Source organism: Dama dama, chromosome 14 (assembly GCF_033118175.1).
Source record: "Dama dama isolate Ldn47 chromosome 14, ASM3311817v1, whole genome shotgun sequence".
Taxonomy (NCBI): Eukaryota; Metazoa; Chordata; class Mammalia; order Artiodactyla; family Cervidae; genus Dama; species Dama dama.
In genome coordinates, this window is record NC_083694.1 from 62,141,939 (window position 1) to 62,353,956 (window position 212,018).

General features: G+C 40.5%; 1 protein-coding gene, 1 non-coding gene and 1 pseudogene across 8 annotated transcripts; all 3 read right to left on the reverse strand.

Moving 5' to 3' along the window:
- Nucleotides 1-1,393: 1,393 nt before the first annotated feature.
- Nucleotides 1,394-195,973, reverse strand: NIBAN1 (niban apoptosis regulator 1). Of its 7 annotated transcripts, none has more exons than XM_061160921.1 (16): nucleotides 185,202-185,516; nucleotides 122,279-122,409; nucleotides 118,440-118,571; nucleotides 110,953-111,067; nucleotides 106,749-106,916; nucleotides 52,616-52,731; nucleotides 45,848-45,952; nucleotides 45,365-45,527; nucleotides 39,964-40,151; nucleotides 36,932-37,093; nucleotides 35,238-35,348; nucleotides 33,384-33,491; nucleotides 29,209-29,320; nucleotides 26,590-27,194; nucleotides 18,792-18,902; nucleotides 3,824-3,862 (listed from the first exon to the last, which is right to left on the reverse strand). In XM_061160921.1, the coding sequence occupies exons 1-16, from the start codon at nucleotides 185,335-185,337 to the stop codon at nucleotides 3,839-3,841; spliced, it is 2,487 nt and encodes an 828-aa protein (XP_061016904.1). In that variant the 5' UTR covers nucleotides 185,338-185,516; the 3' UTR covers nucleotides 3,824-3,838. The 7 variants fall into 7 exon arrangements, with proteins under 7 accessions (XP_061016905.1, XP_061016904.1, XP_061016903.1 ...); XM_061160920.1 differs by having other exon boundaries at nucleotides 18,792-18,905; XM_061160922.1 differs by lacking the exon at nucleotides 18,792-18,902 and having other exon boundaries at nucleotides 1,394-3,862; nucleotides 185,202-185,514.
- LOC133069767 (U6 spliceosomal RNA) lies at nucleotides 170,685-170,791 on the reverse strand. Its single transcript, XR_009695982.1, has one exon. It is a non-coding gene; the product is annotated as a U6 spliceosomal RNA (small nuclear RNA).
- Nucleotides 195,974-207,320: 11,347 nt separating the features above from the next.
- LOC133068886 (small ribosomal subunit protein eS4-like) lies at nucleotides 207,321-211,585 on the reverse strand (annotated as a pseudogene).
- Between the last annotated feature and the right edge of the window lie 433 nt (nucleotides 211,586-212,018).

Below are 212,018 nucleotides of genomic sequence, written 5' to 3' on the forward strand. Positions count from 1 at the left end.
GGTGGATAAAAGCTGCACACAGATTGTATAAAATGCGACAGAAAATAAGTGCCATCAGAGAAAGAGAAAGAGCTAAGGGAGTTCAGGGAGGCAAAGCTGCCAAGTTTCATGATCTTAACCTCCGAAACGTGTCCCATTTTCTTGAGTGTCCACTGTAACAGCTACTATGTATAAACTATGATGAAATCTTTGAAGGTACAATATAAAGGACCTAGAGAAGCTATGAATAATTGAGCATTTATTGGTCATGTAGTAAGATTAATTAAATTTAAATAATATTTATCTCACTTGAAATACTGTTACTCCTCTTTTCTGACAAACCATGTTCGTCATTTCTTTGAAAACACTGTTAAAGTCTAATCCTTAATGAAATCAGTGCCTCTCACAGTACCTTGTCCTAATGGGTACTTAAGAATATATATTCCTGTGGGTGAAGACTTTGCTTAGTTAAGCAAGCCTTTAGCATTCATGTACATTTGAACCTAAGCTTCACTATATCATTCTTAATAGCTATTCTCTGTTGTCTTCATCATACTTAATCTGTCCTTCCGTTCATTTGTTCACTTAATCATTCGACAAACACTGTTTTAGAAGTAGTAATCTGGGTTGATGCTTTTATTTCTTTATAACTTGAGCAGTTTATTGAATGGTGGTGTGACTCACCAAAATGGAAACCATAGGATGAAGGGTAACTGGAGAGCAAATGACTGATAAGTTCAAATATTGAGTTTGAGTTTGAGGTGCCGTTTGATATCCAGGTGAAGGGATGCATCAAGAAGCTGGGTATATCGGTGTGGAGAGAGAAGGATGGGACAGGGTCGGGGCGTGGGAGGGGGGCCCAGCGAGTTATAAAAGATTTGAGAGTCATCAGGCATCAAGGTAGCAGTTAAAGCCATGGAAAGGTGTTCTTCACCTGAGGGGTAAGGACCCACAGGGAGTCACCAGCTGCTTCAGGATGTCCAGGTAATCCTAAAATTATATACAACAAGCCCTCCCACAGGGTGCATTTCATCACATTCTGCAAGGGGTTGGTGACTCCAAAAAAGCTAAGAATGAAGGGCGAAAAGAGAAGGTTCAGAAAGGAACACTGGGGCTCTCCAATATTTAAGAAGTGAAAAAAATAGCAGAGAAAAGATGAGACCATTTGAAAAGAGTCGTGGAAGTCAAAGGATTGCCACGTTTCATGGAGGGAGTGTCCTATAGCGTCCTACGTGGCAGAAAGGTGAAATGAGATACAGGACATTTCAGTCCTTATCTTTCTTGCCAGGTCCCTCAGGAGTGTTCTGTGTCCCGTGGACACTTAGTAAATGTTGACAGTATTACATTGAATCATATGAGAGCAGTGAAAGAAAAATTAATAGAATGATATGCCAGTGGCAGGTTTAATTAGGTTTGCTGTCACATTAACAAACACATCAGAAATTAGATAGTTAACATATTATGAGATTGTTCTATAAAGTCTCTTTTAAGTGGTGAATTGAATCGGTCTCCCAAAAAACTAGAGCCAGCTTTATATACAGATAAACAACCCCTTCCATGGAGTGGATGAAAAGATAGTGTCTCTGTGTACTTCATTGTCCCTCCTGCTATATTACAGTGCCTGAAAAACCATTATTCTGAAATAATTCAGAAATTATTCTGGAAGCATGTGAATATCTGCTGTATTATGTTACCTTGGAGGTGAGCTAAAAACATTAGTTGGCTAAAATGTTTGCACAAACACTATTAGCACACTACTATTGTGGATTGTTAGCTTGAGGTTAACATAATGAGTTTTCATTTGCAACTGTTTTAAGTTTATGAAGATTTCATAAACACTGTATCATGTCATTTAATACTGAGTCTCCGCCCTAACAAATAGTTGTAGAAGCCTTTCTTCTAAGTTAAAGGAAAAAAAGTCCCTATGTCTTTTAAGGATATAGTCTCATATAGTATAAAGATGGTTAAAAATAATAGACAAGTAGTTCAAATGATAGTAATGTTGATGCTAAACCCTTTTATCAATTATGATACAAGCCAAGGGGCTGAGAGAATGAGATCCCAAATACAATGGTTTATACAGGATAGAAAGCTGTTTCTCAGAGGGTTTGAAGACTTGAGAGAGTCGTGTCAAAGCATATATTACCATATGTAAAATAGATAGCCAGTGGGAATTTGCTGTATGTGGCAGGAAAACCAAAGCCATCTGTGACAACCTGGAGGGGTGGGATGGGATGGAAGGAGGGAAAGAGGTTTAAGAGGGAAAGGGACATGTGTATGCCTGTGGCTGAGTCATCTTGATATATGGCAGAAACTGTCACTGTATTGTAAAGTAACTATCCTCCAATTAAAAATAAAATAAAACTTTTTTATAAAAAATATAATTTTCCACTTTCTCACACTTTAAGTATATACTCATCTGTAACCAAGTGAGTTAATAGTACTGTAATATTTTAGATAAAAATACCAAGTGAATAAAGTTTAAAGTAGCATGTTAAAAAAAAGAAGAAGAAAGTTATTCCTCTCACGGGTAATATTCAGAAGCAAGTGGGTAATTCAGGGCACCTGATGGGCAGTTCTACTCTATGAAGTCATTCTGGAACTCAGGTTGCTATTCTATCCCTGATAGGCATATCTATGGTAAAAGCTGGTTTACCAGCATCACATAAGCCTTCCAGCCCCCTGAAGGAGAAAGAGAGAGGAGGGCAAGCAGTTTCTTTCATAAAGGATGTGATCAGGAAGGTGAACTTACCACTTATGTTCACATCTCATTGAAAAGGAGTTATTCAGTTGGTCACACTGAGCTGCAAGGAAGGCTGAGATTTTTAGCCTCTAACTGAGCAGCTGTGTGTCCAGCTTAAACTCAGGAGATTCTCTTACTGGACAGAAGAGAATATCAAATATTGGGAGACACTTGCCCATCTGTGCCAAACTCTTGCTTTGGTGTTCTTACAGTCATGATTATACTTATAGATGCCAAGAGAGTTCGTGGATTCCTAAAATGGGTTAACTCTGGAAAAATCCTGCTTTAGTTTTAATTTTGCTTATTGTATATAGTTTATAAAATCTTCAAATACTGTAAATAAATTATAGAATCTCCTTGGAGAAGTGTTAAAAAATATATTATTTTGACTGAGCCCTGGAGAAATTTTGCTTACAGAGGTAGCCCATTTTATCTTTCAGTTCAGTTCAGTCACTCGGTCGTGCCCGACTCTTTGGGACCCCATGGACTGCAGCACAACAGGCCTCCATGTCCATGCCCAACTCCTGGAGTTTACTCAGACTCATGTCCATTGAGTCGGTGATGCCATCCAACCATCTCATCCTCTGTTGTCAACCTTCTCCTCCCGCCTTCAATCTTTCCCAGCATCAGGGTCTGTTCGAATGAGTCAGTTCTTCACATCAGATGGCCAAAGTATTAGAGTTTCAGCTTCAACATCAGTCTTTCCAATGAGTATTCAGGACTGGTCTCCTTTAGGATGGACTAGTTTGATTTCCTTGCAGTCCAAGGGACTCTCAAGAGTCTTCTCTAACACCACAGTTCAAAAGCATCAATTCTTTGGCGCCCAGCTTTCTTTATGGTCCAACTCTCACATCCATACATGACTACTGGAAAAACCATAGCTTTGACTAGATAGACCTTTGTTGGCAAAGTAATGTCTCTGCTTTTTAATATGCTGTCTAAGTTGTTCATAACTTTTCTTCCAAGGAGCAAGCAAGTTTATCTTTATGACTTTCCTTATCCTGTCTCATCTGCATGAGATGCATAGAGATGGTGTGTTACTGGAAAGGCAGCTTCCCTTGAGAGTACTTAAATCCCATGGTGAGAAGAGGAGCAGCGAGTAAACAGTAAAAGCTATCATATCTTTAGTTGCATTTGCTCCTGGAATAAAAGAATAAAGGAATTAAGTATGGTAGGATTAACATGAAAGCACTGGAGGGCTGTTATTTACTGCTTTACTTTTGGAGGGTGGGTCTGTTGGAAGTTGATTTTGAAAAAGTTGGTGGTTTGCAAAATTATTTACTTAATATTAGGTTTTGGAGAGAAAGTAGGGAAATTACGAGAGTAGTCACCCAAGGACATGTGAATGTATACCAGTCAATCAGAAGTGTTTTCCCAACACTTCCATTTCCCAGCACTTGCATTATGAAGTTCCTTTTTCTAGCTCCCAGAAAATCTGACTGGTGATTTCATTAACAGCAAATTCTAGAACTGTGCTGTTCAACATGGTAGCCAGTAGCCACATGTGGCTGTTGAGCACTCAAAATGTGGTTAGTCCATAAATGTATACCCTGGATTTCAAAGACCTGTTATGAAAAAATAATGTAGACTATCTGATGACTTTTTAATATTGATTCCATGTTTAAATGATGGCATTTAAAATATACTGGGTTAAATAAAATATAACAAACAAAATACAATATTACAAACACTGATTTGACCTGTTTTCATGTTTTTAATGTGACTAACAGAAAATTTTTAATTACATTATGATTCATGTTGCTATTGAACAATGATGATTTAGAAGCTAAGGGAGAGGATAGATAATCTGTTTTTCCGGGCTTGAATTGACCTATTCTATGGCACATTGTCTTAATCCAAAGGTTATAGAGTTTTATACCAACAGCCTCTCCACCCTATAATCTCTCATACTCCAAATCACTGATACTCCAAGGACACTGATAATATATCCCAGGGTCATTGGCCATGGGTTGAAAATTTCTAACAGTGGCTGTGTTACTGCTCTGCGTGATGATCCTTTCTGGCTTATGGACAATTCTAACTATCAGAAACTCTTTCTTCACAATGAGAAGAATGTTAGCTCTCTGTACTTTCAGCTTCTTCTAAGATTTTCTCTTTTAGAATAATTAAAATAAATCTAATCTTTCTTGCCATATGAGTCTTCCCATTTAATTAATTTAAATAGTGTGAGGTACTGTATGCATGCATGCATGCTCAGTCACTAAGTCATGTCTAACTCTTTTGCGACCCTATAGACTGTAGCCCACCAGACTCCTCTGTCCATGGAATTTTCCAGGCAAGAATACTGGAGTGGGTTGCCATTTCCTCCTCCACCGGATCTTCCCGACCCAGGAATTGAACTCACAACTTTGGTGTCTCCTGCACTGGCAAGTAGATTCTTTACTACTGAGCCACCTTGGAAGCCCAAGGTATTATGTAAGTAATGTACACAATATCATGCGCCCTTCATCTGCCTGCTCAAGTCGACTCCTCCCCAGGGCAAACAGAACAATTCCTGTTTCCTGTACTTGTTTGACACATTCTCATTTGTTAATAGAAGTTCTTTTATCAGAACAGGCAATCTCTACAGATACAAGTTTGTGCAGGAAAGCAAGAGTCATTATAAGATAAAAATACTAACTGACCTCTAAAAAAGTTAGCCTACACCAACTTCATTTTCAATTTAACACTCTTGTCTCTAGAACACAATAGTTTCTTCCAAAACAAGTGATTTAAATACCAAAGGGTTGTGAAGCACCAGGGGAAAATTGATGAAGCCTTCAAAGAATTTTTATGATGGTGTAGCAAAATTCATATACTCTGAATTGTCTCTTATACTCTCAAACAAGTTTTTTGGTCAGGAAAGTTTTTTTCAAAAAAAAAAACAAAACACCGAGCTTGTGTGATAGGTTGAAAAACATGGCCCAAATGTTAGATTAATGAATGAGTTAGGAAATACCTAGGAACATAAGTTTTCATCCTGGAAAATATAATACTATATTTTCTTGAAATCCTGCATTTTTTTCTCAACTCTACATCCTTTATTTTTGAGAAGAAAAATCCCAAATTATTACCCTTTTATCCCTTCCCTTTTGCAACCCTCTGTGTTTTTAAGTACTGTATGATACCTTACAAGACCTTTGTAGTGGTTTGAATGGAGGCCCCAAGAGATATCTGCAAAGACCTTTATCCAAATAAACTCACATTCATAGGTTACAGGGGTGAGGGTTTGGATGTTTCTCTTGGGGTCCACCATTCAAGCAACTACAGAGGCCTTGTAAGATATCATACGATACTTAAAAACATAGAGGGTTGCAAGAGGGAAAGGATGAAAGGGTAACATTTTGGGATTTTTCTTCTCAAAGGATGCAGAGTTGAGGGGGAAAAATGTAGGATTTCAAGAAAATACAGTTTTCGATTTTCCAGGATGAAAATTTCCATTCCTGGATATCTTTGGTAGGTCCTAAAGCCAATGACAAGAGTTTATAGAAGAAACAGAAGAGAAGACACAGAGAAAGCCATGTGAAGACTGAAACGGAGATTGGAGTTGTGCAGCCACAAGCCAAAGAATGCCTGGAGCCACCAGAAGCTGGAAGAAGCAGTGGAGGCTTTGCCCTTAGAAGCTTCAGAGGGGGCATCACCTGTGGACACCTTGGTTTTGCACTCTGGCTTCCACAACCGAGAGAAAACACATTTCTGTCACTTTAAGCCACCAAGTTGCTGCTGCTGCTGCTAAGTCGCTTCAGTCGTGTCCGACTCTGTGTGACCCCATAGACGGCAGCCCACCAGGCTCCCTCATCCCTGGGATTCTCCAGGCAAGAACACTGGAGTGGGTTGCCATTTCCTTCTCCAATGCATGAAAGTGAAAAGTGAAAGTGAAGTTGCTCAGTCGTGTCCGACTCTTAGCGACCCCATGGACCACAGCCTACCAGGCTCCTCCGTCCATGGGATTTTCCAGGCAAGAGTGCTGGAGTGGGTCGCCAGTGCCTTCTCCAAGCCGCCAAGTTAGTGGTAACAAATTACATCAGCCTTAGGGCCCTATTTACAGGTGGCGCAGTGGTAAAGAATCCACCTGCCAGTTCAGGAGACGCAGAGATGTGGATTCGATCCCTGGGTTGGGAAGATCCCCTAGAGGAGGGCATGGCAATCCACTCCAGTATTATTGCCTGGAGAATCCCACGGACAGAGGAGTCTGGTGGGCTATAGTCCATGGGGACACACAGACTCGTACGTGACTGAGCGACTATACACACGACTCCACATGGCCTTGCCTGTGATTGTTGTTCAGTCACTCAGTCATATCCGACTCTTTCCAACTCCATGGACTGCAGCACACCAGGCTTCCCTGTCCTCCATCTCGTGGAGCTTACTCAAACTCATGTCCATCAAGTCAGACATGCCATCCAACCACTCATTCTCTGTCGACCCCTTCTCCTCCTGCCTTCAGTCTTTCCCAGCATCAGGGTCTTTTCTAATGAGTCAGCTCTTTGCATCAGGTGGCCAAAATATTGGGGCTTCAAAATCAGTCCTTCCAATGAATATTCAGTATTGATTTCCTTTGGGATTGACTGGTTTGATCTCCTTGCATTCCAAGGGACTCTCAAGGGTCTTCTCCAATACCACGGTTCAAAACCATCAGTTCTTCAGCACTCAACCTTCTTTATAAAGTTCAACTCTCACATCCAGTTCTGGAGAAGGGAATGGCAAGCTGCTCCAGAATTCCTGCCTGGAAAATCCCATGGACAGAGGAGCCTGGTGGGACAGAAGGAGTCCATGGGATGGCAAAGAGTCGGACATGACTAAGCAGCTAACACTTTCACTTTCATATCCATACTTGACTACTGGAAAAACCATAGCCTTGACTATACAGACCTTTGTTGGCAAAGTAATGTCTCTGCTTGTTAACACTATGTCTAGGTTTGTCATAGCTTTTCTTCCAAGGAGCAAGCATCTTTTAATTTCATGGCTGCAGTCACTGTCTGCAGTGATTTTGGAGCCCAACAAAATAAAGTCTGTCACTGTTTCCATTGTTTTCCCATCTATTTGCCATGAAGTGATGGGACCAGATGCCATCATCTTAGTTTTATGAATGTTGAATTTTAAGCCAGCTTTTTCACTCTTCTCTTTCTCCTTCATCAAGAGGCTCTATAGTTCCACTTTGCTTTCTTCCATAAGGGTTGTGTCATCTGCATATCTGAGGTTATCAATATTTCTCCCAGCAATCTTGATTCCAATTTTGCTTCATCCAGCCTGGCACTTCTCAGGATGTACTCTGCATATAAGTTATATAAGCAGGGTGACAATATACAGCCTTGACGTACTCCTTTCCCAATTTGGAACCAGTCCATTCATTGTTCCATGTCCAGTTCTAACTATTGCTTCTTGATCTGCATACAGATTTCTCAGGAGGCAGGTAAGGTGATCTGGTATTTCCATCTCTTCAAGAATTTTTCACAGTTTGTTGTGATCCACACAGTCAAAGGCTTCAGCATAGTCAATGAGGCAGAAGTAGATGTTTTTCTGGAATTCTCTTGCTTTTTCTATGATCCAATGGATGTTGGCAATTCTGGTCTCTGGTTCTTCTGCCTTTTCTAAATCCAGCTTGAACATCTGGAAGTTCTCAGTTCAGGTACTGTTGAAGCCTGACTTGGAGAATTTTGAGCATTACTTTGTTAGCGTGTGAGATGAGTGCAGTTGTGCAGTAGTTTGAACATTCTTTGGCATTGCTTGTGATAAAAAAGCCTTAATTTATAAACCAGCTGAGGAGAGGGGACAGAAATAGTCAACTTTCAATCTTCATTTTTGGCCCAGGGAGCCAATATACTTTTCTTGTTATCAAAGTTGGACAGAAGTAATATGTCAAATTATTCAGACCTAAACCATAATCCGTACTCTGACATTATCTTGACAATTTAAGCAAGTTATTTTCTTTCTTTGGGTCTAAGTTTGCCTCTCCCTACAATTAAAATAGTAAATTAGATCAGGACATCCCAAACAGGTATCTTGAGGAATTCTGTTTTGAAGGCTATAAATGAGTATGCTGCCTCCCCCCAACAATACCCTTACCCAGAGCCAGGGAATGGGGGTGGACTGTGTTCAAATAAACTTAGGAAGCTCTGGGCCAGATATGTGCTATGTCACATTATCCCTTGGCTATAGATGATTTTTTTTTTTTTTAATTGGAGTATGTTGCCTTACAATGGTGTGTTAGTTTCTACCAAACAGCAGGGTGAATCAACTCTACATATACATTTATCCTGTCTTTTTTGTATTTCCTTCTGATTCAAGTCACCACAGAACACTGAGTGGAGCTCCTTGTGCAGGAGAGTATGTCCTCATTATTACAGTGAGCTTCCCACGTGGCGCAGGGGTGAAGATTCTGCCTGCCACTACAGGAGACACAAGAGACGCAGGTTCGATCCCTGCACTGGGAATATCCAGGGACTACTGGACTAATGTTCTCATTATTTATCCATTTTATGAAAGTGAAAGTGCAAGTTGCTCAGTCATGTCCGACTCTTTGCAACTCCATGGACTGTACAGCCCATGGAATTCTTCAGGCCAAAATACTGGAGTGGGTAACCTTTCCCTTCTTCAGGGGATCTTCCCAACTCAGGGACTGAACCCAGGTCTCCCACATTGCAGGTGGATTCTTTGCCAGCTGAGCCACAAGGGAAGCCCAGGAATACTGGAGTGGGTAGCCTATCCCTTCTCCAGCGGATCTTCCTGACCCAGGAATCCAACCGGAGTCTCCTGCATTGCAGGCAGATTCTTTATGAACTGAGCTCTCAGAGAAGCCTGATATCCATTTCATACATAGTGTCAATAGTATACACATGTCAATCACAATCTCCCAATTCATCCCAACCCCCTAGGATCCCCCTTGGTATACATAACGTTTCATATATTAACATAAGTATGTGGAATCTGAAAAATTTGGTATAGACAAACTTATTTACAAAGCAGAAATAGAGATGCAGATGTCGTGATAGGCATTTATGCAAACTGGGCCTCACAGTGTCTCTCTCCCGGGAATTTGGAATTGAGATTCAGAATTATAGTCTTTGCTAGTTCCTAGAAATGAGGATAAATAAACTTGGGGCAGTTAGTTAGCTACAGTACTGCCTATGTAAGAAAAGTGGAGAAAGCTACTCTGTAGAGAGATGATAATAGAGCAGATGAGCAAAGAAGCAAAATGGGAGACCAGGTAACCTCAGAGATGGAGCAGTTGTCTCCTGATAGATTTGGGGTTCTTCATTTCCAGTGAGATACTTCTGTAACCATAAAATCAACTCTCTTCTTTTTTGCCTAGGCTAGTTTGAGTAGATTTGAATTTTGTTACTTGTATCTAAATTAGCCTTTACTAAAACAGGAAGGCTAGCACTTGGTAACTGTTGCCCAGTTGTGTCCAACTCTTTGTGACCCCATGGGCTCTAGCCCACCAGTCTCCTCTGTCCATGGAATTCTCCAGGCAAGAATACTGGAGTGGTTGCCATTCCCTTTCCAGATCTTCCCGACCCAGGAATTGAACCTAGGTCTCCCACATTGCAGGCAGATTCTTTACCTTCTGAGCCACTAGTCAAGACCCTAACTAACATCTTATTGGTACATCTAAAATACTACAGAGAAGAAAAAGTACTGCAAACAAATCTTGGCTAAAGGCCAAGGGATAGGAGTTAAAATTCCAAATAAATAAAGAGGAAAACAAAGCAAACTTTACATACATCTCCATTAGCTTCATCACTTACATCTTAGCACTAATTTAGTTAGCAAACGGTAAGCATAAAATTTAATGTATAATCCCTTTTCCCAGGGATTTTACTAAAATACTGCTGATTCCAAACTAATGTTAATCAATAGATTCTCAATCAGTTAAGTCTTGCTCAATTGATAAAGGGTCACCAGTTTTTATTAAGTGGAAGAAGGTTACTGCTTCCATGATAACCGTTATATAATTAGAAGTGAAAAAATATTTCATTTAAAGGAGTGTCTCTCCAAATTTTATGGGTTTACTAAATTTTAAAGAATGATCATTAGCTTATCTTTTTCATGGAGATGTATTTAAAATGTCCATGTGTTTAATCTCATCCCCTTTAATGGAGTCTAGCAACTTTATCTTCAGGTGATTTTTACCCACTGAGAGAAAGTTTCCATCTGTGGTCTTGATCTCAAAACTCTTATTTTCAAAGAATCAGAAAGGACACGGTTATACATCAAAAGATAGTCAGATGAAAAATTTAAAACTCAGCAGGATTTTCAGACTTCAAATGACCATATGTTGTGTTTTTCAAAACACGTCATGTTGCGCTTTAATGAGTGTGACCTCTTTCGTATTTGTCATTTCTTAAGGCATATCAAGCAAGCAGTAGTGGGCTTAAATACATTGTCTTTCATGTAAGACCTCTTGGGGGATTCCTCAGTAATCCATGAGCGAAAATAAAGCTAGGAGTTCCTAACTTCTCACTGGGCAGTCTGTTGGATCTTACCATGCCCAGGTGCCTGGCTTTTCATGTTGGGAAGAAAGTGCTGGCAAGGTGGTCTGACAGAAGCCAGGGCGTCACCTTAGGAATTCTGATGAAGAAGTTTTGAGTCAAGATCAGAACTTCAAAAGAAGCAGCAGAGCCCTTCAGAACAGTACTCACCAAATGGTTATCCTAAGAGCTGATTTTAACTTGGCAAGGTTTCTAGTGACCTTTTCCCTTTTGCTTATATATCATTCCTGGTTATCGGGGTCAATGGGCTTAAGGCTAGGAGTAAATGCACCCGAAGAGTCCTTTATCGTATGGGATTCTAGGAAAAAAGAAGGCATCTTTTGCTGAATTTAAGTGCAAATTTGAGATATCTTAAAACACACGTTTTTCTGATTTTGACAGTCAGATTATCTTCATTTTGGAATATGGAGGGAGAGAGGGAAGTGGATACAAAGGACAATAATAACCATTTAAAAACTCACCTGCCCAAGCCCCTGTATCCATTTGAGCAAATTTTCTTCCAGGCATATTTTGCCAGTACACATATATTTAATTATTTAATCTGTGTGTGTGTGTGTGTGTGTGTGTGTGTGTGTTTTAAACTCAAAGCTGTAGTTAAGCCTTTCCTACATTGCTGCAAGCTCCATGTCAGCAGTTCTTTTCAAGGATGGTACACCTAGATATATTGAAAATCAAATAGCTCAGCAGAAACATTTAAATGGCTCTTAATGTTCTGAAGTTCAGTGCAGCTATGAGTTTGGAAACCTGCAGGTGAAGACTGCTCTTTCTCTTCTGTCTTCTTCCTGCTGTTTAAACGGAGACTTGGAATCCACTTTTAGATGAATGATGTAGGCTGTACCTTGTTGTAGAGCTTCTTGCCAGGAATGACGGCACTCACCTCCTACATGGGCTCCTGGTGTGGAAGTCATTGCCAGGCATAAGTCCCATTTTTCCATGATAATATAAGTCACCATATCCATGATGTAGTCTTAGCTCATGTTGGTAGGCTCTGGTTATAAACATAATTTTTAATGACTGTTCTATCCACTCTGGGTTCCTGGTTGCAAACAACAACACGAATGGCTAATTAAATTAATTAACTTAAAATTTAAATTAATGTAAAGGTGTTAATCTCTTGGAGGGCACAAGAGCCAGGCCTGAGGATATATATATACGGCTCAAATTAAAGCCCCAGGATGCTTCAGGAACTTAACTGCACCTCTGACTTTGGGGGTGGAATGCTGCTGCTCACTGCCCTTCTGGACATCTCTCTCTGCCACAACCCACCACCCTCAGCAGAATGGATTCCTTTGCAGGCACCTCTTTCTTCTTACCACGATTTTGAATTGGAATTTTGTTAAGAGTGAATCTGACACACAAGAGGAACATATGACAGACACCCATGCCCTAGCTGCAAGGGAATGTGGAAAAACAAGTCAGTGACTTCGAACTTAGGAACAGAGAAATTTTGCCCCTGTGTAAAGGCTCTTATCTAAACAATTTATTATTATTTATTTTCGGCTGTGCTGTGTCTTTCTTGCTACATGTGGGCTTTCTCTAGTTGTGGTGAGCAGGGGGATACTCTTCACTGTGGTGCACGGGCTTCTCACTGCTGTAACTTCTCTGGTTGTCGAGCACACGCTCTAGAGTGTTCGGGTTTCGGTAGCTGTGGCGCATAGGCTTAGTTGCCCTGCGGCGCATGAAGTCTTCCCAGACCAGCAATGGAACCCATGTTACCCGCATTGACAGGCAGATTCTTATCCACTGTACCACCAGGGAAGTCCCTGTAAAGAGTCTTCATAAGCTACTGGGCAGAGAAAAAGTCTAACAAAGTCTAAAACAACTGTGTAATACTTTATTGTATAAACATTTCATGATATAATTAATCATTGCTGTTGAAAATTTGGGCTACTTAAGGGAATATATATTTTTTAGTCATGTTTATTGAGGTATAATTTACATATGGAGCTTCTCAGCTGGCTCTGTGGTAAAGAATCTGCCTGCATCGCAGGAGATGCAGGTTCAATCCCTGGGTCAGGAAGATCCCCTGTAGAAGAAAATGGCTACCCACTCTAGTATTCTTGCCTTGGAAATCCCATGGACAGAGGAACTTGGCAGGCTATATATATAGTCCATGGGGTTGAAAAGAGTCAAACGCGACTTAAAAGCTAAATAACAACAATTTACATATGACTAAAATCTTCCCTTTTCTGTGTATAGTTTTACGATTGTTGATAAATGCATAAAGTCATCACCATATATGGAGCAAGCACCATAATCAAGATGCAGAATGGTTTCATCACCCTCCAAAATCCCCTTACGTGCCTCTTCATAGTCAGTTTATCCTACTGCCCCTGCCTGTAGGTAACCAATGATTTATTTTTATCCCTATATTTTTTCTTTTCCTAGATTGTAATATAAAAGGAATCATACACTATATCCTTTTTCACCCTGCCTAATCATTTTGAGATTCATCCATGTTATTGTATATGTCAGAAGGGCATGCCTTTTAATTGTTGAGTAGTAGTTTATCATATGGATGTACCAGTTTGTTTATCCATTCACCACCTGAAGAAATTTGGGTTGTTTGGCAGTTTTTGACAATTGTTAATACAGCAACTGTAGACATTGGCATAAAGGTTTTTGTGGGAACAAAATTTTAACTTTGCTTCAGTAAATACCTAGGAATAGAATTACTGGGTCACGTGGTAAGGATGGGCTTCCTAGGTGGTGCTAGTGGTAAAGAACTCACCTGTCACTGCAGGAGACATGAGACACGGCTTCCATCCCTGGGTCAGAAAGATCCCCTGGAGAAGGGCATGGCAACCCACTCCAGTTTTCTTGCCTGGAGAATCCCATGAACAGAAGAGCCTGGCCAATTACAGTCCATAGGGTTGCACAGAGTCAGACACAACTGAAGCCACTTAGCATGCATGCGTAGTAAGGATGTGTTTAACTTTACAAGAAACTGCCCATCTGTTTTCTAAAATGGACATCCTGTTTTGCATTCCCACCAGCAATGTATGAGAGTTCTAGCCTCATCCTCCCCAGCATTCAGTCTTGTTTTCATTTTAGCTATGCTAATATATGTTAAAAATAATATTGATGCTAATCTTTGATGAAATTCCAGGACAGAAAATAAATACAACATAGGAACCCCAGTGAAAAGTCATTTTCTATGTTCCCCCTTCTTCCCCTTTGCTTAACTATTCTTGCTCCCTATTAACATTCCTTATAAAATCTCACCTCCTTGGGAACAGGAAGAGAAATATGGAGTAGATGCAGTAGAGTTAGGAGAATTCGTCATAGCTGGTTACTTGGCCAGTCCAAAAAAAAAAATGGCTTTTAAGAAAAACTACTTAGGAAAGAGCCAGAAGACCTGTCTTGTACCAGATTTTTATTTATCAAAAGCCCTTAATTTTAAAGGACACACACCCTTGCATGTGGAAAAGAAGAAATAAAACCCACCTGGAAGTCCAAAAATTAGTCGCTCTCCCTCTTGAGCCTGTTGTTAACTTTGGATATTCTTTTAATTTCTCTAGCTTCTAGATCTGTCCTTTATACTGAATCTGCTCATCTAGGTTGTGGTTTGGCTAAGTTCCTGGTTTCTGCCCCATTACTTATCCATTGTCTTTCCTGCCTTGAACAACCTTTAATACCATACTCACCGACTCTGCTGGCTTCAGACCTGCTAGTGTCAGCATTAAACACTTGTTATTGGCTTCAGACCCAGCCATATCTTCAAGTTTCCACCCAACCCTTGCCTGAATGCTTGGGACTTGACATTATTGATGACTTGGTTGGAAACACCAGTGTAAATCAAATTTATGGATACTGTAAAGCCAGGAGTATAGTTAATAGGTAGGATAACAGAATTAGGACAAAGAATATTCCTATAGGTTGGAACAAAGAACTGAAACTAATAAGGTAAATTGTAGCTGAATGAGGTTCTGAACTTAGTTTTAAAAATCAGCTGCACAAGCGCGAGATGAGAAGTCATGTATTAGTTCTGCCATGTATGGAAGTGACATAAGGTTTAAACAGACTACTTTCCTGTGAGTCATTGGAGTGCTGCAGTAAGTGGGACTGCCAAAAATAACTGAATGTGGGCTGAAGTTTCATTACCAAAGAGAGTGAATTGGTCAAAGTGGACATGATCTCACTTTCCACCACCTGTCAGACCACACTTGGAATATATAGGTTCAGTTTTGGGTCACACATGCTAAGGCAAATAAAGACAAACTGGAGTGTATCCACTTTCTTTTTTTTTTTTTCCGTTTATTTTTATTAGTTGGAGGCTAATTACTTTACAATATTGTAGTGGTTTTTGCCACACATTGACATGAATCAGCCATGGATGTGTATCCACTTTCATCTCCCATCACGGTCTGGTTTCTGTCTCAGCAAGGTACTAGTGGCATTTTTTGTGAGCTAATGGGCACACTTCATGCCTTCTCCTGTTTGACCTCGCTGCAGCATTTGACTCATGGACCACTCCTGCCTTCCTCAACTTGTCTTCTCTTTGGTTTCTTGTCATTTATATCCTTTCCCTTTTTTCCCCTACTAATCTCACTGTGACTTTTTCTCCTCCTTTGATACAAACATGGGTGTTCCTTAAGTTTCCCAGCCCACTTTCCTTCTTTAGATTCCCCAAAGGAGATCCTATCCATTGCTGGAGCTTCAATTACCAAATGGATGCCATTGACTGACTCCCAGATCCCTATTTCTAGCCTTGATATTTTTTGCATTCTTGTTCTATATATATATATATATATATTTTTTTTTTTTTTTTTGGTCAGAATATTTGATCAATAAATGCCCAGAAGTCAACAAAAGATCTCTAAGGAGAATGATAAAATGCCAAAAGGAAATAGATCTCCAAAAGTAGGACAAATCTAGTGGAGATTATTTGCAATCTGGGAGCCTTTCTAGATGTTTAACCATTGAAGCACTTGCTTTGCCTGAATCACATTCTGGAAAGAGGTGCTTTCTTGCAGAAATTAGGGAAGGGTCAGTAAGTGGAGAGGGAATGTTGGTGAGTCCCACTTCTAGAAATAAGGCAGTGAGCTGACAATGAACCAGTCTTCCTTTTACTTTCTCAAAAGGAGTAAAAAATGGTAGACCTGGAAACTTACATCTAAGGACTTTTTTTATTTTTTATGTAACTTTTAGAGTTTTTACTTTTTTATTTCATGTATCTTCCCCACAGTGCTTGAAAGCAAGAACTTTACTATAAAAAATGCTCTTTGTTTCTCTTTGAAGATAACAAGAAAAGGGGAAAGGGACAAAAATGTGCCTTCTGAGCTGGGGAGAAAAGATTTTCGAGAGAAAGGGTGCTAGGCTAAGTGCCTGTGTGTGTGCTAAGTCATTACAGTTGTGTTCAGTTCTTTGCAACCCCATAGACTGAAGCCCACCAGGCTCCTCTGTCCATGGGATTCTCCAGGCAAGAATACTGGAGTGGGTTGCTATTTCTTCCTTCAGGGGATCTTCCCCACCAGGGATCCAACAACCTGTGTATCTTACGTTTCCTGCATCGGCAGGTGGATTCTTTACCACTAGCGCCACCTGGGAAGCTCGCTGGGCTATGAGGCAGACTACTGAGGGAGAAGGGGGAGTTTTGAGGAGCCTGTTTCAAGGAAAACACAAGAAACTAGCTTGTAATTGAGCTATGAAAAGACTCAACAGAGGAGCTCAAAGCTGTGTTATATAAAAAGAGGTGAATTGGGGGATATTTAGTCTGGAAAAGACATCTCGGTTATTTGGAGATCTTTGGAGATGTTTGAAATCTGTCAGGAGGAAAAGTGGTTAGAATGTTGTATATTTCCCTGACGGAAAAAACTGGACCCATGGGATGGAAATTATACTTGAGGATGGTGGCAGAGGAGGAGTGGAACATGAGAGTAATATTTTTGCTCTCCAACCATCAGAGTCATCTGAAAACAAAATAATTTCCTTTGGGAGATAGTGAGTTCCCCATCCCTGGAGGATGACCAAAAGCAGGAAGTTTTAAAGGGGAAATGCAAGCACTATGGATGCATTTGCACTCAGTGAACATTTAGGATGTCTTCCAGCCCCCAAAAGTCTATGCTTCTATGAACATATTGAGTCTCTAGGCATACAGGGAAAACTCCCTCTCTTTTAAAAGTCATGAGTCAAAACATACGAGAAATCACTAAAAATTTCTTTATGATGCATGTTTAAAGTGCCAAAATCAATGTTGTCAGTATAAAAGCCAAAGGAATTTAGAGGAAGAAGGCTTGAAATGATGGGAGGGAGCACAATGTGAGTTCTGATGTCCTTTGTGTTGGACAGACAAGGAAAAAAAGGACATTCTTAATGAGGTGGCATACTACCAGATGTAAGCCCCCAAATCTTTTATTCAACCTTCATTAAAATTTTCAAAGGAACCCATGGGTCACTAGGTACAACAATATTCTAGCAAGAAAGCTGGAAGGGCAAAATCTGATACAAGTGCTCTTAAAATGTTATATCCTGAGGATCATTCTTTTCCAGGGAAAAGGAGAGGGATTAGGAATATGTACAAATCAGCTATCATAGAGTTATGAAGAATACAGAATATTAACCAGGTGGGATAAATTTTCAAGTAAAATTTATCTTTACTTGTTTTGTGGTTGGTTTTTAAATGTGCTTATTTTCCTTTTGAGGAGGACTGTAACATTTTCTGAAGACTAACATTATTTTCTATAGAAAATAATATTATTGATGTTTGTTGGAGAGAATGGTGTTTGCTTATATGAAGCTAAATACTGCTTGTCACGGGTTAAATTTTCTCACTCTCCTGGCATAATTAACATGTTTATCATGACCAATAACCTTGTTATAATTAAGCAGTATATGAAGTATATATTGCTAAGATGGGAAGGAATCTCTTTTAGACATTTCTTCTTATAAGGCTTATAAATTTAAAAAGAAAAACTTTTAGGGTCTTACCTGGTGGTCAAGTTGTTAAGACTCCGCCTGCCAATGCAGGGGACACGGGTTTGATCCCTGCTCTGGGAAGATCCCACATGCCATGGGGCAACTAAGCCCAGAAGCCGTAACTGCTGAGCCCACAAGCCAAAATTACTGAAGCCCGGGTGCCTAGAGCCCATGTTCCACAGCAAGAGAAGCCCTCACAATGAGAAGCCTGTGCACTGCAGTGAAGAGTAGCCCCCACTCCCTGCAACCAGAGAAAGCCTGCATGCAGCCACGAAGACCCACCGCAGCCAAAAATAAATTAATAAGTAAATCTTAAAAAAAAAATACTTTTAAATAACAGACTCATTTTCCAAAAGAATGCAAAAGCCAAAATTCTTTGATAGGTCAAAGTTAGAGTTGGGAATGATGGTGTTTTGTTCATCTAGTAGAGAATGGGGCTAAAGCAGGGCACAGACATTGGGGAAGAACGTGAGAGGGGCCAGCGCTGGGTGTGTAAGTGTTTATAGACGGTGTCCTACGGAGACAAGAGCATGAATCAAACAGGAGTCGTGTGAATGCTGCTGAGGCACGCTGATTGCATCGATGCCCCAGCTAATGGCTTCCCTGAGCTCACACGCAATGCGGTGTGTGACTGCAGCAGTTCCATCCAGGAATCTCACCCAGCCTTGTGACTGGCTTTGGTCAGTGGCACCAGTTCTGAGCTTTTTGCCTCTTCTCTCTCTCTCCTTTTCTCCTCCTGGCTTCTGCAACAGGAGTGAGCCTGCACCCGCCTGCTCAAAGATGGGAGACCACATGGAGAGGAGCCCAGCTGCCCAGCAATGGACAGGCCACACCAGCGGACAGCCAGCCACCTCCCCCACCTGTTGGGGGAGTCAACCAAGATGATATGAGCTGTCTCCCTGGTGCTCGATCCGTAGCCTTCTGAGCAGTAATACATGCTTCCTATTTTAACCACTGACGTTTGGAGTGATTTCAGTTTTGTAGTGATTGCTAAATGATACTCCTGGGTCAACGAGTTACTAGCTGTGTAACCTTCAGAAGTTGCTTCACTCCTTTGAGCCTCATTTTACTCAATGTGGACGATAGCCTTTCAATGTGGGGGCTATTATTGCCATTTTACAAACAAATTCTTTTCAAGGTTAAGTGGTTAGCCCCAGTTCAGACAATAAGTTGACACCCATACAATTTTCTCACAAAGGATCTCAGAGCAAACCAAGTTCCGAGTCTATAGGTAAACTTGGTGAAGAATTCTGAATCGTGTGACCTGAAAGGTGGAAAGGCTCATTAATATTAAGTATTTCCTTAAACTGAATAATTGAAAATGTTGGTGGGGAAAAGATAACCGAATGTAATGTAATGCTGGCAGGGGCTGATTATTTTATCACTCTATTCCCAGGGTCTGGCAGAGTCTGTGGTACGTTAGTAGATATTGATAAGTATTTTGTGAAAAAAAAAAAAAATAATAATAATCCATGAATGAATCTGGATGTTACAGGAAAAACATAATTTATCCTTAACTCTGGATAAAAATTTAAAATTCAAAACTTGAAGCCTCCAATAGACAGAAATGAAGATGCCTTTTTTTACCCCTCACAACATCCCTCTCAAACCAGTGTACAGAGAGAACTGTCCCCCACAGGACTCAGGCAGCGGCCCAGAACAGGGTCGGGCAGGGAGCAGGGTGTTGAAGGCCTTAAGCTTCAAAATCACCTTAATGTCTTGTAGATCTCCAAAACATAAGCCCCACCTGGTTCCTACCCCAACAATTCCACTTGGAATTGCTAATGCAAAGCGAACACTTCCCAGTACATATGCATACCCCTCTGTGTAGGGACCAGACAGGTAAGGCAGGAAAGGATCTTGATAAAAAATTTCTTCAGAATATCTGGAGACAGCTGGATTTTTTTAGGGTTTCATTTGTTTATGTTTTAACTAAGAGGTCCAACTGCTGTTACAAGTTACCACAAATTTAGTGGTCAAAAACAACACACATTTAATATCTTACAGTTGTGGAGGTTAGAACTATAACACAGGTCTCACTGAGCTAGTATGAGTGAGCAGGCAGGCCTGTATTCCTTTCTTGAGGCTCTGTGGGAAAATCCATCTCTCTGCCTTTTCCAGTTTCTTGAGGTTGACTCATTCCTTAGATTGCTCCCCTCTCCCATCAAGTAAGTCATGATTAAATCAATAGAGCCCACTGATTTCCTTCCATTGTCACAGCTCTGACTATAACTCCTCCTGACCACAGCTCCCTCTAAAGGTTCTGGCTGCTGGATTTTGGATTTTAGTTCATGAAGAAATCAAAAAGGCAAGAATCAAAGGGTGAACTTAATAGGTTCAACAACCAAACCTGCCCTTTCTTGAGCAGAGTCCTCAGTTGCCACTTCTTCTGCCAGAACCCTTCTCCCTCTTCTCACAGAACCACCCAACTGGACTGAATTTCCTAAAATCAGGGGCCACATCTTCTTCCCTGCTCCTTATCCAACCTCAAGAGGAGGGCTTTCTAGAAGGAAAATGCTGCTAAAGCATTTGCTCATGCATCACAGACTTGGGTACCATTCAGGGTAAACTTCTTGACCTTTTTGCATTGTTAACTTCTTAAGGACCTCAGGAAAATCCAGTGGAGGCCGCTGTCCCCAAAACTAATAGGTGGCTCATAGTAGCTTGATTTGGAGGCAATTTGGCTCTGACTTGCCCTCCCAGAGGGATGAGTGTACAAAAACCCATGATCAAGTCTCATCACGAAAACAGAACTATCTATGTAGACTGAGGGTGGGTAAACATCCCAGAGTCACAGATTCTTAATACGTGCTAAGGGATCACTGACTGTTATCTCCACTTGTCTCTTCATCTGTTACTGGGGATATTTACTCAACATTTCTTGAGCACTTGCTATCTTCAGGGACCTATGCTCTGCTAAGGATACAAAGATTAAAGGCAGGGCCCCTGCCCCAAGGCACAGGTCAAGTAGACAACTGCAGCAGAGAGAGAGGATGACTATAAGTAGACAAGGACATTTGGCGGGAGAGTTCAGCAGAGCATTACTGGGGGCAGGAGCTGGCTGGGGGCACTGGCCTGACTGTCCTCTCACAGGAAAAGTGGGAATTGGCTAGATGGGGAAGGGAGGGATGGATATTTCTTGACAATGGATATGGCAAAGGATGAAAGATGCTCAAGCTGGACTGGCTCCAGGCTTGTGAGGAGAGAAGAGCTGTTAGTTGACTCCTCCCGAGACCTCCATCACTTCCATCCTGGCCACACTGGATGAACATACAATCTAAGAAAAAGACATGCAAAAGTGGTTTCATGATCCCCCTCACCTCCAATTTCAATCTGATTATTGGCCCGAAGTAGAAATTCTGGAGGAGCCACCAGAAGTTTGCTATGGAAGGAAGAGACAGAGCAGGGAAGCTTATGCCACACCAAATGTCCCCATCACTGCTGGACACAATTTCTCCAACATGCCTCCTCTCTTGCCTGAAGCTGTTGGTATAAAGTTATGTATGGTTATGAGAGTTGGACTGTGAAGAAAGATGAGCACCGAAGAATTGATGCTTTTGAACTGTGGTATTGGAGAAGACTCTTGAGAGTCCCTTGAACAGCAAGGAGATCCAACCAGTCCATCCTAAAGGAGATCAGTCCTGGGTGTTCATTGGAAGGACTGATGCTGAAGCTGAAACTCCAATACTTTGGCCACCTGATGCGAAGAGTTGACTCATTGGAAAAGACCCTGATGCTGGGAGGGACTGGGGGCAGGAGAAGAGGACGACAGAGGATGAGATGGCTGGATGGCATCACCGACTCAATGGACATGAGTTTGAGTAAACTCTGGGAGTTGGTGATGGACAGGGAGGCCTGGCGTGCTGCGATTCATGGGGTTGCAAAGAGTCGGACATGACTGAGCGACTGAACTGAACTGAGATCATAGAAAAGTCTTATGCCAAGTAAAGAAGCAAACACCCATTCTGAGCTCTCCCTAGCTGTGTCCACCCTGAGAATTTGAGTTTCATGATATGAGATAATGTCCATCGTATACACTTCTGTGTCTCTGCACCCACTAGAGCACCTGCATACAACAGATGCACAATCATTGTTTTTCAGATGAATGAATTTATGGATGAATGAGCAACTGTGGATACTGGTGAGTAAATATTGCTTTGTTTATAATTACAGAAAGAATGGATATATTGCTCAGCGTTGCCCACTGAAAACAAATTTGTTTGAACAGCAATTCAATTACATCAAGAGTAATTGCCCATTGCTGTATTATAGACCTAATCCGATTCCCACAGAAATTAGCATATGCATTTTAAAAGCATGATTACAACTGACATTAAATAACTTCCCTGTGGATTCCTTCCTGATGGCAGAAAAGTAAAATTCCGTACTACACTGACTCACTTTTCTATCTCTGAGGAGTTCCTCCCAGCTCAAGTATGACATTTGCTTAAAAGATGAAAACAGCCCCATTCCAAATAAATATGATGTCTGGACACTTTTTCAAGGACAAACATTTTATTGCAATATAGGCACTTGGCAGGGTAAATATGTGATTACAAAGTGGTTTAAGTTTATTTGCTTTATATAGTGACCAGAAAAACCAATCCACAGTGTAGATTACCTTATTGAGGTCGCAGACTTCAGAAGCGAATTGTAAAACCCACTTGTTTACGGTAAAGAAGGTACATGTAACCGACTTTTTCAGCGAGTGAAACTGTATTATTTATTTAAGTCAGTGATGTCTTTCTCTTCCCCAAATTAAACTTGCTAGGTTAGCATACATCATTTAGCACTTTTTATAAAGAAATCTGAGAGAATCGTGGAACCCTTTGAAATCACTAGCTCTAATCTGAAGGTTATGAAAACAGACTTGAGATTCTCTGTAGTAAAATGCAGAAGATGGTGCATGAAGACCCATCTTCATACTCGGTCTCTTTCTAAAAATTTTGAACAAGCTGGAATCTTTTCCTTGTTGTCTCCAAAATGCATTTGTTTTTGAAATGAGTTTACTCTGAATAATGCAAGACACTACTGACTCTGCTCTAAGCTGCAAAGGAAAAACTGACAAGTGAATTCTTTTTTAAGGAAAATATTCTTCCTTTGTGAAAGATCAATAAAACAAAACTAGTCATGGAACTTTTGCCAAAAACCATGTCTTGAGGTTTTATGCATTTCAAAGAAATTTGTCCATAGGAGAGAGCCCCTGAGCAGCCTTCAGAGGCTTTTCCTGCTGCTTACTTAAATCACAATAACCTTGCTCCAACCTGGAAACCACTGAAGCAATCTAGACAAGTCTGTATCAAAAGCAAGAGAAACTCCCAGTAATAGGAAACTATTCCACTCAACATGTAAAACAAATAAGGAAATTTTAATGCACTTTAATTTCCTGTTCCATCTTCAAATGGAACACTCACCTGACTTAATCTAGTGGACGTGTCTCTTGTGAAATATGTACAGAAAAACTCTCTGCGTTCTCAGCTCCATCCTTCCTCTTAATGTCTGGTCCCCTCTACCTGCGGATGGGTAGACACCACCGTTCATCCATCCAACGAAGTGACAGTTACTCTCGTTTAGGGTTGGAAAAATCTCTCAGCTTTCCGAGCGGGGCCAGGAGCCCTGAGGTGAGCAAAAGGGAGGAAGCTAGAAGCTTCTACGTGGGCTTAGCCTGCACCAGGACCTCCTTGCTTGCTGATCACCATTCTCCCGGAGAGAAGGGCAGTCCTTGGGGAGGCTGGGCACTGCTCCTTTGGCTCTCGGTCTCACTGGGCAGCGCATCAGACCATCTGGCCAGTTGCCTTTTGGACTTTGGACTTGATTTAAGGGAAGACTCCCAAGGGCAAAAAGCCCAAGTAAAATATATCTCCTTGCCTGACAGCAAGCCCCAAATAGCCCCAGCACAGCAGTGTGGTGGGTGATCAGTTCTCACATTTCCTGAGGAGCCCGACACAAGCAGTTCCTTGTTAGGCACTAGGGATATTAAAGTGACTTGAGAAGCCGAGGAGCCCATTATTCAAGTCTGCATGTGCAGGAAGTACACAGGGTGACTAAATCCTAGTGTCTGTCCTTGAAGGAAGGAGCCCCTGGAAGAGACAGGAAGTAAACATAATTGCAATATTTTGTGCCAAATGCAAGGATATGCGTGATAAGGACCAGGGAGGGGAGTGACCTCTGCCTTCCACCTATAACGAGAGGATCTAAACATGCTAAGTGTTTAGATCTCCAGGCAAGAATACTGGAATGGGTAGCTATTCTTTTGGCCAGGGGATCTTCCTGACTCAGGGATTGAACCCAGGTCTCCTGCATTGCAGGCAGATTCTTTACTGTCTGAGCCAAGGGTGAAACAATTCAATATGAGAGTATACTGATTATTTTTCATCCCCTATGACCCAGAAATCCAAGCAATTCTTCATAGGGAGATGGAGAGAGAGATATTTTAATTCCTGGTTAAATGGTCAAACTATGGACAAATTCTTAAAAAAAAAAAAAACCACTGATATTAACTACTTGCTGATGATTAGCAAAACAAGCTCTTAGGACAATATGTTGTGATCTAATACTAAAATTTGTAGAAGGAAATTTCAAGATGTAGACCTGGGACTAAAGCTTTTAGAAAATCATCTGGTATTTTTCTGAAGGACAAGAGAATACATCTTTTTAATCTTTGGCAAGAAAGTTCATTCCACCTGTAACACTCACAGGTAAAGGTCATGATCCATTTAGAAAATGTATTTCCATCTATTTCCATTAAAGCAAGTTCTGGGAGAAAGGAACAGAGCCTCTTTCACCACAGTATCAGTGCCTGGGACATAACGAGACTCAATTTGCTGAACAAGAGAGCAAATAATTTCCATTGTTGGTAACATCTTTGGAACTTAATGATCTATAACTTGGTTTCTCTCTTTCTTCCTTTCTGTCTCCCTTTTACTTTCCTCTTTCCTTTCTTCTTTTATTCATTTATTCACTTTATTCCCTCTTGGGAATAAACCAGGACTGTTTCAATGGAAAGAAAGAAAGTTGTCATGTTTTGAAAATCAGTATATATATTTTTTCTTTCAGATTAAATTCATTTGGGTCCTTTCATTTATGCTAGACAAGCACCTGATCTTTTTTTTCTTTTGTTCTTTTTTGTTACTATGCCTAACACAGCATATGTTGTAGAATAGCTGTTCAAATAATGTTTAATTGGTTGGTTTTATGCTTGATAATTTAGCTAAGCTCTTTCTCTGCACAGTCTAAGGCTAATTTGGAATGCTTTCAGCCTTAAACATGCCAAAGAAATTTCCTTGCCTCATCTCATGTTCTCCAAAAAGTGATTCATTAATAAGAATTAACAAGATTAATTAGTAGGAAATTGATAGCGGCATTGGTAAGAGGCCCAGCCAGCCCCCCAGACCACAGTCTTGCTTTCCGCTCAGCCTTCCTGGGATGTCTCAGGCTGATCGCTCAGGCTCTGCGGGCCGCACACAGCAGGCGGGAGGCGCCAGCGTGCACCATCTCCCTTTCCTGCAGCCTGGCTTTGGACGAACGGTGAGGCTGGATTGACAGGATCTACCTTTGCATTCTCACAGAACATGAAGAAGCCTTAAAGTGCATTAGAAGAGAATGTGCAGGGTGCCCGGCTATCTCCGCCTTCCCCGCAGCCCCATCCCGCCCTGGGCCCCTCAGCTGCCTCTCATCCCCCACACACTCCATTACCTTTGTAATTCCTATTCAAATGCTAAAGCAATAATTCATGGGAGGACAGTTCCATCCACAAAGGTCTGCCTCAGTGTGCAATTCCCTCTGGCTTCATTATACAAATTAAAGAAGTACTTCATGCCTTTTTTGGTTTGTTTTTTTTTTTTTTTTGGTAACAACTTGCAGGCACCCCCCCTCCCCCTTTTGGTTGAGTTTGTTCCAAGAAAGATTTTGGCCATGTTGTCCCTTTCACTCCTCTGAAGGGGGCTCTGGGGGGTCTTCTCTCTGTGTATCTAGGGTGTCGGGGTTCACGTCGTTCTCCGCCACCCAGTGACACTCGGGCACGGGGTCGGCCTTCCTCTCCTGGGCATCCTCGCTAGTGGCAGGCTGGGCTGTGCTGCAGCTCCCGCCCACCGCCTCTTCTTCCACAGAAATCTGGCGCTCCCTGGGGCTGACGGGGTCAGAACGGACCATGCAAGCTTCTAGGGGCGCAGCCTCAGCCTCCACGGAGCACACGGGCTCTCCTCCTTCGAGGGTGCCCAGTCCGGAAGCACCCCCTGTGAGCTTGCTCTCAGCGGACTCTCCTGCCTCTCCTGGCTCTTCTGTGGGGTCTGGGCCCAAAGCCCCCTCGCTGAGCCCCCCGCCGGCTGGCTGAATGTCTGGAAATCCTCCCGGCTCCACCCCGCTGGCCTCGGCCTTGGGAGCTGGACCATGGGCCTCCCCCTCACTGACTTCACTTTCTTCACAGTTGTCCTGACCCGAGGCAGACTCTTGACTGACCTCTGTGTCGATTTGGGTTGCTTCCTCTTCTTTTTCAATATCTTGGGGAACAAGGGTCTCCTCATGTGTATCTTTCTCAACCTCGAGCACAGCGGACTCCTCTGGCACTTCGACGGTCACCGTCAGCAAATTTCTGAGCTCCTTCAAGGAGCCTGCGGCAGAGGTGGGTTCTGCGTCTTCCTGGGTGGGTTCTCGGTCCTCAGGAGTCTCCTCCAACTCCAGCTGTGACAAGTGTGTGCCCAGGGCGCCTGCTGGCACCTCTGTAGCCACCAGATTCACAACCGGGCCATCTATACTTGAATCGATGACCTGCCTGTCCCCATCTGGGGGAGGGTTGGACACAGGGAGGGAAAGGCCTTCTTCTCTGGCCAATGGACTAGGGGCCTCTGGCTGTTTCACCTCCCCTGCCTCCTGGAACACCTCATTATTGAGGATCTCACTCTCTGAAACTCCGGGCAGAACGGCCGAGGCTCTCCTGGCGGGGCTGGCCTGGTTTGACCCCACAGGAGTTTTTAGATCAGTGAGACTGGACACGCTTTCACTGGGCAAGGCCATGTTGTCTTCAAACAAATTGTGTTTCTTCAGGATAGCAGCCTCCTTTATCACTGAGAGATACCAGAAAGCAAAACATAATGTTAAAACCTTGCCCTGGCTAAACTGGAATTTCTGATTTTATCCAGAAGCTCAACTCCCCTCTCAGCTTTTCTGTCTGAATTTCCCAATTTCAAATTCCAGCTTACTTCTAACCCTCTTTCAGGAAGCCGTCCCTGATGACCAGAGCCTACAGACTCACTCCAAACCCTGAACCTCTGTAATGGTCACTCATTCATTCCTTCACTCACTCATTTATTCAAACAGCACACTTTTACTGGACATCAATGGCGGGACAGGCTCTAAGAATCCAAAGATGAATGAATAAAACATGGCCTTGGCTTTCAAGGAGGTCAAATCGACTAGCATCTTTGGTATCACCCTTGGAGGCCCCACCATTCTCATTAGCTGCTAGTATGTACGGCTGCAGTGTGTCTACTTCAACTGACACTCCTTTAGGGCAGGACAGGCCCTTATATTCCCCGCTTTCACACTCAGAACAGTCCTGAATGGGTAACGGGTCCTTAGTACTGAGCCTGCAGACAGAGCCTTATAAACTGTGCCCAAACTAAAGGCCTCTGTCTATCTCACTCACTCCTAGAGGCCCCAAGAGGAGTAAAATCAGTAACAGGCATTTCCTCCATATGCTTTCCAAAATTTATTGTTTGTAGGTTTTTTTGACTATGCCCATTCAGGTCAGAGTGAGGTGATACCTCATTGTAGTTTTGATTTGCAGGTCTCTGATAATTAGCATAATTAACATAACAATTGAGCATCTTATCTTGTGTTTGTTGGCCATCTGTACTACAAGGCACAAGGAATTCTACTTATGGTGCTGTGGTGACCTGAATGGGAAGGAACTCTAAAAGGGAGGGAACATGTGTCAATGTACGGCTGATTCATTTTGCTGTACGGTAGGAACTAACACAACACTGAAAAGCAACCATCCTCCAGTAAAAATTAATTTTGAAAAATGATGACAACCAGCAGCTGACATTTTTGACAATCAGCCTCTACCTCTGGCTGTGTAGGTTGTACAGTGCCCAGCAATTTCCCACCCAAGGGGATACCATTCACATCCCAGATCTGCGTATTCAGCAGAGTGATTTTCCAGCAGGCTGCAGTAGCATGTCCTGCTCGAACCAAACCAGTATTTTGACAGACAGCAGTCCGCCGTCTGGAGCAAGAGCGCTTTTTTCCTAATTCGCCCAAAGGTGCTGTGGTGGACTGGCATTGGCCTTGACTGAGCCCGTCTTCCTGTGCAGATACTGAGACAACATCTCTGTATTCCTTCTCTCATTGGATGAGCTACTCTGACCTGGGGCTTGTGCTTGGCCAGCTTTTTTTGTGGAGACCAGATATGTTTCAAGCCTATAGTTTCAGAGACAGCCCTCTCCTGTGTATTTCTATCAAAGTTTTCCTATCTACACTCCTATCCCGAGCAGGGCCTGATTCCACGGTATACTGGGAGCCAGAGTCCTAGTGGGACTCGCCAAGGACAGAGTCATAGCCCAGTAAATTCTGTCTGGCTGAGGGGAGGTGAGGAATGTGCTGAGAAGGCAGAGCAGCTGGGAAGCTCCGCTGCTGAATCACCTGCTCCAGGCTGGGGAGGCGCTGTAAGCCTGTGGCCAAGAAGAGCTCTTTTCCCTTTGTTCTGTCTGGAACAGCCGGAGGAGGCCAGCTGTTCATGAGACACCCTAGGTTAATCTCTCTAACCTTAGTTTTCTCATCTGAAAAATGAAGCTTAAAATTCCCAGTTCACAGAGTTCTTATTTGGATTAAAAGCGAAATAATATCTCACGGGCCAGTGGAGTGTGAGCCAAATCGCGACTGCTCCAGAAGAAGCGGTCAGAAGGAGGTCAGCGACCCTTGCTTCTTCTGTCCCTTGTCCTCTGTCTCCCCAGCTCTTGGTGTCAATTTCCTCTTCCCCTTTCATTCCTGTTTACAAAACCTAGCTAGCCTTGGTCCCCATCACGGCTATGCCCCTCTATCTAGTGCTTTCTCCAGCACCAGGGAAACCTTCCATACCTTTCAGACTTTCATCTAGGAGGATCTGATATAAAATCTCCTCATAGACATTTTCAACATGGATCATATTGGTGTGATCTGCAAAGATGTACTGCTCATATTTCTGAAGCTCCTGGAGAAGGAGAGATAAGAAGATAAAGGGGACAACACATGAGACACCAGTTTGCAGAGGAGCTCTGGAGAGGACAGCTGTCCCTCTTGTTCCCCCTTGGAGTGTGAAGCACTGGTCACCTGCTTCCTTTCCCCCAGACACCATGCCCTGGACTGGGTTCACGCTCTATACCCTTTGAGGGGGCAGACACCAGAGACCCGGATGATTTCAAGGCCTTGTGGGTGGGTCTGGACATTTCCTTCTTTTTCTTCTTTTTTAATGCCAACAGTACTTTACTAAGGTGTAAGATATACCGAGAAGAATGCACACGTTTTAAAAGTAGAGCTCAACGACTTTAAATATATAAATATACTCAGATAACCATAACCCAGATCAAGGTGAACATTTCCATCACCCCTATACCTTTTTCCAGTCTAGACTACTCACCAAGAGATTAAGCTCTGATGTTGTGTCTATCACACGAGATTAGTTTTTCTTGTTATTTAACTTTATGTAAATGGAATTCTGTACTCTTTTTTTATGTTTGTTTTTGGAGATTCATCCATGTTGCTGCATGTATCAGTAGTTCATTCTTTTTTATTGATAAGTGGCACTCATTATATGGACAAGCTAAAACTGTTTATCTATATTCCTATTGATGGATATTGACTGTTACGAACATAATTGCTATTGATAGTCTTGTGTATGATTTTGTGGATTTAGGGCTTACTTATCTTGAGTGTATACCTAGAAGTGAGATTGCTGGGTTCTAGAGTAGATGTATGTTTAACTCTTAGGATGCGTCCCATTTTCAGGTGTGGAGAATCCCTAGTCACAGGCTCTTGAGAAACATTCTCCTCTTTCCCTCCAACTGGCCCTGGGACTCCTTGATTCTAAGACAATCCAGGCATCACACAAAATCCTTTAACACTTCTTGCTTTCCAAGTGTCTCCATGTGGCTTGCCTGTTATCAGTACAAGGTCAAGGAAGGGATCAAAATGAGCCAAGTCATATCCTCATGATTAACTCCATAATCCTTGCACCTGATAGTGCAGGATGAGGGCTCCTGACACCTGGTTCTTAGAGACCCAGGGTCTCAGCAGTGGGATTCAATGGCTTTTGCCTGGAGGGAGGAGATTTATAGTAGGCCATCAGAAGCCACCTCATTCAGACTCTCAGAGCCAGGACAGGGGGGTCTGTAGCCCAGGACTGGATCCCAGTGGGTAATAATGGTACCCCTCTCTACCCACGCTAGGGAAAGCCACAGGATGAAAGAGACATGAGCTTCCAGGACCCTGAGAGGGTCCGTGAGACAAGACTGACGCATAGATAAGTGCCACGTGGGCAGAGCACTGCTCAGGGACTGCACACCACCCTGGACTGGCTGTGGGACCCTGGGCAAGCCAGCTCACGGTTCCGTGCCTCTCTCTTCCTCTGCAAAACGAGGTTTGTGTCTACACCACCGCTCATCTCCCCACATGATCTTCCACTCCTTCAGTCAGTTCAATTCAGTCACTCAGTCGTGTCCGACTCTTTGCAACCCCATGAATCGCAGCACGCCAGGCCTCCCTGTCCATCACCAACTCCCGGAGTTTACTCAAACTCATGCCCATCGAGTCGGTGATGCCATCCAGCCATCTCATCCTCTGTTGTCCCCTTCTCCTCCTGCCCCCAGTCCCTTCCAGCATCAGGGTCTTTTCCAATGAGTCAACTCTTCGCATGAGGTGGCCGAAGTATTGGAGTTTCAGCTTCAGCATCAGTTCTTCCAATGAACACCCAGGACTGATCTCCACTCCTTAGTTCCCTGTTATTCCTCCCTCAGGACTGGGTGAAAACATGGCTCTGGAAGTCCTCTCCGGCCCTGTAGGCAGAGTTGGGCACCCTCTTCCGAACTCGGCCATCTCTCTTCCCACACAGCTCCTGCTGTGCTCATCACAAAGTGCGCTCTGCGCCTGTGTCCCGTGTCTAGGCTGGGAAGCCCGGGACAAAACAGGGGCACTGGCTGGGCACGTGCCTGGATCATGCTCATACATGTCTGCTGAATAAACAGCCGGCCTTTGAACTTTCAACCAGCTAAGTAATTGTGTGGAACAGAATCATTTCGAGGGGCACTTATCCTCTTGTGATGTGCACAACTTTACAAAACAGGTTTTCTATATTGAATTGACTGAAATGTGACACATATTAATTCCCTGGATCTGTTAAAATGGAATTGAAAAAAAAAATCTCCCCAGGAAATTCTAATGTGCAGCCTGGGTTTAAGTACCACAGATCTTTGAACCAAGAAAAACGCACTTTACTAAAGAATCTTTGCCTGTAGCAGATGCTCCCCTAGTTCACCTACTCTGTAAATCCAGATGTTTTTAAATTTCTTGATACTGATACAATATTCCTCATTACTGAAAATGCCAGGCCTCAATTTCTCTCCAAACTGGTCTCTCTTGATTAAAAATCACAAGCGCCTCTTAGAGATTTGGTATAACTCTGCGGATGGCTGGAGAGAGAGGAGCAGACAGGAAGAGGGGATTTTTTTAACCTTTTCCTCTCTTGGGAGGATGTGGCTCCAAGGCCCCCACATTGCTTTTGGGATTGGAAAAGAAAAATACCCTATACAGAATATCTGCATGCAGACATGTCCAAGGTGGACTGAGTATTCCTTTGAATGGCTAGACTTTTCCAGCCATAAGATGGAAAATGACATAGGCAAGAGACAATCATATAGGTTGATTCTTTACTGCCCTGACTTGATCAAACCTTTTCTATGAAAGAAATTTACCCTCAAAAATAAGTGCCAGGTACTTGGTATGCCTCTGGCTCTCTGAAGAAAAACAACATGTACAGAATATAAAAAGGATCAAGGAAATTTCTGCAGTAAAATAACTCATGCAATGGACTTTAATGTTCCAATGTTTGGAGACTCTCTAAGCTGCAAAAAGCCCTTTTTAAATTCTAAAAAGCTCTTTATCATTTGTGCCAAGAGGGAGCCAGCCTTGCGAATGTTCCAGCTTGTAGATCATGTCATGAAGCAGCAGAAAAAGTAGCAGTAAATACCATTTACTGAGTGCATCCCATGTTACCGATGAATGTGAGCTGAGTTCAAACTCTGGTGGATTCAAGCTCTGTGACCTTGGTCCCATTACTTAACCCTCCCCGCCCCCCCCAGGTTTCCTCATTTGTGCAATGAGGACATAAACAGTACCTCCTCAAGGGTTGTCACGAGGATCAACAAGACAATCCATACAAAGTGCTGAGCATGTGGCAAGCACTCATCAAATGTTCACCATGTCACCCTGGTCTTCTCAGTCTTAAGAAGGACACTGCAAAGTATTACCTCCATTTTCTAGATGAAATTTAGGCCAAGAGAGAGGAAGAGGGTCTTGCCCAAGGCCCCAGAGCTGATATGTGGAGGAGCTGGGACTTGAACCCAGGTCTTGACCTGGCCTCCTTAGTTGGTTCACCTATGACCCTGCTTTACAGACCTAGTCACATCTTCACAAGCACGGCTGTCACTGGTTGCCTAGTGTTCGTAGAAGCTTTAGATGGTTTTAGTTTCATTGATTTCAGTAAGCAAATATTACTGAAATTATAAATATCTTTCTGAAATTGTGTGACTTAAGGTCTTTTCTGGGATGAAGTGGTCGAGTTTCAGAGGCTGTGTTGGGCCTATGGTGGGTGGGTGGGTGGGGGGAGGTCACACCATAATGAGAAACACTCCTTAGGCACTCTATTACAACCCTTAACTTGGTTAAACTCAGATCATTACCTTTCGAGATTCTGTCTTATCCAAGGGTTGGCAAATCCAGACAGCTGCTTGTCTTTGTAAATAAAGTTTAATTGGAACACAGACTGCACACTCATTTATGGGTCATCTACGGCTGCATTTGTGCTATCACGGCAGAACTGTGTGATTGCAACAGAAGTAGTGCGGCCCTGAAGCCTAAAATATTTGCCACCTGACCACTTACAGGAAAAGTGTGTCGACCCCTCCCTGGTCATCTACTGCTTGTAAGTGCATCATGACCAAAAAAATTTACTTGAACTTCATAGGCAACAAAAGCAGGTTCTGGAGTAACCCATCCCTTACTGGTTTGCACACGGATGCCAGAGCCTTCTGCAGGGTGGGCAGCGTGATTTGAACCAGCGCCTCTTGGAATATCCTCTTCCGGATGGTGCTGCTGTCGTAATCATATTGCTGTCGGTACAGAGACAGAAACATATGCTAAATACAACATCACAACCTGTTAACTTCTGCGTAAACAAAAAACTCAGCAACTCACTTCGTCTCCCTCCCCACCCCCGCCCTCCCGTCCTAATTTCTGAGGACCCAGGTGGTGTTCCAAGGTTTCAGAGACCTTTCTGTGCAGTTCTCTCACATTCCAGGTAGAGGTTATGACTGATCATGGCCCATCTCAGCCTCCCCTCTTACAGATATGAAAACTGAGGTAAGATCAAAGCAGAGCGTTATTATAAAGTTGAAGACAAAACGAGGGGATGGGTTAAAACTTCATCACCCCTGTCTTGGGTTGGGGCATGGGAGCCATGATCATCTCCTTCCTTCACTCTATATCCTGAAAGTGGGATTGGTAGGTTGTAATGATTTCTGCCAAAGAAGAGAGTGTCTGGCTCACAGCTACATTAGCACTGTGGTATGTTCAACAAAGAAGATCAATATCTAGAATAGGAAAGACGATGTCTTATTGACACATGGAACAGCCAAGTCTAGAGACCAGGGTTTGATTTTAAAGGGGGTTCATGGAAAGGGCACAGACAGGCTGGAGCATAGTCACAGGGGTGTGTGCAGAACGGTCAGGAAAACAAAGAATGGTTACAGAGATTCATGCCAGAGATAACGTGGGGTAAAATCATAGCTCTCTTCAAACAACCAAAGACTACCATGTGGAAGAAGGGCATGAGAAAAGAGGGTGGAACTAGAATTATCAGTGGTGAGAACTTTGACTTAGCATTGGGAAGTATGTTCTCGTAGTTTAAAGTGTCCAGAGAAGAGATGGACTATCCTGAGAGGTAAAAATTGTGTTGCCATGGGAGGTGGCATTGACCTTGATACTATCTTTTCTTTCTCAATGGCAAGTTCATTATTTTGTGTGTTACCATGGCAATTATTGCTTTTAATCTCAATGATTTAGTTGCTAGAGTTTCTTACTGCCTGTGAGGTATTAAGATCAGGTCTGAAATTCAGGGACCACCTCCTAGGCTCTGTGAAACTTTGATCTTCCATTCCAGAGCTCTGCTTAGGGAAAGTGGGTCATAAAAAATTAGTGGACTACATTTAGGGATAGTTTTAGCTCAAAGCTCACGTAGCCTGTTAAGCTTATGTAAGTCAAGTTCTTGTGAGGATCAAATGAAACAGGATAAGTTTTTCTAAAAAGCTTAAAGATATGCCCTATGTATATGCAAGCTCCTATTATTACAACTATTTTGATATACACTTATGCATGAAGCACATTTAAAACAATTTCACACAGCAGCTGTCCTTTCCTTGAAGTAGCTCCTTTGCCATGAGATTTTGGGTTTTCTAAAAACTGTTAATTTAATTGGGCTTTACTGTACTGCAAACTCTGAAGAGAGTGTGTCTTTCATATTTTCATATTCCATGCACTACCTCTCACAATTCTTTGCTTATAGTGGACAGTCAATATCAAGTCCAATTGCTACGTAAGTAAGCTTAAGACTTGTCACTGGTGATCAATGATGCTGAGGACCTGTGGTCCCTAAAGTAGCCACTAGATGGCAGAATAGGCACGACAGTCGAAGGGGAACTGCCGCTAGATGATTGTCACTGGTTATCAGGAAGAAGAGGCCAGGCAATATTTTGAAAACGGGAGGCAAGTCAAAGAGAGAACTTGATATTTTCCACTTAACAAAAGAAATGAGTCACGTTCTTGCTTCATGCTTCCCGCAAATGAGACAACAATTTTACCTTTAAGACTCGGAGTTTAACCTTCTCAATGGCGACTGTGGTTTTGGAGGCCTCTCCTTGGAGATGTGGAGAAAGCAACTGCTCAAAAGTGAATACTGCGTTCTCCATCAGCTAGAAACCAAAGGAGAACAGAAACAGTGCAGTCAGAAGCTGGGATCGCCACCCTCAGGTCTAAGCTTGGAGAGAAAGGAGGGCATGACCATCAGAGATGGTCACTACCCTGGGAGTGACCCAGGGCAACAAGTCCTCATTCCACTGTGTGGTCTGTGAAATGCATAAGCCCACAACCACAGTGCGGTCAGGAGGAGGCTGGGAAACACACACACCTGTACCTGTATGTATACATGCATGTGCACATGCATGTATCTTTTCTTCTCATCTCTCCTTCCACCCCGCACTGGAAAACCCAAGACCATGGGATGGGGGATATCATCATTTCCTATGGTCATTCCCATCCCCTGCAGCCAGGGCTTAAATGAAATGAGGCAGGAGGCTTCTCCAATTATTTTTTTGGCTCCTTAGCTCTGCACCTATCCTTTCAGATGGATGTAAACCACCCCAGCACATCTCTCGCTCCACTTTTCACCCTCCCACCCTACCTCTCTCCCTTTCTCTGCCAGGCTGGGGAAGTAGACAGGGTCCAGGCTCAGTGGAGCCCGTGACTGTCACACTCACGGGTTAGGAAATGGAAGTGGTTCAGATTTCTTATTCTCTGCGCTTATGCCTGTATCCATTTCACCTTAGAGCAGTGCTGTCAAAGGAACTTCAGTTAAGCCATTGGCCAATTTTGCTCCTCATTCATCTTTAATCCTTCACAATTCAGAGGTTAGATAATAAATAAAATGTGCCACTTATTCCTGCCTATAACTTTTAAGGAAAAAAAAAAAATCTCCTTTCTTCCCCAAGCCTATGATCTGAAAGTATCCAACACAATAGCTTCCCTCTGAGCACTTTCAACGGCATAGTGAATTTATCTAAGAATCTATCTCACTACCAGCTCCCTGCAGTGGGGTCTGGCACAATGTCCAGCCCGCAGGAAGTTCCCTGGGAATACTTGCGAAGTAGAATTGTGCTTTAACGGCTTCAGTGATCACACCCTTCCTTCATTTAGAAAGCGTTAGAATATGGAACGAATTTGTGCTATTCATCTCAGTTCCTAAAGAAAAAGTTCTTTATGGGAAGGAAAAAGGAATCTATGAAGTAGACTCAAGAAATCCAAATTTAAAACTGAGATTGATTGACTGATTTAACTAGATTAGGGAATTGATTCAAGCTAGTGGTTCTCCATTCTGCCTGCATATTAAATGCAGGAGGAAAGAGAGTGGGAGAAGTTTTTTTAATTACAAAAAATATATATCAAAATCACTGGGAGTGTGGCCCAGACATCAGTATTTCTTAAAAGCGACCCAGATGATTCCAACATAAAGCCAACATTAATAGCACTGACTTGACAAGTCAAGTAATTATCAATTAATGCTACTCTATTTCCCTGAGACATTTCTTCTTTATAATGCTCATCAACATGGAAAAAATAAAGCCAGCTGGAACAGGACAAAACATGTCATCACTCAACATGATGACTAAAGAAACGGGCCCTGTTTCCCCCAGCCACGCCAGCACACCTGTCTCATTTGCCGCGCCTGTTTCTCTGCAGCCCCATCCTCTTCCACCACGGATGACCCCGCTGCCCCTACCTCTTGCATGTAGTTCTGCGTCCTCTGGACCACCAGATCGATGTGGGGGAACCTGAAGCGGCTCTTGAGATCCTGAAGGTGCTCCTGAAGCAGGTTGACTTTATTATAACAAGGCTCCATCTTCACGGAATCCAGTGGAAGATTCATAAGCTGGTCTAGATGCTGCATTTTGGTGGAGGGAAAAATAACACACCTTCAGACCTAGAACTACATTACATCACTATTGTGTGTGTGTGTGTGCTCAGCCTCTCAGTCGTATCTGACTCCTAGCGACTCCATGGACTGGAGTTTACCAGGCTCCTTTGTCCATGGAATTTTCCAGGCAAGAATACTGAAGTGGGTTGCCATTTTCTACTCCAGGGGATCTTCTTGACTCAGGGATTGAACCTGCGTCTCTTGTGCCTCCCGCATTGGCAGGCAGATTCTTTACCACTGTACCACCTGGGAAGCCCATTACATGACTATTACGTAAAGTCTAAACAATCAAACATATGTTATTAGAGTGAATCACTTCTCAGATCCCTACATCTGTGATATCTTCATTGTCTTATTTCCCTCCTTTGATGGGTCCCTAGGACAGCTCTCTTGCTAGGACGGAGACAGGTAGAAGAACCAACTGGACAGTGGACACATCCAAGGAAGCATTCCATGGGACTCCAGTCTTGTCAAGCTCTTGATGGTCTCCAAGTACCCACTTCCAGAACCCAAGAGTTCAGCAAGTCTCTTTGGCACATGGAACTGCTGCTGGGCTCACATGCCTCCAGAGCCTTGTTTCATGAGAGACATCCCTCTCAGAAAATCCCAGGGAAGTCAAGATGGCCCCTGGACTCCTGGACTCTAAGAGTAAAGCCAGAGTCCCCGGAGCTCTCTGAGGCTTTGTCTGCGCCCAAGGGCTTCCCTCTGCTAGTAGATCGGGGCTTCGGGGGAGGGAGTGAGATAGGAAGAAGCATGGTCTAGAAGAGGTATCCAGTTTTAAAAACTGGGGTTCCCCATCCTCTAGTCTGTACAAGTGATAGCTTGATCAATGAGGCCATACAATTCCCAGCAAGAGGACAGCAACAGACGTCAACTGCTAAAGACTTTAAGTATTACCACCACAGACTTACACTATGAGTGATTTCATCAACAGAGTGCATCCTATTTTCCAAGCCTATTTAAAAGTGATTTTAAAAACTGAATTTTGGAGTTCTAGAATAAACAAGAGGGTGGGTGGAGAAAGAGAAAACAGAATGAAGCGTGCTGAAAACACAGGCCTAGGGAGAACCGGTGAGTAACAGGGTAACTGTGAGCAAGACAGGATATACTTGCTGTCTGAGTTTCAGGTCACAGAAAAGAGATAAGTCTAGATTTCTAGATTTCTCTAAAGAAAAATTTAACAAGGGCCCACTTTCATGGTGCTTGAAAGAGGAAAATATTACTCCCTTAAGAAATGAGTTCTAGAGAACTCCACTGAAGTAGAATTAATGACCAAAACCATGCTGTCAAACTTGTCCCTTGTCACATAATTTGCAATGTGTCTATTTTTTAAAATAGCAATTAAACAGACAGGAGAGGAAAAATCAGTTACCACTTTGCTCCTGTAAGACTGGCAAAAAGTTGAACAAGTGATTCCCTAAGGCTCGTGAGAAGAAAGTCCTTTGCCAGGCACAATTGGTGGAAATGTAAAATCTAAATCCTTTTTGGGGGATGTCAATGGAGACACAGTTAACATGAGAAAAATTCCCACCTTTCAACCTAGCAGTCCTGTCCTAGGAATCAGATTCCATATATGTAAAAACTTCAAAGTAAATGAATATATGTTACAAGGTTATTTATTGCAGCTTTTTCCTGGTGCTAGCAACATTTGGATAGTTGAATAAATCACGGTGTGTTGGTACATGAAATATTATGCAGCCGTTACAAAAAATGAACTATAACATTAACTTTAAAACAGTTTCATGAGGTATTTTTGAATAAGAAAACAGAAAAGCAAAGCAGTAGATATATAATATAATCCCATTTTTCTAAGAGCAAACAACCTAAAAAGACATATCCCACAAACATGTGTTTTATATGCTATATGAGCATGGAGAAAAGCACAGAATAGCATATGCTAAGTTGACACTAGTTGCTTGAGTGGGAGGAGGGGGTGTGGGGGAAGGAGGGAAAGTTAAGTTTTACAAAGGCTATCATGAGAAACCTCAAAATACTAACAAATGACCTTGTTTATGTATTTTTTGTGTATGTATGCATAAAAAAAGAAAGTTGTTTTTTTTTTTTGTTTGTTTTATCCACTGTCTTGACTTGTAGGGATGTTCGTCATGATACAGCAAGTGTAAAATAAAGCTGCCCGGTTATGTCTGTCACTTTAGGGTACAGCAAGTCCTCTGGAGGTCTTGTTGAACCAGACTGCTGCTGGGCCCTACCCCAGGTTTCTTATCTGGTAGCTCATCGGTGCGGCCTGAGAATTTGCATATTTAGCAGTCATATGATGAGGATGATGATACTAGCCCCAGGAACATACTTTGAAAAACACAGGTTTTTGTCATGCTTTTGGAAGCAAATCAACCAAAACACAAAATATATATAAATGAGGATATATGCATATATATTTGTACAGGCAAGGACAAAGCATGTGAAAACACATACTAAGCTTTTTATATTAGTTAATTCAAGGAGTTGGAAGTGGAGATACTTTAGGAGTTGGGAGTGGGCTAGAATTAGGTGGGTATGAGTGGTGGTGATTAATTTTGCTTTTATGTAAGTATCTTTGTATACTGTTTAACTTGTACAAGCATGTTATTATTTTCGTAACATGAAAACCATTAATAAAGGAAATCAAGTAGATGGATGGATGAATGGATGAATGAATAATGTGGATGAATGAATGCCAGAAAGACTAGATGAATAGATGGAAAGGCAGATGAATGGAAGGCAGGGCAGAAGAAAAGACTGGAGAGAGAGGGAGGGAGGGAAGAAAGAATGAATGAATGCAGACAAATACCCACAAAAAGACAGAGCTTTCCCACCCACTCCTTTGCTTCATACCCTACCTCCTTTAGCTGGGCACTGTCTTTGGTGGTCTGAAAGCTCTGGCTAAGTTCATCCACTTCTTTTTCAAAGAGTGAGCGCAGTTCACTGAATCCCGAGCTCACGGGTCCCATCAGCTCCTCCAGAATGGACCCCAGGAATGGCTGCACACTCTCTGCACAGCTTCTCTCTGCTGGCTGAGCCACCATTGCTGACGGAGGAAATAGCCAGGAAACTGTGAGTGATGGCAAAGCTGGATTCAGAGGCACTGGAGCCAGGCCAGGCTGGACAGTGCCCCACGGAGACATTTAACAGCCAATGCAAGCTCAAACAGGCAACACAGATGAACAATATGTTCTGTGCCAGCACTCACCAGAATGGAAAACCATCAAAGAGAATCTCTCCTTGAGAACTCAAACAAAGAGAAACCCCTCCCCAAGATTACCTCTGTCCTGGGATGAAATACATTTTTCTGCTTGGTCCTTATGAATAGACAATGCTTAATACAAAAAAATGAAAATGCTAATGACTCATCTATTTCCTATCAATCATCACCATTATAAATTCATAGTTTGTCTTCTAAAAACACATTTATTAAGTTTTTAATTCATTTTTCTAAGAGTTAATCAGCTGATCTAATTCAATTTTCCTCCCCTCTCCTCAAGGGCCTTTTAAAAATTTCAAGTATGGTTTCTTTTTAGGCAAAATGGAAACAAATTCCAATCGGTTTGCCACCCCGACTCCCATCCCCACACCCAATTTTTAAAAACATGCTACTTTTTCCTGATAATCAAGGATGACAACCTTAGTGACAAAGATATAAAGAGTACAGAAAATCATAAAAAGGGACTAAAAGGTTCAGGAGGGAGGGGACACATGCATGCCTATGGCTGCTTCATGCTGATGTACGGCAAAAGCCATCACAATATTGCGGTGTAATTATCTGCCAATTAAATTTAGAAAAGGACTTAGACAATGTAACCATACTCTTTCTTTCCAGAGGAAACACTGCTCTTTGATTTAGAAGAGGACCATGGTAAAGATCCTGATGCAGTACGTCTGGATAGGCCATGGAAATCTGGTTTTTTTTTTAAGTGTTGAAGCAATTCTCATGATTTGCCTGGTTAAGAAGCACTGAGGCAGTGAACTGGAAAAGGCCTGAGCTAGCTCTGTGGATGAAAGGCTAGCTTTGTGAAGCTTGGTAAGTCACCGAGCATTCTCACAGGACCACAGAACTGAGAAGGGAAGTACAGATTCATCTTGATGTCCAGGTCCTCATCCTACAGATGGGGAAGGGGGCTGGGAGATGTCAGATGATTCGAGCAAGGTCACACCCTAACTTTCGGATCAAGATTTACAATTCAAATAGACTTCTTATTTTTTATTGGCAAATAACTTGCTTATGGTGAGAAGAATGGCCACGTTCTCACTTTAATTTGCAGAAATCTTTCACAGGGTTACAAAGGATCAGACTGCCTCTTGCTCTGAAAATCTTACATGACCGATACCATTGATATTATGTACTTATAAATATTTGAGATAGAAAATATTAACCAGGTCATAGAATTACTAGGGGAAAAAAACTCTTTCTATTGTAAAATTCAATGAAACAATCTATGACTCCTAAAAATAACTTACTTGATATCAAAATGCAAAATTGTTTGCCGGGTGGATAAATGAATTATTTATAAATTAACTCTGGGAGAAGAACTATGTGAAAAGCGTCTAATTGAAATTTCAGAGCAATCAAGATCATGGCTAATATATAGCAAAGATTTAGTAGCTGGTTGGTATGCCCTGCTGGGTGGGGGCAGAGATGGGTGCAGGAAGGGGTTGTGGGCAGCCATGCGCCTCTCTGCCAGACCTCCCCTTGCCTATGTACCAACCGTGGGCTCCAGCCCCCTCTCTGTGCCTTTATTCAGCGTTCCTTCCACCTCTGCCTTCCTTCCTCCACTTCTGTTTGTAAACATCCTACTCACCTCTTCAAGGCCAAGTTCAAATTTCACCCACTCGGAACAGCCTAATGCCCTGAACTACCACCCAGCTTCCTGAACTACGGTCTACTGGTGTTTCCCTAATGATCAAATAAATTTTACATCCCACACAAGTGTGCTCTGCTATTTTTCAGGGATGCAGAGATGAATCATGTGTTGTGACACATTAATTCATGAGCCGTACATTAAATTCAGTTGAGCAGAGTGATGAAGAGAGAAAACCCTGGAGCTGCGGGCTGGGTTTGGTCTGACTGTTTCACAGTCTACCTTTGGAATTACTACAGGCAAATTACTTCATCTCTACTTCAGTTTTCTTATCTGTAAAATGGGGCTCATAACAGTAATTACTCTGAGGGTTATGGTGTGGATTAAATGAGTTTGCTGTGTTCAAAATGCTCAGAACTGTGTCTGATCCTCTGGAAGTACTCAGAAACTGTCAGCTCCTACTGTATCTGTTAGTAATATCATCCTTTCCAATCGACTGACATTAAAACATTCCTTTCATTGTGAGGGGCCCACATGACTTTTTTTGAAGCTGAAATGGTTCCTGCCTGGGAATCATTGTGCCCTCTGTTCTTGCCTTTTTTGTGGCATTTGTTATATTTTTCCTTCTGTTTTGGTGTCTGTGACATGACTTTTATCCTCTCCTACTTCCCTTCTTCCAAGGCGCCTCATAGCCCTTGTATTCAGCAGGGGCAGGATAAATGCATATTAAATGCTTTGGTATTTGTGCAGCAGAACTTAAGCCAAGAATCACATGGGAGGAAACGGAGAGACTGCTACTTTAACACTCCCGAAGTTTTTTTGAAATCCAAAGCCCTTTATCAAATGCAGCCCGGTGTGCACTTTCTTGTTTTAAAGGGGAAGAACAAGAGGCCTGATGAAAATGTGTTTCTGATATTCCATTTTTAAAAGACCTGATCATGACTTCCTTTCAAGGCTTCCTTTAGGAAAACCAAAACCAGTCCACGGAAGAATATTTTTCCATCTTATGTGAAGGGATTTAGGCAAGAGAGAAAGAGAGACTCATTTAATTCAGGCCAAGAGAATGGCCGCCATTCGGCTCAGCTCAGCTCCAGTCAATAGGAATGTATTGGGCTGTGGCAGTTCAGTGCTGGCCATTTTAAGTTGTATAAAGCATTTCAACCTACAGTCAACTCCAGAGCAGTCGTGCTAATAAAGGAATAAGAGACCTGGATAATAGGAACCAGAAAACAGTCTGAAGTTAATTTATATCTGGCTGGAGAAGGCATCGCACGAACAGATAAACAATAGATTCAGACGCACACACCTTGGCTCTAGTTATGCCTCCGGCAACCTCCTCCCAGGAGGACTTGTTAGAAGAGCCCAGTGTGAGCTAGGCTGCAGTATGAACAGAATCTGAAGTGTGAGGATAATCCTCCAAGCAGAAAATCCCATTGGGTTCCACGTCTCTTGAACACAGGAACTGGATCTTCCCTGTTCGCTGCTAAAGCTGCATTGCCTTGCTCAGAAAGCACTTAGTGAATGTCTTTTGAATGAATGACTGAATGAATAATTTGAAAACTGACTGCCTAAGAAAATTGCTGATAAACAATCACAGATAAGCCAGCATGCTTCCCTCTGAAATGATGTTCAGTGAGGTGTGCTTTGGGGTATGTAGGAGGCAGAACCGTAGAATTTTATTCTGTAGAATTTCTTAGAGGCCGTCTATAGCCTCCTGTGAGGAAAGAAGCAAGCTTTTCTCTGTCAAGGGCCAGGTCAGGAACATTTTCAGGTTTGCCGCCCGTAAGATCTCAGTTCTAACAACTCAGCTACGCTCCTGCAGTGCCAAAGCAGCCACAGACAATACAGAAAGGAGTGGGCACAGCCATCTTCCAGTAAAATGTAATTTATAAAAATAGTGGCAGGCTGGATTTGACCCAAGGGCCTCAGTATGCAGACCCTGATCTCATGGGCCCTTGTGATTTCAAGAGGAGGGCACCGAGGCACACAGAAGTTGAGTGACCTCCCTGATCCCACAGACCCAGCTAACGTTAGAGCTGGGGCCACAGACGGTCCCCAATTTAGGATGGTTCAACTTTCAAGCTTTCAAGTTTACAATGAGGTGAAGAAAGCATTACCCGTTCAGGAGAAGTGTTAATCGCTCAGTCATATCTGACTCTTTGTAACCCCACAGACTGTAGCCCACCAGGCTCCTCTATCCATGGGATTTCCCAGGCAAGAATACTGGAGTGGGTTGCCATTCCCTTCTCTAGGGGATCTTCCTCACCCAGGGATCAAACCTGGGTCTCTTGCATTGCAGGCAGATTCTTTACTGTCTGGGCCACCAGGGAAACTACTTCAAATTTTGAATTCTGATCTTTTCTGGAGCAGGTGAGATGCAGTATGATGCTCTTTTTGTGATGCTGGGCAGGGTGAGCAGCCGCAGCTCCCATCAGGCACAGGATCACAGGCATAAACAACCAACACACTGACAGCCAGTCTGTACCCAGACAAACCTTTTTGTTTTCCCCCTTCAATACACTATTCAACAAATTACATAAGCTATTCAACACTTTATTATAAAATAGACCTTGTATTAGGTGACTTTTCCCAACTATATGCTGATATAAGTGTTCTGAGCATGTTTAAGGTAACTAGGTTAAGCTATGATATTGGGTAGGTCAAGTGTATTAAATGCATGCATTTCAATTATGATGAGTTTATTGGCTCGTAACCCCATGGTAAGTGGAGGAAGATCTGGAAGATCTAGATTTATTGACTCTAACCCAAAAGCTTTTTTTTCTTATTAAAGGAAAATCAAATCCATTATTCACTGATCTGGATATTCACTGTGAGTCTGCATATACCAGACACAGTACTAAGCATCGGGAATACCTGAGTGAACCGGGGTGGCATGGCCCGACTCTTTAAGAGCTTACAGCAGGTGGAGGGCAGGGCAGAGCCATTACAATTTGGAGTAAGAGGCATAGCATCAGGACCCACAGGCACCATCACAGGCAAGAGGCACCATTTCCTCCAGCCTGTGTCACTGAGGTTTCCATGGGGAGGTCCAGGCCCTCAGCAGCACCACCAGCATGCTCCTATTACAAGCGTTACCACTTGCTCCCAAAGTCCCTCACTTTAATTCTCCTCTGAAACTATGAACTCTCACCATGTAAATGCTAAGTCACTTCAGTCGCGTCCGACTCTGTGCAACCCTATGGATTGTAGCCCACCAGACTCCCCTGTCCGTGGGCTTCTCAAGGCAAGAATACTAGAGTGGGTTGCTGTGCCCTCCTCCAGGGGATCTTCTCAACTCAGGGATCAAACCCTTAAGTCTCTTAGGTCTCCTGCACTGGCAGAAGGGTTCTTCACCACTAGCGCCACCTGGGAAGTCTCACCATGTGGTAGAGCTTTAAATGCACAGCTTATCTAGCTCATAGGAGCAGGCATTATCTCTACTGACCTTTGATCTTTCCAATTAAGAAGTTCTTTGAGTTCACAATCTGATCCATGTCTGAACGGATGGTTCCTTCCAGGCCCTTCGTCAGAGCCCTGCACTCCTCCTTCAAGGCACTTAATCCTTCTGAAACTTGATGCTGAACGAGGTGGTAGGCCTCTTCAAGGAGCTGCAAGGAGAACAACACACAGATTGGGGCTCTGTCACGCCTCAGGGCCTGACGGAGTCAAGCACAGGAGGGTGGGTTAATCACAGATGACTGCAACATAAACAAAACTGTGTGCACATTCTAATTTTTCTTTCAAAGTTTGAGTTTGTTTGGATTAGTCCTGATGTATATGAGACTGAGCAGACTGGGCAGTTCTCCACCCAGGGAAGGAATTACGTATTAAAAAAAAAAAAAGAAAAGAAAAACAAGACCTTAAAAAGAGAAGGGAAGGGAATGTTCATTATGAGCAGCAGATCTGGCAGAGCAGAATCATCGCTTACCCCAAACCAGGCCCTCTTTCTGTCGTTCTTCTTCCCCTTCATTTTAGGCAGGATGTCTGTCTGAAGGGTTGGCATGAGCTCCTCCATTACGAGGTTACTCAGGATCTGTCAAGAGGAAGACAGCCACTATATCTGTGTCTCTATTTCTGCTTGCCAAGGCGGAAGTGAGGGGTGGCATGAATTGGGAGATTGGGACTGACATATATATACCACTACATAGAAAACAGATAACAGATTACTAATGGGAACCTACTGTAGAGCACAGGGAACTCTTCTCAATACTCTGTGGTAACGCATAAACCTGTAGGGGAAGGAAATCTAAACAAGAGAAGATATTTGTATAGATACAGCTGATTCACTTTGCTGTGCGGCAGAAAATAACACAATGTTGTAAAGCAACTATACTAGAATTAAAAAGAATACTTAAGTGGAGGAAAAAAAAGGAGGAAGAAAGTCTCAGAGCTGGTTTAGCTGGTAACACCTAAATCTGTGCATCAGGCCAACTGAAGGTGTCATAACTGGCCACCCCTGTCCTGAATATTCATTGGAAGGACTGATGCTGAAGCTCCAAAACTTTGGCCACCTGATGGGAAGAACTAACTCAATGGAAAAGACCCTGATGCTGGGAAAGATTGAAGGCAGGAGGAGAAGGGGATGACAGAGGACGAGACGGTTGGATGGCATCACCAACTCGATGGGCATGAGTTTGAGCAAACTCTGGGAGTTGGTGATGGACAGGAAAGGCTGGCGTGCTGCCATCCATGGGGTCGCAAAGAGTTGGATATGACTGAGCAACTCAACTGACTGACTGTCCTGGCTACGTAAGATTGTCCTGCACTCCATGAAATCTGGTAGGTTAACAGTTTAACTCTGGGTCTGAGACCTCAGAAATCTCTAGGAAGAGTCATAGAGGGTAAATGTTCTAAATATCTGCAGGGAAGAGTCATGCCTGCTGACATTTTCCCACTGGAAAGGACAAATTTCTCAACTTGAACTTCTCCTATTCGAAACAGAACAATCTAATGCATTTAGGATAAGAGGGGAAACGTGAATTATGGATAAGGGTATCCTTAGCAAAATTGTGAAGGGGGTCAGGCTTGGTTTTGGCAGCTTGAGTCCTTGTCTGTAGCCCCTGAGACCATTGTTTCCTCTTGACCTTTCCTGGGATCTAAGTGTCTTCATGCTCTTTGTCCCTACTGCACCCTGAATCCCATCTCCATCTTCTTTAAAGTATAGAAAAAGAAGGAAGTAACTAATACTTTGGAACAATTGGACATTGGTGGAATGAGAATATGGGAGAGGGGGTGTCTACAGTTTTCAGAGTATTTTTTTTTTAATTGTTCCCAAGTCTTTCCTAAAATTTTGCTTGGCTCAATGGAAGTGTTTCTTTTGAATGTGAGCAGTGATTTACCAGTCTGCACATAAGGCCCCACGTAACACTGGCCTTTCTTCTTTATATTCCCCCACTGGAATTGGAGCAGTTTTGTTGTTTAGATTTAGATCTGCCATGAGTTTTAGGGCTCAGAGCTCAGCTTTCAATATCAGGCTGCAGCCCAAGATTTAGGACAAGAGTAACTTGGGGAAAGGAGGCAAGCAGAATCATAGTAGAGAATCATTTGACATCTGTTCTGTGAACTGAAAAAAATATTTGTCCAAAATAATTGACCTGCTCATAAACACTCAAATTAAGATTTGGGAAAGACTTTCTCTGAGGTCACTGGTCAGCCTCATGCTAGTGGAAATACTCATGAGCTCACTAGAGTTTGCCTTTCAAAATGGCTCTGTTTACAGTGGGCTGTAACAGCCTAGATGAACTGAACAGGAACACTCCCAGGGTGGAGGGGGGTGAGTCGCTCAGTCCACCTAGATCTGCGAGTTCCTAGGAGAGAAGGCAGGGAGTCAGTGCAGCCGGGGGGGTTCCATCATCTGTGATGTGGAACTTCAGGAGTGACAGACTGTAACAGGGGTGGGATTCCCACTAGTCCTAGTAATTCAATGCCCGGGATGTTTTGACCTTTCTTAACCATTATCTGGGGAGCGGTCAAGAGGTCAGTTCAGTTCAGTTCAGTCGCTCAGTCGTGTCTGACTCTTTGTGACCCCACAGACTGCAGCACGCCAGGCTTCCCTGTCCATCACCAACCCCCAGAGCTTGCTCAAACTCATGTCCATCGAGTCAGTGATGCCATTTTTGAGGATTTTTGAGGCGCTTAAGAGAAACTTGACATGTGTAAATCCCATAGAAATCAGCAACTGCCCAAATTGGGTTGAAGTACATAATTAATAATTCATGAACCTTATCTTGCTCAAGGGAGTAAATTCTTGTTGGAACACACCTGCTCAAGAATGATGAAAGCGTTGGCACTGGGAGCGTGAGCTAAGAGCCTAAGGAGACTAAAGCCAGAACTTAAAATCAATGGGAAATATTGTCTTAGTTCAAGAGTATTAAATTCACAAATCATAATAATTATCTAAATCCATCCTTTTGCAGAGACTGGCTCGAATCTGAGCATGAGCGTGAAGAAGATTTGAAAGATGAAAATGTTACACAGTCCAAAGAAAAAGAATGCTCCATTTTGGGTGGGCTTGTAGTTTACTTTTAGTCTTTCCCATGCAATGTTCCAAGAAATTTGGTTCTATTTTATAACTTAAGGGATTGGAAAGGAAATATGTCTGGAAAAAAAAAGAAGGGGGATGAGAGTGGGTTTTGGGAGAAGGAGGGGCAGGGAGTGTGAGATTTGGGAATAGCCCTTGGGCAGGCAACAGCCAACTCTGTCTCCTCCCAGCAGTTCATCCTGTCTCTGTATCTGTCAGCCCCAGCCCTCTCTGACTGTGAGCGGCTCCTCACCAGCCCAGGACCTGCTCTGCGACTCCCTACCTTGGCCAGCCCTCCATGAGCAGGGTCCAGAACCCTGGAGCTAGCAGGGAGACAGCAGTTAATCTAATAAAAACCAATCATATTAATGAAGCGGTTCCCCAACCTTCTTCCTTCAGAATAGAACCCACTGAGTTTTACCATAAGGAACCTAAAAACATTTCCCGTGCTTTAAAAAAAAAAGGGCGTGTGTGTACATTTAACTGCTGGAATTTAACTGGGAGATTTAAAAATTCCATCACACACATAAGAAACGAAACACACCATTAGGCTGATGGAAACCAACAACCCTAGGCTCACTCCCTGAGCTGTTGTTCAGTTGCTCCGTCATGTCTGACTTTTTACGACCCCATGGACTGCAGCACGCCAGGCTTCCCTGTTCTTCACTATCTCCCGGAGCTTGCGCAAACTCACGTCCATTGAGTCAATGATGTCATTCAACCATCTCATCCTCTGTCACCCTCTTCTCTTCCTGCCCTCAATCCTTCCCAGCATCAGGGTCTTTTCCAAGGAGTCAGTTCTTCGCATCAGGTGGCCAAAGTATTGGAGCTTCAGCTTCATTCCGTGAAGGCCACACTACATTTACCTTCCATATGCTGCAGCTGTGGGGAAGGTGTGAGGCCCAGCAATACTGTCCTCTTTACTGAGGCTGACTCCATGGTCTGAGCAGGCTGTTGGCCTTGTGCCTTTCGTGTTACTGAGCAGCCAAGTGTGAAATAATCCATTTAAAGGGGGTCACACTCAAGGTCATCAGAAAAAGATGACTTGAACATATGGACAAGGGAAAAATGTGGATAGCTTTCTGGTCTTGAAACCACCCTGATGTGTGGGAATTTTGAGCTGTTCTCTTAGCCCATCTGGTTAATTTAAAAGCAAATAAAAAAATAAATCACATAACTTGTATTTACATTTTCCAAAATGCTTTCCCTCATGACTTCATTTGATACATTTTTAATTGACAAGTAGAAAATATACTGATGCTTTTACTGGGGTACAAATATTTTCACCTTAATAGTCTGTCAGGCAAATTATTCTAAGATATTTGCTTTGCCTGGACACTTGCCTAAAATAACCATCAGCACGAGGGCATGCCATACTAGCTGAATGAGTCATTACTATGAAGATAATAATGTAGCATTGCTGAAAATCTTCTGAATACAGTCTCCAAGGGTAGAAGGGGTTAGGATAATGTCATGATTAAGTTCTTAGCAGACATGAAAACAATGCAAATAAATTCAGTGCTTTAAACAAAAGATGTCATATTCTCAAACTCAATCATGCTATGCCCTTTTCTTTAACTACTTGGTAGCTTCTTTGGGACTTTGGCCTGTTTTTTCTGTGAGAATGAGGATAGACGTTGCTTCAGTTCCATGTATAACGGTTAAGATGAAGATTACCCTCACCAGGCCTCACACAGGAAAAGTCTTGAAAGTTATTTCCTTTCAGCAGCTTCTTCAAGGTTCACCTGACATGGCTCAAAATGCATTTCTGTCACAGACTGGTTTTGTGACCTGGGCCAACTTCTCTGAATGTTCTTTCTCCCACCTGGAGGGTACTGGACGAATAATCCTGAAATGCCCTTCCAGTGCTCACATTTTGTGAGGTTGTGACTTCACGAAAGAAACTCAGATTGCTGGAGGAGCAAAAGCGTTTACTGATTTCTTCTGTTTCTTTTTCCCCTTTAAGGTATTTTTTAATTTTTAATTTTATTTTTAATTGGAGGATAATTACAATACTGTGTTGGTTCCTGCCATACATCAACATAAATCAGCCATGAGTATACATATGTCCCCTCCCTTCTGAACCTCCCTGCCACCTCCTACCCCCTCCCACCCCTCTACGTTGTCACAGAGCCCCAGTTTGAGTTCCCTGAGTCACAGTCATCCCCATAGTCATTCCCACTGTCTCTCTATTTTACATATGTTAGTGTATATGTTTCAAGGCTACTCTCTCACATCATCCACCCTATTCTTTCCCCACTGCATCAAAAAGTCTACTCTTTATGTCTGTGTCTCCTTTGCTGACCTGCAAACAGGACCATCGGTACCATATTTCTAGGTTCCATATATATGTGTTAATATATGATAATTATTTTTCTCTTTCTGACTTACTTCACTCTGTATATTAGGCTCTAGGTTCATCCACCTCATTAGAATAGACTCAAATAAGGTATTTTTTTATTCTGCAAAATTAGCACCTTCCTATGACTGCTGCTAATGCTTTATGATGCCCATATATGTACAGACCACACATGGTCCTACATACATCTCTAAGGCTGCCTTGTTCTCTGGATGCTTCTAGGTATGTCTCGCCTCACCAGAATGGCAAGGCATGAGTCATTTCATTCTCTCGCACCTTAAAGCAATTCACACATATCAGCCCAAAGCAAAGAGCAGAAAGTCAATCCTCCCCCTCCAAAAAAAGAAACCCAAACTCAATACTCAATTCTCAGAAAAGAATTATTAGGTACCTGATTTCCATGGGATAGTGAAGGAATATGAGCTGATATAAGATTTCAAATGAAAGAAAAATTAAACACGTACCTTAGCTTAACTTAAGGAGCTAAATAACTGTTAACTTGAAACTATAAATGGATGTGCTTATTCCAAATATGAGAAATCAATAATTGACTAAAGTTCTTGAGTAAGTCTCAGGATGGGAAATAAAAATGAGTTTAGAATCTACTGAAGAAAAAGAAGGGGGAGGAGGAGGGGGGGAAAGGAGGAGAAGGAGACAGAAAAAGAGGAGATTCTGTGTCATATGTTAAAACAATAAAGAACAGCCCATTACCATGAGAAAATGTTTTTAGCTTTAGATATTTAATGGCCATATAAAAGCAAGATACCATCTGGCATCTTCCAAATACTGTTCCCTAATAACAAATTTCACTGGCCCCCAAAAGAGGCATTCTGGGCTATGAGGGGAAGTTAAAGAAGAGCATTCTTGGACCCTCTGTGCTTCTAATTAAATAATGTCCCCACTCAGCCTCTTCTTTCTGACTGAATCAGCCTGTGATTGGTGTCCTCGTGGGGGATGGGGTCACATCATGAAACATAGTTTCCTTGGAGATCCATAACAATGTACCTGGTACCAAACCAACCCAGTACACTTAGCCCCTGATTGACATTTAATCAAGGTCATGGGAAACTATGGACCTGGATCACAGGAAATAGAGCACTAGAAAAGGCAAATGCAACATCTAGAAAACTATCTAATGCTTTCAAATTTGGTATCCTTTAACTGAGTGAGTGAGTGAAGTCACTCAGTCGTGTCCGACTCTTTGCGACCCCATGGACTGTAGGAGCCTACCATGCTCCTCTGTCCATGGGATTTTCCAGGTAAGAGTACTGGAGTGGGTTGCCATTTCCTTCTCTTTAATTACATCATTTATAAATCATTCCATAGATGAAGACAGCTATTTGCCAACTGCTTTTCCAACAATATCTTATTTAATTCTCACAACCTTGTCAGGCAAACATTATCATTCCTATTTTTTCAGAGTAACTTAAAACTAAGAGAAGTTAAATAACTTGGCAGGCTTTAACCCAAATCTGCTGACTTAAAGTCCCGCCACAAACTTTGCACTATGCCACACTGCTCACATTTGCTGCTAGTCTTGAAGCATGGGTCACTTGAGAGAATATGCTTTTTCTGGAAAGAAATTGGAAGTTGCTCTTCCACTGCAGTTGCAGTTGTCTGGGCTGCCCTGCTGGAGGTCTGGAGGTCTTTAGAGTGCCCAACAGCTTGCTGATCAAACGCTTCTAGACAATGAGAGAAATGGCCTATGGAACCACATCTTCCATGCCTGCAACTTTTTTGTTTGATAGTTTATTATGATCCTGACCTCCTACCACTTAGACAGAGAATAGGATCCAAATTTCTGAGGCCCATGTTACCTGGACTTCATCCCCAGTGACCATTTCCCACGAGCCATAGTGTCCTTTCTCCTGTCGAAAGAATTGAACAGCTTCCAAAAAGGCTTGGGCTTCAAATGTCGTCTGCTTCATGTAATCTAAAAGAAAGAGGCAAGGGCATTTAGCAAAGAAAAAATGCTTTTTTTTTTTGTTTTTGTTTTCCTTCATACTTTTTATGATATATATATATTTTTTTAATTAGTTGGAGGCTAATTACTTCACAACATTTCAGTGGGTTTTGTCATACATTGATATGAATCAGCCATAGATTTACACGTATTCCCCATCCCAATCCCCCCTCCCACCTCCCTCTCCACCCGATTCCTCTGGGTCTTCCCAGTGCACCAGGCCCAAGCACTTGTCTCATGCATCCCACCTGGGCTGGTGATCTGTTTCACCATAGATAGTATACATGCTGTTCTTTTGAAATATCCCACCCTCACATTCTCCCACAGAGTTCAAAAGTCTGTTCTGTATTTCTGTGTCTCTTTTTCTGTTTTGCATATAGGGTTATCGTTACCATCTTTCTAAATTCCATATATATGTTAGTATGCTGTAATGTTCTTTATCTTTCTGGCTTACTTCACTCTGTATAAGGGGCTCCAGTTTCATCCATCTCATTAGGGCTGATTCAAATGAATTCTTTTTAACAGCTGAGTAATATTCCATGGTGTATATGTACCACAGCTTCCTTATCCATTCGTCTGCTGATGGGCATCTAGGTTGCTTCCATGTCCTGGCTATTATAAACAGTGCTGTGATGAACATTGGGGTGCACGTGTCTCTTTCAGATCTGGTTTCCTCAGTGTGTATGCCCAGAAGTGGGATTGCTGGGTCATATGGCAGTTCTATTTCCAGTTTTTTAAGAAATCTCCACACTGTTTTCCATAGCGGCTGTATTAGTTTGCATTCCCACCAACAGTGTAAGAGGGTTCCCTTTTCTCCACACCCTCTCCAGCATTTATTGCTTGTAGACTTTTGGATAGCAGCCATCCTGACTGGTGTGTAATGGTACCTCATTGTGGTTTTGATTTGCATTTCTCTAATAATGAGTGATGTTGAGCATCTTTTCATGTGTTTGTTAGCCATCTGTATGTCTTCTTTGGAGAAATGTCTGTTTAGTTCTTTGGCCCATTTTTTGATTGGGTCATTTATTTTTCTGGAATTGAGCTGCAGGAGTTGCTTGTATATTTTTGAGATTAATCCTTTGTCTATCTCTTCATTTGCTATTATTTCCTCCCAATCTGAGGGCTGTCTTTTCACCTTACTTATAGTTTCCTTTGTAGTGCAAAAGCTTTTAAGTTTCATTAGGTCCCATTTGTTTAGTTTTGCTTTTATTTCCAATATTCTGGGGGGTGGGTCATAGAGGATCTTGCTGTGATTTATGTCGGAGAGTGTTTTGCCTATGTTCTCCTCTAGGAGTTTTATAGTTTCTGGTCTTACATTTAGATCTTTAATCCATTTTGAGTTTATTTTTGTGTATGGTGTTAGAACGTGTTCTAGTTTCATTCTTTTACAAGTGGTTGACCAGTTTTCCCAGCACCACTTGTTAAAGAGGTTGTCTGAAAAAATTCTTAACTTAATATTCTTCTGTGGTTCAGAGACCACTACCTGAATATTACAAGGAATAGAATTATGAGACACAAAAAAGTTAAGCAAGCACTGAATTGAAAGTTCATTTGCAGGTGGGGACATCCCTGGTGGTCTAGTGGCTAAGACCCCATGCTCCAATGCAAGGGGCTGGAGTACCATCCCTGGTCAGGGAACTAGATCACATGTGCTGCAACTAAGAGTCCAAATGCCATAACTAAAGACCCCACGTGCTACAACTAAGACCTGGTGCAATCAAATAAATAAATTTTTTTTTTTTTAAAAAAGCAAACAACAACAAAAAACCTCCAAGTTCATTTGCATGAATGAAAAGGAACTTTCAGGTATATATCACATGACTTCCTCATTATACCAGCTGATTAATTCTATCAGTTACTAGACATGCTGGTTATGACCAGAAGCAAATCTATCCTCATTTATCTCTCTTGTAAATGTTTCCCTCAGACATCCAGGCTCTAGTGGCTTTATGCCACCAACTCTAACACCTCAGTGAGGCAGACTATTCCTTACAGTGCCTCATGTATCCAAGGTACCCCCTTCCAGTTTCCCAAACAAAATATCAACTGATACCAACATTTTGTCAAAAGGATATTAATATAAGAGGCTGATTTTTGCAAATGAAGGATAATAATTGTTAAAACATATAGTAAGAAACTGTTACTTCTGGGTATGTTACGCAGGCCAGTGAAACCTCATAAAACCCTCTGAGGTGAGTGTTATTATTGTCTCTAGTTTATGGAGGAGGGGGCTGAAAGCACAGAAAGATCAATTAATTGCCTGAGATTACGTACCAATAAGGAGATGAACTTGGGCAGTCTGACTCAAAGCACCACACTAAACTACCTCACATACTCGTTTTGGGGTTTGCCTTTCCAAACATATTGGATTTTAAAAGGCATTATATCTGAGAGGTAATATCCTACCACAAAGGAATGGATACCTAATGGTACAGGATTTTTAAGTATGCTGAATGGCCTTCCCAGAATTCCAAAAATCACTCCATGCATGCAAATATGCTCAATTTCTGCTATGGACTGAATGCTTGTGTCTCCTGAAATTCATATATTAAAACTCCAATCCCCAAAATGTGATATTTAGAGATGGAGGCTTTGGGAGGTAATTAGGTCACAAAGGAGTAGATCCTTTATGTTGGACCTAGAGCCCGTATACATAATATACAATGAAATACTACTCAGCCAGAAAAAGGAACAAAATTGGGTCATTTGTAGAGACCTGGACGGACCTAGAGTCTGTTACACAGAGTGAAGTAAGTCAGAAAGAGAAAAACAAATATCATATATTAACACACTTTTGTGGAATCTAGAAAAATGACTGTTGTTGTTTAGTTGCTAAATTGTATCCAATTCTTTGCAATCCCATGGAGTGTAGCCTGCCAGGCTCCTCTGTCCAGGGGATTTCCCAGGTAAGCATATGGAGGGGGTTGCCATCTCCTTACTGGCAGGGCAGAAATAGAGACACAGACATGTGGACATGAGGGGAGGGGGAGGAGGGGTTGGATGAATTGGGAGATCGGGACTCACATATATATACTGCCATATGTAAGACAGATAGCTAGTGGAAACCTACTGTACACCTCAGGGAGCTCAGCCCAGGGCTCTCTGCTGACCTGGGGGGGGATGTGGGTGGGCAGGGAGGCTCACGAAGGAGGGGATACATGCATAGGTATGGCTGGTTCGCTTTGTTCTACAGCAGAAACCAACACAGCACTGTTAGGCAACTATATTACAATTTCTAAAAAAGGAAAGCCTCACTCCCTCGCTCTCCTTCCTCTGTCTCTCTCTGCCTCTCTCTCACCAGACACCAGATCTACCACTGCCTTGGTCTGGGACTTCCAAGAGTATGATATTTGTTGGAGCAGCCCACACTAACCCAGAGAATTTTCAACACATAAAACTAGCTCATGGAGGATACAGTGATAACCAAATTATAGGAATATTAGCAAGGAAGTTAATTTTAGAAATAATCTAATCTAACAATAAAGAAATCAAAACTTAGGAGAGGGAAATAAAGTGGGCAAAGTGAAGTGACTGAAAGGGCCAAGTATCCTATCTTCTGCTTCTCCCCAGTAGGACACAAAGTTCTTTTGCCAAGAGCATAGGATCTGTATTCATAGGGTGATGTTAGACTGGTCAGCTGAAGGCAGCTGATTTGCTGGGGGGACCTTCAAAGCTTTAACCCATGGGACCGCTCAGTCAGTGACTCAATGGCTGATTGGGGGACTGAGCAGAAAGAACCTAAAGAGGATCAATCTGCTTCAAAGGGGGACAATCAATTAATAAATTGTAGATGACTCTTTTGAGACTGGCTTACTAGGTCATAAGCCTCAGGCACTTGGAAAAGAGAAACTACAACTCAAGGAATAGCCTCTGTAAGAGGATGAGCAAAATTCTTCACAATGAGGATACCGTGATGCCCAGAAGGTCCACATTCAAAAATGTGAAACAGTAACTGACATTTCTAATATCAACAGAAAGTTGTGGTTAAAATCTAAATCAGAAAAAGGGCATGTCCCAAGAATCAGGTTTTTAAATTTAAGTGTTTTCTTCTTTGTTATTATTTTTTCTTGGTTTGGCAATTGATTTAGTGTTTAACCTTAGAGGTTTGGAAAACACAAATTAAGATTTTGGTATAAAATTGACAAGGGAGCTGTGATATGGGACTCAGTACACTGGGAGGAACTATACCAACTGAGATGGAAACTGTAATTACTACATTGAGATTCAAAACTGACTCATGAGCTCTTATTTTTAACAGCTGTTTTCATTTCCAGCCTAAGGAAACAAAGAGATGGAAGAAAATGTGGTACTTAGATGAAGTGAGTATTGCCAGACCCGTGAGCCTAGGAATGAGGTTTAAGTTCTTGAGGTCCTTACAAACATAAATTTACTTATTTCTTCCTGAACTGATCCAAGTAACTGAAGGAAGAATCTGAAATCCTGTAAATACCATGTATATCTATATGAAAAGAAAAACTATGACACTCGCACTGACGGTTGACTTTTCAAAGATCTTCAGAAAACATAACTGAAGAAATGAGATTTGAAGGCAAAATGTGGGAGTCAGAGAGAAGTCAAAGAAGGAATAGAAGAGCTAGAATGTAGTAATGGTGCAGGATGGAGCACCTTAATATAGGCAGAGAAGAAAAGTATTAGTAATCAAATGGACCATAAAGCAAATTATAGTCATTGAACAGTAGTAATAAAATTTAAAAGAATTAAAAAAAATTTAAAAGAATAAAGACATGAACCTCCATTTTGGACTCTACCATTAAGCCAGACTTAGATCAGATTTTAACTACTCTTTTTCCATATGGTAAAAAGGGTCTAATTACTGATTTCATCATTAGATTTTTAGCTTATAAAGTGATTAATTTATATAAAACTTTTAGAATAGTCCCTGCCACATAATAAGTTGCTTTATGGATACTGGTTCTCATGGTTATAAACAAAGTTCAATAGAAACTGCCAGATCATTAAGGAAATACAGAACAAAGGTTTGCTTTGTAAAGGACAGAGCTACATTGCAAGGGTTATATGATATTCATTTCTTCTAAGCTGCTTGCAGAGGCATTGCTGAACTCAGCCAGAATGTACAGGTGTTTGAAAGAAACCAGATTATCAGTTACTTAATCAACTTCCTGCCACAGATCCCATGGGAACAAATTCCAGGATCACAATCACCCACTCTCCTGCCAACAAGAAATGGCCCCCAGGATCAACAATGGCTTTTGGTCTTTCAGCCTTCTTCCTGCAAGATGACTCACAAAAATGGCAGGCATCAACTCAAACTCAACTTTTCCAGCATGCTGTAGTTAAGAGGATGCTCAATGACACAGATGTGCTGAGAAGAACTTAAGCATCGTTAAATCCAGCTCCTTCATTTTATGGACAAGGAAACTGGAAGAAGAAACGGTTAATTTCTTAGCTGAAGGTCACACAGCTGGTCAGAATCAGAGCCAAGAGTTGAAAAAGTGCCTCTGGCATGTCACAAGCAGCCTTGGCATTCATGCTGACTTAAATCATAGACTATGAGAGTTAGAAGTGATCTCAAAGGTCACCCACCCCAAGCTCTTGTTTAATGCTGGGAGCCTTCAGAATTCATGACAGACACTCATCCAGCCTTAGCTTGACTATTTCCAGTGACAGGAAGCTCACAATGTAATGAAATAGTCTCTTTCTTTTTTTTTTGTCACTGAACTGTTATAATTATTTGAAAATTTTTCCTTCTGCTGAGCCAGAATCTATTTCCACGAACTCTCATTAATCCAGCTTCTGCCTTTCAGAGCAAAACAGACAAGTTTACTCTTCTTCCACATGGTATCTAAAAGATAGCTGAGTATTCTCATTTTCCTGCAATCATCTTTTAAACAATATAACTTAGGGATTTTTTTTTTAGAAGCTGGCCCTCCTTTTTCCTTCCTTCTCTTAGTGACCATTTTGAATCTATCAATATATTTCTTAAATTTAGACCATGATTGAATACACTACAAAGAATATTGTCTAACCAGTGCAAGTTATATAAAGTAGAAAGATTATGTTCCTTTTTCTGGTCCCTAACCTCTTTTTTCATCAATCACACCATACTTTTGGCTCATACCTTTTTCGTAGTCCAATAAAACCCCTACAACTTTTTCATATAACACCCTTGTCAATCTAAGCCTTTTCTTTTTTTCTTTTTTTTTTTGGATGAATTTTTAAAAAAACTCTTTATTTTGTGTTGGATCATAGCCAATCTAAGCCTTTTCTAACCTGTATTTCTGCTTTTGATTTTGAAGTGCAGGCTTTAACACTACCCTGATTAAATTACAACTTGCTATGATGAGTTAGTACCCCAGAACCTGCCAAAATCATTAAAAAAAAATTGTAATTCTGTCCCTAGACTCCCACTTACCCCAGTATCATCTGAAAACTTGGTGGGCTTACCTTCTACGTTTCTATCCAACTCACTGACAAAAACATTCATCAGATCAAGGGTGAGGACAGAGGCCTGCGAAACTCTAAACATTTTAGGAGACAGATGGGAGATACATCTTGGCCATTCAGTCAACAATCACATCCTCAGGGCTAAGACATGTCTATTTTCCTTAGTCTCTTCCTAGTTCTCATCTGTGCAGCTGCACGGAAAACTCATATTTGGGAGACATGATTATGAATTTTTGCAAGGGAAAGAAAGCTCCTCTAAGCCCCGTGGGGACAATTATTCAAGGGGCCAGCCAGAGAGAAATCACTTTTGTTTTTTTCCACTTATACAGATTTACTGCACGTCTGAGTCAACTGAAACGCCAAAGCTCCAAGGCCTATGTAGTCATTCTGGATTTTGACTCTGGCTGCTATGTCGGGACTCCCTGACTCGGGCTGGGTTTGGAAGCCGCCTTGTTATTTTATTTCATCAGTAAACTGTGCCAAGCCATGTTAGCCAATCTGCCTGGTGATTTGTGCAAGTTATGTAACGGCATTACTCACTCCACTGCTATGGGGCTCATCTCACTAATGTATACTTCTAAACTGTCTTCAGCTTCAGGTCATATGTCGTCTTTTTTTAAGGAGAGCTGCAGCAAGGCTGTTTTGTCCTAGTTTCTTTTCCAGAGCAGAGAAGCAGCACTGCGGGGAAGGAACCCACATTTCTTGAATTCAGTCATGGAGTATGAGGCATAGGAGATGTTTACACATACTATCTCCTATAATTCTTCCAATAATCCCATTAGGTAGGAATTCATATTCCCACTTTAAGGCTGACCAAAAAACTGAGTTTCAGAAAGGTTAGCTAATCTGTTTAAACTAGTAGATAGACAAGCAAGGCCTCTTTGCTTCCAATATCCTGTTATAACACTCTCTGGTTTCATTTTTTTTACTTTTTATTTTGAGATAATCATAGATTCACATTTTTATAAGAAACAATACAGAGATTCAATATATCCTCATCCAGTTTTCCCTAATGGAATATCTTGGAAAAAACTATGGTATAATATCACAGGCAGGAAATTGACATTGATGCAATCTAGCCACCTTATTCAGATTTCATCAGTTATACATGCACAGGTTGTGTGTGTGTGTGTGTGTGTGTTGTTGCTTAACTTCAGAATTATTTTAAATTTTATTTCCATCTCAAAGTTTAGAATCATATAATTCTAGAGTTTGACTATACCATAGGGATCATTTAGTCCAAAGCATTCATTTAATTAGTGAGCAGCTTGAGGGCTATAATGTGATATGCATTATTAAAACAGAATAAAACCCCCACATTGGAATTAAAAATGAATGATATCTGTCCCAGTAAAATGGTAATAAAAGTTTTTATTTTTATTAAAAAACTTATTTATTCATGACCAACTTAAGCAAACATTTATTACCAAATTGTAAATAATAACTCTTATGAGAATTAGCTCCAGGATTAATTAGAAATCCATAAGTCATATTTTGTAAACTGCCAGACTAAAATATTCATCTACATCTACTGGCCAAATCATACCTGTGTTAGTGAGCGCAGACCTACTAGAAAGAGAAGAGGAATAAGCCAAGAAGGAATGTATATATCCTGAAGATCCAGGGATCCCGGGATGAATTATAACGGCATTACTTTAGGTGAAACTACTGTACAAAGATATTAATACAAGGACTCACCCTGAGGATATAAAAGACTTCTTAAACTAAGGAAAGAAAGGCGTTTCCATTGTTTTGATAGAATGTCTTAACCACACAGAAAAACTGCATTCCTCATCCAGCTAAAACGGGTGCATCTCATAAATTTTTGACTTGTCAATAAATAAGACTATTAACACAGAAAAGGAAGTGGTGATTACTAAAACAAGCAAAGACAAACTAACCTCATTTCCTTTAGATAGACAATATTACACTGGTAGAATACCTACCATTGGCTTTGGAGACATCCTGTATCTAGATTTTAGAAAGACAAATATTAAGAGTTTTGCATAATTTTGACTGACATACTGAAGTAACATAGATTAGTTGATAATGCAAATAAACATAATGAAGCAGTGCAACAGCCTAAATGATGGGTGCTGGTTAAAGGGCTGATGTTACTGACATCCTAGAGGAAAAGATTATCAATTACTTGGAAAAGGTAATATATAGACAGACAGAGATAGTTAGGTAACCCTAGGGTTTCACTTAACTGTGAACTCAGTGCAAGTCAGTGGTGTGATTCAGTGAAACATACAGCAGGTGAGGTTGGACAACAGGAGTGTGGAATATATCAAAGACAATGACGGTCACAGATAGATTCTAAGATATACTCCTCTGAGCTTATCATTGAATACTTCCAGCGCATGCTGAGCAACAGAATATCTTTTTTAAATGTTAAAAATAAAGAAGAAAAGGTGGAGAACTTCTGAAGAAGACCAAGTAAATGAGGAATCTCGCAGCCTTGGCAAGAAAAAACCTAGAGGGAAGAAATCATTTTCTGTAAGATCTGCAATGTACAAGAGGACTGAATTTGTTCTGTATAGATTCCAGATACTAGAGTCAGGATAGCATGGTCCAAAGTAGAGTGTGGCAGAGCTTGACTCAGTACTCTGAGTCAAAATTTCTAACATTTAGATTTATCTTAGAGTGAAATAGGCTCCAACAAGTTGTCAAAAGTTTCAAGATGAAGTGCTCGATTGGGGCTGAGTTACCCTGCAGATGGTGTAAGACGTGCTTAAATTTCTCTATTACACACTGTCATGACATCGTGTACCTCCTCACCATAGCACTTAGAAAAATTAAAATTTCATAGTTGTTAGTGTAATTATTTAAATAGGTCTTTTTTCCAATACTGTAAACTCTTAAGAAGACAGGAGACTGCTGTTTGCATTCATCACTGCACCCTCAATACCTGGTCGAGTGTCTGGCACATCAGAAAGGAAAAGAAAGAAGGAAAAGAAATGAGGGAAGGAAGGAAGGAAGAGAGGAAGGGAGAAAAGGAGGAAGGGAGGGTTTCAAATACCAGAGAGAGGGCTGGACTAAGTCTCTTTATAAAGTTCCTTCTAAACTGAGATTTCTTGATTACAAACAAAAACCAAGCATTGCAAATGAATCAGATTCTCTTAATAAGTCTGTCCCCTACTATTGTAAAGAGCTTCTGAGGGAAATGGATGTATTCATCTCAGTGCTTCTCAGACTTGATTGAGCATCAGAATCCCCTGCAAAGCTCGCTGAACTGACTGTTGGGCCCCGCCCCCGCCCTAGAGTCTCTGATTCAGCAGGTCTGATCTAGGGCCCCAGAATTTGCATTTCTAACAAGCTCCCTTTTCATACTGTGAAACCAGTCCTGAATACTCATTGAAAGGACTGATGCTGAAGCTGAAACTCCAATACTTTGGCCACTGATGCGAAGAACTGGCTCACTGGAAAACATCCTGATGCTGGGAAAGATTGAAGGCAGGAGAAGGGGACGACAGAGGATGAGGTGGTTGGATGGCATCACCAACTTGATGGACATGAGTTTGAGTAAACTCCGGGAGTTGGTGATGGACAGGGAGGCCTGGCATGCTGAGATTCATGGGGTCGCAGAGTCGGGCACAACTGAGCGACTGAACTGACTGGACTGAATGAGCTCCCAGGTGAGGCTGCTGCTGCAGGTCCAGGGCACACTTTCCTGAGAACCATTTCTTAACCCAACATGAAGGGAGTGATTCTCAAACAGAAGAATCACCTCAAGTGCTTTTAAAAATATGATTCTTGACCTTGCCCCAGAGATTCCAATAAGCAGGTCTGGGATTGAACCCAGGAATCTGAATTTAAACAAGCTCTTCAGGTGATTCTGTTGCAGGTGGTTTACCAACCAGATTTTGAGAAAGCAAATTACATAGAAGCAAGAGATACAGTGGAAGGTTGTGGCTCCTGAATGCTTCGTGTTTTGATGATGGCTTTCTCCCATTGTCAGGTTAAGAAATGTCCCCTTAGGTTATGGGTAAACCTATGGCTGATTCATGTTGATGTTTTGTAGAAACCAACACAATACTGTAAAGCAAATATCCTTCAATTAAAAATAAATTTAAAAAATCCCCTTTATCAACTGCTTGGTTAATACAAATGAACTCTTCTACTTACTCAAGGTGATGTATAAAAATGGTACTATGATGAAGCTTTACCAAAGGTATGTGGATAAGGAGCCATTTTAGGCAGGTTTGTAAGGACATCATCTCACATGACTGGAACTCTACCCATGGAGGGGAGCTCCCATTCACTTCAGAAGCAGTTCTCATTGTCTGGACATAAATCGTCAGATGCAACCCTAGTTGAACCTCATTTTCCTCTTTTTGGTACTCAGTGGCTATGTGGACTATATCTTCTGCGGCAGCCTTCTTTAGCATGTATGATCTCACTTTCTTTATCTTAATTTTTTAAAAGATTTAAAGAAATAAAAATGACCTAGGCACTCATCTCCTCCCAAGATAAGGATGGTATAATTAAACTCCTGATAAGGAAGGATACAACAGTTTATTCTCTGCAAATACTGGGAAGATACTCTATGCCTTGAAGCTAGGTTCATTGAATATACCTTCCATGGCCCTGAAAGAGTTCCTCTATCACCCTATGTATCTAAGATACCCGAGTAGAATCAGACCAAGGGAACAGCGACAAAATCAGTCATTTCCTCTCTGCCCAGGACAAACATCTATGGCTTTATACGGGTGAGAGCTGTAATTCTAAGACAGTGAGTGCAGAACTGTTTCCCAATCTTCTAATGACTGTTTGTAGAGATGATGCTGAAATGCCTCAGGAGGAAAAAATAATTACATCCAAAAAAATCTAAGCAAAACAAATGAAACCTTGGCTATGGTTTTTCCAGTAGTCATGTATGGATGTGAGAGTTGGACTATAAAGAAAGCTGAGCACTGAAGAATTGATGCTTTTGAACTGTGGTGTTGGAGAAGAATCTTGAGAGTCCCTTGGACTGCAAGGAGATCCAACCAGTCCATCCTAGAGGAGATCAGTCCTGGGTGTTCATTGGAAGGACTGATGTTGAAGCTGAAACTCCAATACTTTGGCCACCTGATGCGAAGAACTGACTGATTTGAAAAGACCCCGATGCTGGGAAAGATTAAGGGCAGGAGGAGAAGGGGACGACAGAGGATGAGATGGTTGGATGGCATCACCGACTCAATGGACATGAGTTTGAGTAAACTCCAGGAGTTGGTGATGGACAGGGAGGCCTGGCATGCTGCGATTCATGGGGTTCCTAAGAGTCAGACACAACTGAGTGGCTGAACTGAACTGAACTGAATATTAACACTTCCTTATAGGCTGCTGCGACTGTGCACAGGCTCAGGTAATCTTTCGGCTCAGACCATGGTAACTGGGTCAGCCGACCCTCACTGACACTGTGGGGAGTTGTATGGCTTACTCCCTGCAGGTGAAACTTTAACCACACAACTTGGACACAATTTAAAGCAAACTTGAGTATTTAGACGCATAGGGAAGATGCTTCTCTAGCCACAAACTTGTCTTTCATTTTTGATGACACTTTCTTTTATTCCTAGAAATAACTGTTTACATGGGCTTCCCTGTTGGCTTAGTGTAAAGAATCACCTGCCGATGCAGGAGATGACACAGGTTCAATCCCTGGGTGGGGAAGATCCCTTGGATAAGGAAATGGCAACTTACTCCAGTATTCTTGCAGCAAAATCCCATGGACAGAGGAGTCCTGGCAGTCCATGGGGTCGCAGAAGAGTCAGACATGACTTAGTGACTAAATAACAACAACAATAAACTGTTTACACCTGGGTCTTGGTATACTTTGTCACTGCAGCACCCAAAAATACCAGGGGAATTCTTCCTGGCTGATTCTATGGATGACATTGTGAGTTCAGAACACCTTGCCTAGTCTTACTCACATCTGTAGAAGCATCTTTCTACAGATAAAGGAAGAGGTTTACATTAGGGAACAAATCACTGATGTTAGCTAGCATCCTAGCTTGACACATCCACAGAGTGTATTGCTGCCTGATGGTGTTATCTGGGGATTTTCTTCATTGTCATTAATCATCACCAGTGATTAATAATAGCATCCACCTTGCACTTGTCAGAAGATGTTACAGTTTACATCTCATTTGATTCTCCCAGCAATCTCATGAGACGGGCGAGCCAGATGTAATCATTCCCAGGTAGAAAATGGAAAAAAGTGAAAATCAAAGCAGTTGAAGTCATTGTCCAAGATCAGATGAATACATAACTCATTTTATCAGGTCATCAAATGAAAGTTAAAATATAGGCAGAAAAAAAATTTCTGCTCCCATACAGACTCAGTATCAAAAAGGACCTATCCTTACTTAAAAGTTCTAACTACAATAGAAGTTGTAACTACTTTTATCGAGGATAAAATATCTCAGTTTCCTATATTATTTATAACATTTTCCCAAAGACTTAAACAATGAAGTTGACCCACGCTCCATTCCCTTCCTAAGAAGTAGGGATGGCAGTCACAGACTTCTGGAACCCATTATCTGGCCCTGATTAAGAAGTTGAGCCCAACAGGGAGCTGCACTTGGGGCTCTGTGACAACCTAGAGGGGTGAGGGGAGGTGGGAGGGAGGTTCAATAGGGAAGGGAAATGGTGGATTCACATTATTGCATAGCAGAGACAGCACAATGCTGTAAAGCGATCATCCTCCATTTAAAAATTAAAGAAGGTGAGCCTAGCTAATCCATGGTCTCCTCCTCATGTTTGGTGAGGGTCAGTATATAATTTAGTCCTCAAATTCTTAGGGACCAGATCATTTTATGAAAACTAAGAACTTCAGCAGCCACGTACCAATAAAAACAGTGTCCACATTCCTGACCTATTACAAGAAGGGGCAGGGCTGCCAACAGAGTTCTTTTTCATTTCTGGGTTAGCTGAGCCCACGATACATATCAACTTTGCAAAATTAAACCAAGGAACACTTTGAAAGCATCATGCTACTGGGGAGGCCAAAGGCCTATGACTCTACAGCAGCATATACCATCCCACTAAATGACCCACTGAATGTGGCTTTATACTTAGGGTAAATATGTTTTGGGGCTTTCCCGGTGGCTCAGTGTTAAAGAATTTGCTTGACTATGTAGGAGACATGGGTTCGATCCCTGGGTTGGGAATATTTCCTGGAGAAGGAAACTGGCAACCCACTTCAGTATTCTTGCCTGGGAAATCCCATGGACAGAGGAGCCTGGCAGGCTGCAGTCCATGGGGTCACAAAAGAGTTGGGTACAACTTAGCAATAAGCCACACAAATATGTGTTTTTATTATGAAAACTCTTACATTATTACATCATTATCAGTAAATTCCAAGGAACTGCTTGTTTAATAACTTGGCTAATGATGAGTTTAAGCAAAACATGATAGGATTACTGAATGGAATATTATGCAGTCACTAAAATAACAATTGTGATGATTTAGACACATTGTGGAAAAGCAGTTTGGGGAAAATTTTAATTGCTAAACCCAGATTATAAACATCACATACACAGCCTGATTAAGCAATATGTACACCCATAGATGCAATGACTAGAAAGGAATGCATAGGAAATGGGAAATGAGCTATGGGAACTTTGTGACTCAAACCTCATGAAAGGTTGTATTATTAGCCTTAGGAAGATACCTGCTGATCTAGTGACTTTTTTGATTGTTTGTTTGTTTTACCAGTCCTCTCTTGATCATGAACAATATGGCCTCTCCAGAGTCCAAAGAGTCCTGTGGCAGTTTGTCTCTTAAATTCTCAGAGCAGCTGCCAAATCGTGGCACGTTCCATGATCCCAGCATTCAGGGTCCATAATGAAGTGTCTGTAGAGTAAATTAACTGACGTGTGTGGAACAGCCTTTCTCTCCCTCAGGATGGGTGGAACTCGAGCCTGGCTCCTTGTTCAGCCCATCGATAAGTTTTCAGTGTGATTTCAGCGGGAGAGATCATGCTTTTTGTCCTCTCCTGAATCATACTGTTTAGTGTGGTTCACTCAGGTCTCTGCTGACTCCTTCAAGCGTTTTCTCTTCATAAATGTAGAGACAACTCTTACCTTTCAGGGCCCTTTGACCTTGTCACAAATATCCTTTAAAGTGTTATTACTATCCTCTGTTTGCCATGAAAACTGAACAGCATCACAGGATGACATAATGTCCTTGAGGACAAGGATGGCATATTTGTCACCGTATCCTAACAGCACAGTGCCTGGCCCCATATGCTCTTTTGAATAGACCAAGGAACAAAGAAACGAAGGACTCAATAATTCAGAGGCATGAAGAATAGTAAGGACAACTGCCTAAAGGGAATATAAACTGGGTGGCTATTTCTACTTCTGCCAGTTTGGCTACGGGACTTGAGGTGAGTTACTTTTTGCTCCTTCCAGCCTAGTTCATCTCATTTGAAATGAGAGGCTGTCAAGCCTCCTTTTTCAGCTATGAAACAGTGTAATCCTATGATAAGCCACAAGTACAGTTAGAATCAACATTCGGAGAGTGCTTTCCATGACAGTGTTCCAACCTGGGGATATAATGTTCCAGCTGCGAGACCACTTTATCCTTGACTTCCCATTACACCTTCTCTCTGTCTCACAAGTAATGCATCTTTCTCTGAGCTATTAGAAAATATTAAATTACATGTGTGGCTTTCACTTCATATTCTATTGGCTAGTTCTGGTCTAAGTTTCTGGATCCTCCCCTTTCCCCTTTCACTAACCTAAATAACGGTTCAGTTTTTGGTTATTACCACTGAGCTCACCACCTGGGCTATTTAATTAATTAAGCCAATAAAACAGTGAAAATACTCGTTTGCTATTTCATGATCTATGATAAGATTATAGTAAAACTGATTTGTCTCATGTAGAATCATTAACTTAAGTCATAATGGGCTTGGTCTCTCAAACATCCTTCTTCTTCCTTGAAAAAGTAGAACCTGCCTGATATCTCTGAACTTTTAAAGAAAGCATCTCGATTTACAAAATCTTCCAGTTCTCCAGGAACATTATACTAGTTTGGATGTTTATCTAAGTATAAATGATAAGATCAATAAAAGATTCTGTCTCAGACAGAAATTTCTTTTATGAAATGCTACAGAACAAAACATATCCTTTACCCAAATCAGAACTATAAATTGGGATACAGGTCAGTTCTTGATTAGCTTTGTTGATTAAGGAAAGCAATGACAAAGATAATTCTTAAAACTGTGTTTCCTTCTGTGCTTTTTGTATATCTACATTTGAATTCAGAAGAGTCTATTGTCCCAGTGCTTCAACTTCTATTAAAACAAAGAACAGATTAAAAAAAAAAAAACAAAAAAACAGTAGTCCCAAGTTGGCAAAAGACCAGGTAGACGTTGAGTGCATCTCTTTCCATAGATGTATCAGAAACACATCTACAGGACTTAACCTGGTGGCACAGTGGATAAGAATCCACCTGCTAATGCAGGGGACAGGGGTTCGATCCCGGGTCCAGAAAGATTCCATGAGCCAAGAAGCAACTAAGCCTGTTTGCCATAACTACTGAGCCCTGCCCTAGAGCCCACGAGCTGCAACTACTGAGCCTGTGCGCCACAACTACTGAGCCTGTGCGCCACAACTACTGAAACCCGTGCACCTGGAGCCTATGCTCTGCAACAAGCGAAGCCACAGCAATGAGAAGCCCGTGCACCACGCCGAGGAGTAGCCCCACTCAGCGCAACTAGAGAAAGGCCACGCAAAGCAACAAAGAGCCAGCGCCGCCAAAAATACATAAATCAGTTTTTTTTTTAAAGAAATACATTACAGATGCAACAGTTCTCAAGAACACAGGCTGAACACTAGTAGAAGACCTTGATCACCAGCAAGGACCATAACACAAAGAACGAAGTCGCCTGGTGGGGAACCAAACTGTGCTCTTCTAGTCTTCCTTCCTCGCTTGGTCTTCTCTCGTGGCTATGGCTTAGCTGGCAAAGAATCCGCCTGCAAGGCAGGGAACCTGGGTTCCATCCCTGGTTTGGGAAGAACCCCTGGAGAAGGGAAAGGCTACCCACTCCATTATTCTGGCCTGGAGAATTCCATGGATTGTATAGTCCATGGGGTCCCAAAGAGTTGGACACGACTGAGCAGCTTTCACTTTAAGGGACGGCATCTCAAAGTGATGTTGGTTCACACAGCTTCCTTCTCTTTCCTTCCTTTGCTCCTTATCCAGCCCCACCACCTCCACACATGCACTCACATGTATGCACACATGTGTACACACACCAAGCAGCTAATCTTTCCCTGAGCTATGGAAAGTAATCAATACTGGTTTTAAAGGCTTAAGAGAAGGTAAGAGAAAGGAAAGTGGGAGGGCAAAGAGACTCTAGACCAACACTGTGCAGCAGAAATATAATGAAAGCCACATACACAATTTTAAATTTTATAGTAGCCATATCATAAAAGTAAAAAGAAAGGGGGCTAAGATTAATAATATATTTTATTTAAACCAATATATCCAAAACATGTAAGCAATATAAAAATTATTTTAAAAATTATTAATGATATAGCTTGCATTCTTTTTTTTCATAAGAAGATTTGAAATGTACTGAGTATTTCACACTTTCAGCACATTTTATTTCAGACTATCAATATTTCAAGTGATCAGTAGCCATATGTGGCCTGTGGTCATCACGTTAGACTGCAGGGCTCTGTGTCTCCATGGTTTAAGTTCTGTTGTTTATCTGAGTGGGGATAGAGGAAGGAGGCAATAAAAGGGAGCGGACCACGGCACACCCAAACTGTATTCAAGCAGCATCATTACAAAGGAGATGTACTCAGGTATATTCCTACTCTAAATCAACAAAGAAGGAAGAAACCTGACTTCATAATTTATCATTACATGCATAGACAGTTCATCTACTAGAACAATCCTAGGAGCACAATAATGCACAAAAATAAGAAATAAGATGACTTACAACAAGTCCCATATGGATTAAGATTAGAGTTGAAGACCCTTGACGGTATATTTCACTCATAATCCCTGCTCTATGGTCAGTGAGGAATCCTTGTGGCTTTAACTTGGAGGCTTCTCTAACAACAGAGCCATATCATAATACTTCTGCTTAGCGTGGCTAACCACCAACGGACATATTAGATGAGATCATTTCCAAACAGGATACAGCCTTGCAACGATCTGCTATATTTGTAGCAGCAAATTGTTCACCCTTCTCTTATGTTGCACCAAAAAAGAAAAAACAGCTAAAATGCTTGATGGATTTAGGTGTCTCCAGTTCCTATTGTAGACAATCTCAGGAGTTGCTATAGACTTCAATTACGTGATGTAATTAACTCATTTCATGGAACATATTTGGAAGAATTGACCCAATGATGTAATTCCCTTGTGGTAAAACAGAGAAAGAGGAAATAAAAAGAAAACTTCAATTCCTGTGTTGGAAGTACCAAATCTTCTGAATGCATGAGAGAGAGAGAAACATGTGTGCACATTTCTTATGTTGATGTGCTGTTGTTGTTGCTCACTTGCTAAATTGTGTCCGACTCTTTGTGACCCCATGGACTGCAGCAAACCAGGCTTCCCTGTCTTTTACTATCTCCAGGAGTTTGCTCAAACTCATGTCCATTGAGTCAGTGATGCCATCCAACCATCTCACCCTTTGTCACTCCCTTCTCCTCCTGTCCTCAATCTTTCCCAGCATCAGGGTCTTTTGATGTGTTACTTATAAGCAAATACATCTTGAGTATTCACAGTTCTTAATGGTATTTTTACCACTAAGGAAGACATGATGGAATCATAGAACTAGAGTGGACTTTTCATGTTTAGTTCATTTCTCTATTAGTAGGGTAGCATTTATTTATTTAATAACTGAAACATCACATAAATTATTCCAGATCTATGATCATTATTAATCATAGTAAAGTAATCATACTTATTAATTAGTACATTTCATGTGTGGGTTTAAAAATCAAAATTAATCAAGTTTAAGTCATTCAGAAGACATTCTCTCAGTCTTTCTATATATCACACTTGAGAACACAAGAGTTCTCATTCTCAGGCAGTTCTCTCTCATGGGTGACCTACATTCCTCCTGTTACAATTGAGAACATTTCTGTAAGTAGCGTTTTCAGTGGAGTTAGAGATACCATCGGAAGGTCATTATTGTGTCTTCCCAGACCTTTTCTTTTAAGCTGAGTAATACAACTATCTCTAATACCCCTTTCAGTTTTTATTTTTCAACCCCACACTTACATTTTTTAATCTCCTCCGATAGCACTCTACAACTCCACATTTCTTAAGTTTTAGGCTAGGCGTAGTTCTCCTTGTTTAATTCTGTGCACATTTAATATAACCTTATTTTATACTGCAGCCTGCCCTCACTCCTTCACTTTCAGCACTCTTAAACTCTCTGAATCACTCTATTTGTCCATAGCACCTGTTACCTATTATCATATTTTATAATTTGCTTATTTACTGTATTTATGGATTCTTTCCTGTCTCCACCACTGGTCCCTAACTAGAACGTAAATGTCACAGAACAGAGGTCTTTGTTTTGCTCATTGCTGTATCTTGAGTCACTAGAATAGTGCTTGGCACATAGTATGTGCTCAAATAAACAAATATAGACCTGATCAACATAAATTCACAGTTTCTAGTTAAATTAATGTACAAGTATCTAGACACATGCTTCTAGTTGATTGGGCAGGACAATTAAATGTCTAAATTTAAAATACATGTTTGTGTGTGTGCTAAGTCGCTTCAGCTGTGTACAACTCTTTGCAACCCTATGGACCCCAGCCCACCCAGGCTCCTCTGTCCATGGGATCCTCCAGGCAGGAATACTGGAGTGGGTTGTTATGCCCTTCTCCAGGGGATCTTCCCAAGTCAGAAGAACCCATGCCTCTTATGTCTCCTGCACTGGCAGGCAGGTTCTTTACCATTAGCACGACCTGGGAAACCCAAAACAAATGTTTATTTTATTACAATAGAAAAGAAAATTGGGTTATATTGGAAGTACTCATTCTTCAAGAAGTTTGTTACAACTCAGGATCAAGGACTGGGAATACTGATTGTTTCTGATTTATTCCCATATTTTTTCTAATTATGAACACCAAGTCCACAAACCAAGAATATTCAGTTATGTTCACTCACTTGTCAATTTAAATATAGGTATCAAACATTAAATGTATTTTACCTGTTTTACAAGTTAGAGCTCATAATTCTAGATTAAAAATTACTGTGCCTACATGCTATCTTGAGAAAATAGACCCAACTTCCACTTTTAAACAGCAATTTTATTGATGTAAGTTTATTTTTAATCCCCATTTTATCCCCAGTGGTTATTATGGTACCTAAAATATAGTAAGGGGTATTTATTTATTTAATGAAAAATGATCCTGGCAAAGGGCTTCCCTGGTGGCTCAGATGGTAAAGAATCCGCCTACAATGCAGGAGACCTGGACCCATTCCCTGGGTTGGGAAGATCCCCTGGAGAAGGGAATGGCAAGCCACTCCAGTATTCTTAAATGGAGAATCTGATGGACAGAGGAGCCTAGAGGGCTACAGTCCATGGGGTCACAATGAGTTGGACATGACTGAAGCGACTAAAACACTTTTCAATCGTAGCAAATGAGGGAAAATTTGACCAAAGACATTTTGGAGGGAAAGCAACAAATACAGCATATCCTAAAAAATTTTAAAGTAGGAAAAGAAGTGGTAACTGACGGATGTAGAACCAAGAAAAATCATATTTCAACCAGAATCACTGCACCCATGGCCTAATCCCTATCACATATTCACTCTCTCACCAAACACTGGTTGAACATGTTCTATGTATGAGTCACTGTGAAGAATTTTCCGAATAGAAGGGAACAAGATTTGGTTCGGGGGCATGAAGTTTAGTGTAGGAAATAATGATAATTCCACCATCTGTTCACCACTGTATCCCCAGCACCCCAAACAAACACAAGGCAGATGCTCAATTTGGTAAAAGTGGTACAAAGAAAGGATAATTACCCATAAGACAATAAAGGGTGTGATAAACGCTGTCAGAGAAAGCCAAGGGCCATGGGAGTTAAGAAGGGAAAGGAGTCTCTCTGGTTTGGGATGGGAAGGTTTTCCTGGAACAGGGAGCTGAGTGGACGAGGACAGGTTAAGGAGCGGCCGGTGGCAAGGTGTTCAGGGCAAAGGGAGGAGCAGGACCCAGAGCAGAGAGGCGACACATAGAGCACACACGACCCTTCCTCCCCAAACAGCATTTCCTGTTTTAAAAGATCCGAGTTACGGAATCTTCAAACCAACCTGCAGAAAGGGCTTTTGATTTAGATTAGGTGCAGATATAAAATTAAGGGGTTTAAAGGCTTCTGAGAGAGTACAAAGCAGCGAGCTTTGGAGTCCAAGAGGCCGCACGCAGGGCCTTGGGACTGTGACCGAGATGCTGTTGTGTTGTATGAGGTCCATGCAAAGGACTGAGGACAGGGGCTGGCACTCAGCGGTTTGCTACGGCGGCTAGTGGCTTCCCTTCCTGTCCTTCACTCAGGATCCTAACCGCAGCCTTGAGTTACTTGGCACGAAAAGCACACATTACAGGCATACCTTGGAGATACTGTGGTTCAGTTCCAGACCACTGCAATAAAGCAAATATCCCAATAAAGGGAGTCACATGAATGCTTTGGTTTCCCGGTGCATATAAAAGGTATGTTTACAATATACTGTAGTCTATGAAGTGTGCAATAATAGTACGTCTAAAAAAAAATGTATATACCTTGATTTTAAAATATTTTACTGCTAAGAAATCCTAACCATCATCTGAGACGTTCATAAGTCATAATCTTTTTGCAATAGTAACATCAAAGATCACCATAACCATAATAATAAAGAAGCTTGAAGTACTGCAAGAATAACTCAGATGTGATACAGAGACATGAAGTGAGCAAATGCTGTTGAAAAAATGGGGCCGACAGACTCGCTTGACACGGGGTAGCCACAAACCGTCAAGGTGTAAAAAATGCGATAGGTGCAAAGCTCAACAAAACAAGGTTTGGCTGTACAGTGCTCGCGTCCACCCCCATCAGTGTGAATCCGGTCTTTAAAAATGAGTTTTTAAACTCCTCCGCTGAATATGACATGTAACAAATTAACACTTTCTAAAGTAATTTATAAATCAATGCGATGCCAATTGGAATTCCAGCAGGCATTAGGGGATAATTAGCTACAGTGAATGTGAATTCACAAATAAGACGATATCCCTAAAGTAATCAAGAAAAATATGATGTAAATGAACTGTAAGGGGAAACATTTTATCAGATATAAGAACATACAAGAAAAATCTACTGTAATAGAATCAAAATTGCATTAACATGGGAATGAATAAATCAGTGGGAAATAAAAGAGAATACTTAGATAACCTAAAGATTTTATATATATATATGTATATATATAGATATTTAATTTTATATGACAGAGATAGTAGCTTATTTAGTGGAGAAGGTTAGATTTAATAAATGGTGCTAGCCCAATTGATTATCCACTAATATACATATACATACATGATTTTCAAACAGCTAGAGACTTAAACAGGCTTCCTAAGTGGTGCGATGGTAAAGAACCCATCTGCCAGTGCAGGAGACATAAGAGAGACAGGTTTGATCCCTGGGTTGGGACGATACCCTGGAGAAGGAAACAGCTACCCACTCTGGTATTCCTGTCTGGAGAATCCGATGGACCAAGGAGCCTGGAGGGCTACGTCCATAGGGTGGCAAATAGAGCTGGACACAATTGAAGTACCTTAGCACACACAGAGACTTAAACATTAAAAATAAAATAAAATAAAAACTTTAAGATATATCAAGGAAAATTACATATCTAATCCAGGGACAGAGGAAATCTTAATCAAGGTAGAAAATCGAAAAGCCATAAAAGACAGATATATCTGCATAAAAATAAGATATCTTTATATGGCAAAGTATATCATAATTAAAGCTTAATGATAATATAATCAGTTAATGACAACAGACAAATGATGAATTTGAGGGAAATGCTTTTAATGAAGAGATAGAAAAGAGTTAATATCTACACAGAGCTCTTATAAGAAAATAACAAAAATAGAGAGTGGAGGGTAGAGAACAATAGAATGAATGAATGAATGAAAATGGTCAAAGAGCATCGATGGGTAATTCACATAAAAGTAAATTAAGAAGACCAATAAATACTAGACAATAAGCTTGGACTCACTGGTAGTCAGAGGAAGGGCAGTCTAGGTTTCAAGGAGATTCCCTCCTCCCCTATCAGCTTGACACAGCAGAAAAGAGCAAAAGGCCTTCTGGAAACAGGGATGCAGGAAAAAGAGTGCTTTCATACACTGTAGAAATGTGAATTTTTATAATTCATCTTAAGATTAATCTGGAAGTATTTACCAGGTTAAAAATACACTTAGCTTTAAACCTAGCAATCCTACTCCTGGACACTGCCTCAGAGAAAAAAGAACATGAGGATTCAGGCACAAGGACATTTATTTAACAATAGATTATAGTGGTCAAGGAGACAAAGTTAAGGCCATCAGTAAGAGAATGGTTGAATAATATACCATAACATATCATATGGCCCCTAACAAATGAATCATAACTATGTCAAGTGACTTGGATAGATTTCCATGAGGCCCTATTGAGTAAAACGAGGGCAGAAAAGAATGTATCACATAGTCTTATTTAAAAAAAACCAGTGACCACAAAAACCCTATAATGTATGTATGCATATGAAAAAAAATGTAATGATACAGAGTTTTAATATGGTTTACAGGGAAATGAAGAGAATAGGAAGAAGAAAGCAAACAAAAAAGCCTAGAACTTATGATATGAGCCAATTTATGCATTTATAAAAAATATATGTGTATATATACATATTATATATGGGTAGACAGATAGATGAGAGAATTTTAAAATAAAATAAAACAAAAAGGGGGAAATAACATTTGTCTCCAAAATCATGTAGTTCACTAAAACTACCTGCTGCCTGCAAACTGGTCCCCTGCCCACCCAGGTTTATCAATGCGGCTTTTCCTGCACATGATCCTGGGGTAGGCACCCAGCCTCCCGGTGGCCTTCTCTATCAAACAACAGCAGTGGAGCACGTGATCACCGAGGTCCTCTCCAGCCCTGGCATCATCATCTGATGCCGCTGAGAACACAAGTCTGTGTTTGTATTTCCCTGGTAACCACGTAGCCTATAGAAATAAACCACTGAGGGTCAGAAAGCAGAAGCTCCATACATCCCACTACCCTGTTTCTGTTTTACTCGTTCTCTTTTCAAAAATGTTTCCTTGGCTAAGTAGTCAGGCCAATGCTTATTTTTATGATGCTATGAAACCATCACCATGGCGGGTAAGCACGTTCACTTATGGTGCATTTGCTGGTTGACTTTGCCATGTTCACTGAATTTCTGTTGGACGAGTGCTGGCCACCAAATAGGCATGTAAGGGAAGGAAGGGCTGGGTGCCAGCCTCCTGAGCATCATGGTGAGAAGTCCAGCACTGCTCATCTGGGAACTGAGGCCCGGAGCAGGTGAAGGGACAGCTGAGCAGGGTGTACACAATGCAATCAGCCTTCACGGCTGCACCCTCATCGCCTCATGGCTTTTCAGATGATCACTGATCAGCACCCATGTGCCCCTGCACATCAGAGGCATGAGGAATTGGAACCAAACCTGGAAAGTTAGGGCAGAATGGATTAGGGTGAGATGGGGTGAGGGCAGTGGACAGGTCAGAACAACGACTGGAGATAACAAAGAGAGAAAGAGAAAATAAGAAAAGGTTACAAGAACAGGCCCTTTCTAGAAGAGTTGAAATTAAACCCAAGAACTGTGATGTCGGGTGGGGTTGGAATTAAAGCTACAGGGATAATACAGGCTGGAATTGCGGGCAGAGGGAGCAAAGAGGAGGATGATACGCCTTGATGGGCATTCACAGATGTGAAAAGCTGCAGGCATTGGCAGTAAGCAGGGGAGTTCAGTAGGAAGTGGTGGTGGTACCTGAGTCAGTAAGTCGTGTCTCACTTATGATCCCGTGGGCTGGAGCCCACTGGGCTCCTCTATTCATGAGATTCTCCAGGCAGGAATACTGGAGTGGGTTGCCATTTCCTTCTTCAGGGGATCTTCCTGACCCAGGGGTCAAACTTGGGTCTCCTGAATTGTATGCAGGTTCTTTACTGACCAAACCACCAGGGAAGTCCCAGTAGGAAGTACACACGCCCTAAATGTAGCACTGGGAGAGGGAGATGGGGATGACGGAGTAGGTAACTCCCTCAGATTTCCAGAGTTTAAAAAAAAATTAATTTTGTAAACTTGCTGAAAATTTCAAAATATTGTAATATCAACTTTAAACATTGCAAAATTGTGACTTAAATGTCACCACTTTCATTTATCCTCAGTCATCATGACAAAAAAGTGTTTAATTAGAAGAGAAAATAAAATGATGAAAAGCTGTGAACAGTTTATAGGATGACATTACAAACACTGATGTGTTATTTTATGAAAATATTTTTCTCTCTTAAAAACAGTTATAATGTATGATGTGTATTCAGCATTTACTATATGACAGTCATTGTACTAAGTACTCTCTTGCATTATTATCTCATGTGATTTTCACAATCACTACATGAGGTCAGCACTATAAGCACCTCTCTCTTACTGATGGAAAATTGAAGAGTAATAAAGGTAAGTAACACAGCTCCTAAGAGGGGCTCCTAAAAGATGAAGCCAGTATTTGAATTCAAAATAATATGATTCCATATCACAGTGTCATAACACTCTCCACAAACAGAAAATCCACTTGAATTACGCAAAGTTTCAGAGAAAGTTTTTGGCTTAAAGCCTACTTCATGAAGAGACATACACCATCATGTTCCCCGCCCCCCGACCCAAAATGTGCCCACAAGTGTTTCAGTCATGCAAGGTCTATGGCCCACGTTGTTTGAAAATGCATGGGTCAAACTAAATATCAGAGCTCTTATTTTCAAGTATTTTGTAGACAAGTGGTCAATAAGCTTTTTCTGTAAAAGACAAAACAGTAAATGTTTTAGGCTTTGAAGGCCATATAGTCTCTGCCACAACTACTCAACTCTACCAGAGTATTGCAAAAGCACCCACAGGATACCTAGGTGAACAGTGTGGCTCTGTTTTTACACGAAAACAGATGGTGGCCCAAGGTGGCCTATAGGTCACAGTTTGCCAAATCTTGCGCTAGACCACGTGTTTGTTCTTCAAGGCTAATTTGCCATGTTACTCCTTCAGAGAATCTTTCCCTCTGGACCAAGCTAAATCAAGTCCTTCTATTATAATGTTCTGGTGCATCTTTTACACACATGCATCTCAATTTTTTTTTTCGTTATTATCACTAGCTTGTAACATCTAGGAAGGTGGGGGTCATGTCTATTTTGAATCCCATTGGATTCTCACAACCTAGCAAATGCTCAAGAAATAAAAAAGATGCTCAGTGAGTATTTGTTGGCAGAAGGAAGGGAGGGAGAGAGAGGGGCAGGGAGGAAGGGAAGGAGGAAGGAAGGGAGGGAAGGAGGAAGGAAGGGAGGGAAGAAGGGGGCAAGAAAGAGAAGGAAGAAAGAGAGGGAGGGAGGGTGACAGCAGCTTCTCACACTTCACCTGCTTCTGTGTTCCAGAGTAGAATTAGTGTGCTTCAGAAAGCCTCCTTCCCCAGCACCACTGTTACAAGCATTATGCAGTCTTATGGTACCATTAGAAATCAAAATGTCCCAGCATCCTTTTACATGATAGAAAAACAAATTCTTACCTTTTTTTTTTAAAACTGTAGGTGCGAGGACACCCATTTTGAATGGTCATTCTACCATTCGAGGAGTGGAAAGAATAAGATCCACCTGGTCTTTCCTTGTACCATGCCAACATTTGGCCATGTCAAAGTACACAGTATTAGAAAATCTGACCCTCCCCTGGTGCTGCCTATTTAGCCTTAAGTTCTCCCCCTGCCCACTATACTGTGATGGAAAGTGATTAGTCAACCTACCAGTCTAGCTAACACTTTCTCTCTCTCTTTCTTTTTTACTACTTTATTATTTTATTCTTTTAACTTTTTATTTTATATTGGCGTACAGCTGATGAACAATGTTATGACAGTTTCAGGTGGGCAGCAAAGCGGCTTAGCCATACACATACAAGTATCCGTTCTCTTCCAAACTCCCCTCCCGTCTAGGCTGCCAGATAACATTGAGCGGAGCCCCCTGTGCTATAAGAGTAGGTACTTGTTGGTTACCCATTTTAATTTATAGCAGTGTGTGTACATGTCCATCCCAAACTCCCCAACTATCCTTTCTCCCCATCCTTCCCTCCTGGGAACCATAAGTCTGAAACACTGCGTCTCTTGATCCTCTTCACTCCACTTCCTAGCTGGTGTGCAAACTCTCACCAGGTTTTATTAAGTTAATATTACGAGCCTCCTCTAAGGAGCTCCAAGAACTTCATGTTTAGGGGTTGACCCTCACCTATCACTACAATACTGTAGGTGTTATTAGTTGACTTGCCCAAAGCCCTCTGTCTTATGAAGACTTGGAGCACTAAGGCAATTCCCCCTTCCTACACCATCAACTGACGTTATCTTTCTTTGGAACTACTGAGATCTTATCTTTAGAAGGATAAAAGAAGAAAGATGAGATTATTTTTGTTTTCATTCTGGCAGATAAGAGACAAACTTGAGGCTTTACCTCAGTCATTCTGGAAGATCATTCCAGATCATTCCTTCTAGTAGAAGAACAATGTGATGGCAAACTTAGAAATACACATAATAGATGCCACTCAGGGGCTTTCACTGAGCTCAAGCTTAATTTTTAGTAATTTTGAATTATAGATTCAATGTCTATTTTTAATTAAATAAAATGCCTAGAAGCAAGTAACTGCAATTGTATTTCAGAATCTGGACTGCCAACATCTATAAGAAGCACATGTCTTTGGAGCAAAACAAAACATGTCTGACCCTTCTTCTATGTGACAACAGATATTTGAAGACTTTTCTCCTTTCCTCAATCATTGTGAAACCACATGTCCAGTTTTCTCATCATATAGCCTAGTTTCCTAACCTCGTCTTTTCATCACCTCTCTGAACACACTCTAGTACATTGCCACAGCAAGAACACAGATTTGTGCATGAATTGGGCTGAGTTATTTAATAACTTTGTGACCTTAAACGAGTTTCTTAATTTCCATGAGTCTCAGTTTCTTCATCTGCAAAATGGGGCTAAAAAGTAATTCTTCTTAGTATCATCATGGGGACTGAAAGATCATACATCAACCACCCAGTACATTGCTTGGCATAGCAGGCATTATTCCAGTTATTCCTTTATTCCAGGATGGGATAGGGGTTCAGAAGCCAGTTCAATGTGAGAGGGAAAGTCTATGAAGGTGAAGAAATGTTCTTTGTGTTCTTTTTTTTTAAGTTACTTATTCAAAAGTGAAAGTAAATTTACAATTACCGATATGACTGTAAAGGATTATATGCAAAATGACAACAGGTGTACAAAAATAATAACGAATTTTTTAAACAAAAAGGAGGGATATTTAAAGGGGCACAACCAGCAAAACCATTAATTTAAATAATAACATAATGCAACAAACTTCACTTTGCCTGGCCAGTTTGGGCTTCCCTGGTGGCTCAGAGTGTAAAGCGTCTGCCTGCAATGTGGGAGACCCGGATTCAATCTCTGGGTCGGTAAGATGCCCTGGAGAAGGAAATGGCAACCCACTCCAGTATTCTTGCCTGGAGAATCCCATGGACAGAGGAGCCTGGTAGGCTACAGTCCATGGGTTTGCAAAGAGTCAGACACGACTGAGCGACTTCACTCACTCACTGGCCAGTTTTAGTAGTCAGAAATCTGACTAGTAAGATAGATTTTCACCAATTATCCAAATAATAAGCCAAAAGTACTCTTCTATACCAAGAATAAAGACTAAACAGGAATGATACAAAGTGATAAAGGGCATGAGAAAAAGTTGCAAAGGTGATGCACTTTTGGAGAAATGGAAAATAAGCATATAACACACAGTCAAGTGGAAAGTCCAGGAAGAAAGCTGAGTCTTCCAAGGAAATTACCTTTGCTGTTAATACAAATAAAATGGACCCTCCTCCCAATACTCTGGATAGCTTTTATAGCTACTCTTATCATTTCAGACACTTCAACTAATGACCTCCTCCCTAAGGTCATTCACTCAGTTTTTAAAAAAAGGAAGAAAGAAAGAAAATGTGTGCCTACTTAACATACCCCAGGCCCGGGGCTGGAACTGAGATGCATTAGTAGATAGGCACTGGCTTAGCCTCCAGGAGTTTCTAATTTTTGAAGTCAGACAAGTAAGCAGTCAATGATGTTATAACATTGTTATATTAGGAGGAAAGAGGGAAGGACAGACAGATGGACAGACAGAAAGAAGGAAATCAGAGGGGCTTTCATCTGGCCCTGACAGATTAAGGAAGGCTTTCCAGGGGAAATAACACATAAGCCAAGGCATTCAGAAAGTCAAACTAAGGATCCACAACAGAGCTACTAGCGCAGGATTTATTTCTAAGGCAGAGAGAAGCAACAGACAGTGAGAACAGTGTTTTAATTCTAGGATATGTTCTTTGGAGGAAAGTTAAGAAGACAAGAAATAAAATTTCAAGATGATAATGTGTAACGGTCCATTTATTTCCAATTGTTAGCTCCCTATTATAATATTTCAATTTCAAATCTGCTCCCTTCTCTTCAATTATGAAATTCACATTTCTAGGAACATCTTAATTATAGCATAGTGACTTAGAGTCCTAACCTGGTAAAAAGAAAAATGTTTGAGTAGAGTAGTACCCTGTTCGTTTAAAATCACCAACTATGGATCTAGAAATCAGAAGAGGAACCAAAAATGGGAAAACGTGAGACCACCTTCTCTGTCCACTCATCTATGTTGGGAACTTCCCTATACTTACTTCATAATGACCAAACCCAACTATAAACGTCCATCAACTTAACACAAAATGAATGATATTAATGATACTTAGAACTTTCTGGCAATCCTAAGAAGGTTTTGTTTGCAAGATCTGTTACAGAAGAAATAATAGAAGTTTTGCACTTGTTTCTGTTGACAAGAATTCAATTTCTTTTTCATTTTAATGTTGTTCATTGACCCGTGCAAATGCAGGTAAATTGATTTATTTTATCGTCAAACACTAAATATGATGACCTGCATCAGCATAAAAGATAGACAGTGCAGCACCTACACTGAGACAGCAACACCAGCAAGGCCAACCAGAAAGCTGGGATGTAGTCCCCACCACACACACACACACACACACACACACACACACACACACACACACACACTGCACTACACACGTCAAAAGTGGCCCGGCTGTAATACTGCATGCCCTTAATGAATGGCCTTGTTACACTATGTTGTGGTCTCAGACTAGGGCACACAGTGCCAGGAAGTATAGCTCACTCTGTGTGTGTTAAGCTTCTTCTGATAAGAAGAGCGAGGCGGATGCAAGCCACCTATGTTCTTGGCAAGAATGACTCATTACAAATACCCAAAGGAGTCTATAACTTTCTGGAGAAGATTTTGCTTCTCACAACTTGAAAATATCTCATTAAATGTCTTAAACAGTGGAAAAGAACAGAAGAGGGGAGACCTTCAGCTATCACCCTCCTCACAAGGAACTGAAGAAGGAAAGGACAATGGCCAAGATGTCTGATAGAAGCACATGTGGTTGATCTGCCATGTTCTCAGGAGCCAAACCACTTCAAGTTGGCAAGAGTTGACTTGAGATGAGATGGAATGAAGTAAAATGATGTTCCTGGTCTACTTCCCAGTTCTGTTATTCCACCTGTCCTTGACAGTCAGAAGAAAATAATTCATTCCCAAATTCTCCACCATTAATTGAATGGACTCCTACAACGGAGTCTTGTTCACAAGCAGCAGCTGTGTGTTTGAGGTTGGTTTCCAACCAACCCAGCATCTGAGACAATGGTCTGGATATGGTAGTTACTCAGTAAGGGTTCTTTTGTTTCAAGTTTTGCCTCCCTTGTCATTTAAGGCGTCAGTTATCCCTGGCATTAGATGCACAAAACTGGAAGAAAATTGGTTATCACCAGTCCAGGCATTTGTGCCACCCTCTACCCTCTATGGAAAACTGGGGAAGGAACAGGAACATACAAATGAAGAGAAGTTTCAGTTCTTTTCTTAGCTTTCTTTTCTCAGTTGGTACTTGCATAGGCTGTACCCTGATCTCCCATAGGAAAGGGAACTTTGACCAAGCGAGTGGCTTGGTCAAAAATGGGTATTATGATGTCAACACTCCTCCCTAACTTCCTTCTCTTTCACTCCTTTTCTAAGCCCCTTAAAATAGGGAGGTCCTACTAACAGGCAGATGGTGGTCACTTGAAGCATAATTTGTGGTCTCCAAAAGAAAACACTAAAAAAAAAATCAGGTCAAGTAAGGACTTCCCTTCAGCAAAACCAATATAGGAATCCAGCTAGCAAAAGAAAATGGTAAAAGAAAAAATATTATATATACAGGCTATGTACTTAAAGCATACGGAGATGGTAATACAGAAGTACCATGAATTTTCATTTTCACCCCTGCAATATATCCCAATATATCCCCAAATTATTCTCAGCTGTACATTTGCATAAGCCAAGAAAACTCTGGTTTTGGAAGAGCATTTTTATAGTACACAGTTTGTTATGAGAACACCCATCTGGGTCAGGGCACAATTTCACATTTAAAAAAGAGAAAAGAGCAACTATCCTTCAATTAAAAGTAAATCATGTTTTTTAAAAGCAGAGAAGAGACTGAATTTCTGTATTTTAACTGTCACCTGAATTTCAACAAAGGTACAGCAGCTCGCTTCCCTCTCAGATAGATAATATGAAATTAACTTTGCTGGTATGGACCAGTGAGAAGGGACTATCCTCAAATCATTTGGGTCTGAATAAAGAATTAGACTAGATTTTTCAAACAGCATCTAGACAAATAATGAGCACACAACAGGTGCTTAATAAGTACTTGCTCACTGAGAAGACACAATGGTCCAGCAAGTGTTGACAGAGCATGGGCTTTGGAGTCAGATTGTCTGCGTTTAAAATCTTGTCTTCCTGGCTGCCTCAGAAACCTCATCTATAAAATGAAGGTCTGAAGATAATGGTGTTCACCTCCTAAGACTCTTGTGAGAGTTAAACGAGTTAATACAGTGGTTATCCAAGTCTGGTCGACCAGGAATATCAGTACCACCCAAGAACATGGTAGAAAAGAAAATTCTTAGGACTCAGTTCTTGGACCTGCTGCTTCATAAACTTTGGAGCTAGCACCAGCAATCTGTGCTTTAACAGGCCTTCCAGGGGATTCTGATGCCACCCAAGTTGGAGGTTTACGTCTGTAAGCAAACATCTCAGTTCGCGTTGTTCCCAAACTCAGAGGAGCACTCAGGGAGCCCTCGACATTTACAGGCAGCACCAAGTTACCTTGAGTTTTGAAAACCCAAGATTCCTCTGCTCCTGGAAGAGGAGTCCATCCTATGCATGGAGGAAGGAGTCTCCTCAACCCGAAGGCAGAGGGACACCAAGAAGAATTCATACAAACAGACCTTGCTTAGGTCCCAAGTGTACTGCATGCATGCATGCTCAGTTGTGTCCAACTCTCTGTGACCCTATGCTCTGTAGCCCACCAGGCTCCTCTGTCCATGGGATTCACTAGGCAAGAATACTGGAGTGGGTTGCTGTTTCCTCCTCCAGGGGATCTTGCATCTCCGGTGTCTCCTGCACTGCAGGTGGATTCTTTATCACTGAGCCATCGAGGAAGCCTCTGTCTACTGCACTTAGCTCACACTCTTTGACCTATCATATTTTTCCATGACTTTTCATTCTTCATCACACTCAGCATAAAAACACTCAGATTTAACCATTTCTTCAGGTCTTCATTTCCTTGTGAAAGCTACCACGTCGCCTAAAACTTAACATTAAAGAAATGTATAAGCTTTTCTCCTGTTAATGTGTCTTTGTCAGTCTAATATTCAGACCCAGCCAGGGACCCTAAGAGAGTGGAGAAAAGCTTTTTCCTCCCATACAACAGTTAGAAGAGGACACAGGCAGAAGGGGAAAGAGTCCATCTTTTAAAGGAGATCATCCATATATACATACTTAAGGTACAAGCTTGGCAGAAGGAGCTGTTATGTAAAATTAGATAATTCAATAGAAAAGAAAAAGGCTCACACTGGGAATGCAAAACTCAGTAAATAAATAAAATACATCACAGCTGTACTTGTTGTTAGGTTTAAGATAATTTTAAGGAAGGAAATTCTATGAAGTTGTAGTACCCTAACTAAAATACTATGTCAATGGTTCAGTGTTATCACATAAATGTTAAGCACACTGTGGCCAGGCACTGTTTTTTAACAGCTTGTTGAATATCACTTCAAACACTGATTTCATATTATAAAAATCCTAACTCTCTACCAGGAAAGTAATTTAGGAAAAATAAAAACTGAGTTGCTTAAAGCAAAATACCTTACATTTTAGAGGAAAACCATAGGCAGTAACCATTCTCTAACTCTGAAGGGATGCTGGTTTAGAATACAGATTTCTGGGCTCCTCTTCTCAGAGATTCTCATTTAGTAGGTGTGGGGTAAAGCCAGGGAATCTGAAATGATAACTCTGCTCACCGCCCTGACCCCATACACCAGGTCATTCAAGGGCAAGTGGACATTCAGGGACCACATTTTGAAAAACATGGTTTAAAATCCTTGTCTCTGGATAACCCTAAACCAATAAGTGTTTCTGATTAAGTTTTCAGAGATCTGAGACTTTTTGACCCTTTATATACAGAATGGTTCAAACTGTTTTTAATGGAAGGTTTCCTAAGATGTAGTCCACATTTCTCTGTCATCTTACCTGAAGCATGTAAGGTATAATTAAATCATGATGACTGAAGACTTTATGATTATTATCATGGCTGATATGTGCTATAGTTGTAGAGAGCATTCAACCTAGAGTTGACCAAAACACTGATTCCTGAAGTGGCCCCAGAACTTGAAAAAGTTCCAAATATCAGATTTAGCTTTTGAGTCTCTTTCCCAAGTGCAAAGAGGGGAATGTGCAGTTTGCAGTTGCAGAACCTCAAGGGCAATACAACATGGCTGCAGAATGAATGGAAAATACGAAAGCTGCCTTTGTAAAACTACTACTAGTGACAATTAACTTTGAAGGTCACTCAGATTTTATCTATTGGTATCTAGCAATATGGTAGGCTCTCTAATGTAACCATTCCTCTGGCTGAAAATAAAAATATGTTGGATAAAGTACACTGTAAATAGTATTTTTAAATGCCTTAATGAGCTGGCAATAAAGTAAGGAATCTGTTATGAGTTACACTGTGTTCCCTCCAAATTTGTATGGTGAAGTTCTGACCCTCAGTATTTTAAAAAGTGACCTTGTTTGGAAAGAAGGTCATTGTAGAACAGATTAGTTAAGATGAAGCCTTCTGGGGTCAGCTGAGCCCTCATACAATGACGTGCATGTGTTTACTTACTCCGACTCTTTGCAACCCCATAGACTGTAGCCCACCAGGCTCCTCTGTCCATGGGATTATCCAGGCAAGAATAATACAGTGATGTCTTGCCTGGAAAATCCCATGGATGGAGGAGCCTGGTAGGCTGCAGTCCGTGGGGTCGTGAAGAGTTGGACACGACTGAGCGACTTCACTTTCACTTTTCACTTTCACACATTGGAGAAGGAAATGGCAACCCACTCCAGTGTTCTTGCCTGGAGCATCCCAGGGACAGGGGAGCCTGGTGGGCTGCCGTCTATGGGATCACACAGAGTCGGACACGATTGAAGTGACTTAGCAGCAGCAGTAGCAGTCCTTATAAAAAGGGGATATTTGGACACAGACATGTACATAGGGAGGATGCCATGTGAAGATAAAGGCAGAGATAGAGGCGATGCTTCTACAAGTCAAGGAGAGAAGCCGGGCTTCTCTCACAGATCCTTCCCTCATGGCACTCGGAAGGAATGAACACTTCCAACATCTTTCTGCCTCCAGAATGATGAGGCAATAAATTGATGGTGTTTTATGCCACCCAGTCAGTGGTACTCTGTTATACCAGCCTTAGCAAACTAATACAAAACCCAACAACAGCCCTAGGAAACTAATATAAAACACCAAAATGTAAGTCCAGACTTAGAGTCACTTTTAGAAAAGTGAAGACATTAGTAGACCTAATGCCTTCACAACTTTTGAGCTAATGACAGTTAGCTACTCTCTTCACAGCCTCCCAGGAGGCTGAGTACCAGAAACGAAGGCCCAATCTGTCACTGGCAAAGCCCACTGGGGTCCTTGGGATAAACAAGATGGAATCTAGATGGTGGGTTAAGGTGTAACGTCTTCTTATGTGCTTAATCTAGTGTCACTTGCCAACAGGGGGCCGGGTGCAGATGCCTTGCACCTAACTCCTGGGATTCGAGTTCCCAGTGCAGAACTGCTGCGCCTGACACCTCAGCTTGGCAGGCTGCGTGCAGGAGCCCTGCACAGGACACTGCAATCCAGGATGGCGGGGCCAGGCCTTGTGTGGAAGTGCTCTGCCTGGCACTTCAGTCTGGCATTTGTCGTCGTTGTTCAGTCACTATGCTGTGTCCGACTCTTTGCAGCCCATGCACTGCAGCACTCCAGGCTCCCCTGACCGTCACTATCTCCCAGAGCTTGTTCAAGTCCATGTCCATTGAGTCAATGATACTGACTAACCATCTCATCCTCCGTTGCCCCCTTCTCCTCTTGCCCTCAATCTTCCCCAGCATCAGGGGCTTTTCCAATGAGTCGGCTCTTCACATCAGGTGGCCAAAGTATTAGATCTTCAACTTCAGCATCAGTCCTTCCAATGAATATTCAGGGTTGATTTCCTATGGGATTGACTGGTTTGATCTCCTTGCAGTATCCTGGGACTCTCAAGAGTGTTCTCTAGCACCACAGTTTGAAAGTATCAACCCTTCATCACTCAGCCTTCTTTATGGTCCAACACATATCTGTGCATGCTACTGGAAAAACCATAGCTTTGACTATACGGACCTTTGTCAGTAAAGTGATATCTCTGTTTTTTAATATGCTGTCAAGGTTTAATGCTTTTTTTTTTTTAATATGCTGTCATAGCTTTCCTTCTATGGAGCAAGCGTCTTTTAATTTCATGGCTGCAGTCACTGTCCGTAGCGACTTTGGAGCCCAAGAAAATAGTCTGTCTCTGCTTTCACGCTTTCTCCTTCTATTTGCCATGAAGTGGTGGGACTAGACACCATGATCTTCATTTTTTTAATGCTGAGTTTCAAGTCAGCTTTTTCACTCTCCTCTTTCACCCTTATCAAGAGAATCTTTAGTTCCTCTTCACTTTCTGCCACTAGATTGGTAACATCTACATATCTGAGGTTGTTGATATTTCTCCTGGCAGTCTTAATTCCAGCTTGTGCTTCATCCAGTCCAGCATTTCGCATGATGTACTCTTCACATAAGTTAAATAAGCAGGGTGACAATATACAGCCTTATCATACTCCTTTTCCAGTTTTGCACCAGTCTGTTACTTCATGTCTGGTTCTAACTGTTGCTTCTTGACCCACATACAGGTTTCTCAGGAGACAGGCAAGGTGGTCTGATATGCCCATCTCCTTGAGAATTTTCCACAGTTGCTTGTGATCCACAAAGTCAAAGGCTTTAGCGTAGTCAATGAAACAGAAGTAGACGCTTTTCTGGAATTCCCTTGCGTTCTCCATGATCCAACAAATGTTAGAAATTTTGGTCTCTGGTTCCTCTGCCTTTTCTAAATCCAGCTTATACATCTGGATGTTCTCATTCGTGTAGTGCTGAAGCCTAACTAGCTTAAAGAATTTTTAGCATAACGTTGCTAGCATGTGAAATGAGCACAATTACATGGTAGTTTGAACATTCTTTGGCCTTGTCCTTCTTTGGGACTGGGATGAAAACTGACCTCTTCCAGTCCTGTGGCCACTGCTGAGTTTTCCATACTTGCTGACATATTGACTGCAAGTCTGCAACAGCATCATCTTTTAGGATTTTAAATAGCTCAACTGGAATTCCATTATCTCCATTGGCTTTGCTTGCAGTAATGCTTCCTAATGCCCACTTGACTTCACACTCCAGGATGTCTGGCTCTAGGTGGGTGACCACACCATCGTGGTTATCTGAGTCATTAAGACTTAAATTTTTTTTTTTTTTTGGTATAGTTTTTCTGTGTATTCTTGCCAGCTCTTCATAATCTCTTTTGCTTCTGTTAGGTCCTTACCATTTCTGTCCTTTATAGAGCCCATCTTTGCATGACATGCTCCCTTGATATATCCAGTTTTCTTGACAAGATCTCTAGTCTTTCCCATTGTGTTGTTTTCCTCTCTTTCTTTGCATTGTTCATTTAAGAACATCTTATCTCTCCTTGCTATTCTCTGGAACTCTGCATTCAGTGGGGTATATCTTTCCCATTCGTGCTTGCCTTTCTCTGTCTGGCATAATATTTGCAAAACACCTGCATAGCCAACTGGCAAGAACTCCACCCCCTCTCTCTGCAGACAGAACCCTGTACGGCAACTCGGCCAGGAGCCTGCCCAGGAAAGTGTGAATTCTAGAGCACAAGCTTTTCCATTCTTCACTCAAAGAATAAAGCTTTCCTTTGCTTCTGAACTGAACTCAATCTCATTCTATTGGCACAAACAACTCCAAGCAGGAGGACCCTCACTGGGCCCCAATTCAAAACAGTTGGTAACAAATCCATATAAGGTATGAAATTAAATTGCAGAAACCACCTGCAGACAAATGGTCTTAGACCAGTACAAGGAAAATTGCCTGTCTCAAAACCTGGGCATTAAGTGAAGGAGATAAATATTCCTCATGAAAAATCACATTCATAAGCATGTCCTCACAGCCTTTACAGCCTAAATTCATATTAGGTGAGTGGTCCAAATATCCAGCAGTGCCCTCAAGCATCTGGTAAAAGGTAACACAAATCCTCTCTAGAGGAATTCACCTTCAGTTGGCCTCGATGCAATATGAGCTTATCACAAAAAATCACAACACACACAAGTTAACAAGGTGCCATAAGCAAGAACGAAGAGAAATGTGAGCAGAATACAACACATAAAGATCTTAGATATTGGAATCAGTGACCACAGGACACAAGATATACTAAGTTTAATGCATTTAAAAATAAAGGAAGCAATTGAAAATGTGAGTGAACAGAAAGAAACTATTTTAAGGCTATTCAGATTAGAAAAAGAATCAAACTGAAAATAAAAAAAAATATTAAAAACATGGGCTTCCCTGGTAGCTCAGACAGTAACGAATCTGCCTGCAATGTGGGAGACCTGGGTTCAGTCCCTGGGTTGAGAAGATCCCCTGGAGGAGGGCATGGCAACCCACTCCAGTATCCTTGCCTGAAGAATCCCCTTGGGTCACAAAGAGTCACACAGAACTGAGCGACTAAGCACAGCACAAAAGCTGATCAAATACAGCTGAGAATAGAGACTTGTAGAAACTGTTCAAAAAAAAAAAGATGGAAAATATTGAACAAAAGGTTAAGAGAATAAGAATATATATTATATATTTAATCGGATTTCTCAAAGGAGAATAAACAGAGAATGAGGGAGAAGAAGAGATAATGGCTAAGAGTTTTCCAAAATTGATTAAATAATAACCCACAGATTCAGGAAGACCAACAAATCTCATGCGATATAAATAAGAAATCACAGCTAAGACACATTCTTATAAATCTGCAGAATACCAAAGAGATGGTTTCTTTAAAAAAAAAAAAATAAGGAACCAAATTACTCTCAAAAGAACAACAATTAGGCTGATAGCAAATTTCTCAACTTAAGCGATAGAAACCAGAAGATAGTGGAAAAAACATTCAATGTGGTAATAGAAGCGTAAGTGCCACACCAGAATTTCATATGTAGTGAAAATATCTTTTAAGAACAAGGATAAGATAATGATATTTTCTGATAAACAAAATCTAAGAAAAAGTGATCCCAAACTGAAGAAATTTCTGGAGGATAAACCTTAGGAAGAAAGAAAATGCTCCCCGATGAAAGGTCTGAGATATAAAAAGAAATTATGAGCAAACAGTGATAAAGATAAGGTAAACATTAAAGCTGTAAAAAGTAGTAACAATAATATATTGGAAGGTTAAAATAAAAAAGATAAAATTAAAATTCAAGTCAACAATATCGGCCTATCAGTGAGTACGGAGTGGGGGGAGCACTAATGGAGTTAAAATGTTTTAAATTCTCTGTATTTTTTGAGCAAAAATTAAGGATATTGATTAATTTTTGACTTTGAGAAGTTATGCAGCTATAAAAATATAAATAAAATATACATATCTACTGTATAGTGACAATAATTCAGAAGAAGGCCAGAATGTAGAGAAAAGGCAATAGAAAATGTGGGCTATATAGAAAACACAAAATAAGATAGTAGGTCTGAAAAAAAAAAAAAAAGATAGTAGGTCTGTATGAGTAATTACAGTAGATGTAAGTAGAATGAATGCTCCATTTAAAACGTTGTTGTTTTTACTAACTGGATATCCAGGCAAGCACTAAAGAAAAAGAAAGTGTAGCTACATTAATATCAGTCAAAATAAAATTGAAGGTAAAAAGCATTAATAAAGATAAAATGACTTATTTCATAATGATAAAAGATGCTGGGAAGATAGAACAATGTCAAACATGTATTCGTCTAGTTGTGTGTGTGTGTGTGTGTGTGTGTGTGTATATACAAATATATGTATAACATATATATATTACAAAATATTAACAAAATATAATTCAACAGTTAATAGAAATGAAAACCATCTATCACCATAGTGGCAGATTTTAACACATCTCTCCTAGTAGTTGATAAATTTAGCATAAAAAATAATGAGGAAAAATACAGATTTGAATGATGTAATTGACACACTTCAGCTAATGCGTGTACATAACTGTTAAGTATATATTCTTTTCAATTATCTATGGAGCTTTCATAAAAATTGACCACATACAGAGCCACAGAGTAATGTGCAACAGATTTTAAAGGGTTATATCATATATTTTCTGTCACAGGGCAGTTAAACTAGAAATTAATAATAAATATACACTAATATATATTTGGAAATTAAGAGATGTAATTCTAAGTAACTCATAAGTCAAAGAAGAAATGATAATGGAAATTAGAAAATATTTAAATCTTAATGATAATGAAAAACACTGTCTACCCAAATTAGTGGGATTTAGTTAAAACAATATATAGAGGGGAATTTATTAAATACTTAGGTCAGGATAGAAGGGCTGGTGATTAATGAGTATTTTATAATAGTTTCTATTGTTGCGAGACAAATTATCCCAAGAGCTAATGGCGTAAACCAAAGCAATAAATATCTATCCTCTCTCACAGCTTTTGTGGGTTAGGATTTTGAAAGCCTGGCTACGTGGTTCTGGCTTGAGGTGTCTCGGAGGTTGCAGTCACATCATCTGAAGGCCACAGTGCATCCACTTGCAAGGTCTTGGCCGGCAAGTTGGTGCTGGCTGTTGGCAGCAGGCGTCCGTTTCTCCCCACGTGGCCCTTCACAGAGGGCTGCCTGTGTGTGCTCACTGCATGGTGACTAGGTTCTCCCAAGCGGGTGATCCAGAAGAGAAAAAGCCAGGCAGAAGCTATTTGTTCTTGTGACCTGTTCTTGGAAGTCACACACTATCATTTTTGCCACTTTCTATTTGTGAGAAGTGAGTCACTAAGTCTGGCTCACAAGAGAAGGAAAATTCGGTCCCCCCTCCCCCCCACCTACATTTTTTTTCTTTTTAAAGGAAAGAGTCTCAAAGCATTTTAAAACAATCACAATGAACTGAGCATCTACTCACTGTAGAGGTGAGGGAAAAACTCCAGCAAAATAAATCCCAAGGAAACAGAAGAAAGGCAATTTTAAATGATAACATCAGAGATTAAAAAAATAGTAAAGAGATACACAATAATCTGCAGAGTCCAAATTTGGTTTTTTGAAAAAGTTGACAAAACTGACAACCTTCTAGTAAGACTAGTCAAGAAAAAAAGAGAGGAGCTATAAATAAGCAGTATGAGAAATAAGGAGAGAACAAGTTCAGATGGCACAGAGAATAAAGGAGGCATTGTGAGTGCATTCTTTCAAAATATGATGATACTATACACAACTATCTGCCACTAGTTTTTTAAAATCATAAACAAAATGGATACATTTCTAGGAAACTGTAATCTACTAAAACTGACTTAACAAATAGAAAAACTGAATAATCGTACAACAATTAAAAAAGCTAAGTCAGTAATTTAAAACCCTCCCTCAAAAGAATACTAAATTTAAAAAGTTTTACAGGCAAGCTTTACCAAGTAGAAAAATACACTAGTAATTCCAGTCTTAAATTATTCCAGAATATAGAAAAGGAAAAAAGAAGAGATACAAACAGTCTCTTAACTCCTTTTTTGAAGCAAGAATAACCTTGATAGCAAAATCTAAAACTGTCATTGCAAAATAGGAAGATTACAGGTCAAATACATCTAACACAGACATGAACATTCCTTAAGACATTAGTAAATCAAATCAAAAGTAAATTTCTACAAATGAGCAGCAGAGAATGTTCACAGTAGCACTGTTAATAATAAATAATGGGAGCAACTCAAATGCCTATCAATAGTAAAATGGATACTAGAAATTATGGCATATTAATATAATGGAATGTATTCAGCAATGAAAATGAAATATAGCTACAAGCAATAACATGGGTGAATCACTGGAGTATAATATTGGAAAAATAAGCCATGAAAGAAGATGTCATAAAATTTCATGAGATTAAGTCTAAAAACATGCAAAATGATTAAACACATGTGATAAAACTACAAAATCCAGGATGGTGCTTTCTCAAAGGGAAAAGAAGGTAATAAGATCAGAGAGAGGCACCTAAGATAAAAGAGGTAACTGTATGTTCTTTATATTTTCTGCAAGTTTCATAAGCATTCTTTTATAGCTACTCAAAGTTTAATTTAAAAATTCAAAACAACTAATAGAATGAGTTCTATTCTATTCTCCTAGTATGATTCTCTTCCATTTCATATGCTCTAAGTTTGTTTACAGGGTGGGAAGGACAAGTGCAGCTCACCACTCCACAACAATAGGTAAGGATTTTCTTCAAGCTCTCCTGAATGTTGATTTTTCAAAGTTACCTGGGGACTTCCCTAGAGGTCCAGTGGTTAAGAATCTGCCTGCCAGTGCAAGGGACCAGTTTGATCCCTGGTCTAGGAAGATTCTATGGGGCCTAACTGCCCCCAAACCACAAATACCGAGCCCATGCCCTCGAGCTCACAAATGGCAACAAGAGAAACTACCATAATGAAGAGCCCATGCACTGCATCTAGAGAATAGTCCCCACTCTCTGCAGCTAGAGAAAGCCCAAGCACAGCAACAAAGAGCCTGTGAAGCCGTAAATAAATAATAAGAGAAATCTGGAATATATGCCAGATAGAGTTCTTTGGTAATGTTGATTATCTATTGAAAGTGAAAGTCGCTCAGTTGTGTCCGACTCTTTGTGATCCCATGGACTGCATAGTCCATGGAATTCTCCAGGCCAGAATACTGAAGTGGGTAGCCCGTTCCCTTCTCCACGGGATCTTCCCAACCCAGGGATCAAACCCAGGTCTCCCAACATTGCAGGCTGATTCGTTACCGGCTGAGCCACCCGGGAAGCCCTAGCCACGTATTAAAACAACCACACCATTTGCTCTGTCATTTTAAGAAGTCTGTTTCAATCTTAACCACATTCCATCTACAAGTTAAAAAACTGGAAGGCTATTTAAGCTTTCAGTCATAATAACATCAAAAACTGTCCTGTGATTTTGGAATTTATCCAATCCAAATAGCACAGACAAAAAATTTTTGCTTGAATTCACTTTGCCTCTCTGATTGCTTAATCTTTTTGATTATTGTTCTAACTTGTCGCCTTTAACTATCGTAATAACACAATTTTTAGACTTTCATACCAAAATAACTACTTGGTTCATTGGAAGTGGAGGGGGAAGGTAGGCAAGAATCTGTGGTTTCACTGAAACTATAGTGTGTGTTTGACAGGCCAAAAAAAATATTCAACAGTAGTTCAATGGAAACACAGCTTTAGACAGCAAATGAACCAAAGACTATATATATATACATACTGGTGGTGATAAATGCTCAATGGCTGAGAGGAGCAGTTCTGTTTATTCTGGTCTCTGATAGAGACCTGTTTTTTTCAGGTCCAACTCTTAGATCTGGACTGATTCTAAGCAGTTCAGATGGTAAAGAATCTGCCTGCAATGCAGGAGGTCTGGGTTCGATTCCTAGGTTAGGAAGATCCCCTGGAGAAGGAAGTGGTTACCCACTCTAGTATGACTGCCTAGAGAATTCTGTGGACAGAGGAGCCTGTCAGGCTACAGTCCATGGGGTCACAAAGAGTTGGACATGACTGAGTGACTAACACAGGTTAGTTGGCTCCAACTCTTTGAGAGGTTCAAGTGATTTAACTAAATCTTTAAGTATACATAATATGAATAAAACATGTTGAGACCTAGTATTTCAGTTTTATTGAGATATAGTTGACATAAAATTATGAGACATTTAAAATGTACATCATGGTGATTTCCTGTCCATAGACATTGTGAAAGGATTACACCCATCTCGTTAATTAACACTTTCATCACCTCATGTATTTATCCTCGGGTGGGGGGCGGGGCAGTGAGAACATTTAAGTTTTATTCTTTTAGCAAATTTCGTTACACAGCGCAGTGTTATCACTACAGTCACCACGTTTTCATTAGATCCTCAGACCCTTTTTATCTTATAACTGAAACTTTGTACCCTATTACCAACATCTCCTTATTTCCCATACCTTGTAACCCTGGCAACCACTTTTCTCCTCCGTTTCTATCCTTTGACGTTTTTTTAGATTTCACATTTAAGTGATACTATGCAGTATTTGTCTTTCTCTGTCTGGCTTATTTTTGATTTATTACATTTAAAGTATTCCAACCTATGTCCTCACAAGCCTTTACAAATCAGAATTTTTATTTAAACTGTATAAAACCATATATGGTTTGTATTTTATACTATACAAAATTTAACCAGTAAACAGCTACATTGAGAAGTATTTTATTTCCCAAGCATAATTAAACTAAAAAATATAGTCATGTTTAGCTGGTGGACAAAATACCAAGGTATCAGATAGTGCTACTTATCAAGAAACCAGATATATCCCCGGTCTCAGATGACCTCTGGTGAATGGCTACAGGTTTGCTTCAGTTTGGACCATGCAAATGTGTCACAAGAGTAACTTGATTTAATAGTAATGTGCTTTGAATGACTGAAAGATGAAAAATTCTTTTAAAAAGTAATGCTGAAGGAATTTCCCTGGTGGTCCAGTGGTGAAGATTCTGCCTGCCAATGCAGGAGACACATGCTCAGTCCCTGGCCTGGGAAGATTCCACATGCCGCAGAGCAACTAAGCCCACGAGCTGCAACTACTGAGCCTGAGTGTTGCAACTACGGAAGCCTCGAGTCTCGAGCCTGTGCTCTGCAAGAAGAGAAGCCACTGCGATGAGAAGACTGTGCACCACAAAGAAGAGTAGCCCGTGCTTGCCCCAACTAGAGAAAGGCCGCATGGAGCAATGAAGACCCAGAGCAGCCATAAATAAGTAAATAACTTTTTTTAAAAGTAATGTTGAAAAGGCAATATGGTATGTTTAACTGAGATGTCAAAGACTAGGTGTCAGGACAACTGCTTTTCTACCACTCACTAGCTGTGACCTTGGAAAGTAAGTTACTATCTGATTCTTATCATAAACTCTGAAGGGATGCAACAGGTGATCACTAAGATCCTTTCCAAATTTAGAGTTTTATGAATAGTAAACAAGGGTCAGAGAGGGGGAAATGACAACGTCTTAAGAAAAAATGACATTCACATACGAATGTCACATATTCAGAATATGTTGAGTATTACCTGTGTAAGGCAAAGGGCACACTAACTCAAGAAGAGACCAGTCTCCAAGCAGAGAGAATCCTTTAAAACTTTTTGTTGGGGACAGTCTATGAAAACTGGAAATTGATGTCTACAGTAATTAGCAAACATTTTTGCTTACAACACTAGAGGTTTTAATGCATTGAAACAAATGTGGACAATGAAATTCTTTTTATAAGTAAAAGCATTCAAACAGATGTTTATAAAAAATGTACTTTCATTTATGTCCAAACATCATTCATTTGTAGTAAAGTGTCCAAAAGAGTCCAATCACCACTGCGTGTATGTGTACTCAGCCTCTCAGTCGTGCCCAACTCTGAGATTCTATGGACTATAGCCCGCCAGGCTCCTCTGTGGGATTTCTCAGACAAGAACACTGGAGTGGGTTGCCATTTCCTTCTCTAGGAGATCTTTCTGACCCAGGGATGGAAGCCTCGTCTCCAACATCTCTTGCCTTAGCAGGCAGATTCTTTACCACTGAGCCACCTAGGATCCCCAAGCACAGTTAGAATTCTCTAATTCATAGATATGTGTGTATATAAATATAAGCACATGCCATAAAACCAGAAATATGTTTTCAAATATTGAAAGGAAAAGTCACTGTATATTTTCAGTTAAAATTGATTGATGCCCATATCAGACACTTAGTCCCTCAAGTAATAAACTTGTTTCATAAGTGGTGATGGGTGTTCAAATAAACACACCAAAAAGGATTTGCTCTAGCTAAGTTGAATTATATGACTCTTTTCTGTTTTAAACTTCAATTTAATTCAGCAGCATTAATTGAACACTTAAAATGTGCAAGTGTCAAAATCCAATCTAACACAGGCATTTGATTTGACATGGGATTTCTGGGATAAGAGCTCAAGGCATACAACTCTGACAGCAACTGATTCCAAAGTTTAATCACTATTACAGCTCCACATTCAGCCTAACTCACTCCATCACACACACCCTTGGATGACATAAATGTAATACGTGATTGAACTAGTTCCAGTTAAAGCAGAAGTTTGCCAAGTGTCTTTACATAATTGTGTTCTCTTCATCAAGAAAGATGTCACTTTTTATATATTAATACTATCTTTTCCAATGCAGGGGCCCTTATGCTTCCCAGATATTCTCCTGTGCCCTCTTTATGATGACAGCAACTGGTGTTTGTGTAGTGGCAATCCTGGCTGTTCTTCAAGCTAGCAGAGTACTGTTGAGCAAAACTTTGCCAGCATTCCACCTTCGTTCCAGAATCACCTTCTTCCAGTGATGATGCCCTAACGTGTGACTCCTTTATTATTCAAATCCTTTATGCTTTATACTGACAATTCCTTCACTCACTCATGCCAGTGTATTCATGAATTAGGCCAAACCACATTTATAATTATCATCTCTAAAAATCACACAAATTCTGAAACCAGCTTTACTTTTGTTGTTAATTCATTAGTGTCTTTGAACCATTTTAAGAAACACAAGATATTTACCTGAGCACTGCAGGACACAAGGGCTTCCCAGGTGGAGCTAGTTTTAAAGAACCCACATACCAATGCAGGAGATGTAAGAGACGTGGGTTCGATCCCTGGGTCAGGAACATCCCCTGGAGGAGGACATGGCAACCCATTCCAGTATTCTTGCCTGCAGAATCCCGTGGACAGAGGAGCCCGGCAGGCTACAGTCCATAGGGTTGCACAGAGTCGGACACAACTGAAACAACTCAGCATGCACACGCACAGAGGGGCACAGGATGGTACAAGGTTTACCTTTAGGAGTTTACAATAGAGTTAGAGAACTAGGCACCCAGACATGAAAATGAACGCCATAGGCATCCAATCACTGGAACAGATAATAGACACAAGTGAAGTTATTCTTAGGGCCTTCAAGGCAGGGGTCAGTCTGAAGCTTGTTCTTAAAGGAGCAAGAGAGGTGAAGAGGTGAGGAATGAAATGTTTCAGGTGTATGAGAAGGTCCAAAATGTCTAGGCAAAGCTTCCATTAAAAGCAGGTGGGAGTGGTAGGGCAGCAAGGTTGGGGGAGATGAAGCTTGTACTTGAGAAGAGGAGGAAATCAGGCACACACAATCAGTCTCTTTGGAATAAAGTGTTTCATTTTTTTGAAAATGGCAGTGCCACTGAAGGCTTTTAATAAAAACAATTGTGTTTAAATATGATTTATCTGACCATTACACGTGAAAGGAGATGGAAGTAATTGGGAAAAGTAAATCAGCTGAAAGTCTCTTAGAATGTTTTTTATGAGTCCAAAGCAGGTTGGTAGTAGTGAACTTGAAATAAACTACAGAAGAGACATTGGCAATTGAGTGGGGGAGTCAGAGAGCCTAAATGAGTTACTGAATTTCACATGGACTTGGTATTCCTAATGAACACGTTGCTTAAATGTTTAACGGTAAAATCACAGATCCATGTAGTGAGTGAAGTTAGTATTTAACACAAGATCACCCACCTATTTTGCATTAATGTTTACAGATTTGGGGTGCAAACATCTGTAGGCTACCTCAACACACTCCCCATACTTTGCCCTCCATGGGCATATTTGCAACCATACCTGAGGATGGAGGGGGGATATATTTGTAGAGCCAGGTGCCAGGCCTTCAGTCAACAGCTTCTCCTCTGTCTTCGAGGAGCTCAAAAATTATATCCTCGCTCCAAGGTTAGTCGTGGCTTCGATGACCACATGCAGGCTGTTGACTTCCCACCTGTGTCTGAACTCGGGACTGTGCTCCTGCTCTCCAGCCTTGTCTGGGCATCCGTCTACACGACTCTCTCACCTGGATGTCCCTAGACTTCCCCAGCTCAACACCTGCAACACTCAACACAAACTTCCCCTGGAAACTGCTCCTCTTTTTTTTTTTTTAATTAATTAATTTGGCTGCGCCAGGTCTTAGCTGCAGCACATAGAATCTTCGATCTTAGTTGCAAGATTTGGGATCTTTCAACTGGGGCATGTGGGATCTAATTGCCTAACCAGGGGTTGAACCCAGGCCCCCTGCACTGGAAGCATGGAGTCTTAGCCACTGGCTGACCAGGGAAGTCACTGAAGCCTGCTCCTCTTTCACAGAAGGTGCCTACCATCTCAGAGAAAGGCAGAAAACTGGAGTTCTTCCTTGGGTTCTCCCACCGCCTCATTCTGCACATGATCTATCCTTAAGCTCTGTTGATTCTACTTCTGGATATCTCTCTTATTCAGCCATCTCTTGCCACCTCCACTGTGGCAAGCTACCTCGTTGGTGCAAGCTACCACTATCTGTTGCCTGCCAAAGCTGCCTAAGTGGCCTCCTGGCATCCCAGTGGCTACCTTCCATCCACTGCCCATGCAGCAGCCAGTGTGTGTGACCCTTCTAGCGTGAAAATATGACTGAGTTGCTTCTGTGCTTGGAACCCTTCAATGGTTTCCAACTGGTACTCGAATAAAGTGCAAATCCCTTAATATGCTTCACACAGCCCTTTATAGTCTGACTCCATCTCTCGATCCTCACTTGGCATCTCTCTCCTCTCTGAGCATCAGCCACATGAAATTCTTTTAGTTCCTCTGATAGTCTATGCTTTGACTCTCTTCCAGCCCCAACAAATCCTATTCCTCCTGCCAGGAACACTTCTCCCCCTTCCTGAAAATTCTTATGCCAAGGAATGATTTTCCTGAGCTGGAAGGACAGAATTCACATTGATAATGATCATTATTCCACATTGCATGTGTACAGCCCTTTATGTATGCTAATAGTTTTAACTACAACTCTGTAACTACAAGGACCATATTTTGCAATGGTGTTGGAGAAGACTCTTGAGAGTCCCTTGGACAGCAAGGAAATCAAACCAGTAAATCCTAAAGGAAATCAACCCTGAATATTCATCAGAAAGACTGATGCTTTAGCTACCTGATGTGAAGAGGCGACTTACTGGAAAAGACCCTGATACTGAGAAAGATAAAAGGCAGAAGGAGAAGGGGACAACAGAGGACGAGATGGTTGGATGGCATCACCAACTCAATGGCCCATGAGTTTGAGCAAGCTCCGGAAGATGGTGAAGGACAGGGAAGCCTGGCGTGCTGCAGTCTGTGGGGTCGCAAAGAGTCAGACACAACTGAGTGACTGAACAATGACAACATCTCTGTAACTACAAGGATCATATTTTGCAAACTACAATTATGAATAGGATTTTGGACAACAGGACTGTCTTAGAACATCTTGGCTTTATATAAGACTCATTTTTGGAGCAGTGGGCATTTAGAATACTTGACTTCTCCCATCTGGGACAAGGCACTGCAGTAAGATTCCAAAAGGAGAGAGGAGAGCAATTGCTCGAGGCACGTGTCGTGTGATGGGACTGATTACGTAGTGGCAGCCCAAATTGTGCCACTCTAGTATGAGGATTCTTTTGAACTGAAAACAATCAAAGCCCCAAAAGATTCAGGAAGAGCCTCTTAACTTCCCCTTTACTGACTAAAAGAATTAAGGTAGGCAGACTGTCCTAGAAAGAAGATATCACCATAGATAAGTGTAGTAAAGTATTAGGTGTGGTAGACAGAGAGGAACCTAGTAAAGCCTTTTGATCAAAGTCCTCTCTGTGTCCCACGGTCATTTTTAACTTTTTACTTTGTATTGGAGTATAGCTGATTAACATTGTCATGATAGTTTTAGGTGGACAGCAAAAAGACTCAGCCATACATATACATGTATCCAGTCTCCCCCAAACCTCTCCCCCATCCAGGCTGCCACATAACACTGAGCAGTTCTTATTTCTATACAATAGGTTCTTGTGGCCCTACATTTTGAATATAGCAGTGTGAATACAGGTCCGTCTCAAACTCTCTAACTATCCCTTCTCCCCTTCCTTGCCCCTGGCAACCATAAGTTCGTTCTCTGTGAATCTGTTTGCTTCTGTTTTGTAAATAAGTTCATCTGTTCATGTCCTTTTAGATTCTGCATATAAGGGATGTTTCTGCTTCTCTGACTCACTCAGTATGACACTCTCTAGGTCTATCCATGTTGCTGCAAATGGTATTATTTCATTCTTTTTGATGGCTGCATGATATTCTATTGTATTTATGTACCACATCCTCTTTATCCATTCCTCTGTTGATGGGTGTTTTTCACTGTCTTTGGATGGCCCAGCAAACATTTGTTCACCAAATATTAACGCTACTAGCTTCCTATGAATTTAGAACCCTGAATTACCTACTTCCCTTTGAAGCCTCAGACCCCCCACTTCCTTCTCCATAGTCCAGAATATATATAAATCTCACCATATCTTGCTATCTTTGAAATTCTTCATACTTAAGTGAATTCCCCATCCACAGGTTATAAATTTGGTTTTCTACTGTTAATCTATCTTCTGTTATTTTAACTGCCAGCCAAAAACTAAAGGGGAAATTTCTCCTCCCCTTTCCCCCTCCCACAATGGGCTTCATATTTAGTCCAGTGTGTTGGAAGGGGGATGCTAAAGATTACTCTTGTGGAATTTTCTTATGCCTGCTCAATGAAAGAGTGTCAAAAATAAAAACAACAGAGGCTTCCCTGGTGATCCAGATGTTAAGAATCTGCTTTTCAATGCAGGGGGATGTAGGTTCAATTCCTGGACTGAGAACTAATATCCCACATGCTGTGGACAGCTAAGCCTGCACTCTACAACTAGAGAGAAGCCCACATGCTGCAACTAAGACCCAATGCAGCCAAAAATAAATAAATAAATATGTAAATATTTAAATAAATAAAAATTTTAAAAAATAACAACCACACACACATACACACATACCTCTGTGCTTCTTAGGAGTGTAAATAATCTTTGAGGCACCCAAAGGAAGCACTGTCTCTTGAAGGAAAGAGGAGCAGACAGCTCTCTACTTGTTCTTACCTGCCTTGGAATATAGCCTTATCGTCCAAGAGTAGGGTGTAATCAGGCCCTTTGTCACGGTTAAATATGGACAAACCCCCTCCACAAGCAGGAACAGAAGTGGTTCCGGATTCAGGATGAATGGACATGAGTACCTAGACCAGTTTGAACCCAGAACTCCCAGGGTAAGTGACCTGGACTGTGTGGTGGGAATTTGAACACAGCAGGAGGTATCCTGGGACCCCCCCCCCCCCCCGCCACCCCACCAAGTGACAGAAATCCTGGGGGGAACTCACCACGAAGGTAATGAGATGATCTTCCCTGAAAGATCTCTTGAGGGCATTATGCTAAGTGAAATAAGTCAGACAGAGAGAAACAAATACTGTACGATCTCACTTAAATGTGGAATCGTTAAAAAAAAAACAGAAACAAAAACTGAACTCATAGAAGCAGAGAACAGATTGGTTGTTTCCAGAGGAGATGGGGGTAGGATGAATGAAGGGGGTCAAATGTACAAACTTCCAGCTATAAAATAAAATCAGGGGATGTACTGTGTGGCATGGTGACTGTTGTTAACAATACTATATTGTATATTACAAAGTTGCTAAGAGAAGAGATCTTAAAAGATCTCATAAGAAAAAAATTCTGTTAACTTCTTGAGTTAACAGGTGTTAACTAAACTTGTGCTGATCATTTTACAATGATCATATATTAAAACATTACGTTGTACACCTGAAACTAATAACAATGCTATATGTCAATTATATCTCAATAAAACTAGGGAACAAAGATCCCTGAGGACCTGTGAATGGACGTATCAATGATGCTGCTAGGATATCTCAGACCTAATTCTCAGCAGCAGCACGTCCTGGCCTGAGAGCCCATCGACAACAATACAAGCGTACAGCCCAGACCCCGGTCGCCTGGGGATGAAGGTCAGCAGGCTCTCCGTAGCCCCTTCAGGGTTCCTGGTGCTATCACAGCATTCATTTGATACCTATTTCTAAACTCTTCAGGTAATTATGGAAAAAAATAATGGTTAACTGGGAGTTTGTGAAATCTCTTAATGGTTTACTCAAGATCCTACAAAGAATAACAGGGAGAGATTGAAACCCCAAAAAAGTGACTCAGTAAAGATAAGTGGTACATTGTGTGGTCAAAAACAAAGAAACAGGCAGGAGAGGAGAGATCCATGGGCTCTTTGGCCCACTGCCATCAAGAACAGTTCTCTACAATGTTCTGAAGGTCTCTGGTTCTGACGGGAGCCACAGGAAGGTCTGCCAAGTCACGCTAAGTCTGCAGAAAACCTCAGTGAGTTTTCTGGACAGAGGAATGTGACACAGAAGAACTAGGGCCATATGACTAGACCTCATTATCTCAGTGCCTTTGATAACATACTGGAGAGCAGAGTGGGGTTTTGAATCAACTGATATCTTCCATAAATGGACTCTAAATGCAGGCTTACAATGCTTCCAAAAACTCCCCAGAGAAATTCCTATTATGTACATGGAGGGAGAATGAAGCCAGCCCCATCTGGGGGGGTAGAGAACATTCTCTGCTGAGTGAAACTTCACGGCTCTTGTGTTCAGTGCCAACGGCATGTTCATACTAGACCATGGCCCTGCACACAGACGGGCAGGTGAATCGAAAAAATGAGTAAGATGGTGCAGGCAGTGCTGGGCAATTCTCTGCTCTCTAAAACATCAAAACCACAAGGCAAGATATCAATAAGGGTGACATTTCTATAAAGTCCCTAATGAGTTATGAGCCAGTATTATGACAAATGTTACTCAGAATTGCTATAGCAAAATAGAGCGACACTATCTTTTTCCATTAGCCTCCTATCACTACCCCAGCTAAAATCAAGAACTGGTCGAGAAGCATCACTAGCGACTTTTGCTCTGTGGAACTGACACTCTCAGGGAAACCTCAGAACTTTAAAGTAAGTGTACAATGCGTGTGTGTGTTCAGTTGTTCAGTCACGTCTGGCTCTTTGCGATCCCATGGACTGTAGCCCACCAGGCTCCTCAGTCCATGGGATTCTCCAGGCAAGAATATTGGAGTGGGTAGCCATTTCCTTCTCCAAAGTATACAATGCAGTTAGCTTTATTAGGAAATAAAGGCACAGAAGAATGAGGTGACTCAACTCAAATGTCACCTGCCAAGAGAGGCCTCCTCTGACCAGCCTTCTCCATTCTTCCCGGTGCAACAACTTCCAGTTACTCTGTAACATATATCTTTGACAACCATCAAGTTGTCTTCTGAATTGGTGCATGTGTTTGTCCCTCCTTCCTGTTTGAATGTAGACCCCAGAGAGAAGGAATTTGCATGGTTCATTGTTCTATTCTTAATACCTTTAGAGAGGCTGGCACAGAGTAAGCTCTCAATAACATTTTACTGGTTACCTTTCCAACTGCCAAATGACAAAGAGCTCAATTATCTGTAACAGAAGGCCTTGTGGAGTCCAGAAAAACCAGTATTCATATCAACTTTTCAAAAATATCACATACCAGAATGAGCAGTCTTTTTTATTACAGACATAACAATTAAATCGGTATATAGAGGCAACATGGTCTGAAGCAATGCCACGCCAAGTGTGGTCTGTGGACCAACAACATCAGCATCTCTCGGCAGTTTGTTAGAAAAGCAAAATTAGGGCCCCACCACAGACCCAGTGAATGTCTGTGGGTGGAACCAAAAAAATTCTGTTCAGCAAGTTTTCCAGGTGATTCTTATGTACCCTAAAGTTTTGAGTAAGCAATTCGGAAATAAAAGTGAGAAAAATGAAATGTCATAAGGACTAGGATTTTCTTAGGGATAACTGGTTCATTCTTGATGTCATTGAGATTTTTTAAAAGTCAGGACAGGGGCCTCCCTGGTGGTCCAGTGGTTAAGAATACACCTTGCAATTCAGGGAACACCGGTTCAATCTCTGGTCCGGGAAGATGCCACATGCCATGGAGCATCTAAGTCCAAGCACCGAAACTACTGAAGCCCACATGCCTAGAGTCTGTGCCCTGCATCAAGAGAAGCCACCGCAGTGAGAAGCCTGCTCATCGCAGCTAGAGAAAGCCCATGTGCAGTAACAAAGACACAGCCAAAAATAAATAAAATTAAAATAAATATTTAAAAAAACAATCAGGACAGAAGAGGAGGAGGAGGCATTATACTCAAAATCATATACATGAATATGGCGCTCTGCCTACACGGGCCCTCAGACACCTACTTCATGTCCTGCTTCACTGAGGCTCCCCTGCCCTGGGCTTCCCAGATGGAACTAGTGGTAAAGAACCTGCCTGCCAATGCAGAAGACATAAGAGACGAGGGTTCGATTCCTGGGTCAGGAAGATCCCCTGGAGGAGGAAATGGCTACCCACTGCAGTATTCTTGCCTGGAGAATCCCATGGACAGAGGAGCCTGGCGGGCTACAGTCCATGAGGTTGCACAGAATTGGACTTGACTGAGCAACTTGGCACGCAAGCACACACACGCAGCACACCCTGCCCAGACGAAGCAGCTAGCAAATCAACGGCGCTCCTTGTGTAGGAAACTCACACTTCGCTCAGCTTCCCTCTCCTTCCCCAAGGCAACACCATCTGTGGCTCTTTCAAGAAATCACTCTACAGCTGACTGACCAGGCCAAGCAAGAAAAGGCAGCCCAGCAGGGAACCAGCGGGCAGCCGCGCCGTACCATGGTTTAGATGTCTGATGCAGTCACTCAGGAGCGCACTGAACTTCTTCTGGTCAGCGGCCTCCCGGAAGCAGAAGTAGCCGTGTCTGAGGAAGGGCTGCCACAGGTACACCGGGAAGTCCTTGGGCAGGACCACAAAGGGCTGCGTGTTCTCCTTCTCACTGGACGCTGAGGAAACATGGAAAGCACCGAGACTTTTTAAAATGTGTATGTCTTATTTAAAATTCCTATTTCAGGCTGTGAGAGTTTACTTCAGACTGTGGGGCAGCCAGTGGGCTGAAAAGGTGGTATGAAATGTCTTTGCAGGGTTGGGGAAAAGGAGAGTTCAGGCTCCCTTCGCATCCCGCACCAGCTTCACCTGCCTCACTTGAGCAGGTGGTCTCACCTCCCATCCACAGGGACGGCCAAGGCCGTCAGACACAATCGAGCTCAGCTTCCTCACCTGGAATGAGCCACAGGCAGAGCTGCGTCTTTCCTCGGCTGCCACTGTGTCCGCCTGTTGGACACTCACCCTACCAGCTCCTGATTCACCAGGTCTGCTCTCCGCTCTCCACTCTCCTCCCACCCCCCCGTCACTCCCAAACCAGCATTTGCAGCCTTGATGCCATCAACCCCTATTCTCACCCTAGACTTGTTCCTTCTTCACCAGTCCCCAAACCAAACAGCCTGGGTCACTAATGTCATCCTGACTGCTGGCTTACAGCTTCTTTTTTATTACCCACCTTTTCAACCTGATCAGGAATTATCTGTTGCAGCCAGTTACCCCTTCCTTTGAAAACATTCTCTTCCCTTGACTTCCAGGAGCGTGACCTTCTCCATGCTTTTTAAACATTGCTGCCCCTTTTCACTTTTATTGGTTCCTCTGCCCCTTCTCTCCATCTTTCTCTTTAAGTGTTGGTGTTTGCCCTGTTCTGTGCTGGTTTCTGCCCCACTCTCTTCTCTGCTCTCCCAAAGGAGGTATCATCATCCTTCCCATGACTTTGCATGTTGCTTCTGCAATTCATGCTTCCTTTTCCTTCCACCATACTTTTGCATAGAAAAGTCTCATTTATCCTTGGAAACTCAGTTCAAAAGCCACCTCCTCTGGGATGACTTTGTTGGCACCATTCTCTGCCACCAGAGACAGAGTAGGGCGCTCCCTACCTTGTCTCCCCCAAATAGCATAATGATCTGTGTTTGTGTCTGGTTCCCACACTCAGAGTGAGGGACATAAAGTGAGATAAGCCTCCTCCCCACCTCCAATTAGGGCTTCCCTGGTGGCTCAGAGGTAAAGAATCTACCTGCCAATGCAGGAGATGCAGGTTTGATCCCTGGGTCAGGAAGATCACCAGGAGAAGGAAATGGCAATCCACTCCAGTGTTCTTGCCTGGAGAATGCCATGGACAGAGGAACCTGGCAGGCTAGAGTCAGACATGACTGAGTGACTAAACAACAACAACCTCCAATTAATTCTCCCCAGAAGCAGAACCACTGCCCTGGAGCTCCTTGAGGATGGAGGCTCCATCATACATATCTCTGCATGCTCAACTCAACTCATAGCATACAAACCTAGTAGATGTTGTAGTACAGTTTGTTAAATGAATAAATATGCTATGAGGTCCTAGGAAATTTTTAAAGCCTTAAACAATAGAACTTTCAGCCCTTTCTTCAAAATCAATTCCAAGAAATTCAAGTTGAGCCATACAATTACTCAGATCGCCTGTCCAAACTTTATTCTTCTCCATGCATTCCATTTCTATGATATTGCATTCATTTAAATGAGCCCCAGCTTGTTTCTAGAGTCGTGGAAAACAAGCAGAAGGAAAAATGAATTCTGGGCTCCCTGCCCACATAATGGGCACTATCTCAAGGGAAGCAAGGGGAGAGGGACATACTAAGAGGCAACTGAAAGCAATGGGCATACCAAGAAATGGATCATAACCATAAGGAAAGCTGGAGAACAGTCTTGCTACCAGCAAGCTGAGATTGGTTTAGATATGGAATAGATTTCCTGGGGCACGCATGGGAGTTCCATTTCTGAACTTAACGAAGTTGTACATGTTGGGAGCACAATCTTGAGCTCACCAGTCCTAAGCAAAATACCAAGGAATGAATCAACATACGAATGCCAACAAATGAATAAATGATTGAACACGATAGCAGAGACCTCTGGCTGTAAAACATTTCTATCCTCTCCTCTTTCTCAGTAATAAAATCCCTGATTTTTAGTTTAGCAAGTACCTGCATAGACTAAAGACTACATTCCCAGCCTTCACTGCAGTTTGGTTTGCCAACGCCACTAAGTTTTGGCCAATTACTGTGTAAAGAAGACCTATGTCGATAAACCCTTTAGTGCTTTTTCTCAAGTGAAGTTAATTCCTCCAATCTTTATGGTGCCTTTATTCTTTCCAATAAAATTAGAATCACACAGCAATCAGTTTGTGAAACAACTCTCCTTGCCCTTTCCAAGATGTCACAATATCGTATAAACAACTGAAAGCAACATTCACCCTTTACATTTCAATGCTTTAGCAGGCCCCACAAAATTCATTTCTATTGTCCTCTAGTTATAACTCACTTAACTTCTTACAATAATTTTCCAGATGCCATTATTTCCAGTCTGCATTTTTTCTGAGTTGAGTTATAAGGATATCACAAATGATCTCCTATTGAATATTCTATTTTTAAAACTGAGAAGGCCACAACATACAATTTAAAAAGTCACTGAAATACCCAGTCTGAAGTTCTGGGTCAAGCAGCAGTAGTCACCCAGGCCTTGTGGTTTTTATTCCTTTTCATTCCTTCTGATTTGATCTCATCAATAAATCAATAAATGTATTATCTGTTCTGACTGATTTCATTGGAAAGTTCTTTGAAGGGGTTCTAAAGAGTTAACATGTTGGTATTCCCATTTCTAGGGGCAGCTCCAGAGCCAAGATAACATGTAAGTAGACATTAAAAGAAAATATAATAATACATATAGTACACATAAAGTGTTGTTTTAGCTTGAATTACTTAGTAAGAGTTTGTTAATCTAGGTTTATGGTTCGTGTACTAATCCTATAACAGTGTTATTAAAAATAGTACACTAAGCATTCTGCACTGAAATAACAATTGATAAAATTATTTTACATTTTCCCCCATTAATTCCAGTGAAATGATTATACCTATTAATAAGAACCAGGACTCTCTTCAAGAAACTAAGTAATTATTGTGTGCTTTGATTTACACAAAGCCAGATGGAGTTATTACATTATCCACAGTTCATGAATCTCTATGAAACGCTCTATTTGGTCTGTATATTATCCCTTACACTCTCAGCATGGAAAAAGTGAAATGAATGAGAATGAAAGTATGTTAGAGTTGGTAATAACCTTCTAGATTTTCAATTTCAAGTCCCTAGAGTTGGAAGAAGCAGAATTCAGAAAGGTTCAGCAATGGCTAAGGAAAATGCTTGATAAGCATCACAGAACCAGATGAAAATCCAGTCTTCAAATTCTCAGTTCACTGCTCTTTCTATAGCAGTATTCAGCTATTATTTACAGATATGCTAATTAACACAATGCTTTTTTACACAGTACCTATGAGTTACTCTAATGTCTAATGCCTACTAAAAGTATTTTGTTGACTTAGGATATTTTATTGCAAATCATCCTAAAATTAGAAAAATAACATTCTCTGACAGGTTTTACTGAAAGATGGGATTGTACGTTTCACAGACTGGGCCCAACATATTTATTTCTGCTGTCCTGTGTAAAGCTTGCAATATATTCCAAAACCTCAAGATATCTGACCAACAGTACATTTTCTATATGCTAGAAACACAGTGACTGACTTGTGTATTACCAAATATGATTTAAAGTAACAGAAGTGGTACAAGGTTTACCTAAATTAGAGAAATTATATCTTCCATTTGCCTATGGAGAATGTGTGTCTAGCCCAGGGTTCCTCAACCTTGGCCTATTGATATTTAATGCCAGATAATTCTTCACTGTCAAAGACAGTTCAGTGCATTGTAGGATATTTAGCAAGAATTACTGGCCTCTATTCATTAAATGTCTATTGCACCATCCTCCCAAGTTGTGATGACCAAAAATATCTCCAGATACAGCCAAATGTCCCTGGAGAGTGAAATCCCCCCACTCCCACCCTTGAGGATCACTGGTCTAACCAAACAGAACATGTTTAGGAATTTTGTCTTGGGAAGGAATGCTCAGTAACTCACCAATAGGGTCTGGGAAATGCCGATCAGATAATAAATTGTATTCATCTTCTGAGGTTAGCACCTTGCCACCAGCAGGAAGAATTCGGCTTTTAGGGGGAGCTCCTTTCTGATAGGCCTAAGAAAGGAAAGGTAAAAATGAGTGGACTTTTTCCTCATTGGATTTTTGGGAAATATCAGGAATATTAGAAATAGACAAACCCAAACACCATACACTCAGAGACAGAAATTCCCACACTGAGTAAGAGCCATTTATACAAAAATTATATTTTGCACCAGAAGCCTCTGTCATAGTAAACATCAGGACTTGCTCTAGGACCAAAAAAGAAAGAAAGGCTCTTTTATTTTTCACTGGCTATGTTCTGGCTGTATTGGTTGGAACAGGGAAGGGCACATGACCTCAGCATGTCCAATCAGGTGAGTGTTAGGGTCAGCAAGAAAGGTTCTTACAGTTTCCACTGGTTATATCCTGGATGCAGCGACTGGGTCAGGAAGGATCACATGACCTGATTCAATCCAATCATAGTGAGCTTCAGGACTTGCAAGCGAGGCTGATAGAAAGCCTCGGGCTCTGAGAGGAGGTGAGGACAGGACACTGGGCTGCCATCTTGTTACTGTGGAGAAGTCTGAAGGTTTCTGACCATGGAGATTTGGGCCTGGTGAGGAAGCTAGGCTGAATGAATGCAAAGATTTCAGATGGAAGAAAGGACAAACTGAGTTCCGACATCACTGGAACCGTGAATCCAACCGTACCTGAAGCTGGGCCTGTGCCCTGGGGATTTTAGGTCAGGAGACAACCAACCCCAGCCCTTTTTTCCTTTTTTTTTTTTTTTTCTTAATCTTAAAATTTTTTTCCCTTTTTTTTTTTAAACTGAAGTATAGTTGATTTCATGGATCACAGCCTTGTCATGGCAAAGAGGCTTGCATAACTCAATAAAGCTAAGAGCCACGCCATGCAAGGCCACCCAAGATGAACAAGTCATGGTGGAGAGCTCTAACAAGATGTGGTTCACTGGAGAAGGGAATGGCAAACCGCTCCAGTATTCTTGCCATGAGAACCCCCTCAACAGTATGAAAAGGCAAAAAACCATGACACCAGAAGATGAAGCTCCAGGTCAGAAGGTGTCCAATATGCTACTGGAGAAGAGTGGAGAAATAACTCCAGAAAGAATGAAGTGGCTGGGCCAAAGCAGAAAGGACACTCAGTGTTGGATGCATCTGATAGTGAAAGTGAAATCCAACGCTGTAAAGAACAATATTGCCTAGGAACCTGGAATGTTAGGTCCATGAATTAAGGTAAATTGGACATGGTCAAGCAGGAGATAGCAAAAGTGAACACTGATATATTAGGAATCAGTGAACTAAAATGGACTGGAATGGGTGAATTTAACTCAGATGACCATTATATCTACTACTATGGGCAAGAATCCCTTAGAAGAAATAGAGTAGCCATTGTAGTCAACAAGAGTCCAAAGTGCAGTACTTCAGTGCAATCTCAAAAATGACAGAATGATCTCAGTTTGTTTCCAAGGCAAACCATTCACCATCACAGTAATCCAAGTCTATGCCCCAACCACTAATGCTGGAGAAGATAAATGGTTCTATGAAGACCTACAAACCTTGTAAATGACAAAAAAGATTTCCTTTTCATCATAGGGGATTGGGATGCCAAAAGAGAAGTCAAGAGATACCTGGAGTAACAGGCAAGTGTTGCCTTGGAGTACAAAATGAAGCAGTGCAAAGGCTAACAGTTTTGTCGAGAGAACACACTGGTCACAGCAAACACCCTCTTCCAACAACAGAAGAGACAACTCTACACATGGACATCCCCAGATGGTCAACACTGAAATCAGACTGATTATATCTTTGCATCTGGAGATGGAGAAGCTCTATACAGTCAGCAAAAACAAGACCTGGAGCTGACTGTGGCTCAGGTCATAAACTTCTTACTGCAAAATCCAGGGTTAAATTGAAGAAACTAGGGAAAACCACTAGACCATTCAGGTATGACCTAAATCAAATCCTTTATGATCATACAGTGGAAGTGACAAACAGATTCAAGGGATTAAATCTGGCAGACAGAGTGCCTGAAGAACTATAGAGAGAGGTTCATAACATTGTACAGGAGGCAGTGACTAAAGCCATTCCAAAGAAAGAGAAATGCCAAAAGACAAAATGGTTGTCTGAGGAGGCCTTACAAGTAGCTGAGAAGAGAAGTGAAAGGCAAGGGAAAAGGGGAGAAACATACCCAACTGAATGCAGAGTTCCAGAGAATAACAGGGAGAGAGAAGAAGGCCTTCTTAAGTGAACAATGTAAAGAAATAGATGAAAACAATAGAATGGGAAAGACTAGAGATCTTGTCAAGAAAACTGGAGATAGTAAGGGAGTATTTCAAGCAAGGATGGACACGATAAAGGACAGAAATGGCAAGGACCTAACAGAAGCAGAAGATATTAAGAAGCAGTGGCAGAAATACATAGAAGAACTACACAATAACAATCTTAATGACCCGGATAAGCATGATGGTGTGGTCACTCACCTAGAGCCAGACATCCTGGAATGCGAAGTAACGTGGGCCTTAAGAAGCATTACTAATAACAAAGCTAGTGGAGGTGATGGAATTCCAGCTGAGCTATTTTAAATCCTAAAAGATGATGCTGTTAAAGTGCTGCACTCCATATGTCAGCAAATATGGAAAACTCAGCAGTGGCCACAGGACTGGAAAAGGACAGATTTCATTCCAGCCCCAAAGAAAGGCAATGCCAAAGAATATTCAAATTACTGCACAGTTGTGCTCATTTCACAAGCTAGCAAGATTATGCTCAAAATCCTTCAAGTTCGGCTTCAGCAGTCCATGGACTGAGAACTTCCAAGTTTATAAGGTGGGTTTAAAAAAGGCTGAACCAGAGATCAAATTGCTAACATTCATTGGATAATAAAAAAATCAAAAAAATTCCAGAGAAATATCTACTTCTGCTTCACTGACTATGCTAAAGCCTTTGGTTGAATACCAGACCACCTGACCTACTTCCTGAGAAATCTGTATACAGGTCAAGAAGCAACACTTAGAACCGGACACGGAACAATGGACTGGTTCCAAATTGGGAAAGGAGTACAAGAAGGTTGCATATTATCACCCTGCTTATTTAACGTATATGCAGAGTACACCCTGCGAAATGCCAAGCTGGATGAAGCACAAGCTGGAATCAAGACTGCCGAGAGAAATATCAGTAACCTCAGATATGCAGATGATACCACTCTATGGCAGAAAGTGCAGAGGAACTAAAGAGCCTTTTGATGAAGGTGAAAGAAAAGAGTGAAACAGTGGGTTTGAAACTCAGCATTCAAAAAACTAAGATCATGGCATCTGGTCTCATCACTTCATGGCAAATATTAATAAAAGGGGGGAAGTGGAAGCAGTGACTGATTTTATTTTCTTGAGCTTCAAAATCACTGCAGACTGTGACTGCAACCATGAAATTCAAAGACACTTGCTTCTTCGAAGGAAAGTTATGACAAATCTAGACAGCATATTAAAAAGCAGACACACCACTTTGTCGACAAAGGTCTGCATAGTCAAAGCTATGGTTTTTCCAATAGTAATGCAAGGATGTGAGATTTGGATCATAAAGAAGGCTGAACACTGAAGAATTCATACTTCCAAATTATGTTGCTGGAGAAGACTCTTGAGAGTCCCTTGAACTGCAAGCAGATAAAACCAGTCAATTCTAAAGGAAATTAACCTTGAATATTCACTGGAAGGACTGATACTGAAGCTGTAGCTCCAATACCTTGGCCATCTGATACTAAGAGCCAACTCATTGGAAAAGACATTGATGCTGTGAAAGATTGAGGCAAAAGGAGAAGGGGACGGCAGAGGATGAGATGGTTAGATAGCATCATTGACTCAGTGGACACAAATATGAGACAACTGTGGGAGACAGTAGAGAATAGAGTAGCCTGGTGTGCTACAGTCTGTGGGGTCACAAAGAGTTGAAGAGACTGTCTTTTCTCCATTGTATATTCTTTCCTCCTTTGTTGAAGATTAATTGATTGTAGTGTGTGGGTTTATTTCTGGGCTCTCTATTCTATTCCATTGATCCATATGTCTGTTTTTGTGCAATAACATGCTGTTTTGATTAATGTAGCGTTTTTTTTTGTTTTTTGCAAAATCATATGACCAGCTCTAGACTAGAGCAATTGCTTCAGTCAGGGTAGAACTTTACTTGACCTGACATGGGTCATGGTGCCTCCCGGAGCTAAGGTGAAAAAAATGTTTACGTACTTGCTACTTGTGGGTGTTTCAGTACTTTTGTGTAATGGTCACAAGATGATAAATCAGAGTCTCTAATCTCAGGAAGACTCACTGTAGACACGTCTCTCAAAGGACAGAAATGTAATCTCAGTAACTTCTAGAAATTCCACACTACACTTATTTCAGATGCTAGCACCTGAATCATTCTAATAACCACAAGAATGATGACACATACAGATATTTACAGCACAAAATACTTGGAGACTGATGACTAATGAGACTGTGGGACATGCAAGTGCAATTATGGCTGCTAAGGATTTTTACCAAAAGCATAAAAATGTAACAGTGATAAAATATGCCACCACTTGCCCTCATACATGAGGCTGTTTTTCAGTAAAATGGTCCAGGATGGAATTATAATACCATGACATCTGAACAATTCTGGTCAGCAGACAAAATGCTCTGCTGTTTGGGAAACATAACAGGATTGCAAGGCATCATGAAAGCAGTGAAGCAGTTGATTAAACAGATATACTCATGCAGACATACAGATAAGATAAAATGTAAGTACGTGCTCTGATGGGAGGGCATAAGTCAAGGGAAAATTGTGAGACTAACAAGCTACAAGCAAGTTGAGAACTGAAACCATAAAACTGTGGGACCTGAAGTCTGGCATGGTGGTTCTCTTGGGAATACCTAAAATAATGTTGATAAGGGCCACAAAATCAGGGTAGCAATAACATATTCTGCATCAATAAGATAGTGATTGAAGAAACCCAAACAAAACAAACTGCTGTAGGTCTAAGAAGGCTGTTTTCATTCTTGTAATCAACTGCTCAAGCATATCAGGGCCCACAGCAAAAGAGAGAAGAATTGAAAATGGTGTGATCTTGAGAAAGTCTAGGAACAGTTTGATTCAGACTGGCCTCAAATCTGAACTGTGTTATCTAATCTATGTTTTTAAAAACACTATCTGTTATATTATTTAATCCTCAAAACAGCATTGTGAATTAGACATTATCTCCATTTTATCAATGAGAAAAGTGAAACTCAAAGAGGTTAAATAACTTGTCAATGACCCAGTGGTGAGAAGGTGACGAATCCAGCCCCAGGAAGCAGGAATTGAGAATGAAAATAAGAATGTTCTTTTTTTTTCCTGCTCAATTACCAGCCAAAACTGGATTCTTCATAAAAGAATTGGTAATTTATAGATATTTAATTTATAACTTTTAGGTGTAAGTTGTTTTTTTTTTTTTTGGCTGTACTGTGTGACATATAGGATCTTAGTTCCCTGAACAGGGATTGAACCTGTGGCCCTTGCAGTCCTACGGTGGAAGCCTGGAGTCCTAACCACTGGACCGCTCAGGAATTCCATCTTAGGTGTAATTAAAAAAAAAATCCTTTTGTAATTAATAAACAGGATATCATTAAAACTTTGAGGAACTATGGCACACTGCATGGGCATTTTTTTCCAAGTTTAAAAAAAAATTGGTTATTACCAAACTCAGTGACCATATCTTAGCAACCAGAACAAGTTTACTTGAAAATGATGAGCAAAGCAAAAAAAGCAATATAGTTCATAAATTGTAAGCTAAGGGAGCAAGTTTTAACCTTAAAATGAAAAGGGGAAAAAAAACCAAAATTTGATTCAAAATGAAACTTCAGTTAGTGCCAAATGTGATGAAAACCTTAATAAATACAAGAGTGAGTTCATGAGTGTTTCCTCCACATCAGTTAGTTGTCATACCAACAACTGCTCTATATTGGGCTCTGCTAGCACTTGGCCATACGCTAAGGGCTTCAGTGCATTCATGTGTTTAATCCTCACAACAACATCATGATGAAAGATTCATTTTACAGATGAGAAAACTAAGGCTCACGGAGATTAATAACTTATGCAAGGACACTATATCTAGAAACTGGTAAAGGTGTGGTTCAAAGTGCAAAATATTAACCATTATGCTCCACTGCCTCTTCTTAAGCTTCCCTGAGAGGATGATGTAGTGGGACACATGAAATATAGAGTGATTTGTTGTAATTATCATTATTTGCACTGTGTTGATCATTTGCTTCAAAGAGCAAATCAAACGTTGAATAATCCTAAAGTAGAGAAAGCAGAGAAGCTATTAGCTTAATGAAGGTTTGAAAGAATAAGACTACCCAAGAAATCGGTATGAGTATGCCTGGGAAGTGGTATAATAAGTTTGCATTCTATGTTATTTCTGTTTTCCATCAGAAATGGGAAGGAAACATATTGTCAGCCTGAAGCCTCTTCCTAACGGTTTAGCATCAGAGGTGATTACTCAGAGTATCTGTGGAGGATGTCTTGACTAGTTTTGAACTTAGAGTCAAGAGAGTGGAGTTTTAAATTGGTTACGACATTTAATCCATAAATAGTCACTATTCATTTCAAAGGGAACTTAAGAATCTATTGACTGATTCTCTGAACATGTGTACCGTATGAGATCTAGAAGGAATCAGTGGGATCATTCAGCCTCACACTCTAGTTTAATGGAGGCCAGAGCTCAACTTTAGTTTTCCAAATTCTCTGCCCAATGTTCTTTCATCTATACCACATTACCACCCTTGACGGGGAAAGACATGGGAGCCAATAAAATCTGAGGTCCTCTCAGGTGCTAGGCACTTTACATATGTTACCTCACTGTCTCCACATTTTACAAACAAGGAAAAGAATGAGATAAGCAGAAAAAAGCTAATGGAAAAAAATCCACAAGTATAAATGGAATAAAGTGTGTGAAATGTTCTGAATTTTTAGGAACCCAAGCAAATCCAAACACAATCTTAATAGATAATTCTTCAGTGACACAGGAGGCTTAAGACTGGGAAGACGCAGAGATGCCGAGCAGAGAGGGAGAGCTGCGGAAGGTGACTGGGGCAGACCTCGAGGCCCCATGATTATAGGGACAGGTTCCTGCACTGGTCACTCAGCAGAACCTTCCATGTTCACACTCACTTGTAATTACTTGTTCAAAGTCTATCTCGCCCACTTGTTCAAAGTCTATCTCTGCAAGCATCTGTGTGCTCTACAGCGATATGCCTGGAACCTACTAACCTACTAACCTAACCCACAGTAAGGGTCTGTTGACGGAAATGAATACCTGAATCCGTTAGCGCTCATTGAATCGGTCAGTCTCAAAGAACAGGGCATGCCAATCAACCCAGACAACATTTAAGAGTGCTGCAAGAACCAGCGGTAACAAGGAAATGTCTTACCTCTTTGTTCTCATAGCTTTCCACAGCAAAGTCATTTTTAACCACAACATATCTCTCTCTCCATTTCTTTATGTCCTCAGCAAACTGTGACAGCTCTCCTTCATACAAAACAGTTCCCGGCTCCAGTGGCGGCTTAAAGAAGATGAATACAATTAACCATGACAACAAAAGATGGCATATCATGCTATCACTGCCTATTCCTGGTATTTCAAGGAATATTTCTGGAAGCTATCTTGTGCTGAGATCCTCGGGAAATTCTTGTTTTCCCCACTTCCTTCCACATTCCCCATTCCTACTTCTCTCCCTGACCAAATGCAAATATTTGTCTTATTGATAACTTTGTAATCTGCATTCCCTCCATTATCCTCCAAGAACAGAAGCATATGGTAGAAGGGATTATAGTAGCAAGGTTATGCCTTGCATACATCTGGTACTTAATAAATTCTTCATACACTCTGTGGAAGAGAGGGAGAGAGGTGGTTAGCTGTAAGTTGTGAACATCTATCCCAGCATCCTGAATATGCCTCAGGGTTAATTCCTGAAAAAACAGGGGAGTTCACAGGCTGTTCCCCTATTTGTCAACCTTCAGTGGCTGCCTCAGTAGTCAGTGCTCAGTGGTTTTCCCAAACGCAAAGCTCTGGGGACCTGGGCTATAAAACTTAACCTACCTCCAAGCTCCTCAAAGAGATCATGCTTGCTCTCTGGTTAAAGAACAAGCAGGCAAGCCAGCAAACCTTCATTCTACCTCTTCAATTTAAAGGTTTGTGGATTTCTCATTAATAACGCTGGTGAAATAAATGCTTTAGGAAAGTCCCTGTTAGGTTCCTAGACAGGTCTCTATTGGGCTAACTGTGTAAGGGATAATTCTCATCCTGCCTCACGTATTATCTCAAAATATAGGAATGGGCCTCTTGTCTTTCGTGTGTCACTGACTTTACAATTATGTTATTCATAAGCTATAGTGCCTCTCTTTCTGACTTACTTCACTCTGTAAAACAAGCTCTGGGTTCATCCACCTCACTAGAACTGACTCAAATTCATTCTTTCATGGAATCTAGAAAGATTGATGAACCTATTTTCAGGGAAGGAATGGAGACACAGATGTAGAGAATGAAACTTGTGGACGCAGTGGGGGAGGGAGAGAGCAGGAGAAATGGAGAAAGCAGCGACATATATTCACTATCATGTGTAAAGGGGATCTTCCCGACCCAGGGATCCACCAGGTCGCCTGCATTGAAGGCAGATTCTTTGCCATATGAGCCAGCAGGGAGCCCCATAAAACAGAGAGCTGGTGAGAAGTTGCTGTATAACACATGGAGCTCAAACTGGTGCTCTGTGATGACTTAGAGAGGTGGGGTGAGGGGAAGGGGAGGAGGTGCTAGAGGAAGGGGATATACGTGTAATTATGGCTGATTCACGTTGTTGTAAGGCAGAAACCAAAACAACATTGTAAAGCAATTTTCCTCCAATTAAAACATGAATTAAAAAGAAAAAACTAGAGTGCCTTTAACACAATATTGTAAGCCAACTATATCTTAATGAAAGAAAACCATAGTCCCTTTAGAAATGTCTCTCCATTTTCAAGCAAAATTTACACAAAGCATATACAGATAAGATAGATATGCTCATCGTTTTAAAAATCCACTCAGGGATGGAATTTCTAAGGTAAATTTCAGGGTATTGAGACAGATGATGAGGCACTCTCCTACCTGGACTCCTTAACATGTAAAAGAGGCCCTCACGCTCCTCTTTAAATGAGACTGAAACCATATATAAGTGTAATTTTATAGTTGTTACACACAGCACTTCTTAAAACTGGGCCACTTAAATCAACTGATATGCTTGTTAAAAATATGGGCTCACCCTAGATTTATTATATAAGAATCTCTGGGGATGTGGACCAGAATTTTCACTTTTATCAAACTATCTAAATTTTTTCAATAACTATTTTATGGGGATGACAATCAGTTATCTCTGCAAACCCATGCCACTAAATCTGTTGGTCAACTAGCAGCAGTATTGGACCCATTTATCATTCACCCTTTCTTGAAATCCCTTCTTTATTTCTCTCAGGCACATTGCACTTCCCTGGTTTTTTTTTCCTACTCCACAGGCTATTTTTTTTTTTCCAGTCCATCTTGCTGGAATCTTCTCCTTTTTCTGATCTCCAAATGTTGCAGGGGCCAGGACTTGGTCATGGAACTTCTCCTTTTCTGTTTACACTCTCCCTTGATCATGTCCCATGACTTCAATACCAGTTAGGAGCTAAGAAATCCCAAATTTCTATTCTCTAGCCTCAACCTCTCCACTGAGCTCCAAGTCAGAGCATTTAACTATCTATTTCAATATTTCCACAGGTGCATGTCAAATAAGTATCTTAAACATAACATGAACAGAAGTGAACTTAGGATCCCATTCACCTCTGACTCTCCTGAGGAAAACACAAATCCTTCTGCTTATTTGCTCAGGCTGCAAGCTGTCATCACTGATTCTCTCTTCTTCTGTTCTCTCGTATCCAACCCATCTGCAAGTTCAGTCAGCTCGGACGTGGACTCTTCTCCCAACTGCCTCCACCACCTCCCTAGTCCAATTTGCCATCATCCTTCTCTTGGACTGCTACAGTCTTTCTTGCCAGTTTCCAGTTCCCTCTCATGTCCCTCTCTGTAGCCTATTCTCTACAGAAAGCCCAGAGAGATCACTTAAAATTATAAGTCCCTCTGTATTCCATACCCTCCAATAACTTCCCATCACACTTAAAATAAAAACCCTTACTGCGGTCTATGGTCCTATACGATCTGGCTTCTATTAGTCACTCTGTATTCCTTTTTCAACTCCCTCCCTTGCTCACAAGGCTCTCACACATCAGCCTTCCTGCTGCACTTTTAACTGCTGCAAAATCTTTCCAATTTTGTTCCATGTGCTTGGAACACTCTTTCCACAGATACTCACACAGCCTATTCTTTTATTTCACTCTAGTTTCTGCTCAAATGTCATCTCCACAAAAGGCTTCTCTGAAATATTCATGACTCCGATTTTATTTTACTTGATAGCATTTCCTATTACATGATATCACCTGATATTCATTTATTTATTTATTTATTGTCTTTCTTCTATTTGAATATTAACAGGAAAGCAGAAAATTTGTCTTGTTCTCTAGTACTTAGAATAGGGCCTGGCGAGCAAGCATGCATGCTAAGTTGCTTCAGTCATATCTGACTCTTTTCAACCTTATGGACTGTAGCCCGCCAGGCTCGTCTGTCCATGAGATTCTCCAGGCAAGAATACTGAAGTGGGCTGCCGTGCCCTCCTCCGGGGCATCTTCCCGAACCCATGTCTCTTGTCTCCTGCATTGGCAGGCAGGCTCTTTATCACTAGTGCCACCTGGGAAGCCCCAGGGCCTGGCACATAGTATTAATAAATATTTGTTTAGGTTGTGGATAATTATTATAATGGAGCAAAGGAGAAAGAATAAACTACAGTTTAGAAGATAAAATCACATTTGATCAATGACCAAAGTTAAAATGCCAAAAGTATCAGGCACTGAAATTATGACTTTTTTTGTACTGAACTTCATCAGAGCAAGTCAGATTTCCTGACATCAAAGCATCCGTGTGGAAAAAGATAATAAAATTGGAAATCATGCTTGTTTTCTTTTTATATGGATTGCACCATCAACAAGAAATCATATGTTCTAACTTCCGGGCAAATAGCTTTTTGAGCATGATTTGAGAACAGATTTTTTTAAACTGTCACACAAATTATTGCTTATTTCAGAAATATTATGAGTTATAAACCATTCTTAGTGGGAGAAATATGGAAACCAAACGTCCATGGGTTACCTTGGTCTTCAGAAATTGTGATGTTAAATCTCTTTGCTGTTCTACTTCACTGCGCACATGATTGCAGAAAGCCACAGAGTACTGGCGACTGTAGTAGGGACTGAAGTTTTTGATGGCTGCCTCCGTTTTCCCTGAAAAAATATGAAAATCAGAATTTAGAAATGCAACATCTGTCACAGAATTGACACAGATCTCCATAATTCTATAAATACCCCCTCAAGGTTCCCCACACCTCTGCTTTCTAGGGATTTGTTATTTTCCCACAGTTCCTGAGAACTTTGATACCTTTATCGATTCCCCCCCTTCTGGCATCACCCTGAGGGACTTCAAGGTCCCTGAGGACCATCTATCCAGTTACCAACTTGCTCCACTTTACATCAACAGCCCATTGTCATGACCATAAACTCAACCATCCTCCCAGTTCTTCTACAACCACCACTCGACCTCACCCTGTTCTCCACTTCACCTTGCTCTTCATTATCCTCTACCGCCAGTCATTCAACTCCTCCTGCACGGTAATCCCACAGTCCCAGGGTCCACCATTTCAGCTCTGCACATGCATCACTCCATTTTTTTTTCTCAGATCCTGAGGCTCCACTTCTAGTCCTGCTGATCCACAGCCCTGGATAAAATCAACAAACTATTTCTTCTAGTTTTGCTCCTATGTCTCTAGTCTAAAAGTTTTTTTTGTGATTTGAAGAATTATATAATTACCATGGGGAAACTTTTGGCTTAGGAGCCTTGAGACCTGAATTCTGGTCCCAATTCTAGAAGACAGAGAAGTGACCCAGCCGTATGACCTTGGGTGTCACTCCTTCTCTCTGGGCTCCAGCATCCTAACTATAAAAGAAGGTGCTCACTAGTCCACACTTTTCTTGGAATCTACATGACAATGAAATATATCCATGGAAGTACAGCTGCCTGACAACCAAGACCGATAACTACAATATGATCTCTCAGCACCAGAAGAAAATAAAGCTGAAGATTAATCATGTGGGGGAGGCGGGAGGTTGAGGACTGGAGATGGAGGGAGAGGGAGAGTTAGGCACTGGAATGCTCTTGAGCTTTTCCAACCTGGGCAACCAAACTGCAGGAAAGGAGAAGGAAAAATAGGGGAGGAAGGCCAAAGGAGCATTCTGAAGCAGATGAGAAATCCTCACAACCTTTCAAGGACTTACCACTGAGAATAGAAATAAATACAGGTCCCACTGACTGTGCTTACCAGCTGTTAGTCCTTGGAATGAAATGTTAGTTTGAAAAAAGTAAATCTGATATAATATTCCAAAATATATTTAAATGCTCTCATGTGAACCTGGCATAATTTTTGTTTTCAAATTTGATATTATAGTCAACAGAGAAATATTAAAACATAAAGGTAAAATTTGTTTAGAGCTATTATGCGTGTAAAATTTCAAAACTCAGTGAAGGGTTATAACCACATAGATAAAGATACTCAATATGAGAACCATGAATCCATACTTGCCAACGTCTATGCCTATGGAATCACTGCCCCAAACACCCACAAGTGTATGAGTTGTTGTTCAGTCCCTCAGTCATGTCCAACTCTGTGACCCCATGACGGCAGAACGCTCGGCTTCCCTGTCCTTCACCATCTCCCGGAGCTTGCTCAAACTCATTCTCTCTATACGGAAAGTCCCAGGCATTTAGGTCTCATAATATATATGAAGTAAAGGGGAATTCTCACTTATTCCCTCAATAAAATGACATTTTCTGGTTGTATTCATGAGTTTTAATAATTACTACTTGTAAGGTGCTTTGAGACCTACTAATAATAGGTTCTGTAGAAATGCAAATAAAAGCTCCTATAATTTGAATCAGGCATGCTTTTCCTTGTTCTGTGAGTTTATGCTATTACTATTAATCAGTATTTGCATAATACTCTCATATGCTCAGGTTTTTAAGTATCTAATTGGTCATTATTTTATTAGCTTTTATGCAGTACATAAGAAGGAAAATTCTATATACTTGTCTATAATTTCCTTGTATAGGCGTGGGGCATCTTTGAGAATTCCCACAATGAGGATGTCTCACCTCACTGAAACATATAAATGATTAACAAAAGTTGCCCATTAGGTCCAAGTAACCACTGTTTAGTCTAGCAGAAGAAGACTAGTTAATTTCTGATGCTAATTTTTGTACGCTTGCAAGCACTTGGATTTAAATAAAAGGAGATGGATGTCATTTTATGATGAGTTCTACAGAACCTTGAAACCTGATATCCTGCCACATCACCAAACCTCCCTCAAGGATGTTTTGCTTCTACTGAGATGCTACAGTGCCTCTACTCTCTTCCAACACAGGAGAAAAATGCTTCTGTGACTTGAATATCTGCATATGGTACAATCCACACAGCAGTGACTATGGAGGGAGTACTCATAAAAAAGGGATCACAGCTTTCGAGGGTAATTAACCTAATGACTGTTTCCAAATGTGAATAAAACAGCTAATAACATCACAAGTTCTAGGAGGAAAATAACTTAAAAGCTATTCCCAAAATGTATCTAGATTTTAGATTCAGCTGATCTAAACCCAAACAAAAGAATGCCCAGTATAGGGATCTTGACAATTAGAGAAAAGCCTAGAGTTGGGGCAAAATAACACTGTAGTTAGGAGGATGGATTCTGGAGTTAGATAAGGGATGAATTGCATCTCTGCTACTTACTAGTAGTAAGACTTCACACCAGTTTCTTCCTCTCATATAAAATGAAGCCAGTAAGAGTAGCATTCTCATGAATTAAGGTGTTATATTACTCAACCATTAAACATGAAATATTGCTATTTGTAAGAATGTGTCTGGAGCTAGAGAATATTATGCTTAGTGAAATGTCAGGCTGACAAATACTATATGATACCACTTATATGTGGAATCTAAAAAGTAACACGAATGTATATGCAAAACAGAAATAGACTCAGAGATATAAAGCATAAGCTTGTGGTTGTCAAAGGGGAAAGGGAAAGGGAAATGACAGATTAGGGGTATGGAATTAATAGATACAAATCCCTATATGTAAAATAGATAAGCAACAAGGATATACTGTATAGCAGAGTGAATTATATCCATTATCTTATAATAACCTATAATGGAACATAATCTGAAAAAGTACTGAATCACTTCACTGCACATCTGAAATTAATACAACATTGTAAATCAACTATACTTGGATTTAAAAACAAAAGTAACAATCTCACAGTGTGGTCGTAATTACATGAAATAACACAGTAAAGTGCTCAGCACTGCATTTGGCACATAGAAAGTGCTCAGTAATCCCTAGTAATTAAATTGATGATGAAGAACTCAAGCCAACCACCCAGGTCCTTAAGATGAACTAAGGAATGAAGAAGTCAAAAACAAGTTGTCTACTGTAACTCTTTAACTAGGACCTGCCCTGTTGCTTACAAAAACCACTATCCTACTCACTGAAAGTTCAGGACAAACATAACCTGCATTTTCACAGATGTTTCAGGAATGCTTACCAGCATGTAAGAGGCTCTCAGTGCAACCTGAATTAAAACCAGCTAAATCAAACATTAGCCTTAATGAGCCAAAGTGAAAAGGCAAGTTGGTATATGTATTACATTGCATTCCCCACTCTGAGCCTAAATTTTTAAAATTGAAATATAGTTTATTTACAATGCTAATTATTACTGTACAGCAAAGTGATTCAGTTATGCATATGAACAGTTGGGCTGTTCAGTCACTAAGTCACATCCAACTTTTTGTGACCTCATGGACTGCAGCATGCCAGGCTTCCCAGTTCTTCACTATCTTCCGGACTTTGCTCAAATTCATGTCCATTGAGTCACTAATGCTATCTAGCCATCTCATCCTCTGCCACCTTCTTCACCTTTTGCCTTCAATCTTTCCCAGCATCAGGGTCTTTTCCAATGAATTGGCTCTTGACAAAAGGTGGCCACAGTATTGGAGCTTCAACTTCAGCATCAGTCCTTTCAGTGAATGTTCAGGACTGATTTCACTTAGGACTGACCAGTGTGATCTCCTTCCTGTCCAAGGGGCTCTCAAGAGTCCTCTCCAGCACCACAAGTGGAAAGCATCAATTCTTCAGTGCTCAGCCTTTTTTATGTCCAACTCTCACTTTTGTACATGACTCCTGGAAAAACCACAGCTTTGACTATATGGGCCTTTGTCAGCAAAGTGATGTCTTTGTTTTTTAATACACTGTCTAGGTTTGTCATAGCTTTCCTTCCAAGGAACATCGTTTAATTTCATGGCTACATACATTCTTTTTAATATTCTTTTCCATTATGGTTTATCATGGGATATTGAACATAGTTCTCTGTGCTATACAGTAGGACCTTACAGCTTATTCATTCCATATATAAAAGCCTACATCTATTAACCCCGATCTTCCACTCCATCCCTTTCCCAACCACCTTCCCCTTGGCAACCACCAATCAGTACTCTATGTCTGTGATTCTGCTTCTGTTTTATAAATAGGTTCACTTGTCTTAGTTTAGATTTCACATATAAGTGATATTGTATGTTATTTGTCTTCCTCTTTCTGATTTATTTCACCTAGCATGATAATCTATAGGTCCATCCATTTTGCAGCAAATGACATTATTTCATTCTTTTTAATGGCCAAGTAATACTCCACTGTATAGCCGTACTGTATTTTTATCCATTCATCTGTTTCCGTGTCTTGGCTATTGTGAATAGTGCTGCTATGAACACAGCAGTGCATATATCTTTTTGAACTATAGTTTTGCCTGGATATATGCCAGGAGTCAGATTGCTGGATCATATGGTAATTCTATTTTAGTTTTCTGAGGCACTTCCACACTATTTCCCACAGTGGCTACACTAACTTATATTCCTACCAACAGTAAATAGGTGGGTTCTCTTTTTCTCCACATCCTCTCAAGCATTTGTTATTTGTAGACTGTTTAACAACGGTCATTCTGACTGGTGTGAGGTGGTACCTCTTTGTAGTTTTGATTTGCATTTCTCTAATAATTAGAGAAATGTTGAGTTTCTTCATGTGCCTATTGGCCATCTGTATGTCTTCTTTAGAGAAATGCTTATTTAGGTCTTCTGCCCATTTTGGGGTAAGACTGTTTTTTCATTGTTGAATTGAATGAGCTATTTGTATATTTTGGAAATTAAACGCTTCTCAGTTGCATCATTTGAAATATTTTCTCCCATTCTGTAGGTTATCTTTTTGCTTTGTTTATGGTTTCCTTTGCTGTGCAAAAGCTTGCAACTTTGATTAGGTCCCATTTGTTGTTTGTTTTTATTTGTATTGCTTTGGGGCTTCCCAGGTGGCACAGCGGTAAAGAATCTGCCTGCTAATGCAGGAGACACAAGAGACACTGGTTCAATCCCTGGGTCCAGAGGATCCCCTGGAGAAGGAATTAGCAACCCACTGCAGTATTCTTGCCTAGAAAATTCCACGGACAGAAAAGCCTAGTGGGCTACAGTCCACAGGCTCACAAAGAGTTGGACACAACTGAGCGACTGAGGGCAGTGCGGGAGACTGCCCTAAGAAAACATCGGTACGATTTATGTCAGAGAACATTTTACCTATGTTCTCTTCAAGTGGTTTTACAGTGTCATGTCTTCTGTTTAAGTCTTCAGCCATTTTGAGTTTTATTTTTGTGTATGGTGAAAGGGTGTGTTCTAACTCCATTGATTTACATGCAGCAGTCCAATTTTCCCAGCACCACCTGATGAAGAAACTGTCTTTTCCCCAGTGTATATTCTTGCCTCCTTTGTCAAAATTTAATTGACCATAGGTGTGTGGGTTTATTTCTGGACTCTCTATTCTGCTCCATTGATCCATTTGTCTGTTTTTGTTCTAATACCACACTGTTTTGATTACTGTAGTTTAATAGTATTTTCTGAAGTCTGGGAGGGTTACGCCTTCTGATTTGTTCTTTTTTTTTCCTAGGATTGCCTTGGCAATTCTGGGTCTTTTATGGTTCCATATGAATTTTAGGATTATTTGTTCTAGTTCTGTGAAAAATGTGTGAGCCTCAATTTTGTCACCTATAAAATGGGGATTATAAGACACTCATTTTCACAGTGTTTTATAAGTACTCAACAGGATATTCTGCAGGTTAAAAAGTACCTAGAGCGGTATCAGACACTTTAGATACTCAATAAATTTTGACTATTATTACTATTATTTAATATCCCACCATAAGGGCATTCAAATAAGTGGATCAGCCCACAGGCACCACATAAAATAATTTCTGCTTAAACCAGCTTGTTTCCACAGTTCTCAAGATTCTTGAGTATTGAATTACCTTCCTCTCCACCCTCTGCAATTTAGTATCATATTCTCTTGCCTAAATTGTTTTTGAAACACAGTGCCAGGTCTTTCTCTAAAAGGAAGTTACTCAATAATATAAAGACTAGAACCGCAAAGGGCTTCTTCCACATTTTCCTGTACCAGCATTTTGGGCACAGGCATATTTCTTCTAATCCTACTTAAGTATTACAGCCTGTGCTGGGCGTTGTGCTGGTACAATTTACTTGACCAGGCTGGTCTTAATACCCTTCAGGGTAATCATCACTGAAGTTAAAAGAAACCTCCATGAGAGCTCTGTCCACAACATTTAGCTTCAGTTCAACTTTGTAAAAGTAAGAAAAGTATCTTCTGGCCCTTTTAAAAGCATCTGAATTCATACAGTTTCAAAACTCAGCATTATTATTTGATTCCCTTCCCCTTGCTCCCATATTCAGTCATCAGATCTCGTCAGTTCTATTTTCACAATATTTCTTGAATCCATCTCCTTTTCCCCATCCCAACCACCACACCTTCAATCAGGTCTTTATTATATTGCAACAACATTGTACAAGTGTCTTAATCTGCCCTATCTCAAGATCCCAGCACAGCAAAAATCAAAACAAACAGACAAAAAAACTTTTGTAGCTCTTAGTTCTAAAAGAGGAACAAAAAAGTCAAAACCAGAGTGGGGGGAGGGGGAAAATGCCACTGCTAATACATAGATCCTGGAGGATTATAGGAAATAGCCAAAGCTTGGTCCCTATTGCAAAGGCAAGATTCTGGGAAGTGGCCAGAATGAGTCTAGAGTCAATGGAACAGAATAGGAGAGGCTGAATCCTATCTGGCCACCACGGTCCTATTCAAGACAAAGCTGACACGAGTTGTCAAGGCCCAAATATTGAAGTAGGGAACTGTCCTTCAGAACCAAGTCTTGCCTTTAATTTTCCCAGGCAACTCTTTTGAAAGCCTTAAGAGGCACACCTCATAGTCATAGACCATAATCCTCTGTATCCTGGCTATACAAGTTTCATTTGACATGTTGTTGCAAGACTCTGTTAATTCCTTCATAAAAACCTTCAACAGTTCCCCATTGCCTAGAAGAGTAACCACCCAGACTGGCACCAAAGGCCCTGTGATCTGGCTCCAGCTCTCTTGCTTCCCACCTCTCCTACTCAGACTAACCCTTCTCATCCCCAGTACATGTCCATGCCCTCACCCCTCCTTTCCCCTTCACTTCAAGCCCAAGTGGCAATCCCAACCCAAGAAGAAGCCTTTCTGGCTCTCCCCTTCTTTTGTATTCGCCCAAAAATATACCACTTTTGCTACAGCTGTTTAAATATAGCTTATCTCTCCTCCAAGTATACACTTTAGTTATGTACTCAGCAAATATTTGCTGAATGAATGAAAGAATAGCTAAGTAAATATTTGAGTGAAGTAAATTACAGTGCATCATAATCATTCTCAGTTTGACTACTTATTATTAAAAATATGTATTCTTACACAGGCTTCCTGGGTCAGGAACGTAACCTGGAGTAGGAAATGGCCACCCATTCCAGTAATCTTGCCTAGGAAATCCCGTGGACAGAGGAGCCTGGCAGGGCTCCATGGGAATGCAAAGAGTTGGACATGACTGAACACACACACATGCACGCACCCACACACAAACACACACATACTCTTACACAGCATACAGTCCGTGAGAGGCCCTCGGCTAGCCAGTAGCAACCTTTTCCAGTTGTTGGGTCTGGTCAATGGAGTAACAGAGCATAAGGACATACCTGAAGAATTGCTGAAACAGAAAGAACAGAAGCAGGAGCGGGGGGTGGGGGGGGTGGATTATGAAGATGTCAACACTGACCAGGAAAGTGTTGATAAGGCAGGTGATGAAAAAAAAGCTCAGACACGTCCCCTCCTGAAGAGGCCCCCAAGGCACTACCTGAGAAGTCTCAAGCAGCTGAGCAGTCTACACCATCTTTGTCTTGGATAAAATGACTGAAGAGAAAAATAGTGCTTATGACTTCAGTACAGATTATGTTTAATAAATCCTGTCCTTCTGTAAGGGTTTTTTTGTGTGTGTGTGTGGTGGTTTTTAACATTGTGAGCAGACTGCTTAAGCTGTTCTCTGTGTGTGATGTACCAGTTTGTTAACAGTATCAGATAAGCTATGTAAATTTTGTGAGTATGTATATAATGATTGTTGTTGTTCAGTCGCTCAGTTGTGTCCAACTCTTTGCAACCCCATGGACTGCAGCACACCAGCTGCTGCAGAATAGATATTTCCCAGAGTTTGCCCAAGTTCATGTCCATTGAGTTGGTGATGCTATCCAACCATTTGGATATATATAATGATATATTCATTATATCAACCATATATAATGATGTATTCATTTAAAAGAAGCAAGCGACTTTTTAAAAATGCACTCTGATAGCATAATTCTTTTGTTTAAAATCTGACTCTTATGGGTTAATTCTGTTTAAGCTTTAAATCAATTTTGTCCATGAAATTATATATGGGGAATTACATGAAAACAAAAGCTTTTCTTGGCTTGTGTGTTTTTCTTGACCAGTTTATAGAAATGGGAAATATATAAGGGCCTACATAAACTTATATGAAGTCTGAAGAACCTGACAGATTTGTACATATTCTCATTCTAGAAGGTTCTTTATCAACATTCTAGTCTTGAAATAGGTTATCTCAATTCTACCCTTTGTCAATAGCTTTCTTCCTTGAAAGATACTGCTTCTCGTGGATTATTCCTAGTTCCTCCATCATTCCCAGGATCAAAACAACTATGGTATATTAAAATATCTTCTCTGAAATATTCATATTCTGTCCTGTTTCAATTACTTTGAGAAAAGTAGCTCAGGAGTTACAGTAAGCTACAGAAAATCCAAACATTACTTTTGCTATATCTCCTTCTTATCTTTTTTCAATTATTTTTTAAATAGTTGAGATTATAACGTTTTGTATCTAGTTTTATTGACTTAACATTTCACCTTTGGTTTTTCCTATATTACCCTCCCAAATCACAATTTTCAGATGTTATATTTCTATTGTTACTTGAAACAGAAAAATAGCGAAATTAAAAAAAAAAAAAAAAAAGGTTCCTTTGAACAAGGTGGCTGTTTCCTGGAAACTGAGGCAAATTCAGGAGTGAAAAAAGGGTTAGCTAGGCCTTTGGCACACTTTCTTTAAGACCTGTTGAGGTTTCAGGTGAAGATTAATTTGGGAGAAAGAGAAAAGTCCCTCTGAAAATAAAATATTTTTAATATTTATAAAACAGAGTATAATAAAATCTAGTATTTGCCCCAGAGTTTCTCAGATTATAAAAGTTTAAAATACTAATGAGTTATAACATCTGCTTTAGTTTCAGGTTTCTAAGCACCATCACTTTGCACTGTAGAGTGAAGAAATCAGAAATCCCAATTCACAATGCAAGGTGCAAAAAGCTAATTACACAGAATAATGCCCAAGGACTCTCTCTTTCTTCTAGGAAATGCCTTAGAGAATTGGGATAAACTGGATTCTCCATAATGGAACTAAATGATGTTTTATCTTTTAAGCACATTTATTATTGGAACTTGAGTGAAAGGTTTTCTTAGACTCCACTACAAAAATTCTTCACGGGCAGCATTGATGCTAGCAGGTCCCTGTATCCTACCTGGCAGGAAACTCTACTCTGAGTTAAAAATGAGACACATAAACTAACTTCTCTGTGATTTACTTCACGTATTCAGAAGAGAAACACATACTTTCATTCTCAAGAGCTTATATTAAACATATGAGTCTTACTAGGACCCTCCCCGGACTATGGATAGAAAGCAGATATACTTAGGAACAAATAATGGACTAGTTTCCTCATTTCCAAAACTGACACTCATAGAAATTCTAAACTCTGAGTGTACTTGCCCTTGGATTGTTAAAGACTCTCATTTTTTTTTCCAATCCCTATTCTAAAAGCAGGCACCATATCTTTAATATGGCCACAAAGCTTAACCCATTAAGGGCATTCAGTGAAGCCACATGTACAAACAGATGCTAGATAAGGGGTCAGGCACCAACTCCAGTTGGTGAGGCAGAAGTGAAAGCAGTATTTTCTACAAATGATCACAGCCACTGAAATAAATTAAGGTTTCCATGTGCACTGTTTATTTAGTAGAACAATATTTTGACAGGCTAGTATAAGAAAAATGAGAGGGGCCATCTACAGGAGGAAAGTGAAAGTGAAGTCACTCAGTCATGTCTGACTCTGCGACCCCATGGACTGTAGCCCACCAGGCCCTTCTGTCCATGGAATTCTTCAGGCAAGCATCCTGTAGTGGGTTGCCATTTCCTTCTCCAGGGGATCTTCCCAACCCAGGGATTGAACCTGGGTCTCCTGCATGCAGGCAGATGCTTTACCATCTGAGCCACCATGGACACTCTTAACACCACCATTTTAAAAGTTACAATCCCCCACTACCTTACTCTATGGAAAAATAAAAACCCTACTGTAGTCAGCTCTTCCAGAGAATAGTTTTTGAGAACCTGTAGGATCTTAAGTCTGGTCTCCTCTTTTTTAGAGAAAGAAACCAATCATAGTGTTAGAAAAATAAATATATGCCCATACTTGTATGCACACATTTTTTTTTTAACCATAATTAGATGGACGATAACTTTAAATTTTCTTCCATCTCATTTGGGAAAAGCACTTAGAAATTTTCAAGATTATTTTGCCATTACTTCACAGCATGCCTCCAATTTCCTCATGACACATTTGATGAGAACAAATCTTGTTTATTTTGCCACTTCTCTAAACTATCTAATCTCCCCTAAGGAAGTTGCAGATTGGCTATTTTTTTTTTTAACAAAAAGGAGAGGAAAGAGTGTGGAAAAGAATATTAAGCCAATCTGATCCAGCTACTTTTTCAGAAGGCATCATAAAATTATGAATTTAGGAAAAATACTAATATTTCATCCATCAAACAACCTTGAAGAAAATATAAAACTAAAATGCAGAAACCAAAAAAATGAAAATTCCCTTTCCTCTTTTTGAGTCTAATTATGGTTATTAATTTTATGCACATATTTTATCAGAGGTTCTCAGATTATTCCAAAATCCTGAAAATAATATTTTCTTTGAGACTTCAACCATACAAATAAACACAGCATGCACATTAAAAGAAGTCAGGCCAGACTTTAACCAGGCAACATGCTTAGGAATGTCACTGAGGGATTCCCTTTCCAGAAGGTTCTCTGGAGTCTCATCCAGATTCTGTTTTATTTTCCTAACTATGTCCTTTATTTTTTATTTTATTCCACTTTTCTTCCTCCTGCACAGAATGATTTTTGCCTGAAATGTGTTCTGTTACAGGTTTTACTTCTCTTCAAGAATCTATGCCACTAATGTAAAAAAAGATGGTAGAAAACTATGTCTGAGACACAGATATGCTTGCGTTTTGTTAGTCTGAAAAAACAGGTAACAATAAGGAGTGGACTCTGCTAGAAAAGTAAAGGTGGCATTGGTAGGTTTGGGAAAGTTCGGGAAAACTTTGCAAACTATTCAACATTTTCAACATTTATGACTTTTTGAAACTATTTACAAGGCAGATAAAGTACTCATTATGGAAAATTATTTTAGCATGCTCTTTCTTAACCTCACATGAATTTCAAAACTGCCAAAATCTGCCTCCTGTCCACCTGATTCAGTCAAGCACTGGGTCCTCTGAATACAATTTTCTTGATGATAGCTCAAACACTTCCAATTTTGCTTTTTTGCCAAGCTAGTGATTGCCAGCCAGTGTATCAGTTAATCACTAAATGTGAAAATTCTTGAGTAACGTACACCAGCGAAAAAGTAACTGAAAGCTATTGCATGTGATGCTCTAAAAACAGAAACAGAAAAACTCCACGAAAAACCCTGGTACTATTGAGATAGCACCAGGTTATATTTTTTTTAGTACTAGGTTATTTAAATCACCCAGTTTTCTATGGGAATTGCTCTTCCATAAACTGAGTTCTCATGGTGCTTAATAAACGTGGTAGAACCTTATAAAATTAGCTCTGCTTGGAGGCCAAGCCTCACAGGTAATTCACTTGTTCTAAACTAGCATTATATGCGCCAAAGGGATGAAATATGACATAGAACTGTAGATAACTGAGACTACCTTTCACCCACAAAAGGGATTTGAGTTCATTTGGACAGTAGCACAGACATGCCAATGTCAACCACATTCCAACTTCCATACACTGATGAAAAGACCAAAGGTTACAGACTTCTAGAGGTGAATGGTATCATAACGATCATTTCCAACCTTTTCCTATTTTCAGATCAAGAAATTAATTGACCCATGATCACAAAACTAGTAATAGTACACATGAAAATTTACAAAAATCTTTGTCAATGTTTTTAGCAGAGTTTTTCTACTAATACTACACTGATTTTTATGGAGGAATTCAAGCATTTCATTTTGACTAATAGAAGAATGTAAGTCCTCCTTTGTGATAAAAAACCAAGTTGTCATGAAGCTTTGTGAAATGATCTTAAATTGAGGTAAAAAGATGTTGTTATGGTTAATTTTATGTGTCAGCTTTAGTGGGCTGTGAGATGTCCAGGTATATGTTCAAACATCATTCAGGAGGGTGCCTTTGAGAGTGCTTCTAAATGAGGTTAGTATTTGTATAAATACTAAACTGAGTAAACTGAGTCATGAACATTGTCCTCCCCAATGTGAGTGGGCCTCATCCATTCAGTTAAAGACCTGAATAGAACAAAAAGTTTGAGTAAGAGGCAGTTTCCTCCAGCCTAATGGTCTTGAGCTGGGACACTGGTCTTTGCCAGCCCCTGGTCTTACATTGAAACATCACCTCTTCCTGGATCTCAAGGTTGACTTTCAGACTGGAGCTCCACCATCAGCTCTGGTTCTCTGACCTCAGACCTTGGGACCTGTTAGCCTCCAGAATAGCAGTGGGTCAAATCCTTATTTAAAACATCTCTCCTGTCTCTCTCTCTTTCTCACCCTGACTCATATAGATATAATCGATTGAAATACATTATTGAGTCCCAGCATAATTATCAATTTATTTCACTTAATGTATATTAAACTGTTGGGTCAACATGTTAAAAGCAATGCAAATGTCTAGGGCTTCAGTGTAATGAGTTCTGAATTTATCAGTAGAATCTGCATGCCAATGTGTTTCAGAATAGGCTCTGAAATACATGGAGTCTGTATTTAAAATATTCCCTTAAGTGATTTATGAAGGACAGTAAAAGCATTTGGCTCAGCTTTATCCAATTGGCAGGGGTTGCCAGCCAGAAGGCAGAGATCCAGCAAAGCTCTGGGCACAGGGAAAACAAGTTGACCTTATCTGAGTACCCCTTAATCTCATTAAGGTGTTCCAATTAAGTGGTATCACTGTCTCAATTAAAGCTGCTGTCTCTGCTGGCTAATACCATAAAGCTTCCTGGGAAATGCACTAATTAGGTAGATCTTCTTGTCTACTGACTAAGAATCTGTTTTGTACCAAATCAAGGTTAAAAGGTACTGCTATGGACCAACCCCATCATCTGTAGGATATCTGAAATGTTTTCAACAAAGTTTCTCTTGTTCCTCTTGTCTCTTCTCTATTTGTTGTTATTATTTAGTTGTGTCAGATTCTTTGCCACCCCATGGACTGTAGCCCACCAGGCTCCTCTGTCCATGGGATTTACTAGGCCTAATACTGAAGTACTCGCTGGAGTATCCAATCCAGTATTCTAGCCATTTCCTTCGCCAGGGGATCTTCCCGACCCGGGGATCGAACCTGAGTCTCCTGCATTGCAGGTGGATTCTTTACCAACTGAGCCACCAGGAAAGTCCCTAGTATCCCTACAAGAAAGCTGTTCTTTCCTGGGATGTAGGACCTTGACTAGACACCTCGTATTGTGACTATCCTAGGCAGAGGCTCTGTTCCCACTCATTAGCATGGCATAATTTTTCATTTATTCAAGTCTTCTTTAATGTTCTTTGATAATATTTTGTCACTTTTATTCATAAACTTTTTTGCACATCTTTGTTAGATTTATTTCTAAATCCCAATTTCATATAGATTTTTCTTGCTATTTAATGAATAGAACCTTTTTTCTTTTACATTTTCTAATTGGTTATTACTAGCTCAACTTTTATATGTTTGACCTATACCCAGGAACTTTTTTAAAGTCTTCAATTAATTTACCTTTAAATTATCTTGGATTTTCTATATACTCAATCATATCTTCTGCCAGAAGTTTAAAAATTCTCATTCACATTTCACACACAGTTCACACTCTAAAGTTGATTAAATCCCAACATGAAGTCACATTTTAATTCTATGTGGGAATTAAATCAAATGAGCTATATCAGTTTAGAAAATGTTTTTATGTTCCTGTTCAACAGATCTGGAAAATATATGGATAGAGTAAATTGGGTTTGTTTGCATTTTCACCCCATCTATAATTAGTTCATTATCAAATTAAAACTCTAAGATTTGTGATTCATTAAGAGTTCATTAAATTAGTGTTATTCAGTTTGAATCCCTGTACATTTTCTCAAAACTCTTCATTTTAAAATAATTTTTGTCACCACTGCAATGTATTCTTTTCTTAATTAAGAGACCTAGGAAAACTTGGGATTGAAAGCAGTTTCCATGGAAATAGATAGGTATTCAATACAATAGAAATATCATTACTACAATATACAGTGCTTTCTCCTAATTTTTCTATTTTCATAGAATAATGTGATCTGGGGAGCTGGCAGATAATAAATGAAAACAAAATCTGATAGGCAGAATAACTTCAAAAACAGGGGGTAGATGTTGCGGTGCTAATGCCAAAGTAGGCTAAAGAGTAATTGCGTTTTACACTTGCAATTGGCTCTCCAATGCAATCCTACAAATAATTAGCTCCTTTTACATTTAAGGTCCTTTCCAAGTTCAACAACTGTTAAAGTCAAGCAAGAGTCCATGAGGTCAAGGAGCATACAACCTAGAAAAATGAAATGACAGGTGTTGTTGCTATTGTTGTTGTTTAGACATTAAGTCATATCCAACTCTTGCGACTCCATGGACTGCAACCCACCAGACTCCTCTGCCCATGCGATTTCCCAGGCAAGAATACTGGAGTAGGAGCTATTTCCTTCTCCAGGAGCACCCATCAGTTCAGGTCAGTTCAGTTCAGTTGCTCAGTCGTGTCCGACTCTTTGCAACCCCATGAATCGCAACAGGCCAGGCCTACCTGTCCATCACCAACTCTCGGAGTTTACTCAAACTCATGCCCATCGAGTTGGTGATGCCATCCAGCCATCTTATCCTCTGTTGTCCCCTTCTCCTCCTGCCCCTGATCCCTCCCAGCATCAGGGTCTTTTCCAATGAGTCAACTCTTCGCATGAGGTGGCCACAGTATTGGAGTTTCAGCTTCAGCATCAGCATCAGTCCTTCCAGTGAACACCCAGGACTGATCTCCTTTAGGACGGACTGGTTGTATCTCCTTGCAGTCCAAGGGACTCTCAAGAGTCTTCTCCAACACCACAGTTCAAAAGCATCAATTTTTCGGCACTCAGCTTTCTTCACAGTCCAACTCTCACACCAATACATGACCACTGGAAAAACCATAGGCTTGACTAGACGGACCTTTGTTGGCAAAGTAACGTCTCTGCTTTTTAATATGCTATCTAGGTTGGTCATAACTTTCCTTCCAAGGAGTAAGCGTCTTTTAATTTCATGGCTGCAATCACCATCTGCAGTGATTTTGGAGCCCCAAAAAATAAAGTCTGACACTGTTTCCACTGTGTTATATTCAAATAACTATGACATAAGGCAATGAGAAGCATTAAAAGAAAAGCATCAAAAACATGGTTTCTAGCTTCATGAAGGAGGAATATTTGATTGGACCATTTAAGAGTTTTTAGGTTTTCGGTGAGTGGAGTAGAGATGGTGAGAATTTATCAGCTACAAATTTTCCACTACCTTAGACACTACATGGAGGTGTAGGGCCCTGCTGTTGTATCGCTAGATATCTCCCAAAATGAGATCCTTGAGCCTGGAGAGACCCATAGGAGGGATCCTTGCTCAACCCTCCTAAGTGCAGAATGTATGATAGCAAGGTGCCGATGGAAGTGTACAGCAAGAGTTAAAGCCATGTTTCAAAGAAGTACACTATCACTAAGGAAATAATAATAGTTAGCATCCTAAACCCTCTATGTTATTGAATTATATACCTATGCTATTAACTTATACACCTCTTTTACAGATGTGGACGTTAAAGCAGAGAAGAAATGCTTATAGTTCAGGAGAAAGTAGAAACGGAGTTGTTTTGAATCCTGCACATCTCAGAAATAGAATTCTGAGAATCAAAGGAATATTCATGTGAAACATCCGGCAAAGTGCCTGGTACATTATAAGCCCTCAATAATTAGTAGCAAATATTTGAAAAAATGCCATTAAAAATTGTGAAACGGCCCTTCTAGCCCCTATTGGGAATCATTGGCCTTGAATGATTTCTTTATCTTTCATTCATTTTATTTTTAATTGCATTTAATTAAATAGGTAATATTCAAGATGGGAAAGATTAAGGGTAAGAGGAGAAGGGGGCGGCAGAGGATGAGATGGTTAGATAGCATCACCGACTCAATGGACATGAGTTTGAGCAACCTCTGGGAGGTATCGAAGGATAAGGAAGCCTGGTGTGCTGCAGTCCATGGGGTCTGAAAGAGTCAGACGTAACTTAGCAACTGAAAAATGAATGACAATATTCAAGTAGTTCAAAAACAAAACATAAAAAGAGGTATACTTTGAGATATATTCCTCCCACCTCATTCTTGTCCATTCCATTTCTGCCTATCTCTTAAATGCAGTAACTTTTACTAGTTTCTAATACATCTTTTCTGTGCATGTATGTATGTATATATTCTTATTTTTAACAATTTATTACACAAAGGTTAGCATATTTATACCCTGTTTTGAAACTTGCTTTTCATCTAACAGCATATCCTGAAAATTTTTCAATACTGGTACACAGAAAGTGTCCCCATTCCTTATTCCTTTTTTAAACCTGTGCATGGGCTTTCCTGGGGGCTCAGACAGTATAGAATCCGCCTGCAATGTGGGAGACCTGGGTTCGATCCCTGGGTTGGGAAGATCCCCTGGAGAAGGAAAAGGCTACCCACTCCAGTATTCTCTCCATCGACAGAGAAGCTACGGCCCGTGGAGTCATGAAGAGTCAGACAGGACTGAGCAACTACGCACTGCACAGCACGTGGTCTTCCATTATATGGATGAACCAGTTGTTTAATTTGATGGTTCTTGAAGAGTGTGGGCTCTAAACCAGCCTCATCAGCATCACGTAGAAACTCGTTAGAAATGCAGATTCTCAGGGACAGCCCCAGACCTACTGAATTAGAAATTCTCGAGGTGGGGCTCAGCAATCTATGTTTTGGGAAGTCCTCCAACGAAATCTGATGCACAGTGAAGTTTAGAACCATCGGTTTATTCAGTCCTCTATTGATGGATACTTAGTTTCCTCTGTCTAGTATAAGCGATGTGCTGAAGAATCATCCTATATGTGCCTTTTGTGCAAGAATGTATATCAGAGGGTGGGAAGTGGGAGGGCGGTTCAAGAGGGAGGGGAAATCGGTATACCCATGGCTGAGTCATGTTGATGTATGGCAGAAACCAGCACGATATTGTAAAACAATCAACCTTCAATTAAAAATAAATAAAATTTAAAGAAATAATGTATATTAGAATGTACATTGTATAATCTCACAAAAGAAGAGTGGTAAATGGCAGTCACATATAACTAACAGTGTTTCTACTTCCTTATTACTATTTAGGTGCATCATTTCTTTGCACCATTGCAGATTTTTGTTGGCCAGCTGGTAACTAAGCTAACAGTTATAACATTGTTTCTACAAAAAGAAAAAAAAAAACCTTCCTAAATCCAAATCACTGACTTATAATGGAAGCATGTGGAGTACTTGAAGGACTGTCTAGATATGAGAAGAGAAACTGTTACTTCCACTTGGCAAAAGGGAAACATTTTAAAAGGAGATTCTCTCTTGGACAAGATGGACTTCTGTGGTTGACTGAATGTAGATCAGAGGTGGACCGCTCCCATGGATGCAAATTTGACTTACTGTGCAATCATATTAGTGGCTCTCATCTGTCCGCAGTCCCCCAACTATGTCACCATTTGAGGTTTTACACCAAGCACTCAGAGGGCTCATTTGGTTTTAGAACCAACACCCAAAATGAGAGACTTCTGGGGTTTTAGATATCTCTGGAGAAAGCTGGCTCAGTCTTCGCACTGAGCAGATCCTCAAACCTCTCCCTTGAGCAGATCCTCCTGAGCGAGGCTGGACTTACAGTGGTCAAAAATTCTGAGAGGTGTGCATCCAGTTCCATAACTTATTTGTTATATGATCATAGGCAAGTGACTTTATCTCTGGGGCAGTCTCATTTAATAGACATTATTGCCGTGATGAAGATATGCTACATCTGTTCTATGCAGTACAATAGCTACTAGTCACATGAGGCTGTTGATTACTTGAAATGTGTGACTAGTGTGACTGAGAAACTGAATAATATTTCAGTGACTTGTAGTTAACTTTAACAACCATGGCTAGTGACTGCCAGGCTGAGTAGTGTAACTCTAGAAAACCTTCATATCTTCATCTCAAAAGGGGGATAAAAACCACCTATCTCAGTGTTTTCCTTCATCTCTCTGGTCATAGGAGTCTCCTCGGCTGCCTGATTTTTTTTAAAATTCCATTTCCTACCTCAGACCTACTGAATTGGAATGTACTCAAGGAAAAGGTAGAGATTTTGTACTTTCAATCACAAATCCAGCTGCTGGATTTAAGCCAGTAGAGGAAAGTTGTTTTTTTTTCCCCCTCCCCTACAGTACCCAATTCAAAGCTCTCTGACACATGGTAAGACAGTGTAGTGCTTTTGGGGGTGGGGGATATTCCAGAAGGCTGAGGGCACTTTATCAGTTTTCCTTTGTCTGTTGTAATGGAAAGGAATAGATTATATAAGGTACCTAGAATAGTCAAATTCATGAGTCAGAAAGTACATTGGTAGATGCCTGGGGGCAGGTGTTGGGGAAGGAGAATGGAGACGTGGTGTTTAATGGGGACAGAGTTTCGGTTTAGAAAGGTAAAACATTCGGGAGATGGCTGACAGTGGGAGCTGTGCAACCACGTGAATGTACTTGGTGTCACTGAGCTGCACGGTTAAACATGGTTAAAATAGTATGTTTTATATTATATAACTCTTACCACCGTTTTTAAAAAAAGTAGTCACATGCAATTTTCTCTATTTAAAAAAAAAAAAAAGAAAGGACTAGAACAATATAAGCCAAGGATCTCTTAATAGATTGCTTTAAGGCTGGATGGTCTTGATTTTATTTGATGAGATAAATTATTTTGGAATTTGGTGGAGGAAGTTGGAATAGGGAGGTAAGAGAAAACTACTAACGTGTCATTATCACACCCAGATAACTTGAAAAACAGATGTAAAAAAGGGATGGGGAGAGAAGCAGAAAGAAAAATCTTTTATAACAAAAAGCTTCTTTAATGTCAAAGCTGTTAACTTCATGAAACAGAGAAAAGAAGGATCTCAGTAGGATTAAAAGATGGCTTTTTGGCAAATGGGTTGCATTCTAGTTCAGTCCTAGATCTGCTGCTGCTTCAAGGAGTATATTATATAACCACCACAGGGAATTCTGAAATTTCAATATAGTTCCAAAAATCTGTGAGCATTCTCATGTTGCATATGTGGAATTAATCTGCTCATTTAAACTCCTTAAGAGAACATAATGATATTCTTTTAGAGTACTTGAAGCTCTCCTAATAGAAGATACAAACAGTACAAAAAAGTTTGTTACTTGTAGAAGCAGAAACATCATAAGCTAATAAATGTATGTCATGACTCTGTGGGTTCTCCTCATCAAGCAGACTGATCTGGAATCCTATGAATAGATACCTTTGGGTCTGATTTACAGTGGATACATGGAAACAGGAATAAAAGATGGTAATTAGGGGAAGAAAAAAGCTATGATGAGGTAAATAAATATATATGTGTAAAGCTAAAAGAAACTCAGGTTGGGAACTTCACCTGAATTTCCATTTTAAACTTCAATTTATTGTAATGTGTATATTACAGCATTAGGCTAACTGCAAATTTCAATTTTTACTACTACAGTAGATGGGAGAAAGCCTAGCTATAACAAAAAGTGTAGAACAATTCATTAATTCTTCTTTATCTCTTTTAAATAATTGATTTATGTTAAAAACCAAATAAAGTACATATAATTTGATCTAAAGCTTTAAAATAAGGAATTTTTTAAGTAAAATGTTTAATTTCCAAGATTGGAGGGGTTTTGTTTCATCTAATATAATAAAATATAAATATTTTATATAATAATAATATAACTAAAAATATTTTTACTGAATGAATGAACATATGAATGAACTGGGTAAGGATGAAAACACTACACTTTTGCCTACAATATCCTCCTTCTTCCTCATTCATACTCTTCTATCTCTCTCTCTCTCTCTCTTATTTTTTTGATGTGGACCATTTTAAAAATCTTTATTGACTGTGCTACAATATTGCTTATGTGTTATGGAATTGGGTTTTTTTTTTTTTTTTTTGGTTTTTTTGGACTCAAAGCATGTGGGATCTTAGTTCCCAACAAGACACTGAACCCACGCTCCCCCTGCATTGGAAGGTGAAATCTTAACCACTGGACTGCCAAGGAAGTCCTTCTCTTTTTCTCCTTTAAACCAAATATTTAACTATTCACCTCTGGCCCCTCAGGCACTTGCCCCTCCTGATTCTCCCAACCCCTAGCTGCCTCCAAGCTCGGCTTCCTGAACTACCTGTCCTAGAGCTCTGGGATACCACTCTAGTACCACAGTCAAGTGAAAGTGAAGTCACTCAGTCGTGTCCGACTCTTTGTGACCCCATGGAATGTAGCATATCAGGCTCCTCTGTCCACGGGATTCTCCAGGCAAGAGTACTGGAGTCGGTTGCCATTTCCTTCTCCAGGGGATCTTCCCAACCCAGGGATCAAACTCTGGTCTCCCACATTGCAAGCAGACGTTTTACCACCTGAGCCACCAGGAAAGCCCACAGTCAAGAGTATCTTTCATTTCCTTACCCCTAACTAACTTCAGAAATCTGCCGCATCCATGTGTAGCCCTGGATCAATTCTTCTGCCCGTTTTTCTGGCTGCTTCTTGCAGGCTTCCCAGCAGTACAGAGGACATCACAAAGCCATGCTCATTTAGCTTCAGCACAAAAAAAATGAGCTCTGGTCTGGTTTGGACTCATTACTATTCAGCAAACCTTTTATTATCAGTGGTTATTGCCCCTTCAGGGCTTCCCTCATAGCTCAGTTGGTAAAGAATCTGCCTGCAATGCAGGAGACTCAGGTTCAATCCCTGGGTCAGGGAGATCCCCTGGAGAAGGAAATGGCAACCCACTCCAGTATTCTTGCCTGGAGAATTCCACAGCAAGGGAGACTGGTAGGCTACAGCCCGTAGGGTTGCAAAGAGTCGGACACGATTTAGCAACTAAACCACCACCACCATTGCCTCCTCTGCCCTCCACAGCAGCTACTGCCTCTTTGTCAGTATCCTTACTCCCTCCTCCGATTTCCTTTACTCTCAGGCTTCCTGTTTTAAGAAAATAGAGGTAACAAGTGTTAATTCTCTCCTATCCACTTCCAAGTTCATCTCTTTGTCAAATATGCTTCCTTCCTTCCTGCCTGTCTCAAAGGAAGACATTCCCAACTTCTTCCTTCAAACTCTTACCCCATAAACTATGTCCTTCTTCTTGGATTGTCATTATCTTCCTCTCCACTGGTTTTTACCTCTAAGCCCACAAATGTGCTCAAGTCCTGAAACAAAAACAAACCAAAGCAAAAAAATCCACTTCTGGATCCATCACCTCCTATGTCCTTCTCAATCAGCCGCTTTCCCCCTTAGAAACACAACCCCAACCCACAGGCTACACAACTTGATGACTCCCATGTGTGTCTCCATCATCCCACCCTCTCCTGAACTCTGCTATATATTTCCAGCTGTCTCCTCCTAAATACACCACGTGGATGTTGGTAGAGGCACTTCAAATTTGCTTCCTCTCTCACTTAACAGATCCTCCACAACCTGGGTGCCTGCAGTAGAAATCTCAGTCATCTTTTCCCTCTTTGGTGTCACAGACATCAAATCCTGCCCATTTGATCTCAGAAATCGCTCTCAATTTCAGCCCTCCTATCAAGGGTTGTCCAGACTCTCGTTTATGGCAAGAACAATTCCTGGGTTCCTATCTTGTTTCCTCCCTCTAACCTCTCCCTTTTCAAATCTGTGCTTCACACCACCAGCAAAGGTAACATCACGAAAAGTGCATGAGTGATCAGATCCCTCCCGTGGTACAAACTCTCTCGGGCTCTTCGGGCTCTTCTCAAGTTGCCTGCGGCCCACCTCTCCAGGCTGTCTTCTATCCACAGCTCAGCGTGCACCGGCCACGCTATGCTTTCACTGTTGTTGGGCATGCACATCTCTGACCCCATGCGTCTACCATTTGCTCTTAACCCGTAGGTCCACACTCCCATGCATCCTCAAAGTCAAATCGAAAACGTACCCTGAAGCTTCTCCTGACTCCCCTTCACCTACCACTTCAGTCAGAATTAATTTCTCCCTCTTGTATATTTACAACCCAAGCTGAGCTCCCAGTTTGCCCTTTTCCACTGCAGTGCACTGTAGTGTAGTTAATTGTTCACATCTCCTCTCTCACTGGGCTTCCCTCATAGTTCAGGTTGGTAAAGAATCCGCCTGCAATGCAGGAGACGTGAGTTCAGTCCCTGGGTTGGGAAGATCCCCTGGAGAAGGGAAAGGCTACCCACTCCAGTATTCTGGCCTGGAGAATTCCATGGACTGTATAGTCCATGGGGTCGCAAAGAGTTGGACACGACTGAGCGACTTTCACTTTCACTTTTCCTCTCTCACGAGCACAGCAGCTCAGTGAAAAGTCCTGAGAGCCCAGGGAGGTTACTACCAAGCATGTAGTATGCCTCAATAAATACCTGGGGAATTGGTATTGTAAATATTAGCTTTATATTGAATGCATTTTCTGCCCATCTTCCCAACATCCACCACCATAAGATTAAGGAAAAAGCAGGTAGAAATCTAATTTGGCAAACAAATGGAATATTCACACCAACATTTAGACTTGTAAGTACCTCTAGAATTCCTTAGAAAGTGCCATTCCAAAACTGTTCTCTTTCTTACATGCTATGGGTTTATTTTTCCTTTATTAGAGAACCAGGAAGCCTTCATTAAATAATAATTTGTCAGAAAGAGTCATCCGAAAGCACATTGTTTAGCTATGTAAGGATTTAGTATGAGACAAATTAAAAAAAAAAAAACTCAGTAATCTTAAATGTTTATATAGCTAGTACACACTGGACTGTGGTGACCTCCTGATGAATTCATCTCGTTTGCTCCCAGCAGCCTGGAGCTCTAGAAGAGGAGCTCACAGAGGGAGCATTTTATTCTTTTTCCCCAAATCTGATCTGAAGTTTACTGTTTCACTGGGAACAAATCATTAAAGAAAGCAACACATGTACAAAGGAAGTTGTGACGTGGAAATTTACATTAAGACTATGCTTGGGTGGCACCAAAATACTGGGTTGGCCAAGAAGTTCATTGGTGTTTTTCTGAAAGTTCTTAGAGAAAAACACAAGTGAACTTTTTGGCCAGCCCTAAAGACCCTGATGCTGGGAAAGACTGAGGGGAGGAGGAGGCAACAGAGGATGAGATGGTTGGATGGTATCATTGACTCAGTGGACATGAGTTTGAGCAAACTCCGGGAGCTGGTGAAGGACAGGGAAGACTGGCGTGCTGCAGTCCATGGGGTCACAAAGAGATGGACATGACTGAGCAACCGAACAATACTTAGGTGATTTAATCCCACTTAGTATGAAGGAGAGGGGCGAGGGGGATCAAGTTTAAACAGTATGAATATTAGAAATTCACAGCTTCTTGGAAAAATAAACTCAAATTTATTGTGGAAATAATTTTAAAAGAGAGACCTTTAGGAAGAGAAGAAGTGAGTTCCTCTGTCATCTGTCCTGCTGTTTTCCATAAAGGGTTTCTATGGTGCTTTGGGCTTGTCTATATTTGGGTAATGGCAACAGGTGAGAAATAAAGAACAGCTGCATATTGACTCCCTGGGGAGGGGGAAATTCTGCAAACATCTTAGGTAATGAGTATAAAATATATCTGTACACACAATGCCTTCTATGAGTCACAGGCTCTTTAAAAATCTCCAGATAAACAAACAAACAAATAAAACACCACTAAACAATAACGAAAGAAAAGTTTTTTAACCAAATATAATCAAAAATAATTTCCAGATTGAAGGAACTTCCTTTAGCAGGGAAAGAGATGAAAGTCTTGTCTCAGTTACCTAGGGCTAGGAAAAAAAAAATCTATATATATTTGTTGTTAAGGTTTTAAATAAATAACACCTGCCAACCAAAGCCAGGGAAATGAATGGACAGGAAATGAGGCAAACTTTAAAGAGGAAGTGGTTTTGAGCTGTCAACTGGAGTGGATGAAGGAGTAGGAGACTCACAAGATGTGTAAAAATGGTAAATCAAGGGCCTCATTTTAAGAGAGAATCTCAAAGCCCAAGGCTAGATGATCACAAAGACAAATAATACAACATATTAGATTTTTATGGCTACTTGAAGAGACTATTAGAAGCAAATCAAGAGACATCAAGAAGATAGAAGGTGTATTATATATAAAACCTTCTAAGTTTGCCACTAACATGTATGAAAAATCATTAAATCATTAAAAATCTATAAGGAAATATTTTAAAAGTGCAATTAAGAACACCTCTTTTTTATTATATAATCATCCGGGATTAAGTTGTTTGAACTTAAATCTTAACTGTTATAAAATTTGGTAGCTTATCTGCTGCTTTAAAGTTATAATATAAAAGTTGAAGCAAATAAAAACTGCTTTCATTGAAAAGCAATGTGGCACTTCCTAGCCATTCAGTGGTTGGGACTTCACCTTCAGTAGTAGGGGGTGAGGGTTCCATCCCTGGTTGGGGAGCTAAGACCTCGCATGCCTCAGAGCCAAAAAACCAAAACATTAAACAGAAGCAATGTTGTAACAAATTAAATCAAAGCTTTAAAATGGTCCACATTAAAAAAAAATCTTTTAAAAAAAAGAAAAGCAATGGATTTCTCAAACTAATTATGCATAATAAAGTTTAAGAAAGTGGAACCGTCAGGGAAGTAAAGTATGTGAAATGAAAGTCTCTCAGTCATGTCCGACTCTTTGTGACCCCTGAACTATACAGCCCATGGAATTCTCCAGGCCGGAATACTGGAATAGGTAGCTTTTCCTTTCTTCAGAGGATCTTCCCAACCCAGGGATCGAACCCAAGTCTCCCAAATTGCAGGCGGATTCTTTACCAGCTGAGCCACAAGGGAAGCCCAAAGTATAGTATATTTTAAATTGAATATAACCACTAAAAATACATTAGTGAACAGAACTAGCATGTAAAAATGCATGTTGTAAAAGTAAACAATGAACGCAGAGTTTTACATAGAGAGTTCACAGAGAAGGAAAAACTTGAAACCAAAACAAACAAAAATCCCAGCTGGGCATAGGGGGACAAAAGACCGAAAGAAACCACTAAAACAATAGCAGCGATTAGCACTGAATAATAAACCCATGGATGAACTTTTTTCCACCTATTTTTATAAAGGGCCATGCTTGGAAGGTATATTTTATTTTTAAATGGGTAAGAAAGAAAACTTTCTCCAGAGAGACAGTACAAAGTAATAACCTGCTTAGTTAAGGTCTAAATAAAAACAGATTAGAGAGCACACAATTGCCCAAATAAAACCATTACATATTATTAAATTAGTAATTGAAAATCAAGGTAAATGGGTGTTCCATTAATTGACAAGGCATGGCATAATCAATTCAATCATTTTAAGAGGAGTAGTAATCAATAGTAATCTCTCAAACAGCATCAATTCGGCCATCATTTTCAAGAACATTTATATAGTTGAAATAAGCGACTGATTTAGCTAAGCTATGATTTTGCACTCAGGTTATTTTAAGCATGTAGTCCCGATTTTAAAGAACCAATAGTTATATAATAATAGCAATTTTTGCTTAACTGTTTCTTCAATATTACAATTTTAACACATGATTCTTTCAAAATATATTAAATGTTTATTATATACACATAATAGCAGTAAGTGAATTGAAAGAAGAAGAAGGAATAATTCTCCCCAGTTTCTACCGAATTACCTTTTTCATTCTTTTTCCTTTTCTGTGAGGCACACCTACCACCCACTCCCTGATTCCCATTCCACCTCACCTCTAGACATAGAAGTGATTATAATGTCACTGGGGAAAGAACTCAAACATACTAGGAAGTATAATAAATATGTAAAATATGATGACACAATCATTTTTCTTACTAGTTTCATTACATTTGATTTCTGATTAAAATAATCATTGCTGTTGCCATCTATGACTTTGGTGTCATAGTTTATCCATAGAAACTCTCTTTCTTGAAATTACCAAAATATTTTATTTTTTTGGTCAGCATTTTTTAAACATAATTTACATACCATAAGTCATGAATTTTAAGAGTACAATTCAGTAAGTTTTGACAAATGTTTATAATCATACAAATACCACATGATATAAAATATTTTTATCATTCCCAAAGACTCAATTAAAAAAAAACAACAATTCAGTCCATCTACCTAACAAATAATAACATTTATTCCCATTCAAATGTTCAAGTAGCCTAAAATCAAAATTTTAAATGATTCCAAAGAGTGTTGTCCTTTGACTTATGCTATTTAGTAAATATGGTTTCTAAAAGTTTGAAGAGACAGTCTAGGCCAATATTGTTTGTAATCAGCAACTTCCTAGAAGATTTCTTTTCAAAGAAAAAAAAGAAGAAATATTAAAGTTTTAAAGCACTCATTTAGTTTCTAAGAAATCTCACTGATTTAAGAATTTCCTTCTGAAAGTAAGTCTTTTTCTCCACCAAATAGCTTCTACACTTAAATTTACATCTTGGAGGATTTCTTAATATAAAAAAAGCAAAGTCTGGTTAATCGTATCAGCTCCATGAACACTTAGTCAAAAATGTGAGAGTGTACTGGATAGATTAGATGATCGTGAAATGTGAATTAGAAGATTTGTCTAACTTTTGCTGAACATTGTACTTGGTGCTTTAAACGTGATCACATATCATCATCTAACCAGCCATAAGCCCACACGCAGCAGATGAGAACAGAAACACCCTCCAGAGACAGAAACAGACATAAGTTCAAAAACAGGAATCCAGGACCCTTCCACCCCAAGAGAATGTGCAGAGGATCAGTGTATCCAGTTCCCAGCTGCAGTCATCTGCTTTGGGCTTCAGTGACCTTAGCTGCCAGAAAGCAAAGCCACCACTGTCTTTTCCTTACACATCATCTCTCACAGACTTTTCAGGACTTTCTGTTTATTAGGCTTTTCTTGATCCTCTTTCACAACTTCCTACTCAGTAACTCTTTCACCAGTAAGAGACTGGAGAAAAATGGCTAGGATAAAACTCAAATCTACTCATCTTTCAAATAATCAGTGATGAAATAATCGTTTTCAGAGGTTAAACTCTAGGGAGAATACTGAGAGGAAAGTTTGGAATCTGTTCAATGCAAAGTGAAGCTGCTAAAACAGATGTGTCTATCAACCTTCAGCCTGTTTGATAGAAAGACTGACAGATTGATCTCTTTTGGCAGGTTTCCCACATATCTATTGTGGGGTGTGATTCTTAGAACAGTGATGCCTGAAATGAGCATGTTCAGAGTAGTATGAATGAAACTGACCCAAGGAGAGCAAATTACATGATTTCAACACATGCTTTCCTGTGTGTCTATGAAAAGACATGCTTTAGTAAATAAGTAAGACCATCAAGAAGTTAATCATGAGATATCACCTCACATTGGTCAGAATGGCCATCATCAAAAAGTCTACAAACAATAAACGCTGGAGAGGAATGTGGAGAAAAGGGAACCCTCTTGCACTGTTGGTGAGAATGTAAATTGATATAGCCACTATGGAAGATGGTAGGGAGAATCCTTAAAAATACTAGGAATAAAACCACCATGATCCAGCAATCCCACTCCTAGACATATACTCTGAGGAAACCAAAATTGAAAAAGACACATGTACCCCAATGTTCATTGCAGCACTATTTACAGTAGCTAGAACATGGAGGCAATCTAGATGTCCATCGACAGATGAATGGATAAAGAAGTTGTGGTACATATACACAATGGAATATTACTCAGCCATAAAAAAGAACACATTTGATGTAGTTTTAGTGAGGTGGATGAACCTAGAGTCTATTATACAGAGTGAAGTAAGCCAGAAAGAGAAAGATAAATATCATATACTAACACATATATATGGAATCTAGAAAGACGATACCAAGGAATTTATTTGCAGGGCAGCAATGCAGAAACAGACATAGACAACAGACTAATGGACATGGGCAGAGGGGAGGAGAGGGTGAGACATATGGAGAGAGTAACATGGAAACTTACATTACCATATGTAAATAGATAGCCAATGGGAATTTGCTGTATGTCTCAGGGGACCCAAACAGAGGCTCGGTATCAACCTGGAGGAGTGGGATGGGGAGGGAGATGGGAGGGAGGTTCAAAAGGGAAGGGATATATGTATACCTATGGCTGATTCATGTTGAGGTTTGACAGAAAACAACAAAATTATGTAAAGAAATTATCCTTCAATTAAAAAAAAAATAAAAGAAGAAGAAAAAAGAAGTAAATCAGATGAGAAGTCAGACAGAAGCATGAAATCATCCATTAAATAAACTCTTAACTGGTGCATAGTGTGGGTGGAAGACAAGCAAATGCAACCATGCCTATTAGCTTGGGAGAGAGAGTTCAGGAGCATGGTACTCAGTGCTTCAGTGCTTCAGTGAGCTCTTCCTCCTGGAAGAGCCTTTGGTAAGACGACTGCAGTCACCAAATGTACATTATAGTTTGGGGACATGTGTTAGCACATTTCAAGAAACCAGAACCACAAAGGATGTGGCTTAACTAATTTAGTCTTTAGTGATAGAGGCAATACTTCAGTAAGAGATAGACTGGTCCCTGGCATGTTTTAAAGTAAGTGTATTTCATTACTCCTAAAATGTACAGTCTCTTTGTATTTTAACATCTCTAAATGAGACTGTGTTTTATAATCAACAGGGGTCTTATGATTGTCTTCCATGAAGGTGCTATCATGGCATGACTGCATGTCCACAAACTTGGTCATACCTGTTCACACTGCTATGACTGTCTCTTTAACTGAACTTTGTTGATAGTTGGCATTGAATTTAATTGGCATTTTTATTGGCATTTTTAACAGATTATATTGATTTGACATCAAAACAAAAAAATCATTGTATAAATGGAAAGGTATGGAAATGGAGTTGGAAGATAAATTTTATGTCAGTGAAATAAATATTTATCTTTGGGGAAGTGACCATAATTCCTTATCTTATTGCAAAGCAATGCTCAGATTTTTAAATGAGATTTAAACAAGAGGAGAAGGAAGTTGAATTGCATGTTGTCACAAAGACCCAGGCAAAGGACTGTTCACTACATGCCAAGCAATACAACTGAAAGCAGGTACAAGTGCCAAATATCTCAAAAGAGATGCAAGAAATGTCCAAGCGATGATAACTCAGTTTGGCCAAATCATGTGTCGTACACAATGACCATTAAACATAATGGGCAGCACCTTCTTTCATAATGGTACCCAAAATAGTTGTACACTTACAAGTGAGATCAGATGCAAAGCAATGAAATAACATAGTCAGGTTTGTCTTCAGCACCCCTCTATGGTCCTCCCCTCCTTCGGGGACCTCAGTATACTCCCCGCTATTTCTGTGCATTAGTATTACCTCTCTGGGAGACACTACTATTTGAAACATAACATCTAATTATGAAATAAGCTATGGACATGGCTGATGCGAGCTATAAACTGCTTTACATAATTCCTTGAAACAATCTAGAATATTTGGAAAATCATAGGTTTATATACAATTGATTCCTTGATTGCTGGTTATAAGCAGAATGCCAATTCATCCAAACATCATGAATATTTCCATTTAGGAGGAAGAATTTGGCTTCTCTGATTTGAATTTATGTTTTTTTTTAAAAGCTTTAAAGTTATTAAAGTTTAGCAGAGTATTTAAGAAAAGACAAAGTTTGAACATAATAAAAAAAATCTTAACTGCTTCTCTATTCTTTTCTCATACTGGTCTCTTTATATCTGTTTTCTTTAACATATAGAAATTGTTTCCCTTTATCTCTACTAAAGACTACTTATAACCCTGACAACAAAAAGCAGAAGCACAACAGTTGACAATTACAATGGTGAATTTTCAATAATCCAGAAAGCATGACAAAAAAATATCCCTCCCCCCAAATTTGACTGAAGACAGAGAAGTTAAAGAGTAACTAGAGTGAACGTGGGACTTCCCTGGTGGTCTAGTGGTTAAGAACCCACCTGCCAATGCAGGGGACATGGGTTCGATCTCTGGTCCAGGAAGACCCCACAATCCGCAGAGCAGCTGAACCCGTGCCCCACAACTACCGAAGCCCACGATTTAGAGCCCATGAGCCACAACTGCTGAAGCTTGAGCTCCAGAGCCCATGCTCTGCAGCAAGAGAAGCCGCCACAATGAGAAGCCCCTGCACCACAACAAAGACTCGCTCCAGCTCGCTGCAGCTAGAGAAAACCCATGGGCAGCAACAGAGACCCAGTGCAGCCCAAAATAAACAATAAAAAAATTTTTTTTTGTTTAACAAAAATGTGACCGAATTAAGTACAAACTCCCCACTCTAACACAGTTAGTTGCTCAGTCGTATCTGATTCTGTGATCCCAAGAACTGTAGCCCACCAGGCTCCTCTGTCCCTGGGATTCTCCAGGCAAGAATACTGGAGTGGGTTGCCACTCCCTTCTCCAGGGGATCTTCCCGGTCTCCCACAACACTGGAAACCCTTTAAAGACCCACATAATATTCCCAGCTTGCATTTTCCTCTACTTCTGCTACTTTCCTCCACTCTGATCAAATCATCGCTCTTTCAGCAAGAGCTGCCCCTGCTCACATCCACGCTGTGCCCTCGGTCCGGAATATCTTTTCTCCAAGGACAACCCAACCCTCCAGATTCCTGCCCATCCTTCAAAATCCATTCATTCAATATATATGAAGCACAGTCTAATTGTAGAACACCAAGGATAAAAAGAGTAATTTGGAAGGTTCTTCCCCTGCAGAATCACCATTCTGACCTATAGTAAATGCTGCATCTTCCACAAAGCCCTTTTGGATCCACTCAAACACTTGCAATCTCTCCCTCCTCTAAGTCCTCTTCTCTAGTATTATTTCAATTCAAAAATCTCTTACTGAGCTCCTGCTCTGTACCAGGGATAATACTGGGCACTTGCACATGTATTTACATCATTTAATGCATGTAACAGACTCATTAAATAGAGTCTCCACAGACCTACTGGTCATGTGAAAAAAACTGATGCTCATAAATTCACATTCATGGCAAGGGTCCTATTAGGGACCAGAAGCAGGTTCTATTGACTTTTGTATCTGGCACTATTTCAATCAATATTTCAGTAGCAGTCACTTGATCTTATTATTTGAGTGTCATCTCACCTTTTCTATTACAATAAAATCTTAAAACAAGAATTGAATCTTATTCTAATTTACAACTTGACACTATATGAAATATCTGGCTTACAGCTGCTCAAAATGTGTTTACAAAGAAAATTGTGTTCCAAAATTCCTGGTGAATGATGGTCCATAATAACACAAAGATGAAGGCCTGAGACAAACTGACATTGTGCGAAGTAAAGAAGTACCAAACCCTTAACAGAAGTTGGAATGAGAGGAAAGATGAGAATTGTGGAGAATCTCAGAGTGCATATGGGGAAATCATTCATTCACAAAAGGGAAAATAATCTATGTGGACCTGACTGAGACTGGAAGGTCTAATGTAACAACAAGCTAGAAAAGTATTAAAAGAAAAAAAAACATGAATAAGAGAAGAAAGTTTGCAAGAATTCAGACTGGCCTCATTAAGCTCTGTTCCCAGATGCTAAGTTAAAGGTAGATTCTGGGGACCAAAGAGATTAGTTGAATAAATTCCAAGGTGTGAATCCAGGGACATCAAATTAGTCAAGAGCTAAGGGGTTTTTTAAGCCTTTTCTAGGACTTGAAATCCAGAAAGAAAAATAATCCTCCTTCTCTAAGAATGTTAAGTAGTTGAGAGATATCTTAAGTTACTCTGAGAGCTCATCCTGGGTCAAGAAGTAGAAGCAGCTACACAGTGAGAAACAGCTATAGGCTCATGGTTAAAAGCAAATGTAGACAAGGGAGAGACCGGTAGGATTTTACAGCCGGAGGAACCATAGCTGTAATCAAATCAAATTATCTAATCAAACCTAGTCTTGTGACAGACACAAAAGCAAGGGAAAGTTGAGTCCCTTTAAAGATTTATGCTTATGCTAAACTAATTAAGTAACATGAGCTTGCCCACTTATAACAGACCTCATCTAAATATAGCTTTGTGCCCACATTCCATCACCAGGCAGTAAAAGCCATATATGCACTCCAAAGAAATACATATATGCCTTGCCGGAACTGTGGTAGATAGTGGGATCAGAGAATCACGGGAGACAAAGGAACTACTAGAGGGTTCACACAGTCCAGAAGTAGAGTTCTGGAGGCAGACACTCTTCACTTTCTATCCCCTGGGAAGTGAAAGTAGAATGCTTTCCAATGGAAGCAGGGTAGAGAGTGATGCAAGGGCGCTCTCTGTTTATGGGGTCTCATGTTTATTATACTTCCCAGTGGACGTTAGTTTCCTAGTTTTCCTAAGGCTTCTGTAACAAATTACCACAAACTTTAAAGCTTTTAAAAAATGACCTATTATTAGCCAGTGGAATACGCTGGACGATGCAGGGAGCTCAAACTTAGTGCTCTGTGACAACCTACAGGGGTGATATGGGATGGAAGGTTGGAGGGTGTTCAAGAGGGAGGGGACATATATGTATATACCTATGGCTGATTAACATTGTTGTATGGCAGAAACCAACCCAACACTGTAAAGCAATTATCCTCCAATTACAAATAAATAAATTAATAAAACAAGAAAAATCAAACAACAAGATCTATTAAACAACACAAGAGACGACTCTACACATGGACATCGCCAGATGGTCAATACCAAAATCAAACTGATTATATTCTTTACAGTCAAAGATGGAGAAGCTCTATACTGTCGGCAAAAACAAGACCGGGAGCTGACTGTGGCTCAGATCATAAACTCCTTATTGCCGAACTCAGATGTAAATTGAAGAAAGTGGGGAAAACCACTAGGCCATTCAGGTATGACCAAAATTAAATCCTTTATGATTATACAGCAAAAGTGACAAATAGATTCAAGGGATTAGATATGACAGAAAGAATGCCTGAAGAACTATGGATGGAGGCTCATAACATTGTACAGGAGGCAGTGATCAAAACCACCCCCAAGAAAACGAAATGCCAAATCGCAAAATGGTTGTCTGAGGAGGCCTTACAAATAGCTGAGAAAAGAAGAGAAGCAAAAGGCAAAGGAGCAAAGGAAGCTATACCCATCTGAATGCAGAGTTCCCAAAGAATAGCAAGGAGAGATAAGAAAGCCTTCCTAAGTTAACAGTGCAAAGAAAAAGAGGAAAACAATAGAATGGGAAAGACTAAGAAAATTAGAGACATCAGAGAACATTTCATGCAAAGATGGGCACAATAAAGGACAGAAACAGTATGGACCTAACAAAAGCATAAGATATTAAAAAGAGGTGGCAAGAATACACAGAACTATACAAAAAAAGATCTTCATAACCCAGATAACCACGATGGTGTGATCACTCACCTAGAGACAGACATCCTGGAGTGCAAAGTCAAGTGGGCCTTAGGAAGCAGCACTGCAAACAAACCTAGTGGAGGTGATAGAATTCCAGCTGAGCTACTTCAAGTCCTAAAAAATGATGCTGTGAAAGTGCTACACTCAACATGCTAGCAAATTTGGAAAACTCAGCAGTGGCCACAGGACTGGAAAAGGTCAGTTTTCATTCCAATCTCAAAGAAAGGCAATGCCAAAGAATGTTCAAACTACTGCACAATTACACTCATTTCACACGCTAGCAAAGTAATTCTCAAAATTCTCCAAGCTAGGTTTCAACAGTAAGTGAACGAAGAACTTCCAGATATTCAAGCTGGATTTAGAAAAGGCAGAGGAACCAGAGATCAAATTGCCAACATCCACTGGATCATAGAAAGAGCAAGAGAATTCCAGAAGAACATCTACTTCTGCTTCACTGACAACGCTAAAGCCTCTGACTGTGTGGATCACAATAAACCGTGGAAAATTCTTCAAGAGATGGGAATACCATACCACCTTACCTGTCCCCTCAGGAACCTGTATGCAGGTCAAGAAGCAACAGTTAGAATTGGACATAGAGCAATAGACTGGTTCAAAATAGGGAAAGGAGTACGTCAAGGCTGTATATTGTCACCCTGCTTATTTAACTTATATGCAGAGTATGTCATGTGAAATTCTGGGCTGGATGAAGCACAAGCTGGAATCAAGATTGCCAGGAGAAATAGCGATAACCTCAGATATGCAGATGACACCACCCTTATGGCAGAAAGTGAAGAAGAACTAAAGAGCCTCTTGATGAAGGTAAAAGAGGAGAGTGAAAAAGTTGGCTTAAAACTCAACATTCAAAAAACTAAGATAATGGCATGTGGTCTCATCATTTCATGGCAAATAGATGGGAAAACAATGGAAACAGTGACAGACTTTATTTTTGGGGACTCCAAAATCACTACAGATGGTGACTGCAGCCATGAAATTAAAAGATGCTTGCTCTTTGGAAGAAAAGCTATGACAAATCTAAACAGCATATTAAAAAGCTGAGACATTACTTTGCTGACAAAGGTCCACATAGTCAGAGCTACGGTTTTTCCAGTAGTCATGTATGGATGTGAGAGTTGTATCATAAAGAAGGCTGAGTGCCAAAGAATTGATGCTTTAAAACTGTGGTGTTGGAGAAGACTCTTGAGAGTCCCATGTACTGCAGAGAGATTAAACCAGTCCATCCTAAAGGAAATCAACCCTGAATATTCATTGGAAGGACTCATGCGGAAGCTGAAGCTTCAATACTTTGGCCACCTGGTGCAAAGAACCAACTCATTAGAAAAGACCCTGATGCTGGGAAAGATTGAAGGCAGGAGGAGAAGGGGACAACAGAGGATGAGATGGCTGCACAGCATCACAGGCTCAATGAACGTGAGTTTGTGTGGGCTCCAAGAGATGGTGAAGGACAGGGAAGCCTGGTGTGCTGCAGTCCATGGGATTGCAAAGTATGGGACACGACTGAGCAACTGAACAACAATTAAACCAATGAAAGCAATTTAGTCACGGAAACCTAGTAGAGACTTGTTCTTAGAATTCAACGTGAGGCAAGTCAATATAAATCCTGTGTAAAACCTGGTACCCCTGCTGGGTCAACCCCTTAAATTACCACACACTTTAAGTAACAGAAAAGTATTCTTTGCTTAAAATAACAGAAACTTGTTGTCTCACAGTTCTAGAGGCCAGAAGCCTAAAACCAGTAGCACTGGGACAAAATGAAGCTGCAGTAGCCCCCCTCCCTTGGCAGTGCCACGCTCCCTCTCAGGCTCTCAGGGAGAATTCGATCCAGCCTCTACCAGCTTCTGCAAGCCACGGACATTCCTTGGTTTGTGGCTTCATCACTTAGAACTCTGCCTCAGGGCTTCTCTGGTGGCTCAGCGGTAAAGAATCCAGACAGTGCAGGAGACACAGGTTCGATCCCTGGTCTGGGAAGATTCCACATGCCATGGAGCAACTAAGCCCCACCACGCACCACAGCTATTGAGCCTGTGCTTTACATCCTGGGAGCTGCAACTGCTGAGCCCACACGCCACAACTCCTGGAGCCCGCGTGCCCTAGAGCCTGTGCTCCACAACGAGAGAGGCCACCACAATGAAAAGCCCGCCTGCCGCAACTAGAGAAAGCCTGCACACAGCAATGAAGACCCAGCACAGCCAAAAATTAATTAACTTTAAAAGATTTATTTAAAAAAAAACAACTCTGCCTCAACATTCACATTGCCTTCATGTGTATGCGTAATCGCCCTCTGCTTCTCTCATAAAGATACATGTGATTGCATTTAATCACCTCATCTTAAGACCTTTAATCACATCTGGCAAAGACTCTTGTTCTAAATAAATTAACATTTACAGATTTCAGGAGTTAGGACCTGATACCTTCTCTGAGGGACATTCTTCAGTCAACTACACCATGTTACCAAAAGTCAGTCACTCCCAGAGTTAACATAAAAATATTTTCAAATAAAGAAACCAATGGTCTCATATGATGCCAAACTGCAAGAGTCTTCGCCACCCCATTTCTATTCCTCCTACACCCCTGTGTTACTTGCAGAGGCACATTTCTCTGTAAGAATTAATTGTAAGTTCATCTAAGGAAGCATGTTAGGCAGCATAAACATTAAAAAAATCTAATAAAATTATCTAGGTATTCATTCCTGACTTCTTTTAGCAGCTGATTCTTAAATCCCTCCTAAGATGGTTCTGGACATTGCACAACCCTTCTGTTGGCCTCCAGTAACCCTTCTCCTCTAGTAACTGGTCCTTATCAGTCTTCCCTTTCTTCTGCTTCACACCACATACAGAAAAGACCAAGTTATGTTTTCCTTCACAGACAGTTGAAATTTATATATCAGTTTTTCATGTTATTTGTTTCATTCAGTCTCTCAATAAATATTTCTTAACTACCTACCATGATCCAGACACTGTGCTTATCCTTGGAGATACAAAGATGAAAGATGGACTGGTGCCCCCAATGAACATAGCAGATATAGAGAGAACTGTCAACATAGTAAACATGATGAATGCCAGAACGAAAATAAATACAGGTGCCGGAGGAAGCTACAGTAATGGAACAATACACTGAAGAAAGAGCTCAGGTTCTGGAAACAGAAAGAACTGGCTTCAAATCTCAGCTCACCACTGACTGCCTTACTCTGGGACCTTAGGCAAATTATGTAAGCGTTTTGAGCCTCACTTTTCTTACCTGTAAGATGGTAACAAAGACTGTTCACTTTAAACAGCTAATGTGAGAACTAAATAGTAATATATATATTTAAGGCAAGGTGCAAGGAGCATCTATGTGGCCTGAGGGAACTAGGGAAGCCTGACAGAGAGGTAAGACTTGAAATGAAACTCAGCATACACATAAAGGCTTGTCAGGTCAGTCCAGACAGAGGCTAAAAAAGATTTAAAAGTTCAAGGTAACTGAAAAGAAGGTCACAAGATGAGGATGAAGAGGTCGGCAGGAGTCAGTCACGAGGTTCACAAGGGGCCACTGGAGACCTTCAAAGGGGGAAGGGACATGCTTGGATTTCTGCAGACATGTCAAGGATGTTTGCGGTACACAAAAATGAGCTGGGAAGATCGGTTACAACTTAGTGTAATAATCCTGGCAAAAGTTCATAAAGACTTGAAGCTGGGCAGTAACGTGGAAGAGGGTAAGAGAGGAGGGCTATTAGAGACCTTTTGGAGGTAGAGTTTACCATTGAGTGGGGGACTGTCTGGGACAAGTAACGGCAAGTCAGGAGACAAGGGTGGCTCCAAGAGTCTCAAATGACATCTGCATCTCTGTCTCTACCTCTCTATGTTTTCTTTCTAATAAAATCAAATGAAACCTTTCTTTTGAATCAAAGAAGAAATTCAGACTGAGATATAAATACAAAAGTATGCCGAACATACTTTTCAGCTTTCAAGTGGTTGTTTTGACAGCATGAAGCCACTATAAATGTATTTTTAAAACCTGTTAAGCTTTCTCTTCAGAAAATGTTATTATTCTGATGGAATTCTCCAGTTAAAGCATTCTTTTCACTGATGGGAATTACAGAGTGCTGAGAAGCTATAGGTGCCAAATGTAAACACAGAATTAAAGGTAGAATTTTAGAGTTCACCCCAGTAATCATGACCAACATCCCACAGCCAGTGGTTAAATTGTATCCTTAAAAGCTAGCTTCAGCAGCTAAACCAAGTTACTGGGAGTAGGTTACATTATCAAACATCCATTGGCTAATTCACTCCTGAACTAAACTGATTACCATTACACCTGGCAAGGATTGTGGATTTTTACTTTTCTAGTAATTTTACTTTTCTTGTGCTTATCAACATTCATTCAATATTCAGTTATGGTGTACTGAGTGGCCATTATATGCAAGCATATGAGAAGCCACAGAACTAATGAAGAACGCAATCCAGTGCCGAGGGAGAGGTGAGATTATCAGCGTGTTCTGTACAAGGCAGTCTGTACCATGAGCAGCCCACAAGTGTCACAGACAGGGCTCTGAAAGTTCAAAAGAGTGTTATCCTTTCGGAGCAAATAACTGAAGGCTGAGACGAAGGGAGAAAAAAACTCTCTGGCTGAGAGAACCACATAAACAAAGAGGCAGAATGTAATAAGCCCAGGGTTTCTCCCCTAATTCTTTCAGTTCCCCTGAGACAGCCTGTTCTTCCCCACTGAGGCGACTTGGCCTAAAATGCCTTCCTTCCTTCCTTTCTCCTTCTGCTGGTCTCATTCAAATGTGACTTCCTCTAGGAAGCCTTCTATGACAGTTTTAGCTAGAATTTAAAATTTCCTTTTTAACTCAGAAGGACCCTCCAAACACATTTTAAGGGCATGTATCAGGTATTATTTAAGAATGACTGCCTGGTTTTATGTTTTGTTTTTAATGGGAGAAAATCAGATTTAATTTTATTTGTACAAGAACTCCACATACATAACAGAGCCAGAGACCCCAAAGACATGGGAGGTTAAAAGACAGAGAGGTACAAATGCCTCCATATGCAATCCTGAGCTAAGGGTTTAGATAAGAGGCTGGGTCTCTGAAGACTGCCTGTTTTTAAGTTCCCCAGTTTTGCCACTTGACAGTCAAAGGACTTTGGGTAAATTCCTCAAGTCTTCTGTGCTTTGATTTCCTTATCTGTGAAATGGAGATCCCTATAGGATTGGTTACCATTACATGGGATAAATTATGTCAAGGGCTTAGCACCAAACCTACCAAGGTCAATGCTCAATAAGTGCTTTTATCACATGCTTAGAACTGTCTCTGCCTCTAGAGTATAAATCTCTGATGGGCAGGGATATATCCTATTTATCTCTGTAGTTCCAGACTCTTGCATAGCACTTGGAAAATGCTAAATAAATTAAAATTTTCTGTGGCTGTTATCTGATTGTGGGAGTGTCTCATGATGATCTTTAGGAGAAAATATCAAGTAAGCTGCTGGTGATTCAGATTAGCACTCAGAAGAAAATCAACTACATGGATGTGTAGATTTAAGAGTTAGGTACACAGAGTGATATCAAGAGGTAGAAGACAACAAAGAACAGAAAAAGACACAATAGAGCCTGGAATAACCTCATATTTTCCAACTTGGAGAAGAAAGAAAAAACAAGGATGGTGCAAGATGGGAACTGGCTAGGGAGAGAAGAAAACCATAGGACAGCCTTGTCCATGGAAACCAAGGAGAAAGAGAGATTCATACGAAAACAATCATCTCAACAGTGGAGAACAAGAAAAGGAAGACCAAAAAAAAAATGGATTTCATGAATAGAGGTCACTGATAACATGAAAGTAGTGGTTTCAGTAGACAAGTGAAGGTGGGGAGAGGAATATAGGGTGAATAAGATCGTATCAACTTACTATTGCAGCAGACATTTGGCAACTGAAAGAATTAGGGGTGAAACCTTAGGGTGAATAAGAAAGTAATAAATACAAAATCCTACACTTGAACAAAACGGTGGATGGTGAAGGAAAACAGAGAAACGGGGTGGCAGCTCAAGATATAACAGCTCAAAAGGTCAAAGGAAGGAGTTCTGGGTGGTGAGGGTAAAGATGGCGATATCAGTATGTGAGACATAGGAAGGCCTTTCATCATTTCCAAGACAAAAAGAAACCAGTGCGGAGGCAAAGGCTCCAGGTAGAAAGGAAGAGAAAATGGATGAGAAGGTCAGGTCCTAGGTAACCTGGGATGAAAAGAAGACTCCCCTTGCCCTGAAAAAGGACAGTGTGGCTAAGTGGCCATTCAGAGACCATTATGACACAGATCCCAGAAGCCAAAGACCCTGGATTACTAGAACAGCTCTTCTTGGTGCTGGCCCAACAGAACTGTGGCTGGACCTCAGAGATGAAACAAGAATGCCCCCATCCACTGCAGAACACCTGGTTTTGAAGAAATCAGCAATTGTGAATAGTAGGAAGGAAGCATTGTAGTGAATACATTTTTCCAAATTTACCTTTTCAGACTCGGCAGTGACTTGGAACTTTGAAAGTTCCTCAAGTCACATAATACCACAGAACCCCCACGCTACTAACCAGCACCAAGCAGCTTAAGAATATGGGGAAAAAACAATTTATAATGTATTGTTTTAAAATGGTTTTCTGATGAAAGCACAGTGAAAGCTATACAGGATCCTAATTAATATAAATTTGGTATACTCTAGTTTATTTTAGTAGTGGGCTAGCAAGAGAACTGAGGAGGGCATGGCAACCCACTCCAGTATTCTTGCCTGGAGAATCCCATGGAGAGAGGAACCTGGCGGGCTACAGTCCATGGGGTCACAAAGAGTCGTACATGACTGAAGTGACAAGAGGACTACTATTGTCTGAAGGCCCTGTGACAGTAACAAGGATCATATTAACTTACTATTGCAGCAGGCATTTGGCAAGAAAGTTAAGCAAAATACTTGTACAATAATTTTTTTTTAACTTGTCCTTGTTAGTTCTATGAGTAAAAATGCTCAAGGACATTCTGCATTCTCAGTTAATAGACAAAATAAATCATCTTTGCAAAAATGTGAGAAGGCTCTATTTCAATGGAAAATACAGTGAAATCATCAACATTTTGTCACTCCCTCTGCTTGAGATGGGTCGAGTGGGTTACTTCCTACATCTCCTACAACAGAAAAGGCACCTTCTTCAGTCTACCCTTTCTGTGTTCCAATTATTTATTTCCTGGTTCACATTATGGAAAATGTGGTAAACATTTTATTGACTCTGGACATCACTTACAACAATACTCAAGCTACTCTGGGATTTGGCAAACAGAAGGAGGGAAAAGAAAAAGGAGTATTTAAAGAAGAGAAGAAATCAAGGCAAGTAAACTAAAACCAACTGAAGCTTTTTGGCATTCCTTTCCCTCTCAATGCCAACAAGTCTTGTTCTAGATTAGGAAAGTTAAACATCTAAAATGTCAACACTTATATTTAAAGAATCTGGGAGAGAGTCCATGGACCTCCTGAATTCATATGGGGGTGGGGATATAACACATATACTTTACAATAGCAGTTACTTTATTGTAGTTACTAAAAACCAATTAGAAGTGCTTCCCTATGTCCCAGGCCAAATATCATCAATTTGTGTCTATTGTCATGTTCTTGCAACATTCTCAGAGAGGCATCTATAATTTGGCTTCAGGTCTGCTGCTGGGAGATGGAGGAGACTATACTTGCCCTAATTTTGTAGCAAATCTTCAACCATTCATTTTGTAGCTCTCTGACCTCTTCACACCTAATTCAGGTCTTCCCAATTCTCTTTAAGAAAGAGGCTGTGTAAATATATTAGTTCCTCCATGAATTGTGTCTCTAGGACCTAGAAAGATTTACACTAGTGTATGTGATGATAGCCACATCTGTAATTAAAGTATCAGCTGCTTGAACAGGGAAGTACAGAGAGCATGGGAGTTTTCTTTAAGAATGATGTTCACAGTTCTCAGGAGAAATGGGAAGTTTTTAACTTAAATTTTTTAATACGGAAGGATACAGAGACAGCTGAGAGATAATGATGTTAAAATAGAGGACCAATCTTGACTCAACTTCCCACAGTTCACAGGCCAATTACGAAAACTACAAGAAGACAATGCGTAGTACAAAACAGAACCTGAAGTTCACAAAAACAAATTAAGTAGTACAATTTCAAGTTCCCTGAGGTCCCTGAGTTGTCACTGAGTCAAATACACAAAAATTATTGATCTGTAGAATAATTTCTCAGGGAGGCGATGGAGGTCATCACGAAAGCTGTGTATGCCAAGAAATGAAATAGTAAACTATCAGAAATAGAACACAGTAATCACTGTCTTTTTCCACTTCCTGTGTGCATGAAAGTTATGCTTAAACGTCCATTTGAAAAAATAAAAATAAAGTCCATTTGGCTGTATTCAGCTTTAAAAAGGAGATGCATTTTGCAGGTTATAAAATACAACACTTAGCTTTAGAGAAAATCTGTAGCACAGCAGGAAAAAGACAAATGAAAGAGACAGAAGCCTTAAAATCTTTACAAATTATGGGTAAATTTTTTTTTAATTGGAGGATGATCACTTTGCAATGTTGTGTTACTTTCTGCCATACAACAATGAGAAGAAGAAGTGAAGTGAAGTGAAGTCGCTCAGTCGTGTCCAACTCTTTGCGACCCCATGGACTGTAGCCCACCAGGCTCCTCCATCCATGGGATTCTCCTGGCAAGAGTACTGGAGTGGGTTGCCATTTCCTTCTCCAGGGGATCTTCCTGACTCAGGGATCGAACCTGGGTCTCCCTCATTGTAGGCAGACGCTTTACCATCTGAGCCACTAGGGAAGTCCTACAACAACGAGAGTCAACCATAATTATACATATATCCCCCTCCTTGGGCCTCCCTCCCCTCTTGGGAAAGCGTTAATCTCATACATATGTGGAGTAAAAGTATGTTTAAAAATGCCATTTTAAATGGAATCATGTTTCTCCTGGACGCTGTCCACTGACATGGCTAACCAGCTGTCCACATGTAGCACCAAGGCAACGAGTGTTGGGAGCCAACTCTCACAGTCCAACGTTGCAACTCTATGCACTAAGGAAACAACCAGACCTTCTGATTTGTCACATCAAACATGAGAAAGGCACCTCCATGGGGCTTGAAAATCAGTGACGTTTTAGAAAAAGCCTCAACCCAAATAGGAAAAAGAAACATGTGAAGATGAGAACATCAATGAGAATGTGAGCTCTTTTACTTCTTTCAGAGAGAAAGTGATACTTTCTGTGGTCATCTAATATGTCTAGAAAAATGGTTATGCTTTGGGGGTCATAGGCCCCTTTAACAGAATGCCGTAAGTTTTGGATACCAGAATAAAGGTATATGGACACAAAATCCTGAATCTCCAAATTCCCTGGCTTCAAGTCAAGGCATTTTGATTTAGATGTCTGAGACGAATCCTTCTGAAGCTAGCAAGATGAATAGTCTCAGTTACAAAATTAGATCAGAATGAGTTTTATAGGAAGTCTGCCTTGGCCAGCAAATGCAAAAATAATGGTCTTGTCCTGAAAGAGTAAAGGAAAAGAGGAGATTACATCTAAATTTTATTAATATTTTAGTTCAGACTTAAATTCAATTTTAAGTCTTCAAATTTAAATTGAAGGGAGGAGAAGGGGACGACAGAGTATGAGATGGTTGGATGGTATCTCCAACTTGATGGACATGAGTTTGAGCAAGTTCTGGGAGTTGCTGATGGACAGGGAAGCCCAGGGTGCTGCAGGCCGTGGAGTCGCAAAGAGTTGGACACGACTGAGCGACTGAACTGCACTGATATTCAATTTTTAAATGGTGACTCTCTAGAATAATATAAGCACCTAATCACTGCAACTTTAATATACCAGATGCATCAACACCATTTCTTAGAGAGAAATTTCCATTTTCTTAATAGAAACAGAGAGGCTGTAGTTGAAGTTTATTAATGAAGTTAGCAAATGTTAATGTGAATTACACAGAAAAAAAAAAATCATCCATACTGTTTAGAGTTGACCATATATCTTGAGACTTGAATATCTGCAACCTGCTAAGGAAATGCAACATAGCAAGTTAAATCAAACAACCTACCAACTGCTAATTACTGTTCAAATGTGGATTCCAAAATCTTTGCTCATATAATTAATGGGATCTTTATGAATTAATTAACTTAAAAAATCTTGATTAAGTGCAGAATCATCTAGCACACTATATTAAGCACTGTGGCTGATACAAGAGTATAGTTCACTGTGGAAGATTATACCTAAATGTAATAAAGAAAGCTCAAGATTTGAAATTTATCACAAAAAAAGAGAGGTAGAGAGTGTAGGATGAAATTCCAAAAAGAAATATGGAAAAATCATATACTACATTTACGTCTGCCACATTGTACAGCAACCTCTATATAATTATTTCTACAGACACTGCTTATTTTTTTCTTTATGTACATGAAGAATCAAGGAGTCGCATCTAGAAGATACCCAAGCAGCACTACAGTATAGAAACCTGGGAGGAAAGGGTGAGTGATGGTCACCACTCCTTGCCGGGGGTATTAAGGGCTGTGCAGGTAAGACATCGGCAGTCTTGCTTGCTGTCCATCTTTCTGGTGAGTAGTTCTGTAATATGGTAGTCTACTGAAACATGCTAAACCCCACTAATCAGGGATTCAGTCCTTGGATCTTCATGGGAATGAAAGCTAGAAGACAGAAGGAGCATCATTAGCATCTAAGACGTCCCAGGCTGGAGACTAAAAGACACAGAAGCACAGGTGGGATTCTCAGATCCCTTCCTCTCAATGGTTAGGACTTTGGAAAAGTGGGAACATTGAGGAAGTGAACTTACTAGGAAGAGATTACTGGCAAACAATATGTCATTTTCTGTTTGATGACTTCATGTAGTACCATGATGATCTTTGGGTAGGGTTGGCGTACACTTCATAAGGACAAGGAAGAAAGTCTTGGAGACTATTAGGTGGCCTTTAAATTGAATATGAAAGAAAGAAGAAAGCAATATTCATGCAAAATCATAAAATCAGTTACCAGAAAGGTCTGTAGTCATGTCATGGGAAAATGAAGAATAGTTCAGGAGGAGCCATGAGACTCCTATAGGAAATTAATTGGGAAAAACTAACAAAATAACACTGTAAAGGGTCTCATAAAGGATCAGTACAGAGCTTGACAGTTGAAAAATAAGATGGTAAATACAACCTCATAATAATTACTGGGAGTTGGTAGCATTTCAAGGAAATATTTGCAAGGAAGGGAGCCAAAGAAATATCACTTATCTGTGTGAAAATTCATCAATCTAGGTGGTAAGGGTAATGAACAAGCATTTGAATGAGGGTTAAATGAGAGGAAAAGATATCATCTTGCTGATGAAATTCATATTAACAGATTATCTGGCCAACTGGAAGAAATGGATGATATGTTCCTAATTTAGTTTACAATGCTGGCACAAAACAGTTGTGATGGGAAACTTCAGCTTCCCAAATATTTGACTGATGACTCTAAACTGGAAACAGAATGTCTGACAAGTTGCTGCCTGTACTGGGTAGTAACTTAATTTTTCTATAAAGAGAAGCAGTAACCAGGGACATGGCTATGCGTGCTTAGTCCCTTCAGGCATGTCCAACTCTTTGTGACCCCATGGACTGTAGCCCACCATGCCCTTCTGTCCGTGGGATTTTCCAGGCAAGAATACTGGAGTGGATTGCCATGCCCTTCTCCAGGGGATCTTCCTGACCCAGGGATCAAACCCACATCTCCTGTGGCTCCTGCATTGCAGGCAGATTCTTTACCACTGAGCCACCTGGGAAGCTACTTGAATCTAATTCTAAACGACCAAGATATCAGCTAGTGAAGTAAAATAATGAGCCTTGGGTGAAAGCTGTGATGCCACTGTAGCACATGATAAAGCCCTCTTAACCATCCTTTATTCACCTAAGACTTTTCACTATCTTTGTAAAACACACTTGCTGACATAAAGAGTCTCAAGGCTCAGGTTTGACAGACTACCCCCTAGTACCTCCCCTTCTGCCAAGCTGTGTACTTATAAAATATCTGTTGTATTTCCGTCCAAACCTATTCATGCCAGTTGTACTGGATACTGTGGACAAATAAATTAAATAGTATACAAACTGACTACATATTGGTACAAAAAGAAAGAGTTGTTAATAAAGTTAAATGTTCTGGTAAATTTTGATAGAATCTAAAGAGAATTGTTGTTAAATTAAGTTAAAGCAATTCAACAGTAAACCTTGTTTGAAAACTTAAAAACCATACCAAAAAATGGACCTAGATAGATTTTGCAATATTTCTTTACAAGATTTAGCCCAATTCAAAAAAAATCAAAACTGAAAATTACAAAAATTGTAAATGACACAGAATTATAGATGGTACCAAAAAACCCTTTGTCCTACATCAAAGATTGATGGATGAATATATTTGTTTCATTAATATATTTTAAGTTAAAATACAATATTCAAATTACATGTATCTTTTTAGATTTTCTATTTTAACTGTCTTTTTGATTAATAGTCCAATTCCATTCCAACAGCAACAGATAAAAGCTCCTGTCCTGACCCTTTTGATAGCCAGGTAGTAGGTGGTTGAAAATATGATGATAAAAACCAACCTTCAGGAAGGCAGACTTCAAAAGACTCAAAAGAAACAGAACCAAGATGCTACGGCAAGAGACTCTGAAAGAGGGCTTAGTAGCATCTTCCAGTCCATGCAGTCTGTAATTCTGTCTACACATCACAGACTGTGATTCCAAGTGAGAAATGATAGGAGTTCCTATATAGTTCTGTAAAGACCTCTGATTTTGACAAGTTAGGATGAAACATAGACAGATTGAGACCTATAATTTATAAGAACAACAAAAAGGGTCCTTTTAGTTATGTTAGAAACAAGAGGAATAACAATCAGGAAGAGATAAGCCAGATGTTCGGCACCAAGGACATGTTGTTGCTGGAATAATAAAGAGAAACAACTGCTCCACTATTATTTTTGTCCTCGTCTTCTCTTCCCAGAAGAATTTCTGGACTTAAAATAGTAGACTAAATATGGTAAGAGAAAAAGAAAGTCCAAGATTGGTAAAGATATTTCAAATGAGAAGTGGAATACTGTAAAATAGCCACAATCCAGTGTACTGAGAAAATTCACAATTAAGATTGCTAAACTGCTGCTGACCAATAGAGGTGCTGAAAGAGTTGAATGGATCAATGTAGATCTGATTCTCAAACAAAGAAAAGAGGAAGAATGAACGCAGATTTTGCAATCTACAAGACTTTGAGCTTAATTTTAAAACCAGGGAAGAGAAGAGTCAATATTAATGGGATGGTTTGAAATTTCACAATTAAAAAATAAATAGCAATAAATAAATGTCAAATTTGAGCAAACTCCAGGAGACAGTGGAGGACAAAGGAGCCTGGAGTGCTACAGGACCCTTTGCATCCATAGAGTCATGAAGAATTGGACATGACTTAGCGACTGAACACCAACAGCAATAAATAAATAGCATCTGTTTCAAAATAGAAGCAACTATCAAATTTATTGGGGAAATAATAGAGGCACTTTATTTATTTATTTTTTTTATTATTATTATTTTTTTTTTTCCAGTGGGTTTTGTCATACATTGATATGAATCAGCCATGGATTTACATGTATTCCCAATCCCGATCCCCCCTCCCACCTCCCTCTCCACCCGATTCCTCTGGGTCTTCCCAGTGCACCAGGCCGGAGCACTTGTCTCGTGCATCCCACCTGGGCTGGTGATCTGTTTCACCATAGATAGCATACATGCTGTTCTTTTGAAATATCCCACCCTCACATTCTCCCACAAAGTTCAAAAGTCTGTTCTGTATTTCTGTGTCTCTTTTTCTGTTCTGCATATAGGGTTATCGTTATCACCTTTCTAAATTCCATATACATGTGTCAGTATGCTGTAATGTTCTTTATCTTTCTGGCTTACTTCACTCTGTATAAGGGGCTCCAGCTTCATCCATCTCATTAGGACTGGTTCAAATGAATTCTTTTTAATGGCTGAGTAATATTCCATGGTGTATATGTACCACAGCTTCCTTATCCATTCATCTAAAAATATGGAACGCTTCACGAATTTGCGTGTCATCCTTGCGCAGGGGCCATGCTAATCTTCTCTGTATCGTTCCAATTTTAGTATATGTGCTGCCGAAGCGAGCACGAGGCACTTTTTTTAAAAAGCAGGATCAAAACTAGAACGACTACTATGGAGGAGGGGGACACATTCTCTCCATTCTTTATATTTTCAAAAAAGGGAATCTGGTAAAACAGGAAGGAGAAATTGCCTAAAGATGAATTTAGAGTCCAAGACAAAGAAATGTATTGTTTCTCCTGCTCTGCTTTCTATTGGAGTAACTAACATGCAGTCAAAACTTTTGAGATCTTTGTAAAAATGTGGCAGCTCTTGCAGTTAAATGAGCTTAAGAAAAATTTTACAGACAAAAGGCATTACTAATGGTAAATGATGCTGTGAAGTTAAGTGCTGTAGTAAAAAGAGGTCTGGCTTTAGATACAGAAGGACAAATACTGCATGATTCCACTTCAGAGAGGTGCCTAGAATAGGCAAGTTCATAGACAGGAATTAGAATAAAGGTTATTATTTAATGGGCACAGAGTTTACATTGGGGATGATGACAAAGTTTGGGGTATATACTATAGATAGGGGTGATAGTTACACAACATTGTGAGTATATAATGCCACTCAATTGTATACTTAAAAATGACTAAAATGATAAATATTGTGTTATATATACTATATCAAAATAAAAGAGGTATATTTCTTATTGAAATATAGTTGATTTACAATATTATATTAGTTTCAGGTGTACAACATAATGATTCAATATTTTTAAGGATTATACTCCATTTAAAATTATTACAAAATACAGCTTCCCTGGTTGCTCAGAGGTAAAGAACTCGCCTGCTGATGCCGGAGACACGGGTTCGAACCCTGGTTCAGGAAGATCCCGCATGTCTCAGATCAACTAAGCCCACGAGCTACAGTTACAGAGCCTGTGCTCTAGAGCCCAGGAGCCGTGACTACTGAAGCCACACGCCCTAGAGCCTGTCCGAGCTCCGCAACAAGAGAAGCCACTGCAGTGAAAAACCCACGCACACAAACGAAGAGTCACCCCGCTCGCTGCAACTAGAGAAAGCCCACACAGCAACAAAGACTCAGCACAGCCAAAAATAAATAAATAAAATTATTAAAGTTATTACCAAATAATGAGTATATTTCTCTGTGCTGTAGAATATATCCCTTATACACATGGGAGCCTGAGTGCAACCAAGGACCAAAGGCCAGGGAGAACTGGCTGGTGCCGGGCAAAGGAGGAGCTCAGTGTCAGCTGAGAGGCAGGGGTGGAAACAGAATAATCCAGTTCCGGCAGAATTCACTAACAAAATCATAATCCAAATATGGATAGACCGGCCTTACGAGATAATGAGGTTCCTGTTACTGGAAGTGTTGAAAGGCCGCTCACGGTCTTATAAGGGCGTTCAAACATAAGATGACGTTTAATGCCCTTTCAAAGGGGTAAGCAGGCAGTGTTCATTCCTTTACAAAAATCTGCTTAAACTATGGGACATTTACAGTGATACCCTCAAATAATGGTGAAGGAGAAAAATAATGGGGATGGGAAAAGAGCTCTCAGATTATTTGATTATTCAATCTACTCCTGGATAAGCACAATCAAGATATTCAAGAATATGTAGCAGGAAGAACATATCCTTAGAACTAAGAATTGGCAAATATAATAATCACTATTAAATATGCCTATGGAATTTTTTTCAAGAGATTCTTAGGTATACACGGTGCTTAAAGTGAAGTGAAAGTCGCTCAGTCGTGTCCAACTCTTTGCGACCCCATGGAATTCTCCATGAATACTGGAGTGGGTAGCTTTTCCCTTCTCCAAGGGATCTTCCCAACCCAGGGATTGAACCCAGGTCTCCCACATTACAGGTGGATTCTTTACCAGCTGAGCCATCAGGTTATAAAGGTAAGGAACCTCACCCCCAACTCAAGGGAGTGTATTAGATCTATCGTGAGTGCAGAGGAGTCTTCCCTGATTTAAAGTTGATGGTCTCATGATTGACCATCAGTTAGCTTGATGCTGAACAAGGAATCTGAGCCTGTTGGTGAAAAAGTACACAATTTTTTTAAGGTCATCTAGCATTGTTTAGCCTAATAAGATGAAATTTGCAAAAGATAACTGAATAATGAGAAAGAGCTAATGTAATTTATTCCCCACTATAATTTACTCCACATCCTTAAGAAGGCAGGCCGTGGACACACTGACTTTTCACTCCATCATTCTCCCGATATATACTAGGGACCATTAAACTAGGTAAGAAGATGAATTACTAGAGATGATTATGCATGCCTTCAGCAGTCCATGAAATGTACCCGAGAACAATAAAGATATCTGATGACCTGTCAGGGAGATGCTTACGCAAATGAGAACATCATGATTATACTTCTGCTTGTTCATCTAAAGGCTATCATGATATATAGATGGAAAAACTTCACTTGCTCCGTAGCATCACAAATAAGAAGCTGCTTTCAGATTAGGATTTGCCATAAAGGAAAATTCATGGCCAAATTCCTAGTTCAGCTGTAAAAGAGGACAACAATGGACATAGATCAGCATCCAAGCTTATTTCCTTTAAAAACAATAATTGCATTAGGTGACAGTTCTCACTGCTCTCCTGAAATTATAGTATTTGGCACTAAGAATTATTTGTAATCCTCAGAGGTAAAATACTTTGCAAATACATATCATCAGCATCTTTCTGCTCCTAAATAATAAACAATATTTCCGACCAGAATTCAACAATCTTCAACGTATCCATGAAAATTAAGACAATAAGAAGATCAAGCAACTGATGGAACTCAGCTAGGTTACTATGAAGCCCAGCCTCTTCCTCACATGGCAATACAGTGACAGTGTTAAGAGCAGGGCCTTGATTTCAGAGGGAATACCATCCACTACTTAATATACATGTGGCCATAACCACAGACATCATCTCCCTGAGTCTCAGTCTTACCATCTGCAACAAGCATGATAATAGTACCTATCTCAAAACGTTGTTGTGAGGATTTAAATGAGATAACTTGCGAAGGTTCTTAACACACAGCCTATCAGATAATTAAAGGTTTACAAAACAGAAATAGAGTCACAGATGTAGAAAACAAACTTATGGTTACCATGGGGATAAGGGACAGGGAGGAATAAATTAGGAGATTGGGATTAACATATATACATTATCATATATAAAATGGATACCTAATACGGACCAAGTGTATAGCACAGGGAACACTAGTCAATATTCTGTAATGACATATATGGAAAAAGAAGCTAAAATAGAGTGGAGATATATACATGGGCTTCCCTGATAGCTCAGTTGGTAAAGAATCTGCCTGCAATGTAGGAGATCCTGATTCGATTCTTGGGTCGGGAAGATCTGCTGGAGAAGGCACAGGCTACTCACTTAAGTATTCTTGGGCTTCCCTTGTGGCTCAGCTGGTAAAGAATCTGCCTGCATTGCGGGAGACCTGGGTTTGATCTATGGGTTGGGAAGATACCCTGGAGAAGGGAAAGGCTACCCACTTCAGTATTCTGGCTTGGAGAATTCCATGAACTAACTGTAGAGTCGGACACTGTAGAGTTAGACTGTAGAGTCTAACTAACTAACAGAGTCGGACACGACTGAGTGACTTTCACTTTCACATATGTATATATGTGTGTGTGTGTATATATATGTATATATAACTGATTCACTTTGTTGTACACCTAAAACTGACACACACTATAAATCCACTATACTCCAATAAAAATTTAAAAATTAACAAACAGCAATTATTATTAGAGGAGATGTCCATTGTCTGATAGCTCCACTTGGATCTCAAACTTATCATGCCTAAAAATTAACCCTTCACTCTCAAAATGTGTCTTCCCCAATCTTCTGTTTCAGTAAGTTGCAACTCCATTCTCTATGTTGCTCAGGTCGGAATACTTGGAGTTGTCCTTGAAGCCACTTTTCTTCCCTCTTATTCCGTAGACCTGATCAGCAAATCCTGGCAGCTCTACCTTCAGTATTTATAATTCAACCACTTCTTATTACCTCCAGCTACCCCCTAGTCCAAGGCTTCCCTGACCTGAATCACAGATCTAGCCTCCCACGTAATCTCCAGCTTTCTCCCATTTCCCTCTTACAATCTGTTCTCTACACAGCAGTCAGAGAAATCAGGTTATTTCATTCTTCTGCTCAAAACTCCCCATGGTTTCTCTTTTCTTTCAGAGTAAAAGCCCAAATCCTTACCAGAGCCTTTAAGTCCCTCTGTGATATGGCCCTCCCTACCTCTCTGCCCCCATCTTCCATTGCTCATTCCTCTCTAACCACACTGGCTTTCCTGCTGTTCCTAATACAGGATAAGCTCCTTTCCAAATTCAGAGCTTTGGAACTTGCTCCTCCGCCTGCCCAGGATATACCTGCCCCCAGACCTTCCTGTATCCCACTCTAGCACTTCATTTAAATGTCATAGAGGGCTCCCCTAATCCCTTATCTGAAGTAGCAGCCCTCATCACACTCTCCTCTTTTCTGCTCTTATATTTCTTAACAATACTCACTATCACATGCCATCTTACTATTTGTTCAGTTTATTTTTCCACCAATACTTCCATGATAAAGTCCCTCAAGGGGGAGGAAAGTCTGTGAAAGTGTTCTAGGTATGAGATAATAAGGCTCTGAATTAGGAGGATGGCAGAGAGAATGGAAAAGAAGAGATATTTTTATCAGACTCTTCTATTTATTAGATATTTATCAGACTTTTATCTGAGAAGAGTCTGTAAGACTCCACTATTGATTACATGAATTAGAGAAGCTAGCCAACATGATTCTGAGTTTATTATTCTCAGAACAGTAATAATCTTAGAGATTTAAAGGCATTGCATATAACAGGGTATTCTTTCTGAGATGCTGGAAATGCCCATTTTGATGAGTTATGTTTACATAGATGTCTAAGTAAAAATTCATCACGCTACACCCTTAAAATCTGTGCATTTCACTTTATGTAAGTACTCAGGAAAAGTATACAGACAAAACAATATATTAAAAAGTCAGAAAGTTAATTAATAAAAATATTCTTTTAAATTTAATTAAATAAATAAAGCCCCTCAAGAGCAGTTTAGTTTGTTTCTTTCATTTCAACTCATGAAGCAGGGTACAATTGATTTGATGACTGAAAGGAAAGATATGTAATGAATGCCTCACCATAAAAAACAGGTCTGTCCCATGACATTTTATCAGTTCATCCTAAGTAAGGTTCTGTAAAGAGACAATCAATTAAATGACTTGTTTCACTAAGAAAACTGAGGCCTAAAGACAAGGCCAAAGTCAGATGTAAGTGTTAGAACCAGGCTCACTTAAGCAAGTTCTTCTGTGCTGAGCGTCATGCACTTATCCCTAAAGTTCACGCTCTCTACCGAGTTTGGAGCACGCTGTAGTCTCAACTCCATGAACAGTAGAAAATGTGTATCAGTTCAGTTCTGGTTCAAACCAACTGACTAAGAATTTTAAGGGAAAGGACTTTATACAATGTACAATTTATCTAAAATCTTTTACTTTGGTTTTAGAATAAATAAGATAAACTATTGTAAATGAATGAACAGCTGACAGTTGAGAGTCCAAGTCCCTAGCAAGGTTAAGTACTTCACAAGGATTAACACAGGAAATCCTTACAACCACCGTCTGAGGCAGTACTATGATCCCCATTTTACAGCTGAAGAAATGAGGGTCCGCGGAGGTTGTGTGCGCGCATGCTCAGTTGTGTCTGACTCCTGGCAATGTTAGAGAACTTTAAAAGCTTGCACAGCTAGTGAGTGATGGGTCAGTACCTGAACTTGAGCAGTCAACCTACACAGCCAATGTTCTGTTGAATCAAGAAAGCTGCAGAGGAATGGATAAGGAAGCTGTGGTACATATACACCATGGAATATTACTCAGCCGTTAAAAAGAATTCATTTGAATCAGTCCTAAAGAGATGGATGAAACTGGAGCCCCTTATACAGAGTGAAGTAAGCCAGAAAGATAAAGAACATTACAGCATACTAACACATATATATGGAATTTAGAAAGATGGTAACGATAACCCTATATGCAAAACAGAAAAAGAGACACAGAAATACAGAACAGACTTTTGAACTCTGTGGGAGAAGGTGAAGGTGGGATGTTTTGAAAGAAAAGCATGTATACTATCTATGGTGAAACAGATCACCAGCCCAGGTGGGATGCATGAGACAAGTGCTCGGGCCTGGTGCACTGGGAAGACCCAGAGGAATCGGGTGGAGAGGGAAGTGGGAGGGGGGATCGGGATGGGGAATACGTGTAAATCTATGGCTGATTCATATCAATGTATGACAAAACCCACTGAAATGTTGTGAAGTAATTAGCCTCCAACTAATAAAAAAAAAAAAAAAAAGAAAGCTGCAGAGGTAACATGTATGATGAAAGTTTTAAAAGGATTTATCTGCTCTGTAGATTCATTTTATTTTGTCCACTTTTCTGAAAATGGGACAGATACATAAATACCATTTTGAAATTTTTTTTATTACAAATGCAACATCTTACACTCATTTGCAATATATATACATATTTCTTTTAATTCACAATGCAAAATTGAAAAAAATATCCTTAGAGAAGTGATGAGTTTAGTCCTCAACAGATCTCAAGACATCAAATATTTTCATGAAAACCATAAAGAGACACTGTTTGTGCTCTCTTTTTCAGACATCCATTGATGTCAATAATTGTAATGATCTGAAATAAGCAAAGTAGTTAGGGTATGCCTCAAGTGTTTCTCATGGAAGTGCCAAAGAACAATACTGAAGAGAGGAAATGCCAAAACAGGAGACGTGCTGGTAAATGGGTCACAAAGTTGTCATGGGTCAAGAGGCGGCATTCTTTATGGCTCTTCTGGAACTTAGAATTCTAGAGACTACTGAAAATGCAGAAAAATGTAACTTCAGAGAAAATGGGACATCCCAGAGTCTAGGTGACATATAACACTTTCCAAAGAGTGTTGAGTAAGGCAACTATGTTATTTCAACTGCATCGACAAATTATATGCTTCAAGAAGCACTTACAGGACTTGCCCAGTGGTTCAATGGTAATGAATCCACCTGCTAATGCAGGGACGTGAGTTTGATCCCTGGTCCAGGAAGATCCCACACTCCACAGAGCAACTAAGCCCATAAGCCACAGGTACTGAGACCTTGTGCTTATAGCCCATGTTACACAGCAGGAGAAGCCACCACAATGAAAAGCCTGGACACCACAGCTAGAGAAAGTTCACGCAGTAATGAAGACCCAGAGCAGCCAAAATAAATCTTTTATTTTAAAAAAAGAAGCACTTACATTATTTAAAATTCCTAAAAGAGGAAAAAATGATGTATTGGCAATACACCATTTAAGATAAGGGTTTTTTGTCTAACCTTTTATCTTAAATATTATTTAAATACACAATAGCCCAAATGTGATCCTATGAAACTTGGTGCATCATAGAGGGAGAGTGAGTTGGAAGAGGGAAAAAAATCCATGGGAAGGAATATTCTGGAATGAAAAAGTCAGTAAAGATTCCAGACATCCTCTTAAATTTGTCTCTAGAGTCCATAGCGGGAGCCAAGAAGAAAAATGGGAGAAAAGAAAATGAAGCCCACCATTTAGTTCTTTTAATTGCTCTCCACTGTGCTCCCTCCTGACTGGGAGAAAGGGGTGATCATGTTAACTATTAGGGTCCCACATGTTTCCATTTCTTTAAGATAAAATCCAGAAGATACAAGAGTGCAGGCTTTCTTTATGAGCTTAAACATTCAAGAGAGGGAAGTACAGGGGGAGGAACGATCTCACGGCCTCTTTTATCTGAGTTCCTGAAGGAGGACGTCACGCACCAGCCATTCTGTCTGCCTACCTGTGTCTGCGATTCTTCACTAGCAGGAGGAAGTTGTACTTAAGGTTTGAACCTGAGGCTGAATAATACATCAGATTCAAAGGAAAAACTTGCCATTTTCAGGATTTTATGTGTAACTCTGAATTAGAGTGTATTCTGGTATGGACTGGAAACTTAAAGCTTAGAGATTTTGGGTTGGGTTTGGTTTGATAGAAATACGATGGACTTGATGAAAAAAGCTCTGTACCAGCAGTGTGTAGACCTGAGTTCCAGTCCTACATCTGTCATTACTAGCTATACAAATAGGAGCAACTCAGTCTCTCAGACCACAATTCGGCAGTTGGTTTAGATGTTTATCTCCAAGGTCCCTTGCAGCTCTGTGAATCTTCCACCAGTCTTTATTCAAGAGCAGGTGCCTAAAAGAATTACATGAGCCATAGACATGAGCCTCAAACATAATTTAAAGTTTCCTAGAAGCACATTAAAATTTTTAAACAGATTGAATTAATTTTATTTTATTTGTACTTAATGTGTTTTATTTACATATGTATTTAATCCAACAGGATCAAAATCATATCACTTCATATCACTACATTACATATCATTACATAAATCATATCATTACACTTCAATGTGTAACTGGTATTAAGTAATATTAATGAGATATTTTACATTCTTTCCTTTTTCTACTAAATCTTCAACACTTGATACATATTTTATATTTGCATCATATCTTTATTTGGATTAGAGGTATTTCAAGTAGTCAATAGTCAAGTTTAGAGGGCTTGAATTTTTCTTACCTAAGGATATAGCTTACCTTCAAAGCGAGATTACATTTAAAGTAGAAAAACTATTCATTAAAACGTTAGGGTCAACATATTGAGATGTTAGGGAAGAGATGATCAACAAAGTGACAGGACTTTTTACGGTAATTGCCAAATGGAAGGATACAGAAGGAAGCTGTGTTATGTGGAAATTCAAGGGTTGGACAGAAATGATGTAAGTCACCTCCAGGCCCAGTCAATAAAATGTTTGCCCCTAATTCAACACTGTCCCTTTTCTCTTATCTACAGAAGACACATACAGTGTGTTCAGTTAAGGTCTCTGTGGTCATAAGAATAGAGGAGTCACTAGATCAGGCGCTCCTAATCTGGGGTCTATGGATCTTTATGGGATCTTCGGATAGAATTCAGGGAGTCCAAAAGTGGAATGGGGGGAAATAATGTCTTTACTTCTATTAACTTCCAACTCGAATTCATCATTTCCTTCAATTATGAATGTAGGCAAACCACAGTAGAATTTAATAGAGCTTGTGACCTCCCCCTCAGCAGAGATCACACATTCTTCCCAGCACATTTCATTAACTGCACATGGTACAATAGCACTTCATCAATGTGACAGCAGTTATCAGACCCTCCACGCGACCTTATCACTGAATGCATTAATAAAGAAGCACATATATTATTATGTCACAGGTTTTTAATATATTTTGATATCTGTGTTTCAATAAAATTGGTTTCTTTTGTAAGCCTATGTATTTTTTTTTTATTTAAAAATGTTACTATGAGAAGGAGACCCACAAATTTCAACAGACTGCCAAAAGGGTCCATGGCACAACGCACTAAAGGGAGAGAGTCTGGGTCCTTGAATGCCCCTAACTCCCTTCTCTATCCCACACTGAATCATATTGGATTGTGTAATGAGTGAGAAATAAATCATTATCATGTCAAGTCACTGATATGTGAGGAGAACTCAGCAATTAGCCCACTCTAGTGTACAGCTGAAATGTGGCTTCAGGCCAATGCCAGTCGGTTACAACTGCAAACAGACTCCACGCATTGAAGAGACGGGCACTGGCAATGATGTGCTGGTAAACTGAGTCTCAAAAAAAAACTACCATGGCTGATTTTCAACTACCAATACAATGGCACTGAACTCTGAATTAGGATTGGCCAGACTCGTGCTTGCAGCCAGCGTGAACTGACTCCTGGCCCCTTGTTGGAACTGCTTTCCCCATAACAGTTCCCAGAAAGGTGTCCTGCTATTGACGTCCCCTGGCTGGAGGGGAAGGATGTATGCAGAATCTTGAGAATAACTGCTTGAAGGCTCCTATTTAAACCATCGTGTCTGACTTTTTCATAATGAATAAATAAAGGAGAATACCTTAGTTGCAGCAATTTTAACATTCCACAAGCTGTTGAAAAGAATCTAATTAGTACTAATTACAATACTAGAGTGTCCCAACAAATTATAATGCCATTGCTTCTGTAGAGGCATTGTGTTTAAACACTCTGAAACATTAATTAGTCTACAGAAAAAATTGTGAGATGGGTATTATTCAGCAGTGTCTGAAAGCCAATTATTTACCCTGGGAAAGCCTGATACTGTTTCTGATAGTAAAAACAAATTGATTATCAAAACAGTAGGACTGGGAAATCCCAGAATTATATGAACTTCATTCCTGAACTCCTTTTATTTCACTGAGCATTACTGCTGTCCCCATTTTACATGAGAAACAGCACAGCCAGTCATCAGATCCAAAATCTACCGAGAATCCAGCCTCAGACTCAGCAAATCCTCAGGAGGTTACCATGCTTGCTTTTCTAATTTAAAATCTTCCTTTATGAGTCTTTAGTGTCTTATTTTCCAAATGTATTTTCTTTCATAATGAAGAAGTTGTTTAAAGGTACCATTTTATTAAAGTTAAAGTGACCTACTATGCCTGCTTTCACTTATTTATAAATTCCCTATTATGTTTGCTAACACGTAGACAAATTTTACTTTCTAGATTAAGCTACTTAAAATCTCATCTACTGAAAATATTCACTTCAAAATATGGTCAAATCATTTAGAATTAAGCTATGGAATCAAGGGTTTAGTAAATGCTTCAATCTCATTTTAAAGTAAATAAGTTGAGCTTCCTTGGTGGCTCAGTGGTAGAAGCCACCTGCCAGTGAAGGAGACATGGGTTCGATCCCTGGTCCAGGAAGATCCCACTTGCTGAAGAGAAACTAAGCCCGTGTGCCATGATCACTGAGCCTATGCTCTAGAGCCTGGGCACCATAACTACTGAGCCTCAGTGCCTCAACTACTGAAGCCCAAGAGTCCTAGAGTCTGCCCTCTGCAACAAGAGAAGCTACCACAATGAGAAGCCCTTGCACCACAACTAGAGAGTAGCGCCCTATCACCACAACCAGAGAAAAGTCTGCAAAGCAATGAGGACCCAGCACAATCAAAAATAAACAAATAAATAAAAATAAAATTATAAATAAAGTGAATAACTCACTGTTCAAATCTTATCAAGTTGATGCTCCTTTTTATCTGAAAGGAGCTATGTGGACAAGAAAAAGCTATGTGGACCAGACTTGCAATTTCTGGACGAACATTTGATATTCTGTTGCTTATTCTCTGAGAAATTCACTTGCATGTTAAAGAGCAGGCACTCTTGGTTAGTGTTTAATGTTGCTGTTATCATTATTATCACTCTTCAGGTCAGGAGTTATCATTTTTTAGTTAAGAATTGATATCCCAATAGAATGCACAGGTCTTACTTAATGTTCCAAAATTCTTAGCTGCTTTAAATCTAAATTGTTGTTGGTTAGTCGCTCAGTCATGTCCAACTCTTTGCGTCTCCATGGACTGTAGCCCACCAGGCTCCTCCATCCATGGGATCTCCCAGGCAAAATTACTGGAGTGGTTGCCGTTTCCTTCTCCAAGGGATCTTCCCAAGCTAGGGATTAAACCCACATCTCCTGCATTAGCAGGCAGATTCTTTACCACTGAGTACATTTCAATTAATGTTACTAATTTAATCCCTCTTAACAATGAAACAGCTGGAAATATTTATACTCCAGATATTCAGTTCAGTCCCTCAATCATGTCCCACTCTTTGGACCCCATGTAGCATGCCAGGCTTCCCTGTCCATCAACTCCAGCAGCTTGTCAAACTCATGTCCATCAAGTGGGTGATGTCATCCAACCATCTCATCCTCTGTCTGTCCCCTTTTCCTCCCTCCTTCAATCTTTTGATGATCCAGCATCAGGATCTTTTTCAAGAGTCAGTTCTTCTCATCAGGTGGCCAAAGTATTGAAGCTTCAGTATCAGTCCTTCCAATGAATATTCAGGACCAGTTTCCTTTAGGATTGACTAGTGTGATCACTTACTCCAGATGTTGTACAATATTATTAATGTTGGGAGTGAAATTTTCCTTTATTCTAACTACTTCTGTTTTGTTTAGACCACTATTCAGGCTTCCCCGGTGGCTCAGCAGTAAAAGAATCCACCTGCAAGGCAGGAGACACAGGAGATGCAGATTCGATCCCTGGGCCAGGAAGATCCCCTGGAGAAGACAATGGCAACACATTCCAGCATTCTTGCCTGGAGAATCCCATGGACAGAGGCTACAGTCCGTGGGGTTGCAAAGAATTGGACACAAATGAAGCAACTGAGCGCACACACATTATTCAGACATACCTATCTAACTCACTCAGCATCACCTACGTAGCAAATAATTTTAAAAACAAGCGTCTTCAATCCAAATTGGGAAAACTTCTGAATTCTTAAGCTAATCCTAGAAATTGTCACTTGTCCTGTTTGAGATTCCAAGGTAATGGTACAAGACCGCCACTAACAATGGCCTTTTTGAAAGAACCTCCACAGTTTCCCCTCATTTCTCAGTCAACCCTGCTCATCTGTCCTGGCCCCAGACCAGCCCCATCTCAGCAATCCTTCATGAAGATATGCTCCACTCCTCTCCCAAACCTACTGAGAATGTTTGCAGAAGGTAGTACAACTACATTCTCCAACAGCTGTTCCAACAGACCCAAAAACATGGTATTCATATTGCTCTTTCCTAGAGACCTGGAGACAAGAATTATTTCTGTGTTCCATTTCTCTCCTCACTGTGTTCATATTTTTCTCTACTTTAGCACATGGAACATATTTATAAAAAACGGTCTAACACCGTTGTCTGCTGATTTCTTCATGTCTGTAATTCCTAAATCTGTTTCTATTGATATTTTTTTTTCCCTTTGAGTTATTATCTTTTCCTGTTTTTTCATTTGCCTGGTAATTTTTTATCAGATGCTGAGTATTGTGAATTTTACATTGTTGAATATATATTTTACTGCATTCCTATAAGGAATACTGGATTTTTGTTCAGGCATGCAGTTAAGTTACTTAGGATCAGTTTGATCCTTTTGAGGTTTGCTTTCACATTTTTTTTTTATTAGAGCAGGTTCAGACAAGTGTTAGAGTTTAGAGTTAATTTCTGTTCACTACTACTGAGGACTTGGAGAAGTGAAGTGAAGTGAAGTCGCTCAGTCATGTCAGACTCTTTGCAACCCCATGGACTGTAGCCTACCAGGATCCTCACTCCATGGGATTTTCCAGGCAAGAATACTGGAGTGGGTTGCCATTTCCTTCTCCAGGGGATCTTCCCGACCCAGGGATCGAACCCAGGTCTCCCACATTGTAGGCAGACGCTTTACAGTCTGAGCTACCAGGGAAGCCCTGAGGACTTGGAGAAGGAAATGGCAACCCACTCCAGTATTCTTGCCTGGAGAATTCCCATGGACAGAGGATCCTGGCGGGCTACAGTCCATGGTGTCTCAGAAAGTTGGACACGACTAAGCAACTAACACATACACACACTACTGAGGACTCCACGCAATGCTCTGTGTATTGCAAGATCTTTCTCTTATATTTTGTTGCTGCTGTTGTTTTTCTAATGTCCTTCTATTTGGGATGATGGGGATGTAAACTATTTCGAGCTCTGGATAACCTCCAGGAACTGTTTGACTCTATAAAATCAGATACATGTGATCTTCTATTCTAGAAAATGGTCTTATATTGCTTCTCTGCTAATTTTCTCTTCATTTTCTTTGTTCTCTATTTACAAGAACTTCAGAGTCAGACATTGAAATTTTTTAATTGATTTTTTAATATTTTTTAATATTGCCTCTTCTATTTTCTATCTTTTGCTCTTTTTGTTCTATTTTTGCAAGACTTTCTCAACTTTGTTTTCCAAAGCAACACCTGGATTTCTAAATTTTTTGATCATTAGATTTTAAATTTCCAAGAGATATTTCTTATTCTACTATCATCATTTCTTGCACTATCTTGTAACCGGAACTTGTTTTCCAAACTCAATACTTCTCTTATTTTTTAGGATATTCACTATAGTTTAAATTTTTTTCTCCTGTCATTAATTTATTAAGCAAATATTTAGTGGTAACAAACCATGTATCAGACACTGATCTCTCAAAACAAAGACCCTGCTCTCATGAAGGTGAAAGTCAGTGATAGGCAGGCATTAAAAAACTAAAAATCACATTTTATTAAAATGTTGGTTGGTAATGAGTGCTATGAGGAGCCCCTCCACCAGACACTCTCACTTGTTCACTGCACTCCACCCATACCACCCTTCTTCAGTTTGTTCAAGTTTCTTTTTCTCCTTCCCTTTCTACACACTGTTTTCTATACTCAAAATATTCTCCCTTATCCTGTTGAGCACTATATCTTCAGTGTATCTTATCTCCCAGCCCTACCATCAGTTTTCCAATCTCACTACACTTTCTATTCCATTCATAACATTTATCAAAACTTTTAATGTTGCTTACTTACCATATAATAGCCATTCATGCTTCTTCCTTGTCAAGTGAGCCTGATTTTGTTCAGGTGTCACTATAGCCAGGGACTTCAGAGAAGATAGGGCCTGGCCCCAGCCAGGGGTGATTCGGGATTTCTCTAACCAAATCATGATAATTCCATACTATTACCAGTCATGGCTTAGGAAAGAATGCGTGACCCAATTCTGATCGGTGGGTCACATATCAAAGGAAGTCTGCTAGGGGAAGCTGGAGAAAGTTTGCTCTTATAAAGAGACTAAAAGAATAGATAGTCCTGTTCTCAGCCTCTGGGACATTGCTTTACTTAAGAATGTGGTATCTTCCGCTACTGTAGTCATCTTTCAACAGTAGGAGTGCTAACCCACAGAGAGCAGAAAGATAAAAATAAGCTGACTTTTGATGATATCACTGAGCCACTAAATTAGTCCTGTCTTCATGCTTCTTTATGTTCCAATGAGCTCTACTTGAGAAATCTACTAGATAATGAGCTTCAAACACCAAAGAGACATCAACATAAGGAGTGATGAATTAAGTAACACTTAGAAAACAAAGAGTAAATGAGAAAAATGAATATAATGTAATGGTTATATGTTCTGACACAGCAAAATCATAAAAATTGGAGAATTGTGATGGCATGTATAAAACTTCTGTTACTAATTCTTTTCAATTTATTTTTTAATTGGAGAAAAATTGCTATACAATGTTGTGTTGGTTTCTGCCATACAACAATGCAAATCAGCCATAATTATACATCTATCACCTCCCTCTTGAGCCTCCCTACTAATTCTTAAAACAGTTTGTTCAACAGTTTTCTGCAATCATAATTGATGGTGGTAATATTCACATTATTGTCTGATACAGTTGCATGTATTAAGTGGGATAATGCAGAATTTGAAGATATTTAATTCCATTATATAATGTTGAAGATATAATTTTTCTTTCATACTTCTGTCTATTAAAATGGTCCAGAAACAACAGCCAACCCAGTTGGCCTCCCTAGGCCCAAACTGTCTTCTTAAATACCATTTTCCACTAAGAGAAATCAGGGATTCTTTTAGACACTGCTTATTGCAAGTGTGGGATAGGAAATAAACATGATGAACCAAGAACATTTTGACCTACCAGAAGACAAGAAAGCTATCAAACACTACTAGGGTAATTTCAAAAGGACTCAGGAGCCAACTTGAAAAGGCTTTCATTGCCAATGATGGGAATTTTCAATAAGGATAAGAATTTTCATTAAGGATAAGAATTACAACAAGCTCATGAGTTCACAATATTTTTTAAAATTAATTCATAATCTTCAGAGGATGATAGGAAACCCAAAATTATCTTGAAAACTGGTAAATAAAATGAAAGGGTAAAGTCTTTTAGTCTGCCTTTCCTATGTGAACTATCATATGAGGTCACCAAATAGTAAATAAGGAAAGTAGCACTACATAAAATTAGTCAAGCTAATAAATGAAAACAAAATGACATAATTAGAATATCACCATTTTCAATCCCAGAGATATTAATGGGTCTCATCAATGAGTACCAATAACTGCTAAGTGAAAATGAAAGTGACTCAGTCATGTTCGACTCTTTGTGACCCCGTGGACTAGCCCATGGAATTCTCCAGGCCAGAATACTGCAGGGGGTAGCCTTTCCCTTCTCCAGGGGATCTTCCCAACCCAGGGATCAAACACAGGTGTCCCACATTGCGGGCAGATTCTTTACCCGCGGAACCACAAGGGAAGTCCAAGAATACTGGAATGGGTAGCCTTTCCCTTCTCCAGCAGATCTTCCCAACCCAAGAATCGAACCAGTGTCTCCTGCATTGCAGGTGGATTCTTTACCAGCTGAGTCTGTTAACATCACCAAAAGAAACAACCAAATGTTAGATGCCTCCAAGTGAAGAACACAGCACCACCTATAGCCTTGACAAAAGTATTAATTCTCAACCTGGTCACATCTCAATATCCCTCTGTCAATTTGTAGAAAACATAGGAGAAATGTGTGGAAGGGCACCATGAACAACTTCCAGACTGTGGAAAACCTACATGTCCAATAGTTCAGATCTGTCAATATATCATTTGCAAGTAAAAATTAGAGATGTAAGGGAAACCTGTAGATTAAAGGAAACTTAAGACAGAGATTTATATAATGGGCAAGACTAAACTATAGTGTTTAAAAATACATTCTTGGGTGATAAAACCATATGAAATATAAGGAAGTCATTACTATACAATCTAGGATGACTAGTGTGGTCATTTGTTATATTGGCAGCACCTAAGGAATCACAACTCATGGTATTCATGACTTTGTGGAGTTCCTTCCTCTTGCATCTAAACTGGCCCTGAGATTTGCCTTAACCAATAGAATATGGTAGAGTAATACTGTGCTGTTCCAAGGCTAAGCCATAAAAAGCTCTGCTCTTTGCTTTCTTGCAAACTCTGACCTAGCACTTAATTTTTTTAGTAAAGAAAAAATAGCTAGTTTTATTCAAATTTATTTGGCACTAGAGGCAGAATATATCCTTAGACCATAAAGGAGAATAATTCTCTGCTCCACAATTTGGAAACTTTTAAATAGTATTTTCAATCACAAGATCTATTCTTTTCATTTGTCTCTCAGATGAGTAACATAAAATAATAATAATAAAAAAATTTTCTTGACCCTCCTCAAAAATCAATCTTGATTTTTCTTCTGTTGAAGGAACTGTGCTGTCAACAGTCAGCTGTCAATCCATGAGGCAGCTGTAATTAGGATGGAGAATATGACCGTGGGGAATGACTTCTTTTTTTTTAATTTGAAGATAATTGCTTTAAGAGTCATGTTTTGTTGGTTTCTGTTGTACAACGTGAATCAGTCATAACTATACACATATATTCCCTCACTCTTGAGCCTCCCTCCTCCCCCTATCCCATCCCTTTAGATTGTCACAGAGCCCCAGGCTGGGCTCCCTGTGGTATGCAGCAGCTTCCCACTATCTATCTATTTTACATATTGACCTAGCATTTTAAAATTCAGGACCCTGTTGGAGAGACCAGTTTCTTTAGGACTGAACAACAATCTCTGGGAATAGTTTTTTTTTTGGAAGATGGCTACTGAAGCTCTTTCCATTTCTTAACCTGGGTGATGGCTACAGGATATTCAGCTTATAATGATGCACTAAGCTATGCATTTGTTTACATGGTTTTGGAGCCTATGTTTTATTTTGAAATAAAAAATGGTTTTAAGAAAAAGAAAAAAATCCCCATGGTTTGGCATAGAGACCTTTGCTCTTCTTCCAAAATTCCTTTCGACTGTGGACTTTTTATTTATTTATTTTTAGACTATGGACTTTTTAAAAAGCACTCAAGGCTCCTAGTTTAAAACTTATGATTTATTCTAATCTATCCACAGCAACATCCAAACACATCAAGCAGAGAAATATAAACTTCTTTGGATCTTAGATCTTGCAATTTGTAAAACCAAATTAATTTCTTTCATATATAAATCTTTTCTTCACTCCTGTGAGGAAAAACATATAGTACCAAAAAAAGAGGCACTTTTATAAACTGGCTTGCATTTTCTTACTGGCAGCAACTTGCTGGTCTCTTTTAAAATGAGTTTTCCAGCTTCAAAGGAGAAAATGTGTATTACATTTGGGATTGTGTGTGTGTGTGTGTGTGTTTTAGTTTGGAACTGTTAGAATTTTAGCCCTCGTGTCACGTTTTACTAAAGTGCTTTAAAACAGATTGTAGCAGATGAAATGTGCTCTTTTGTTCTCTTGTCTTCCTTTTCATTATCATCCTCACCTCTGACTTCATTTTCCATTTCACAAGGCAAACTGCTGTAGGTATCTTTTTTCTCAAAATGGTGTTAGCTAGCTTCCCTGACAAAAGTAAAGAAAATAAAATTTCTGATTAAGGGATCAAAATTCACTGCCATATAGCACATAAAATATTTTGTAAAACTTTCACAGTCCATTTACTTTGACTGAATTAGAAAGCACTGTCACAAATTGTGCTCCTGCTATTGCACTTCTTACCTGGGAATCCAGTTCAGATAATCCCAAAGAATAACAGTAAAACCACAATCAGTTCAATAGTTCACAGCAAGATAAATGAATAAAAATCACTATGGTCATCGTAGGAGTTACTATTATAAAAAATAAATAAATAAATAAAATTTTTAAATCATTATCATCATCCTAGGAGTTTCTATTACTAAAGCACTCTTGAGGAAGTGGTTCTCCGGTAGCAAATGTCCATAGGAGAAAAATGTGTTTCATCAAGACCAGATCTTGATTTAGCATCTGACTCTATGAATTCATCAAAGCATGAATTGGGACTCAAGAGGAAAGACCACTCTTTCTTCCACTAGTACAGGAGAAAACGTTGGTTTGTCTCAGCCAAGTATCCTTATTTTTAATGAGATTTCTTAGATTAAGAAACTCAACTCACATTAAATTCTTAAAGTCTTGATTTCTATTCACAAAGACTAAAGGTAGCAGAAAGTAATAGTTGCCACCAGAAATTCCCAATCTGCAATAATTTCCCTAATGCAAAACTCCTGCTAGCTTTATTAGTAGATTGGTATTTTTAAAATTAAGGTATAATTTAGATGTATATAATCAATACACATTCTTTTTTTTTTTTTCATTTATTTTTATTAGTTGGAAGCCAATCACCCCACAATATTGTAGTGGTTTTTGTCATACATTGACATGAATCAGCCATGGATTTACATGTATTCCCCATCCCGATCCCCCCTCCCACTTCCCTCTCTACCCGATCCCTCTGGGTCTTCCCAGTGCACCAGGCCCGAGCACTTGTCTCATGCATCCCACCTGGGCTGGTGATCTGTTTCACCCTAGATAATATACATGTTTCGATGCTGTTCTCTCAAAACATCCCACCCTCGCCTTCTCCCACAGAGTCCAAAAGTCTGTTCTGTATATCTGTGTCTCTTTTTCTGTTTTGCATATAGGGTTATCGTTACCATCTTTCTAAATTCCATATATATGTGTTAGTTTACTGTAGTGGTCTTTATCTTTCTGGCTTACTTCACTCTGTATAATGGGCTCCAGTTTCATCCATCTCATTAGAACTGATTCAAATGAATTCTTTTTAATGGCTGAGTAATATTCCATGGTGTATATGTACCACAGCTTCCTTATCCATTCGTCTGCTGATGGGCATCTAGGTTGCTTCCATGTCCTGGCTATTATAAACAGTGCTGCGATGAACATTGGGGTGCATGTGTCTCTTTCAGATCTGGTTTCCTCGGTGTCAATACACATTCTTGCATTATTTATACCGGGTCCTCTTCTCCTTTTCTCCCATCCCTGCTATTTCCACCTGAGGCACTGCAATTGCCCACTTCTTAGGAGAACTCATTCATTTCTACAAATTAGGAACTGAGATAAATACTCATTCTATAATTCTTACCCACTTCCTACTTTATTTGTATTAATTTTTCTTACAGGGGATCTACGAAGGCGCTACACTGAGTGTACTGGCTAATATGCTTTGGGCCATAACAGAAGACAATTATATTAGTTAGAAAGAGTTTGACTGTGAATAACAGTTGATAGCACAGGGAACACTGGCTCAAGTAAGATAGAAGTTTATCTCTCCCTTATTATGGTCCAGAGGTAAGTAGTCCAAGGCTGGTATGGAAGTTCTACTACATGAAGTTCTCAGGACCTGGGCTCCTTTTGTCCACTTCATTTTGCATGAATTCCTTTTTAAAGGACACCCCATAGTCCAAGATGGCTTCTCCAGTCATGTTCACAATCTAGCCAGCAGTATGGAGGACAGCAGAAAGAGGGGCACACCCTTTACTTTTAAGATCACTTTCTGGGGATCACATACAACACTTCCACCTACATCCCATGAGCCAAAACTCACTCACATGACCCTATCTAGTTGCAAAAGAGACTCCAACTAGGTATCTTTATTCTAGGAGTTCATGTGGCTAGCTAATACTTGGAGCTTCCATCATTTTAAAAAGCAAGAGAGTATTATATTAGGGCATAACTAGCAGTCTCTACCAGCCCAACTTGTATCTCTCATAACAAGAAGTACCCAAAAGTAGGGCAGGCAGTGAGGTTTGTTGGGCTCCAACTTCTCTCTGAGGCTGCCTCGGCCTGGCACGGCTCCATGTGTCGCCTCTGTCTTAAGCTAGCTCCCTTTCTGCCCCTCAAGAAAAAAACAGCAGTTCTAGGCATCATATTTCAGATGCAACAAAATCCAAAAGAGGAGGAGGAAGGATGTATCTCTTCCCTCTGTCCCCTTTTGAAAAGGGAAGAAATTTTTCTTAGAGGCAGCTGGTAAAGTTCCCTTAAAGTTTCAGTGGCCAGATTTCATCACAATCCCATGCTTTGTATATAACTGACCCTTGAACATCATGGTGGGGGGGGATGGGTGTGAGGGGTGCCCACCCTCCACACAGTTGGCCCTCCATATATTCCTTGGTAACAGCAGTTCCTCCATATCTGTGATTCCACATGCTCAGATTCAACCAACTGTGAAACATGTAGTACTGTAGCATTTACTACAGAAAAAAATCTTACGTGTCCGTGAGTTCAAACCCGTGTTGTTCAAGGGTCAATACTGACCCTTGAAGTCAAGAGCTGCAGTCACTGACAAGAAGACACCACCATGATAGGCAGGGACCCATGAGCACCCACCTCTCAGAAGCCATAAGTGGGGCTAACCTCTCTGAAACAGAGGGCTGCACAGAGGTTCAGCACCCTAACAAAAGTGGGGTTCTGTTATGAAAGAGGAATGGGGAAAGGATGTGGGGGTGGCATCTAACAGTATCTACCACACTCTGCATCCTAAAGTTCCATACAGTTGACCTTTGAACAACACAGGTTTGAACTCTGTGGGTCCACTTATTTTCTTCAATAGTAAATACTATAGCACTACCCGATCCACAGTTGACCGAATCTAGGGATGTGGATCCATGCTCGGTGAGGAACCACAGTTAGGAGGGCCTACTATAAGTTATACGCAGATTTTCGACAGCACAGAGGGTCTGCACCCTTAACCTTCATGTTGTCAAGGGTCAGCTGTACTATTACTAGAGATAAACTGATCTCTAAGATCAGACCAGTTCTTATACCCATCTCCTACCAACAAACTACAAGTGAAGAAAAAGCAAATGTGTAGACTAGTAACTACACATCTAGGTTGCGTAGACCACAAACTTCCTAGTGTCCATTCACTGGCTATAGGCAGACTTTTCACTCCAGACCTACAATCAGCATGAATTTCACATTTCAGTTGCCTGAGTTAGCCCTTATGGTATAAATAGTAGGAAATTCCCCTGAGAGAAATACATGTTGTTTTTAAAATTGAAGCTCACGTCTTACTTTACAAGCATCAGATTCCTTATGAGAATTTCAGAAGAAGCTGCTTTAAGGTTCACTGTGGCTGATGATGCAATAATAAGTCTAGGAAAAGAACGGTTTTCCTGACTATCTGCTGCAGGCCTGGAGGTGTCCTCCAGTATTCTCCCGCCCCCACCAAGAACCCATGTATCCTTCAATTCTCAGCTACAGCACTGAAATTCCAGTGCTTTTCTGGCCCTCCACGGGACATATGTGGGAGAGTTTTCAAGTTTGTTTTCTTTTGATTCATTAACAATTCAACGGCAATTTTTTTAAGGAAACAAAATTATTGCCTTAACAGGAAAACACTGTTTTTGGAAGCTGTAGTTCACTTTTAGGCATACCAAAAGTTTGAAAGGAAAAGAAAACAAGCCAGAAAATGAAAAAAGTGCCATAAAATGACCACTGATGCCTGCGTTATATGAGCTTTCTTTTTCCTTAGAGAAAAACCCTTTTAAAAAGCATTTTTTAAAAAGCTTTAAAAAATCACTACTACTCATCACTACTAAAAAGCATTTCTGAAGGCTAGCAGATGACACCACCCATGTGATTACAAATTGATCTTAGTATTACTTATGAATAGCATCATTTTATCAAGGGACGTTACTCAAAGACTTATAGACACTATCCTCAAAATGTATTCTGTCCTTAAGAAACATGAGTCAGTAATTTTCAAAACCAACACCTTTAGAGACAAACACCTTTAACACTTCTGACATCCCTTTACCTAGAGATTGACTACATCCTCAGAAATAAATTACTTTTGAAATATCCGTGTGACAGAGATCACTATTAACACAAAATTTTGAGGCACACAAACCAAATGGCAACTGTTAAATGATTTGCCGAAAAGCCAGTGCTGATTCAGAATCATCAGGCTACTAAAATACAGCTGCTCACAACACGTACAAGATTAAGTTAACAAAATTCACTGCAAATGTATTGACTAGTTATTCTCCATGTTGGCAAAGCTTATTAAGCTTGAAGGAAAGTTATTGTCTCAGCTATAGGAGCTTTCAAATCCATACTATTTCACTGGCAGCTACTTTATGAGAAACAGGTCATAAAATTGTGTTTAAACTTTACCATCATACTTTCAATTGTTCTGTTTACGATTAAATCAAAGCTTGAGAATATTTATGGGCTAAAGGATGGGCAAAGCAGCGAAGACAGGGTTATGGTTTTTTTTCAGGGATCTGGAGCTTCAAAATCGTCAGGAAATCACAGCCTCATGACCTTCTTTTGCTCATGCACTAACAATTCACAACACCATGCATTTTTCCAGTGCTGTTTTCTCTTTTTGGCAAGACTAGTATTCTCAAACGAGGAGACTTCTTATTTTCTCTGGAGGTAGTCTAACTTTAACTCTTCTCTTGCCTCCACCCCTACATATTTTGAAAGTGCCCTCCCAAACAATGAGGAGGTATAATATAACAAGACTAGAGGATGGAATGACTGTTACACAGTCTGTTATAGTTTTAATGCATTCAGAACGCATTTATTACCAATCCTTCCTGTGCACTAGCTATCTTATATTTTTGTATGTGTAATAATTTGATTTCAGAATGAAAAAGGTAACACATTTTCTTTTCCTATGAGTACAATGCTAGCATCAGCAGCGTGGTAACCATGAAGTCTTCTTCAAGCAAGTTAACCCCTCATATGGCTGGACTTCCAATGATTACCGTGGATGGCCACGCTACAACTTTATGTGTTTCTAAGCTTTTCAGTGAAATACGGTTTTATAAAATAAATGCCAGAAACCTATTTTGCTAATAACTAAATGCAAGCCCCTTCTCACAATGTTCTATTACGTTGTTCTTTCAGTCCCCTACACACTGATATCAACAACAAGCCTGTAACCAAATTTGTAAGACTAAGGCACACTTGGTTTACCTTTTTTTTGTAATATAAATAAATCATCCATCTTTTCCCCCATGTTAAATAAACAGCAAAGGAATACTTGACCAAGTTTTGCTCCCTGACAGTATGGGCTGTTGGTGATCATCCACATCTGAAAGCAGCAGAGCAGAAGTCTGGAAAATCAATTAAATTGCTCTCACGTGCCCTGATTTGATGTCCGTTTTAAGTGGTTTTCAATGTTGTGGTAACTGCAAGCAAATACGGAATAAGCACACTAAATAAATCCTTTCCTCTTAGGAAATGGTTCAGGGGCCAGAAAGAGGTATCAGAAAGAACTTAATTTTTTTTTTAACAGAATTAGGATAAAACCTAGAGTATAATACCTAGTTTAGCAGGTATTTCTAAAGCCAGAAAAACATAAATTCACGAGCTAACCAACTGTTAGGTAGTGGTTGTCGGCAAGGTTTGTGGGGAGGGAAGAGAAAGAGGCCAGTTTCACCCAGGAGATAAAGAGTCATGATTTCCTGCAGTTTCAGCTCAGTTTGGGTTTTATTTTCTTCTGCCTCACACTCTTTACTGTATCACTGTTTCCCTGAAAGTCTCTCAAGTGAGTTTCTCTCCGTCTACAACTTCAGCCACTGTTACACAACACGCGTGTTCCTCTTTTGCCTGCCCGCCCCCCTCGCCCCTCGCCTCCCCTCCGGGAAGGGAACAACCTGGGAGCGGAATGACAGTGGCCTTCCTGCCTCTGATGAAACCATCCCACAAGTGACATTATGAAGCTCCAGTGAAGCTGTGGCCGACGCTGCATTTTACAGAACCCGGCCAATGTCACCAGGAGGGGAATTCAGCGCAAGAGGCCGGGAATCCCCAGGGAAATCTCTAGAAGCGAGGGGTATCCCCCCTGTTCTCTTTTCGGCAGGTTCAGAAAGGGCTCGGAACTGTGCGCCCTGCCGGGTACAGGGGGACGAGGTGTTGCTGCGCCGGGGGCGGGGGTTGGGGTGTGCAGAACAGACACGGAAGACCGCAGGGTGGAGGAAACGGGGGTGGTCCCCCTCTCCACAGCCGGCACCTGCATTTCCCAACCGTCCGGCGGCGCGGCCGAAGCATCCCGAGCCTATGCGCCCTGGACCCGCGCACCCCACCCAGACCAGGGAGCGCGGGCGAGCTGCCCTCCGGCGGGGGGACCCCTGGCTGGGGAGGGGCGGTGCGCCCCGGTCATCCCCGCAGCCGCGGCTCTTGAGCCGGCCGTGGAGGGCGGGAGCGCGGCGGGTACCCCGTGGGTTACCCGCTCCGGGACCTGTGCCCGGGCGTCCAGCCTGGCCCCAGGCTCCGAGCGGACCCGTTGCGCTCCCGGGAAGCCCCCGGCGGGCGTACCTCGGATGTAGGCGCACTTGCTCTCGTCCAGCTGGCTGGAGGCCGAGCCGCCCATGGTGACGGTGCCGGAGGACGCGGAGCGCCGCGGCTGCAGGGGCGGGAGGGACTGACGCTCCCGACGGCGCCCGCTGCCCGCTCCTGGAAGTTGGTGCGACGGCGCTCCGGGCTCTGCAATTAAAGGGCAAACTTCCTCCGAGAGGCGCGGCCTGCCGGGGCGCCTCCTCCGGGTCCTCGCCCTCTGAGGATCTGTGGGCCGGCCCGGAGCTGTCTTCCCGCCTTCGCTCCAGGGGTGAGCTCCGAGGGGATGGCGGGTCTGGAAGGACTTTTCTTCTCTCCACTGGCTTCTTATTTTCGCCTTGGGGTCAGAGGACAGTTTCCTTGGTGACCGGACACCTCTGAGGCTGGAACCTTCGCCCTCACCTCTCAGGAGGTGGAGGTCAAGGGCCCCTTGCTTTGCACGCCCTGCCCTTTGGTACCAGAAGCAACAGTTCTTCTGGAGCATCACCGAAGAACTTGTTAGAAATGCAAAATCTAGGCACTTTTCCCCTACACACACACACACACACACACACACACACACACACACACACAGCCTCACCGAAGAACTTGTTAGAAATGCAAAATCTAGGCACTTTTCCCCTACACACACACACAGCCTCCAAGTTAGAAACTGTGGGAGTGGGGCCCCCAGTCTGATTTCATGGGCTCTCCAGGTAATTCTGAGGCCTGCTGATGTTTGAGAACCAAAGGTAAACTGTACCTTCCTGCAGCCTAGAAGTTGAACTAAGGAGGCAGTTAATTCAATTTAAAGGATTTGTTAAAGCGTCTGCCTCCCATGTGGGAGACCCGGGTTGGATCCCTGGATCCAGAAGATCCCCTGGAGAAGCAAATGGTAACCCACTCCAGTATTCTTGCCTGGAAAATCCCATGGACGGAGGAGCCTGGTAGGCTACAGTCCACGGGGTTGCAAAGAGTCAGACACGACTGAGAGACTTCACTCACATTTACAAAACAGAAGTAGAATCCTGGATGAAGACAACAAACTTAAAGTTGCCAGGGGATAGGGGGTGGATTCTTTCAGGGGATGGATCCAGGGGAAGATCCCCTGGAGAAGGGAAAGGTTACCCACTCCATTATTCTGGCCTGGAGAATTCCATGGACTGTACTGTCCAAGGGGATGCAAAGAGTCAGACACAACTGAGCGACTTTCACTCACACACACACAGTGGATGGATGGGGGGAGGGGTTGGGAGAGTGGCACTGACATATACACATGACTATGTATAAAAAAGGTAACTAACAAGCACCTACTGTATAGCACAGGGAACTCTACTCAATACTCTATATGGGAAAAGAATCTATAAAAAAGAGTGAATACATGTACCTGTATAACTGATACACTTTATTGTACACCTGAAACTAACACAACATTGTAAATCAACTATATGGCCAATAAAAATTTAAAATGAAGAAGAAGAAGAAGTCGAGCCAAGGAGGGAGTGGAGGATGAAGGGAAAAAAGAGAGAAATAGAAAAAAATAGGGAGAACCTAAGGTTGGATCCTACAATAGGCTTGCAGTCCAGTGACTTCTTGAGATTTGATCAAAATCTGCTCTTGCATCTTTAGATTCCCTTCCTTTCCTTGACAAACTAGAAATAGTTCGTTAGAAAGGGCACTTGTTCTTTTCCCACAACCACTGTTTAGCTTGGCAGCTCCTCCCAAACAAGAACCAGCTTGGTAGAAGGGTCACCATTCATCTCTCCCTATTCTTAGCAGTCAGATTTTAGTGACTCTTGCTGACTTAACCTTCAAGGTCAAAGGATCTGTTCACACAAGAACCAGGCCTGAGGGGGGCGTTTTTCTCTCCATAGTTACTTATCTAGCGTTCTAACACAACGATTTCTCATACCTCATATCCAGTCTCTCACATCTTATGTTCCAGTCCGTCAGTAAATCCTTTCAAATCAACTTTCAAAATATATCCAGTGACCAACCATTTCTCATCCTCTCCACAGCTATCAACCCCATCATTTCTCACCTGCATAATTACAAATGCCTCAGAACTGGTCTGTCTCCGTCAGAGAAAAGCCACAAAGTCTGTCACTGACACAAGCCCCGACTTCCTCTCTGCCCTCATCTACCACCCACTCTGCCTCCCCTTCCAGCCCTACTGGCCTTTTTGCACTGCTCGGGCACCCAGCTCAGGGCCTTTTATGCACGTGCTCTTTCTTCACCTAGCTTTCTCTTCCCTCAGATAATCCTCATGGCTTCCTTTCCAACTGCCTCACTTCATTCAAATCTCTACTTAAATGCTAATATATCAAAGATGCTTTTCTCAACCCCCTGTTTAGATGAACCCCACCAGGCTTCATCCCTCTGCCTCTTCCCCTGTTCATATCACCCAGCATCATCTGACATATGTTTCTTCCTGGCTCTCCCCCACTGAAATGGAAATTCCATGAGGTCAGAGATTGTGTTTGTTGATGCTGTTGTTTCTGTTTTTTCTTTCTTAAGAACAGGGATTTTTATGTTCTCTGATAATATGTTCAATGCCTAGAACAGCACCTAGCACATAGTAGGTGCTCAATAGATAACTCTTGAATAAGTGAAGAAATGAAATATAAAATATAAGAATCTGCAATCAACAGAAGCTGTGATCTCAGTGGATCAAGAGCACTTCCAGATAGCTATTCACTGATTTGAGCTGTTCAGTCTTCAACTCTTTTCTTAATATTCTAGTCAGCTCTTAGTATTAAGTGTATCATATCATATCATTCTTCTCAGAAAAGTAATTCCTTTCATTATACAAATTGATATAATTATACCTTAGAATGCTGTTATTCTTATTAAAGAAAACTAGTTTGGATCTCCTGTCAGAGTAGAGTTTTAGCTTGTCACCTCTTGTTTGGGAATACACTGAGAAAAGACTGATTATACCAATTTATCATTCTTTGCTCATTTGTAGCATTCACAGAATGAATAAGGTACAAGGAAGGGTTTTGTGTGGTGTAGTTATTAAGATTTATAACCAGACAGTTCCAGCCTGGAACCTGACCTGAACATGTGACCTGGTCAAGTTTCTTAACTTACCTGTCTTAGTCTCCTTATTTGTTAAACAGAGTTAATAACACTTACCTCACAGTGTAGTCAAAATTAAATTTTATTGGGTCTGTGAAGCACTTAACCTATCCCTAGGAACATAGTAAGTGTTCAGTAAATGGAAATTAGGATTTTTATTATCAGTAAGGAGAACAGTGGTCAGAGAGGCGATTTTCTAGAGAAAGTGGATTTTAATTGGACCTTGAAAATCGTTGATGTTGTATTAAGCAAGAACTTCTGCTCCCTTTTTTCCCCAAACAAATAAAGCTCTTTTTCCCTAATCGGTTTACAGAAAAAATTAAGGAATTCATTATTTTAGTCATAGTATTTAATATTTGCAAATCCTAAGTGGGAATCATTTTATTAATCACACACTAAAAATGAGTCTCTAAGCAATTCGATAGCTTTTTGAACCAGATTCAACTTCATGTGATTCAAATCAGCTAATTTAGGAAATTTCCTTTGAAATGTTAGTTTTTGTACTGCATCGACATTTGGGGGCTTAAAATACTGTTAAAGACCATTTCTTTCAAGTAAATTTCACATACTAAAATGGTTACCTTTTTTAACATCTTTATTGAGATATAATTCACTCAAAGTATCTTTTTTTAAAGGTGCAATTAGTTTAATAGACATTTCGCACCTTGAAAATGTATGTATGTTTTGGAATTCCTTCGCATGTCATAGAATTATGAACCTCTTGTTTGTCACATTCTCGTTTGACTTATATACTGTAACACCCACTGCATATTTTTTTTTCCACTGCATATTAAATGCATTTTGCTTCAGTAGTTCAGTTCAGTTCTCTCACTCTTTGAGACCCCATGGACTGCCAGGTTTCCCTGTCCATCCCCAACTCCCGGAGATTGCTCAAACTCATGTCCATCAAGTCGGTGATGCCATCCAACCATCTCATCCTCCGTCGTCCCTTTCTCCTCCCACCTTCAATATTTCCCAGCATCAGGGTCTTTTCAAATGAGTCAGTTCTTCGCATCAGGTGGCCCAAGTATTGGGAGTTTCAGCTTCAGCATCAGTCCTTCCAGTGAATACTCAGGACTGATTTCCTTTAGGATGGACTGGTTGGACCTCCTTGCAGTCCAAGGGGCTCTCAAGAGTCTTCTCCAACACCACAGTTCAAAAGCATCCATTCTTTGGTGCGCAGCTCTCTGTATAGTCCAACTCTCACATGCATATGACTACTGGAAAAACCATAGCTTTGACCAGATGGACCTTTGTTGGCAAAGTAATGTCTCTGCTTTTTTTTTTTTTGAGTGTTCATTGTTTTTATTTTTTTATTTATTTATTTTTTATTAGTTGGAGGCTAATTACTTCACAACATTTCAGTGGGTTTTGTCATACATTGATATGAATCAGCCATAGATTTACACGTATTCCCCATCCCGATCCCCCCTCCCACCTCCCTCTCCACCCGATTCCTCTGGGTCTTCCCAGTGCACCAGGCCCGAGCATGTCTCATGCATCCCACCTGGGCTGGTGATCTGTCTCACCATAGATAGTATACATGCTGTTCTTTTGAAACATCCCACCCTCACATTCTCCCACAGAGTTCAAAAGTCTGTTCTGTATTTCTGTGTCTCTTTTTCTGTTTTGCATATAGGGTTATCGTTACCATCTTTCTAAATTCCATATATATGTGTTAGTATGCTGTAATGTTCTTTATCTTTCTGGCTTACTTCACTCTGTATAAGGGGCTCCAGTTTCATCCATCTCATTAGGACTGATTCAAATGAATTCTTTTTAACGGCTGAGTAATATTCCATGGTGTATATGTACCACAGCTTCCTTATCCATTCATCTGCTGATGGGCATCTAGGTTGCTTCCATGTCCTGGCTATTATAAACAGTGCTGCGATGAACATTGGGGTGCACGTGTCTCTTTCAGATCTGGTTTCCTCAGTGTGTATGCCCAGAAGTGGGATTGCTGGGTCATATGGCAGTTCTATTTCCAGTTTTTTAAGAAATCTCCACACTGTTTTCCATAGCGGCTGTATTAGTTTGCATTCCCACCAACAGTGTAAGAGGGTTCCCTTTTCTCCACACCCTCTCCAGCATTTATTGCTTGTAGACTTTTGGATAGCAGCCATCCTGACTGGCGTGTAATGGTACCTCATTGTAGTTTTGATTTGCATTTCTCTAATAATGAGTGATGTTGAGCATCTTTTCATGTGTTTGTTAGCCATCTGTATGTCTTCTTTGGAGAAATGTCTGTTTAGTTCTTTGGCCCATTTTTTGATTGGGTCATTTATTTTTCTGGAATTGAGCTGCAGGAGTTGCTTGTATATTTTTGAGATTAATCCTTTGTCTGTTTCTTCATTTGCTATTATTTTCTCCCAATCTCAGGGCTGTCTTTTCACCTTACTTATAGTTTCCTTTGTAGTGCAAAAGCTTTTAAGTTTCATTAGGTCCCATTTGTTTAGTTTTGCTTTTATTTCCAGTATTCTGGGAGGTGGGTCATAGAGGATCTTGCTGTGATTTATGTCGGAGAGTGTTTTGCCTATGTTCTCCTCTAGGAGTTTTATAGTTTCTGGTCTTACATTTAGATCTTTAATCCATTTTGAGTTTATTTTTGTGTATGGTGTTAGAAAGTGTTCTAGTTTCATTCTTTTACAAGTGGTTGACCAGTTTCCCCAGCACCACTTGTTAAAGAGGTTGTCTTTTTTCCATTGTATATCCTTGCCTCCTTTGTCAAAGATAAGGTGACCATAGGTTCATGGATTTATCTCTGGGCTTTCTATTCTGTTCCATTGATCCATATTTCTGTCTTTGTGCCAGTACCATACTGTCTTGATGACTGTGGCTTTGTAGTAGAGTCTGAAGTCAGGCAGGTTGATTCCTCCAGTTCCATTCTTCTTTCTCAAGATTACTTTGGCTATTCGAGGTTTTTTGTATTTCCATACAAATTGTGAAATTCTTTGGTCTAGTTCTGTGAAAAATACCGTTGGTAGCTTGATAGGGATTGCATTGAATCTATAGATTGCTTTGGGTAGAATAGCCATTTTGACAATATTGATTCTTCCAATCCATGAACACGGTATGTTTCTCCATCTGGTTGTGTCCTCTTTGAATGTCTCTGCTTTTTAATATGCTGTCTAGGTTGGTCACAGCTTTTCTTCCAAGGAGCAAGCATCTTTTAATTTCATGGCTGCAGTCACCATCTGCAGTGATTTTGGAGCCCCCCAAAAAATAGTCTGTCATTGTTTCCATTGTTTCCCAATCTATTTGCCATGAAGTGATGGGACCAGATGCCATGATCTTAATTTTCTGAATGTTGAGTTTTAAACCAACTTTTTCACTCTCCTCTTTCACTTTCATCAAGAGGCTTTTTAATTCTTCTTTGCTTTCAGCCATAAGGGTGGTGTCATCTGCATATCTGAGGTTATTGATATTTCTCCTGGCAATCTTGATTCCAGCTTGTGCTTCATCCAGCCCGGCATTTCGCATGATGTATTCTGCATATAGGAGAAAGCAATGGCAACCCACTCCAGTACTCTTGCCTGGAAAATCCCATGGACGGAGGAGCCTGGTAAGCTGCAATCCATGGGGTTGTTACGAGTCAGACATGACTGAATGACTTCACTTTCACTTTTCACTTTCACGCATTGTAAAAGGAAATGGCAACCCACTCCAGTGTTCTTGCCTGGAGAATCCCAGGGACATGGAGCCTGGCAGGCTGCCATCTATGGGGTCACACAGAGTTGGACACGACTGAAGCAACTTAGCAGCAGTAGCAGCAGCAGCATTCTGCATATAAGTTATATAAGCAGGGCAACAATATACAGCCTTGAGGTACTCTTTTCCCTATTTTGAACCAGTCTGCTGTTCCATGTCCAGTTCTAACTGTTGCTTCTTACCTGCATACAGATTTCTCAGGAGGCAGGTAAGGTGGTCAGGTATTCCCATCTCTGTAAGAATTTTCCAGTTTGTTGTGACCCATACAGTCAAAGGCTTTGGCGTTAGTCAATAAAGCAGAAAGTGAAGTCACTCAGTCATGTCCAACTCTTTGTGACCCCATGGACTGTAACCTACCAGGCTCTTGGGATTCTCCAGGCAAGAGTACTGGAGTGGTTGCCATTTCCTTGTCCACAATAAAGCAGAAGTAGATGTCTTTCTGGAACTCTCTCGCTTTTTCGATGATCCATCGGATGTTGGCAATTTGATCTCTGATTCCTCTGCCTTTTCTAAACCCAGCTTGAACATCTGGAAGTTCACGGTTCTATAGTTCACGTACTATTGAAACCTGGCTTGGAGAATTTGAGCATTACTTTGCTAGCATGTGAGATGAGTGCAATTGTGTGGTAGGTTGAGCATTCTTTGGCATTGCCTCTCTTTGCGATTGGAATGAAAACTGATCTTTTCCAGTCCTGTGGCCACTGCTGAGTTTTCCAAATTTGCTGGCATATTGAGTGCCACACATTCACAGCATCATCTTTTAGGACTTGAAATAGCTCAACTGGAATTCCTTCACCTCCACTAACTTTGTTCATACTGGTGCTACCTAAGGCCCACTTGACTTCATATTCCAGGATGTCTGGCTCTAGGTGAGTGATCACACCATCGTGATTATCTGGGTCGTGAAGATCTTTTTTGTATAGTTCTTCTGTGTATTCTTGCTACCTCTTCTTAATATTTTCTGCTTCTGTTAGGTCCCTACCATTTCTGTCCTTTATTGTGCCCATCGTTGCATGAAAAGTTCCCTTGGTATCTCTAATTTTCTTGAAGAGATCTCTAGTCTTTCCCATTCTATTTTTCTCCTCTATGTCTTTGCACTGATCACTGAGGAAGGGTTTCTTATCTCTCCTTGATATTCTTTGGAATTCTGCATTCAAATGGGTTTATATTTCCTTTTCTCCTTTGCCTTTAGCTTCCCTTCTTTTCTCAGCTATTTGTAAGGCCTCCTCAGACAACCATTTTGCCTTTTTGCATTTCTTTTTCTTGGAGATGGTCTTGATCCCTGTCTCCTGTACAATGTCACGAACCTCCATCCATAGTTCTTCAGGCACTCTGTCTATCAGATCTAGTCCCTTAAATATATTTGTCACTTTCACTGTATAGTCATAAGGGATTTGATTTAGGTCATATCTGAATGGTCTAGTGGTTTTCCCTACTTTCTTCAATTTAAGTCTGAATTTGGCAATAAGGAGTTCATGATCTGAGCCACAGTCAGCTCCCGGTCTTGTGTTTGCTGACTGTTTAGAGCTTCTCCATTGCTGGCTGCAAAGAATATAGTCAATCTGATTTCGGTGTTGCCCATGGTGACATCCATGTATAGAGTCTTCTCTTGTGTTGTTGGAAGAGGGTGTTTGCTATGACCAGTGCATTCTCTTGGCAAAACTCTATTAGCCTTTGACCTGCTTCATGCTGTACTCCAAGGCCAAATTTGCCTGTTACTCCAGGTATCTCTTGACTTCCTACTTTTACATTCCAGTCCCCTATAATGAAGAGGACATCTTTTTTGAATGTTAGTTCTAGAAGGTCTTGTAGGTCTTCATAGAACTGTTCAACTTCAACTTCTTCAGCATTACTGTTCAGGGCATAAACAGATTCCCATGATATTGAATGGTTTGCCTTGGAAACAAGCAGAGATCATTCTGTCGTTTTTGAGATTGCATCCAAGTACTGCATTTCAGATTCTTTTGTTGACTGTGATGGCTACTCCATTTCTTCTAAGGGATTCTTACCCACAGTAAAACACATTTCCTTATGTTCTCCCTTGAATAATCTTTGAAGGTTGTGCTAACTGTAGGCAAACTGTAAAATTTAATTAAATTTATCTCTGAACCTCTCCCATCTTTCCTTAACACTCTTTTCTCCTCTTCTCTTTGTACAATTTCTAAAGAATGCCTAACTTTATCAACAAAACTCTCATAGGTGGTTGTACAAAATAGAGTTAACTATTGAAAGTCATTTTATGAACAGTTTTTTGTTTCTTTTTAAAATGAAGCTCCTACACTTACTAGCAAGATTGTTTCAATATTCTAATATGGTCTGTCTTTTTCAGAGGTACAAGGTTTAGAATCTCCAGTCACCATTCTGACATTGACTTGCCTCATGATTTGGGGAAATAACTCAAATTTTCTAGTCTTTATATTTCTTTTCTTCAAAATGAGTATCTGTGAAAATTAAATGTGTATATGTATAATACACATAATACATACTAATATGTCCAGCATATATTTCACAATCTCTAAATGAAGCAAGCATGAAAAAGGTAATAAATGAAAATGTGCTTTAATTACATAATAATGTTAATTCTTTTTATTCTTGTGCTTATTATAGTACCTTTGATTTGTGTCCAACAAATCACACTTTCCAGGAGGCAGGGCATCAGGACAAATCTTGAAAGGGAAAGCAATGTGCCTATTATATTTTAGTTGTACATCTGAAAAAAAATTGTTTTCATGATACAAGCTATAGAAAATGAAGCTGGATGAAAAAGAGAATATGTAGAAGATGGAATCCAATTTCTGCTCATCAGTGATTCTTGAGGGGAAGTTTCAAAAGGTCCAAGGATGTGTGGAATTTTTATTAGAAAAAGTCTTCTTTTTTTGAGTTTATAAAGATTGCTTCGGTTCAATGTGCTTTTCAAATATGAATCACCTCAATTGTATGTAGATCTCCCTCACAGTGTAAGACCTTAAACATAGAGTAGAAGTCAAAGTATTTTAACAGAAACTGACAAAGGCTTGAAACTAAGGATGACAAACTCTAGACCCAACAGGGCAAAGACCAAAAGCAACCAAGGCCGGAAGTGAGATGCTGGTGGCCTCGGATCCCTGAGCACAGGTCCAGCCATGTTACTTCCACCTCATGAAGATGGGTTTTGTGATGGGTTGAGCTGTGGGCATGGTGGTTGGGGTGCTCTTTGGCATCTTTTCCCTTCTCAGGGTCAGAATATGGGGTCAGGATAGTATCAGGAAAACCATGATGCAATGTGATGGCACCTTTAGCACGTTTTGGCTATCAGGATGGACATACAATGCTAATCAGGGCAATGTTGCCCACTTTATCCACCCTTTCCCATCAGTCCCAGTCCATGTACTATAATAAAACAAGTCTTTTATTTAAGCCCCTTCTTGGATCACAGCCTTGTTGTGGTTGAAGGGACTTGCATAACTCAGTGAAGCTATGAGCCATGCTGGGCAGGGTCACTAAAGATGAAGAGGTCATAATGAAGAGTTCTGATAAAGCACGAGCCTCTGGAGGAGGGAATGGCAAACCAATCCAGCATTCTTTCTGTGACAATGCCATGAACAGTTTGCAAAGGTAAAAAGATATGACACTGAAAGATAAGCTCCCCAGGTTAGAAGGTGTCCAATATGCTACTGGGGAAGAGCAGATTGATTTAAGAAAGAAAACTGACAAAGAATAGATCAGCATAATTACCCTTACAAAAATCTATAAGTGTATCATTGCCATAGATAAACAGATTATAGGGTTCTTCTGAAGGCAAGACTCTACCTTGTACTTGGACAAGTGGTTAGTTTAGTACAAGTGCACAGAGAGAAGACTGCCACCTGCTGGACCAGCTATGATACTCTGTGCTGGGCTAGGGCTACGGGAAAATAACGGAAATGACACAGACTCGTCCAAATCAAATTCACATGCTTGCCTTTAAATTAGTTTAACAGTCGTTTGGCATTATTCAGCTATTCCTTATAAGCTTCTTTTGCTCAGCTGACAAATGAATTACTCTTCCAGAACAGACTTTTCTGTTGAATTTATTTGGGGGACTAATTCAATTATTTTATATTATGAGCTTATACTAACTGCTTATAATGCACAGTTTGACATTAATTATAATCCATTTTGTAAAGCATAATCTCTTGATTATTTCCTTTTGCAGTCTCAGTTCACTCTTTTCTATATAATGCATTAATTCTCCTAGTAGGGTATCAAGAGTTGTGAAAAGTAATATGCCAGCGCTGACTTCTATTGCCGCGTGATTGAATCGGGAGATGGGATGGGAAGAGATATTGACAAGGAACTCCAGGGAGATGCAGTAACAGTGGGACTGGTCCATCAAGGTGGGGATGGATATTACATCACTGAAATTGTTTAGAATTCCTATACATGTTAATAAGAAAATGCAAGCTGACTTACTGTTAGTAACTCAGTCATGTCCCACTGTTTGCAACCCCATGGACTGTAGCCTGCCAGACTCCTCTGTCCATGGCATTGTCCAGGCAAGAATAGTGAGTTGCATGCCCTCCTCCAGGGGACCTTCCCAACCCAGGGATCGAACCCAGGTCTCCTGCATTACAAGCAGATTCCTTACCATCTGAGCCACCAGGGAAGACCAAAATGACTTAACCTTTTTTTTTTTTTTTAATGTGGTATTATCTTTAACTAAGTACAAAGAGTTTTCCAGTCACGTCACCCAGGGATCATCTATCCACTGCTCTTTTTGACTTCTAGTCTCTTGCCTCTCCTCAGCAATGGTAAGGCAGATACCCTTTCCACAGGGAAGGGAGTTCCATGGTTTGTTGCCTTTGCCAATACTGAAAATTTTTGAGAGCCAGGTGGAAAAACTATGGCCACTGGCATCTTTCACATGAACTACATTGAAAGAACCAGGATGTCTCTCCTGATTGGTGACCACACCAGGTCTTCTCAGGTTAACACCTCTAGTCACCATGCACCAGTGTCAAATTTGATTGAATCAGTACTCTTTCAAGTCTCCAAGTCAATGTGAATGGTGTCATTCACCTTGATGAGGGAATCAAGGGTAGTGGATGGTGTGAGCATCGTGGGTCACCAGATGAGGGATTCCTTTTGTCCCCACAAAGATCTTTCCCACTTTCCCTAGGTTGTACTTGGCCTCCTCAGGTGTAATACGATGAACAGCAAAGCAACCATTGGTGTCATAGATCAGATGAAAATTCTCTCCAGTTTTATCAATGCTGATGACACCCATAAAACCAGCAGGGTAGGATATTGGTGCAGACCTTGTATCACTCTTAATGAAATGCTGCATACAGATCTTCTCTATTTCATCTCCTATTAGGGCATACTTAAGTCTGTTCCTTACAAAGATTAGGGGGAAACATTCCCTAGTTTGTGGGGACTGGTAAATGGACAAGGAGCAAACACACCAGTCAGTTTATCAGGCATCCTAAGCTTTGGAGCTGCTGTGGGCTTCAGGTGCTTCTTGGGACCACAAGCTGTGGCTGCACTAGGCTCGAGAAAGAGCTGACTTAGTTTTATTGCTGTTTTTTTGTTCTCTACAGACAATGTGTCCCTTATTGCCTCAACCAAGGACAGACCCTTCTCACAGCATCTTCCCAATACTCTGTACTCACAAATAGTGTGAGTAGGACAGAGAGGTCCAGATTTCTATGCCTTATGTTTGAAAGAAGGTATCCTTCCACATTGGCATAATTTACTGAACCCGGTTAAAACTGTCTTCATCCACAGTGCTTTAAATTCCTTTTCGTATTTTGACATTGCACCAATTATCATTTCATTTAAGTTGTAAATGTTAAAGCCATCACTTTTAAACACCTTAAGGTGAATCAATTTAATCAGATTACATTCTCCTAAAATTTAGTCAAGATTAGTTCACTGCGAAAATTCTGAAAGAGATGGGAATACCAGACCACTTGACCTGCCTCCTGAGAAGCCTGTATGCAGGTCAGGAAGCAACAGTTAGAACTGGACATGGAACAACAGACTGGTTCCAAATAGGAAAAGGAGTACATCAAGGCTGTATATTGTCACCCTGCTTATTTAACTTATATGCAGAGTACATCATGAAAAACACTGGGCTGGAAGAAGCACAAGCTGGAATCAAGATTGCCGGGAGAAATATCAATAACCTCAGATATGCAGATGACACCACTCTTATGGCAGAAAGTGAAGAGGAACTAAAAAGCCTCTTGATGAAAGTGAAAGAGGAGAGTGAAAAAGTTGGCTTAAAGCTCTACATTCAGAAAACTAAGATCATGGCATCCAGTCCCATCACTTAATGGGAAATAGATGGGGAAACAGTGGAAACCGTGTCAGACTTTATTTTGGGGGGCTCCAAAATCACTGCAGATGGTGATTGCAGCCATGAAATTAAAGGACGCTTACTCCCTGGAAGGAAAGTTCTGACCAACCTAGACAGCATATTAAAAAGCAGAGACTTTACTTTGCCAACAAAGGTCCGTCTAGTTAAGGCTATGGTTTTTCCAGTGGTCATGTATGGATGTGAGAGTTGGACTGTGAAGAAAGCTGAGCACCGAAGAATTGATGCTTTTGAACTGTGGTGTTGGAGAAGACTCTTGAGAGTCCCTTGGACTGCAAGGAGATCCATCCAGTCCATCCTAAAGGAGATCAGTCCTGGGTGTTCATTGGAAGGACTGATGCTGAAGCTGAAACTCCAGTACTTTGGCCACCTCATGCGAAGAGCTGACTCATTAGAAAAGACCCTGATGCTGGGAGGGATTGAGGGCAGGAGGAGAAGGGGATGGCAGAGGATGAGATGGTTGAATGGTATCACCAACTCGATGGATGTGAGTTTGAGTAAACTCTGGGAGTTGGTGATGGACAGGAAGGCCTGGCATGCTGCGATTCATGGGGTTGCAAAGAGTTGGACACGACTGAGGACTGAACTGAACTGAACTGAGCTCACTGCAAGAATAACAGTTCTGAAGAAGAAAGAGTGTGAGGGCCTTTGAAATACCTTTTGTTAGTCTGTTTCCGAACTGGGCCAGTTAGAATCTCGCCCAGAATCTCTCTACTGTAGCTACTGAAAAAGAACTGTGGGGCTGCCCCGGTGGCTCAGTGGTGGAGAATCCACCTGCCAGTGCAGGAGAGACGGGTTCGATCCCTGATCCAGGAAGATCCAACGTTCTGTGGAGCAACTCAGCTCAGGCACCGGACCCTAGAGCCCAGGAGCGGCCACTACTGAAGTCCACATGCCCTGGAGCCAACGCTCTGCAACAGGAGAAGCTATAGAAGCCCACGCAATGCAACTAGAGAAATGCCCAGGCAGCAAAGAAGAGCCAATAAATAAATAAAAATTTTTTAAAGGAAAACAACTGCTCCCTTTCCCCTTGGGCTGATAAACTGGTAAGACATGAATCTTGAGCTGCTAGTGAATATTTGTTCACCAGAAGGAGAGCCCCGGATTGAAACAAAAGAGTTCTCTGATGACATTCTATTAGTTGAGTTCTGGCTTTCCCAGTTACATGAAACAGTAAATAGTTGTTTCCCACCCCCACCCCTTTTTTTCTTTCTTTCCAACCAAAAACATTTTGACCAATATATATTGCTTTAAATATAGTACTTGTATGCAAGATAAAAACATTCTGTAGCTGTACTAAATCTCTTTATATAATTGATTAAAGCAAATATAAATAGACATTGCTTTCTATGAGTGATTTGTAGCCTATGTCAACAAATGGCAGTTAGCACAATATATAATAATTTGCTTTACTTTTCTTAATCATTTTTCATTCTCTACAGTCATGTTTAAAAGTGATTTATTTTCATTCTAGACACTTGATTAATGATTGCCTCTCTATGTACACTAATTCCAATTCAAATTTAAAGTCATCTGTCTCAAATTTTGGCAAGAGAATTAGCAGTCCTGTACGTGTTACTACCTGAATGTTTACAATTTTAGTTCCTTATTAATCTCATTTTTTAAAAAATTAGATTCATAAAATTTAAAATTTTAGTGTAAGTCGGGCTGCAATTAAATTTGGAAGTATGGCAGAGTTTGGATTAGAGCTAAATCAGATTGGCAGGAATTCTGCAGCCTTAATGGCTATGTTTTACATGGTGCTATTAAAGTTATAGCTACATAAATTATGTCACTTAATCCTAGAAGTCTTGGAAATTAACCATGGTAAGAGGGAGCCCAGTGTTGATAAACTAAGCAGTATTGAGAAAACTGTTGTGAAAGTATCAGTAGAAAAGCAGATGGAAAACAAGGATAGCATTAACTTTATAGGTTTTCTGTTTGTCTGTTGAGACTTATGTGCTAGAACCTTGATGGCTAAGACTTGGCCTCCAACGCCTAGAACAGTCCCACGCTTATAGTCAGCACTCAAAAAGAGCTTGTTGAATGAATGAGTGAATGTTCTTCAGTAGATACAAATCTTTGATGCAACAGGATTTTTCCTGTAATTACTGTAAGTTATCAGACTGATCCAGAAGGAATTTCAGGTGTTCTCTTCTCCAGGCTTCCTCATTTTAATACTGAAGGAACTGAGATCAGAAGAGGTAAATGTTTGTTCAGAACAAACAAGGTGCAATTAATCAGTTAACAAACATTTATGGAGTATTCACTGCTGATGAATATTTGGAACTGTTTCAGATAATGGGAAAACAGCAGAGCATAAGACAGCCTGAGGCTCCAACATCAAGAGTTTATATTCAGAGTGATGATTGAGTGATCAGTGAGTAAATGAGATTTCTGTTCCTTATAAATGATGCTATAAAATGCTAGTATAGAATATTGTGGTGGAAAATGACAGAGCATGGGGAAACAGCTGATTTAGTAGATTACTCAGCACAGAATCTCTAAGAACTCCCATTTGAGCCAAGCCCTGAGTGATGAGGACACACCTATTCACATGTAAAAAGGAAGAGTATTCCAAGCGCACGTGCAAAGGTTCTAACATGGAAACAAGCTTGGTGTGCTTGATGGAAAGAAAAACAGCCATGGTGCTTCTGCTGGAATGAAAAGGGGAGGAAATGAACAGAGATGAGGTTTGGTGGGCAAATACCACACCCTGTAGAACCCTGTGTATCAGGAAGAGAAGTTGGGTTTTATTACACAGGGTGATGAGACAGCAATTTAAGTTTTGAGGAGAGAAGTCACATAACCTAATTTTCATTTTAGCCATTGGCAGCGACATGGATGGAACCTAGACACTGTCATACAGAGTGAAGTTAGTCAGAAAGAGAAAAACAAATACCGTATATTAACATATATATGCGGAATCTAGAAAAATGGTATAGATGAACCTGTTTGTAAAGCACAAAGGGAGACTTAGACATAGAGAACAAATGTATGGACAACTAGAGGGGTGAACTGAGAGGCTGGGATTGACCTACATACACTATTGATACTGTGTATAAAATAGATAATTCATG

Bases quoted from the DNA above. Each gene is read 5' to 3' on its own strand.
- NIBAN1 (XM_061160916.1), bottom strand. From the start codon at position 185,337: ATGATTTGGTTAGAGAAATCCCGAATCACCCCTGGCTGGGGCCAGGCC. The intron at 33,492-35,237 runs GTAAAATTGTTG...CTGTACCGACAG, and splicing joins TTAAACTCCGAGTCTTAAAG to CAATATGATTACGACAGCAG. The intron at 29,321-33,383 runs GTAAGGGATGGG...CTCCTTCTCCAG, and splicing joins TGGCATCCGTGTGCAAACCA to GAGCTTCAGAAATATGAGCA.